The sequence below is a fragment of the Arctopsyche grandis genome, chromosome 1 (assembly GCF_051622035.1).
Source record: "Arctopsyche grandis isolate Sample6627 chromosome 1, ASM5162203v2, whole genome shotgun sequence".
Classification (NCBI taxonomy): Eukaryota; Metazoa; Arthropoda; class Insecta; order Trichoptera; family Hydropsychidae; genus Arctopsyche; species Arctopsyche grandis.
Genome location: NC_135355.1, coordinates 30,204,783 through 30,445,329, shown reverse-complemented (window position 1 = coordinate 30,445,329; position 240,547 = coordinate 30,204,783). Strand labels below are relative to the sequence as shown.

The following is a 240,547-nucleotide window of genomic DNA, read 5'->3' as shown; positions in this document are numbered from 1 at the left end:
AGATGGGCCCAGACGTGTTATTTTGGTCGGAGATCTTGTCTTCACTAACTGAGGGGTGCGGGGGGTTTAACTACCGGGGAAGTTGGGTTTTTTTCCCTACGACGCAGCGGTACCTACCTACCTACTAAGAGAAACTGTGCATGCGCCAAAAGGGAGACAAGTATAACATGTGAGGGCGGATCTATAGTATATAAAATAATAATAATAATATATATATATATATATATATATATATATATATATATATATCTTAATATTATATATAAAACTAAGAGGTTTTTTTTTTTTTAAAAATTTCCTTACTCTACCTACAACTAATTTGTTCTTATTTCTAGTATAATCGAGAAAATTTATCAATTTTATTCAATTCAAAATGTGCATATTTACTAATTTCTCGAAAATAGCGCCATTTAACTTCTTCCAAAGGACAGTGACGTAACAACAGCCCGTGATTTAATGATAAAAAATTATTCGCAAGTCGAGGACTGCCTGTATTATTCAAAGTCAATTAAAAATATTACAATCATCATAGACATACATATACGGACAAATTATTGCATCATTTTTAAATATCAACAAATTATGAAATGTTAATTGATATTTAAAAATGTAAGCTGAAAATAGGGCAGTACTCGGAATTTTTGGAACCACTCCCAATAAAATCGGATAAATTGACAAAAAAAATTACATCTGGTTTATGAATTCTTACCAAAACCTTATCAAATCTTAAATAAACAAATACAAATATAAATTTTCAGTTTGATACGTTGTGGTGGAAAAAATCGTGTGGTCACACCATTTTTTACTTTTCTAAGAGGAAAAAATCACACTTTCGGTTGATTAGATTTGATATTTTTTATTTTCATCACATTGATACAAGAATTAAGCTTGAATTTTCTCGTGAAGAGCACAAATATTTAAAGGGTTGAAAGAAATACTGGAAGAAAAATCGAACTAAATAGACTAAATATAATGAAGAGCTCGGTCCACGGACCAACACTGTGGAACATCGTGTTCCGTTGTATGTCATCGAAGAGATCCGAGTGATCACAAACAAAGCATACTTTTCAAATTGATCGGGATCGGAAACAAAATGGGAATCTTTACATTACAAAAAAACTAGATCTTTTAAAAAAATTTATTATACAAAACATCACACATATTACATGTTATAAAAACACATGTTAGTGGTCAAATTAAAACATACATAAGACTCAAATCACAAACCTAAATATTCCTAACAGGCTTTTCAAAGCATTCTTAATAGAAACTGTTCGACATACTAGATTGTGTTTTCGTGGTTTATTTTCACATTATATCTAAATATTTATTTATTTAACGTTTTTGACCATTGTGACATTACAGGAAGAACCCAATGCGCCACAATGGCCTACATAATAAAATAAGAGGGAAAATATATGTATGTAGTTAAGATCAAAATGCAACATGAAATCCATTCTATTTAAATATTTTTTTAATATAATGTAATTTATTTTGTAATATATGAATGTATGTGTATATATTGATGTATGCATATGCCTATACGTGCATGTATATATGCGTGTTTATAATTGCATGCGTGTGTGCACAAATGTGTAGGTGTATGCATGCATGTATGCATTATTCTAGTTATTGATTTTTCTTTTATATTTCATTGTAATTTATTTTATATTTTTTTTCTTTCTCCATTTCTATTATGTAAAATGGTCAATTTTTTCTTGACCGTAAAATAAATAAATATGATTCAGTCATATATACAATATGTACATACATGTATATTATTAATATACTGTAAAAAAATTATTTGATTGGTTTTACAGGTTATTGATCGAGAAACCGATTTTAATACATGCACTTACATATATATACATTATTTATGTATATATAAGTACACAATAAATATGGTAAATATAATATTAAAAAAAATCATGTTTACCATTATTAATTCCTAAACGCAACATGATTTTCACGTCATAATTTGACTGTAAATATGTAAAATTAATGGTTGCTATGCAATAATAGCTAGAAAATTGAATTATCAGTTCAATTTACTGAATTCAATATCACAAAACATTGCAGTGAATGCTTGTTGATAAAATTGTAGCCGTTGGTTCAAAATTCAGCCAGTATTATAAATTGGGTGTCTTTCGAAGAATACGTCTTTCAGTTAACTGTTTCGAAAAAACACTCTATCGATGCTTCTCGGCAATCTGATGAATGGGAATAAAACCAACCATTCACACATGGTACGAAGTGGTAGACGCCTCCATACAAACTGTTTGTGGAGATCACAACTACAAAGCAGGATATTTCAAATAGAGGAATCATGCCTGACAATTCACTTAGAGACATTAAGATGCCTCTTATTGATACAATGCATTTTTGCAATTTTAGGTAAATACAACGGAGTTTTAAATATGTTTGGCTGCATTCTCGACTCAATCTTATCAAGTCAATATTTATTAGTAACTGCCTGTTCACATCCTCTTGTACCTGAAGATATCTATCATACATAGATCTCTTTCAATAACGACAAACTTGAATATTTATCAGTTGCCTAGATCTAAGCCTTGTATTAAATTCCTTTTTGACCAAGGAAACTATGGTGAAATTCAAAACGAATTGGGCTCTATTCCTTAGACTGGTTCTTTCGGGGATGCTGCAATTTGTTTTGCAGTATAATATACAGAGTAAGGGATAAACATAGCCAAACATTTCTTAAAGCACCCCTTAGAAAGCTTCTACGCAATTAGGCTAAATCCTTAAAAAAGGATGTCTCAAACAATTTATAACTAAAATTGAAGACATTTTCCCTAAATTGGATGTTAAATAAGATTTTAACATGCCAAGTTGATGCTGTGGACAGATCCGTAGCAAGACATTGAAAATTAAACAATTTCAACGGCGCCAAAAAGTAAGAGGCCTCATTTTTTCAAAAAAAAAAAAAAAAAAAAACAGGGCAGTTCGTTCAGTCACTCCAGCAGTAGAGTAAAAAAAGTTCCTTCACTGCAAGTACACTGCACATCCCGTTCTACAGTGTAAAAGAAGAGGCGGATGCTGAAAATGAGTCAACATCCAATATTGGGAGACAGAAACATGAAGCTCTCGAACGAGTGATCATCTGCATGTTTGTAAACAGCATCATGCAGTCTAATCTCGAGCCTTCCTGAAGTCTTCAAGGTTGCAGAAGCAGTTTTCGAAGCAAAAAATTGACTTTTAAAGTCCATTTTGAAGGGAACAACACTTGTCCCAAAAATATACAGCACCTAGCCCATAGAATTGCGCGGAAGTTCCATTTATTTATGGGTTGACCGATCCCACACAGTTTAATAAACAAACGAAGACATGCATTCCAGTATCGTTATTTTTTTTACGAAATCAGAACCAGCAAAGCTTGAATCGGATGTAAAAGAACATTTTACCATCCCCAGTTGATGTTGTAGCAATACATTGCAACACCCAGATAGCGACCTCTAGCCAACTTCATCAACTAGCTGCGCATAGAAACGATTGTATAAACCAGCGCAGCATACTAAAAGGGCAATTCAGTCAGCCACTCCATCAGAAGTAGAGTATTAACTTCCAAATAGAGAAAATTTTTATATTATCTTCCATAATAGAGACATTCCAAATTTGACCCCAAAATATAGGGTTAGAATGTAAATGGGAAGTGTATTATTCATAATTTTGAAAACGATCTAAAGTTTCAGTCCTTAACTGACATATGTAGAGTGAACCCAAATTTTGGAGTTGAATACATATACAATAGATTAAACAATGTTGAAGAATATGACCCTAAAATGGGATTCGAACAATTTTACATAAATGCGATTCCGACTTCCAAAATAGAAGTCGAAACAGTTCTGAGAACTCTAGCGGGAAGCGACCGAGTGTCGTTACCGACCACTAAGTCAATTCGAGGGGTCTCCATGTATTTTTAGCCGACTGCACTTAAGCCTGGAGATAATCCTCGAGATTAACAATTAAAACGGTGGCTCGTATTTGCATATGCTACAATATCATTCGCCGTTCAAATGACTTCTATATTATAGCGTTACCTTTTAGAATGACTAAAAATGAAAATAATTAACACCAAAGAATAGCAATATTCAATTAGCATATAAGTGCCTATGGTATGATTTATCACACATACATAAATATTATATAGCCAGCAGCATAGCTCGGTCGTTAAGCTTCTGCTTAGCGTCGAGGCGCCGGGTTCGATCCCAGGGCCGGGCCTCGAGTGAAAAATTAATTTTTCAGAGTACGCTCTTGGTCAGACCTGGATTTGTGACTCCAGGTTGATCGTTTCCTATAAGAGTTTGCCAATTTTCTCTGATTTCATTGTTGAAACGGTTCCCGGAAAAAATTGGCTAAAATCCTTCCTATACAATATGTCACCTATAATTTGTGATTGATTAATGTGCAATAAATAAGTTTGTGTACAATTTGATAGATGTCTCATTGATTTGCGAGTTTTTTAGTGTCTCGTAATTCAGTGACTTATATAAAAAAAATGCTGCATTGTAATTGGCCAGGAAGGCGCATTGGGGTTTACCTGTAAGGCCTTCCTGTGATTACGAAGTTCCCGAAATTTTAAATAATTGTAGGAATCTCGTCACCGCAATCGAAACATCTAGTGCGACGGAGAATACATTTCTCACGCTCAACCATTGACGTCATCTCGACGCCACATAGTCGAGAAACTTCCACCCCAACAAATCAATCAGAACGACACGAAGTCGAAGAACACCTGCACCCATTAAACTAAATCGAGTGGAACGACGCCAAACATTCGAGAAACTTCCACACCAAACAACTTCAGTCGACCTCCAGCTTCTGACCAGCCACTACTACACTACGCTGACCTAGAGGATCAACCAAAGAACGAGCCAGAGACCTTCTGGAACATAGCCGAATGCCGAGCCAGCAACACACTGCCATATCCAGAGACCTTCTGAACATCGCCGAATGCCGAACCAGCAACACACTGCCATATCCAGAGACCATCTGAATAACATACTTATATAAACTAATAATTATACACTGGTATACATTGTTATACCAAAATAAATACTTTATCCATACATATAGCAGTATTAACTACTAAAACACAGATGAACCTGTCTATAATACATGGCGGACTGGTGGTGAAGAACACCTCCACAACCAGTCAGTCCCCATATAATAAATGTTAGTTATTTTAATAAGTTGAGTTATTAACAATACTTCGACCGTATATCGTATAATATATCTCCTTTTTTAAAAACACTTTTTAGATAAATGGAGAGACCATCCAAAGTCGGAACAGGCAAAGCTTTCAATAGTCAAGCCAAACAACTGATATTAAATGTTTACATGTGGTGTGCACTTACACAAACATCTAATTTTATCTAAGTTATCATAATATCAATTTATCAAACGACATCAAGAACTTTTGACAGAAATAATACAAAAAAAAATGACAGTGAACACAGGGGTTCTTCGTTTATCTTCATCCCGTTAGATTACATCCAGTAATTATACATAGTTCAGCATCACAGGAATATCTACAACAAGAAAACCAATCTTCAAATAATGTAAACATAAAAACAATATTTATGCAACGTATTATATTGAATGTATCAGATTTGAGAACAAAGTGTTAACAGCATTATTTTATTTTGGGTTCGCTCAGTAGAGGGAGCCTAGAAGCACTCATCATATTATATACGCATGAAAAAGAAATATATAGGGAAGTAAAAACATATAAAAATTTTAACTAACCGGATCTTTGTATTGCGTGTTCCAATGATAATATGGTTCTGTGGCACAATCATCTAAAACAAACATACAAAATTTTATTTTTACATACTAAAAATGAGTAATGAATGCTCATATGTATGTTAAATATCAGAATTGATAACAAAGTATTATCAGCAGTTTAATTTTGGGTTCGCTCAGTAGAGGGAGCCTAAAGGCACTCATCATATTGTATACGCATGTATAAACAAGAAATATATAGGAAAGTAAAAACTATAAGAATTTAAACTAACCAGATCTTCACATTGCGTGTTCCATTGCTATAGTTCTGTGGCACAATCGTCTAAAACAAACATACAAAATTTTATTTTTACATACTAAAAATGAGTAATGAATGCTCATATGTATGTTAAATATCAGAATTGATAACAAAGTATTATCAGCAGTTTAATTTTGGGTTCGCTCAGTAGAGGGAGCCTAAAGGCACTCATCATATTATATACGCATGTATAAACAAGAAATATATAGGAAAGTAAAAACTATAAGAATTTAAACTAACCAGATCTTCCATTGTGTGTTCCATTGCTATAGTTCTGTGGCACAATCGTCTAAAACAAACATACAAAATTTTATTTTTACATACTAAAATTGAGTAATGAATGGTCATATGTATTTTAAATATCAGAATTGACAACAAAGTATTATCAGCAGTTTTATTTTGGGTTCGCTCAGTAGAGGGAGCCTAAAGGCACTCATCATATTGTATACGCATGTATAAACAAGAAATATATAGGAAAGTAAAAACTATAAGAATTTAAACTAACCAGATCTTCCATTGCGTGTTCCATTGCTATAGTTCTGTGGCACAATCGTCTAAAACAAACATACAAAATTTTATTTTTACATACTAAAATTGAGTAATGAATGGTCATATGTATTTTAAATATCAGAATTTACAACAAAGTATTATCAGCAGTTTTATTTTGGGTTCGCTCAGTAGAGGGAGCCTAAAGGCACTCATCATATGTATCATATGTATGTACATATCAGACAGTCTGTGAAGATTCTTTTATTCCTAAACCACAGCCTCATTCGTAAGTGTACAGTATAGTAAAGAATCTCCAATGACCTTATCTGGTATTGTAATGTAAAAAAAAGTATATATTTATATAAAACTATAGCTCACCAGATATCCACATCACCAAATTCCTTAGCAATTTGCATTTCACAACAGATCTAAAAACAAGCATATTTCCAATATTGTAATATAAACTTTAAACATAAGAAATATTTCAACACACGAATATGAATGATCAGATTTGAGAACAGTGTTAACAGCACGATTTTAAATTGGGTTCGCTCAGTAGAGGGAGCCTAGAGGCACTCATCATGTAAAAGGATTGTTCCCGAAAGAAATCCATTGAAGTGTATACTATTTTAGTATCTGCATTATCTCCATTTTAGAAATAAATGAAAACACGATACACATATACTTCCAAATGAATCGCTTTCAAGTGAACAATCTGTAAAAAAAGAAATACATATTACTAATACAGTAATGCAATATTAAAAATTACCAGATATTCGTAGTACAGCTAGTGTATGTATGTATATCCGAGCAGATGAGAAAAAAATTCAAATGTTTCAGCAGCATCAACCTAAAAATTTAACAAAACCATCCATATAATAATGTTTACAGATATGCTACAATAGACAAATTTGTTAACTACTAGCATTTTAATGAAAAACCTCAAGTAATTTTTATTTTATTTGCCATGTCGTCATTACAGGTTTCCCTAAGGCGACACCGATGGCCAAAGTTGTACATATGTACTATAGAGGTGACCAATATAGTTTAGTAAAGAACCATTTCAACAATGAAATCAGATAAATTGGCAATCTCTGATAGGATAGACCTGGAGTCACCTATATCCAAGGTCTGGCTAGCAACAACACTAGGTCGTGGGGATCGAACCTGTGACCCTCAGCTGTTCGCACTATGCATTAGTTTCTTAATAAAAAAAAAATTAAATGAAGAAAAACACCCAGCTTTTGATATGGGCTGTTATTTAAAAGTCGAGTGCACACCGAGCAAAGTAAAGAAGAATAATCTATCTTTACTAAGTTTGACCCACTGAATTCGAATATGAAAATAATTATTGTTGGCTTACACTTAATTTAAAAGATATGAGCATTTAAAAAATGTGCAATTTTTACAGATTTTTGGCTTTTGCTGTCAAAATCTATGTAATATTTGTTGCTGAGCCAAAAGCGAGTATTGCAATCAATAGTCAAATATTTTTCCTGTTGATTGTAATTCTTTGTTGCTTCAAAATACGTATTATTAATTATTTAGCGAATTTTAATAGTCAAAAATATATAAAAGTATATTTTTCGACTTTAAAATTCGCTATATAATTAATTATAAGAATTTCAAAGCAATAAAAATCATAATAGGAAAAACAAGTAATAAGTAATTAAAACAGTTCATTTTAATTAAATTTATGAATTTTATACGCGAGTTACTTGATAATGTGGCAGTTTTTTTTAATAATATTTTTATTTGATGTATATTAGCAATTTATTACAATACAACATACAGCACATTAGAAATACTAAAAATTAACACAATAAAGATACATATTGGCAACGACGCATCAACCTGAAAGAAGAAAAATATATGTATTTGTTTTCTCGACGAAAGCGACGAAAACAATAGCTTTCTCTTTCCTCGTATTGATTCATTGATCAACAAGAATATGCAAGCGAACAGTCAAAAACATGACTTATTGCTACTGCCTTTAAATCATACTTTGCAACGTATAAATGTATTTTTTTACGATGTACCTCTTATATATGTAAATAATACAAAATCTATTAAAATAAATTTCTTGTACTTCATTCTAGGAATACAAGAAATATAGGAATATAATTAACACATGGTTATTACAAAAAACGTAAAAATGGGGGCACTTGCATACCCCACTTCGGTGAAGGAGGGTTAAATGAAAGTAAGCTAAGAAAAATTATTGTCATATTTGAATTCAGTGGGTCAAACTTACTAACGATAGATTAGGTTCCAGTCTGGTCATCCTTTTTGTTACCAAGTGTTATTAAAGAAAATGATTATTCGTAAAGATTAGGTTCATTACGCAAAAATAAATTGGGATCAGAAACTGAATTAGGTATCTGGATCTGGAACTGAGAGGAGGAATCCAGACCTGGAAATGAAAAAGGCATCGGGATCCAGAAATGAAAAGGAATCAGAATCCGGAAATGAAAAGGAATTAGAATCCAGAACTGAAACAGGAATAGACCTGCACTGAAAAAAAAATACGGAACTGGAACTGAAACAGGAATCCAGATCCGGTACTGAAAACGGAATCGGGATCTAGAATTTAACAGGAATCGGGACCAGGAACTGGAATCTGTATCCGGAACTGAAAAAGGAATCCAGAACCGGAATCTAAATCGAAAACAGCATCAAATTCGATATTGTTATCGTCGTCAAAGAAAATTATACTTTTTCGATAACGTCACGACCCAAAACTTATAGTTATATATTAGACTAGATATTCATTCGTTGGGTTCTGCTTCTTCACAAAAATGTGTGTCTATAAGATAACTCTGGAATAAAATTTACAATATGATATAGAATCGACTTACTCGAAGGTTTCCTGAATTTTCCCTGAACAAAGTTGCGGGGCACGTCAATCTGTTCTTTTTTATTGATCGTTCGCCGTTCCACGTAGTCATTGCAAACAACTTGAAAGCCAACCGTTGTGAATAGCTTTGAAAGTTCTTCAACTTCAAAGAAATAACTCCTGCAACAAATCAAAGGAAAGACATTGTTTAAGCAATATCGAACAAGTTGTATTTGTGTACTAGTTCCAGCACAAAGCTATACAATACCTAGTTCCGTCCTGTCTGACATAGAAGTTCTCCGAAATGAGATGTCCTGGCTTGAATCTCAACTGCGCCATATCGTACAAGCCATAATCCCGGAATAGAAGCAAACCACCAGGTTTTAGCAGTCGGTAAAGGTTGCGCAAGCAGATTGAAAACTTATCAGGGTGTATGGCGGACAACACAAAGATCATAGTGACCACATCGACGGTGCCGACTTGAATGTGAGCGAAGACATCGTCTGTGGTTAGATCAGCCTGAAAGGCTTTCATCGCAGCCTCATCGTACAAGGGATTGGCCTTGACGAAGTCCACAGCCCGGGGCGAAAAATCGCAAGCATAGAAGAAGTATTGGTTGTAGCCGTCTTTGATGAGAGGGAATATCAGATTACCGACACCGCAGCCGGCTTCTAGCAATACCTTTTTCGGTTCTGAACGCTCGGTCGGGAGCAGTTCGTGGAATTCTCTCACCGTCCAATTGCGGTCTTTGAAGAAGTTGGTCTGATTGCGTTTGTAGAATATATCCCAGTGGCGAAGGGTCTCCACTTCTAATTTGGCGGCGCGGTTTTCGGGGACAGGCCTCTGGCGCTGGAGCTGAAGCTGGTTCAAGTCGGAACGAGACAACGATGGCCGCGTCCCACCCAACCTCAAACGGCCGAGTGGTCCGCACACGTGCTCGCTCTCCTCCACTTCACTCTCCATCTTCATCTTCATCCTCACTTTCAGCTACACTCTAGCTGAAAGTGGAACCTTGATACCAGAACCTTTCCACAGATTCCAGTCCAAGTGCCAAGTGCCACGTGCCACGTTGAAGCCGCTCGTGAACAATGCACTCTGCGTCCTATCGCCCGCACTTTCTGATAACCCAAACCTAACTGCTACGGCTAAATGCAGAGTTGCCAGAATGCTTAATTATATAGTCGAATTTTCTAGAATTATATCAGAGGAAACACTGTTTTAAAAAAAAATGCTTATGATAAATTCTAATTTATGATCATTCAAAGTAAAAAAAATAAAACTATGTACCTTATTAGTCACATGTTTGCAATTGTTTCTCCAAAGCGCACATTGGGTATGTTTCCGTACGAAGTAGTCCATATGTATACGACTATTATACATACGTATGAAAATTGGTTCGGTGATTACATCCCAAATGTGTATCGCTACCAGAATAACCGCCGCTACGAAAATCGCGCGCGCGTATCTCTAGTCACATGAAAATTCGTCGCACAGAGAAATTTCCGTACAGAAAACTATCTAAATATTTGCCCAGCAAGTGATTTTTATTACGAAATTTTTATTATTATCGACTAGACATATGAACTTTGCATGTTGATATGGACATACAAGTACGCTACATCAAAAAATAAAAACCTTGTAAAAAAAAGCATATGCTAAGAAATATTTGGATAGTTTTCTGTACGGCAATTTTCCTGTGCGACAAATTTTCGTGCGACGGGAGACCGCGCGTGCGATTTTCGTAGCGACGGTTATCCTGATAGCGATTCACATTTGGGATGTAAGTTACATCCCAAATGTGACCATGTAACCATGTAAACCGTTTACTATGAAAATTCCCGATCTTCAAAATAATATAAGAAAGGAACTCCCAAGCTGCATGCAAGTAGATATTGTATTATACATAACAAGAGTGTTCCCGGTGGTATCCGAGTATTTTTTTCTTGACGAGCTTAAGGCATAGTTTTAAGGTATAGGGGATGGAACGAATGAGACGACTGGCTTGTTAAATGCACATTGGTTTATTATGACGGCCGAAGACGAAGTGATAATAACAACTCTGAACGCGGCCGAGTTGGTGCCAACTCGCAGGAAGGTGACCGAACTCGACCATTTCATATAGCAAGCCGCCACATCGGCAAAGTCGGTCACTTAAATTCATTAAATTTCTATTCGAAACGAAATGAACAATCGTGACAAAAATGAATTCATTATTTTACTATGCAACGTCCCCTTCGACCATTCCAGAAGAAAGAGTTCATCGCTCGATCGTAAAACGAACGAAACCCAACAGTGATGTCATCAGAAAACTGTAACACATGTCCTAAAAATTCGTTTACGCGTGGCACACGACCCCATTCTCAAACGAACGACGTCCTGGCGCTGACCCTATAGCTATAAACCACACGTGTACCGAACACACGTGCCCAGTGACGTAACTACCGCGCCCGCAGACCCCGCAATGCGGGGGGGGGGGGGCGCCGCAAAGCGGAGTGCCTTTTTTGCAGATTTTTTAATTTGTTCTGTAATTTCTTTGCAATAATTTTTTTAAAAACCTCTGTTATTTTTTAACCTTTTTGCATCTCGTTTTATTGTATTTACATATAGCTGACAATTCTCTCTTATTCTTGTATATATTTTTGTTAAAACAATAAAATAAAATTATATGAGGCGTAAAAACGTAAAAATTTATAAATTTATAAATTTTTAGCTGTCAATATTAACAGGTGGGAAGTTTTTAAGGAAAATTCATCATCAGTTACTTTAAACAGATTATGCACTGCTTGTTGGTCGTCCAGATTAGACTTTATTAATGCACTTCGATATATATGTAGGTAAATATATGTACAGATGTTTTAAAATTTCTTACAGAAATAATTTTAAAAAGTAAAAGAAATGATGAACAATCAAAAGAAAAGTGACTAAAAAAGAAAATGGAAAGTTTCGAATTTATTCTCCTACTCGTGCTTCTTGAAAAATTCTTCGGTTTCTCAACTTTGTTTCAAAGTTCCTTCAATCAAAAAACGCTGATGATATCAGTGCTCAGTCTATGATTAGACTGAGCACTGATGCATATTGCGAGATCAGTAATTTTGGAAATAAATTTGAAGGATTCGTAACAATTTCAACAATATTAGGGTTGAAGCCAAAATTGAATCTAAAAGCATTTCGATGAACTTAGTCATGATATACGATTCCAGGATCTATTAAAAGAAATTTTGATCAATTTTTAATGCGGCACTAAACGTAACCTAAGTGCAAATGAAGGTTTGTATCACGTTATTTAAACATTGTTTCAAAGTTCGCTTTCCTGCAAAACAATTATTAGATGACGATTTACATATATGTACATATGTATATCATGAAGCTATGTCTCTAACCAACTAATATGTAAATGATTTTGACAAATCATTGCCTGATCAGATACTTGATTTCCGTTCGTGTTTAAAAGAAAATAAACCTTGTAAAAATAAAGAAGATCAACGTGTTCATAATTTGGCAAAGCTCTTCATTTGTAATTTTTATAATTTAAATTCGTCATTTAAATCATCTTGTTCCTCACGCTTCCGGTAACTGTAGCCACTACGGAGCGCTCGTTCACAAGTTGAAACTTATTAAAAATTACTTAAGGTCAACTATGTCACAACATCGTCTTAAAGTATTAGCAATGATTAGTATTAAATTTTAACAAAATAGTTGTGTTTGCCAATGAGTCCAGAAAAAAGTTTTTCTACGTAAAAAAGGTATGAATTATTAATTTAGAAAGTTATTTTGCTGTAAGGAAATAATATGAATATATGGGGGGGGGAGGGCGCCTTAAAATATTTTGCGGGGGGGCGCCTGGAATTCACGCTACGCCACTGCACGTGCCTCGAAAACAGGTCAACACGTCTCCTGGAAACGAAGACAAAGCATCTGCACACGGCTCGCTTCAAGCCAGAACGTATATAAAGCGACGCACCAGCTCCCAACACCAGAGTGAACCTCTAAAGTTCAACCAGCTCATTTCTCCGAAGCTCAACCTCTTCGTACATACAATAACCACTGTAACAATTGAACAATAATAAACGATCCTCTTACAAACACAAACGGTGTTTTCTTAGACCGGGACACGGTCAACACATCTGTCCCACGTACCAAAGAGTAGACACTTTTCTACCAAACTATAACCTAATATTTAGTCGAATGAGTGAGTGAACCTGTGGCGGCTCGTCCATATGGGCTGCGGGGCTGCAGACCTTCCTGTACAGTACAAATTCATGCTATTTTTGTCGTCGGCATGGGCTGCAGCCTTCTAGTATAGTACATATGCATGCTATTTTTGTTTTCTTTTGATCACCGGTATGGTCAACGAGCTACTACAGCCTGATCAATCTCTGCAGCACCCCACTATGAATTCTCACGAGCTGCTACTATTATCTACGCTACGGTGATTGCGATTTGAAACAGATACCTAATTCTATCAGTCGAGTAAATGCGTCATACATTTCTGTTAAAATTGTTATGAGGTAGATGAAGGCCACACTCCACGGTCTACAAAAGCTAATTAAATATGATGGTTTGAAAAAGAAATGTAGTGGCAACTGGCAAGTGGCCGTAATGTTGAATGTTTGGGGGCGAGTCGAGAGCGGTGCGGTGTGGTGCGGTGCGGTGCGGTTGGCAGTGGTGTGGGCGCGCGTCTCTCGGCGTCCTGCTCCCGGCCGTCGCCTTTCGCCCCTGTCGCCCCTTTCGCCCCTTTCGCCCCTTTCGGCCCGGAGCCCCACCGACGGCGACTCTGCCCCCGTCATGGCCGACGACTCCGAAGGTTAACAAAAGCGCTCCTCCATCCGATCCCGACGAACTAAATTTCACCCACGTCCATTTGATCCCAACAAACATCTTTTTTACAACCATAACCGTTTACTTTAACCTCATTCAAACAAAATAATCTGTTTATTGAACTACAAATGAATACCGTGTTCTAACGAATCAGAATCCACATTATTTGCAATCATGTCTTATGTAGAAATTAAGCGTAGCTTGGGTAAATCTGTGGACCTCAAGCCAGGCTTAGCCGTATGGTGCATTGAAAATATATTACTTTTATCTTTCAGAATATAATAAACCGACAAAATCGGGGAAGCTCCATAATGTGTTACCCGTTTGGGGTAATGAACAAACTATGAACTTGAACCCTTTGATATTGGCAAACATTCAAGGGTCTAGTTACTTCAAAGGTAGGTAAGAAATGTATCATCGCTAAAAACTTTTGCATCATTATAGAATACAAGACTTTATTACGTTTGACTGTTGCCGTATTTTCACGCTCGTACAATGTTTCAGTGCATCTGTTCAAATTAAAGACTTACCATGAAGTTGTCGACGAGATTTACTTTCAAGTGAAACACTTGGAACCTTGGGAACGGGGTTCTAGGAAAACGGCCGGTCAAACTGGAATGTGTGGCGGCGTGAGTATGTCTTCGTCTCCTATATTATCCATCGAATGAGCCAAAATCGTCGTATTGTATCTGGCCCGAATCGTTTGAATATATTGAATAAGATGTTCTAATTTTAACGTTTTAGGTTAGAGGAGTTGGCGCCGGAGGAATAGTCTCGACAGCTTATTGCCTATTATATAAATTGTATACATTACGGCTCACTCGTAAACAATTAAATGGACTCTTGACTCACACCGATTCCCCTTTCATCAGATCGCTGGGTAGGTATGGAACTGGAAATTCTTTTTTTATGTTTTTTTGTATTTTCCTTGTAGATTATCAGTTTCCTGATTGTTTTCAACATTGATTTGTTTGTTTTTAGGTTTTATGTATGTTAGGTATACGCAGCCACCAAATGATTTATTTGATTGGTACCGTGAGTATCTCGGTGATGAGGAAGCTGTCGATCCTCGCGCTGGTGGTGGACAGCCAACGACCATTGGAAACATGGCACGTCACATGCTCACAAAGCTAGATTGGTTCTCAACACTATTTCCTCGCATTCCAGTACCCATACAAAAACAAATTGAAATGAAGTATTTCGCAGTTGGCATTTATTTAAAATTCAAGTGTTTTTTAAACGTCGCTATTTATTTATCTGATTGTTTTGCAGATTAGCAGAATATGATAGACAAAATTCAAGTAAAACTAATTGGAAAAATGATCAAAATTCTGTACAACCACCCCCTGACAAGTATGTTGCGGATACAACAAAAACGTAGGGATTCATTTATATATTTGATTATTTTAGTTGTGGAATGAATCCTTCGACACAAAGTTTATTTTTATACTTTTCAGATACCCAAGAGAGAGAAACGAAAGGAGGGCAGATAGAGATAGAGACAGTCGCTCAGACAGAAGTTCTCGTACCGATAGAGACAGGGAACGCTTCGACAGAGAAAGAGACAGGGATCGGAGTAGAACAGATAGAGACAGAGATCGAGAACGTGATAGAAATAGAGACCATGACAGAGAAAGGGATCGATATAAAAACAGAGATCGGTCCCCACGCGACAAAAGATACAGATAGTTAATTAAATACACACGTAACATAGTAAAGTAATTGCACAGGGACAGACATATTGACACGTCTATGTATGACAGGCAAGTTGTGTCAATATTGCTGTTTGTGTACAGAAAATAATGTTAACGACGATAATAATAATGATGGTTATTTGACTGTTTGTAAAACAATGAGCAATCTTTTAATTTGATGATTTGTGTAAATTTATTGTGATTGCAAATTTAGATGAATGATAATTTTTTTTGTAAATCAAATACAACATGTTGCTGTATATCACAAATAAATTTTTTTTATTACGTTTGTTGTTTTGATTTTGCTTCTGATGAAGCGATATTTGCACACATATGTATGTTAGTCATATTCGAAAACAATTCGAGTAGTAAGATAAGCACAAATACACTTTCAACAATGTGTGCCAGTTGTAATATCAGTCGAGTTTTGACAGTTTAATGTTTCTAAGAGTGCTTTAGAATTCAATAATGCGTTAATATTTGCTAGATATTACGAGTTCTGGTAGTGAGTATCGTATTACGTTCACTCTGAGAATGTGTTCCAAGACAAGTTGTGACTCCAACTCAATTTACTAGTCGAGTGACGTTCTCTCAACCTAATCTCCCCATCTGACCTGGTATCTACACACTTATAGTTGAGGTGTATTTTCAGTTGTAATATATTTTGACCAGTTGTATTGTAATTTGCCATATAAATCAACTTACATGGGTAAATCATCATCATTATTCGCCATCCACTGCTGGATGAAGGCCTCTCCAACACGCTTCCACTATTCCACTATTTTGCGCAACACTCATCCATCTCATTCCGCACATTTTCCTAATTTCGTTCACCCATCTTCCTTGCGGTCTTCCTTTTACTCTTTTGCCTTCTCTCGGGTACCATTCAAGCACTTCTTTTGTCCATCCTCCTAGCTACGTGACCCGCCCATTGCCATTTTAATCTCCACTCTATCCACTATGTCCACTACCCTTGTCATACTTCTCACCCCACGTGTTCCGCTTTCTGTCTTTCCTCGTTATGCCAAGCATACAGCGTTCCATACTTCTTTGAGTGCATTGGATTTTATTTAGCATCTTGGCGTTCAGTGTCCAAGTTTCACATCCATACGTCATCACTGGCAAAACGCATTGATCAAAGATCCTTTTCTTCAGGCAGAGTGGCATTTTTTATTTAAAAACAGCATTCATGCGTCCAAATGCACTCCATCCTAATTTCATACGTCTCTTTATCTCTTCATCTTTACTACCAGACATGTCAATTATTTGACCTAAATATAAATAATTATTTACTACTTCTACTGCTTTATCATCTAAGGGGCTGCTATCAGGCATGCAATAACTATTGAATATTAGTTTAGTCTTATCTACGTTAATTTTTAATCCTACTTTTCTACTTTCCTTGTCCAGCTGTGTTAGTCTGATAAGTAGGTCAGCTGAATCACGAGCTACTAAAACTATATCGTCTGCGAACCGAAGGTGACTCAAGAAGCGACCATTGATACTTACTCCGGCTGTGTCCCAATCCAAGTTCCTGAAAACTCCCTCAAGCACCGCATTAAATAACTTGGGCGAGATTGTATCTCCTTGTCTTACTCCTTTTCCTATGCTAAATCTATCTGTACATGAAAAAAAATTAACCGAAGCTGTGGCATTCTTATATATTGCAGCTAACAGTCCCACATAGGGTTCCGGCACTCCCTGTGTTTGTAGGGCGTTAAGTACTGCATTATGGCTAACTGTATCGAAGGCTTTCTCATAATCGACGAAACCTAGGCACAATGGCCGTTGATATTCGTTGGCGCGCTCGATTAGTTCGCCAACTACTTGGAGGTGGTCCATTGTGCTGAAATTTGCCCTAAACCCTGCCTGCTCTATAGGTTGGTTGTCGTCGAGGATATTCTTCAGTCTTTCTGTAATAACCTTCGTGAAGAGCTTGTAGACCGCTGAAAGTAAACTAATGGGTCGGTAGTTCTTGATATCACTTTTGTCGCCTTTTTTGTGTATTAAAATGATAGTTGCGTTATTCCATCCTTCTGGTATAGCTTGGTTCTGGATGCATTTGCTGAAAAGCCTAGCTAAGATATTAGTTAGGGGGGGGCCGCCACATTTTAGTAAGTCAATGGGAATATTATCTTCCCCTGGGGTTTTACCGTTCTTTGCAGTTTTTAACCCATACACAACTATAATGGTAGTTGGTACCAGATTAGATGGAATATATTTCAACTAGTCAACACATATTATAACTGGAATATACACTTCAACTGTAACATATATACTAAAATTATTTATGAAAAGTAATTTCTTTATTATGATTGTATATTTGGAATATTTCCATTATTTTGAAATTGCATAATAAATAATGCTGTTATCTTTGTTCAGTGTCAATGTAATATTTCAATAACCGATGATAACAGCATGCAGACAAGATATATGGGGGCGCCCAACTAAACTAACAAGTAAATTACACATTTTAAAAGCAGCTGTCAATTACGAAATATGGATGTCAAGCGAGCAAAAATAAAACAGTTTTTTGTTCATATTAGAAATCCACATTATTGCAGCTCACAATTTATTTGTACGAGTGAAGCATTCCTAATAGTATTTCATAGTACATATTACAATGTTTTTTTTTTTTTAATTTAAGCTTACAAAATCATTAAATAAAAAAGACTTATGTATGGTTTCTGATCGGCTGTTCTGTTCTTCGATTTTAATAAAAAAATAAATGAATGTTTACTATTAGCCATGTTTAAACGGTATATACATATTAAAAATAAATGGCAAAGTTGGATGACATTGAATCGTAATATGTTAATTTGGTAAACGGACTACTAGTCATATGTGAACCAGTCACAGGGCAACCGGTCGCTCTATATCGGTCACGAAAAAACTGGCCACTCCCAAAGCTTCGATCAATTTTTAATTTTTGGGTATGACCAGTTTTTTCGGGTGTGACCAGTTTTAGTGTGACGGGGAATCCCGTGTGACCGATATAGAGCGACCGGTTGTCCTGTGACCGGTTCACATTTGACTAGTAATCACCGAACCGTTAATTTATGGGAGAAACATATCTTTAATTGGAATGGCATGAAATATTTTATCAATGTGTGCCACAATTTTATCAGTGATGCGAATCATTACAGGAGAGAAATTGTTCACGTAAGACTTCCAATTTTGGCCCAAGTAAATTTTAACAGTTTCGACTGAAAAGATAAAAGTAATGATTAAAATAAAATGATACATTTTATATTTATTTTTTGTATTTTAAGCATCGCTTACATGTGTTGCGGTATACTTCCTCGTTTCTTGGTACGTTTTTATACGTGTACTGCAGATTTTCTACGTATAAAGTGACTTTGTGCTGTGATATCTTCCAATGATCTTCGTTGTCGTCACCTTTCACTACTACGTAGTTTATCTTGTATACGAACGTAGTAACTAAAACATGTATAGAAATTGCAACCATTCGATAATGTAATATGTATGTGTATGTACATGTAATGTAATGTGGTTCGGTGATTATTGGTCACAAAGCGCTCGCCCAAAAGTCACTAAAATCTGGGTCTTCCTCACGGGCCCGAAAGTGAAACGCCCGAAAACGCAAATATCGGAAGGCAAAGATCGAAAATCGAAAGATCTTAAGTCGGAAGATCAAAAAAAAAGGGTGCATGGTAAACGGTACTATGTATATATAATATTTATGAGTGGCATGCGGTGAAATTATCTCTCTTTTTGTCATACAGCCTAGTTTAATGTGCGCGTGCGAATACGGGAGGAAAAGCCTGTTCCTCTTGTATCCTGCTCGCGCAAATTAAGTGAGTATGTACCGTTTACCATGCACCCTTTTTTTTTTGATCTTTCGACTTAAGATCTTTCGATTTTCGATCTTTGCCTTCCGATATTTGCGTTTTCGGGCGTTTCACTTTCGGGCCCGTGAGGGAGACCGCTAAAATCTCTATAACGGCAAATCTGGCAGCCGAAAAGTCCATCATACTAACGAGAACTCAAGTGCCAAATATTCCGTATTCGCGATTTTCATGGCAAACATTTTCTTTTGTGACTAATAATCCAATTACCATATAATGTATGCAGACATACCACTGGTTATAATCGATACGGTTTTGGTTACAAGTGGAGTGATGACTAATTCACCGGCAAAGCTAATTTGAAATATTATGTCACCCGTTTGAGTTAGGTTCAAAGTTAATATGTTTTTAGTGGGGTCCAGTCTGAAATAAGGTAGTAAATTAGGTAATTTTTATCTTATTATATTGAATAAAAATAAATACTATGAAGTATGGATACGTGTTATGTTATAAAATAAATGAATAAAAACATAATCATGTGATGTGCATTTTTTTATATATATATATATATCGTGAACTATATGGTAAACGGACTACTAGTCATATATGAACCAGTCACAGGACAACCGGTCGCTCTAAATCGGTCACACGTGATCACCCGTCACACTAAAACTGGTCACACCCTAAAATCGGTCACGAGAAAACTGATTGACCGATTTTAGGGTGTGACCAGTTTTAGGGTGTGACCAGTTTTAGGGTGTGACCAGTTTTAGTGTGACGGGTGATCACGTGTGAGCGATCTAGAGCGACCGTTTGTCCTGTGATTGGTTCACATTTGACTAGTAATCACCGAACCGAACTATATATAGATGATTAATATGTTATACGTCACTTTACGCTGTTGATTCTTGTTGTAACCATTTCATAACTAGCATTTTTTAAATCGATCAATGTCGAACTCTGTCTCAAAGTGACGTCGCCAATCGCAAAAGATTTGAACATCTCAAGTTTTAGCTCTGGAATTCCATTTAATACTGATGGCAACATCTTCATAGTATTATCAGTCAAGCACGCATTGATTTTTTCATCGGAGAATCGACACTTTTCAAAATATGAATCTATGTAGCAAAAATATCAAGGAGTAAATCTAAAAAAATTGTGATGGAGATTGATGAATAAATACAAATACCTGCATAGATTGAAGTTAGATATATTATTGCCAGAAACAATGTATTTATTTTGAATAGCATATTTAATGCAAGTTTGGTACTGATCTTCCGAGCGATGACACATTAACTGACAACCTTTTTGGGCATTTATTTATTCGAGGCTGAGTTTTTTGTGGTGCGCAAACAATAAATCTATTTTGAAAATTATTGTTCTATAAAAAATCAATTGTAATCCAGTGATTCTTAGTCTTTTCAAGCGTAGATCAAGACATTAATAGAAAATGTCTAAAATTAAACTTTGCATCCATTAAGAATATAAATAAACTAATTAAAATTTTAATATCAAATCTTTACAAAATTCAAACACTAATATCCTGATCATACATATGCTTCATTAACATGTTAAAAAAAGTAAAATTTATACCATTTGTAACTTGTTACTGTTAATAAGTATTCAAAGAACAACTGTTCACACATGTCACATTCCACGTTACTCTTATCGCAAATATAATTATTATTATAAGACCTCGGAAATATGTTTGCTAACAAATATAATTATTATTATAAGACCTCGGAAATATGTTTGCTAACAAATATTTCATTTATGCATCTGCTGGATTCATAAATTTAAAAAAAATTCAATAATCAAACAAATACTAGAATTTATTTTATTAAATAAACACCAAGGTTTCGAAGTAGTTAAAATAAAAAATGGTTTTATAGCTATATTCCAATAAAAAAATCTTTGCTTGGGTTAGAAGTGCAAACAGGGGCGTCATTTGGGGGTGGCTGGGGTGGACAGCCGCCCCCCTCTAGATTTGAACGGCACTATTCAAGTTGTTTAGTATATTATTATCCTACATATCCATATCCATATCCATGTGCAGATTGCGGATCGGACCATAACTTACTTGTTGCTAAATTTCGACTGAAATTGAAAATGATTAAAAGACATCAAAATAAAGCAATTAAACTCACCAATGATGATGCAATTAATTTTGGCAATGTAATCAGAGAAAAAGATGCAGAATTCCAAATAAATCCTAATGTAACAGTTGGGCTGAAAAGTTCGTAGGCTAGCATAGAAAAAATCTTTTTTTTGTTAGAATTTGATTTTATTATTCAATATAGTTGCCTTCGAGGGCGATACAACGATTATAGCGGTCATACAATTTTTCGATACCATTTTTATAGTACGATTTGTCTTTAGCCTCAAAATAGGCTTCAGTTTCGGCGATTACCTCTTCATCGGCGCAATATTTCTGTCCAGCGAGCATCTGAGAACAGGAAAAAGTCGCTGGGGGCCAGATCTGGAGAATACGGTGGATGCAGAAGCAATTCGAAGCCCAATTCATGCAATTTTGCCATCGTTTTCATTGATTTGTGACACGGTGCATTGTCTTGATGAAACAGCACTTTCTTCATCTTCAAATGGGGCCGTTTTTCCGCGATTTTGTCTTTCAAACGCTCCAATAACGCTACGTAATAGTCGCTGTTTATGGTTTTTCCCTTTTTAAGATAGTCGATGAATATTATACCATGCGCATCCCAAAATACTGATGCCATAACCTTGCCAGCCGACTTTTGCGTCTTTCCACGCTTTGGAATCACTTTATCACGTGCAGTCCACTCGGCTGACTGTCGATTGGACTCCGGTGTGAAATGATGGAGCCATGTTTCATCCATTGTCACATATCGACGCAAAAATTCGGGTTTATTACAATTGAACAGCTCCAAACACTGCTCAGAATCATCAATTCGTTGTTGTTTTTGGTCGATTGTGAGCTCGCGCGGCACCCACTTTGAACAGAGCTTTCGCATACCCAAATATTCATTCACGATCTGTCCAACACGTTCCTTTGATATCTTTAGGGTCTCAACTATCTCAATCAATTTCACTTTACGGTTATCCAAAATTATTTTGTGGACTTTTTTGATGTTTTCGTCGGTAACAGCCTCTTTGGGGCGTACACTGCGTGCATCGTCCTCGGTTCTCATTTCGCCTCGTTTAAACTTAGCAAACCACTTCTCAACGGTTGATTTTCCTGGTGCAAGGTCCGAATAATGTTTATCAAGCCAAACCTTGGCTTCAATAGTATTTTCTTTCGCCGAAAAACAATGCTTTATTAACACACGAAATTCCTTTTTATCCATTTTTTCAAACTAATAAAAGTTGCTTCACTCAAAATGCTATAACTCACAAACTAATAGTACGACAGCTGTCAAATTTATACACGTGTCTTTTTAAGGTTAGGGCTAACTAAAAATCATATGGATTTAATACTAGTAGCGCTATCTATGTGTCAGCCTACGAACTTTTCAGCCCATAATTCGGTATGCTAGAAAACATCAAACACCGCAAAATGAATATCGTAAGTCTTTTATCTCTGATTCAACTTGGGTTAAGGATAAAAGAACGTAAAAGACTTAAACAAACTGGCATAACATCGACAGAATATCTTGAAAGGTGTGCAATATTACATAAAGATATTCAAAGGAGTTGTAGGCGGGATAAAGCTAAATATATAAATGACATATGTGAGGAGATCGAAAAATACGCATTAAAGAATCAGGCAAGGGATTTTTTTCACAAAGTAAAAATCGTCACTCAAAAATTTTCACCCAAAACTTGGACAATAGATGATCAATTTGGAAACACGCTTACAGATATTGATGTGATACTCAACCGATGGAAAGAATACTGTTCGGAATTGTACAGTGGTAGTTCGTCGACCTCAATTGTTTCCCTAATTGATGATGTCAGGGAGCTTGACATCTTGACATCTGAAGTTGTAAATGCCATAAAAAAAATGAAATGTAAAAAGTCTCCTGGCAGCGATGGTATACAAGCTGAACTTCTGAAAGAGCTTGGTGAAACTGCGATAAAGGCGCTATGTAATATGTGCAACAAGATCTGGGTAAACGGAGTATGGCCAAAAGATTGGGTCAATTCAATATTCATTCCCTTACACAAGAAAGGATCTACAAAAAAATGCGAGAATTATAGCCTTAATATCGCACTCTAGTAAAGTATTGCTGTATATAATTAAAGATCGTTTGAGCAGTTACCTTGGATGGCAAATACCGAACGAACAAGCAGGGTTTGTAAAAGGCAAAGGGACGAGGGAACAAATACTGAATATACGTCAGCTTATTGAAAAATGTCGGGAGTTTCAAACTCCAGCCGTTCTTTGTTTTATAGACTACTAGCTGTATTACCCGGCTTCGCTCAGTGTTTATAATATAAACCGCTTAAACATGACTAAGCTAATTTAATTAAAAAAAAAAAAAAAATTTAAAAATTTAAAAAAAAAATTAAAAAAAAAAATTAAAAAAAAAATAGAAAAAAATAAAAAAAAAAATCAAAAAAAAAAAAATCAAAATTTTTTTTTTAAAAAATCAAAAAAAAAAATCAAATTTTTTTTTTGCCTTCTAGGGCTTCGCCCTCGGCACCCCCCTGAGCCTTTGCCTTCTAGGGCTTCGCCCCTCCACGCCCCATGAGCAATTGCCGTTTAGGGCTTCGCCCCCATGATCAGTTGCCTTTTAGGGCTTCGCCCCTCCGCGCCCCCATGATTCAAAGCCGTCTAGGGCTTCGCCCCCCTTAGTTAATGCCTTTTAGGGCTTCACCCCCCGCGCCCCCAAGATTAATTGCCGTTTAGGGCTTCGCCCCCCGCGCCCCCAAGATTAATTGCCGTTTAGGGCTTCGCCCCCCTTAGCTAATGCCTTTTAGGGCTTCGCCCCTCCGCGCCCCCATGATTAACTGCCGTTTAGGGCTTCGCCCCCCTTAACTAATGCCTTTTGGGGCTTCGCCCCTCCGCACCCTCATGATTAAATGCCGTCTAGGGCTTCGCCCCCATGATCAGTTGCCGATAAGGGCTTCGCCCCTCCACGTCCCCATGGTTAAATGCCGTCTAGGGCTTCGCCCCCATGATCAGTTGCCTTTTAGGGCTTCGCCCCTCCACGTCCCCATGGTTAATTGCCGTCTAGGGCTTCGCCCCCATGATCAATTGCCGATAAGGGCTTCGCCCCTCCACGTCCCCATGGTTAAATGCCGTCTAGGGCTTCGCCCCCATGATCAGTTGCCTTTTAGGGCTTCGCCCCTCCGCGCCCCCATGATTAACTGCCGTTTAGGGCTTCGCCGCCCTTAACTAATGCCTTTTGGGGCTTCGCCCCTCCGCACCCTCATGATTAAATGCCATCTAGGGCTTCGCCCCCATGATCAGTTGCCGATAAGGGCTTCGCCCCTCCACGTCCCCATGGTTAATTGCCGTCTAGGGCTTCGCCCCCATTATCAGTTGCCTTTTAGGGCTTCGCCCCTCCGCGCCCCCATTATTAAATGCCGTTTAGGGCTTCGCCCCCCTTAGTTAATGCCTTTTAGGGCTTCGCCCCTCCGCGCCCCCATTATTAAATGCCGTTTAGGGCTTCGCCCCCCATAATTAATGCCTTTTGGGGCTTCGCCCCTCCGCACCCTCATGATTAAATGCCGCCTAGGGCTTCGCCCCCCTTAGTTAATGCCTATTAGGGCTTCGCCCCTCCGCGCCCCCATGATTAAATGCCGTCAAGGGCTTCGCCCCCATGATCAGTTGCCGTTTAGGGCTTCGCCTCATAAGGCTGCGCCCCATGGGGCTTCGCCCCATGAGGCTGCGCCCCCTTCGGGGCCCCATGCGGCTAAGCTCCATAAGGCGGCGCCCCATAAGGCGGCGCCCCATAAGGCTGCGCCCCTAAGGCTGCGCCCCATAAGACAGCGCCCCATAAGGCTGCGCCCCATAAGGTTGCGCCCCATAAGGCTGCGGCCGATAAGGCTGTGCCCCATAAAGCTGCGCCCCCTTTTGAGCCCCATGGGGCTGCGCCCTCCGGGCCCCCTTCGGGGCCCCACGGGGCTGCGCCCCTTGTGGCGCCCCTGGCGGGGCCCCATGAAGCTACTCGCGAAACGAATAAAACAAATCGGCGCCCATGGATCGAAAAAAAAAAAAAAATCGAATCACGTGTTCGATGACGTCACCGATCTACGGACGACGACGACGACGAAGACCAAGGATATTTACATACATACAAAGTCTCTTTCCAAATTATAGATTAGATAAAAAATCTTTTGAATTTGTGAACTGGGACTATCTGTAGAAAGTTCTACTGGACATGGGAGTCCCCATGCATCTTGTAAAAATAATATATAACTTGTATAATGATAACAATGCAGTAGTTCGAATCAATTCGTTAAACTCGACAAATTTTCGAGTACAACGTGGAGTAAGGCAAGGGTGTATATTATCTCCAGACCTATTTAATATATATGGAGAGTATATAATGCGTAGAGGACTGGATGGTTGGAAGGGTGGAGTGTCCATTGGTGGAAGAAAACTATCCAATCTTCGGTATGCGGATGACACAACGCTCATAGCTAATAATCATGAAGAAATGGCCGAACTGATCCGTCGTGTTGAGACAGAGAGTAATTATTTATTTATTTATTTATTTATTTATTTATTTTAAACAGACCATTGTGGCATAACAGGAATTCCTAAAGCGCCACAATGGTCAAAAAATATAGCACAAAAAAGAAAAAAAAAAACAAAATAACAATTAAACATAAACATAAATACATTCATACATAAACATAAAAAATAGCATTTATAATAACAGATAAAGTAAAAATATCAAATAAAATATAGCATAAGGAATGCCTTGCACCTACAGCCAGTTTCAATAAATATGTAAGAAACAACTACAAATACAAAACATCCCTGTAAGGCCCAAATAGAAGAGAGTTAATCAAAATTTCACTCATAAATCACAATCAATCATGAAAACAATGATGAGCGCAGACTACCAGATAAATGGGTTAGAGTAATTTCCGACAATTTACGCTCACTAAGGTGGAAAATATCACATTCAGTCTCGGCAGCAACGATTTCATTAAGAAGTCGGATAGCTCTTGGAATAGGAGCCATTCGAAAAAGGACTGTGCGGGCAGGAGGTACAGCCAGCAAATGATGATGTCTACCACGCACATAGTGATTAGGGACATAAAGTCCCAACTGCTCCAGCAACAACGGGCATGACGTATTACCACGTAAGAGCAGGAGAACGAAACGAATTAATGAGAAGTTTCTCCGAAGTTCAAGGGAATTATACCCAAGCATGCCCAAAAGGAAAGGAGTGGGGTAGAGATATGGGTAATACCCATATTCTTTCCTATATAGGAAACGAAGAAATGCTTTTTGCACTTTCTCAATCATCAGAGAGTAATTTGCTTCATGCGGATTCCACACAATCGCATTATACTCTAGCTTACTTCTCACAAGCGAATTAAAAAGCAAGCGAGAAGACAAAGGATTGGAGAATAATCTTGCATATCTCAAAACAAATCCAAGTCGACGAAAGGAAACGTCAGCGACTTTCTTGATATGGTTGTGAAAGGTGAGCTGAGGATCAAAAGTGATACCCAAATCGACAATAGATTCCACACGCTTCAACAAGACGGATCTAATGGAATATCCGTGACAATAGAGCGAATGTGCACGTCCATAGCTCATAATTGCACATTTGTTTAAATTAAGTTCAAGGCCTAAACTAGAACTGAACTCCAAGACAGCGTTAATATCAGCTTGAAGGAGAGAGGCTTGCCTCTCATCCTTGACAGCAAAAAATAATTTAACGTCGTCAGCAAACAAGAGACATGATGCATTACATAAAACTCTAGGGAGGCTATTAATAAGAATTGTAAATAGTAATGGGCCTAAAGTGGACCCCTGAGTAACACCAGATCGAGTAAAAAATGAAGGAGATTCATAAAGACCATATCTAACAAATTGCTTCCTATCACTAAGATAATGTACTTGGCCTCCAGATAAACCGCCCCAAAACAAAAATTATGATAATTGACCGTCACCAACAGCTGTAAAACAACAACTCAGCTTTAAACGGTATAGAGGTGGTCGATAATTTTGTCTATCTGGGGTCACTCATATCTAACAACAGCGGCAGCGAATTGGAAAGACGGCGCCGGATTACATTAGCAAAATCGGCAATGTCACAACTAACGAAGATTTGGAAGAATAGAGCCATTACAACTGCTGTCAAAATCCGTCTCGTGAAGAGTCTCGTTTTTTCTGTCTGCCTTTATGGTGTCGAGACGTGGACCATGAAGGTGGCGGATAGACGGAGAATCGATGCCTTTGAGATGTGGTCCTGGAGACGGCTACTGCGCGTGCCTTGGACTGAGAAACGCACGAATGTGTCTATTCTTGAAGAATTAAAAATCAAGGATAGACTGTCAACAATATGCCTGAAACGTATATTGCAGCTCTTCGGCCACATTGCACGAAGAGGTGAGGAGAGCCTGGAGCGGTTGGTTGTGGTTGGTAGCGTGGAAGACAGAAGATCCAGAGGCAGATCCCCCGCACGCTGGACTAACCAAGTATCTGCAGCGACGGGCGCTTCCACGGTAGCAAGTCTTCGCCTTGCTGAATTTAGAACTAAATGGAGGCAGCCGGTTGACCGGACATCACATTCACGATCCTCAGTGATGAGGGAACCGACAGCAATATAGTGTATTATTATGAATTTGAATTAAAATACTAAACCAACAAAAATAGAATATTGAAATTATTTAGAACATTGTCAGGTATGAACAAGTCGATTTTTCCCAGAAAAAAATGTTAGCTCCCAAATATATTTTGTTTTGTTGTTTGTCTTGCTTTGAAAGATATTTGTAAAACTCGTTTATCCCAGGAAACAAATTGTTGAACAGCATTGCCTTTCTATTACTGAAAAATGATTAAAATAAAGAATTAAAATTCATATATACTCACTTATTAATATAATCCACCCCCCCCCCCCCTAGAAAGTCATTCCTCACTGGTCAAAAATTTTGCCTCCCCCTGGGAAAAGCTGAAATGACCCCCCTGAATGCAAAGGTAGCATACTGAATAGCAAGAATCATATAAAGAGATCAGGTGCTTTAAAAATTCTGTTTCATTCTTTCAATATTTATAGTAATTAAATAATATCCGTATATGTGTTACAATGAATTTGAATTCTCCATTGAAAGTATACTTTTACTAGTAGATGTACAATTTCGGCAGCTCAGTTGATGAAAGCATATCACTCAATAGATTTATAAACTATAAATAGTACATTAAGAAGAGAGCATCTAATATTTTTGGTGGCAGATTCACAAATATTTTATTATGATCCGATGGAACAAGTGTTCTCAGCGGTGAATCAAGTAAATGGAGGGCCCCAGGCGCATTTGAAATTTGAGGCCCCCACTTCAGTTAAAAAATGCTATCATCGTTTTTTACCATCTTTTCAGTATATTGTTTTTCACTAGGATTTTACATAACCATATTTTTTTATATTTATTTACTATATGACATAACCAGCACTTTGGATTGTAATAATCAAATGGATGTAATATATACTGATTTTGAGAAGGCGTTTGATAAAGTTGATCATAAAATTTTGGTTAGTAAATTAAGTTTTATTGGATTTACTTATAATCTTGTTGGTCTTTTTATTTCTTATTTACAGGATCGACGTCAATTCGTTAAGTTTGGGAGTTGCTTTTCTTATGAGTATGTTGCCACTACTGGGATTCCCCAAGGATCAAATCTTGGCCCTTTATTATTCCTAATATTTATCAACGATATTCAATCTTCTATTCACCATTCTAAATTTTTATTATATGCGGATGACTTAAAAATCTATAAGAGAATAATTGATTTACCTGACGCTCTTTATTTGCAAGAGGATTTGAATTCTATTTATGAATGGGCTAATGTTAATAAACTTCCCTTCAATATCCTAAAGTGTCGGGTCATTTCTTACTCTCGTTCTCGTTCTCCTATTAAATATCCGTATAAATTTCATGATTCTCTTCTTCAGAGAGAATTATTTATATCTGATCTGGGAATAGTCTTCGAAAATAGTTGGAGTTTCAACATTCACATTGAGAATATCTGTGATAGGGCAACAAAAATCCTTGGATTCGTAATCCGTAATTCGTCCGAACTAGGGCTCACTGCCATTCGTCTCTTATATTGTACATTAGTTCGCAGTGTGCTCGAGTTTGGCTCCATTATATGGTCTCCCTATCAACTTCGTTACTCTCTAATGTTGGAACGAGTCCAAAGGAAATTCCTTAGATTTTTATATCTGAAGACATTTGGATTTTATCCATATCTGTTCCCTAGTGCCTTTGTCTTGGGATCTTTGGGTTTCAACTCCCTGGCAAAGAGAAGAGATTTATTTCTTGGGAAACATTTCGTAAAATTACTTAGAGGAGAGATTCACAATCCCACTATCCTGGAGAAACTAAAATTCTGGGTCCCGGAAAATCGTAGAGTTTTAAGAAAACATGATATATTTTTGCCAATTAGGGCTAAATCAAACGTGCTCATGAACTCCCCCCTCTCGAGAGCTGTTCGACTCCTTAACTTACTGGCACATTACTTGGACCTATTCGATGCCAGTTATGTTGAGTTGGTGGAACACATCCTAAATAGCACGATATAAATTTTTCAATATTATTTCTTTGTTTTTATTTTGTGTACATATTTTTTACTTGATTTTTATTATTTTTTTATGATGTTTTTTTTTTATTTATGATTTTTATTATTTTCTTATGTTTTTTTTTATTTATGATTTTTATTATTTTTTTTATGATGTTTTTTTTGTAATTTTTATGATTTTTATTATTTGTATTAAAATCACATTGACGCTTTGGGGCAACCTGTCAAGTCTCTGTGGTATTGATTTTTTAAAATAAAATAAAATAAAATAAAATAAAAAATATGTATGTACTTGAAACACTAACAGTTTTTGGAATAAAATAGGTTCTATTTTAAAATACTATGTAAATACTATGTAATTAGGTATTGATTTAATTTATTCTTGACATATGAATGTATTGTGGACAATGATAATGATTTTGGTAGAAAAGGCCCATTTTGGGGTCTCCAAGATTCGGGGGCCACAAACACGCGCTTATTTTCCATGTATGCTAAACGTTCCAAATACTACTGGACAGTGTGGCGCCGTGGAAATCTATCTGTTTTTGTCGCACAGCTTTACTTACGTGTGCGCGAGCAGCATACAAGAGAACTAGGTGACATCATATTGAGTCTCCTTGTATGTAAGTAAGGCGGTACGATAAAAACAGAGGTTACGGCACGCCATTTCTTCTGGAATTCCACAGAGCAATTGGTCACGGAGGGCGTGCCCAAATGAAAAAAGAAATACAAAAGAAGTATAAAAATATAGCTATAATATAACCTGGAGATATAAATATTCCTACCAATGGTTTTTCCTCATTTTAATATGAATTATCTAAGACTCCAGTGAAAGTATACTTCCAGTACTAGTATGAAACCACTGAGATACATATTTTGTATATTTGATTTTTAAATGCTTTTTATTATATCTAAATTATGTTCACAGTGCGTCTTATATCTATTTTAATAGCTACTGATCTACTGATCATTTTCTATTTTACAATTTATTTATTATTTTTTTTAGTAATAATAGTATTATATTATTCTAATGTTAATGTTAATAGGAAAAAGAGCTCAAAAACCTATTTACAATGTATATTGTATATAGAAAAGAGTCATTTTGATTAACTTTTTTATATAATTTAATGATATTTTATTTCTTATAATACACGCCAAATGTTTTGTAAATGAAATTACTGAATTTGTCTGCTATGAGAGTAAAAAATGAAAATAAAAAATAGAAACTGCACTATGTACTTCGTCCGCGACAAAGTATCGAAGAGATTAGTGTTTCGACTTTATTCAGAAGGCATATTGAAACATCCATAATAAACGATTGTCAAGATTATAAATGTATAAGTGTAAATGGAAAAGATGTTGGTTTAAATAATACAGTTTTATTATTCAAATACTCTATAATAAAATTAACATAGCAATATTTCCCTACTGAAGAAACATTTCATCCAACCCGATAGCAGCAAAAATTTTATCGATATGTTCGACTACTTTATTTGTTATGTGTATAAATATTGGCTTTATAAATATGCCAATTACGGTTGCCTGATGACTCTTTGCATAAGGTATTAAAAAATTATCTGAAAAAAAACCAAAACATCAAAGATTTCATTTAATTTTATAATAAATACGAACAATTAGGTAATGAAAATGAGTTTACAAAGTTCAGCATATCGTTGGTCATCGTTTGAAAGAGATGTGATACTGAAATCAATTTTGCTTATGTGCATTGTCACTTGGTGCTCAGTGATCCTCCAATGATCTTTTGAATTATTACCTTTTTGCACGGCAAATTTTATTTTATAACTGCTAGTTGTATTAGCTGAAAAGGTAATTTAAATCAGACATATGATACATAAGCATTGATGCTACTGGTAAACGGACTATTCCGCTAAAAACGATTTCACGCACGAAAATCGCGAATACGGAATATATGGCACTCAAGTTCTCGTTAGTATAATATTTTGCGTGGGAAGTTTACGATTGATGGAGTATTTGGGTGTCCGATGTTCTGTGATCGAGATTTTGGTGACGTGCGCGAGGGTAAACGGACTATTAGTCATATCTGAACCAGTCACAGGACAACCGGTCGCTCTAGATCGGTCACACGTGATCACCCGCCACACTAAAACTGGTCACGAGAAAACTGGTCACATCATAAAATCGGTCACGAGAAAACTGGTTGATCGATTTTAGGGTGTGACCAGTTTTAGTGTGACAGGTGATCACGCGTGACTAATCTAGAGCGACCGGTTGTCCTGTGACCGGTTCAAATTTGACTAGTAATCACCGAACCGTGCGCGAAATCGTTTTTTGTGGAATAATCACCGAACCGATGCTATGTACTATGTCTGCAGTAGAATTTAAATAGTTTTAAGAAATCACAACTTGATTTTAAGATGGCATTGTGAATATTGAAAATAAAATTGCCCAGATTGGGGACATGCAAATCTGTTGGATTGGTTATACATTACACACATTGTCAAGATGGACACATTTTGACAATTTGTGTAATGTGGACAGATTTTGACAATGTGTGCCGCGAATATCTAGAGTTTGCGTGGGTCTTAAATGACTTACATATTTCACTTTAATAATAATCGGCACAATTATAAAGAAAATTGTAAAAATTAAACATTTTTTTGTTAAATATTCTCTTTCATTATTATTACAATGCCTCTTCTTAGGTTTTCTTCGCAAGCGATTCAGTATCTTTTCCCACAGTCGTTTGGAAACTTTTCCATTTCGCGCGGTTTGGTCAGCGATGGAAATTTAAATCGATTCTGATAGTTTGATGGTGGAAAATAAACGTAATAAACACTTCTAAATTTACGCAATTTTTGAAGACGGTGACGTTTATTCTTCCTGATAAAATTCTTCCTGCCTTTTATCTTTTTGCCTGATATTTCGTGGTAAGATCTGCAGTATATGTGGTTTCAACAAAAGTTAAAAAGTTCGCGCACCCAACTGAATTCTAAATGTTACATTTCCAGGTAAAGTTTGGATGTCAATTGGTCACCAATTTCACTTGATTTGACGGTTCGGTGATTACTGGTCACAAAGTACTCGTCACAAAGTCACTAAAATCTCTATAACGGAACATCGGGCAGCCGAAAAGTCCATCATACTAACGATAACTATCATACTAACGAGAACTTGAGTGCCAAATATTGTGTATTCGCGATTTTCATGGCGAAAATTGTCTTTGTGACCACTACAATGTGACGAATAGTCCAATTACCGATTTGACATCCTCATATATTTTTTTATTGGGGTTACTCGAATGAATAAGTATATACAATTCAGTGGTGTCACCCTAATGGTTTCAATGGGTTTTCGGAAACCCGTTGTTAAAAATCAAAAGTTACTGGAAACCCACTAGAAATCTTGCGGGGTATAATTCTCAATATATCCAACACTTAATCGCCATAGTTCTTTATCAACTCAAAATAAAATAAAATTATATCGCGCGCTCATATTATCATTATTAACCTATGCTTCACCTGTATGGAATAACGCCTCGAATACTAACCTTTCCAAGCTCCAAGCAATACAAAATAAATCCCTAAAAATAGTTTATAATACACCCATATATACTAACTTAAAAAAAACTGCATGCCATATATAATATGCCGTTTGTTACAGACATTACTAACAAACTAACCAGTAGATTCTATGACAGAATCACTAATAACCATACTAACACACTTGTAAAGAGTCTCGGTGATTACAACAAAATGTCTATACCCTTCAGGTATAAACACAGATTACCTAAACACAATCTGCTTTAGGTCATCGACTTTAGAGAGTCTTTAATTAATATTATGTATTAGATGTATTATGAGCATTTATAAGGATTGTAAATAGGTTTTTGAGCTCTTTTTCCTATTATGCTGTAGATTAACATTAGAATAATATAATACTATGATTACCAAATTAAATTAAATTGTAAAATAGAAAATGATCAGTAGATCAGTAGCTATTAAAATAGATATAAGATGTATTGTGAACATAATTTCGTAATAATAAAATCAATTAGAAATCTAAAAATTCATACAAATCTTGAAAATTGTTACAACTTCGGAAAGGTCGCAGTCAAAAACATAAAAAGAAAAGACATTTTATCGAAATATATATGTACATATATATAAATTGAAAAAAAAATTGGGAACTGGTTGTTCCAAAATTGGGGTTACACCACTGAATTACACTAATAAGTTCACAATTCAATAACTTAAACAAAACATTCAAAAATCTGCTCAAACACAATGAAAAACGTAATCGAAAGAGCATGTACATATTTCAGGGTTCGGTGATTATTGTCCATAAAGCGCTTGCTCAAAAGTCACTAAAATCCCTATAACGGAACATCTGACAGTCCAAAAGTCCATCATACTGATAATAACTATCATGCTAACGAGAAATCGAGTGTCAAATATTCCGTAATCGCGATTTTCATGGCAAAAATTGTCTTTTAGGCGATCTCAATGTGCGTAATAATCCAATTACCGTATTTCAGTACGGCCAGTAAGCAATCAAAATATAAAATTGTCTCAAATATAAAATAAAAACCATCAATTGATTTCAAAGGTTCGTTTTTCATTACTTACAAAAATCTGCAAGAACCCTAGCTTTGGATACTATAGGATCAGGAGCGAGATTAGTAACATTTCCACCGAAATTCAATCTTCCACCGTGACATAGGCTAATGATTAATTCATGTTTTTCGATGTCAATTCTGAAATTGGTATACACATTACACTGAACTGCTACATTGTATCAAATATGAAATTGTATAATACAACAATATTGTTTGACTATTACTTTACGGACTCAACAGTCGCATCATTAAATCCGTTATATGTAACGTTTATAAGATTGAATTGAAATATCACGTCATCTGCAGACACGACGTTATCAATAAAAATTGTATCGAAGGGTTCCAGATTTAACTCAGGTATACCCTTGATAATGAGTGGCAGCAACTTACGCGCACTTTGCGTGACACAAAAATCCAAGCCAGGATCGTTGATGTGACATTTGTCGAAAGATGATGAGTCTGCGGCTAGAAATAATCATTGTATGTACATTATCGTCGATTTAGTATGCTTATAAAATAAAATGTTACCTGCGTAAGAGAATAACGAATATGTTATAGACCAAAGTAATATAGTTTTACAAATCATTGTAAACTTTAGATGCGCAACCAACGTGTTTAAACAAATCATGTAGTATAAATGAAAACATATGCAATACTATTATATAGGTAGGTATATAAGTACAATAATTGATAAAAAACGCAAGTTCTAAAAAAATGGAATATTTCATAATCAATTACGTACGTAAACGAGTATTGTTAAGTTAATTATGCACATGTATAAATAAATGATAAGGCAGATTTACAAATTATTATAATCATGCAAATCATACAAGTATGCACATGCTAGTTGTGGAATCAAATTTTACTTATATTATTAATATGATTACTAGTGTTGTACCCGATGAAATATCATCGCATGGGTGCTGGTGTATTATGTAAGTTATTAAATAAAATAAAAAAATTAAAAGAAATGTGACGGTTCTGTGTTCGATCCGCACGCAGTCGAATTTCTTTTAAAAATATTTAATTGTTTAATATGAAAAAAAATGGTAAAACTACCTACCTACCTACATGTATATAAACAATATAAAACACCAATAGAAAAATTAATTAATTAAATACATTTTCAATAGATGGCACTAAATGCTCTAGAGACTTGCCTAGAGGAAACAGTGGTAGCAAATAGCATATATAGAAGTTTTTTTCTTTCTTTATTATATTCGTACATTTTAGTGTTTTAGCTGCGACGTACATATGTATGTCGAATCGAAACGACTATTATATATTAGTACGGCGAGTGTTTTCGCAGATACACACACACAGACAGAATAGCGATATTATATATATGATGACTCTTAACTAGTCTTATGACAATTCAGTGATAGTCAATGACTTAACAGTAAGAGTTTTGACCAAGGCTGTGGAGTCGAATCAAAATTTACCGATTAAGGGCGGTTTCAGACTAGCGTATTTTTCTGCGCGTATACCGTCGTTTCGGCATACGCGCTTACACGCGCGCTACTTTTCGCGCTTCAAAAAACCGGACGCGCGTACACGGGCTTATTCCGGCGTTTTCGTTCGAACCGGTAGTGGTGATTTAGTATCAACATGGATAATACGAGCTTATAAGCGCGTCTACGCTCGTACGAGTTGCGCGTGTGGAAAAAGACGCGCCTACATGCACTTCAAAAAACGAGATTATACGCGCGTATAAAACACTAGTCTGAAACCGCCCTAAGACTTCGACTTTATTTTATGACTCGGACTCAAACTTTAACGATTTTAGTAAGATTGACTTTTCTTGCCATCGTATAAAATTGTTAGTAATAAAAATAATAGCGATTTTTAAAATATAAAAAATAAAGAAATTAAAAAAATTTACATGTAACCCAATTTATTTAATTATTGGTAATGAAATAGGTATAAATAAAAAGTAAGTATTATACATTCATAGTGTATGCGTATGAATTTCATACGCAAATAAATCAATTTAATAAAAAAATGGCATAAAAGCCAGAATAAAAAAAAAGTATGAGACGAAGGAAACCATCAGTTTTGGCCACAAAACATCAGAGGGACACGGTCGATTGGGCGCCCAGGACGATTGGGCGATCAGTGTTACTCGCCACTGCGACAATTGGACGACGAGACTGGCGGACACTGCGTCAATTGGGCCCTGCGTCAATTGGGCGCCCATCGCACTGGGCGATCATCGACTGGCCGACGGCGACCGGGCGACCAGGGCGCGTGGGCGACCACCGACACGGCCCGCTGGTGAAGTGGTCGCCAAGCTTACGTAAACTCTGCGTTTTGCAAGGAACGACCGCGAACGGAGCGTTATAGGAATTTCCGATGCACTGACAAATATTCTACCTACATACATATGCTTTATACCGCTTTATTTTTCGTTTCAGTTTTACCAATTTTTCGTAACAACACGAATCATACTATTAATTTTTTTCGCTATATTATATTACATTTGCTGGAATTTTATATTAAACGTACTTTTATAAATACATGTGTAGCACCTTTTCACAAAAAATAATTGTAAGATGACAAATCATATGTACCTACATATTCTCCAAAATAATATAAAAGAAAAATGATCGATTGAATCTTTCGCGCAGTGCTTTTAGTTTTTTTTCAAATGGACACACTTTTTTTTCTTTTAAATGTTATATTTCAGTTTTATCAATTGGATAAATTCACACTCTATTCTCAATTTTCTCAACACTGTATTAGTTATACATAATAACAAAATATTTTCTAATAGCGATTCTCAAAGTTTTCAAGATTATATTTTTTTTCAATGATGAAATACGTTTACGAAAAAAAAGCGCATACTTAAATTCGTTCGCGGAGCTCGAATAATTTTTTTCGGCTTTTCCCATAATTAAATTATTACATCGTTTACGATTCGCAGAGGCAATTCTCGAAAAAAATAGCTTCTTAAAGTAATTTTAAACATCTCCCGTTCTATGGTTATTGTTGAAAATTACATTGAGCCACAAAAAATCACGTTTTTTAGTTACCAGAGCGGAAACTAACCAATCTTTACTAACTTTGACCCACTGAATTCGAATATGATATTGATTTTTGCTGGTTGGTGATTGTTTACGAGATATGAGCGTTTAAAAAAATGCGCGATTTTTACAGTTTTTTGGCTTTTGCGGTCTTTAACTCAAAACCTAGTATTGCTGTGCTCAAAGTGAGTATTGTAATCAATAGTCAGATGTTTTTCCTATTGATTGTGATATTGCATTGCTTTAAAATACTTATAATTAATTGTCTAGCGAATTTTAAAAGTCAAAAAAATATTTTTTTTACGGATTTTTTCTCCGTGCTATTTTGCATTTATTTGGCAATTTTTTTTATTTCACCTCGTTTATAAGGATTGGTTTTCTATTTCAATATTTTTTATTTTTATCTAAACGTACTAACTCGAGCGGTAATTGCAATTAAATGCTTTCGTTTTTGTTGCTCAGTGTTATTATAGTCACATTAAAATCTATATGATAGTTTATAGTAATTAAGGCTCATTTCGTTTATCAATAATTTAATAAGGTATATTTTTACTAATTAATATCTTTCGCTTTTGTAAATTCGAAACATACATACATATGTATAACGAATTATGTTTACATCTATAACTGTCATCCAGCGCTTAAATTGCAATTACCGCTCGAGTTAGTACGTTTAGATAAAAATAAAAAATATTGAAATAGAAAACCAATCCTTATAAACGAGGTGAAATAAAAAAAATTGCCAAATAAATGCAAAATAGCACGGAGAAAAAATCCGTAAAAAAAATATTTTTTTGACTTTTAAAATTCGCTAGACAATTAATTATAAGTATTTTAAAGCAATGCAATATCACAATCAATAGGAAAAACATCTGACTATTGATTACAATACTCACTTTGAGCACAGCAATACTAGGTTTTGAGTTAAAGACCGCAAAAGCCAAAAAACTGTAAAAATCGCGCATTTTTTTAAACGCTCATATCTCGTAAACAATCACCAACCAGCAAAAATCAATATCATATTCGAATTCAGTGGGTCAAAGTTAGTAAAGATTGGTTAGTTTCCGCTCTGGTAACTAAAAAACGTGATTTTTTGTGGCTCAATGTAATTTTCAACAATAACCATAGAACGGGAGATGTTTAAAATTACTTTAAGAAGCTATTTTTTTCGAGAATTGCCTCTGCGAATCGTAAACGATGTAATAATTTAATTATGGGAAAAGCCGAAAAAAATTATTCGAGCTCCGCGAACGAATTTAAGTATGCGCTTTTTTTTCGTAAACGTATTTCATCATTGAAAAAAAATATAATCTTGAAAACTTTGAGAATCGCTATTAGAAAATATTTTGTTATTATGTATAACTAATACAGTGTTGAGAAAATTGAGAATAGAGTGTGAATTTATCCAATTGATAAAACTGAAATATAACATTTAAAAGAAAAAAAAGTGTGTCCATTTGAAAAAAAACTAAAAGCACTGCGCGAAAGATTCAATCGATCATTTTTCTTTTATATTATTTTGGAGAATATGTAGGTACATATGATTTGTCATCTTACAATTATTTTTTGTGAAAAGGTGCTACACATGTATTTATAAAAGTACGTTTAATATAAAATTCCAGCAAATGTAATATAATATAGCGAAAAAAATTAATAGTATGATTCGTGTTGTTACGAAAAATTGGTAAAACTGAAACGAAAAATAAAGCGGTATAAAGCATATGTATGTAGGTAGAATATTTGTCAGTGCATCGGAAATTCCTATAACGCTCCGTTCGCGGTCGTTCCTTGCAAAACGCAGAGTTTACGTAAGCTTGGCGACCACTTCACCAGCGGGCCGTGTCGGTGGTCGCCCACGCGCCCTGGTCGCCCGGTCGCCGTCGGCCAGTCGATGATCGCCCAGTGCGATGGGCGCCCAATTGACGCAGGGCCCAATTGACGCAGTGTCCGCCAGTCTCGTCGTCCAATTGTCGCAGTGGCGAGTAACACTGATCGCCCAATCGTCCTGGGCGCCCAATCGTCACGTACCGACATCAGAATACGTGTAATTCAAAGATTTTATTTGTAATGTAATTTAAAATCATGTTTTTTATATAGAAATTATTAAATTTAAATTTATTAGTGGATTTACTTAAAATCGGAGAGATTCTAGTAGACACATGCCGTAATACTATCACTTAATACATTCAGCCCGGCGCATAATTTCATACATTTGCCCATGTGGCGGCACTGTCACGCGTACCGGCACCCAATTAAGGTCTGTTCATACCTAGTCAGCACGTACCGACTTCAGCAGGTATCCGGCCGTACGAAAAGTATTCTTTGGTACATTTTGTATGGGTATGTTCATTTTAACCGTCACGTTTACGCCACGGCAGGCTTACAGCAGTACCCGATATTTCCTGTTCATACCTTACAGCAACATCCGTCAACGTATCGTATCCGTTTTTTTGGCCATCGTGGAAATATACACGCGAATTACGGGTAAAGGGACTACTAGTCAAATGTGAACCTGTCACAGGACAACTGGTCGCTCTAGATCGGTCACTCGTGATCATCCGTCACGCTGAAACTGGTCACGAGAAAACTAGTCACACGCTAAAACTGGTCACACGCTGAAACTGGTCACACTCAAAAATTTAAAATTGGTCACACAAACATAAATATTCTTAAATACTTTTTATTTAAGAAATTTTTATTATTATCGACTAGACATATGTTCGAGCCATAGGCCCTCGTGGCCGTGGCCGTGGCCGTTGTTTGTGGTCTTCGCGAGGAGTTCGCTTATACCGTCCATATTAAAGATGAAGCCGATGGCATAATCATCGCTCTTGTACAAACATGCAGAATGAATCTCTGGCAACGTCCTATTGGCTCCGAAGCTGAGAAAACAAAACGACCTTCTTTTTTACATATAATTACTATTGTAACAAGTGAACATAAATAAAGGATCCTCTTACGAACACAATCAGTGTTTTCATAGACCTCCCCGCGGTGAATTAAGATTAAATTTTGATTTGACATTCGAACTGTCAAAGTGAAATGAACGCAAAAGCGATTGCCAACCTTCTCGGATGCGAGCGATGCGAACGTCAGATGGGCTGACAGATGCCCGTGAACTCCTCGCGAAGACCACAAACAACGGCCACGGCCACGGCCACGAGGGCCTTTGGCTCGAACATATGTCTAGTCGATAATAATAAAAATTTCGTAAATAAAAAGTATTTGAGAATATTTTTGTTTGTGTGACCAATTTTAAATTTTTGGGTGTGACCAGTTTTAGAGTGTGACTAGTTTTCTCGTGACCAGTTTTAGCGTGACGGATGATCACGAGTGACCGATCTAGAGCGACCAGTTGTCCTGTGACAGGTTCACATTTGGCTAGTAATCACCGAACCGAATTACGTGCCATGAGTCTGCCGCTTTGCTGTTTTGGACCAATTATCGATAGTGACAGTTGTTCAATCTTTCAACATGGTTTTGGCGCAAATATTTAAATTTTTTACGGAAATATTTAAAAATTTTTTGTCCATCATCCACAAGCTCCTTATACAGTGTCCAAAACTCTCCTTCGGTTTTTCTATTTTTTAACATGAGATACACATCAAAACGCCTCGGTGCTTTTTTATTGCCTTCTTGAGCTTCTTCTTTCAACAACAGCGCGATTATACATAATTTTTCGTTCGATAAACGTCGAAACATTTTTGCTGACTTGTATTCTGACGCGTAGCTACGAATGCACGTGTATGCATTCAAATTGCAAGTACTCGACAATACGACGTAAGCAATATTGCGCCGTATCGTCATCGCCTCTAATGTATAAGTAAGCCGATTTTGCCTTGCACTCGGCCAAATTGCTGTAAACGTGACGTGACCGCGACATGTTGGTAGATATGAATAGAAATGTAATAAAATGACATATTTGAAACGGAATCGTGCAGTGCTGTTAAGTATGAACAGACCTTTACGCGTGACGGCATTAAATCACTTTATATAATGAGTTGTCCCTTTAATCTTTAGAATTTTATAGGAATTTTAGTGTTGGGGTGCTCATGAAGTGGAACCGTAAAATTATAGTCTGCTATAGTACTATCCGCGTGGCCACCACTGGTACACGCCGGGTTGAACGTGTTAAAGAAAATAATTAAAATGGCAAAGTTTCAAAACGATATGAAGAATGTAGGAATTTCAGCTGAATCGTTTGCGAATTGAAATGTAAAAAAAAGGAGTCGGAGTCTTGATTTTGTTGCTTATGTATATCACAAAAAATAAGTTTGTGTATGTATGTATGTATTTAAATAAATAATAAGACAGTTTAATCAGTATTTTTTTAATAAAATATTCATGGCCATAAAGTTAAGATTTGATTAAATAATAAAATTAATAATGTCTCAATCGACAGGCACAAACTGCAATAAACATTTTATTTTTCGAATCAGCGCTTCCAAAAACCCTTTTTGAGATGGAATTTTATCCTAAAAGAAATAAAAAATAATGTGATGTAATAAAAGTAACTTACAGAACATATTTTTGAAAAAAGTGAATTTAAGAACATCAACCAATTTCAATAATGTGTCTTTTATTTTTTACATTTAGGTGTATTATTTGATATTCGTTAAAATTTCTTTTGATAATTCAGGAATTCAATACTTACTATAGCTGTATCTATTAGCTGTCTACAAAACGTTTCGCTGAATACGGAGACTAATCCATGTTTCAAATCGGCAATATCTTGAGATGTCGATTGAAAACTGGCTTCGGCTGCTGTCAAAACTGCCGCTGCAATTAAAAAATATCATTTCGCTATTATACCGATACATAAGTACGCTAAAACACACAGATATTAGAATGTCTTACATTGATTATTCACCGTACTATTTGTGAACATTTGCCCGTTGACAGGTAGAGCCTTCAGCATATAAAACTCCAAATGAGCCCATATCAAATATAAACTATTATCAATCACGTATCTCATGTAGTCCATCTCTTTCCGTTTATCTTTCACTTTCATCGAAAGCTTTTCGCATGCCGTCAGTTTACTTTCGACAAGGGAGCCATCTATTACATCACTCGGAACAAAGTCTTCCAATTCAGCTATGCTCATATCAGGTATGTTTTTCAAACGACGAACTAACAATTCTAGCACTATCTTTTCTTTGTTATAATGCAGTACGGAATTGACGAGCATTTGTACTAAGATTCCAAGATGAGGCGAATTTTCCGATGGTGGATTTGCCCATTGACCTCGTCTATCCAATCCTCCAGAGCTCAACACTGGTCGAAAGATGACACCGATGCTCCCATGATCAATTCCGTGGTTGGCAGTTATATTCCGTCCATAACAAACTAAATTGCTAACAATTTTAAAATAGATAGAAGTTCGATTTATACTGTCGTCGCAGCTGTCATACTCAGCGTCCATCATTTTAAAGTTCTCGCTCATGTCCCGTAGCAGACCCTCCGTGAGAATAAACCGAGGAAACAGTCCGAGCATTAACTTCTGTATCCGGTATACAGAGACTACGCTCTCCTGCAAAGCGCTATCTGATTCCACAGATCCGAATACTTCTTGATTCGAAGATCGGGCTATGACGCACGTCAAAGCTTCTAGTTCGATCAGTAAATCTATAGAAACTGTTGGACCTCCAGCTCTGAGAATCGACTCGACCGTCTCGGAGTGGCTCAGTAAAAAGTGAATAATTTGGATGAGACAGCTATGGTTTTCAGAGCCAAGTGTTGTTATTAAGGCATCGCAGAAAGCTAGTGCTGGGATAAGAATTTGTCGGTATCGGCTTGCTATTGATGGTATAAAATCTCTGGATGGCTCCATACTGTTTTGTAAGTCAGGATGTCGGTCAAAAATTCTCATATTGGCGAGGCAAGTCAGAGCGCCTTGTTGTAGTAGTAATTCTGCTCCGGATCTTATTGAGGCAATTTTGTTCAGCAAGCTCATTTTAGATTCGAATACAAAGAGGGATTTCATAGTTTTAGGGGTAACTTCTAATACCTGGAAAAATAAAATCAGTTGAATAAGTAATTTTGTTTAGAAATTATTATTACATAAACACACAAGTATATGTATATGTTTGAGAATTATATGTTAAGGACACAATATGTAACACTTACTTGGCGAAGTGCTACATCGTCTTTTAATAATGAATCGATCAAATTCCTCAAATGACCTGTTGTTTGCAACGCCTTCAACCAATGATCGCCAGGCGCTAAAGAGACCAACTCTTCTAAACAAGCCAAAGCGGCAACTTTGCACACTTCATGCCCACTGCCCGTGGCATCAGTGCTAATGCAATCCCGTAATGCGTCACCACAATCGGCGACGGCTTCCAAAACGGCAGACTTCAACGAAGAGTCATCAAGCTTGATAGCTTTGCTACTCGTCGAATCCAACCTACTGATATAAGTCGTATCGGCGTCGGTTTCTGTATCCAAAATATCTTCCAAATTGTATGACTTTGCATTGACAATGCGCATAAAGTTGAGGAAAGCTCCATATAGATTGACACGCATCTTCTGTGACGATGAGTTCGATATGAGCATCCAATTGAGGATACGCTGTAGTATGAATTTTAGGTTGAGGGTGTTGTGCGAGCCATACATGTTTGGCATCATGAGCGATGGCTCTAAATTACTACTTGACAGCAAAGATTGTCGACGCTCTGTTATGAAACCATGTCTAAGACTGACGAGTAAAATCAGGACCTAAAATCGCATTCAGTCAGAATTTTATACGATAATAATGTATACAGTAAATTGAATTCGGTTAGGATTATAATACCGTTCCAGTCACTTTGTCGGCAAGCAGAGGTGTAGGTGACGACAGTAAAGCTCGTAGGAGTGGTGCAGCTGCCGCTGGAGCACGACCACAACAACACAGAGCTTCAGCAGCAGCTCTCCAAGCGCTTGTTAGCTGGGCTCCGGTCGAACATGCGCGACCCCATTGATTCAAGGATACGGCATGATTTAAAGCCTGCAAATATAACCAAAGTACATAATAATTTCGACGTTGATTTTGGGAGCATGCTTTGATATGTCAATTTGATATAAAAAATGTTTTTTACTTATCGATTTAGCCTATTGAAATATAATTACCTCTTCTATTTCGTGAAGAAGGCGCATTCTATGCGGCGCAGCAGGTCTCAACGGTGCAGAGAGTTCAGTAGCTAACAATGTACGCAACTTTGTAACGCTGATTGAATTGAATATTTGAGAAGGATCTGAATTGGGCACAGAGCAAGCTTTGCGAGCTGCTGCAAGCGCAGTGGAGTCCATAAGTCTCCAACGAGGTTCAACTGGAGACGTCGGCACTTGCGAAAGTGCAGGTAATAACCGCAGTAATGTTCCACCACTATCCACCTAAAACACACATGCAATGTATACAAATGATTCACCTATTCGTAGAACCTCCATTATCCGGATTGTTAAAAAAAAACACAACATTTACGGTTTTGTTTCTTTGAAACGCATAACATAAAAAATTGAAAATAATATGGAGAAATGAGTCAGCCGTCTTCAAAATTCAATACTCGTTTGTGTCTTGAAAATTTGATCGCGATTTAAATATTTATTTTTAATATTACCAATATGGAAAAGAAAACGTATTGTATTATCATTAAAAGACAAATTAGATATAATAAATGCTTTAAAAAAGCAGTGTCTTAGGACGTTCGTTTTCAAATAAATATGGTGTTGGAATGTCAACGATCTCCGATATAAAAAAACAAGGCGAAAATTTTTTGAAGTTTACTGATTCTTTACTGTCAGAAGATGGCAGCTCAGTGCGTAAGGTTATGAAAAAATCTGGAAATTAAGAAGTCAGAGTGTATTTTTATATGGTTCATTCAAAGACGATCGTCTGGACAGCCAATATTTGTTCCACTATTGTATGAAAAGTATTCACGATTTGGCAGCTTCAAAAAGAAAAGCTAACTTTAAGCAAAAATCCATAATTGAATTATTCTTTATTGAAATCAATAAAGAATAATTTAATATTGATCTTCATGTTATTATATGTAAATGTAAACAAATAAAAATTATTCATACTGAATGTACACGTCTTTCCCTGTTGTGATTTTTTCGATTATCCAGACTACCTTCATCCCCAATTAGTCCGGATAATCGAGGTACTATTGTATATGTAATAAAATTCTGCTCATTCTGAAATCTGTTTATTTATATGTTGTAGAAGAAATATATGTATACCTTATCGGGAGAATCAACAAGTTGTCGAGCCAAAGCTGCAAAGTGTGAAGTCTGCCTTTCCGATGCTGTAACATGCAATTCAATGGCGCACAATTTCAAAAGCCAAGCTGAAGCAGCCAGAGCGTCTGAATCGGATGCTTCGGGTATTTTCAAAGCGGCCACATGCCTCGGAATGAATTCTCCACATGCTCGCAAATACCTCAACACGGGTCCCATAGTATTTTGCTTAGAGCATAAATAATACAATAGCTTATAAGCGCCTTCTTGCAACAGCCCCAATTTACCATCGCTCTCCTGCGATATGGCATAGTCTAAAATGCCTATTATAGAATGCAAGCAAGTCCTCGGGAATCCCATAACGCCCGGTTGATGAAACGCTGTTTTGCTTATATCTTTATTCAAATCGAATCCTATTAAGTAGTGGGATAAATTAGGTGGAACGCAAAATAGACACACTTGAAGCAAATTCAAAATGGCTTCTTTGGTTTCTATTATGACTGATTTGATGTCTTCATCTGGCGCTGTGGATTCTTCTGCTTCCAAGCATTCGATGAAACCGTGTCGTATGTCAGTTCGGAGGACGGAATCCGTGGTCAGTATGCTGATGAGATGTTGAGAAGCTGTCGGTTGAGTTGCGATCATAGATAAGATATTCACTGACGCTAGCGAGTGTTTCTGAAGCCAGGAGTTGTATGTTACGAATTTTGTAATGTTAAGCATGTGGTCTGGTTTTCCACTGCGAGGATTCACACCCAAAAGCAATTTACTGAGGCCCGTAACGAGTATCGAACAACCAGAGTTCGCTAATTCAGAGGTGAAATTGTGCTGCATCATTAACGCTTTTTCCAACAATTTCAAACAGCTCAGTGCCGATGTTTCCAGATACTTTTTTCCAGGGAACGGCTGGAAGTTATCTAAGAGTGTGACGCTTTCATCCAAAATGTACAAGATCAATCGTAAAAAGTCTGATTTCGTATTCATCTGAAGCAATATATGTAAACCCGGTGGTGGGTTGATTTCATTCGTTTTCATCGGTAGCGGAAAATCAGCAACGTTCGGCTCATACTGATTGATAAACTTTTCAAATAGGGCTAAGCAATGCGATGCAATCTGCCATTTCTCTTCTGGGTTTTTATATGAGCGTGTAGGAAATCTAAGGAATACAGAATTAATAATGAATGTTAAGTATGGATCAAAACCAGGCTTTCTTGGACCGGCTCCGAGAGTTCTAGGAATGCCAGATGTCGACAAAACATCAAATAGTTGCAGTAGAGCTTTTGTCAGTGGAAACTCTTCATTTCTAGCTTCAACCTCTTCAAGCTCTGTCTCGACTCCACATGGTTGGTAACTACTAGCAGAAGGTACTGTGCATATCAGTTGAGCAGCTTCAATAGAATTCCATATGTAAGATGCGGTTTCTGGGCTCATTCCAAGGCTACCAAGAGTTAGTACTAGATCAGCTTTAAGCGATACTGGAATACTGCATCCAACCAAACCTAAGACAATAGTTTTATTGAAAAAAAAAAATACACAATAATATAATATACTAGCGATGGTAGATTAAAGACTTAACACTACCTATAATCACAGGAACTGCGGCCCAATTAGGATGATCGCAAATAGCTTGACGAGCAGAAGCGTCATGAGCCGCCACAGCCCTCACCAATTCCAATGCTGCACGTAAGGCATTCACTTCGTCGGAGCGAACAGCCCTCTTCATTCCACTAATACTGGACATCATTCCGACGTTGCCGAACTCTTGCCTTAAATTACTGAAGGAAAATAAAATTCAACTTTACGATTCTATCAAATATGTAACAAGAAATAAATTAAAAGGTGAACATTACTTGTAATATTTATCAAGCGATGAAAAAAGATGTTCCCAAGAGAGTGGGGCTGATGGTGGATGCAATAAAGCGTGAGCCCTGGCTGCTGCACCGGGTCCTGCGGCTAAAGCAGCACATGCTCGAGCCCAAGGTGCCAAAACTCTCGTCGGTGCTAAAGAACCCGCTGAGCGTACAAATTTAACGAGAGAGATTCCTCGTGCTGAACCCCTATGTAAAAGCACATTTTTTAAAATACACAAAACTAATATTTTATGAATACTCTAATCTATAGGATATGATAAAATGGTGAAATAATTTGATACGTTTTATTGTAATTATACCTATAGGTAGATGATGATGGTGGATCTGCTGCAGCCCAGTACTGGAGCCTCAGATTGAGATGATCATTTGAATAAAGTCGAGCTACGCCGAGAAGTAATGCTTCGAAATGTCTCGGTAATGCAGCTGGTACTTCTAAGCCTTCAGCCGCATATTGCTGAGCAGTACGTGCAGCTTCTTCAGCTCTGTAACAATTAATTTTTAGCATCAAAAAAATATCCTAATTCAAATTCTAATGTCAATAATATATGTATGTACTCACTTTAATCTTAAATCAGTTAGCTTCGAATGCATGAGAACTATAAAGTCGGTAATTAAAGTGTGTATTCTTTTCATGTAGAACTCTTCCTTGTGAATGTTTTCATTGAGTAAAAATGTTTCGTGAAGGTATTCAAACACTTTCATATTAATCGCCGTGTCGGCTAATGCCTCATCGTTATCTGGAGGAGATGGAACATGCGACGTGAGACGTAAGGCTGCAAGAGATAATGACCAACCCAATAGTGACACTGCTTGAAGACCTTGACATTTCCAATTGCCACGAGTTGGCGAAAGTTCTACACTGAGTGCGGGTACAAATTCGAGATCTTTCATTATTGGTAATGTTTGTACTAATTCTTCACCGTCTTCTCGTCTGTAATATTAATTTCATATGTTGTAATAAATTGGATAGTGTAAAGTTAGCCAACAAATAATATCAATTCTGCATCGTACTATACATACCTATGAATAACGGATAGATCGATAGAATACAAAAAAGCTACAACGAGCGCGAGTGTAATATCATCGAGAGCGCCAGCAGAATCAGGTTCAGCTGGACATCGTCTCAAGTGAGCGGCGAGCCTCAAGACGGGCTCCCTCGTCAGTCCACCTTGAGCTCCCCACGATACCAATGTACTCGCCAACAGTCCTCTCGTCTCCGTGAGCAATCGCCAGACTTGCCTGCGATGTTTTGGACCGCCCAGAGCCCTATTATTCTGCAGTAATTCCATCTCCTTGTTCAAATCCCAAGTTTCTAACAATTCCAAGATGTGCGATACGATTCCATCGGCGACTAAGCGATCAGTATACGTCGTTACATAGTCTACGATCTCTTCCGACGCGTCTGTGCTCCACGAGACGCCACGTCGGGCTGTCACTAAATTTTTCAACGCTTGCACTAGAGATTTTCTACCATCGTAATATAATAATACAGCTACTAGACCTCTCGGCAGGCCAGGATATGTAGGCATTTGACGCTGAGCTGTACAGAGCAGTTCAAGCGATAAATATTCGTTCAACTCGTACATGTCTGATATTATTAATGTCTCGTCTACGAGTTGCTGCGGAAGAATTGTATGTCCACATCCTGCTAAAGCAACACCATTAGTAGCTCCAATTTTGATTTCTTCTCGGCTCAATGGGTTCTTTGGCTACAATTAAATATGACTATATGTACAATAATATAATTGTATATATAATTTGAAATTAAAATAGTTAATCTTTTAAATTGCTATAATCATTTAAATATGGTAAGTAATTTTGAACATGGAAATTGTTAATACATAAAACTTCACCTGATGCCCATTTCACATTCTGGTTTATTTTATTTATTGAATTGTCACTTGTCAAAAAATACTGTAAATATAAATGTATGAATACTAACTGGATTTTTCAACACGGATAAAAAGTTTTGTCGATGTCTTCTCAAAGCGGATTCAAACGCGGCGTAAGAGCCAGTGCCGGATCTATTGATGTACTGATCCACTATTGATAGGAGCTCTTTGAACGGAGTCCACATATCTTCGCTCTTTGTACCTAGAAATTCATCAAATAGAAAATGTATTACTTATACTATATAGATTAGCGAATTTGTATGTATATAATAGCTTTTTTATGAGGCTATGTAAAGATTTGAGGTTAGGTTTGTGTCGGCATCTTTCTGTATCGGTTTTATACGGGTTTGAGGGCGTAGGCGTTTTGCAAGGGCGTAGTCCTACCATGTAAGAGCTCCATGATGGTGGCTAGAGGTTCCTTGATATGAGGGCGTAGCCCCACGCGTCGCTGTTGGCGAGTCCGCGCCTTTTGAACTCAGTGTTTACACACCACTAAAGAAACGTCTGCTGTCATTTTATTATTTTCATGTTACCACACATAATATTTTTCAAGTGTGAAATAATATCGTATTTATAAAAAGATCACTTATCTGCTAATATTGAATAATGTATTATTTTACTGCCACTCGTTAAATATTTAAGTAAAATTCATAAATTCAGTAAATTTGTTTTTATGCGTATTGCACTAAATATTATACATATGTATATCCATAGTTACTTACCTTCAAAACCCAATGAATGTGGTTTTATTCAGGGGGGAGGACGACCGTCAAGACTGGGTGCCTTTTTTCGTTAATTTTTTTGTGACTTATTTTTTAAAACCTCTCTTATTTTTCCACCTATTTTACATATCGTTTTATTTTATGTACATACATGTAGCTGAGAATTCTCTTTCATTCTTGTGTTTATATTTTTTAACAATAATAAAACAAAGTTATTTTTCTATAAGGAAATAATATGTATATAGGGGGGGGAAGTGGCCGCTTAAAATATTTTTCGGGATGGCGCCTGGAATTTAGCCTATGCAACTGGTTTTATTACATTAATTATTGAAATATTATTTATGGTAAGAAAAGTTACATTTGTATCTATACAGTGGCGTATCTACCTTATAGAAAAATCGGTAAACGGACTACTAGTCATATGTGAACCAGTCACAGGACAACCGGTCGCTCTAGATCGGTCACACGTGATCACCCGTCACACTAAAACTGGTCACACGCTAAAACTGGTCACGAGAAAACTGGTCACACCCTAAAACTGGTCACACCCGAAAATTAGTCACGAAAAAACTGGTCACACCCAAAAATTCCCTTTAATATTCATTCTTCAAAATAAAGTATAAATATTACGAAAATTTTTCCATGGTAATCTCATTATTTGTTTATTTGTCTAATACACAAGTATACCACAGTGTCTTCACAGGTCACCCCAATATGACACTGTGGCCAGAAAATACATAAAATATATTTGTATAAATATACAAATGAGAAAAAAAATAATGATAATAAAAAAAACCAACATTATACATTGAAAATAATAAAAAATATATTGTTTAAATTGAATTAAAAAAAAAGTAATAATAAGAAAAACAATTAAAATACGGATAGATTATCCGATAATCTATCCGTATTTTAATTGTTTTTGTTTGGAACAATGGACGCAACCGATAATCAATGAGGCGAGATGGAACCCATAATTTAATTTCTTCCAATATAGTTGGGTTGTAAATATCACCTCTTAATAATTTGAAGAAATGACACACAATAAGCATATCCCTCCGACAAGATAGGGAACTATGTATAGCCAACAGATCCCTGTACAAAAGCACTGAGAAACAGTTGCAGGTAGTATCCAAACTCTCTCATATATATGTAGATAGCGGAGGAACTTCATTTGAACTCTTTCAATTTTTAGAGAGTGTGTTACTTCACTGGGACTCCATATAATGGCACCAGATTCCAAGATGCTTCGGACCAATGCGTTATAAAAAAGACACAAAACTCTTAAATTATTGAAATTGTGAGCATTGCGCAAAACGAAACCCAGCATCTTTGAAGCTTTATTGCACATATTGGAAATATGGATACCAAACTTCCATCTGCCCTCAAATGTAATGCCAAGGTCCTTTTTGGATAAGGTTCTACACAGTGGAGTTCCACCAAGATCATATCGATATAAGATGGGATTAGAAGAACGAGAAAAAGACAATTGACATCACTGTCAATTTTCATGAATAATTTGAGGTCATCAACATATAGCAAAAAATTTGAATCTCAAATTATCGAGCCGATATCATCAATAAAGATTAAAAATAGTAGAGGTCCCAGGTTAGAGCCTCATGAACATTTATTAGCCAGCAAAATCTATTGTATTAGAAAAATAGTAAAAATAATTATTGCCACATCGAAATTGCAACTATTGATACTTCGTATGTACATAGAGTAAAAATTGGATATTTATAAAGAAAAATTTTAAAGGGCTTTAAAATTGTGACATTAAAATTTTTTCGTATCAATACTATGACATATATTATATACCTATGTACATACATACATATGTAAAATTACAACCAATATTTTATAATTGTTTTCTCTTTGCAAAAAACTTCACAAAATGATTCGTGTATCAATGCTTTCTAATAAGAATATTTTATCAATCCGATTAGTTTTCTCGCAAAACCTATTGGAAATTCGGAAAAACCAAAAAAAAATTTCTCCCATTTTAACAAAGTAGTAGTAGTGAACGAAAACATCAGCGATATTTACAAATAATAAAACAAAAGAATCTCATTAGTTAAAATTTTAAATAAAGAACAAAATAAATGAGTTGCGCGCGGGCGTGTCCATTGAACCAACGGTATGCAAGGTTGAAGTGCAAGTGAAAAGTTTTATTGTTCAAAACGGTTTTTGATTGGTCGGGCGGAGCTCCCCATTGGCCGGGTGTTTACACCCACGGAGCGCCCCCCGCCCTATGCCTAACATCGCAAGTGTACATTGCGTCACGCCAAAACCACCCCTATACACATCGTTCACAATATACAAGTTCGTTCGGCGAGGCTTCGTTTTCAATTTGAATGTAAATAATTTTGATTGGTGGGCCGCGGCCGTATTGACTCGGAAAATATGTGAAAGCGGTCGCTTAATGGCGACCACTTGGTGCGGGTGAAATGATACCGGGTTTTCAAATTTGATTTCAACTTTTCTACACTTTACACGGTGCGTCACTATGAAAGCCAAGGATGCAGACACAATACGTGTATGTAAAATATTTCGATAAACCTTCATTTAGGAAAATTTTCATTGTTCAATTTGGAAAAATACATGTTCTATCGAGTAAACAGATATCATTTTACCAACACAGATAGCTTCTATTAACTTTCACTTACATTTTATATATGCTTTTTGGGGGTGGGGGGACTCACAATACAATATTCAATAAATTTTAATTTTGATAGATTATTTATTATATATGTATACATATATGTACATATGTAAAAATACAATGTCATCGGGAATATTTAAATTCTCAAATTGTTGAACATCAAAGCTCAATTCTGCAAGAATTCGAGGATCGATCACCAAACCGAACAGTAATTTGTAGAAATGCTTTCCCAAATATAGTCTACGCCGTGATTCGAAAAAATTATAACCTAGTGCTTTCAGCAGCAGATAATAGGGCCAAGGATAGCAACTGTAAGCTATCATATACATAAGTATAGCTGAGAAACCTCCTTTGCACTCTCTAAAGCAATGAACTCTATCACTGGGGTTCCATATAATAGAAGAATATTCAAGAATGCTTCGTACTATCGAATTAAATAGTATTAGAAGCACTAAAGCAATCTGAAAAGGCTTACTAACCCGCAGATGAAACCCAACATTTAGTAGTTCTTGAAAAAAAAAAACTTCAATGTGCCATTCAAAACCGAAAATTGCGCAAAATAAGATTCCCAAATCACCGAATTCAGCTCAATGTTGTTTATGCAATGTTGTGCAAGCGATCGAAAAGCGCCAGACAGACTGAACTTTTGCGTGCGCACTGCTCGCACTTCTCGCTCACACTAAGCGAAATCTACCCGAAGTCCCGACATATCTACTCTGTATACGTTTTGTGCTTCTGGTACTTTAGTTCCGAATTTTTCCTTATTAAATTATTAAAAATTCGCCTGAAAGATCCAACTCAAGTTTAATAATTGCATCTATACACATCGAAAGGTTACTCGTCATCTGATGTGCAATTTTTCATTCGTGAAGTCGAGAATTGCGCTTAAAGCAGCTATCCAGTTAATCTGTGGTTCAATCTGTCTGGCGCTTTTCGATCGTTTGCACCAAACCCACCTTCACGTTTTTACTTGAATATGCGGTCTCACTGTCTCAGTTCTCGCGTGTTACACTGATACTGAATAATACCGACCCTAACAACCTAATCTTAAATGAATAGGGCCAACCTTAATTTAACCTATATTATATTATATCATCAATATTTTCACAAAAAAAAACATCAGCAGCGAACACCTTTTTATTTAAGGGTTCGTTGCTACGATACAAATAAAAAAAAATATTTGACTGCGATTCAAAGGTAGATCGCATGCTAAGGTAGACCGCATACTAAACTAGCACCAAATTAGGTATCTGTTTAGCATGCATTCATATAAATATATTTCACAATAAAGTAAAATAATTGTAAATTTGCACCAGTAAAACAATAGGTTTCTTGAAGTTTTAGAGCATCTGGATAAGTAGTTGTCGAAAATGAAACTTAAATAAAAGTGATTAAATGAACAGGTATGTACCTAGAGTGAAATTGTAAGAAGAACGTACCGGAAGGAGTAGAACAATGATCTCAATAAACGAAGATTTCCATTCAATTTTCCGACAGTTTCCTTCGCTTTCTTTTACGATGGACGGAGTGGGCGGATTGTGGGTGGAAGTGAGCTACGACCCGTTTCATTCGTATAACGAAACCCATTATGCTCGTTTAATACGATGCCTTCACAAAACCCACTGCAATACTAGAAGCTCACCCAATACTTGTAAACCCGCAATTTACATCGCATCCTATCTCTACATATGTACACCACAACAAGATAAATGCACCCTTACACTCCCAACAAAATATTTTATATACTTTTTTTTATCCATACATATATTATACAACATTATATACGAATTACATATATATTATACGTATTACATATTATACAATATTGTAACCCAACCTAAATTACGGTCGAGTATTGAACTTGTACTTGGATTTACTTAGAATTTGCTAGTGGTTTTACCCGGCTTCGCTCGGTATTTGTAATATAAACCGCGTAAACATGACTAATCTAATACATAGTAAACATTTTATTAAATTTATTTGAAAGGTTTTATTTTATATAAATTTATTTGAATACTCATTTGTTTTTTTTTTTATTAAAACAAACATATATACTAAGTCTCTTCCGAAATTATATGTATACCAGATTCCGGCGCCAGCGCCCCCGGGGACTTCGAATCCTTTGGATCGAAACAAATAGAATCAGCGCCTATGAATCGAATGTGTTGTCTACGAACCAAGGTAACATATATATGCAGTCTTTTTAGAAATTATATATTAGATAAGGTTTTGTTTAAAATTCGTAAACCGGAAGTAGTATTTTTTTTAAAAACAGTATTTCATTATTTTATTTTGACCTTTTAAATTATTTCTATCTTCTTGATATTTTATGTTTATAATATTTATAGTAATGTTAAGTAATAAAAAAAAATTAAACAAAATCCAACAACCGGAAGTAGAACTTTTGTATTGTATGAGTTTCCTTACATTGATGATCAAACTTGTATCGAAAATGCTCTCATAGCCGGCATCTGAACGTTATCGAATTTTGTTTTACAAAATTACATGGATAATGTCATGGGTTGGTCAAATCAATTTTTTTTCTTGTGAGTCTTTACATAAAAAAAAAATAATAAGAAGCATTAAAAAATATGACACAAAACACAAGTGAATTAACAAATAAGATATTTAAATGTGGTATTATATTAAAAAATAAAATAAATTTTATCAGCAACGTCTGTTGGAAGACTTACTGATATATACATATATACTTTTTTCTATTTCAAATATATTATTGATATTCAATATTCAACAAGAATAATTCATACTAATTAACCAGACAAAGCATGAATGAATTGAGCGCTGGATGATGACGATGGCCGGGGTTCTCCAACAGTTCCCGACGACACGATTCAAAATTATAAATATTGTAGGTTTCACATGACTTTCAGTCAACTGAAAGTAAATTTGATCCAATCGGTTGTAATCACTTAATGTATGTCATCATCATCTACAACCACGCACCATCCAACGCTGGATGAAGGCCTCTCCAACACACTTCAACTCGTTTTGTGCAACTCTCATCCATCTCATCCCACACATTTTCCTAATTTCGTCTACCCATCTTCCCAGCGGTCTTCCTTTTACCCTTATGCATTCTCTCGGGTGCCATTCTAGTACTTCGTTTGCCTGCCCATTGCCATTTCAATATCTTTACTCTATCCACTATGTCCACTACTCTTGTCATACTTCTCATCCACGTGTTCCGCTTTCTGTCTTTCCTCGTTATGCCGAGCATACCGAGTTACATATTTCTGTAAGTGTTAATGTAAGTATGTAGATATATCTATTGCAATAATTTTATTATGTTAGAACTATATTATTGTATTGAATGAATAGATTTTCGGGTAAATGTGGAACGTAAACTGGGGTGCTTTAGTCGTGTCACAAACAGGGCGCACTTGTTTAAGGTTAGTTATCAGTCAACGCGGGAAAGCGAACAGTCTGTCATTTGCGGTGAACCTGTTTTAACCTTTTAACTGCCGATATATCTCACATTTGATCTATATAACGTTTGAATTAAAGTGCACTCTAAATATTAAAAAATATTGTATCGGACTTGCAAATGTTTTCCGTGTCGTTTTAATATTGAAAAAACTTTTTTTGAAATATTCCTATACAAAATTTTTATTTAAAAATTAGTGATGGAGACAATTATCGACAGTTGCCATTAAACAATGCAATAAAAATGCATCAAGACGGACACAAATCGTTTCTTATAAAGGATTTACTCGGCGATGTGTTGCAAACCAGGCAAACAATACACGCAGGTATGTTATGCTCTATTTTAATCTGACTTGTTTGTAAATATTACAAATATATAAAATATGTCACTTGATGAGAATGTTATTGATTTGTCGTATTTATTGACATTTTGATCATTCTATTGATAGATTCATAATTAATTAACTTATAAATACTTTCCTATATTTTCGACTTCACTGTTTACACAACCAATTCACCGTGATTAATGACGATATTCATTAAAATATTAAATACAAAAAAAAAATGTGTTCGATATATGAGCTGTTATAATTGAAAGTGGCATGAGTCCACTTTTCTTCATTTCGGGAAATATCTCCCAGAACATTAAATATAGTGTTTTGCGTTTAACAATATTTAAATATACTGGTGGTCTGTTTATTCTGCTTTTCCGAGATTCTGGACATATCGAATTTAAAGAATTGATAACAATTTGTGAATGAAGTTAAAAAAAATTGTGTTTTTGGGACTGAAAATCGGACTACCGCCACTTTAATATATAACGGTTCATATTTGTAATCACTAAAGCCCTAATAATATGCGATCGAAAGTGATTGTTAAAGTTGAAAGCTCTTGGAGATATCCTCAAAAGCACTCAAAGAAGCCGTCGCTTGAAGATCAAGCACATAAATACATATGTACATATATTATATACATATATTATCGCTAAAGTATATGTATATAATAATATATACATACACATATACATATACTATCGTTAAAGGTGAAACTATAAAAAATTACACAAATTTTGCTATATTGAAAAATATAGCTATAAATTCTGCTATATTGAAAAAAATGAATTTATGAAAAGTAATTTACATTTAATTAACTGTAATTGAGTAGATAAGATCTAAATAATTATTTCTATGAATGTTTTTTTTTCATATTTATGCTATTTGTTGTTTGCCTATTCCACATACCCATGATATTTCATCAATTTCTAATTTATTATGGTCGAAGTTTTGAGAGTATGTTACATCAAAAACCATAGGGCTTGCAAGCAAGATTAATTTGACATAACATATGTACATATATGTATATGTATATCTATCACAAAATGATCATTATAGTTTAGGGCCCAACATAGCCTCAATAAATAATAATTAATAATAATAGCCAGCACCCGGACTCGAATAGAATCACGCACATATGTATGTACGCAAGCGAACTTCATATTTAAGTGACGTTCAAAGGGTCTATAAAGGGTCAACCGTGCGTTGATTGTGCACGTGTCAGACACGTGTCGTACTTGATGAGAGTTATAAAAAATCAATTCCACTCGAATACCGTCCAATGTGATTAAAAAGAGCATGCGATTCTAAATGTAACCAATTGGGACTCGTCAAAGGGAAAAACATTCACACTGTGATTAAGTAGACATAATTCGACGGGGAGTGATCCTATCAAATTGTTATTTTTGCTTGTCGAAAAACTCGAGGGAGATGTTAGCATTCAATTTACATTCCCTTCAGCGAGCACCCTTCGAATTTCAAATCGCAAATCAGTTACAATTGTCCACGCCAATTTTAAGGGGAAGAAAATTTGTGTATAGGTATTATTATTTATATATTATGTACATATATATGCATGCTTACATATGGGCTTATGTATCTAAAATATTATATCATATTATTTGATATGTACATAAGTGGATAATTTTTGAAACAAAATAATAAACAAAAGGCATATATTAAGATTAATGTTGAAATCTGAAAGATTCATTTGGATTTGATTGAATGTTTTGAGCTTAGCTCACATCATCATCATCATTATCATTTACAGCCATTCAACATGCACTGCTGGAGAAGGAACTCTCTAGCACGCTTCCAATCGTCTCTATTTTGCGCAACTCTCATCCATTTCACCCCACACATTTTCTTAATTTCGTTTACCCATCTTCCCTGCGGTCTTACTTTTACCCGTTTGCTTTCTCTTGGGTACCATTCTAGTACTTCTTTTGTCCACCTTTCGTGCATTATTCAAGCCATGCGACGCACCCATTGTCATTTCAATCTCTTCACTCTATCCACTGTATCCACTACCCTTGTCATACTTCTCACCCAAGTAAATGCAGTGTTCAATACATCGTTGCGTGCATTGGAATTGTGTAACATTTTGGTGTTATCTTACTTTAAGGGGGTATTCTAGTCTAGAAATTTGAAAATATCGATTTTTTTGTTTCATATTGTCAAAGTTTAAACCTTTAAAAATATGTCCTTAAGAGGATTTTTCAAAATTCAAATTATTTTCGGAGATATAGCTGTTTTAATGACGTGGCATCCAACCGGCGCGTAACGTTACCCGAAACTTTAAACGCGTTTTTCTCGAAACTACTTTTTCCAACGAGTTTGACATGATATCTCAAGTTCTAATGGACCAATTAACTTAAAATTTGGTGTGGTTCTTTTTTATATATCCCTATATGGTCGGTACCAGAATTATGTAAAAATATTGTTTTTTAATATTTTTAAAAAATTCAAAACTTTGAAAAAAAAGGCCAAAAAATGACTTTTCGCCAGTTGCCATTTCGCAAAAAAATTGTTTTTATTTTTTTCCGAGGTACGGACCATAGCGACACTCTTATTAATTAAGAATCTTTTTTTTTTTTTTTCGGATGACTAGAAGGGTTGGAATCATGTCAAGATGGAGGCACCCTTTTTTTACCTCCCCCACTTTACCAGCCTGTAATTTTTTCAATTTTGAATGTTTTTTTTTATTTATTTTTGTTATGTATTATTGAAATATTAATAAACATACATATAATAAAAAAATGCATATCAAAAATGTTGTTAGTTTTTGTTTTATTGAATTAAAAAACGCCCAAAATTTGTCCCTCTAGACTAGAATACCCCCTTAATGCCCAAGTTTCACATTCATTTCACGTCATCACTGGCAAAACACATTGATCGAAGATCTTTTTCTTTTGGATTAAAAACGGCGTCCTGTGTATGTACCTATGTATATATATCTATAATAATATTATACCCATGTTTGTATATCAAAATACTACAACCATCTACTCTTTTCCGAATATCAAGTTTCCGGGAAACAGTTTTCCGATGCGGAAATCACATTAAAATATCAATAGAAAAATTGCCATATTTTCATTTTTTTTAGATATCCCCAGTTGAGTTTTATCATTATTTTTCGGTTCATATATCTTAGTTTGAATTTTTGGATTAAATTATGTATATTTTGATTAGGAAATTTTGAAGGAAAACAGATTTATTTAAATTTATATTTTACTATCTTGGGTTTTACCCATGAGCGACATCTATGTACATATTTTATAAAAATTTTACATATACAAATTTTAAATCATATTCAAATAGTAGGAAGGATGATTTTGCCAATTTGGTGAGGAACCGTTTCTACAACAAAATCAGATAAATTGGCAAACTCGATTTGGGAGTCACCGAATATTTGTGAATTACTCTGAATAAATTTTCTTTAAAGAGGTCAGCCCAGGACCTGGAACCTCACGGTAGTTATACGGTGGTTACAACCGTATATACAACTATATATATATATACTCATATAACTATAAATATATGTATACTCATACAACTCATACAACACCGACATACTCATACAACACCGAAAGCCTTTTATTTTTTTTTAATATCTGTACAGAAAGGATTGTTTGACTGTCATTGCAAAATAATGTTCCAATATTTCCACATTATGATCGGATCTTGAAAATTATCAAATTTCTTTGTCTCACTCTATTCATACATATATGTATACATATTGCGGGGTCTTAAGCATTTTTTCTTTGCGGTAAATTCTGAAATGTAAGTATTTAAGGGGTTAATTGAGTATGCGCGACAATGGCTCGTTATCCATGAGTGAGCATATTAATGGGTTATTTGCATAGAAGTTGTGCGATGAATATGTGAAAGTCATTACTGGAATATATGTATACATATTTTCTTCGCCGCTTTGACTACTATAAGCTAATGATGCCGAATAGTGCCCTTAGTTTAACTGAAGCTTCTCAAACTTCAAGCTTTGGATGATGTCGAAAATCGACCATTGAAAAATCTACTGATCCAATGTTAATATTTTGTGTGATTCGCATTCTTCATTATATATAACCATGATCATGTATTAGTACGGCATTCATAACAAAATCGATTAGGTGAATTTTAATTTAATACTAACCCTGTTATATGAGTCAAGTTTCAGTAAGATCACTTCATAAGCAATTGTTTTGTATATTTTTCGTAATAAATGAGTATTACATTCGTTTGAAGTTGATTCATTTAACAAATTTTGTATGTCCTCAGTCCTCTTTCAAGAGTGAATCTCGGTCTTCCAGATATGTAATCAAGTCATAATTTTAATATTACAGGTTATTTTTCATTGAGAGTATTGAGAGGCCGTAAACAAGTCAGTATATGGCCGTACAGAAGCTGTGTTAAATTGGCCGTAAAATGCGGTGAATTAGGATGTGACTCTCCGTCAACCCTTGAGCACGAACATTCCCCACTTCCAACCCCACAATGCATCCCCTAATGTGGCTCGTTTCTTATATTAATTTCATTCCATTCACCCGGTCATTGTAAGCCAAATCCGTAAAGATTACCGTTCGTAAATCATTTTTTTTTTGTTTTGTTGGTGATCAAATATTTATACGATATACCAAGCTCAGCTCTTATTCGTATTAAAATATACGAAAGGGTTTCTTATTATGTTGTTGACACATTATGCCAGTGATGCTGTCAACAGGATGCGGAAGATCGATCAAATGATTTTCAAGCTTTTAAATAATGACATAAATTAGATTAAATTCATCAAATTATAACTATAGATCAATTCACATTTTTAAATCTGTGAAACTTGATTTCATTTGTTAATTAATTTAAATAAAAAATTAACGAATTCAAATATCTAAAATTATTCAATAGCTATTTTTCGAGCCCTAAGAGTGGTTGAATCAACAGGATTCAAAAGGTATTTTAACAGTTACTCTCGACCTTTTTCAATCAACATTATTATTAAATGTATTGATAGATATATATTATTTAATAAATGTATATTTGTAGAGTAGATTAGAATGTCCCTTTTGATGTATACAATCGGCTTTAACACGTACAGATACGCCATTTTATACTCAAATATGTATCTACCTTTACTTTGAAAGATTCTTTGCAATTAAGTTAAAGTGGATTTAGAGCCCGAGACCCGGATGAATTACAGAACGATTCAGTGTCGTTCAGAAGAGTCGTTTGTTTGCGAGATTTTCAGGTTTTTTCAGGCGTCGTTATATGCCTCGGGCGCTAATTAGACGCCGGTTATTTTCGCACCGGTGCCTTCTAGGGTGGTTTTTTTTTTGCTTTCTTCTTCAGTCCACCCTCATTCATTTAGTCCTCATCCATTATATGTTCGTCCGCATGGGACGAAAATACTTGACTCTGCTTTTCAGGCATTGTTCTGCCTTTAACGAGATATGTCGTTTGGCATTGCGCCTACGGAAGCACAATTGCTGGCTTAATATTACGTATAAAGAACAACCGTATGGTCGATCATTAGAGAATATATGTATGTACATACATATATGTATATTCTCTTGGAACTTTAAAGACTTGGAACTTTATTGCAAAAAGGATTAAAGAATTATCAAAGACGTAAAAAAAAGATCATATTTATTCACATGACTTGTTTTCGAGACCGAACTAATAACTTATCAAAATTTATGCTTAGGAAAGTGTATACTAAACATGTAGAAACTGTGTAAATTTGAAATATTAATAAAAGCTGAAATTAAGCATCTGAACTATTACTTAAAAATCAAATGAAAGTGGCATAAGTACTCGTTTTTTCATTGCGAGAAATATTTCACAAAACATTAAATATAATGTTTTGCGTTTAAAATAAACAATATTTAAAATTACTGGTGTCCTGAAATACGTTTATTCCGCTTTTCCGGGATTCTGGACATATAGAATTAAAATAAGTGATAACAATTTGTAAATTAAGTCAAACAGGAATAGCGTTCTTTGAACTGAAAATTAGTCTTCTTAAGCCACCTTCAAATATAACGGCTCATCATTGATTGGATTCCTTGTCAGAAGTGCTACGAACATTCTTTGATATTTAAATTGAATTTCAAACATTTGAATATTCATCTTGGTTCGATTGATTTTTAGTGATTGAAAAGACTTAGTGATAGATGTCGAAAATAATACAGACTGACAGTCAAAGGTGAATTAAAAGGGTAGAAGGAAATGTAACTTTAGGATTTGACAGCATAACAAACCGTCAAACGAAACATTAATCACGTCAAATCATTTATCGAACAATTACATATACTAATCATACATCGTTTGACAAACTATCAATCTCACACAAATGGGATAATCTTAATGTGTCAAAAACAAATTTTGAATTTGACAAGCATTTCAAATACGCGTTTTTATGTGGCACAGCAGTGATAAACATGGTGGGTTCTTGTAAAGATATCGATGTATAAAAGGTTAAATCGTCATTGCAGGTAGACCTTCATCTTTTTCGGGAACTACAGACGACGAGCGCGAGGATGCTTCTTCTCTTCAGCAGCGTTTTTCCGATGAAGCTTCCACGGATGACATTTCCGTCGGAGATAACTGCAACATGTCCACGGGAGGTGAAAGAAGAGCGACTGGTGACGATACTAGTGCCCCATTTCGCATATTCAGCGATGGGGGACTTGATGATGTAGCCAGAAGATCTTACGAAGCCGCAGCCAGGATGCACCAGCTTCCTCACGCCATGTATGGGCACTCTCTTGAAATGGCTAAATCTCATCTACTGGGCTTTGCGGCAACCCTCACACCATCAGTTCACCAGAACCTGACAGATAACGATGGTAATATATTCACCCTTTCTGCACTTCTTATCCCGCTATAATAGGTAGAAGATGATATTTTCTGTCCGGGACCTAATCTTAAGCAATTTTTTAGTAATAATATATAATGAAGTTTTACGATCATGTGGATATTTTAATTCCAGATTTTGACTTATTTGAACTTAGAATCTATCGCTGATAATGTTTTCATGGTTTAGAAAAAAATGTGTGTGTGTGTGTCTGTGTTTTTTTTTTGGGGATAATTTTAACACCGCTAATACTTGAATTTGAATCAAATTGAGATATATTAACAGTTACTAAAATGTTTATCGTTATGTTGAAAATTTCTTTAAAATTTCCGGATTGACCGGAAATGGTACCTCCCCTTATATGTCTCCTCTGTTTAATAAGTTTTTTTAACCAATTTTCTCCTAAACCACTCAACGGACAACAAATTTCAAAAATACAAATTCTAGATATAATTTCAATATTTCTCAGCTTTAACATATGTAGATTAAAAAATCTTATTTCCAATTACGTATAATAATAATCATAATCTGCAAATAAATAATATTAAACTAAGTTTTCGATATAAACATCAATAATATTTTCTGTGGCTTCATTCGAGAAAGATATTTCATCGTCAATAATTCGAATTTCTGTGACTGCTGTTTTCGTTTTTATTTCTGTTTCTGTTTCTTTTTCGGATTCTGACTTAAACATTAATTCAAAATGGTTTGAATAATCGTATGTGAATATTTTTGGCGCTACAAATCCTCCTGAACCATCAAAGCCTTTATGATAGATACCAGCGCCACTCAACGGTACTGGTATTTTAGATATCACTGGTTGTGTATCCAAGAATGGTATTGTAGTTTGTGCTGCATCCAGTACAAAATCTGTATGTGTAAATTTAACATATTGGTTGTTTTCTGAATCTAGCATTGAAGGTCGTTTCGTGATCGTTGGAATATCTGGAGCTTCTAGTGTCAATGTTGTTCTAAATAATAAACATATATAAACTAATTTTATACGATTCCTGGTTTATTTTCGGTATTTAAAAAAAGTTTATACCTTATCTTGTTAAATGTCACTGGCGTGTTGTCATTACTTATCCACACATACTTGTCTTTGTGCAACTCTCCTATTTCGAAATTGAACGGCGTTGTTTGGATTTCGAAATTCAGATGTGGACCTAATTTTTTAAATCGGACTCCTGTCATTATGTACCCACGAGGTCCTTCCAAATCATCGAGATCAATGGCTCTCTCTTCGTTCGACAGTTCATGATAGTCCCTGAATTTTTTCGCATATTTCAAATCCATAGGACGAATCTCTTTCCACGTTACACTCTCCTTGTCTATCTTCCCGCCTGGCAATAGTATCCCTTCGCATATTTGCATGTATATTACCCGTTTTAGTTTAACGAATTGTATACCAACAACCACCCTACAATTGAAAATATTTTCAATATCGGTGTATCGGAATACGCATCCAAATGAAACATGTACTACTCACTTATTGCTTGCGACGTCTGCGAGCTCCTCCTTCAAACTAAAGTATCTATCCGAGTCTGGTCCACTCTGGTCACAGGCGCACATGCAGTAAGAGCAATGCCAAAACAGCCATCGGGTCCATGAGGATACCTTCAAATGTTCCTTACATTGTACATATTTGAATAATTGAAAAGTTTGGAAGCCAATTGGATCAAATCCTCATCATCAATTTCAAAATCTTAAATTAATTATTGGATTCGATAGACTTCAGCCCTTCAATTATTAATTGCATACAAATTCAAATATCAAAAAGTTTTACTTCAAATGGGTTGTACCTATACCTGTGTGGTAGATTTTGAGCACCGTTTCTTTCGACCATAAACTTTTGAGTCTGTGAATTCGATCCATTCATAACGCCTGTTTGAATATCTATCCTAAAATATCACAAATAAATAGATTTGACATGTCTGTGTTATCGAATTTAATATTGTAGTTATTGTGTTTGTCAAAAAATAGTATACTGATTGGCATATATTCATGTTCAATTCTACAAATTTACACTCGACTATTTTTCCATTACATGCTTTTTGTTTGGAACAGAATTCTTCCATATAACATCCCCTGTTTGTAGCCAATTGATAGAAGGCGCAGTTATGATCACATGTTCCGCTTGGATGCATATCAACTTCGTTTTCTATGTATCCTTGTAGTAGACGAGTTAAGGATTCGTATGTTTCTCCTGAATAAAATAAAATGATCAGAGAAATTTGATACCGTAATTTTTTCGGAGACACGAAGCGAAACACGCCAGTGAAAAGTATGACAAAAAATCTACATATGTAAGTTCGCCCACAGATGGCGCTTGAAAAGCCATTTTTAAACGTTTTAAATAATGTAAGTTTCGGTATGAGAAATCGATATGACTCATCCGTGAGACGCTGGCGTACAAGGAGAGAAAATGCGCGACTCACGGGAGAGTCACTGGCGTACAAAGAGCTAATTAGAAGTAAAGCACAAACTGTCAAAGTAAGGAAAAGTTGTATTGTATAATCGTTAATTTATCCATTAAGCAACGATTAAAACAGGAAAGTGGAAGCGTGTTGAAGATGTCATCATTTATCAGTGTGTCTATTAATGATACACAATTGCACCCCGAAAAAGCCGCGCAAGACAAAATTAAATTCTTATAGATATATTATATTTTATAAAAATATATATATGCAATAAAAATTTAAATATACTCATTAATAATTAAACACCGGAGTCACGGCTTACAGAATTCAAAAACCTGTTTTCGAATTTTGAAAATTTTGCGGTTTTAAAAACTGATAAACCCTAGCAAATTTATATTGTTGAGAAGTCCTGCAAAATCGAATGAAACCAAAAAGAACATCTATAATATGTATGACTTAATTTAAATTCTTAGTTTTGTTTTGCGTGGCTTTGTCGGATCACCGATAAAAATAAATATAATATAACCTTCAATGTGTTGTTTCGGATCATTTCTCCACAAAACTCGACTGGATTCTCCCATAATTCTTTTACAAGCTGCCACTGCCATGATTATTCTTCGTTCATATTGTGCTTTTGATACTTTCGATTCGATAACAAAATTGCCTGTAATTGATTACATGATAAACAGCCTAATTATCGAAACTAATATTAAAATTGTCACTTATTTATGATTATTATTCATTTTTAAAGTATCATCTGTGTATTACTCATTTGTGGCATTGTGTGATAATGAACAATTGAAATTTTTATGTTATCAAAGTTCATTCTCATTAACTTTATCAGCAAACATTTTCATATACATATGTACATATGTATGGAAATACATGTACATATGTATTTGTTCAATTCCAATTAGACTGAGCAAAAAAAATAATTAACGGAGCGGAGACTATTCAATCTACACTAAATTGGACCCATTGAATTCGAATATGACGATGATTATTTGCTCTCTTCTCATTTAAGTGAAATGTACAGATACATTTTTTTGCTTTTGCAGTCTTTTACTCAAATTCTAGTATGGCTGTGCCAAAAGTGAGTATTGAAATCAATGGTTGGATATTTTTTTTTACTGATTGTGATTTTTTATTGGCTTAAATTACTTATAATATGTTATCTAGAGATTTTTAAAGGTCAAAAATATACTTTTTTCTTAACACATTTTTTCCGTAATATTTTGAGCTTCACTTAAAAACGTGTGTATGAATTGGTTTTTTATGTCAATATTTTTTTATTATCTAAACGTACTAATTCTCGTGGTAAATGATTTTAAATTGAGTTAAAAATGCGGTTGTTTTTGACCGTATGGAAGATGCAAGAGCGAGATGAAGAATGGAAAGCGCATCACTCCATCTCACTCACTCACGCTCACTTACGTGGGATGAGCGCCCCCCACCTATAACATTTCACATTGAAATTTAAAATCATTTACTATTCGAATTAGTACGTTCGGGTAAAAAAAAATATTGAGATTAAAAACCAACCCTTGTGAAAGTAGTGAAATATAGAACTGGTCATGTAAATTCATCATAGCTGGAGAAAAAAATGTGTAAAAAAACAACTGACGATTGATTTCAATACTCACTTTTGGCATAGCGATACTAGATTTTGAGTTAAAGACGGCAAAAGTAAACAATCTGTAAAAATTGCGCAAAAATTATTGTCGTATTCGTATTCAATTCCGAATACGAATTCTCCGCTTCGCTATGTAAAAAAAAAACGTGATTTTTCGTTGCTCAGTGTCATTCACATGGCGCAAACCTTTGCCATATATGTTCAAAATCATCCAAGAATATTGCATCATGGCGAATCCTTTGATCTCTGTCAGGATGATAGTATTGTACATATTATACAGCAATTGATTCGGTGACTGTTGCATTTCCCACATGTAATTATTGGACTCCTGTAATGAATTAGCAAACATCACACATAGATAATCCTCACCAAGTTTCCTCTTAAATAGAATTACTGTTACCTTCATTGCCTCCAACAACGTATTCAAAACTCCCGGATTGATAAGACCCGGATCCGACAAGGGTGAAGTCATCATGCTGATTCTTTCCAGAAGCCCCGACACCGAGTCTGCATTGTGCGAGACACACCACGTTGCGAAATCTTCCAACGTTATTCTTTCTGTGATGTTTGGATTTTTCATATATTCGTGCATGAGTCTCGAAGTCGAGCTGATACGGGATACAAGCTCGCTGAGCTCATGTAGCTTCAATTCTGTCTGAGTGTTTTTGCTCAGTTGAGACACTAGCCCGTGCATTTGTGCCTCGGTATTTTTCACCACAATGTCTATGACCTGCATCCGTTCTTGCAATGTATTTAGGCTTTCGGCTATGTCACCCAGCTTGATATCTTTGTTGGCTTTTAAATGCGTCCAAGCATGCATTACTGCACTGACTGCATCCTCGGCCAAATCGAGTGCTGGTATGACTGCTACGGCCGAATTACCAGGAGGTAGAATGACCATTTCAATTAATATCGACACTGCCACTACGAGAGCTTTCATCTCGACGACTCGCCTTACACTGAAGCAACATTATATTTATTGCTTGATAGCATATTATCGCTTCACAAACTGTGTGATGCGTTAGAGTGTATTTTTATTTTAATCATTCCCCACACGTGCACACTTTCCAATGTGTATGTAGATTTATTTAAATATCAAATATTTATTTATTTATTTAAGCTTGGACCATTGTGGCATTATAGGAATTCCCAAATCGCCACAATGGCCGAAAAGATAACGGAAGAAAGAGAAAAAAATGCATATACAGACGAAAATATACTAACACATAATCATAAAATCAATAGCATTATTGTTATAGCAGATATAAAAAAAAAATACAAAAAAAGTAAATACTAAACATCCCTGCGCGGCCCAAATGGAAGAGAGAAGATCAAAATTCCACTGAAATATCACATACAATTATATGAAATATGAAAATAATGATGAGCGCAGGCTACCTCAAGGAGGTGGAAAATATCGCATCAGGCACAGCAGCAATGATTTCAATGAGAAGTCGGATAGCTCTTGGAATAGGAGCCATCCGATAAGGTATTGTGCGGGCAGGAGATAGGCATCCGTCAAATGATGTAACGGACATAATTAAAAATATAGCAGCTGCTCTTATTTTTTTTAGTCCACAAATCCATTTTAAAGTCTGAAGTATGTTGCTAACTACTACTAAAAAGTTCATCACTCTCGCATCAACCTTCTAAGATTTTTATTAAGTAACTAAAAAATGAAGTACATTTTAAATTATTTATTTTTGAATTAAGAGCTAATTACTTTTTACAATATAATGAACGGAGGTCTATTTATATGATCCAGCAATACACGTCAACAGCTTGATACTGCACTGCACGGAAAAGACTACTTCTATTCATACTATACAGCACCGACCGTTTTAGGCACGTTCATGCGTGTTTTGGATGAGTGCAAGCAAAATCAGCTTAAATAAAAATTTACAGAGCGCGACGATATGGCACAATATTTTCGAAAATATGCATAACAGCACTTTTGTTGGAAAGGGTGCACTCGTCACTGTGATGTCGCGTCATGCGTGAAATTTCCACAATGGCCAATGAAAACTGGTTCTGCTTGATACGTTTCAGTGATATGTACTGCTGTATAATATTAATAGAACGTGTCGGTTACTGCTGCACGTTAACTTTACGGAACATATGAATGTGTCTATATAGAATGTACTAAATAATATTTTTCGTACTGCTGTTTACGTGCAGTTGCCGGTCTGTCCTTTTCTAGTATAAATGAACCTCGGAGGATGGTATAATTACCTTATTTATAATGTACTGTGTATTTTTTAGGTTCTTCAAATAATGGTAGAGGTAGAAAACCGAGAAGAAGGAGAACAGCGTTTACGCATGCTCAGCTCGCCTACTTGGAGAGGAAGTTCAGGTGTCAAAAATACCTGTCAGTTGCTGACAGGGGTGACGTTGCTGATGCCCTCAGCTTGAGCGAGACCCAAGTAAAGACTTGGTACCAGAACAGAAGGTAATTTTATTGTGAATATTGCTTTAAAGGCACAACCGAAGATTTATGTATATGTATAATCTGTGTGTAATATGTTAGGACCAAATGGAAGAGACAAAACCAATTAAGATTGGAGCAACTGAGGCAGCAGGCTGGAGCTGGTGGTTCTTCAGGTGGTCCTGAAAAAAATATGCTAGTTGCTGGCAACACTGGAAGCGGTGGGCCACCATGTTGTCCGTTGTTGAGTCAAGCGGCGGCCATATTTAGAAATGTCGCTTACATTGGACACGGTTGTCCTTTGTAAATTAGAGGAATTCTATATTTCAGAAACCAATGATAATTTTTTTGTGTTTAAAATTGTATTATTTTTACTTTATTTTATCTGTGATAATTCAACATACTCGTACATACATAAGTACATATATTAAAAATATTATCTCAAATACATTCATTAAGAATGTCCACACAAATAAATGGGGTCTACGTGACGAGACAGAATGTTAAATTACAGAAAACACAAATATCGGAAGGCAAAGATCGAAAATCGAAAGATCAAAAAAAAAATGGTGCATGGTAAATGGTACATACTCACTTAATTTGCGTGAGCAGGATACAACAGGAACAAAAGGAACATGCTTTTCCTCCCGTATTCTGCGCGCGCACATTAATACGGGAGGAAAAGCCTGTTCCTCTCGTTCCAGTTGTATCCTGCTCGCGTAAATTAAGTGAGTATGTACTGTTTACCATGCACCATCTTTTTTTGATCTTTCGACTTAAGATCTTTCGATTTTCGATCTTTGTCTTCCGATATTTGCGTTTTTTGTAATTTAACATTCTGTCTCGTCACAGAAACCGAAATAAATGATATTTAACATTTTAAGCATAATATTTTAATGACTTCCTCTTATAACTTTCGTAAAAACTAGCTATGAGACCAATCCAAAGTCCTAGATTAAATATTGAACTACTTTTGTAAATAAAAATATATGATATGTATATGTATAATACTCACTTTAAAATTCCCAGTATTAAACATAATTGTGATTGTGTCAAATGTAAATAATATTTATTATAGGATATTGAAAATGTTATTTGTTTGCAATCTAAATTGTACATAATATTGTATTATATAATTAATAACAAGATTATAAAAATTATATGTGCAATTTATTGTTCACTTAGTATAAAAAATGTCTTAGGAATTTTAAATATATTAATTTAGAAATTTAATTATTGATTTATTAATATAAAGTAGTACAAAAAGTTAGTAAATAAATTGAATCAATATTTGTTTTTTTACTCATAGAAATATTAATTTTCGATTATATATGTATGTATATGGTAAGAAACTAAGAACAGAGCACATACGTGTCTTGCTTCACTTCGAACTGTTCTAATAAGTTAATATTTAGTATTATCAATATAAAAAGCCTTCAATATTATAATTAGTCTTCGGCGGTGAAGCGTGCTTTTGGAACAAAAAATGGAAGTTTTGGGGCTATTTTCCAAAAAGAGGGTAAACTACAAAGCTAGAGACCAAAAAAAAGGGTCACCATAAAAATGAATAATGGTGTGCAGAATCGCACCGATGCTTAGTTACATAAAAGTCACATTTGATTCACTGATCGTAGCTATCATATACGTAATTGTATATTCAGCTGATGACGTCTCTAAAGTTATAGGTAAGTGAGCACAGTAAATTCCAGTATGGATAAATTTTAATGTCTACATATTCGGTCTCCGTGACGAACCAGAATGTTAAATTACAGAAAACAAAAAAATATCGGAAGGCAAAGATCGAAAATCGAAAGATAAAAAAAGGGTGCATGGTAAACGGTACATACTCACTTAATTTGCGCGAGCAGGATACAACAGGAACAAGAGGAACAGGCTTTTCCTCCCGTATTCTGCGCGCGCACATTAAGTGAGTATGTACCGTTTACCATGCACCCTTTTTTTGATCTTTCGACTTAAGATCTTTCGATTTTCGATCTTTGCCTTCCGATATTTGTGTTTTCTGTAATTTAACATTCGGGCTCGTCACGTAGACCCATACATATTACATACATTTGTATGAATCGATCAATATAAATGTTATTAATAGCATATTAACTATTTGAAGAAATTGCTATTTCGATTACATGTTAGAAAATTGTTGATTTGCGAGAAACTATCAAACATTATTTTGACTGATCGAATTTGTAAGTGAATATTTAAGTATAATGGCGTGAAGATAAAGTAATGCGACGTGAATGTCGCTTATTAACCACCGCCTACTGAATGACAAACAATCTATTAGGGCTCGTTAGCCTTACACCCTAACTTTTGCAAATCACGCAAATTGTTTGGGGCGGGGTCTTTATTCAACGTTGTAAAATCTGAATTCAAAAAATTACATATATATTTTAAATTTAATTGGACGATTCATTAGTGGATTGAATTTACGTAAAATATTATAAAAAATTCGGGTGTGACCAACCCATGACTTTATCTATGTATTTGAGGAATATAAGAAGGTTACAAAACAAAATTAGATATTGAACTAATAACTATGATAGCGATACAAATTGAGCGCAAATATATGCAAATCCTTGCACAAGACAAAAGTTCTACTTCCGGTTGTCGGATTTTGTTCAAATTTTTTTTATTATTTAAAATCAGTATAATTATTATACATATTAAATATCAAGAGGATAAAAATAATTTAAAAGGTCAAAATAAAATAATGAAAAATTGTTTTAAAAAAAAATACTACTTCTGGTTTACGAATTCTGACCAAAACGTTAGCAGCTCTAAGTTAGTACATAAAGAATACAAATATAAATTTTCAGCTAAATACGTTCAGGGGTGTGGACAGGATCTAGGCGACAACATTTTTGACCTTTCTAAGAGAAGAAAATCCCACTTCCGGTTCATTAAATTTGGTAATTTTATTTTTTATTTTTACTTAAAATCACTATCTTTATAATACACAATAAATATCAAGACGCTTAAAATAATTTAAAAGGTCAAAATAAAATAGTGAAAAAATAATGAAATATTGTTTTAAAAAAAATACTACTTCCGGTTTACAAATTCTGACCAAAACGTTACCAAATCTAAGTTAGTACATAAAGAATACAAATATAATTTTTCAGCTTAATACGTTCAGGGGTATGGACAGGATCCAGGCGACAACATTTTTGACCTTTCTAAGAGGAGAAAATCCCACTTCCGGTTCATTAAATTTGGTGATTTTATTTTTTATTTTTATTTATAATCACTATCTTTATTATACACAATAAATATCAAGACGCTTAAAGTAATTTAAAAGGTCAAAATAAAATAATGAAAAAATAATTGAATATTGTTTTAAAAAAAAATACTACTTCCGGTTTACGAATTCTGACCAAAACGTTACCAAATCTAAGTTAGTACATAAAGAATACAAATATAATTTTTCAGCTTAATACGTTCAGGGATGTGGACAGGATCCAGGCGACAACATTTTTGACCTTTCTAAGAGAAGAAAAACCCACTTCCGGTTTATTAAATTTAGTGATTTTTTTTATTTTCATCACATTAATACAAAAATTATACTTGAATTTTTTTGTGAAGATCACACACGTTTAAGGGGTCGAAAAAAATAGTGGATGATAAATCGAACAAGAGTAAACTGCGACTTCCGATTGAGGTATGCTTACCAAATTTTATCCATAACTTTCTATTACGCTTAAACTTCTAGATATAAAATTTCAGTTCAATAAACTAAAAGGTTTATGAGAAAAACATAAAAAACCTCGATTCTCTAGAGTAAAACTTCTACTTCCGGGTCAGATAAAAATACTTAAAAAATATAAGGTTATAGACATTATTATTTCTATTACATGTAAAAAAAATTTAATCCGATTCAGTCAGCGGCTTGGGAGATAATTGAATTCAAAAACTTAAAAAAAAGAGGACACCTATAAGGGGAGGTACCATTTCCGGTCAACTTAAAAATTTGAAAAAAATTTTCATCATGTCTATAAGAATTTTAGTACCCGATACCAAGTTTTGGTTTGATAGGACTAACGGTGTTCAAAAAATCCCCAAAACACACAGACACACACACATTTTTTCTAGATCATGAAAACGTGATCAGTGATCGATTCTGAGTTCGAATCAGTCAAAATCTCGAGTTCGAATTTTCGCATGATCACAAAACTTCATCTATTTTTACTACGTACATACATAGATAAAGTAAAAATTTAAGTTGAGGTTTAATGAAAATAATTTTTGTTAAAATAAAACCAACATTGCCGTTGATGTATCAAAAACATTTATCATTTTGGATTTCTTTAGTGTAATCATTCATATATATTTTTTTAATTTTAAGAGCAGGCAATTTTGTCGAGGATTTTAGTAAGTTTTTTATATTACTCATAGTACGAGAAACCATAGCATTGTCTCATTTAGGTGTTTTATTAAAAAATAAATAATTGATCACTTTCGCCTTCCATTTCCGACACGGAAGAGAGGCTTCACTTTATTTATTTTAAATCTAGGCGCTACATGTAAAGAAATGTTCGGCCATCTAGGTAGATACTTTTTGCTATAATTTTATTTGACAAATTTTTCGTTCACTTAGAAAGAATATTCAATATATTAAATCAAATACGTAGGAAGCAATATACATACATACATAGACGTATTTATAACACCAAAATAGCTGACACTAATAGCCAAAATAGCAAACACCAATAAAGTTCCTGGAGTCGGAGACGACGATGGTTTGCAATTTTAAACAAACGGGTGTTCGCTGCCACTGAGAGATGATGTGGGGGTGAGTAGGGGTGCGATTTTGAATCCAGCATGGATCGTTTGCGCAAATTACCGGCGGCGGCCAATCAACCATCGCTTGTGAGAAACCCGGCAATCAACAAACACGACCGTATAATAAACACGAACCTAATCACAAAACCCTACCTACCCTCCCCAGAAATCTTCTCTAACCGCTTCCTAATGTATAAGTACCGAAAGAGATACGGATTTCAATTTAAAACAATGGTAAAAAAATGGTATATTTAAAAATGCACGTTTAAATTGGGAAAATTTACAATCACTTTCCTCTGTGGTTTATATTGCATATCGTGCATCTCTCACGCACGCACATATAAGTATTACATTAGAGTGAGACGGACATAATATCTAGTTACAATTAGACGCATACAATTATAAGCGGAAATTAATTAATTATATTTTTAAATATTTAGTTGCGATTGCAATCAAATTTATTTATATCATAAAACTTATATTCATATGTACATATGTATATGTAGGTATGTATATACATATGTACTTTTTACTTTTATTTTTAACGATGATTGTTTGAACAGAACTTGTGTGGAAATATAGATGATTCCGTTTTATCCCATTAGGAAGGGTTCGAGTGATATAAAAATCATTGCAAATACACAAAGAAAGAAGAGCGCGTGTGTGTATGTGTTATTTGTCAGTGATTTGAAAGCGTGGCCCGCAGCCATTAGGGTGCAATCACCAAATGCAAATTGGCCTCACGCTGTGAGACCGCTGTTGTCAGTTTAACGAGCAATCATTTCAATAAAATACGCATACTACCGTCAAAGAGGTACAGATATATGTACATTGTAAAATTGTCCAATTTATCATAAACTATATGCTGAAATTTGAAAAGGGTAAGATTGAGATGAAACGTCTAATTTTAAAAATAGAAAAATTTAATAATATTTGTTTTATATAAAACAAACTGATACGACATTGAGAAAATTCTAAATAAAAATAGAAAACGTTGAATGTACTTGAGACAGGAAGGGTGTGAAAAATAATTAAATATGCAAAACTGCAGCATTTACCAGTCGCTCTTCCTTTTTTCGATGATGCTTCAGACGCAGACTTCCATAATGATGCAGTTTCGGTGCATTTTTGACACATCTATGTATGTATGTATGTATCTGTTGAATATAATATACGTACATAGATGGTTACTGTAAAAATTTTTTCATTACACCAAATCTCCAAATTACAATGTAATATTAGATTCAAATCAATCTTTAAGTGACAATCGAAGATACAAACAATTTTTTAACATATTGATTTTATAATAGACGACTCTCTACACATTTAGAATAATTACTTTATTTAAACATAAATTTTATCTAGCCGTAATATTTGTCGACCCCTCAGATTTTTACCAGTTCAAGCCTTCAAGTCGTGAAGCAGTTAAGAGAAGAGCACACGCTACCACTCGACAGTCGAAATTTAAATAATGATCTCCCCCAGCGATGTTCAGAAATCTCAAAAAAAAAAAATGAGAACTACAACTCGAGCATGATGATCAGTGGTATCTATGTATGTATATAGGTATAAAAATAACGATATAGACCAATTCAATGTCGTTTTCAATGATGAAATCGTTATCGACAGAATGGTGGTTACGAGTTTTAGTAGGTAAGTATGAAGCTGGAATGAAAGCCTCGCGATTATGAAAAGATGCGCCCTATCATTTTCAACACACACCCTTGTTTGTTCGAGAGACGTACACTCAAACCAAGAGAGCGATGTTGTAAGTCGACAATAATAATAAAATTTGTATTATTATCATCAAAAATAGACAATTTTTTATGATAATTCTACATGTATTTTTTGATTACACCTATGTATGTATATGTATGATTGCTTTTTTTTTAATCATTAATTTTGATGAAAAAGTACATTGTCTTTAAATCTTGCACAATGTCTAAAGCCTGAATCAACTTATACATTTTTACATAATAATTGCAGATTTTTGTTTATTTATTCAAGAAGAGTTTATTCAAAGATTTATTTTTTTGTAATAATGATTCATTTTTTTTCTGTCGAAATAAATAAATAAGTATGTATGTGCGTTCCAAGTAAAATATAATTTTTTATATTGTTAAATGCAGGGCTGTGGAGTCGGAGTTGGAGTCGCGGAGTCGGAATCGTAATGAAAAGGTTGATAAAAACCAACCGACTCCTATTTATTATTAGTGTCTTAAATTAATAGTAACTGCATAAATATTGCGGTATGCGTCAACTAGTCTGCAATTTTATTGAAGTAAATCCACTAATAAATTGAAATTCGAATTCATGAATTTAAATTACATCATATATATGTATGTATAATACCGCTATTATGTGTGTGTGACTGTGTAATATAACGCTTGCCGTACTATAGAAGTCGTTTCAATTCGATATACATATTTATATCACAGCTAAAACACTGCCAACAAAAGATCGATATAATACCAATATATGGACAAAAGAAAAAAAATTCTATATATACGGTTTGCTACCAATGTTTCCTCTATGCTAATAGACGGCGCTAAGTCTCTGAGCATTTAGCGCCATCCATTGAAAATTTATTTAATTAAATAATCAATTCATTAACTTTTTCTATTTGTATTTAATATTGTTTATATGTAAGTAGGTAGGTAGTTTTTATAATTTTTTTTTCATATTAAGCAATTAAATATAAATATTAAATTAAATATATTTAAAAGGTATTTGAAAAAAATAGGACCGCATGCGGATCGAACACAGGACCAACACATTTCTTTTATTTATTTTTTATTTAATAACTTAATATGCCATAACCCATGCGATGATATTTCATCGGGTACAACACTAGTTGTAAATAAAATCGTCGAATTGCAATATTTTCATGTCATAATACATATAAAACATGTCAATTTTTAGTGATTTTTTAAATTCTATATATTTTATTATATTTTGAAAATCCCTATTATTTTTTTTACTAACAATTTTATAAGTTGGCAAGAAAAGTCGATCTTACTAAAATCGTTAATGTTGGAGTCGGAGTCGGTAAAATTTTGAAGCGACTCCACACCGTGGTTAAAAAATGAATTAAATATTTTATCTAATATATAATTTCGAAAGAGACTTTGTAACTATTTATGTATTTAAGTATGTAAGGTTTGTTGGTAACATCGAAAGCAAATCAAAGTGTCTATGACGATTCGTTATGGTTTCGATTCGATATATGTATATATTTTTTTATTCAAATAAATTTAATAAAAAAACAAATGAATATTCACTATTAGATTCGCCATGTTTAAGCTGTTTATATTACAAATACCGAGCGAAGCCGGGTAAAACAAATAGTAATATTGTATTTAGGTCTTTAATGACGGCATTACTTTTATATTAAAATTTGGAATTTTCAAAATTATTCTTATAATGACATCTAGTGGTGAAAATATAAAAGTATAAATTTAGCAAAGACTTGATCCTTTTTTCCATCCCTTAAATAAATTTATATAAACTGTATGAAAATTAAATATTATCGTTAGAAATGTGTGAGGTTAGTTTATATAAAAATGATATAGATGTCTCAATTGTGTAAGAAAATAATATATCATAACTATTTGACACAACATGTGAAAAATGACGGAGATCATTTATTATGCGATAAATAGCTAATTTTAAACTTTAAAATAATACTATAAATCCTCGTTGACAAGTTGATGTCCACATCGGTTGACTAATGTGACTTTTATGGTGATTTATGGCACTTTAAAAAGCTCAAACATTCGTCACGCTTTGTCGCTAATGCTTTTATTTCGACTAAACGCCTTCTAAATGCATTCTTGTCCCGAAATACAGATGAACAAAAAAAAAAGAAGAGGAAAACTATTCCGTGTGTACACAAATGAAAATTGCACCACAAGGATACGTAGGTGTTGAGCTCGCTCAACGTTTTATTGATATTTGTCTGCGCGAATTTTACGATGCTTGGCCGAAATGGAGTCAATCAACGGCCAATAACTTATCAAAACACATCAAAAGTATCAGAAGATAATTGCAATGGATTCGTATATTATGTATATGTGGAAGAAGAGAGTTATTCAAATATCACACACGAATAGTACCTATGTATGTATATAGCTACTCGTAGATGTGAATTGTACATATGTATGTGAATTTTATGGGGCCGAGCGCGGTTGTTTTGCGGTTATTTTAACGATCTGAATCTCGGCCATTTTGTACGTTTGTAAGTTCGAAGCGGGAAAATTCAATTCGTATCGGCTATTAAAATATCGACATTTCTCTCGTGTGTGCCCGGAGAAAATTTCAATTTTGACGTTTTTTAACTAATTGGATAGAAAACGTTTAAAATTTACGCAATTTTTTAATAGTAATGCGTACATGTAAATCTTGTCGAATGGACATTTTTATATCAGTTTTGTTTAAAAGCGAGCAAACGAAGAAACATTCAGAATGCCACTTTTACGAGCAAACTATGAATTTAGACGATTTTCAAATTCTCCGAAATGCAATAAAACTTTCTTGTTTAAATTCTTTTTCTAGACAATGAATATAGTATGCCCATCTCTTTTCCATTTTCACGAATCAGTGTCTGAGCAACTTACATATGTATGTACATATATACATTCATAACAGACATAACATAGTTGGACAGGGAAGTTGTAGAGGAGGATTAAAAATTAGCGTAGATAAGATCAAACTAATGTTTAATAAATATTGCACGACTGATAGCATTTTATTAGGTGATAAAATAGTAGAATCAGTGATTATTTATATTTAGGACAAATAATAGACGTGTCTGGAAATCAAGAAAAAGCAATAAAGACACGTATAAAATTAGGGTTGAGTGCATTTGGACGAATGTTGTTGTTGTTTAAGTCAAAAATGCCACTTTGCATGAAAAACAAGATCTTTGATCAATGTGTTTTGTTAGTGATGACGTATGGATGTGAAACTTTTACACGTTTAATTGAGAGTAGCTATTTCATATACATATGTACATATATCTACGAGATTATTTTGGTAATAATAATTTATGCACTGGGTTTCGTTTCGCTTGTTTATGTTTAACCCTTTCACTACAGACGCCCTGTTTATGAGTTCGAATGCGTTACCTATACAAAATGCTTTTTATAAACTCGACTACTGACTGATTCGAAGGCGTCAAACTCACTACATATGTACTTCTTTATAAGATTTCCAAACTTTCAGTATCGAATAAAAGAAAAAACATTATATAAATTATAAATATTTATTAAGATACTTGAAATTTTGCACGAAATTACTATTATAATACAATAAAATCAGAAACAAATTATACAATCAACAAATTCGAAGTCTTTTCGATTACATTATTATTTTTTTTGTACATATTTTGCATGTTTTATATGAAAACTTAAAAATATTTATTTTTGCACACGCACAAGCAACATTCGGTTCGTTCGAATTTTTAACATTAAAACACAATTATGCATATTAAACATTAATTGGAAATATTTACGATATATAAATAGTAGAATTTAAACGTTCAACCTCTTCTCTGCATGTTTCGAATGTTTTTTTGTGCATAATATTTAAATTAGCAAACATTTAATTAAAAAATATGTAAAGAATTTAAAAAAATTAAATAATTTTGGTCCCGTGAAAATTCTATCATATACATATGTACGTCATCAGGAATGGAATTGTCGCGAGAGCAAAACGCAGTGAAGAGGTCAATCGATTTTGTAAGCAAAATAAAACAAAAAAAATAATTTCATACATTTTGTTAATATTTTAACATTAAATACAATTTTAGACTAGAACATTCAATTGTATTATATTATTAAAAATTAATAATATTGAACAAAATCACGTATAAATAATATTACTTTAATTATAATATCGCCAATTTTTTTATGGCAGTCTTATAAACCTTAACAATTATGACTTAAAATATCGATGAATAATCTTTGGTGTTGATTAGCACCCAAAACGTCAACCCTTAAAATTGACGCTAACATTATACATATATAATATGACCGGCAGTGATCTATAATATTCATAAAAGATGAAATAGACCTTTACCATTTGCAATCTACGTTTGGTATATTCATTGATTAGCCGATCCATGTATAGTAATGAGATCTACTAGCTACAACTTCAAGCGAATTTCTACTAAAGCAACACCTTTTATTGAAAAGACCTCGATTATGACGTCAAAATAACTTATTTATATATAATATGAACGTAGGTAGTTAAAAGGATTCATCTTACGATTACAAAAGTCTGAAATAAATCACTGTTCAACTGATCTATGACGTCACATCGTTAGGCCTATTTCTAAAGGTGTTCCAAACATACATACATATTTATTAGGTAAATAAAAATCCGAATGGAAATAGTTTAATAATGTCTAGTATCATATAATGAGTAAAAACTTCTATAATACGATTGGACTGCAAACATAGTGACACAACGCAACACAATCGTCGAAAATCTATGCAATCAATATGTACTTTCCAATGTTTAGTTGAAACAGCCGCTTTTTTTATTAGTCCGGCGAATGTCTCGCCAGTCGTATCAAGTCGCGTCACTACGTCCGCAAGCTTCGGTATATGACGTCATAATATGTATGTAGTCTTATATGCTAGGTTATTAATGAGACATTAGGAAAAGGTCGAGCGACGAAATAATTAAACTATCGATTGACAAGGCCTCTATTCACAGAAGGTATGATATTTCCATCACAATTCTATGTAAGCTTCGAGGCCTTACTGAAGAACCAAGTCAAAGTCGTATTTGAATGATTTTCAACCGAACGTAACTAAGCGACAACACCTTCTAGAGAGCGAGGCCCTTGCGTGATCATTGTTGTGGTCGAATTCTGGTCGACCACACTGGAAGTTCGGGTCACGCTTCTTGCACGCCCCTGAAATGGTAATTGTGGCCGCCCAGCCTGCTGGCGAACTCCTGCATGATGTCTCTGAAGATGACCGAGTCGAGGTTTTCGCCGAGCATGTACAAAAGGTACCAATCGCCCATTTTGCTCTCGCGAACTATGGTGTCTACGGATTCCTTCTTGACGAGACAAAACCGCATTCTCATTATGTAGACCCGCATGCGAGGGGACAGGATGATGATGAGTCGGTATATGAGAGTCAGGAAGGTCAGCGAGCCGAGAATGATGAACCAGAACCAGAGGAATACGTAGATCTTTTCGTTGACGACGTTCAACGGTAGGATGCACAAGGAATCGTGTCGTTCGAGCTCACCGCTAGCTCCGTACTTGTAGAAGAATGAGCACTTTACCATTCTATGAACAAAACAAGACAAACAATTTTTAAGTTGGAGTGTATTTTCAGTTGTAATATATTCCAACTGACGTTTTAGGTCATTCATATTCGAATTCAATTCAACTAGTAAATTATGTATCTACATACAAGCGCAAATACGCTTTCAACTAAGTGCCCCAGTTTATTTATTTATTTATTATCAAACAGCAAATTGCTAATGAACAATTTCAAACTTAAACTAACAACTATAATATAACGTAGTTAACAAAATTTACAAACATAGCATTTTATCAAACTTACATATATAATTAAGTCATCTTCCACAGAGGTATCCATTAACACCCCTCAAGAAAGCACCTCTAATGCTCTCAGAAAGGGCATTATATATTTGAACATCTCTGTGGAAAACACCTCCTGCAGTTTTAGCTTTCTTAACTCTACATATAATTATTTTTTTCTTATTTCTAGTTTTATAATTATGTATATCTCTATTCCTAACTATATGATTATTAAAATATTTGGGCAATATATTCTTATCTAGCTTATATATACATTTTAAAGTGCTTAATTTAAGACTATTTCTAATATCCAACCATTTCAATTCATCAAACATACTTCTTACATTCTTATTTTTGTAATACAACAGTTGACTTTTGGCAGTTTTGATGTTTTTACGAATGCTTTAGAATTCAACAATGCGTTAATATTTGCTATGTATTACGAATAAAGGTAATGAGTAAAGCCCGGACCCTGAGGGGGCCGTTTATTGTTCAAATGTTGTAAATGCATTGTTAAAGGTTTGCCGAACCTTTTTTACAAAGCATTTACAACAATTGAACAATAAACGGCACGCTTCCGGTCCTACCTCTAGTAATGAGTACTGTACTACAATAACTCTAAAAATGTGTTCAAAACAAAAATATGACTTTCCAACTCAATTTACTAGTAGAGTGACGTTTTCACGAAAGCCTAACCTATTCGTCTAGCCTGGTACCAACTTATAGTTGAAATGTATTTTCAGTTGTAATATATTTTGACCAGTTGGAATGTACATATGTAGTTCGCCATATGAATCGACTTACGTGAGTTAGACGGAATGTATTCCAACTACATAGTCAAAATATATTGCAACTGAAAATACACTTCAACTATAACGGTAGTTGGAATCAGGTTAGATGGAATATATTCCAACTGTAAGATATGTACACTTCAACTGTGACATATATAAAACAAATATCGTTTGTTGTGTATGTGTAATTCGTGGCTGTCGTCAAATTCGAGTCTGATTGGCAGTCGTCAAATTCGTTTCTTTGAATATTTGGCTGTCGTTAAATATTCAAATAAATTCGAATCAAATAAATTTAATAAAAAACAAATTAATCGTTACAATTAGATAAGCCGGTTTATATTACTAATTTAAGTGGTTTATATTACAAATACCGAATGAAGCCCGGTGAAACCACTAGTTTAATTATAAACGTCATAAGCATTTACACATGCCAGGAAATTGATGGCAAAATATATGCAGAAATAGTGAAGTTAAAACCTTGTATGGATACAACCAGACGTTTAGTTGAGAACCACTACCTCGACTGAAATATTTATTTAAGAATACTTGGTCAAGGCGGCAAAGGCAAAAAAAAAGAAAATAAAACAAACAAAAGAAAATACAAAAGATTAACTTAACTTTTAAAAAGGAAGAACTTCAAAAACCCATTTATTTTAAGGAAATCATCAAATTTTTAAAAAGGTTATGTTACTAAAATTAACTAATTCATTAGATAGAGTATTCCAAACTTTAACCACTCTATTTGAAAAGAAGGATTTTCTAATTTTGGATATTTTATAATATGACCTCTCAGATAACTGTTGTTGTGAATACATATATGTATGTATATTAGGGATTCCAAAAATATCGATATTTTTCCCTACCGGTTTTTTCGAAAATCCAACTACCGGTATCACTGGTATTTACCGGTATTAATTTATTTAAGTAATTTGTGCAATAAAATTTAATTAAGTACCAATAAAATATTATATAATTAATTGAAGGTTAATTTTGGTAAATTATTCATTCTTTTAACCAATTATTTCAATTAATTAATTATTTTAACCTATGATTTGTCACGAAGAAATACTTGATTTTAAATTTATAATATAGTCAGTGCCTCCTTTAGATAGCAGGTCAAAAATGATGTTGAGTGTTGACTCTTTCTATTACGAGTAATCCATACAAACTAGCCAGCAACATATCTTGGTGATTGCGTTAATGCTAACCACCGAGAGATTTCTGGATTGAAGCCCCGGATTGACCTCGATTGACAAAAAATTATGTGTGCTGCTGGTCACTCCAAGTTGATCGATTCATACCAAAATTTTTCAATTTATCTGATTTCATTGTTGAAATCGTTTCTCATCAACTTGGCATAACCATCCTACCCACTATGTAACCACTATTTGAATATGATTTCAAATTTTTAATATAAATTTGAAATAAAATACAACTAGCGTAATATTTTCTAGTAAAACAAGCATAACTAGATACAATGTTTGTTTTTCTAAATTCAAAACAATTCAACTAACATAAAGTAAAATTATTATATTTCGGTACTACCAGAAGTAGTACGGAAGATAGAATTTTGACCAACAACCGCAAAAAACTTCGGTAGTACCGGAATTGGAATCCCTTAAATATATGTATCTTTGGATATTAAATTAAGAAAATTTTATTACAAAAATGTATTTATCTAATATCAAAATTTTTAAATCGAATTATATTTATTTACCTCGGAAATATGAAAATCATGGGGTCAATTCTGTCTTCTTGATCCGATTCCATGTATGAGATGACATCCAATCCGAATTTCATGAATTCCCCGCCTAAGAATTTATTCATGAAGAACATCTGACCTGAAAAAAACGACACTGTTAAATTTAATACGCATGTTTTATGATCTTAAAGCGCAAGGCTCTGCCTAGGAAACAAAAATCTTACCGATCACATTGAGCAGTGCCATCAACTCGCACACGTAGTACTTGTAAGCCCACCAATTGTTAAATTTGAGGTTCTGCCACAGGTAGTCCAAGATGAGCTTCTTCTTGGTCTTCTTCTCGATCTCTGAGCATATTCCAACGTCCAAATCCATGATCAAGGCACGTATCTTTCCCCCTTCCCAGGACTTCCACAACCAGCGCGGCGTGTAGAACAACATCGCCTATTGATAAAAAGAAACGACGACAGTAAATGGCAAATAAATTCATCAAATGGAAAAAACTTACGATACTTAATTTAAGCAAAGGAAGCTGGTTGCTTTGTGTGATCAACGGGCGATGTAATAAATTGCGATTTTATTTAAATCACTTCAGAACACTTCCGTATATGTGAATTTACATACACGCATATAACGTTAAAGTGTCGATTTGGCGATTTTGAAACTTTATTGCAGTAAAATCAGCACAAAAATGATTTTGCGTAGTTAATTCGCATAATAGGCGAATGATGAATTTTCTGGCGACCGGAGAAATTAATTTGTTGTTGTAACTAATTTTGAAAAATGACAAGTCTGCTGTTTGGTTAAGAATATCATAGCGATGTGTTATATTTCGACGTTCTGTTTTTACAGCTGAAATGTCTATATTTATCGCGTGCGTGAAAAAAAATAAGCTCCGGATAATTAATCATATTCTTTGCGGTCATTTTTCCCTCTAAATCACATAATTAGATCGACAGTAAGCGATGCAAAGCAACACTCATCATAAGACCTTTCATAATAAATCAAGAGTATAAACACGTATTCTGAAAATCGATTAAACCTGTGTTTCTAAAATTTTTCTATACATATTAGAATAGATTTTCTTAAAAATACTGTAACGTGGGAACATGAGAGAGTGTCCACTGTCTTATGATTAGGCTAACGGACTCGAATCAAAGTATATGCCCGAACAAAGTATACGCTGGAGTTCTCACAGAACAATAGACTCAACACTGTAGACCTCGTACCTAGACCACAGATACATAAATTGATCAAGCTATGATGTACAACTTTTACTTTATAAGGAGGTACACACGGTAGATCAGATTATTCTGGAGTGAGCGGTGGATCTGTGTGGACCTCTTGAATCCTTGAATATGGCCTTTAATTTGTATCCTGAGCCTACCCTTGCGCAAAAATACCTATTGAATACATTAGTGGGGGAGGGGGGGGGGGAGTTTTTAGCCAATGATATAAAATATTACTATGGTACAATTCCAGGGGGCTAAAAAATCTTAACATACTTAAGTTAATGTAAAAGCACAATTTCAATATCAAATTTTAAATCTAATAAATAAAAGAAAAAAGTTGCTTATAATTTTAATACGAGTGAAAGTTTTAGGAAAATAAATAAAAAAGCACATATATGTACATATATGTACCTACATATGTAGTATATGTACATATAATACAAATATTAAAAAAAAACCGCTCCTCAATGAAGAAATGAAAAAATCCCAGTGCAATTACATGAAAATTGGAGTGCATCTGATTGACGACAAGTTATATTTTTGACGAATTTGAATTTAACCTCTTCAGCTCTGATGGTTTTCCGGATTTTCAGTGAAAAGTTGGTGAGAGGTTCAACGAAAAATTTACTCAGAATTCAGTAAAGCATTTTTCAAGTCAAATGTTCTGGAAATGTTTTCTTTATCATGGAAATGGGCGAATGCAATTTCTACGAGGTTCCATGGACCGAAAAAAATACTTAAAAAATCTCAATGAAAGTTTTATTTCGTCAATGGCATTGAATATACATAATTCATAAGATTTAATCAGAAAACTGAAATAAGTTTGTTACTTTTTTGAGTATTTGGGATTATTATGTCACGACGCTACCATAGCCTGGGTATAATCTCGATTTAAACCAAATCGAAATCTTATAGATGAGTTTAAATTTTAGAATAAGTAGAAGCAACGTATCTTGTATTAATTTATTACAAGAAGCAATAGAAAAAATGTGTCGAACATTTTTTTATCGACATCTTGAAAACTTAAATAGATTTCATGACTTGCGAATAAAGCCTTTTCTTCTTTATAATTTTTAAATTATAATGTGTGACTATAGTAAAATCAAAAATGTATAAATAAACTGATGTTTTTATTCCAAATTGTACTTCAACCATTAAGTCAATATTGGTCGTAATATGTTCATGCTATTATTATAAAATTTTCCCCAAATTATTATTTGTTACCTTTTATTCAACGATTCGTGTTAAAATAATGCACTGCGGTATAATCTACCATTTTAATGACTGCGGCTGTATATACATATATATGTAGTAAGTAACATATTCAAAATTAATAAAATCTTATATAAATACTACTGTTTGTGTGTGTAATTCGTTTCTGATTGGCTGTCGTTAAATATTCAAATAAAATTTGTAAAAAAAAAACAACAAATGAATATTAAGCGAAGCCGGGTAGGACCACTAGAAGTTTATAAATTTAAAAAAAGGCACCCTAATTTATTCTGCCTACAGTGGATCACCATGAGATCCAAATACATTAAAAAATATATCATAAAAAAAACCATGATTCACCCACTTTCTGAAACATTCGATTGGTGAAACATCTTCTGCGGTATCCGACGAGAATTTCAACATTGGAAAATGTGTAACGAAATCAAACCAAAGTATAAAAAATAAAAAATAAAAATAGCACAGTTTCAAATATGTGGTTTTATTGCGGCGCGCTAATTAAGCTCGTTATTGGGAATTTTATAGGAGATAGATTTATTTAGAAAATTTAACGAATGTTTACACTGGCGACTTTGCCGGATTAACGATGCATATATAAACAAATAATCAGTGTGTGTCTGCGTAATCCGATGTTGTTATTGTTGAGGCACACAGGGTTTCTACATAATTGACGGATCCGTGGCCAGAAAGAAGTGTTTGGGACAAAAGACTGACACTATTTCTAAATATTATAAGATGGGTAACCTCGACCTACGTATATACCTAGGTTTTCGCTCTAAACATGTTTATTATACGTGTCATTGTTTAACATCTTCCACTTATTGATGTTTAAAATTTTGAAGAATTTGTTTACAGTATCGATACATTCTTTGAATTCGAATGGGTTAGAAATTCTTGAATTTTTAATATCTCAAAAAAGTGCTTTATTTTATTGTTTTTCATAACGTGTGCATACAATCACATGATTGGGCTATTGAAAATTTACATTTTATCTAATAAAACAGTATTCAATAACAGCTTTTATGTATGATCCAAAATACTGCTATCCTGTCTGCAACTTATCACAATCATGTACATATATACATATATTATGTGAAATATACATACAAGTCATGTCTAAATACAAGTAATAATATAAAACGGTGCAAAATATATTCAAAAACCTTCATATGATGGGAGCATAATATTAAAGAATAAGATGTGAAGTTGAACTCAAAACTGAATTATGAAGAAAATTTCGGTAATTTCCCGAGAAAAATCCGTATTCCTAATGATCTAAACTTGAATCCGGGAGGAATAAAACTTACATATTATATAGCACTTATATGTTACATACAGATTTCTCATTTTTAAGCATAAATCATCATCAGAAAAGGAGTGTTCGAGAGCTTTGTAGTTCTTAGCTTTTGAGATTTAAATTTTGGATCAAAATGTATAAGCATTATATTTATTTAAAATCCGCCTGAAGAAATATATTTTCGATCAATAAGTTTTGTTAGTGATGGCGTATGGATGTGAAACTTGAGGAAGTGTGGAATGCTGTATGCTCTGCATAACGAAGAGAGATAGGAAACGGAATACGTAGGTGAGAAGTATGGCAAGGGTATTGAATATAGTGGAGAAAGGAAAAAGATTGAAATGGCAAGGGGCGAGTCACGTAGCTATGTAGAAGAATGGACGAGAAGTGCTAAAATGGTAGCCGAGAGAATGTAAAAAGTTAAAAATAAGTCTGCAAGGAAGATGGGTAAATGAAATTATAAAAAAATATGTGGGGTGAGCTGGATGAGAGTTGCTCAAAACAGAGACGAATGAAAGCGTGTTAGAAAGGCATTCATAAAGCAGTGGATGGCTGTAAATGATGATGCCAATATAGCAATATTTCATCCATTATGCACTTTATAATCGAACGCATTCAGAGTAAACCTAAAAAAAAAATAGCAGGCTACCCACCGGTTATAACAATAATGAAATTTCAACACTGACACGATACATTCCGTCGAATGTTCACTTAAAATTCCAAACGACAAATTTTAACGATCGAAAAACCCTCTCTCTTCCGAAATATATACACATTTTTGCTTCCGAATTAAATAAGCGATCACACTTTAACAGTTAACCGAATGTTTCCGGACGTGAAAAAAAATATATCCACATAATAATCGTTTCGAACGTTTGTTTATACGATTTAACGGTGCGTTTTTATTGCGAGACTTTATTTTTTTGGATTCGGTTTCGTAAAAATGAACCCCATATATCAATCGGTGGTACAATTGTAAAGCGCGAAGTGACAAGACGCACGTAACGGGTTAATTCTGTTTATAGACTGCTGAAACGGAACACAGGTTTTACAGATTGAAGGGGAAAAATCGAGAACGCCTTGTGGTTGCCGCACGTTTTTGTCGTTAATTATAATAAATGTCACACAGGGTGCACCGAAATAGAAGTGCATCGCTCGAATGCACACGAACATATCGCGGGCACAAGGTATTGAAACTGAAACTAAGTGTGAAAATTTTTACATACATAGAAATTTTTCTGTAAATGATCTAACCACTCCAACTTTTCCAATACTTAACTAGTAGCGTAGATCAATGGTTAGCATGTAATTCTTTCAATTGTTTGGCCACGGACTCTATCCCTGATGTGTGCCGCTGGCCAGACTCTTTGAATACCGAACAACGCCGATCGGCGTTTTGCCAACAAGTCCATCGACCTGAAAAGCGCCGATAGGCGTTGTATTTGGAGCATGTATAAAGTAAACAAGAATACTAAGACTTTCCAAAATTTTAGCATTGAAAAAAAAATGCTAATGAAAAAAAATATTTTCCAACGTTTATAAAAACTTTATAGAAAGAATTTATAACCATATCAGAATTTCCCGATGGAAATCCCTAACTGTTGAGTATTCTAGATTGTGGCTTGGTATTTAGATTGTGACGACATTTTAACGACAATGAAGAATATGGAATTAGATTTGGAAACATACATTCATTAATAGATTTCTTGTTTATTTTATATTGTTGCAAGATATATTAGAGAGTCTAAACACACCTTTACAAAACTCGAAATCTTCGGCTGTAGTTATCTGGGGTAGTGATCTAGAGTTTTTTTGGATTAGCTACAATTTATATACCTACTTTCTATTGGATTTCTAAATAATTCTAGTTGGAAATGTTGGCGAAATTTTTAGCGTGGCGGGCTTTCCACAGAAAAGACGCAGCACTCAAAGGGGTAAGAGACTCCAAGGTTGATCGTTTCCTATCAGAGTTTGCCAAATTTCAAAGAAACGGTTCCAAAAAATTGGCATCCCTGTCATATCTCTCGTGAACTTGAGTTATTCAGCATCTCGATTTTCACTGATTTGTATAAATTCTGCAAATTGGTCCATAGATGTCTCTGTTGATGCTAATCTTTGTTTGTATTTAATGCCTTGTATAATACTTACAATACTTCTATACAATATTTGACCATAGATGTCGTGTTTATATAAAACTAGTGTTGTACCCAATGACATATCATCGCATAGGTGTTGGCATATTAAGTTATTAAATAAATAAAACGCGGTGGATTTTTTTTCAAATACCTTTTAAATATATTTAACTAGTGAATAGCCCGATGAAATATCATCGCATGGGTATAAAATTATTATATACTCGTATAAAACTAAAAAAAAAATCCGGGACCGGAACCGTTATTTTCGTATTTTTGTTAGTTATTTAAAAAAATAACTTGAAGACTACAAATGAAGACTTGATGAAGTTGATACAGATTTCCTTATACACTGTATATGTACGTATATATGTACGTGCATACTTTTAGACAGATTTACGAGGTGCTCTCGATTATCCGGTGCGGTTAATTCCGGACATTCTAAATAACGATTAACGGTAACGCTCGATATACATCTACACATGCACGCGTGAGCATTCGTCAAATTCCATCGTGTCGTTTTAAACACTATGATATACTGTTTCCAAAGCAGTTCGACAAATGTTCAAGACGCAAATATCTCATGGAACTGACTATACTATTCATACAACTGAGTGAACACAGTGCAGTGAAGCTCTCCATCCGTGAATTCAAAATTAGTACAAAAATAGCTTTCGAATATTATACATTGTTATTTCGATTAAATAAGTCGCGTGGACCACTGTGCGCCGAGAACTGATTCAATGATTGTACTTATTTTTCGACGATGATATTATATATGTAAATATTTACGAAAAGTCACGAAAAGAGACTCGTAAATGGGTCCACACCGCAAAATAAATATCATTCTAGAAAAAAAGATAGATGCGAGAGGGTTTGCGCACGATTTTGCGGTCGTAACCACTTTTATATCGACATAAAAATTAGTACATCATGTAATAAAAATACTCCCCAACATAAAACAATGTCGAACGTGTTAAAAATTAGATCGTACGCGATTAGAAGAGCGATATTAATAAAAACTCTAATAAAAATCAACATTGGTAACGCGAAATGGCGAACTAGTAACAGTGTTGCCAACGTTTTTGAAATATTGAAATGGCCGCTCGTACAAATTACAAGCAATCAAACACGCGTCCAACATTGTATACGTTAGCATTAATATTTGTGCTTTTTTCATTTGAATTACGACCTGTATATCTTTTTTCAAATGAGGCATAGAAAAATATAAAAATCGAACGTATATACTATGTATGTATGAATGTATAAATATCATTCGTTGGAAAATCAACGAGTCAAATCAAAATACGATTTCTAGCAATGCACTGAAGTGTATAGTACAATATAATCGTATTTCATCACCCATATTTCATTTCATCGTTGAAAAAGCAATCCGATCCATTGCTGCTAACAGCTGTTAAATAATAAATCATGCAATTAATCGGACTCGTTCCATCGGCCGATTGACGGCTAAATATATATATATATATATATATATATATATATATATATATATATATATATATATATATATATATATATATATATATATATATATATATATATATATATATATGTATGAATTGAATGAACAAATCATACATACATGTATATCTGTTTTGGTATAATTCTGCTAAAACCAGCAGCATAGATCAATGGTTAGCCTGTAATGCTTTCAATTGTGTGGCCAAGGTTCAATTCTTAGTGATGCCAAGATCGATCGTTTTGACATCGCAGTTTTTTACATCTTGAAATTTGGCGATTTATAAAAAAAATGCAAATTTATCAAATAACTATTATCTTAAGATGTCTCTATGGTTTTGTATAAAATTACTCTATAAATTGTTTATCGATAATTGTAATTGGCCAGGAAAGCTTATTGAGGTTTACCTGTTAGTCATGGTCACTCGTTTAACAGATTGCTCCATCGCGACTATACAGATTAAAAAAATATTTATTAATTATTTAAATATGTAGGTATAAACCTAATGATTAACCCAAAATCTATGGTCGAACGATTAAAAGTCACAGATATATGTAACTATGGATAAATTTTCGAAACATTTTCTAATCAGTGAAAATCGAGATGCTGAATAACTCGACTTTTTTCCATAGGGATGGGACAGGTTTGCCAATTTGTTGGAACCGTTTCCATGATATCAGATAAATTTATAAGAAACGATCGACCTTGGAGTCACATATCCAAGATCTGGCCAATAGCATACGGAATAGAACCCGTGACAATAAAATTGAAAACTTTACATGCTAATCATTGATCTATGCTGCTGGTTATGATATGTACATATGTATGTATGTAAATCTGATCGCCAATCAGCTCATAGTAATAGTCTTATTAATATACCATAATAATTATTTTCATATACATACATATGTACACTACCGTCCATATGCTTAAGACCAAACCTATAACTCGATTTCTAATGTCCATTAAAATAATTTAGCGTAAAATAGTTCAAAGAAATGGGTATCATTTGTTTCCCTACACCCTTGGATTTAATTTGAGCAAAAAAAAGCAGGGATTATCCCATTGGTTTGTTGTTTTTTTTATATAAGGGTTCAAAATGGGCTCAAAGACACCGCGTGACGAATCGACACAAGTTGCAATTCGACAACTCTACTATACGCAGTTTATGTTACGAACTTTTTTTGTTATTTTATCCTGCTGATATGACATCGAAACAGTTCAAAATAATAAACCCTAAATGAATTTGGTTCAGTTTAATCTGATCAGTCAGACTTTGAAGTCGTATTAGCGAAAAATTTATAATACATAAAGAGGACAAAAATTTTTGAATAAATATGGGAAAAAATAAAAATCTCACCATGGAAACTCGAGGAGCCATTATTGCTCTTTACAAACAGCAAAAAACCCAACGATATATCGCCGAAAATCTGAATATTTCGAAGACTGCAGTACAACAGACGATAAAAAAATTCCAAAATTCTAACAACATTATGGATTTATCAAAATCAGGACGTCCCAGAATCACAACACAAGCATTGGATCAACAAATTATATTATTGAGCAAGCGAAATAGAAGGATAACGGCACCAGAAATCGCCTCTGACATAGAAAAGACAGCCTTCAAAAAAGTATCGGTCACCACGGTTAAACGTCGGCTGATGGAAGTGAAGCTGGGAGGGCGCATAGCAGTAAGAAAACCATTATTAAGAAGAAATAATAAAGCGAAAAGACTAGCTTGGGCTCTTCAGCATCGTAATTGGTCAATTGAAGATTGGTCAAAAGTGATTTGGTCCGATGAATCGAAGTTTGAATTGTTCGGTTCGAAAAGACGAGTTTACGTCCGGCGCACTCCCCAAGAAAAAATGATGCCAGACTGTGTGCTGCCAACAATCAAGCATGGTGGTGGATCCATAATGATATGGGGATGTTTCTCAAGAGCTGGAGTTGGGAATTTAATCAAAATTGATGGAATTTTAAAAAAAGAAGGGTATTTGAAAATTTTAAAAGAACAAGTTTTGCCGTGCGGCCGGAACTTATGTGGGCATGATTTTATATTCCAACAAGATAATGACCCAAAACATAAATCAAAGCTATGCATGGACTTCTTACAACAAGAAGAAGAAAAAAATAATTTAAAAATCATGAACTGGCCTCCTCAATCCCCCGATTTAAACCCAATAGAACTTTTGTGGGACGAATTGGACAGACGAACCAGAATCCATCGCTCAACATCCATAAATAAGTTTTGGAATCATCTACAGGAAAGTTGGAAGTCCATACCTCCCATCACACTTCAAAATTTAATAAATAGAATGCCGAGACTATGTGCAGCAGTGATTAAAAGTAAGGGTGGGTTTTTTGACGAAAGTTCAGTTTGACGTTTTTATTTTTTTATAATTTTATGTTTATTAATTGTTGTAATATCTTTATTTATTTTAATAAATGCGTATTTTTTGAACATAACTGAGTTTGTATTTTTTAAATTGGTCCAAAATTGTGTAAAATATGCTCCAAAAACACTTTGGTCTTAAACATATGGACGGTAGTATACATAGGATTAAGCCTGGTAAAATAGATGATAGTATGTAGATACATATGTATATAGTGGGTTCCAGTTTCATAAATTAATTTTATTTAGTTCACTTTTTTCGAATATTGACTTTTTACTCTTTTTAGGCATTCGAAAATATTTTTGTACATACATACATACATATTAAAACAACCATAGTCATAGAATAGTATTATTTCACTATATTACTATATACTATTTTCTTTATCGCATGGCTGCTATTCCAAGAGTTATCTATCTGACATTTCAATGAACTCGTTTCTGCCGTGCCTGGCTGTGGTATTTTCCATCTCAGTGAGTGCAAGTTGTCAGAGATTATTTTATCCTATTTGTCTGGTGGCCTGCGCTCATCATTAATTTTATCATTGGATGTGATATTTGAGTGAATTTTGATCTTCTCTCTTCCATTTGAGCCACACAGGAATGTTTTATATGGGGACGCGACAATTGGTGCAAGTCCAAAAAGGTTCAACGAAAAAATGTACCCGAGAATTAGTGCACTGACAAAATGTACCCACGACAAAATGTTCACGCGACAAAATTTCCACGGAAATAATGTTCAAGCGAAAAAATGTTCAAAAATCCTTAATTTTCCTATTTTAATGGAAGAAGGCCTGCCATATAAACTAATTCAATGTAATCTGCAACTCATACGCTTAGAAAGTTTTTTTTTTTCAATTTAAATAAGTAAATATTGGATACGGTTGAGAACACCTGTCATTTATACTAATTTAATAACGCCCGCGATGTATACGATAAAAAGTAAATTATTCATTTGAAATAAAGAAAATTTAAAAACCCCTAACATTTAAACTAATTCAATGACATCTTAAAATTATATTCAATGAGTCACAATGACATTCGCTTAAAATTTAATTGTTCAATTAAAATAAGAATATGTTGGTGCGGTTGAGAACACTTGTAATTTATACTAATTTAATAACATCCGCGATCTATACGATAAAAAGTACCATATACATCGATAAATATAATACAATAAAAAGTTACTATATCCATTAAAATAGGAAAATTTAGGATTTTTGAACATTTTGTCGCTTGAACATTATTTCCGTGGACATTTTGTCGCGTGAACATTTTGTCGCGGGTACATTTTGTCGCGTGAACATTTTGTCGCGGGTACATTTTGTCAGTGCACTAATTTTCGGATACATTTTGTCGTTGAACCTTTTGGACTTGCACCAATTGTCGTGTAACCGTTTATATGTATGTATGTATGTTTTATTGCATGGACAAATATGAAAATTTCAATTGCAATTTTTTAAAGTCCATAAGAATGCAAAATATCGTGCCATGAACACTGACAATAGCTCACATACACATGCTCATTTGTACGCAGACGGCCGGGCGAGCGTTTGGAGATGAAATGAGGTGGCTGTGTAGAGGTGGAGAAAGTGGGTGATGCAAATTGACAGCAAGAGACATGTCGTGCATAGTACATAGTGACAATAGCCTCGTGCATGGTTCATGTATCAATTTCTATCCGAAACCACTCGTTGAAATATCAACGGGCACTAAACTAGTGTGTATGTATATAAATACAGGCTTCTAAATATTGATGTGAAAGAAGACATTTATTGGAAACATATTGTGATACTTTATACAGAAGGGCGAAAATTTCAACACCTTACAATTTCTTTGGACAATTGTCTTCTATCAAAGTACAATGCACATTTTATGACGTTTCTGGTGATGGATCCGACGCTGGAGTCTCTGTTTTGACAACTGGTCTGCGACCGCACTGGCTGACTTCCAACCCTCTGATCTTGCTTGCACTGACACAACATTGTGATCGAGAAGAGAGAGAGAGAAAGACAGAGAATAGGAAAAAAAAAATGAAAATATACATACATACAAATTCGAGTAAATGTTTTGCCTCGTGTCAATCGCTTCGCCATTTAGTGTCAACCGAACGATATTAAAATTGGCCGGTGAAAAAAAAGCGAACGTTTTAAACCGGTCGAATGTTTACGCTGAAATTTAAATCGGGCATTTAAAAATTCCGAAATAGACATTCACACTAGTATACCGTAGGTATATTGCTAGGATCGTACAGAATCTTCGCTTTATAAAAAAAACCTACCGTAGCTGAACTACTGAAGAAGCATATTGCGGAAATATGTATTCGATCTTCAAATTCACTATCGCCAATACAATGTGTGCACGACCATTAGAACAACAAGCGTACGTGGAAAACTTGGGTTTTTCCCTATAACGAGTTATTTATTTTAATTGAAAATTTTGGACATTCTTATACAAATATGAATTTATAAAACTCGATAGGAATATTGAAAATTTTAAATTGAATTTAGGGAAATATACATATGCATTAGATACACAATATAAATAGGTACAATTACTATACATATGTACTTTTACATGAGCTTATTTTTACTTAGGCTAATGATTCTTAGCCTATTTCAGTTCAAGGATCATTTTAAGAATCAATAAAAATCTAAAATATTCTTTACTACCTAACTTAAATTTAAAAAAATAAATGCATGTTGAAATAAATGTACATATGTAGGTACAAAAAAAAAAACAGGAACAACAACTCACGGTTTTTACTTACCGGAGAGGAGACATCAATCTTTATTGATTTCGATTCACTAAATTCAAATATGACAATTATTTTTGTTGACTTTTTCACGTTTATGAGATGTAAGCGTTAAAAAAAACCGCATTTTTTACATAATTTTGCAGTCTATAACTCAAAATTTAGTATCGCTGTGAGTATTGGAATCAATAGTCAGGTTTTTTTTCTATTTATTTTGATTTTTTATTACTTTAAAAATCACATTTTTTTCCTGTAATATGTACTATGAGCTTATTTTGCTAATTTTTCACTTAACCACGTTTATAAAGATTGGTTTTTCATTCATTTCACTTATTCAAGAGGTAAATGATTTTAAATTTAGTTAAAAATGTGGTTATTTGTGACCATATGGAAGATGCAAGAGCGAGATGAAGAATGTAGAGCGCATCACTGTAACTCACTCGCTCACTCTCACTTACATGTGATGAGCGCTTTAGATAATTGTGCGTTAAGATAACTTTTGCACATTTTTATTTCACTTATTCGAGCACGGTAAATGGATTTTAAATGTGTTAAAGAATGTTAAATAATAAATTGCAAGTTAAAGAATAAATTTGCATTTTTTTTTATAAATCGCCGAATTTCGAGATTGAAAAATTCGAAATTTGCGAGACATTTATGGACAAATTTACAACATTCTATTAATCAGTGAATTCGAGAAGCTGTAAACACGAATTGTGCGAGAAATAGAACCGGGTTGCCAATTTGTTGGAACTATTTCAATGAATTAGCAAATTAAACAGATAAATTAGCAAAATCTGATAGGCAACGATCGAACTTGGCATCACATATCCAAGGTCTATCCAGCAGCAAAGCAAGGGATTGAACCCGGGACCACCCAATTGCAATCATTACACGCTAACCTTATATCTAAAATACCAATTTATTTTCCAAGACACTTCATGTAGTTCTTACAATAATTCACTGATATTTTTACCCCTTATCTATGTATTATATGTACATAGTAACAAGACATGAAGTTTCGTGATCATGCAAAAATTCGAACTCAGAATCGATAACTGATCCCGTTTTCATGATCTATATAATATGGGTGTGTGCGTGTCTTTTGGGGATTTTTTGAATACTGATACTCCTATCGAACTGAAACTTAGTATCGGTTACTGAAATTCTTATCGATACGATGCAAATTTTTTTCAAGTTTTTAAGTTGACCGGAAATCGTACCCCCCCCCCTATAGATGTCCTCATTTTTTTATATTTTTGAATTCAATTATCTCCCAAGCCGTTAACCAAATCAGACTGATTTTTTTTACATGTAATAGAAATTGTAAATTTAGAAATTGTAACCTAATATTTTTTAAATATTTTTACCTCAACCAGAAGTAGTACTTTTACTCTAGTTTTTTTTTGTTTGTTGACTTTTCGTCCGGTTATAGCACGCTAAAGTCCACTAAATCCTGATGGATTCCAAAGCAAACGTCATCTAAATACTCATGGCCATCTCACGGTCATTCCTTCATCTTTTATTTTTACTCTGAACATCATTCAGGGCCTACCCGTCAATCGTCGTGGCCCATCCGCGACGACTGATAACCACTTGACCCGGATGGCACGTGGCCAGGTGAGTGTCGCCGGTTCACACAACGGAACGGAATTTACGATCGACTGCTGATGACTCAATTGGACAACACTACATACACACACGGCTCAACTCCGAAATAGCCCAACTGACAATGGCGAACACGGGCTTTTTATAGACCCGCAGCTTCCGATATTGAGCTTATAAAAGCTTTCGACAGGCGGTCGGTGATGGCACGTCGATCGTCGCACGACATGTCGACACGTGTTCTTTCATACGAGAGGACTAAAATTTGCTAAAATTTGATCCAAATCACGTGCAAGATGTTTGACGGCTGTAAACCCAGGTACATACACACAGAGAGGCAACAAGTGTCAATATTCCAACTTCAACACGTTGAAAGAAGCCACCCACGTGTTCTTTTCTATTTTTACAATGTTGCTTTTATATGTATGGTACATTTTGAAGTTTAAAAAAAGCTTCTTACATTCAGTTTGAAGAAAAATACCATGACTGAAGAACATACATATTTATTTGATTTTTCCGAAATGATCGCTAAGCCAAGTTACTCTATTATGCAATGCAATAGACTAAAAGTAATTAGACCATAGCTAGACAGACGACGCAACAAGTGGACATGTACGAGCCCTGGGATAAAGTATAGCTCGCAAGTGGACTGGCAAAAATTATGTCGAACATATTTAATAATAAAAGGAAGAAAAAAGTTACGGAAATGAAAATCGATGAAAATTTGGACAAATTGGAGAGCACGCAACCCGAAAAAATATTTCAAATGAAAATTTGCACCATTTTTGGCAATCTGTTGTCTCAAATAGATTGATATTATGTGTAAATATAATTTTTTAATTTATCTTTTAATTACTATATCCGTTTCTGACTGACAAAATCTACTGTAGATGTGACAAATGTACATACCTATACATTTATATTACGAATTCCATTTCAATCACAGAAAATGATAAAGATCATACAAAAGAAAATTATACAATTCAGGCATGTTTTTATATTATAAAACTGAGTTTCTGTTTTTGATTTTTCGGTGGAAACCCTTTTTTGTCATTATCCAAGATATTCGTTCGATTCAATGTACTATCGTAAAAATTATTGATCGTAATGTCGAAAATAAATTACGAATCAAAATATTAAAATCTTACTCAAAGTTGGTGGAAATCTAGTAATCGTTATACAATTATTTATGTCATATATTCCATTTAATTCAGTAGAATAATTTTTAAATATATGTAGGTATTATATATGATATTAATACTTCATCGTATACATATATGTAGGGCTGACGAGAGGGGGGGGGGGGAAAGGGTATGCAAATAACCCAGGCCCACCTTTTGAAGGGGGCCTGGGGCCCCTGCAAACAATATATATATATTTAGCAAAAGTATAAAAGCATTATTTGGCCTTTATACTCTTAGGGTTTTTTGGACACTAACCAAAATGGTATAACTGTTTTCGAGTAACGGATTTTACCTACTTATGGCATAATAAAATTAAGGGAAAGATCCGTTCTGGTGTTCAGAATGGTCAGTTTCTTCATTACAATATCAAAAACAAATTAGTAAAATAACCCTTGGCCGACTCAAGCAGGTAACAAGTGGATAGTTAAAAGTACGAGATTAGTGCATTTTTACATCGATAATAAAGATAGAATCTTTCACATCGACCTATTTGCAAATTTGCTATGAAACTTTTAACTTAAAAAATGCAAGAACGTGCTATTCCTAGAATAATTCAACATAAATATACTAATAAATGATTGATTTTAATCGATAAAAGTATCCGTTTGTCCTTCGACTTTAGGATAATACGTCATTCAAACATGTTAAAATATTTCTGTATAATTGCAAAAGGTATACTGGATTTAGTTAGTTAGTTACTGGAATTAGTTTTTAGTTTAGAAAAATTAGTTTTTAAATTAATAATATTTGTAGTTTACGAATTTATTTTTACTATTCCCATTTATTTAACCCATAATGAACTGTATCAATCTGAAGAACATATGTAAACATATGCATATAGAGACATTTTAAAAAGCTCTCACAGAAAAAATCATCCCAAATTCAATACATTATTACCCACTATGTACCTGCTTTACCATAAATAATATAAGTTGATATATTACGGTTTTTTATGTTATGTAATGTTAGATGTTTAATTTTTTTTTCATGTATGACAGCATTATTTTTTAAAAATGAAACTATTTTTTAACGTGTGTATACATTTTTTTATTATTTAATTTTTCATTTTATGTGATGTTATAGTTTATTGTTGTATTTAATTAATTTCATTTGTTTCACTGTATTGTATTTATGTATATAAATTTATATGAAATTTATTTTTATTAATTTGCAACGATATTAATTGAAATACCCACATCACTTTTTTTTACATATTTTGAATTTTTTTTACTAAAGTGGGTCAAGGGGGTGCCGGATTTTCAAATTTGCACTGGGGCCCGGATTTTCTCTCTACGGCCCTGCATATATGTACATAGATAAGTACACAAAAGGCTGATTTTTTTACTTTATCTACGTATGTATATTTTTAATTGCATTATTTGTACAGTGTGCATCTACATATGTATCTATCTACTGATTTTACAAAATAAGTTTAATTTAAAATATTTTCAAAATTTATTTATTCGGTTCTCTCGTCTAATATTTATTATACCTTGACTCAATAGCCAAGATTACACAGAAATACATTAAAAATTTAATATATTCCCATGCCATCTATTTCAAGTATGATCTCATTGTTTTCGCTCACTTGTGAAATTATTTTCAGATTTAATATCGATACGAAAAAATTCAGACGCGCTTGCAACAAATCAACAACGTGTCATTTGTGCTTTTTACATTACACATAAATATAATATTTATTTTTAGCTTGAGAAAAATCATTCATTTGATCCAATTGTATATGATATAAAAATAAATCGAATCCAGATTTCACTAAAATGTCTGAAGTTTACAATATAAATATGTGTCCAATATATAAAATGATTCCAGTGAATTTCAACTTTAGGCCATGTTATCAACTTTTAAACTACATACCTATGTACATATGTATATACATATATTATAAGTGACCCGACAAAGCCGGAAACGACATTGCCGCGCCGAGAAACCTGCAAAAAACAAAACTAAAAAAAATTATTTAATTTTATAAAACAGAAGTACTTTTCAGAAAATAGAAGGATAGGAGAAAAAAATATCTATCTGAAAAAAAATTAAAAGCACTGGTTCGGAAAATTCGTTTTATTTTATTTTATGCAACCGAATGCAACTATTTTAAGCACTTAAATATTAAACAAAGCATCGGACGTACTAGGCTAGTACTACAACCGCCGTCATACAAGCTTTATAACAGTATCACAAAAGTTTAATTTTTGCCTTTTTTCGACATTTACTTTCTATTCTGTTTGGCATTTTTGATACATTTGAAAAAAAATATTTTCATAAAATCAGATACTTCCTCAAAATAAAAATTATTTTATACTTTTGTGAAAAGTATAAAAGTCCCCCATTTAGGTTCTTTCAAAAACTTTTTTCAGTTAATAGTGCACCCATGTGACTCTGAAGTATAATTATGAGTATGCTTTAATCACTAACTCGCCAAGCATTTTTAGAAACCGATTCGATTATTTTATTATATGTGTTTAGTGTCAACCTTTGACATTACCTCTTGAATATATCAGAAATTAACGAAAAATATTGACTTTTTTAATTTCATTAGTATCATAAGATATTTATAGATGTCACTGTGAAGAAACCAAAATTAATTTCGAGTCATAGCTTTAAATACAAAGGAAGCGCACACCAGTGTACTTACGGCGATGGACGGGCTACATTTTATTGGATAAAAAATATAATGTAACGTGAGAACATGAGCGAGTATCCACAGTCTAAGTGCATTTGTGAGTGAACAATAGAGACCCCGGATCAGGCTAGCGGGACTCAGTAAATGCCCGAACAAAGAATACACTGGAGTTCTCACACAACAATAGACTCACCACAGTAGACCTTTACGTGCCTAGACAATAGATACATAAATGGATCGGAGAAGCGTGGTGGGCAACTTTTCCTTTATAAGGAGGTACATACGGTAGATCAGATCATTCTGGAGAGAGCGGTGGTTTCGTGTGGACCTCTGAATTCGTTGAATAAGTGCTGTGAAGCGAATATGGTTTTTCATTTGGATACTGAACCCACTGAACCCAATCCTATGCAACACTGAGACAGTGGATACTCTCTCATGTTACAATAATAATTAAACCAAGAACATTTTTTTTTGAAAATACACTCGACTCAATGAAAAAAATTTTCATCTATGAACATATTTTTTTGATTATTAAAAAAAAATTCTTTAAAAAAAAACTAGATTAACTATAATGACGGAATGCTATCAAATTAAAAATAACTAGAACCGACGTAAGTCATCATTCTTTCATTACGATCTTGTAACAGAAGACTTACTTCTAGGACCAAACTTAAGAGGGCTGGACACCAGCGCTTTGTCCATACAAACGTATTACACTTCTCCCTTCCTCAATTATGGCACTAAAGAAAATTATTTTTTAATATGCTATGGATATCTACCATTGGCATGCATCTGTGCTTTTTTTTTATTAGTTTTTTTTTATAGGAGCTAGGAGCCGCCTAACATCTATAAAATCGCCTCTTTTTTACATCCACGAAAAGAGTCCGGCGTGCTTATTTAATGGTCGATTTAAAAAAAAATACGCGCACAGTTGCATAGAAAATATCTTTCTCATACCGATGATGATATTTTTTTAAAAATTGGGCCAGTTTTGGAGGAGAAAATTGGAGAATACGAAACCTCGATTTTGTCGATTTAAAATACGTATTATCTGGTCGAAGCGCAACTGTCACATTCACTCAATATATATATCGAAGAATGGAACGGCAACAAAATTAAGGTTTCGGGTGTACAGCCCTCTTAACATTGGATAAGAATGAGTGCATTATTTATCATTATTATAAATTATACGCTAATTTCTACTCAATATATAATATTACGATAATTTCAAAGATGATAAATGTAATAACACTACTTCAGGTAAACTATGCCAAATTATGATTATGAATGTAGCTCTGCATAAAGGATCCAATCCAGATAACCAAATTTTATGAATAGAATATTCTTACTACTTTTGATTACCGTAACAAATTTGCAAATCTGCCTTCAATTAAACAATAAAAATGATTCATATTGCGAATTCGTATTGGAACTCATTAACAGAAATACTCTTAGTAATAATAACATTTATCGTAAACATATGGATATAATAAATTAATCCGCACAACGACTCACCTGAAAGAACAAGCAGAAGCACACCCACTGATAATACTTGTAGACCTTAATATCATCACTTTTTAAATCGAGCGCGCCATTACTGCTGCCAATGCCAGGCTGGATCACTTCAACACCCACTTTCTTTTTGAAGGCACTTATCACGGTATACGTGGAGTGGATCCAGCAGTAGGTGTTGAGCACATCCTCGGGTATATCCTTGGTGTGGATGCAGTCGATGGGGTTTCCGACGTACTGTCGCGTCGTCACTATCAAACTGAACGCGATGAGTATGATGACGGTGATGGAATAGTGGAGTCTGAAGATAGTCGAGTCGATGTGGACATAGTTGACTTTGATCAGGTTCTTAAGACCCCGAAACACGTCCAACATCGTAGGACAACGCTACAATGTCTCGCGTCTGCAATGGACCACATATCGATGATTACACAAGCCGCTTCCCCCACCCCCACCACTTGGTTTTAATCACTTTATTATTATCAACGCAGGACTTTATACAATCGTCATTCGGCAGATAATACAAATGGCACTTTTATTATTTTCATCATTACCTACTGTCACTTTGGAACACTCCCCGATCTCGTTCTCCATGTCGTCCTGTTTTGATTTAACGGCTTTAATTAGATTTAAAATTTCAGCGAACGTATTGATTGAATCGCTACAAATCGTGATTATAAATCGGCTCAATTGAAAGCCTATCGAGATTGTGACAAGTCGTGCGAACGAGGATTAAAACGGATTTTATCACGAAGGCGTTAAAATCTATATATGTATAATATGTATGTATGTATTTAAGTACATATATAGCTGAATCTTATAGACTTAGTTTTAATATACATACAATTTCAGGAATTCAGTTGAATCTAACATTTTCTATAAAACGTCCAACTATTAATTATAAAAATTTATCAAAAAATTAATAAATATATGTAATTACCCAATCAAAAATTTTACATATCCGAAAGAAGAAGCAGAAAAAAGTTAGAATCTCGAGATCGAATTTTTCCCCCGAATACAATAATTCATTTTCGTATATATTTACATATGTTTCAGTCCAAGTGTAAATTTCATTCGCTCATGAAAATACGAATTTATTCGTCCACGAACCAATCTGGCCAGATATAGTGTACATCAAAAATAAAACAAATTAATAAACGCACTAGTTTGTTCATACACTATTATATTAGACCAAAGTTTAAGTATTTTCAATCGTTTATTCCATCTTCTATGTACGTATGTATGCCCACACTGTGTTACAATATTTTGAATATGACCGAAAATGTGAATTATAGAAACATTTTAACGTGGTTTCCATAGGATTTCTCTTTTTTAATACTTGGCATTTTGTCATCCTAAAAGTTTTGACAGCTAAAAATTTCATGCGAAACCTAGTGAGTCACTTAAACTTAAACCAATAGTTCGTCTATGAACATACTGGTTTGTTCATACACGAACAAATCTGGCCAGGTATAGTGTACACAAAATAAGAAATTGACAAAAGAACTAGTTTGTTCATGCACAAACTATTATTCAAAAGTTTAAGTATTCTTAATCATTTGCCACATCTGTAAATGCATATGTATGCTTACCCTGGTTTGCAATATTATTAATATTAGCAAAAATGTAAATTATAACTAAGATTTCATGTGGTTTTCATGGGATTTCACTTTTTAATACATGGCGCTTTTATATCCCAAAAGTTTTGACAGTTGGTAAGTCTATTTGAAGATAATTTTTTACTGTTAGCGCTCAAACTAAAGCCTATAGTTCGGGTATGAAAAAATGTTCATGAACGAACCAAAGTAAACACTTGGAATGTAATAAATAAATATTTATATAAAACGTATTGTGAACTACCTTATGTACAATAAAAAGTTTTAAAAAGAAAACCAAATTAATACTACTATAAAATATTCCATATTTTTATATGGAGGGAGGCTGTATTTTTATTTATTATTATATATATGATAACGATCAATCTTCCTGCGACAAATTTACTAAACTTGACATTCGACTATTATAAACATATTTTAATATTTATCCCCATTAATTAATTATCCTTATGATCTTTCCTTTATTTTCTCAAGAGTGCAATTAAACAAACACCGCATAGAAGACGATTTATTACCCCCTCGTCAGTTTATTTTATTTATTCGAAAGAGAAATCATTAAATACGATAATGCTTTTCCAAGAGAGTGTAAACAAACCTCGAAATCCAGTACAATACAATCAGGACCATTCGGTACGATCCAAACATCATTGGAACTAAATCAAATTATTTACTGCGCAAACATAAACACAGGTATATAAATTATCATTTTAATATAATATTAATATATATATATATATATATATATATATATATATATATATATATATATATATATATATATATATATATATATATATATATATATATATATATATTGCACTTTCTCGCTAATACACCGAGAAAATGTACATATCTCTACATTACTCCCATTGACCTAATTCACATATATTTATAGTCGATATATGTATGTAATGTGTAAATAATTTCGAATGCTTGTTATTGTAACAGTGCATTAGTGACACGGATCTTAATATTTATCGACAAATTGCAAGTCCGAGCACTTTCAGGCCGCACCACGCGTATCTGGGACGTTTAATAAAAGCTTGCGAGCTTTTATAAAGTTCCCTAGAGTGGCCCAGGCATTAAATTGACGTCTCTTCAGATAAAGTTTGATGTAAAGCATGAACACCACTATAGATACACCGGCGGCTAACTAAATATTCCATTCGAATAACAATATTATAATTGGGCCGTTTCGTTTCTGTCGAAGAGTTTTTTTTTTAGTGTACTGATTTGTCTTAAAGAGTTTAATTTCGTCGCCGGAAATCACATTTTATATAATGCCAATCTAATTGATATTGGTTACCTAATAATGTGTATTTATAGGATGCAAAGACCACACGTGAAAATGAGAATCAAAGACCGAGCTGAAAAACTTTTTAGAACAAAAGTTCGGCATGAGCTTTGTACAAGAAAAAATTGCAAATTAAGTTGCAGAACTCGCGTGAATGTTTAATTTGCTAAATCCAAGTCCGAATGAATATAATGAATTAAAAGTAAAAGTTTGCTTTCTCGAGTGTGCATTCGTAAGGCGTAGTTAACAAGTGTAGGCAAGGATTAGGTGAATCCTTATAAAAACGTACCCTCTTCAAACAAAGTCATCTCGAAAGTTAAACCGTACATTTTTTTTACAAAATTTAGCTCTTTTCTAATGCTATAAATTCAAAAAAACTTTTTTCAATATTTTAAAAGCAAACATTCCGATACAATTTGAAATCATTCCACTAGAAATCAATGATGTTGAATTATTCATTGCTCAAATTAATATACATAAATTTGTTTCACATACATACAGCTTATTTCCGTTCAATCTGTTTACGTATAAATAAAAATAAATCCAGTATTACATTTTTATCTCGTATAATTTTATTTTAATACTGAATATTGTATGTGCTTTATTATTGGGTCGTCCCAATTCCAAGGAGTCGTTCATCGCTTTTCTACACATTACGAGTAGTACTACCACGATAATACCAGTATAATACTGCTAATACTGAACAATACACACCCTTTACTCCCCTCGCAATTCTTAATTGCATTTCCTGAACAGGAAACGTAAAGTAGAATTGATTCATTGAATGTGAATGTCGTCTGGAAGACGACGAGGAAAAATAGCAGGAAACACATTGGAATTTTCTGACCGATCGTAAACACAAATCGCATATGAGAACTGTTGAATATTATAACAATACGTATAGTATGTATAGCTCGTAAAAATGCTATAAAATGTAGAAAATAATACAATTTATGTCAAGAAAATTGTGAAAATTTGATCTCAAACCAAAATAAAATTATTTGACAAGATTTCAAAGAATATCTTAAATGAAAAACGTTAACTTTTTCGCTCAAAAAGTCAAAAACTTCAGTGCTGAAATGACGCACGACAGAAATAAAAATTCATCTGTAGTTGTATACATACATATATACTATAATTGACATGTAAATATTGTCAGAATTTGATAGAAGTTGTAATGAAATCATTAAAAGTTTTCATAAGAAAATCAAAGAAGTTTTTTTAGATAAAATTTATAACATATATGTACATACGTGTGTAAGTATGTGTGTAGACCAAAAATAAACCATATATTATAGTGAATGTTAACAATTTATACAAATGAAATTTAAAGATTCCCAGAATGAATATAAAATCATAAAAAATACTTTGTATTATACTTATTTATACTAAATTGTAACTTTACGAATACTTGTGGTACACTCTCTTCAGAAAAATCAAATTGAAAAAATGTAAAAACACTCAATACAAAGTGAAAATGCTGGACAAATTAATATAAAACTTGAATTAATTATTATTAATACATGCATATAAACGTATCAAAATATCACTCCCCCATATTTAAACTCTAAATAATTTTACATAAAAAAATGTATTTTGTATAAATCAACATTTATGAAAGAGGAAAAACTTCAAATTGAACAGTTTTTCAAAATTATTAAATTTGACTACGAGTTCATTCGGGGCAGTAGGGTTTATATGTAGGTTAAAATTTACATCAAAAAATAAAAATTTCCATTGAAAAAAAAAACCAAAATTAAGTCAGCTATAACACCATTCGACGAAACCACTCTCTTCCGCGCAATTAGACGAGATGACACGAAAACAAAAACATTTCCCGTGACGAGTCCGAACATTATCACATACAAACTAGCATACAGATCGAATATTTAAATACGCACGCACGCACGTACGCAGACCACGTGTGTATATTAATAAATTGAAAACGTTTCGCTTCATTGTTTATATACGGGTTCTAGTTCATTAGTGGAAATATTTACTTATTATCAAACATATTTATGGATTGGCGCGGCGCGCTCGCTCCACCAAAACTCGTCGGCGTTTTCCGAGACGATCGCTCTTTCAGATTCTCGCGGCTCGTTCGATTTCGCGAGTCGTGGACGATCGTCTAGATTTGCGAGTCGGCGTTTTCGGCGATGGTTTCGACTCCGTTTCGGCGTTTTTCGAATCGGCTCGCAGGTTGGGCGCGCGTGGCGGCCGCGCTGCTACTGCCGGTTATTTCTGGCGTCGGTCGGCGTCGTTTTGTGCCGCTGGCAGACGTCGACAAGACCAGGTGTTTCGAAACATCGAAACTAGAGGATATCAAGACGTCGTGAAGAAAAAAAATGCGACGGAAAAGCAACGGAAAATGCCGACTTTTCCGAGTTTTCCACGTGTCGAACGCGCGCGCCGCATCAAGCTTGCGAACTTTGAAAGGCTATGAACACCCGTACTAACTATTCAACCAACTTTACCTGTTACAAATTTAAATGCTCAACTTTGCCCAGGTCATAATTTTGACCAAGATAATTATAAAAGTATTTGTATTTGAAAAAAAATCCTATTGCCAAGTGCTTTTTAGCAAATCAATAAATGATAAATGTAAATATTTATATGTACATGTCACAGTGAAATTATATTTCAAGTCAAAAGATATATTCACTGACGTTTTAGTGAAATCATAACCAGTTACATGAAATCATAACCAGATACATTACATTACCAGTTGAAACCAGTTTACATTTATTCATTTAAGATTAGATTGTTACGGTTGGTATTATTTAAGGATTAGGATAGGTTAGGTTAAGTAAGGGTTGGTCCTATTCATTTTAGATTGGGTTGTTAGGGTTAAATTTATAGCGTTAAACGTTGTATATTCATTGTTTGATACATTTTCACTGCTTGAATTGGTGAAAATATATTTTCACTTGAAATATGCTTTCACTGTAACGAGTGTATTGTATATAAATAAACACTACCTACCCGCCTACATATAAACAATATAAAACAGCAATAGAAAAAAATATCAATTTAATTAATTTTAGTAGATGGCGTTAATTGGTCGTGGCACTATTTTCCAAGAGGAAATATTGATAGCAAACAATATATAGGTATATATACAGGTTTTTTCTTGATTCTACCACCCAAATCTTACATACATACATACTGTAAACCATACATACATACTTACATTAAACTTTACAAAGTTTCTTTCGAAATTATACATATATTAGATGAGCCGTAAAGTGGTGGAAGTCCAAATTTCAATCCCAAAAACATCATTTCAGTTTGACTCAATTCACAAATTGTTATCACTTCTTTTAATTCGATATGTACAAAATCTCGAAAAATCAGAATATATGTATTACAGGCCAACAGTATTTTTAAATATTGTAAAATGCAAAACATTGTATTTAATGTTTTACGACATACGTATTTCTCGAAATAAAGAAAAGTAGACTTAGGCCAATTTCAAATATAAAGGCTCGTATATAAAATATTGAGATTTGATAATAATGAGAAATTCAATCATTTAACAAAAGTATTCAAAAAAAATAAAAACATGATTTAAAAAATAAATATTTTACTGGGCCGTATCTTGTACATTCCTGGTCTGTCATATTATAGCTATGACAGATCAAGAGTATCTAAGATACAAAATCCTAATACTGATTGGAAAATCTGTAATTCTAACGTTAACAATAATTAACATTTTTCATAATTAAGTGTATGTACATATATAAGTTTGTACGAATATATAATACAAACACATTCTATATCTAGAATACAACGGTAGTCAACGGAATAAAAACTTTATAGCAAAACATTTTAAACAGCATAATATTTCGCTACTTTCTAATTTAATTGGATATTTTAAGTGCTATTTTTACACGCTGTTTTCATTAAATTTTTGATTTATGCAAATATTATTAAGCAACTATTTCCAAATACGTTAAGTACGATTATTATTTTTTTCTTTTAAATGAACCTCAGATAACATACTATTATAAAATCAATGAAAAAGCTTCTGATATTCTTGCAAAAAGCTTTTTAATCGCTTGAACACATGTAACTTGTCGAGAACTAGAAATGATTGTAAATTTTAAAACCATACTATGTTTTAAACCTTGTACATATACGAACTTTTGATCCCATAAATATTACATAAAACAAGTCAAAATTAGAAATTGATTTTGAAAAGATTGAAAACGAAATTAAATTCGTAATAAAAATTACATTTTTATTTCCTACAACTTCCGCCTGAGATCGAGGTTACGTGTTTTTTGAGCGAAGTTAATTCCTTTTTTTTTTTAAATAAACCGCAAAAGTTCAACTTTTATAAATCCGGGCAACGCCTAGCACATACATACATACATTCAGTCTGCTATGGAACTCAGCACGCACTCGATATATAGTATTTTTTCTAATATTATTCGGTAACGATGCAATTTTGATACTGGCGCTGTCGAGCCACGTTTTCCTCGTTTTATATAGAAAATCCGCCTTATCAAACGCACAGATTCTCAAACTTTTCATCCGACACTATGCGCACAATAGACACACACTGGCCGATACACTATTAACCTTCGATTCTCACACACAAACCCACACCACTATGGACGAGTATACACATACGTGTATGCCTGTGTACTCGTACGGCTTATGGGTTATTTTTAAATTTTCCAATGGTGTGGATTACTCAGGGTCAGTTTGAGACGGGTCGGGTTTAAGAAAATACACGTAAATATATATTTGTACATATGGACATATATACGAAATATATTTTTTTAAACCATGGCGGATATTTTTCTTTGTCGGTGATTTGTACAGGAGATCTATTTCCGAACTAATGTATATCTATGCAATATAAATACGTACATATGTAAGCAAGTGCAGACAATGTCTGCACTTATGTAGAAAGTACGTGTTCTAATATTAACCTTTTATCTGTCCCGATTTGTTCCACCATAGATTTATTGTGTGTTCAATAATTGTTAAATTAAAATTTGATGAATTTTTATACAAAAGCATTACATGTTCAAAGTTATAGGTTGTTCAACAACATCCCTGGCATTACTAAATGTAACAGTTTGAGAACTACATAACAGTCGTTCGCTCAAAGTTCTGCATAAGCTGAACTAAGGTTTCCGCATAAGGGATACAAAAACTCTAATATAAATATTATACATGCAGTGTACAGTTTGTTTCAGATTATGGACCTAATTCGCACTGCCGCTTATTGTAATCACTGCGTTGTTGTTATCGCAATAAATAAAATACTATTTCAATTAAAATTTATCCACAATTTATATATTAAATCTAACGATTTATATATTATCATACGTACGTACATTTATATTTGTATACTTTTCGACATACATATAACTAAAATAATATCAACAACCATGATTTTCAAACTTACGTGTATTTAATAAAAATAGCTCAAATAGTAATACCAAGTAATAAACCAAAAATTATATTAAGGAAAAATGTATGTATACGAATTAAGGTTCGTTTACATTAGTACAGCTCAAACTGGCAACTGCACGTAAACAGCATTACGAATAATATTCTATAGTACATTCTATAATATATGGACACATTCATAAATTCCATAATATGTACGCGACCTATCCGTAACAGCAGTAACCATATTATACAGCAGTACATGCCACCGAAGCGTATCAACCAGAACCGGTTTTCTTTACACACTGTGAGAATATTCACGCATTCCGTGATGTCATAGTGGCGAGTGCACCCATACTAGTGAAAGTGTTGCCATGCGTAAATGAATATTTTCGGAAACGACATATTGTAACAGTATTGTAAACGACATATTGACTCTTCTGATTTGACGCAAGCAATGTTGCGCCGTATCGTCGCCCTCTGTAATGTATATGTTAACCGATTTTGCCTTGCACTCGTCCAAAACAAGTATGAACGTGCCGAAAACGGACAGTGCTGTATAGTATGAATAGTTTTTTTCGTGAAGTGTTGTGCCGAGGTGTTGACATGCAGTGCTGGATAATAAGCGGACATTTAAAAGTCCATATGTACGTACATATGTACATGGACATACTAGAAATTTAAATATCCTCACTAGTCATCGGTAAATGCTATGAAAATATTTTATAAAATACAGTTGAAAGCTCTAATATAATCTTGATGAAAAAAATACCCAATCATTCAAATAATAAGTACCTTTATTAAACAAATTATCAAGCTTAAACAATATTATAGAAATACATATAATGTGTTTATATTGAATGGATAATTTCATATAAAAGTATAAGTAATTATGGTATGCTAGTTTGTTTTCATTACAATACCATTATTTATGACTGTTTACGAATAACTAAACTCACACGATATAGATATAATAAACAAACAAAATTAAAATCTTTCAGTGCTGAAAAAAATATATTTTCATTATATTAAATGCAATGAATTCATTACGATGTAGATGTGCACATCGTATTATGCGCTTTTTGTTGCTTTTTTAAACGCAATGCAGCTTTTTTAAAACATAACCGTATTATATAGGTACCAACTTTTTTGGCCGATACGTATGTATGTGATACAATTATACGTGTACATACCTTATGTACATACCTTAGTAGAGCAATTTCCTCTTCCAGATCATTTAATCCAATTGAAAAACTCCTATTTCGTTTAGTAAATAAATAAAAAAATCGAACGAGATAAAATGATCTCGCAGGACATCAATCAACTTTCAGATAAAGTCACACGACATAAAAAAATAAATAATAAACAACATTAGAATTATTTTTTACAACCCTTAAATACCAACATCGAAGCGTTCAAAAACATTAATATTAAATACATTAAATATTATAGATCTAATAAAAAAAATTGGATGTGAATAACCCATCACTTTATCTTTGTATTTTAGGAAAATAAAAAATAAAAAAATAAAATTCTATAATGACGAACACATACGTTCACACATACCGGCTATGAGAGCATTTTCGATACAAGTTTGAGCGCTAATGTAGTGAAACTCACACAAAACAAAATTTCTACTTCCGGTTGTCGAATTTTTTTCAAAATTGTTTTATTATTTAACATCACTATAAATATTAAAAACATTAAATATCAAGATTTAAAAGGTCAAAATAGAATAATGAAATATTGTTTTAAGAAAGATTACTACTTCCGGTTTAGTTTTAGTTCAATAAGTTCAATGGTGTGGAAGCAATCGTGTGATCACATTTTTGACTTTTCTTAGAGGAAAAATTCCCACTTTCGGTTTATTAAATTTAATGATTATTATTTTTATTTTCATCACACTGATACAATAATTATACTTGAATTATCTCATGAAGAGCAAAAAAATATTTGAAAGGTCGAAAAAAAAAGCGAACAAGAGTAAACTGCCGCTTCCGTTTGACGGAACTACACTAAATCTTATCTAATATATAATTTCGAAAGAGACTTTGTATGTAAGTATGTAAGTATGTACATATATCTGTATATATGTAAGTATCTTTGGATGGGAACTTCGTTAATTAAACAAAGTTTCTATGACGACAATTCAATTGGTTGAATATTATACTTTTTTCGATTCAAATAAATTTAATAAAAAAACTAATGAATATTTACTATTAGATTCGCCATGTTTAAGCTGTTAATATTACAAATACTGAGCGAAGCCGGGTAAAACAACTAGTATATAGTAAAAGTCGGTATTAAGTTTAAACTTCTATATACATACATATGAAATTCTAGATACACCCAAAGGTTTCTGAGAAAAATATAAAAAACCTTGATTTATTTAAAAATATTTTAAAAATATCAGTGAATGAAATTTATCATTTCTATTACATGTAAAAAAGTTTTATTTTAATACGTTGAGTGACTTAGGATATAATTGAATATATGTATGTACAAACTTAAAAAAAGGACACCTATAAGGTAAGGTACCAACTCCGGTCAACTTAAAAATTTGAAAAACAAATAGCATCGTATCGATAAGCATTTCATTCAAGCATTTCATAAGCATAGTAACCGATACTAAGTTTCAGTTCGATAGAAGTGGTGTTTAAAAAATCCCCAAAATACACTTTTTTTCTAGATCATGAACATGTGATCAGTGATTGATTCTGAGCTGAAATCAATCGAAACCTCAAGTTCGAATCACAAAATCCCATGATCACAAAACTTCATCTATTTTTACTACGTACATACATATGTACATAGGTAAAGTAAAGATACTAACGAGTCTCATTTCACATCCTTACAAAAACATATCGTGACAATTGCATTTACTATTTGAATGCCAATTTTATCAAATTAAGAATACATTTTTTGTATACATACATACGTATATGTCATAGAAATAAATTGAAATTTTATCACGTTCATTTTTCTCATATAAATGATAATAGATAGCATGGGGACCACTGTATATAAACCGCTAAAGACCACACGTTCTAAAACTAAATGTGATCGGATTCCAAATGTAACGTAACCTGATCAAACCATTATGTTTAAATATGTATTATATGTAATTCGTAATATTTTAATTCAAAATTCATAGATCTACATATTATATGTATACGTATGGTTGTACTTTCATATATGTACATCTAATATTATATGATATGGATTCTAATAAAAACGAATCACACAAATATATAGGCAAATAATAATAAAAAAAAATAGCCTCAAAGCATTATTTTGCTTTGGCACCGGATTGCCTACACAGTCACTTTTGGCACATATGCTGAAACCGTGTACCGACTTCCTTTCTTCAAAATGCGAATAGAAACATCTAGAAATAACATTTCTATTTACCAGTACGTGCATAATGTTCGACGATCGTCTTCGTTGAAACTTCACGCTCATGAAAGTCGAAACTTCCGCGAGGGCCTGGCCTGCACGTGGTCAAGATGTGCATAAATTCGCATGCAGTTGCTCGAATGCAATTAAAATTGAATCCTTTGAGCCGGATGCGTCGCGTCGCGTCGCTTTGAGCCGCAGTTTACTCGTCGTCGACGCGAACGCGCGTTCGGTTGTTAGTTTAGAGTGCTTTCGAAACGTTCGTGTTTGTACACAGGGTGTCCGCGAAATCCTGCCGCACACGATGGCCACTTTTAATTATAGACATTCCTGACCATCGGAAATTCCCGAATATCTGCAGGTCGAATCGGATATGATTCAACGGAGCGCGATTACGGCGCATCCTGTCCCGATTTCCGAAGATTCGCCGGTGGCTGAAAGCTTTATTTCTGATACGATGACTGTCTGAAAGCGATGACTGAATCATCAGTGGATTCACGTGTGCGTACGCCGAAGCTCAATTATTGTGCAAACTTTAGAATGATCGCGTAAATCAGTTAATCAACTCGTATAAACTTTTTAGTGTATATTATATTCGAATATTTAAATCAATATTAGGGTTTCTGTATTCCCGGACTTTTTCAATTACCGGGACACGGTACGGAGCCAGGGATCGTTCCCGGGATTCCCGGGATCCCGGAACACATCAAAAAAACATTTTTTTTCAATTTAATATATTTTTTATATAGCCTTCATCGTCAAACACAATTGTTTCATCCTCATTCGAATCTAAAAGAGTTTCTTCCATTGTAAAATCGTCAATACAAGAAGATATACTCGCTTCAAAATAGTTTCACCGTAGGATATATGTACATATGTACATTCGCTTTAATTAAAGAATGTTTTGTTCTGTTTAAAATTAGAATTATTAAAAATTCTTGTTAAAAAATCAGTTTTAGGTTTCTACTTTCTTCGATTTTAATTATAAATTCTCAGAATAATTCATCGATAAGTTTAAGTCCTTCGGTAGTAAGATTTTCCAAAAATATTATAACAAGAAACGATTTTGTCCAAACGCACAGAACCATTATGCTCAGAAAATTTCCACGTTCTAGGAATGTTATTTACTGTTTCTGTTAAACAACAAACTAATTTTACTGTTAAACAAGAAACCTTTGAGAATTTGATTTATTATTTCCCTTCGTGCAGTCGAGAAAATGTTTTACTTTTAGGGCTTCGCCCTCGGCGCCCCCTGAGCCTTTACCTTCTAGGGCTTCGCCCTCAACGCCCCCTGAGCCTTTGCCTTCTAGGGCTTCGCCCTCGGCGCCCCCTGCGCCCTTGCCTTCTAGGGCTTCGCCCTCGGAGCCCCCTGAGCCTTTGCCTTCTAGAGCTCCGCCCTCGGTGCCCCGTGAGCCTTTGCCTTTTACAGCTTTGCCTTCGGCGCCCCGTGAGCCTTTGCCTTTTAGAGCTTCGCCCTCGGTGCCCCGTGAGCCTTTGCCTTTTAGGCCTTCGCTGTCGGCACCCCCCTGAGCCTTTGCCTTTTAGAGCTTCGCCCTCGGCGCCCCGTGAGCCTTTGCCTTTTAGAGCTTCGCCCTCGGTGCCCCGTGAGCCTTTGCCTTTTAGGCCTTCGCTCTCGGCGCCCTCCTGAGCCTTTGCCTTCAAGGGCTTCGCCCTCGGAGCCCCCTGAGCCTTTGCCTTCTAAGGCTTCGCCCTCGGCGCGCCCTGAGCCTTTGCCTTTTAGAGCTTCGCCCTCGGCGCCCCCTGCGCCCTTGCCTTCTAAGGCTTCGCCCTCGGAGCCCTCTGAACCTTTGCCTTCTAGGGCTTCGCCCTCAACGCGCCCCTGAGCCTTTGCCTTCTAGGGCTTCGCCCTCAACGCCCCCCTGAGCCTTTGCCTTCTAGGGCATCGCCCTCGGCGCCCCCTGAACCTTTGCCCTCTAGGGCTTCGCCCTCGGCGCCCCCTGAGTCTTTGCCTTTTAGAGCTTCGCCCTCGGCGCCCCCTGAGCCTTTGCCTTTTAGAGCTTCGCCCTCAGCGCCCCGTGAGCCTTTGCCTTTTAGGGCTTCGCCCTCAGCGCCCCCTGAGCCTTTGCCTTCTAGGGCTTCGCCCTCAACGCCCCCCTGAGCCTTTGCCTTTTAGAGCTTCGCCCTCGGTGCCCCGTGAGCCTTTGCCTTTTACAGCTTCGCCCTCGGCGCCCCGTGAACCTTTTCCTTTTAGGCCTTCGCTCTCGGCGCCCCCCTGAGCCTTTGCTTTCTAGGGCTTTGCCCTCGGCGCCCCGTGAGCCTTTGCCTTTTAGGGTTTCGCCCTCGGCACCCCCGTGAGCCCTTGCCTTCTAGGGTTTTGCCCTCGGAGCCCCCTGAGCCTTTGCTTTCTAGGGCTTTGCCCTCGGCGCCCCGTGAGCCTTTGCCTTTTATGGCTTCGCCGTCCTAGCCCCCTGAGCCTTTACCTTCTAGGGTTTCGCCTTAGGCGCCCCCCTGAGCCTTTGCCTTCGCCTTTGCGCCTTTGCGCCTTTGCGCCTTTGCGCCTTTGCGCCTTTGCGCCTTTGCGCCTTTGAGCCTTTGCGCCCCATCAATCTGCGCCCCCCTGTGCCCCATCAGGCTGCGTCCCTTGCACCCCCTGCGTTGAATTCGAATCGAAAAAAATCGAATCGGCGCCTATGAATCGAAAAAAAAATAAATCGAATCATTTGTTCGATGACGTCACGGATCTACGACCGAATGAAGGATACATACATACATACATATGTATATACAAAGTCTCTTTCCAAATTATATATTAGATTATAATAGACACAATAAAAAAATCAAAATCATGTTTTGCAAATTATCGAGTGCTGTCATTAAAAAATTATCGAGCGCTCTGAACCGAACAGAACTTAATCGTTTTTTTATTTCGAATTATTACTATCATTAAAATGCTACCTTAGATGATCGATCCACTGCTTAAAAAATTGTTTACCAGTAGAGAGGTGGTAGGTTCAAATCCCAACCGGAATCGAGTAATTATTCGATTCATATACGCTGCTGTCAAGATCTGGATCGTTATTAAAAACCCAGATTTACCATCTCCTTTTAGAGTTTTCCATTTTATTTAACTTAATTGTTGTAACGAATTGAATAAAATCGGCATCCTACCTCCTCCTCCCCCTCTGCTTCTTGCAAATCCGAATTTTTTTATTGTTAATAATATATGTTCAACTACATTGCAGAATATATTTAGTATTTATGTACAAGTTTGGCTATAGGTCTCGCTTGAGGGCGAACTGTTATGGCACCTGTGGTAAAAATGAAATTTATAAAAATAAAATAAAATTAGGTCTTACCTTTATACTCCAAGAACACAATTTGTCTGTATTATATACATATATGTACATATGTATGTGTATATATGTCCAATTACTCATATGTAGTCAAACATTATGAAAAAAATAGTAAAAATAATAAACTGCACAAGACTCACCTGTATGAAAAGTACAAATGCAACCCATTGATAGTATTTAGCTGGACGACGTTCCGATGAAGATGACCCACTTCTGACGCCAGGATATGCTGTATCTTTTCCGAGAATGCCATCACGCGTCACAGTGTAGGTGGAATGTATCCAGCAATACGTGTTGAGTACATCCTCGGGTATATCCCTGAGCAAAAAGCACATCGTAAACATCATCATTATCATCATCATCGGTGGGTGAGAAAATTTGTCACACAATAAAGTGGCCAGGTCAGTTAATTAGCACACACTTTACGCAACAATGTCAACACAAACGTTGCCAAAGTCGCGACGAACTTATTTATTGTTACCATAAATGTGAAGCATTTAGTTGCTGTAATTATGCCGGTGATATATTACTATATAAAAAAAATTACAGATGCTTTCATTTTTATTTAAAGAAAAAAGAAACCGTAAGGTGCCACAATGACTTCTAAATGCTGTAGTTTACCCGATTTGACGATTGATGTTTAGTAGGGATTTAAATTTACCGTCATATTGCATAAACCGATAAACGGTAAATGATTTTTCCTACTACAAGCTTGAAATATGTATATATATTTATACCAAATCTAGAAATAGGGTTTTGGATTCTCATTTGAATATTTTAATATTCTTAAGAATTCTTTTTCAAATAAATTTATTTTTATTATTATATTTTATCCACTTAATACTTTTTACTTTTTTTTAATTTATTTTAAATAAATAAATTTTATATTGATAAAAAAATTATTATATTGAAAAAATAATTCTTACATCATATGTCCTAGGATACCGGGAATCTCGGGAACGATCCTGAACTCCATCCCGTGTCCCGGGAATGGAAAAAGTCCGGGAAATCAGAAACCCTAGTTCTTACTATTACATACTCTGGACGTAGAATGAAAGTTGGTGTTGCGTCACATCACTCAACATTTAGCTTAACAAAGACTGTTTTTTTTGGCAGTTTTCGATGTTTACGACTCAAAATGTGAAAGGATATGCATTTTTTATATAATTTTTTTGCCATTTTATCGAATTGTTAGCCTACTGACAATTGACGCCACTGACAATTGACATCACTACTACCGAAAACTTACTGATGGCGCAACACAATCTTGTCACTTACATTTTTTATCACAGTTTATTTAAATTTTTTGCATTTTTTTAATAGACAAACCTCAATAGATTGTTTCTAGAAAACATAAAACAAGTCTTGGTCAAAACTATGAAATGGACGACTACAGCTGTGAGTTCCTTACTCACGAGTACCAACTTTTTTTTTTTGAATCCACTTCATAGTTTTGAAAGTATCCAACAAGCAAGCCATACATTTACCTGGTGTGTATGCAATCGATAGGATTTCCGACATACTGCCTGGTCGTGACGACTACCGAAAAAGTGATCAGTATAGCTGCCGTAGCTCCACAATTCAGCCTGAAGGCGGTCGATTCCGTACAAGCAGGATTAGCCTGAAAACATATATGTACCTATATAAATAAATAAATCCGATCTGGATAGATTTCGATGCACCACAGTGCGGCGAGACATAAACCATGCGCACGCATCTCAGTTCCAATTTCAGACACAAACACACTACCTATTATTATGTGCGAACGCTATGCACATACATACATATGTAGATAGGTAAGATAGTGTTTTGGAAATGAGGGGCAAAAGATTGAAATAAGATGAAAACTCACCCCCGATGAGAGAAAGGTGTATAGTGCCGTGAAGAATTCCATGCCTGGTGAGGTTCGCTGTTGAGGGGGGCGCGTCGAGCGCTTCGCCCTCAGGGGCTCCGGTCCGCGTGGTGCCCCGCGACACCGGCGGGCGCGGCGCCCCCACAACTGCGCCCCCTCCCTAAACACCACAAGCACAAATCTCACATTAAATAGAACTTTCATAAACAATACGCCTACAAATGTGCGTGTGTATGATTGAAAATTAAATTTCAATTCAAAATTCAAATTTTATATAGTTAGTGACATCTATTGGCCAATTTTCGAACTGTTGAATTAATTCGAATTAGCAGAATTCAGAACCAATAGCATTTTCTTTTTTTTTTTTAATCGTAAATGAGAGATGCATTTTCCGATGTGCACATTTAAATTCCGTTATAAAGAACACCGAAATAACGAAAACTTTCAAATATGTATAACAAAATACAAACACACATATTTTCATGATCTCAAACAAATATACTTAACAGTATTTTATCTCATATACATATGATTTCAAAAGAGACTTTGTATGTAAAAAAATATGTAATGTTGGTTGGGAACTAACTGTATGGAAAGTTTCTATAACGACGATTCGATTTTTAATTAATCTATGTTTTTTTTTCGATTCAAATAAATTTAATATAAAAACAAATGAATATTTATTATTAGATTCGCCATGTTTAAGCTGTTTATATTACAAATACTGAGCGAAGCCGGGTAAAACAACTAGTTTATAATAAATTTATATTACGAAATATTTTAATACGTTCTAAATACTTGGTTATTACGAAATTTTAAGGAATTGTGTGTGCTTTTAACCAGTGACTTTTTAAATTTAAAATCATTTAATTGAATCGCACAAGTCCACATAGCGAATATTTTCCAAAATGTTCAAAAGGCTCTTATCTTTCAAAAATTTGACTTCGAATGAATCCTTTACATAAAATTTTATAATATAAAAGACTTCTACAAACACTTCTCAAGTGACGTTTCCATGTTACATTTTTATAACTATTGTTTTTACCCGGCTTCGCTCGGTATTTGTAATATAAAACACTTAAACATGGCCAATCTAATAGTGACCAATTTATTAAATTTATTTGAATATATTCATTTGTTCGATGACGTCACGGATTTACGAACCAATAATATAATAGTTACATACATACTTAAAAGTCTCTTTCGAAATTATATATTAGATGACTAATGATAAAGCTATCTACATACATATGTATGTAGATAGCTTTATCATTAGTCAAGATACTTTAACTTCGCCAAGATACTTTAACTAGTGACAAATGTGAAATTCTTATTTGGAAATCTCCGTTTTTCTCAATTTAAGAATTTTATTAATATGTGTTTTCAAATCGGTCATTATATTTATTTTATAGACATCCAGTTAGTACCGATGATCAATAATTACGTCACGTTCACTTAAAATCCACTTTAAAGACACATTTTCAGCCGCTGCTTGTTTAACCAAGGCTCATTGCGCAAACGATTTGATAACCGTCTTAAAATATGGCAAAACTTGGCAAACCAGCATTCGCAGATCAGAACAATTCTCCAAAAATTTTAAATTAACGCTAGTTTTGGCTTAAATTATTTTTTATGAAATTAAAATGTTTTAAAATAGCTGTACGTATTTGAACGTTCAGTACAAAAACCGAAATCGTTAAATTAAAAAGATAACATAACCACACTATACTTTGACTGTCGTGTTAAATATGTAGATATTTCCATGAAACATTAGGAAACGTCTTTATCTACGATTCTTTTATTTAACAAGTCGACTCTGCCAAATATTTTCTGAACTCTCAAAGAATTGTAAAGCTTCAATTCGGACACTCATCCGGATAAAAGGATTCAAGAATAGTTTGCGATTGACAGTGGAGGTTAAGAATTATGCTATTTTATTTTTCAATACAATACATATAATATAATATAATAAAAAAAATACCTGTTCACTAAAGTCTTGTTAATTCTCTCGATCGCTTGTTTGTTGCTGATTGCAATACTTCTACCCATCGGATTCTTGATTAATTACTCACATTTTCAAAATTACAATTTACAATACATAAGTTATGTGTTATAAATCGTAAAATGTAACATAACACGAAAGACACTTCATTTGTTTGTTTTTTTTTTTTCAACAGCCGATTAGATACTATAAGTTGTGATTGAATCCAAACCGATACTGTACGAAATTTAAAGCAGCAATTTATACATACCTTTGAAAAATAAAAACAAAATGACTGGAATTATAATTTTAAATTATAATTATGATATAAGATGATGCAAATTCTAGACGGCATTCGCCGGATCGAACGACACACGACTGATTCGAATAAAATTTCTACATTTAATATAAATATAAATTTTATTTTTGCATGGTTGGTCATCGTTGAGTTAATCGTAAAGTTTGTGTTATTTATTTCCCCTATTATTTCAGCGAATCGGTTTTACGTGTAAATCGCCTGAAAGAATTTTGACAAATTAATGAGCTTGGCTCGTCTTCAGCATTGTTTTATCTGAATACAACGTTTTTTTCTACTTTTTTTACCATCGGTCATTAGTTTGATGATGTTGTTTTTATTTTTCCATGAACGTGCGGCATTTATTTGACACATTGTATACCATTAAAATTGTATATAAGTCTTGTCGGGTATTTTCCATTCCTAGAGCTCTTTTACATACATATTTATGTATATAAAAAGTGAAAATGAGAAAAATATAACACCTACTTAGATTAAATGATACCTTATCACATTATTGTATTCAGAAAAGACATAATTAAAATAATGTATAAAATTAAACATTATTTTATATGTGTACTAGTTTCAATGCCTCAATAACGCATGCAATGCCAGTTCCTGTTCCTGTTCCCGTTCCCGTTATTACAGTAATGATAGTTTGTCGGATAAACGCAGGCAGCGAACACATTTGAAATTATTCCATCGTTTGTTTTTTTTTTACCCTAACAACACAGGTGGAGACGCGATTTGATATTATTGCATTGCAATGCCACTCATTCCCGTTTTTCCCGTTTCCGTTCCCGTTTTTGGGGGGATTTTTTTTACAGAAACCATCACGGACATGCACACAATAACTCTTGTAAGTTTCATCGCAATCGGTTAAATGGTATAGGAATCCATACGTGACAGACAAACATTGATTATATATGCATATGTACATATATATACATATACATATAGATAAAAGATATGTAAAATATATAGATATATAATATGTAAAAATACTAACTAAGAAATAATATATAGCAATTTATAACTGTTAAAAATAAACAGTATTGATAAAGTTTTTAAAATCAATTTTTTTTTTACTTATGCACACGAGCAATCAATTTTTATTGATGAAAATATTATATTTTATGTATATACATACATATGTATATCATATCATATCACTAAATATCTGTATACATATGTACATATAAGTTTTATTGGAATGAACGTTGAAATTGTGTGCCATCACTGAATTGGAATAAAAAAATACAAGGAAAAAAGTTCTTGCACAACAGGAAATGAACAATAAAAAAAACATCTTTGATCGACAACCTTCCCACAACAATAAAACTATTTTCGAAGTATATAAATTATATTAACTAGTTGAAAAATATACTGATCATCAAAAATAAATTACTTGATATAAAAATATATGGACAGAAAGAAAAGAGTGGGCACATACATACAATTACACACACATTTATATTTTTGTAAACTATACAGTTACTTTCCTTTTAATGTAAAATAAACAAAATTTAATACTGCATTTAAAAATACGTCAATTTATACACCTTTGAAAAAAAATTATCTGTAAATTAAAAACTACCACATATAAAAGAAATGTTCAATTGGAAAAATGGAATTCTGATTCAAAAATTGTATACACATTTCCAAACGGTATAACTTTCGCGTAGTGATAATGTATGTAAAAAAAACTTATATATATTTTGAATGTCATGCCAATGAATAGAAATAAATACGTTATTGGAAATATTCGACGGTAAAGAAATGCGAATCGACGATAGTAAAAATATCAATGTCGTGAAAAGCTCTTTCAGCTCGCCGCAACAGTGACGCTCTTCGACCGACTTTTCACAATACCCGAACGTTTATTTTTATACTTTATGTATATTATTATGTGCGTAAATATCGGTAGGATACATTTACGAATCAATTGTGTCGCAATCCATCTAGTTTATTTTGATTTTTATTGCGATTGCGTGTAGAAGATACGCGCGACGGGAAAGACGCGCGCGACTGTCCGGTTGTTATCGCGCGAAAACTCCGGAATACACTAAATACGGTTTTTGTTTGTTGGCCCAGATGTCCGGTCCTGACACATGGTCGCCCTCGTTTATGTAACGCACGCCCGGGAACTCGGTTTATGTCACCCGACTGTCACAAACTCACCTGTTGAGTCTTAAGGGCTGTCACCAATTTGTTACAGCCTTATACTTTCAAGTCTATCAATAAATCACAAAATTTTACTATCCATATAAAGTTGAATTTTGGTTTGTTTGTCCGCTATAAAAATTTATATATTTTTTTTTTTTAATTTAAAACCATTAAATTTGATACTTACTATCGTGCTACTTCTAACTGTCTGAGGTCAAATGGTCCTCATAATGTCATCATAGGCGGATCCAGAAAGTGGTCAAGGAGGGTGCCATTTTGAAATTGAACATAAAAAAAATTAAAACTTATGTGATTTAACATTACGATATAAATAATAGGAGATATGATACTTACATTGTGGTATTTTTTTAAAAGAAAACTATTATGGTGTAAAACCCCATTCAGGAAATATGAAAAATTTACAATTATATGAAATTAAATTCGTCCCAAGGGGGGGGCCATGGCACCCATGGCACCCCCTTGGATCCGCCTATGACTGTCATCCACTCAGGTAACTTGGAAAATTCGGCTATTATATATTCTCCATATCATTCAAGGGTGCTCCTACCATATTTTATTTTATTTTATTGTTACAATCAATATACACTCGTCATTACAGATTGCTCCAATGCGACGAGTGTACGTTTAACGGTCAGAAATACAATATACATATACAATCAGAATACATAGCATATAACAATTAATCAGAAATAATAATCATAGAGACATCTATGGATTATTTTTAGATTTATTCTTACAGATTACTTTTAGATTTATTCTTTTAGATTACAATTTTTATACATGTAATAAATACGAAATTATAGAGATGTCTATAGAGATATCTATAGATTTCAGATTACTGTGCATAATTTTTACAAATTATACACAGTCAGATTTTTGTGACAACAGGAAATGATCTAATACCAATTTTTCAGGAACCGTTTCAGCAATGATCAGATAAAATTGGCAAACTCTGATAGAGAAACGATCGATTTGGAGTCACAAAACCCCCAAACCTAACCAGCAGTTTTGACGATGACTCGAACCTTCGGTCTCAGTGATGGTAATTATATACGCTACCATTAAGCCAAACTGCTGGCTAAAATATGTATAAATGTGTGCAACCCACACAGGCGGCCGAAATATAAAGGCGCATAGAGCTAGATCTTATATTTTTTGTTATCTTTGCGACTGCCACATGTGTTTCTTCAAGGATTTTGAGTATTGGTTGGTCATCGAAAGAACAGTATCCTAGATGTGAGATTGGGAGGTAAAAACACCACATTTTCATGAATGAACTTGAAAACTTTCAGTCTCTCTTGTCGTCTGGGCCCGTCCAGAACTAAATGTTTTGATTTTCTGTTTATCTGGTTAATTTTTATTGTGATTAAAATTTTCAACAATATTTCTCACAAAATATTTATCAAAAGGTAAGATTTTTGCACTACTCGCATGCACTTAATTTTTTTTTATTAATATGATTCACAAAATCAAATAGCGGCCGATTTAAATTTGCATACAGGCGAACGAACTCCTAGGCGCGGCCCTGATATCATTTATAATGTTTGCTTGTTTGTCCAATATGCAAATCTATATTTTTCAATTTAGAAACGCCAAAGTTAGTATACAATATCATGGTCCTTAAATTGAAGACATTTTTAAAAGGGGTTGGAACAGTATTATAGTAATATTAAACAAAGAAAAAATAAATGTTGTATATAACAATATGTTGACTCGTCAAGAGTGTACGTGTTTCTTTACCACCAAACGGTGAGCAGACGTTGTTCGTATTCAGCTCGGGGCAGTCGCTTACCTGCCGTGGTCCCGTGGTCGCCAGCTTCAGTTTACTTGCTACTTACTTGGTACTGTGGTTAGAGTGTAGACAGTCAGTCAAGGCAGAGAAAAAAAAGATCTGTATTTGCGCATACAGACAGTCGCTTTTTGTTGGCCGCATAAGGTCTCTTTGGGGCAGAATACGCCAGCCCCGATTTTTTTTTTCAATATTTCAAAAAGGAATGCTTAAATTGTCTCTAACGATATGTAAATTCTTTAATTTTTATTATAAAATATTTTTTATTAATAACATTTTTTTGTAACACACAATGAAGTGGATAATTAATTTGTTAAAAAAATAATTTTCCTTGCACAAAATGTTACTAAAAATATATTAAGTTCATTTTTTAGAAATAAAAATGCAGGGGATGCTGCTTAGGCCTCCTCACGAGCCGAAATTGAGTAAAAATTTACTAATAGCACTGGGTCATTTGTTTTACAACAATTATAGTCATTTGAAATTAGTCTACTTGAATGACTGAACATATGTAATCTATATATTATATTTAAAATTGAATGCCTGTTTATCTGTCTGTCTGTCTCGTATAGGCTCCTAAACCACTCAACCGATTACGATAGAACTTTCAGGATTTGTTGTATGCATGTCCGGGAAGATTACTGTGAAAAAAAAACCTCTTTATAATAATATTCGTAATTACGATTACCGACGCGAAAGTATGAAGCGCCATTGTGAAGTCAAGGAAATGTGTTTGTTGGCAACCACATTAACAGGTTGGTCTATGACGACACGGCGTTGAAAAGACGTTACTCCACGGCGTTGAGCTCCAACCATCACTTGCAACGGGAACGGAAATTGCATGCCTTATTCTGACATTGCAACGCATGCCGGGTTCACCAATCTTTTATAAATTTTGCTACTACGAGTTATTTTGTACCGAAACACAAAAAAAAGCTTTTTAAAATAGTAAAATTACTTTCATTAATGATCTCAGATGAATAACATAAATTCTATTTTGTGGCATTTTATACGGTCATATTGTATATTAATTTTGACAAACTTTAAGATTCAGAGAAGTCAATAGCTGGAATATTTTTACCTTGTTGACAGTCATTTACAATCTATATTTTTAGTTTCCATATAGAATTGATGAAATTAAGATTATTTACATATACATATGTTACAGGGAATCTCTATTCCCCAGTGAAAGTATACTTTCACCAGTAGAAATATACTTTCGTCAACTTGGTTGGTGAAAAAATATCACACATTTATCATAGATTCGTAGATTTATAAGTTATAAATACATTTCGACGTGTTACCTATTGGAGGAAGAGAGCATCTAATATTCCCGGTGGCAGATTCACAAATATTGTATTATATTCCATCGAATTAAGTGTTCTACATACACCTGGAAACACAGAACAATTGGTCACAGAGGGCGTGACCGAATGAAGAAAGAAATATGAAAATATAACCTACCTCGTGATACAAACATTCCTTGACTTCAGTAAATCTTGTCTATAATAAACGAAAGTGAAAAAATAAATTAATTTCGTAAAAAGCCATTAAAAGTATGTATACTGCTAGTATGACTGTAACATATGTATATAAAAAAAAAATGCTTAGAAGGTTCGCTACAAACACTTGAAAATATTTTCAAATTCATCGGTATTCTTCTGCACTTTCTTGAACGCCTCATTTTTTGAATATAAAATATCATGCTGTGAAGCCGACTAATAAACGGCTAATAACCAAAAAATATTGTTTTACAATATTCGAAACATATTATATGAAAAATAAATGCATGTATGCTTTCACTCATACTAGTCTTTGCAATATGAAATGCATCATTTAACAAATTTAAACTGTGAACAATATGGCCAATGCTTTCATTGGGATATAAAAATGTAAATATTAACGACATATGATATGTCAAAACCCTGAAAGCTGTGTAGGATATAATTTCAAAGCATTATACTTTACCTTCTTGCTTATGCTGCAATAGTAATAATCCAATTAGAGAAACACAATCACATTCTATAATGTTGTCGCCCTCGTTGGGTACAGGGTTTATATTTTTTTAAGAAAACACATTTCACTTTTCCAAAAACGTATTATATTATACAATATGTATATAAAAATGGAATGACAACATTAAATTTGGATTTTTTTTTTAATATCATCATCGTACACTGTCGCTTTGATTCAACAATTAAATGCATTAAAACTATAAAATAAATTCATCTATCAAAATTCATACAATATCGTATATGAAATAATGTAATTAACATGCATAAAATAATAATTTGAAATAATTTTAGCAGAGTCAGTGGGATAGCCTCAAAGTTATTTTTCTACCTGTATAATATAATATACATACATAAGTATATTAAAATTGACTCAAAATCACAATATAAATTAAATAATAATATCAATATTAATTATCAAAAACTAAAATCTATAAACTTACAGAGTATTGACATTAAACTCGGACAATGTAAATATTGAAAATAAATATATAATATATTGAGTGTTGAGTTGCTACTATTGTTGCTATTGAGGCATATTTTATATAATATGTATTCAGTCCCATGAAATACAATCTATTCGAAGATTAATTTTTTTTTATTGTCAAATCAAGACACTGCAGAAAAATTTAGTCAGAATCTGCAGTTGTTTTATTATAAATACAAACGTTGCAAAATATATGCTTAATTCTATTAGTATCAAAATCGAAAGCTACATAGTATGTATTTTTAAAATAAACATTCCATTACCCAACACTCTTATAAATATTTAGATTTTAAAATTTGAGCGAAATGACGTATTTTCGACATACTAAAAATAAAATAAAATTGAGAAAAAAAATCATTCATTCATACCTCAAAATGTATGTATATTTAGCAACACAAATCGCTAGTACAACATCAATGTGCGTTTTTTATAGTCAATGGCAATTTTTTCAGGATATTAAATCCATAGCAAGGTATAATATAATATTATTCAATAAAAAAAGTGTATAAAAAGTCAAAAACACTAACTCTACCGAATGTAACTTACAGGTACCGAAATAGAATAATGTATAATCAAAAATTTTATTTTAATCATTATTTAAAAGTCACAACTGTTTAATAATTATCGATACACACGTTTTTAAAGTTGTGCGAATATTTTTCAACAAGAACATTTAGTCGACAAAATGAACACGTTTATACACTTCAGTCAATTAGTAATAAAATAAGTTTAAAATTCATTTTTTTTTCATTATAAATTTTACGTTGATTTGTCGGACACATTCTAAAGTAGTCGCTCAAAGGCCTATCAAAATCTCATTACAATAAAAATATGTCAGTCAAGATAAGTTAAGATCATATATTGGAAAAAGGCCTTTTTTTCATATTCGTATAATCACAAATAAGTACTTACATTAGTATCAATGATTGAATTTTTTCATATTATAATACGTCTTTGAATGATTTGACAAAAGGATTTGATACCACACCTAAAGCGACAATAAAAAATGATCTAAAGTGACATTTCAATCGATAAAAACTTACTTACCGAAACATAAATTAATAATTGGCAGCGTACGTATTGTCAATACATCTAACTAAAATTTAACTAATACATATTTTTGAGCTTATCGCATTCAATTGAAACAAAATCATACATAATCATTATTATATTCACATAATCTATAAATTGTGCAAGATTTCTCTGTAACAGATATGTAAACGTTACCCTTTTTATTTTTATTAAGTCTTATGCTGATATATAACAATAACTACTAATTAGATTCACTTCTTATGGCCACACATTTATTTATGTAATAAAAAGCACGTGTGCGTACGTTAATAAGGGAAGAATGCGTTTTTCTTTTCAATTTTTTACATTACAAAAATCTAGGTCACAGTTTTTGACGACAACTACACATATATGTAAATTCATATACACAACTACACAATAAAAGGCACTGTTGTAATTATGATTAAATACGAAACAGTTTTCCATAGTTACACACTTACACAAAATATCTCAAACAAACATAACCTTACTGCAAAGGCGAAGACACCACATCATTCTGAATAAGAAATGCTACAGCATGGTAGTATCTATTATAATATTATATAAAGTTTGTCTATTGTCCTTCCTTTTGAGATTTCCCAATAACTATAAAAGCTACAAACATATATGTACATAGATATAAATTGACCAATATATATTATAGTGATCATCCCGTACATTATGTATATTGATTACATTTAAAGTTATGGCTGCAAATAAAAAATATACAATATAAACCGTTGATGTGGAATTGTTGCGTAAAATTATACACCAATTTGACAGAGCAGTCTATAATAAAATAGTCGAGAAAGCGTTTCAACATAAATGCATTTTTAGCAAGTATTTTCCACAAAACAACGGTCAGACTATATAAATATTTGTTTGCATATATTCTTTAATACTTCAAATCCAGAAAGTGTTATTTTTCTCCTATTAAACAAAGTGATAAGTGTGTAAGTATATGCAAAACATTGAATAAACTCAATCTAACTTAAGTATTACTAGTCGACAACTCGAAAGCAGAAGTTACACCAATAAAACACTTATCCAGCAAAATGGCATTGCTAATTATCAATCTCCTGTGACCTCGAACAATACACAAAACAAAACAATGAACACTGAAAAAAATATAAGGAATGTGCTAATTTGTAAAGTAATTACTAAAGTTAAAACATTTTCGTTTTAACATTAAAGAAATTACAATTTGGTCAAAGAAATAAAAAAAAACGTATATCTACAGCGATGATCAGAGAATCTCAACTTAAAATTTCAAAGTAAATAATAAATACATACATACATAAATAATAAAAAATGCAAAATCAATTTATCTAATTTTATATAAATAAAAAAAATACATGATAATAAGATCTCTCTTGAAGTTTCTAGAATAAAAACGATAAGCCGATTAATCTCTGATCATTTCAGTCTCACAATTCTACAATATAAACTCAAAAAAACTCCATCTTCTCCATTCCACGTGTAAGTGGATATTGCATTTTACATATATGAGTAGATATACAGTATCGATCATTTAACTTTTACCACTTACTCATAATTTTCAATTTTTAAACATGGCAAATTATAGATTTTATTAAATTTAAATCATTTCCCACATTTATGTAAATTGTGTTGAGACTAAAATTGATGACTTTACAAAATTAAAGGTTGAATTGATATATTTTGTCATACAAATAGAGTTGCTATTGTTAGCATGACATTTGTTAGTTCTAACTTCTTATTGATAAAAAAGCAAAATTTAGTACATACATATACCAATTTATTAAATGATGTCATACACATTGAAACATTTGGCAAAATAGCCAAGAATTTCAATACAATCCTGAAATTTAATGTTTGATTCAAATTATACACTACTCTTTCAGATTTTCATTTAAAATAATTTACATAAATATTTAATAATGTTAATGTTGTTTAATAGAAGCAATATTATCCAAATATCATAAAAATATATAAAATTTGCCACATATTGTAAAATACAAAAAATAAGTATGAATTACAACTGAACAATTTCTATGACCGATACCATACACGGCTAATATAACAATATTAACCATTACACTTAAGCGATATATAGGACTATCCCAAATAGAAAATTAACGATTGTAGAGTACTTAATGAATATGAAGACAAAGCTTCATTTAATAGGATCAGCCTTGGCTTCGTCGATCTGCATCATGCGGATTGCTTTCCATCCGGCGCATCCAACTTCGGACTCCGTATTGGCGGATTATCACTGTCCATCCTCTTCGTCAGCTCAGACACGACTTCAGTATAAATAAATGGATCCATATTTCTACCGAGCATATACAATAGCCACCAATCTCCAACGTCGCATTTTTTAGCGAGGGATTTAGCCATCTCTCGAGACAGCATCTTGTTCCTGGCACGTAACAATCTCGGCCTAACTTCAGGCACGAAGATAATAACCAATCTATATATGACAAGGAGACTCAACAGAATGGCCAAGATTATATACCAAAACCAAATGAAGATGTACGTCTTCTCGTTGACTATATTCAGAGGAAGTATGCACAAACTGTCGTGCTTCTGTATTGATCCGGAGGCACCATACTTATGGAAGACGCATTTTGTGATCCTTGGAAAGATGTATATCATGGGATCCACTCTGTTCTCTTGAGGTTCGTCAGCCAAGTTCATAACGCGCAGACCATACGACAAGAATTCTCCGTTGAAAAACGAGTCCATCATCCACAGTTGAAGAATGATGTTGATTAGGCAGAGCAGCTCGCACGCCCAGTATCGGAACGCGTACATTTTGTGGCTCTGAAAGTGAAAACAGGAGCGTGTGAAACAGCGGAAATTATAATATAATTTAAACAGTGTATGGTTTCCGCATCCGAATAACAATTGTTGGTTGAAAATGGCCAATTAAATGGCCGAGGTCTTACTGGCTGGCTTCCAAGGCTTCAATTAAATATTCAAATTTTGTACTATCACCGCATAAATAGGCGCCAAAATAAAAAGAGGGTTATCATTCTTCAATACAAATTGTATGACCTTGCTTTGAATAGATTCTAAATTAAAATTTGAATGTACAATGCGAAGGGAATTCAAAAAAGGTAAACAAAAGAAGCAATTGTAATATGTATGTAATTGTTAAAAAAAAATCAAATTAATTTAAGAGACATTGTTCTTGCTGTTATACCTTTCGTACAAATTCATGTGTATCTTAAATATATCATTCTTTACACTCATGAATTATGGCTATTACATATCAGTATTTATTTTAAAAACACCAATTACTTTTTAGAATTTATTGTCTTAGGGAATTTTTAATTAAGTACAATTTGGTAAGAATGAAAGTTTCATGGTTTGGAAAAATTACTGAAGCTGTTGAAAATAGACAGCTAACCTAACCTACGCTTTGGAGAGACATTGTTCACGCTGTTGATATAAATTTGCAATAGGAACAAAATCTCAACTTTCACATAATTTTCTACTGAGTGACTTGGTATGAAGTTTAAGCACTATAATTTGATTATGTACGTTTGAAGTCACTTCAAAGAAACACAACGGCTCTTATGAAAAATACTTTCGAATTCAATAATATGAGTATAATCATACTAAAAATGCATAACATACTGAAAAGTCGTCAAATTAATCGGTACGACTTGAATTACAGAATAACTGACATGAATGACTTAATTTTAATATGATATTTTAGTTATATATGTACATATGTCTATACAGGCATATGCATATACAAATCAGTAATTTTCAATTAGAATCGATTTTATATCGAATAAAACAGAACTAGCCTGAAATTCATTGTTGGATTGCACAGATTTTCTATCTATCCCAGATGAAAAGAATGACGGAATTCTTTCCTAAATAATTTTCCCAAACAAAATTGAAGATGCAAAGTTTGAACTAAGCATGTCATAGAAGAAAATAAAGTAAAAATTATGTATTCCAGTACCACATATGCACATAATAAAAACACAATAAAATCATCGAGTGTCACTGATCAGACAATCAGGATATCAAAACTAGCCCAGTTAGTTAATTCAGTGCGACCTGTCACGTATTAGACCACAGAGGTTGACCTTTATCGTCGAACCTTTCTATGCGCTTTGTATATTGTCCTCGACAGAGTGGGTCATGGATAAGATTCAAAAACTTTCGACTTAAAAATCTCACAAGGGAGAAGAGCTGGTGAAACAGGATAGAGTGTCTTGGGTTATTCACCTTTTGCGGACGTGCAGGACATGAAAAAGTAACTGCAAAAACCGAAACGAAACAGTGGATTCTTGTTTTAAAATGGCGTACCCGGCTTCAAGCATTGCTTCTCCATTTTTAGATAAATATAACATTTATGTTCGATGTATAGTCTACATATGTGTATACATGGGGAAGCACATATTGTGGTGAAGTGGTTTTCCTTAACTTTTTGCGGAAAAAAAATAAATTAGTACATGTTTAGTGGTTAGGAAGAAGATTAAGTTGAACTTGAGTGTTTTTTACTTCTTTTTTTCAAGCAGATTTTTTTAATTTAATCATTGATCCAGCATCAATCCTTTACTTTTTCCCAAATTTATCAAGTTCAACCATTTATTTATTTGGCAGCATATGTTGTAACTAAACTATTCTTTCTGTCTAGCATTTTATTTTTGAAATATCTTTCTTTCCATTGCTTTCAAAAAGCAAAGAAAAACCGCAGCAAAGTGTTCAAACGACCGGTTCTATTATAAAAGAATACACTATCGCTAAAAGACGAGTCAAAATACTGTGGTTGCCTATGTGTTCCAAATTAGCGACGAATTGTTAAGAGGGCTGGACAACAGCGCCTTGTCCATACAAACGTATTAGACTTCTCCCTTCCTCAATTATGGCACTAGAGAAATTATTTTTTAATATGCTATGGATATCCGCCATTGGGTTGCATCTATCGTTTTATTTTTTTGATTAGTTATTTTTTATAGGAGCTAGGAGCCGCCAAACATCAATAAAATAGCCTCTTTTTTACACCCACGAAAAGAGTCCAGCGTGCTTATTTAACGGTCGATTTAAAAAAAAACGCGCACAGTTGCATAGAAAATATCTTTCTCATACCGACGATGATATTTTTTTTAAAATTGGTCCAGTTTCGGAGGAGAAAATAGGAGAATACGAAACCTCGATTTTGTCGATTTAAAATACGTTTTATCTGGTCGAAGCGCAACTGTCGCATTCACTCAATATATATATTGATATATATTGTCGCATTCACTCAATATATACATACACTCAATATATATATCGAAGAAAGGAACGGTAACAAAATTAAGGTCTCGAGTGTACACCCTTCTTAATCACCAATTTTGAGCTTATACTATTTATTACATCATTCTGTGACCCCATAGTTTGTGGGGGTCTACGTGACGAGACAGAATGTTAAATGACAGAAAACGCAAATATCGGAAGGCAAAAATCGAAAATCGAAAGATCAAAAAAAAAATGGTGCATGGTAAACGGTACATACTCACTTAATTTGCGCGAGCAGGATACAACAGGAACAAGAGGAACAGGCTTTTCCTCCCGTATTAATGTGCGCGCGCAGAATACGGGAGGAAAAGCATGTTCCTCTTGTTCCTGTTGTATCCTGCTCGCGCAAATTAAGTGAGTATGTACCGTTTACCATGCACCATTTTTTTTTTATCTTTCGACTTAAGATCTTTCCATTTACGATCTTTGCCTTCCGATATTTGCGTTTTCTGTCATTTAACATTCTGTCTCGTCACGGCAACCGAGTTTGTGGCTATCATGTTAATAGTAATTCCGAGTAATTCGATTTAAGCACATCATCGACAAGAGTGATGATCGGTTGTCCAGTTTACTGTTTTAATTGTTCGACGGAAACCGCTCGTTTGGACAATTGAATGCAGTCGTCTGATGTGGTTGCGAGCGTCATCTTCCAACCTTCAAACTGCAAACGCTTTTTAGGCTATATTTTTTTTATTTTCAATATTTTCGTGACGCTACTACTACTGGTTGATTTGTATTGCAATTGGACACGGCAAGCGAAGCGAGTCATTGACTTCCTGAGCGTGACGTATGCAATTACGTATGGGTTGCGTCAGCCGCAAACACTAGTCGGAATAAAAAATACCAAATTCAGAATTTTGCCCGTTGAATTAAGTGGCCTACTCCATTCAAATATGCCTCTTCACTTCTCGCTAAATATTTTAAGGATTTGCTTTAATGAAGTGTCTAGAACTCTAGAAGAAGAGAGTCTCCGTTGTCTTTCTAGTGGAGAGATGGAGAACAGAAGTAGAAATAGATATTTAAATGCAGTCTGAATGTGGACAAACACGATCAGATTGTGAAGAAACACCAAATTGACAAAAAAAATTTATAAAAGAAGCCAAAATTCAGTTAAAATTAATATTTTAGCAATATTACGCTTACTTAACTGTTCCATGACCATAAATCTTATATTTTTATATAAAAAACTTAACATGTACCAACTGTAGTACACATTTTTTTTACATACATGAGTATGTTCATAATATTACATAGTATTTTTTTACATACATGTTACTCATTTAAACCTACTTGAATAAAAATAAATAGACGGTCAATATATGAATGTGTAACAAGTAAGAGTGTAAAGCTCGCTGATGTGTACATTGTCTAGTATGTATGTATATGTATACATCGTCAAAATTATGTATTAACAGTGTACATGGGAGACATAACTTTTAACTTTACCCTAACCTAAAATCGTAAATAGCACGGATATAGTTGTAAAACTTATACAGTAGATTGATTATTGTTAATTATTGTTTATTTCGTATCAATCCAACAATAAATTGGTTATTTGAATAGTCGGTTCCATTCTGGAGCATAAAATTAATTGAAAAGTAACGTCGAATCCAGCTTATCTGTCAAACTTTGATCAGAAAATTTACTGATGCACCGCGGCAAGTGCATGAAATTGCTAGCCAAGGTATACCTTGTGTAGTGAGAGTATCTGTGAAATCTAGCGTTGTAAGCTTTACCTAAAAATCAAGGCTAGTGTATGCATTTATTAGACAATGTATGTTACAGTCAAGGTGCATTTTTAATTTTAATATATTTCAACTAGCGTTTTAGCTCATAAGTCTGCTAGCACAAATACACTTTCGATAATGTACGCCAGTTGTAATATTACAGTTGAATTTTGACAACTCTGATGTTTTTATGAATGCATTAGAATTAATTAATGCTTTAATATTTTCTAGATATTACGAATAAACACATTGACTCAAAACAAAAAAAAATGTGTCTTGCCAACACAATTTACAAGTCGTGTGACGTTTTCACGAATACCAAACCTCTCCATCTAAACTGTTACCAACTTATAATTGAACTGTATTTTCAGTTGTACTATATTTTTACCAGTTGGAGTGTAATCCGCAATATGAATCAACTAACATGGGTTAGACGGAATACACTCAAACTAGTCAAAATATATTACAACTGGAAGATACATTTCAACTGTAACATTTGTATACATCTGCGAGACTTGACGCTTTTACCGTAACATATGTACATTTGTATGTAGGATCAGGGATTCTCAATTATACACGTGGATTAGATCAAACAGCCTTTTTTGGCGTCTATCCGTCAGGCCTGCCATAAAGCAAGTGCCTTATATGAATAGTTCCCAAACACTCAGCCTATACACGCTCTGCACTATGCACGCTCGAAACCAAATCCTACATGTTCATATGTATGTAGTTCCAACAGATCAATTTCATTTCATTAGCAAAACGCCATTGTTATCTTTTGGTCGTTCCGACTTAAAAAAAAGAAATCTTTTGTACATCTGATTAATAGTTTTCACACGATTTCACATGAAACACAATACCTAAACTTCTCATGCTACAAACCAAAAATAGTTCAAAGTCAAATCTAGCCGACACAAGGACGTGCAATTTGCAAAAGTTCGATCAACTACGGCAAATAACTACAGGACAGCATGGTGTGACCATTTTTAAGTGGAATTTCGTCACGATTTCACAAAACGGTTGTGCGAAATGTCTTCGCGGTCCACCGAGCACCACGGACATTGGCCTGTGCCTCTTGTCCCGGAAGATCAATCGAGCCAACAAATCTAAACCGAGTCATAAAACAAGTCATCTCAGTTCAAATCAGGATTTCCCGTTACTTTGACATGGATCTTCATTTCGAACTCACCTTTTTATGTTGTAATAGGTAGTCGAGCAGAATCTCCTTCTTGGCAGTCTTCTCTTTCTCCTCGCACAGTGTCGCGTTCAATCCCATCACTATGGTTCTCATCAGACCGCCTTCGAAGGCGTCCCATAGGAACTTCGGCGTGTAGCACATTATGGCCTGAAAAATAAAACGATCTAAATCAAATTTCTAGAAAGGGATACAGAGAAAGTTAAGTGATGCATGTTTCCAGTATCCATTAAAAATACACTAAGCTTTCAAAAATAGCATTCGGAAGAGATCGTAACAAATGGTTAGTCATAGGGCACTAAGTCAGGAGAGTGAGTAAACTTTCCAGCCGACTTTCTGTGTTCTTTTTTAAAACTTCCAAAGCTGTCATACTCTGCAGTGAACAGTATAAAAAAATAGTCTTGATATTCTAAATCTGAACATAGAGTGAAAGTCATCTGAATAAAATAGAAACTAGTTGGAAATAACAAAAAAAAAAATCGGATGTAACCAACCCATGACTTTATAAATGTATTTGAGGAATATAAGGTCACAAAAGAAAATTCGATAATTAAACATACATACACGTTCACACATACCGGTTGCGAGAGCATTTTCGATACAAATTGAGCGCAAATGTAGGGAAATTTACACAAGACAAAATTTCTACTTCCGGTTTGCAGATTATGTTCGAAATTTTTTTATTACTTAAAATCACTATAAATATTATACACAATAAATATCAAAAATATTAAAATAATTTAAAAGGTCAAAATAAAATAATGAAATATTGTTTAAAAAAAACACTACTGGTACTACGGTTTACAAATTCTGACCAAAACCTTCTAGGTTACAGCTCTAAGTTAGTACATAAAGAATACAAATATAAATTTTCAGCTTGATACGCTCAGGGGTGTAGAAAGAATAGAAGTAATGTAGTAGTAAATAGTAATAATGTAGAAAGAAAAAAAAAAAAAATATATATATATATATATATATATATATATATATATATATATATATATATATATATATATATATATATATATATAATTGAGTACACTCGTGTGAAGTCAACCCGGAATCAAGGTTTGTTACACGTCTATGATTTTATTACAAGTTTACTCTTCCTAGTAAAACCTATGCGAAAGCTCAGACGTTATTATGATGATGAAATATTCCGTTTATTATTAACTGTATCTCATAACTATCCTATTAGTCACGAAAACGAATTGAACAGCTAAAACCAAAATAATTGATTAAACGGCCGACAAATTTAATAAGGAATCTCGTTGTCCTGAGTTCTCAAAAATGGTGCATACCATGAACCGTTACACACATATGTAAATTATTGCACAATCTATAATCGCCATTGCGCAACACGAATATGCAATAATTCTCAATATGAATTAATGGCGAAGCGTTAAACTAAAAAAAAAACGTTAAATCGTTTGCAATTTAAACGGAATTGAGCACAAGGCCTTCGAGTATCAATAGTTCTCTGACAGAATGTAGAACGATGCGGTGAACTAGACAGTGTCAAATTAGTCGATATTGTTCCAATGTAATGGTCTATCGAAAAAAAATAGACTAAATAATAAACATACTAACAGTTCCCGATTCGATTTTCAGGATTGTCTTATTTAGTGCCTTATTAATTATTTATATGTGATGCATATGTAAATACATAATTAATAATGCAAAAAATAATACAATACTTTCATATTGTCAAATAGTAATTTATTTTGTTAGTTTTATGTAGTAATTTGCGATTCTTCGTTTGTAATATAAATCAAATAACATAAATAACATAATAACAGACTAAAATCTACATACAATTACTTTCAACAAACATATATTTATATGTATGTTTGTACATATGCTCGTTTTTTTTAATATTTTGTGCATATGCACAGTAATCTTTATCTAAAACAAATAACGTAATTCATAATATAAATCAAATTATTATTAACAAAACTATCGGAAATGTTTACTTTAATTGGTATAAAAAGATCAGCGATTTTCTTCCATAATCATCAGTTTCTTTGAGACTACAACTGCAACTATGAAGTTAACCCTTTTCATTTCACACACTTTTAATAAAATTATAAAATAATTAGATAAATTAAATAGAATTTCACAGAAATAAATAGGATTTAATACAATTAAAACAAATTGATTGCTCTAAACCTGAAAATATTAATACAATAAGATATTTCAATTATTTTAAATATTTACCAACAACCTCGGTCGTACTTCATTTTATTTAATTTTGAAGTTCTATTTGACATTGTTTATGCACAGGTTTTTCGGTGCGGCAATGTCAGCGCGGCATTGTTGTGCGCGGCTTTGTCGGACCACCCTTAAAGGTCCATTCATACTAGCAAAGCACGTACCGGCAACTGCACCTAATCAGCAAGTAGGGAAAGTATTCTTTATGCGGGAAAGTGCCTGTGCGAATGAAGTATGAATGTGTCCATATATAATGTACCAAAGTATACTTGCTGTGCTAGTATGAATAGACCTTAAAACTTAATTTGCATCAATAATCACACATTTATTTATTTAATATTTATTCAATCAGTCATGCGCACTCGTCTAACAGATTACTCCAACGCGACGAGTTTGCTGCGCTATTCAGATTATTTATTAATTACTGAAACAGGTATAAACCCATTTATTGAACACGAGATCTATGGTTAAACGATTTAAAGCCACAGAGACATATATGGTTAAACGACTGACTACAGAGACACCTATGGAAAAAATCGAAAAATTCGAAGTACTCAGCGAAATCGAGACGCTGAGTACTTCGAATTTTTGCGAAAGGGATGGGATTACCAATTTTTTGGAACCGTTTCAATGAAATCAGATAATTGACAAGCTCTAATAAGAAACGATCGCCCTTATCAAAGTCACATATCCGAGGTCTGACCAGCACCGTACAGGATAGAACCCGTCACCACACAATTTAAAGCATTACATGCTAACTATTGATCTATGCTTCCGTAATCTACGAAAATTTTGAATTATTAATTCAATTGTTTAATTTATTTTAAAATTCGTTATTTTTGTTTGATATAAATTTTTTTAGGGTCTTAAGGTCAAAAATTAATAATAAATCTCTATTTTTTATGCTTTTCATTTCAATACACGTGATTAAAGATCGATACATATCAATCAAAATCTTGAGGTTGAAATTGCTCAATAAAACAGTGGGTAACATACTGACTACTCAAATATCGACACTTCGTATATTGTAAAAGGAAAAAAAGAGATCAGGCATGTATGTTTTTGTCAAATGGATAAAGTTTCACAACTATTGCATCAGTCAGGTGCCCTTGCCTCGGCCACAGAGGGCCATCGACCTCATGCTGATGTGGGCCCTCTCCAGGACCCGATCCAGACTCATCTCTCTGAACCGGTTCGGAGCCCGTACTTGTGGAGATGAGGATGATGCAGTCGGTGACCACACGATTCGATGCAAATCGCAAGCACAAAAATGTAAACTCAATACAAAGTTAAAAACACTAGTTCCTCGTTTGTGCTAGTTATTAGAATTGGCCAGTATTGAATGAGTACAATCAGAATTCTGACACATATCTGAATACATTCGAACCTCACACTTTCATTAAAATGTTTCACCTCATTACTCAGAAATGAAAATTCTGACATTGACCCTTTTTATATAAATATATCTCGAATGACGTCACAATTAGCGTCTAATTTAATTCCACACTTTTTTATCACAAAACTTGATTAAAGTATTTTTCCCAACTTTTTTTTATCCCATAGCATAAATTCCAACTTGACATGGGAGGCAGTTAAGCCGGTAGACCCAGGGACAACAGGAATGCTGCGAGTCTTTTCTGTACCCAAAGATAAAAGCGGGACACACTGTTTAAAATAAAAATCCGAGAACTAGCACAATCGGCAATACCGCGAAAGGACAAGGAGCAATGACACACGGCTCTTTGTTCTCTCAGAACATGGTAGTGCAGACCACGAAGCCCGATAAATTGCAGCATGACTTTCTAGTGTCGTTTCGTGTTCAAAAAGTGCTCATAAAAACTTCTTTGGCACCTTCGCATCGAAACTTCAAGCGTGTCAAAATGTTTCACAAGTGTCAAAGCACTCGTACTGAATTGGAAATCAGTATAGCATTAATACTGATATAAATACCGGACGTTGTTGTCATGTCAAGAATTTACAAGTTGGTAAAGCGAACTTTTTATCTCGAAGAGTCAATTCTAAAAATCCAACATCACAAAATTTAGCACGAAGAAAAAGTTGGTTTCAAATTCGGTTATGATCGAATTTGAAACCAACTTTTTCTAATTTTTTTTTGTTTTAATCTAAAAATATAATATTTCAATAGTGGGAATCAAAATAGTTTTTCCTTCAAATAAATATATAAATTTAGATGGCTTTTCCTCATTTTCTTTTACTCATCGGACTGATTCAATTTTCATCCCTTAGTTCCATCAATAAGTACACAGCAAACAATTAACGCTTCCTACCCGCCCTTTAGGTAGGAGTTAGGGCTTCCAAGCCGGCTTAAACCGAAACTGAAAAACCAGCTTTTTGACCATTTTCAAAAAACCGAAAACCGGCTTTTTCGGCTCGATCAACCGGCTTTTTAAGGATTCCTTTAATTGATGTTTTTTTCCTCAACTAACTATGTATTATAAATTTTAATTTCTATGAAAGATCAAAAAAAATGTGTATTGGATCCAAACATTCTCAGGGAGTAGGCGTATATTTCTTTGAACAACAAAAAAGGTACGGTACTTAGCGGTGGCTTTGAGATAGTAATGAACGAAGACCAGGTCATAAACCAATAAATATTATTGAAAGAAGTTTCAATAACCTATAAAAGGCTTTTCAGAATTTCGCCAAATTGGGTTTTTCATAATTTTTAGTTTTTGCGCGTTCTTCTTCTTGATAGTAGTAGCTCTTTAAATCATTTAATAATTTGTGCGTATTTAGGATCTGCCATTTTACGGCCGTGATATTTGTAATAATAACAATGTAATAATGATCTTATGAAAGTTCATAATGTTTATAACTCATTTTAATTTATAAGCAATTATTATTTTGCATAATAAAATATATATTTACAATTTTTTTTTCGATATAAAATTTAAAACTTTAAAAAAAACTTAAAAAAAAAAAAGCCGGTCAACCGGCTTTTTATTTGCAAAAATACCGAAAACCGGCTTTTTCTTTCGGGCGGCTTTTTGGAACCCCTAGGTAGGAGTTATACGCATCTCCATGCAGATGATACCGCTTGTTTCACAAGTAGCAAAAAATTAAAACAATGACGGAACACTTCACTAAGTGGAAAATTCAAATTAATCAAACCAAAACAGACGTCGTATTCTTTAGTATTAGAAAGCATAATCAAAGTTCAGATCTGAAAATCCCCTCTGGAGAAAGTCTGAAATGGCAGTCAGTAATTAAATATTTAGGAGTAACGTTCGATAAAATAATGAGATGGGCACCTCACATTGAGGGAGCGAAATGCAAGGCGATGAGGGGTATATCCTCAATATACCCAATATTTAATCGCCACAGTTCTTTATTATCTCAAAATAAAATAAAATTATATCGAGCGCTCATATTACGAGCACTTATAAGAATTGTAAATAGGTTTATGAGCTATTATGCTGTACATTGACATTAGAATAATATAATTCTATGATTACTAACAAAATTAAATTAAAATTATAAAATAGAAAATGATCAGTAGATCAGTAAGTATTAAAATAGATATAAGATGTATTGTGAACATAATTTCGTAATAATAAAAAGCATTTAAAAATCAAAATACGCATCATCGTTGATTTAATGGAAGCAATCGCATCCAGAATATTGTTATTGTAACATGATTTCAAGGCACTACACTGCTGACCTTATATGTACATTTGCAATATTCAGATTTATATACGGACACAATGAAAACAAGTTAAAATAAAACAATTACCTGGAAGAAGAGAACAAAGCAGACCCATTGGTAGTATGTGTAGTACTTCTTGGCGTCTTCGTCGTCGAAATCGTTGGCCACGCCAGGATGTGCCACGTGTTTGCCAGGCACGTACTGAAAACAGCAAAAAAAAGTTAGTTCAGAATTGCTAGGGAGCACGTGGAGCATGTCTAGTTTGACTCATTCATTGTATGAAATAAAATATGCTAATCTTTCGACGCACAATCAATTTATCGGTCAGGTGTGTGTGTGTGGTTCTCTAGGCTAGTCCAGACCACTACGAGACAGCAAGGTCGTGTCAAGAACGACAAAGTTTAACGCACTTGATCATTGAGATTCGACGTGACTTAACTCAGTACAGAATAAAACAAGATGTACTTGAACTTGATATCACAGGCACATCGGACATTAGCGTAACGGCCCAATTATTGTGATCTTAAGCATAACCGATTTTCTTTGTGAAAACATTCAAAATGATGACTACACACATTTTTTTTACCACTTCCAATTTGATTTTCACTGACATCAGAAAATCTTTAGCTGTATACCTGACGACCTAACCTGACCTAGCCCAACAATTGGTGAAGAAAATATACTTTGCACATCATAATTGGTTATTTGCTCGACAAATGGTGAACGACAAAAAAATCTAATTCGTGTAATTCATGCCCGTCAGAAAACCCCTTTGCACGACAAATTTTGAAGTACATATATACTGACAAATTTGTCCTTTTCGTCGAAAGTTTCTTCGACTATTCTTCAAAAATTCTATTGATAACTGGCTTACCTCGATAAAATAAACGAATTTTTGTTATTAATCCACAAGAATAGTCTAAATATGATTTTTCTAAGTGGAATTTTATTTAATTTTCATATAAAGACAATTGAATATATTATCCCTATTAATTCAATTCAGATTCGTGTAAATACGAGTAAATAATAGTACGAGATGTTAACTCGTAATTTTACCGATTTAAAATTCAGCACACTTCCAATTAACCCTTTTAAACGAAAACAAAAAATAATTTGGCTAGAACATTATCCCAATAAACATGTTTCAACAGAAAAATCTCAATATAAAATTGTACTAACAGTGGGAAAAAATCCCAAGTGAAAATACGTACTTTTGACTTTGGATTTGAACTGGACGACTACTTACAGAGATTTGAAAGCTGAGAAGTACTACAAATAAAAGATAAAATACCCGACTATAGATTCCAATATTCATTTTGAACAGAAAATTGACAAATTTTGATACATCGACCGAACAACACCAAAATATAGAAAAATCGCGGAATTTAAAAAACACATACTATATCTACGAATCTCGAGCCAATCGACATTTTTTATTACCAGATTCGTGTCCACTGGGCATAGATCTATAAGAAAAGTCATATCTCGTCTCTGAATCAAAAAAAAAGTCGTCATTTGTCGAACAGTGTTATTCATTGACCCACAGTTAGTCAACATTTGCATCTCGTTAAATTAGATCAGTACATAATGCATACATGGCTACAACTTTAGTCACTTCAAACCCGTCACCCAGCATTAAACTTGCATGTCACTTTACTCTTAGTAAATAAGGAGTGTCAATATGTTTCACTATCATACTAATTAAAAGAGCGAGTCTGGCATTTTAAAGTTATCAATTTGAAATGATATATGTATGACTGTCATTACATTTCTCGGTATTAAGGTGACATTTACCAGCAAATCGATATGACTAAATTATAAGAATTAAGTGACACCTCAGAGAGATGAGTCGATTGTTTTTACGGAACCGTGCGTTAGAATCGCATTATCCGCTTATGGTGGTCTCGGCGGTTGCACGTGCCGGTCAACGTCTAGCAAGAATGATAATGAGAGTAGTATCTACTTAAAAATTCTAGCTAGATCTCGAAGTCATTGTTTGCTGGACGTACGTGACCGTTTATCAGAAGTCTATTGGTACCCAAAGGTTGTGGTCATATCGATAACGTACAAAAGTTTCGTCAAAAGCAAAACCGTGTACTTTTAGCGGAGAATTTGATATGTCTGGAGAAACAGTTCTATGAATTCCACAAAATTCCACGGTCGTTTCTCTTTATCTTTTCTGGGGGTAAAAAGCCCGATCCGAAATTTAGAATGCATTGAAATTGTGACTATTGCGAAAGTTTGCTGTTTGAAAGTTTGTTTTGACGAAAAAACATTATTGAAAGTGCATCGATTCGCCATTTTACGCAATTTGATTTTCTGTGTCAAATCTTACTTGCGTCAGTTTTTGGGTCACTAAATTTAAAAAAAAATGTAGAAAATATTTAATTTTTTTTTAAACACTGTTTTTTAGTTGTTCCAAAGAATATGGACGAAAGAATACAGACTCAAAATCTACGAACGCTAAAATCGTTAAATGTTAACAATTTTACAATATTTTTGGATAACTTTTTAAATATATTGTTCGCTTGTTTCTTTTGCTTCAACTTTAGATTTATCATAAAAATTACATTTCCTATCTGCTTAGTATAATACATACCTATATAAGTAGATATATGACATATGTACATAAACAAAAGCATCTCACACAGGAAATTTAATCACTTTCTCATTGAGGCTCTTCGATATTATAAAATTTTCACTGTCGTTTTCAAACCTACTATTACATTAAAAAAATGTTTAAAAAAAAAAACAAACAGCAGATTATAATAATGAAAAGTATTTAAAAAAAACTACAATAACACATGAACGTTGAACCCCCTAATTTCTCGAAAAATTGATATTAAAAAAATATTTTCTGTGAACACCAAACACACCTTGAATCGTATTAAAAGCCCCTGGATCAAAGTCCTCGCACCTCATGTACACATTCACACAAACACAACGAGCTCATGACAATGGGAGCAAGCGAAGGACCTCAATATATCAAGTGAGACAAATGAAGATTGCGCGATTGCTTGAGAGAGAGACAATTGGATAAGTGAAGCTGGCAAGCAGCGCTCAATAACCTGACAAAATTGATCCAATGCCGCACACAATAAAAATTGCAAAACAGAACAATAACAAAAAATATTACCTGTCTGTTGAATGCGTCCGGCATCGTAAAGGTGGACGTGATCCAGCAGAAAGTGTTGATGACATGAGACGGCAATCCACTGACGATACACTGAATCGGTCTACCAACATATTGTGTAGCCGTGATGATCAGGGAACAAGCTAGCAAAAGCACTGTAGTGAACACGTTGTGCAGTCTGAACAAGACATTGTCTATGTGGATGTCCTGAACTTTGAAGTAAGCCTGGAGTCCTCCAAGTAACTTATACATCTTGATTCGACTGGTTTCGATTCGTTTCTAATACTAAAATAACTGTTGCATCGATATGCTCAATTTAATCGAGTACTTGGACAGATAGAAATCGAGTACTTCGACTTTTAATTGCAATACTCCTCTTGGACGGAAACTATTCTTCTCGAAATTATTCTCATGCGTGAGAGTTTTATTGAGATGGCACACTTTCGATTATTGTCTTGTGTTCTGCCTGGTCTTCCTAGCTGATGATGATCTGATTCTCTTCTAGGCGCAGACCACCATTTGCTTCCGTCAACTTAGCGACATGCAAAGAATCTGGATGGTAATGCGATTTTGATTGCTTTTTTCGCAGGGCACGTCTTCTTGTTCTGCAAGCAAAAAAAAAAACATTATTTATAGATCATTGTTGTTGAATAGCACTGCTTCGAAATCAAAACACGTGACCCTACGCCATAGTCTCATCAAGAGAAGCAGACAAAAACAAAACAGATCAATTGGACTAATCGAAAGTCCAAATAATGAAACGAGTGTCTTCAATAAACAACACTCCTTTGCGTATCATAAATTATGCATGTCGACAAACTTAATGATACAAATTTTAAAACAGGGATGCCCAAAAATCTGGCAACCAAGTGTCATAAAACAAGACCCGTCTCGTGATAGAAGAAAATCCTTGACATCTCGTGTCTAAATATTTTGACACACATAGGACGTTTTACAACCAAACAACGTGACTTTTCTATACAAAAATTATCACAAAGTTAAAAAGAGAGATCTAAAGATGCAACGATAAAAGCGCACAAAAAATCCAAATAAATCGTAGACAGAGATGCATAAATCAAGTCAGACGAAAAAATAAAGGTAACATCAAAGCTAAATCTGATACTAGACACATAGACAACCGTTAAAACATTTCCAGTCCATATGTATCTATTTTCAGAGAAACGAAGCCAAGACGAAGAAGACGGGTCTACGTGACCCAGGTAATTGGACGAATTCGATGCATTCGATCGGAAGTAGTAGAAAAATACCAGAATACCACGTATACGGAGATCACAGAAGTTAAAATGGCCGCTCACGATAGATATAGCCTGGAGTAAATAACCCAAAGTTGTCGGATACCTGCGCCAGCCAGTAATGGAATTTTAAGTATCGGACGGCCATTTAAAAACTTGTACAATTACCAGACTCGTTGCGTTGCTCTTCAGACAAACAAAAAAAAAATCAGGAATAAAATTCGGGTACATATTATATCTGTACCCGTATGCAATGTAGCTACTATACCCATTACGCTACTCATCGTCGTATTATACAATATTATGCTCGTAATGAAATCTTTTGATTGTGCATAACTAGTCGTAGAATGCTACACATCGTTAGTCCTTATCACGCTACTAAATTAGACCGATTACTAATAGTCACTTACCGGTTTACCACACAAGTTATGAAATTTTCAATATAAAATAATAATAATAGCTTTTAATTCTAAATGATAAGGAGAATAGTGCAATCTCCATCGTCCATTTAAATAATATATGTATAGATAAATAAATGATAAAATAAATAAATATAATATATAATAATAATATATATTGATATAATAATGTTAAATAATAAATAATAATAAGAAAGTGAAGGAGCTCCATCCACCGAACATCAGAGAAGAGCGGAAATGAGAAAACGTGGCAGTAATGTGATTTTACGATACAAATATGTACACAGCGACGTAGGGAGGCCGCTATCCTCAAAGTAAGGCACGTGCCCTTCTACAAACATCTGCGACGCGCTGCATCCCCTCAGTAGCCCGAAGATAACCCAGTAACAGTTGTTGTATTGTACCTTTAGGGCGAAAACAAACTGAGTGGTACGCGGTACGTGTTTTTTTTAGATACTTTTAAACATGCGAAAAAAATGCAGCACCCCTAGCCCATACACACGGTACACAGTTACAAAAATCACCCCCTGGAGTGTTTTCGGTGATATTTTTTCCTTGCTTGACAATGATCGATAGCGGTGAATCCCATTTTTGAAGAAATGTAGGAGAAGCTTGTCTGATCTCGGTTGCATATGGATATGCATACACGTGCGTACACAGCTCCCAAACATACGCCCTCTGCACGTGCAACTTCATCCGAATTCGGTTTGGGCAACCCCCACTGTGAAACGGTCACAACGGTGAGCCCAAGGATGTGACGTCCCATACCACTCAGTGTGTTTATGCCTCTAAGTTGTCGCCTGCTCGCATTTCGTCCATAGTTCACCAGTAGAGGCTACTACAACAAGACATAAATAATTGCCTTTCGATGTCACGGTCATCGGAGAGATTCTCAATCAGCAGGTGTACCAGGTGCTTGACTTCCCGCACGATTTTAAGATTTCGTCTATCCAAAATTATATTGGGAACAAAAGATCAACTACTAGAAATTATTATGGCATACATAATTTCCCAACTATGTGAGTAGTTAGTTGTCCATAATAGCGGTGGACACAAATACATAGGTGGTCCAGATAAATTGTTCTTTTATCGTTTTCGTTATTAGCCAATGCTCGAGTTCACGTAATTATGTATGTACGCAAAGGCTTGATGTGTGACAAACGATCAGTCGGTAGACCATTTTTTCTTGATTCTACGCTATTATACTCGTGCACAAAGATTACTTTTATTAAAATTATTTGCAGAAACTGGCCAGCAGTTTATTGTTTCTGAAATTGTCCAGTGACCAGTCTCCACACTGCAGCCTTGAGCTCCTGGTTCCTCAGGCTGTAGATGAGGGGGTTCAGGGCTGGAGGCATCACCGAGTACAGAACTGACAGTGCCAGATCCAGGGATGGGGAAGAGATGGAGGCGGGCTTCAGGTGGGCAAATGCTGCAGTGCTGAGGAACAGGGAGACAACGGCCAGGTGAGGGAGGCAGGTGGAAAAGGCTTTATGCCGTCCCTGCTCAGAGGGGATCCTCAGCACGACCCTGAAGATCTGCACATAGGAGAAAACAATGAACACAAAACAACCAAATGCTAAGGAGGTAGTGAAAATAGAAGCCCCAAGCTCCCTGAGTTTGGAGTGGGAGCAGGAGAGCTTGAGGATGTGTGGGATTTCACAGAAGAACTGGCCCAGGACATTGCCCTGGCACAGGGGCAGTGAAAATGCATTGGCTGTGTGCAGCAGAGCAGTGAGAAAACCACGGTCCGACAAATCTGTATCGCGCAATCCTTGGCAAAACTCACCCCCTGGAGTGTTTTCAGTGATGTTTTATATTAGTATTAACAAGTTTGACAGTGGCCGATAACGGTGATTCCTATATTTAAATAATTGTAGGAGAAACGTGCCGAAGTAATAAGACCGCACAAATTTAAATGAAGATACGCCCATCACAGCTGGAAACCACGAGTGCGTCCCGTGCCGCACTTTAGAGTATGTTCTTACTAATTTTCGATGTTTGATCCTTACTACAAATCTGATTTTGCCTCATAGCAAGAGATAAGCACCCGACTCTTATAAAATGAACTAGGAGGATGATCGAAAGTGAAATTCTGACATTAATAAATTCACATCCACTTTAAACTATTCTAGCTCATATTTTTTATTGTTACACACTATTATATTATATCTAAATACTTCTATAATAACTATGTAATAATTTTGATACCCGAAAAAGGCAACAACAAAAAAATAAAGTAAAAATACACACATACGAGATATTAGCATACATATATGTAGATATTAGTAACATATGGACCTACATACATATAGACATCAAAATCTCACGATGTACTAAAGAATTAGTTCAATTTTTCCCCCATAGCCACATGCCATAGTAACCGTTTGTCTAGAAAGTGAATGTTGCATTATATTAGCACACACTGAGGCCACGTGTGAACAATATGCGCATCAAATGCTAATAACGTTTTCCATTTCAACACATGTGCTCAGAAGTCTGGATATCCTTCTTCAAGTGTCGTATATGTATGTAACTTTTATGAAGGTACGTATTTTATAGAAATTTTTGATATTATAAAAAGATAAAAATTCTTTCAGCTATCTTACGATTTTTTTAGAATGGAAAAAAAACCGAACAAAAACTGTAATATTGGAAGAAAATAATTTAAGATTTACAGCAAGTACCAGTTTTACATAAAATTATCATAACAACTAAGAGAACTCATGATTTACTATAGCTAAAATTGTTTTGAATATATGTATACAAAAAATATTGGATAAAACACAAACGCCGACATTAGCTACATACATACATATGTATACAATCGAGTCCCTTGACTTACAAATCTAGCTATGTTATGTTTTGTTTTTGTTCTATGATCTTATCTTTCTTCTATAGTCTTAAATTAATCGATGCTAGTTATAAAATGCGTGGCTCTGCCCACATAATACGTTTTAGAATTTTTTCGTACATTGAAAATATACAACGGTACTTTTTTTGGAAATAAGGAATTAATTTTGCAAAATTTAGTTCCGATTCGTGGTAGAAAAGTATATGTAAGAAACACAAAAATCTATTATACATATGTATGTCTATGTATGTATAATAAATTTGATATGCCACGTGCATTCGACCTTCTCAAACGGTACATCAGAAAAGTGACGAGTCACTCTTCGAGGATAAATAACGTGGCATCATCACCACCATCATTATCATCATCATCATCGTCTTCCTCGTCTTCATCGAAATCATCACGCCCACGCGGCGCCAAACATAAACGAATCAAATGTCTATCAATCTCGCAGAGCGTTGACAACTTATCAATATGTATCAATCATAGGGTAAATCACATGAGAAATCTCGACCGTGTCTTCTCTTTTTCTTCAATCAGACAGCTGATTCGTTGAGCATTAACGTCTATAATTGACCGTCCATTAGGAAAAATGTGGAAATTATACGACATGCCATAATTTAAAAATAAAAAGTTTATCAATTGTTTTTGAACTTTGTAGGCTAAATCAGTAGATCACGTAAATATATACAAAAGAAATCTGAAGCAATTCAAAATTAGGAAAATACGTCAAATACTTAATAATGATTCAAAATTTCAAAATTGGCAAAATACGTCATTCTTCATATCCTAATGAATTATACCTCCTATATCCATTTTTATTTTCTTAATGTATCTCCTCTGGAATTCCAGTAAAAGCGTAACCAAGAAGCAACTATTAAATTTGACTGGTTTGGTAAAAAAGGAAGAGGCAATCAAAAATTTGCCAAAATTTGAAAATTTTTACATATTTTATTTTATAAAGATGAACTTCATGGCTATGGAAAGAGAATAAAGGAAACATCACATTTATTGGTCTTGTATATGCATTGTATGTACCTACATATGGGCCGTTATATTTGAAAGTGGCGGAAGTCCAATTTTCATATCCAAAAACACTTTCTGTTTGAATTAATTCACAAATTGCAATCACTTATTATTTTTATTAATTCGATATATCTAGAATCTTGGAAAAGCAGAATAAACGTATTACAGGGCATCAGTATTTTTAAATATAGTTAAACACAAAACATCATACCTATTTAATTTCAAAAGTGAATTTATGCCATAATCAAATATAACGGCTCATTATTTACATACATACATACATATGTACATATATAAAGTATTATATATTTTTGATAATTGTAATTGCTAATGGCCAACTACAATATTATAAACCAAAGTACTGTATACTCTCCCCTATTTATACGTTACGATTGATGTATAATACACTTTACTAGATGTACTATCAATGTACGTTACATTTTACTAGAAAAACATAAACACAAAATTATATAATATTTGGATTTTAACAAAAAAAACAAGAGACCTATAAGGGGAGGTACCATTTCCAGTCAACTTTTCAGTAACTGATACTACCTACATATAGGTATGTTTTAGTATGATAGGATTGTCGGTATTCGAATCATCTCCAAAATCCATGAAAGTATGATCAATTGATCAGTGATCGATTCCGAGTTCAAATCAGTCAAAATCGCGATGTAGAATTTTCGTATGATCACAAAACTTTATATATTATTAATAACATACATACATACATATAGTAAAACATAAATAAATTAAAAAAAACGAATTCTCATACTATGCATGTATATGCAGTGCCAAATTAAAAATACCCTACAAAAATTTCGCGTATTAAAAATTAAATACGATCAAATTTTAATTGAAATAAAATTTAGAACTGATTCGGTGAATGAATTCAATTTCAATTTAATAACAAAATTACAGCCCTACTCGCACTGTACATCAAATTATATTTTAAACATTTGCCACATTCAACAATCCAAAGGGTAGCTATGACACTTTGGGCCTACATATGAATTTATTACAAAAAAACAAAAACAATAAGAGCCACCGACGTGTAATTAGAAAATTGAAAATGAAACCAAATACGCAAATGGGTATTTGGTTTCATATATAAACTGCAAAATATTCAATTAAAAAAATACACAAATTTGACAGGTGTCAAAATGTTTGGGTAATTTGGCAGTGTGCGTTTGATTTTCGGTTGCGTTGTCAGCCCTGCGAGAGGCTGTTGCGGTCAACCGTTACCGTTATCCGGTTACCGTGTTTGGATCGATGATTAGGGTAATGACAGAAGACTGACCTTGCGCTCAGCTGTCGGCGTAATCCTGTGGATGAGGGTTTTCGAGGAGTTGTCCGTCGAAAGGCAGGGTCTTTGTCGCACGACCATGCACGAGTGTTTACGGCGCGGCTGACTGCCGGCTACGTGCGCATGCAGAGGTTACAAACCAATGGCCGGATCTAACTTTTAACTCCAAATCTCCAAACATCGGGGATGTATTTCGTGTATTAATTCTGTACCCTCGATTCTTCGATGTTTATAATTTCAGCACTCTTCCTTGATCCGTTACCACGGGAATAACACTTTCCTTAAAAAGTTTCAATGACCAGTTTTTAGCGACTGAAAGGTAGACTTGATTGAAAAAAAGATATATGTAGTGTGAAAAATATAATTTATTTAAAAAAAAAATTTAAAATGGGAACGATTTAACTGTACATTGAAAAAATTCTTTGTATGTTAAAAAAAGTTTTTGTGCATTAAAAATTTGAATTATTTTCGGTGCATTAAACAATCTCGTATTGTGCATCGAATAGAATATTTTGGCATTATTTATTTATTTATTTATAGTTTTGGACCATTGTGGCTTTACAAGAAGAACCTAATGCGCCACAATGGCCTACATTTGAAAAGAGAAGAAAAACACAAAATAAAATAGGTAAACTATGTACATAAAATAAAAATAAAAAAGCAAAAGTAGAAAAACATGATAAATAAAAAAAAATTAATGGTCACTAAATTAATAAAGTGACCATTAAAAAATATCAAACGATCATTCGAAAAAAATCTGTTTTAAATTCTGGTTTAGCATTAGAATACATAGATACAAAAAGTGGCAACTGTCAATAATGTTTACTTTTTTTACGTATTACGTATGAATATGATTATAAAGCCCGGACCCAGAAGGTGCCGCGTATTGTTCAAATGTTGGAAATGCATTGTTAAAGGTTTGCCGAACCTTTTTTACAAAGGATTTACAACAATGGAACAATGAACGGAACCTTGGCTATCCTACCTCTAAATATGAATTATGATGTTAGGTCGTAGGTGTGAAAGGTCACAAGCCGAAGAGTAAAAAAGAAGGAATCCAGTAGAGAAGCGTTGGTCGTTGTCGGTTCGTATTTTGGTCATTTTAATACTCATTTAAGTAGCAAATATTTTTTTCAATGATCAAAGCAAAGTTTCTAATGCAATCTGTATCCGTCATTTAGAAATGCACACAATTTTTTTTAATGTACAAAATTTTTACTTATTACTTACAAAACAATAACTTTTTTAAATGGACGTTTAAATTGTTCCCATTTAAAATCCAAACAAGCGTTAAAAAGAGGGGCACCATTCGCCTTACATATTAACGTAAATGACAATATTCTCCTTTAATTTAATTTATAATTTTAAATTTTAATCTATTTGTTGCTCGTATTGAATGAGAAAACGGTAATTTTGATATTTTACTTAATGAACCTAAATTCGAACGTTTTTAATAAAAAATTAAATATATAATATATTTTAAACAATTAAAATTTGACAAAACTAGAGTGTGGCGGAACGTCCAACATATTTTATTATTATATTTTTTTAAGGCTATATTTATATGTATTTATTTATATAAGACCACTAAAAATCAAGATGACCAAAATATTTGCATTTTTAAACGTGTTTATTACGATTATTTTCACCGTCGTACTGGCGGAAGCGATTTAAGTTTCTTTCGTTGACCAAACCACGCAAAATGACAAAGTTTCAAAACGATTGGAAGAATGTAGGAATATAGATGCCTTGTAAAAAGCATTCATTCTGTGATTTGAAATATTTCTATGTATGAGGATTTAGGTATTTGTAATTTCCAAGTAGATCATTTGTCATTATACATATAGTTTGCTGATCCTGATATATTTCATTTCATTATTGAAACGGTTCCGCACCAATTGGATATCTACCGTCTACTGTTACCACTAACTGATTATGAATTTAAATGTGTATATGTTACAGTTGAAGTATCTTCCAGTTATAATATATTTTGACTAGTTAAAATATATTCCAACTACCGTTATAGTTGAAGTGTATTTGCAGTTGATATATATTTTGACTAGTTGGAATATATGTATTCCATCTAACCCGCGTAAGTTGATCCATATGGCGAATTATATTCCAACTGGTCAAAACATATTACAGCTGAATATATAGTTAATTATTAGGTTGGATGGAGAGGTTAGGTTTTCGTGAAAGCGTCACCCGACTTAAATTGAGTTTACAAGTCACATTTTTGTTTTGAATACATTTTTAGAGTTTTCGTAATACAGTATTGATTGCCTTTATTCGTAATATTAACGCATTATTGAATTCTGACGCATTCATAATAACATCAGAGCTGTTAACTCAATTGTTATATTGCAACTGGCGCACATTGTTGAAAGTGTATTTGTGCTTATAGTTATAATTCACTAGTTGAATTATTTTCGAATATTAATAAGCTAATACGCCAGTCGGTATATATTACAAATGAAAATATACTTCGACTGTAACATATACGTATATAAAAGGCTTATTTCGCATACTTACAGCCAATGCGCATGTGCTGACGTATTATTTTATTTGTTCTTTTGTTTTTGAAATTCTCTTCAACACCACTATGTATAATGTGCAGTTTTTTGTTTTAGATCTCTTTCGCGTTCAGAGTGAAATAAGAAAAACATAAAAGAGGTGTGTAAAAAGCACTAGCTCGGGGTGAGTGATATTTTCACTCACCCCGGTGAGTGAGGATTTCAAAGATTCAATTTTTATCGAGTGTAGAAATGTGTGCACCATTTCACTATTATATATATATATATATATATATATATATATATATATATATATATATATATATATATATATATATATATATATATATATAATAAATACATTTCTACATGGTACATACACATGTACAAAATGAATAAAAATGAAAAAAAAACTGCTTTTAAACTTCGAGAACCATAGATTTCAAAGCAACCCGGAATTTGATAACAATAACTCTTACCATTACATAATATAAGCGGCTATATTTTAATGCGGCATAAGTTAACTTTTCTTCATTTCGAGAAATATCTCGCAAAACATAAAATATAATGATTTACGTTTAACAAAATTCAAAAATACTGGTGACCTCTAATACGTTTCTTCTGCTTTTCCGAGATTCTGGACATATCGAATTAAAATAAGTGATAACAATTTGTGAATTAATTCAAACGGAAATAGTGTTTTTCGAACTGAAAATTGGACTTCCGCCATATCAATATGGCGGAATATCGACTATATCCAATATTTGATATGTATGCAATACATAGGGATAAAACATGTTAGTGCTTACGAATGTTAGTAAGAGAGTAAGTTTAACATTTGCACGAAAGGTGATACATTTTTAGTGCACCTGGGCGCGATGCATTGCTCGCGAATGGAAAAGGTTTGCAACCGCTGCAACAAGTGGTGGTAACGGTGCGTCCAAGATGGCGACTGCCCCCTCCACTGAGCGATCAATGGCGGCGGCTGCAGCGCTCGCCTACCACCCGTTCCCGCCAAATCCCGGTCACCCTCGCTGCGCAAAATACGGGCACGCGCGCACATGGGGATGTGGTGACCATGCGTCCTCGACATCCACATAGCAGCACCCTCACTTTATTTATAATACATAGTCCCAGCGACACTCGATACGGGAACCCCTCCCCCCCACTACCACCTCATCGATGGGTCATTTGTAAAATTATGCATTTTATGAAATCGATGTATGTAAAGGACACTTTCTATTCAATTAGCTCGAAAGCTATTTGTCATTTTTGTTTTCTGAATATTGTGTTGCAACGTTTTCTATTTATAAATTTAATATCGCAGTTGGTGTACCCAAATTGTCCGACAGAGATATAAAAGCTTTGATTTACCACAGTATATTATTATAAAGTTTAAAGTAAATAAAAATAGTCTCGGAACTACATATGTACATATATAATGCATACATTTTGCAAATTATCCGATAACGCGCGTACATTCATCTCTATTTATGAATATTCTGTAAAAATTTGCAGTATGAGTTCATCATTTAAAAAAGAAATTACCCGACTATGTACATACATATACTATTTTTTCTTTATTCTTTAGATATGTAAAACGACTGTCAGTCCATGTTTTAATTTATAATTACTCGCTAATATTTTTAGAAAAACCGTTGTAATTTACCTATGTACATGCATATGTTACGGTATCAAGTCTCGCAGATGTATACATTGTCTAGTATACAAGCGTCAAGTCTCGCAGATGTATGTCTCAGTGAAATTATGTATATTTCAAGTGAAAATATATTTTCACTGACGTTTCAGTGGAATCCATTTACATTCACATTTTCAGGGTTGGTTTTATTCATTTAAGATTAGATTGTTAGGGTTGCTATTATTTAAGTGTTAGGATGGATAGGTTAGGTTAGGTTAGGTTAGGTTAGTAAGTAAGGTTTGGCCCTATTAATTTAAGATTGGGTTGTTAGGGTTAAATTTATAGAGTTAAACGTTGTAAATTCATTGTTTGATACATTTTCACTGCTTGAATTGGTGAAAATATATTTTCACTTGAAATATGAATGCTTTCACTGTAACATATACATTGTCTAGTAAGTGCATGTCCCAGCTTTGATTAAAGCCTACAACGCTTTATTTCACAGATACTCTTACTAGACAAGGTATACACTGGCTAGCTAATTTATGCACGTGCTGCTAAATAAATTTGAGTGATTTGACAGCTGATCAAAGTTTAACAGATAAGCTGGTTTATGCAGAGACAAGGTTTGTGCTCAATAATGGAACCGATTTTATTCAAATAACCGATTTATTGTTGAATTAATAATACATCCGTATTCCCTACCATTTTAGGTTGGGTCATTCTCCCGTGTATTTGGCGATACATACACATACTAGACAATGTATACATCAGCGAGTTTGACACTCTTATTTTAGCACAGACGTATTTGATCATTTGGATTTTTTAAGTTAAAAATGAAGCTAATAAAATCATACATTGATATCGACAAGTTGTCCAAAATAGCACCAGATAAAAATGATTCGTACTAATGCTATTTTTTTATTTAACTTTAATATTTTTTTACTCTAATTCTCTTATGCAGGGCTGATAAGAAGGGGGGGGGCAAAAATTCCTGGGACCCGTTTCTGCAGAAAATCATAGCAAGAATATATTTTTTTAAAACCAATTAAAAACTAATCCCGTACTGAAATCTACATACATAGTATATCAGTTCAGAAAGGCCTTTTTATATCAAAAATGAAATTTCTTCAAAAAATTTTGCCTGTGGCGTAACAAGGGTACTTGGATACTGTTAATTTTGATGTTTGCTGTCATTCAGACGTTGCCACGTTACTCGTAACGTCCGAGTGACTGGTTCGAGCGGCTCGGTCTAGGTTTACTTACATGGTGTCAACCCGGTATTAAAATCTGCTTTTGAATGCAAAATAAATTAATAGAACTGTTACAAAATCAACACGCATAAACACTTGATTTTTTGAGACTTCACTAACTATTATGGAGAAGGACTCGGTGATTATTCCGCACAAAGTGATCTCGCACACGTCACTAAAATCTCGATAACGGAATATCTAGCACCCAAAAATTCCATCCATCGACAGTTACCGCGCGAATTACCACACTAACGAGAGCTCAAGTGCCAGAGATTCCGTATTCGTGATTGTCGTGTACGCGATCACAATGTGCGAAATAATCCGTTTACAGCATAGACGATATACTTTTTCTCTATAGAATATACTCTATAGAAATATACTTTTTCCCGTCATAAGTTTGCACTACAGAACAAAGAGCCACAACGAAAAGAATCTCAGGAAGAATTTTTAAAATTAAATACATTTTGAGTAATTGGCCCAAAAGATTCGAATACATGTCGACATAGAATGTAGGCGGTAATAAAACTTCGAGTAGGCTTTTCCAAAACGGCCAAATTAGGCAAGTTTGCAAAATTCAATAACCAGTACGAACAGGTAGGTATATAAGGTCTCGATGTATACAAAGCAATATTTAATATTCAAAAAGCACAACCATATTCACACAGTGCAAGAAATATCCCCAAGCATTCCCAAGCATACAAACGTACCTTTGTATGTATCTCAGGCGCAGGTTAAACGCAAGCAACCTCCACAAGTGAAATTATTGAGCACTTGACATTAAGCGACGTTTTCTTACGCTGCAGTCACATTGATGCACACGGGTGCATTGAAAAAAATCCCACGCACGTGATACGAATCTTAAAAATGACATTACATTACAGGTCAACGTTCACGCATCGTTTGATTGCTGACTTACGAGTAGTGCGCTCAGTATCGCTGTGATTGATCTCAAAACAAACATGGCTTTTGATTTGCTGCACTACTACTTGGGTCACCTTTTAATTTGCAATCAAATCGCAAATATATTGGTTTTGTTCCAATAGATCCAATATCAAAATATTCCATATTTTATTTATTACACTATTTTAATTATATCAAATTTCGGTTATCATACTCTCACTCATATGAAGTACAGAATTTTATTTTACCTATGCTAAATTTTTTACATTTAGAACCTGTACCTATACGAACCACATCCCGGCTCAAAAAAGTATGATTGCGTGCAGTGGATTTGTATCGAGATTGTAGTTTTTGTGGTCAAAATGTAATCTGTTTTTATGTATTATACATGTTACACTGACACTGACTTTGTACCACACATAAATACGCCAGTAAAACAATGCAGGATGTACAGTAGGTGGTAAATACGTAGATAAAAATCTATATTGAAATCATTTGAATAAATTGTATAACAAAACCTTGGACATTAGATTCGCTGTGAAAAAGCGAATTTATTCGTGTATTATGATTTGTTCATTTGAATGGTAAATAGCTTGAATGTTTCACAAACTTGAATGTGCTTGTTTTTTATAAAACTATTATTTTATAAATATGAAAATTTGCTTTACTTTATTATGAAACTATAATTATAGTGACAGTGATCGTATCAAATAAATCAATACAGGTACTTTAAATATAACGCTAGCCCAATGGTTAAGAAGTGAAATAGAAAAGTATCAAAGTTAGAATTAGGATGTCCTTAATTATCTTCTGCTAGGTGAATTCATTACAGTCAATGGATTCTATGACAATTGTCAATGTATAAACTAACTTATAATTCATGTACATATATGTATAATTTGAATAAAAGATGTAACGCAATGCATGAAGAACATGAAGTTGTAATTTTAAAATTTAATATACATAGTATTAAAAAAACATAGGATAAGTATTATCATCATCATCATTTAAAGCCTTTCACGATCCACTGCTGGGTGAAGGCTTTAACCATTACCATTCCAGCACTTCCTTTGTCCACCTTTCCTTATATAAATTTATATTTTTTCATTATGCCTTTACGGGTTTTACCCTTGGGCGACACCTATAGTATTAAACTTGTAAAATTTATAGATTATAAATTTGAAATCGTCCTTACTACCTTTTTCATACTTCTCATCCAAGTATTCCGTTTCTTATCTCTTCTGGTTATGCTCAGCATACAGCGTTCCATACTTAATTGAGTGCATTTGACTTTATGTATAGGTCAGAAAATAAGAAATGTGCCTGAAATGTTGATCTATGAATGTATGAAAAAAAATCGGAAACGAAGTATCGACAGAAGACAATTTATTTGCTAATGAATCTTCGAGAATAGTTCAGTTATAGTACATAACATACTTGATGTATTCACTGTTTAGAACTACTACATTCAAACAAAAAAATAATTCATTGTATTGTTGAAAAATAAATTCAAATTTATTTCTTAGAATGAATTCAAAATAGAAAGAAATATTATTATAATGAAATTATATTTATATAATTTATAATAAAAAAATATCTTGATTTTATTTTACAAATTAATCTACATACACATTACTCGAATGTAATATCATGTTTCATGATAATCATGATTTCCCCTTTTAATTTCACGTTTAAAAATTTAATATACTCCATACTAATTCCACACCTGTCAGCAGCTCCATATTTTTCTATTATTGTCCTACATGAAACAGTGAACAGATGGTCACCCGTCGCAAATGCGTCAACAAACTTTTTTATGGGTATTGCATAGCAACTCTCAGAGTTTTGCATTAAATCTAGTAATATTCATTAGATGAAAAATATATAATATAAACACATTCCGCCAAGATATGTATGTATATTATATAAACAAACGAGACTCTACAAACAGACAACTCAAAAACTAGTTTGCGTTCAACAAAAAGTCGACATTTTCACAATTCTTCGAACGAAGCAATGCAATATCGATAAAAAAAAGCGTGTACTCCTTTTAATATCTTATGCAATATTCCCGATGCGCCATTGTCTTGTGACAATGTACCCACTGTGAAACTTTCCCCTACGAAGATTGACCCCACTTTATGCAACCCCAGTGCAATTTCTCGAAACAATGCATTTTCACTCCCATCACATTATGCTACGACGTCACAAAACTAAATATGTAGTATGTATCACTAAATGACAATAAACATTAAAAGTTGTTTTGATTTTGAATTTGTGATGCATTTTCCCAAAAGTGCAATAAAGAAAACTGGATATCGCATTGCTATAACGACTATTATACCGACTAATCGATTTCGCAATTGCTTTCAATATGTAGATATGTTAAATTGACCGCATTCTATGGGTCTATTGACTTCGTCACAATTGACGATGCAGCTGCGTCAATCTACTGCTTCTTGATTATAAATGCAGGGTCATCAAAAATGATAAGATTCCCGTATTGAAAATTAAATTATAATTTTATGCGTCCGACTTTTTTAAATAAAATACTCAATGATATAAAACACCCAATGTGAAATAGCTATCTTTGTAACAGCAGTACCAAAATATGTATGTATGTCAGTGGTGGTAACGGGGACTTCATTTGGGCGTAGTTTATATTTTGGTCGTGAACCTTTATTTTCGATTAATGAAGGACGAATACCAGTCAAGAAATTGATATTGTTTTCGTATCTTTTGAAAGGAATAAACTGCAGTGAATACTTGTGGTATATTAGTATCTGCCCGTTCATTGAGATTTTTTTTTTTTATGAAACTACTTTTAACTAAATACTTTTTTCTCAAAGCAAGACATTATTTAGCTGCCAGTTGGGATATTCATTTTATTTAAAAATAATACTCTCAAAGGAGCCGAATATTTAAAAACAGGAAATAATGTTTATTTCGGACGGACGGACCGATGTCGTTAAATGTAAGTGCAAACCTAAATTCAAAATTAGTTATAAACCTCCCCAACAAAGAGAAAAAGGAAATGACGGATCTTATCCAAAATATTTAATATGAAAACAATTACATTTTCTTTTGATTTATTTTATTACAATATATCGATGGCTTGTTGCACAGATATTGTATGTCCATTTTTAAATTTCTAACGAATTTTAGGCTTGTATATTCCGGAATAATTCAGGTTTTTCCTTTCAAAGTAATTTATGTATACCATATAAATTATCTTGAATGGAAAAACATGAATTATTCCAGCATCTACAAACTTAAAATTCGATACAAATTCAAAAATGGACATACAATATCTGAGCACCAAGCCATCGACATACATAGTACTTGTTTATTTATTTTATCAAAATACGTATTATATTTTATATTGAAAACACCTGTAGACTGCATCTATAGAAAAAAAAGGATAACACTAGAAAAATGAACCACGCCCAAAAAAGGCCCGCCTGGCCACCTATGATTTATGTATGTAGTGTCTAATTTTCATTATTAAAAGAAACTTACCTTTTTCTTAAACGCTTCAAATTCCAATTGTCGTATGACATTATAAAGTTTCGTTATCCACGCAGCTTAACCTGACACGATAAAACATATTGTGAAAGTGCTGGTCTACCTCGTCCACCTTTGGCAGGTAATTTTGGAGTTCGCCGAAGTCCAGTGTCCAAACCGGTACAAAAAATAAAACCGTAACTTTCGAGATTGGCTGCAGATATCCAATAAATAATATAATACAAGCGACGATGCAAAAAGTGGCTCAGGTCACAGACTATTTTTTCATGAATTCTACCGCATTCGACGCTCCTAAAACATCGACGACTCAGTAATAAATTAGACAAGTCTGCGATATGTATGGTTGTATGTACATAATAATAATTATTATCGGCTTTGTTTCGTTATTCCAAACAGCTGGTTTTACTACTGTTATTAAACCAGACGTGAATGCCCTACTTTACAATATCAGTGACATAATGTGTGCGGCACGAGAAACGTGTGATCAATTCAAATATTAAAACGTGCATTTATACAAGAATCAAGCGATACAAAATTCACTGAATGCGGTCCAAAACCCAAATTTGGTGTTCAACTTTAAATTAATCATAAATGGATACTACTATGTACATACATGCATACCCAGAATCACAATCTAAAATATTGCCAAGAAATTCTCATCACTTGCCAGTGTGCAATCAGTAATTATCATTCTTGAAACTTTACAATCACACGTTGTATAATTCGTATGTCATCATATGTAAACCTCGTCTCATTATTAATCCCATTCTCAGTTTACAGTTTACACTATCTTGCAGTTGAAACGATCAAAAGCATCAACTCGATCGGTGTTTCTTTGATATTCAAGTTACACATCGTTAAATTATGAGCTGTTCTCAAAATTGCGACATTGTTTTCTTAGAAGTTTTCCTTTTAGTACTAATTTTTTTAAACGAGCCTATCACGCACTATTTCTTGTTAGTTGTTACTACCTGTGTCCTACTATCTCTTATCTAAACAAAATGGATACTTTAAGTCTACTGTCTAACTTTGATCGTGCAACGTTGTAGCAGGGTTGCACTTTTACCAAAATTAAATTTGTATATATTTTCGAAATATTGTGCATCTAATTAATTATGGGTATTAAGTTTCGTATTCGGTCTATATAACGGGAAATGAAGGCTGATGTAATTCAATATGATTGTCATTCCACTTCATTTAACAATTTAAAAACTCGTCTATTGCTTAATTGCTTTGTGTACCTAAAAGTATAAATAGAAATATTTTGTTTAAAAACAAATGAATTTTATTCAAAACATAAAATATTTAACGTTCAGTTACATATAATAATAATAACACTGAACAACAAAAAAAAATTACCGGAGCAGAATAATTGAACTGAAATTTCGGTTCGGTGATTACTAGTCAAATGTGAACCGGTCACAGGACAACCAGTCGCTCTAGATCGGTCACACGTGATCACCCGTCACATTAAAACTGGTCACATCCTAAAACTGGTCACGAGAAAACTGGTCTCACCTGAAAATTGGTCACGAAAAAACTGTCGAATTTTTGGGTGTGACCAGTTTTTTCGTTACCAATTTTCGGGTGTGGCCAGTTTTCTCGTGACCAGTTTTAGTATGACGGGTGATCACGTGTGACCGATCTAGAGCGACCGGTTTTCCTGTGACTAGTTCACATATGACTAGTAGTCCGTTTACCGAAATTTCATATCTAGAAGTTAAAGCTTAACGCTTAACTTAAAGTTACGAGTATGTACAAAATTTGGTAAGCATTCCTCAACCGGAAGTGGCAGTTTACTCAGACCCCTTAAAGATGCGTGCTCTTCACGAAAAAATTCAAGTATTATTCTTGTATCAATATGATGAAAATGAAAAAAAATCACTAAATTTAATAAACTGGAAGTGGGATTTTTCTTCTTAGAAAGGTCAAAAATGTTATGGCCACTATTCTTTCCACACTCCTGAGCGTATAAAGCTGAAAATTTATATTTTTATTATTTATGTACTAACCTAGAGCTGATCGTAAACTGGAAGCAGTATTTTTTTTTTAAAACAATATTTCTATTATTTCATATTAAACAATGACTATTGTCTTTCATTTGTGATAGTTTTATAAAAATTTTACACTTTTATCATCATCTATTTTGTCATTTCTATCATCGTCCGTAGAATTGTTGGTATTACCACTCTCCATATTCTCCATATTCCGTAATTTTCTGTTGATTTTTTGATCGTCTAAATCTTCGGCAAGACTTGTGAAGAACATTCTAGAAATTTTAATAAAAATTTTAGCTTCACTAAAAATTAAATTAAATATTTAATATAAACAACATTTATCATTACTTGAATGTGTACGGATTCATATTTCTAGCCAGAAAGTACAAAAAAAGCCAATCACCAAAATAGCATTCATGAGTTAGCGTAATCATGTTTTTCAGATTGAGTTTTCCAGGACATGCGAATGCAAACATGTATTCGTTGAATTTGACCGATCTTGAATGCAAGATAAATATCATAATGCGATTCAATAAACCTGAATAAAACAATCGAATTATTTTTTTATATGTTTGTCGTGACACCCTCGTTAGATTTGTCGTGACACCCTCTTTACAACGGCATTTTAGTGTAAAGAGGGTGTCACGACAAATCGCTCACGGACCTAACAATCAACGACATAGCGACAACGAATCGCAAAGAGATAGAAACGCTCACCAAATACAGTGGAGATCAAGAGGATTGTGTACCAAAACCATAAAATGGTATAGATCTTCTCGTGGATCACGTTTAAAGCCATCACGCATAGTGCATCGTGGTTCTGAAGTGAACCACTCGGTCCATATTTATGAAAGATGCATTTAGTTGCCTGGCAAAAGGAATACAAAAGTTTGTATTGTACATACATACATATATTTTATCAATTATTTACAATTACTTTTGGAAAAATAATGTCGAGTGGATCGAGGTACGAGTTCCAGTTCAGAGTGTTCCAAACTCCTTTTCCGATGCCCACGAATGCACCTCCCAGGAAAAGGTCTGTGAAGTAAATTTGCAAGAGCAAATTGAAAAGATTTAATACTTCACAAACTACTAACCAATAAGACCATGTGCTAGAAGCTCGCAATCTAAAATAAATATATAAATAGATGTTAAATTTTGTTATTGCTCTAAATATTTCAATGTTGTTATTAGCTGTGGTATTTTAAAATTAATTTTAGAGAGTCTTTAATTAATATTATGTATTAGATGTATTATGAGCATTTATAACAATTGTAAATAGATTTTTGAGCTCTTTTTCCTATTGGTTACACGACAATTGGTTCAAGTCCAAAAGGTTCAACGACAAAATGTACGACCCTGAGAGTACACACCATAATACACTATCAAGGATGTATACTGTACATACTACTCCAATATGTTTTTCTAAATAAGCACTTAAGAACTTTATCAAAGAATTTATTATTTGTAAGAGAGAGCATGCTTTGTACTGTATAATTCCTTAATAGCATTCGAAAATTGGAAAATAAACATAATATGTACATAACTAATATATTACCTATTAGAAAATTCGGTTTTTATGCGATTAATATTCTCATTAACATGACTTTCTGACAGAATAACATTATCATTTTCGCCTTGATCTTCCTCATAAGTCGAGGTGTAGACTAAACGAAGTCCTTGTACTAACGCTCCCAATCTACCACCTGAAATTTTTTTAATTTACGCCTTGTTTCATCAATCAACCCAACTTCTATTTTTAAAATTGATCCGAGTATAGTATGTAAATTCCAATTATATGTAGATCATCTTGGAAGTTCTAAATTTTATCTACCTTCTTTCTTACTCCAAATGTAGTGAGGAATGTAGAACATCAAAGCTTGTCCGAAGAGTATAAAAGGTACCCACTGATAGTAAGCATGATAAGTTACATCATCCTCTTCTTCCACAAAATGACCTACTCCAGGATGTGGAATAATGCCCTGAGCTATCAGCGATTCATTATAGTGTTTAACCTAAAGGAAAAACGTATTTAAAAAATACTATAACTTGCTTCTTCAAAAAATATATTTTAAGCGTGAAAGCTACGTATGTACAAATGTACATATACATATGTAGACTTCAAAAATGGAAAAGAATCTTAATTTACCACAGTGAAAGTGCTGGAAAAGAAGCAAAACGTGTTGATGACATTCTCAGGTACACCTGTATCTGAAATGCATTTTATATGCTCTCCAATGTACTGTCTTTGGGTTACCAGAATCGTGCTGACCATGAGCAGCACGAATGTAGCTCTGTAGTGCAATTTGAAGATCAAGTCATCGATGCTGGCTTTATTAAGATCTACTTTCACATAGTCGCCGACTGCCTTGAAGGGCTCTAACATCTGGATGATGAAAAATATAAGAATTAAAAATCAATTGGGACAATAAAATGAGTACACATGTCAAAAAAAAAATGACCTTTGATATATAATGAGTTAATGTTGCCGATACGAAGAACGAATGCGTAATACTTTTTTATTAGCTACTTACATATGTACATACATATGTATGTAGGAACGCTGTACGCTTGGCATTATAAGGGAAAATAGGAAGCCGAATACATGGGAGAGAAGTATAACAAAGATAGGAGATATAGTGGAGAGAGTGAATAGATTGAAATGGCAATGGGCAGGTTACAAGAATGAACTAAAGGCGGAAAAAAAAGTGCTAGAATGGTATCCACTCGAGAGAATGTAAAAGGGTAAACGGAATATCGCAAGGAAGATCGATATCTAATTTTAAGTCTACCGATTTCATATTTTATTTTTATTTTATTTTATTTTACAAAATCAATTAATCAAGCACACTCGTCTAACAGATTGCTCCAAAGCGACGAGGGTGATAAAAAGATTAAGAAGTACAAAAGGAAAAACTACAAGTTAAATAAACATATTATATATTTACAAATATACAAACTAAATAAGGAAAAGATAACTAAATAAAACATGAAATCATAATTAAAAACACTAACTCAACCTTTCTAAATGGTCGCGACCTCCATAACTTAGGAAGTGGTGCAGAGAATGAAGAGAGACGTGACAAATGTCAATGGCACCATCCAGTGAATTTAAGAAACGGAGGCCGCGAGGAATGGGAGAATAACTAAAAGCCACAGTTCTAGCCAAATGAGTGGGAAAAAGGGGACGATGGCGGATCCATACCACACTCTCTGGAGCATGATATGGATATCATCATCATCATCATTTACAGCCACTCGCCATCCACTGCTGGATGAAGGCCTCTCCAACACGCTTCCACCCGTCTCTGTTTTGCGCAACACTCATCCATCTCACCCCGCACATTTTCCTAATTTCGTTCACCCATCTTCCTTGCGGTCTTCTTTTTACCCTTTTGCATTCTCTCGGGTACCATTCAAGCAATTCTTTTGTCCACCTTTCGTCCATCCTCCTAGCTACGTGACCCGCCCATTGCCATTTCAATCTCTTCACTCTATCCACTATGTCCACTACTCTTGTCATACTTCTCACCCACGTGTTCCGCTTTCTGTCTTTTCTCGTTATGCCAAGCATACAGCGCTCCATACTTCTTTGGGAGCATTGGATTTTATGTAGCATCTTGGTGTTCAGTGTCCAAGTTTCACATCCATACGTCATCACTGGCAAAACGCATTGATCAAAGATCTTTTTCTTCAGGCAGAGTGGCATTTTTGATTTAAAAACAGCATTCATCCGTCCAAATGCACTCCATCCTAATTTCATACGTCTCTTTATCTCTTCATCTTTATTACCAGACATGTCAATTATTTGACCTAAATATAAATAATTATTTACTACTTCTACTGGTTTATCATCTAATGGGATGCTATCAGGCATGCAATACCTATTGAACATTAGTTTGGTCTTATCTACGTTAATTTTTAATCCTACTTTTCTACTTTCCCTGTCCAGCTGTGTTAGTCTGTTAAGTAGGTCAGCTGAATCACGAGCTATTAAAACTATATCGTCTGCGAACCGAAGGTGACTCAAGAAGCGACCGTTGATGCTTACTCCGGCTTTGTCCCATTCCAAGTTCCTGAAAACTCCCTCAAGCACCGCATTGAATAACTTGGGCGAGATTGTATCTCCTTGTCTTACTCCTTTTCTTATGCTAAATCTATCTGTACCTGAAAAAATTTTAACCGAAGCTGTGGCATTCTTATATATTGCAGCTAACAGCCCCACATAGGGTTCCGGTACTCCCTGTGTTTGTAGAGCGTTAAGTACTGCATTGTGGCTCACTGTATCGAAGGCTTTCTCATAATCGACGAAACCTAGGCACAATGGCCGTTGATATTCGTTGGCGCGTTCGATTAGTTCGCCAACTACTTGGAGGTGGTCCATTGTACTGAAATTTGCCCTAAATCCTGCCTGTTCTATAGGTTGGTTCTCGTCGAGGATATTCTTCAGCCTTTCTGTAATAACCTTCGTGAAGAGCTTGTAGACCGCTGAAAGTAAACTAATGGGTCGGTAGTTCTTGATATCGCTTTTATCACCTTTTTTGTGTATTAAGATGATAGTTGCGTTATTCCATCCTTCTGGTATAGCTTGGTTCTGGATGCATTTGCTGAAAAGCCTAGCTAAGATATTATTTAGGGGGGAGCCGCCACATTTTAGTAAGTCAATGGGAATATTATCTTCCCCTGGGGTTTTACCGTTCTTTGCAGTTTTTAGCGCGGCCTCTACTTCGCTAGGCAATACTGCAGGAACCCTTTGGCCGTTTGTCGATTCCAGAGCGGGGGATTGGCCGTTGTCGTTCTCGTATAGTTTTGCATAGAACGTGTAAACTCTGTCTATGATTTCTTCTCTATTCCTAATTATTACTCCGCTCTCTGATCTGATTGCGATCATTTGGTTTTTGCCTAAGAAAAGATCCTGTTTGCACTTTTTCAGGCTACGGTTATTCTTAATGGTACTTTCTATTAACTTGCTGTTAAAATCCCTGACATCCCTGACTATTCTCTTTTTAATTTCCTTATTTACTAGATTGTATTCTTGCTTATTATTATCCCTATCTAAACTCCTTTTATGCTTAATTAGGTTTTTTGTTTCCGCTGAAATTTTGCTTAATTTAATCTGTTTCCTGAATCCACCTAATTTCTTACCTGTTGAGGTTAGAACCGAACTAATTACAGTGTTCAATTCCTCGATGTCTGCTTCTGGGTTTAATTTTTCGTATCTATTTCCAAGTTCGAGTTCGAATTCCTTTTTCCTAGACCTTAGTTGAGCGAAGTCTGGAGAGCTACTGCATCCTTTTATTAGTTTCCTACGTTCGCAATTTATATTAATGGCCATCTTGGCCCGGACTAATCTGTGATCGCTACCTATATCTACTTTACTTAAAACACTAACGTCTTTAACGGAGTGCAGGGTATTTGTTAGGATGAAATCTATTTCGTTCCTGTCTCCTTTAGGACTCTCCCAAGTCCACTTATTGTTTGCGTTTTTCCTGAAAAATGAATTAGTGATAAAGAGCCTGTTGTGTTCTACGAATTCTATGAGGCGATCGCCTCTTTCGTTTCTTTGGCCGGTACCAAAATTTCCTACTGCTCTTTCTGTGTTTGCCTTTTGTCCTATTTTTGCGTTAAAGTCGCCCATGATTATTTTAAAGTGGTGGCGGCTATTATCGTATGCGCCCTGTAGTTTTTCGTAGAAGTCTTCTATTTCCTCGTCTGGGTGGCTAGATGTGGGGGCGTACACTTGGAAGATTTGACAAGTGTACCTGCTCGAGATTCTTAATACTACATAGCATATACGTTCCGATATGTCGCTTATTTCTATAATATTTCTTTCTATTCTCTTATTGATAAGAAACCCTACTCCTCCTATTCTACCATTTGGTAGCCCTCTCCAGTAGAGACAGTTACCACTTTTTAGGATTATTTGGTTTTCCTGTTTTCGTCTTACTTCGCTAAGTCCTACTAAATCCCATTTGATACTTTCTAATTCATTCTCTAATGCAAGCACACTTCCTTCACTCGATAACGTTCTTACATTGTACGTGGCTAAATACAGGTTTCTATTAGCTAAGCTATCATCCATCGTCACTCTTACCTCTAAGCTATCATCCATCGTCACTCTTACCTTGTTGGAGGTTTGGATATTATTTTTCTCGCATTTATCCAAGATGTGTTGAGAAAAAGGCGGTACTTGAGAGAGATTTCCATTCAAGGAGTGAGTTCTTACCGCCATAGACTCTTCTCTGTGGTCAGCTTTGTCCGATAGTCATCCTAGGTATCACTTGGAACACTTATGAGTTATTACATGCCATTTAACAGGGTTACTTTGTAAGTGAAAGTAGTTAGTTATGATAATAATAGATTAGCAATTGTTATACTACTTTCTTTACAGATCTTTATCGTGAGACGCCTCTTTGGAGACAACGGATTTATATATGTGTGAGTGCGGTTTGCAATTTAATATTTTAATAGTAAATTTAGTAAAGAATATAAAATTACACGAATTACTTTAATATAAATTAAATATGAAAAAGAACTATTAGACAGTTGGGAAACACCGTTTCTGTTTGCTATTATTCTATTACGTAAAGTTCGTTAAAAATTTTTGTCTGAAAGCAATTATGTGGAAGATTTATTGCTTCTGTGGGACCGAATTTTGGCTGACGAGCAGGGACCCTTATTTTTTTTTTGTATTCAGGTAGGGAGATGTATCTCGTTCGTATACGCTTTTGTAACTGACACAAAATTAACACAAAATTTTACGCAATCACTGATATTAAAAAAAACGCTGTTAACGGCCGATCATCTGTTTATTTTTACACTTAAATTATACTAGGATGCAATTAGTTAAATAAGTGAGTAGATGGTTAGTTTTGTAGTGATAGATGGGTGGGGAGTCCGAGAATTTCGAAATGCAAAGTGAGAGCGAGAGAAACGCGCGCGGACACGGTGACAGTCGGGCTCGGACTCCGATATGGATATATACATATATATATACATATATATATATATATATATATATATATATATATATATATATATATATATATATATATTTACAGGGATTTACCTGTAAGGCCTTCCTGGTATATATGTAAAATAATAAAATAAAAATAAAATAAAAATAAAATATATATATATATATATATATATATATATACATACAAATCTTAAGAAAAGCAATTAAATATGTATTACGAAAGCTTTTATACACAAATTATTGTACATGTAATAGCTGTATAATGAAGTTGTAGGGGCTTTACGTAATGGTCGAGTTTGGGTCACCATCCTGTGAATTGAGACCGATTCAATGTTGGTGGCTATCACTTTACTTTCTTCCCGGCCATCATATTAAACAGCGTACATTAAACAACACGTCATTGTATTCCTTTCACCCGCATAAACTCTTTGTTAATTATTTCACATGTAATATAACAATGTTAATATATTTCGTAATTAGGATTTAGAAGTTAAAATTAATGTCACTTGTGAATGGCGACCTTTGTTCGGTGTGCTCCCTCAATTTGGTTTTTACACTCTTATTCTGATAATTGCCAAGACATCTGCATGAGTGATATCTTAAAAGAAAGGGCAGTAAGCAGGTTTTTAAAAAGGTTTTACCTCTTATGGAAAATTTTGTTATTTTTTAAATACAAAAACAATATCAGTATTTTTCTACTTGACAAATTTATGAAAACTTATCGTACCTCTAATATTTTTTTCTGTTGACACATATATCAAATATATACTCTAATATTGTATTTGTTATATTTGATTGAATAAACATTAGAAAAGCAAAAAAAATAATAATTGACTAACATACCACTTTTAACTTGGGCAGCAATTGGGTCCACTCTACGGTACAAACTCCAAGTTGATGAGGATCCGAAAATTGAACTCGAAAAAATTGAACTCATCGTCAAAATGTTCCCTTGAAATGACTGAATGTGTACAAGCCCTAAGACTATGAGTGGGGGTAGACGGTTTCGTCGGCCCTTCACATGAATCTCACACATACACGCGTACTTGCATTTTTTTGTACGAGTTCATTTTTCGGGTCTTCATCAAATCGGAGTTTATGCCATAGAGGCCACCGTTAGCAATTAAATGTGAGATTTTGGTTTTTTTTATTAAAAATCTTTAAAAATTAAATAATAAAATAACCATAAGACTGGCCGCGCACTAGGCAGCCAGGCTGCCGCAGCCAATCTAACATACGGTGGCTCATTGGAGCCCACGCACTAGGCAGCCAAGAATTCCTGGCTGCGGCAGCCAATAGATAGCGTACGATTGCACGGCAGCCAGCTGGCTGCATGCAGCCAGAGCGTGCAAGGTAGAACTGACAGGCTAGTATGTGGCTGCCTTCAGTCTCCGCGCACTTGTCGTAGCAGCCAGAAGTATTTTACGCTCCGAAACTAGTTTTAACTTCTTTTTGAAAATGAGTTTCGATACAGAGAAACTAATTCGAGAAATCGAAAATCGTAAGGCAATATGGGATATGTCTTCAGAAGAATATAGTGATCGGGATGTGAAAATACGAAGATGGGAATAAATCACAAATACAATGTGTGAGGAAAGCTTAGCAGAAAATGAAAAGAATGAATTCTCCATTTATTTGCCAGAATGGAGATAATGGACGTCATACAAAGAGCACAACCGCAACCTATGGAAACTCAGCATTCGCAATTTGGTCTGTTTCGCCAAGGCTATGCTGATAATAAACCAGCAACATATATCCGAAGATATACGCCACAATCGAATTATGGAGTAGAAACTTCAGTTAATGGGCAATATCGCCAATACTCAACACAGCCAAACCATGAACAGGAAACCTTCAGCAGTGGGCAATATCGCAATCGTACTACGGCATATAATGAGCGGTTATCACCAACCGATACAAATGTATCAGATACTCAGAATACTGAAATACTTGACTTGTTTCGGGAATCAGAATCATTTTAAAAAATGTAAAAAATAAAAGAATAAATGCTTCTAAAAATAAACAAAATATATTTGATTTATGTACTCACCTCAAAGTAATTATCAATTTTTCTTCTGGAATTATACAAGCTCGCATACGAGTATTAGTACCCGTAATTGAATTTCTTATTTTGTTCAAGAGGTTATCAAACGATTTCACTGACATTCTTGTAAAGTTAAAAAAACGTTACGAAGATCCATAAAATAATTATTAAATAAGCCTTTTGAGTGTCGTTCCAGAAGAAGAGGATGCATCCAAAATCTTCTCTTTGCTTTGCGTTTCTTACGAAACAAGAGGTAAAGAATTATTTCTTCTACGTCCATATCGCTTGACGGAAGGGTGACTACCGGCCGTCGACTCTGGCTGCCGAAACTGGCTGCTCAATATTTTGGCTGCGGCAGCCTGGCTGCCTAGTGCGCGGCCAGCCTAAGCTGCGGAATGCAGTTCTCATAGAGTTTGTATGGGATGCCCGCACACACAACCACCGGTGGCGGCCACAAGTGGCGAACAAAAGTGGCCGTGTGTGCGACAGGCCTTAGGCTTTGCACTTAGCTTCATAACTAGAGCCCGGAATCTGAAGGGGCTGTTTATTGTTCAAAGATTGTAAATGCATTGTTAAAGGTTTGCCGAACCTTTTTTACAAAGGATTTACAACAATGGAACAATAGGCGGCACGTTTCCGGCCCCTTCAGATTCCGACCTCTATTCATAACACCCTGTATATACATATGTATTTATAAGTACCGGTCTCCGTGACGGGCCGGAATGTGAAATTACCGAAAACGCAAATGCCTGTTCCTCTTGTTCCTGTTGTATCCTGCTCGCGCAAATTAGGTGAGTATGTACAGTTTACCATGCACTCTTTTTTTTCTTTCGACTTAAGATCTTTTGATTTTCTATCTTTGTCTTCCGATATTTGTGTTTTCGGTAATTTCACATTCCGGCCCGTGATGTAGACCCATAAGTACATATATATACATAGTAATAAAGTAAATAGCATAGATTAGTAGTATTAGCATAGATTAGTAGTAGTTCAAAGCAATATGCGCCTAAGCGCTATCATCCCCAATTTATTATCTAACAATCTTTAATAGATTGTTAGATAATAAATTCTGTCACTTTCTACTAAACCAATTATGTCGAATTTTATCGAAATGATGCATGTGCATATTCTTGTGATCACAAGAATACATACACTTTTTTGATATTTCAACCTTAAAATCAATCAATAGTCATTCATTATGTTAAGATTTTTTAAATATAAATGCTCATGCGAACTATTTTCAACAGGTAGAGGACAAATATCGAAAACTTATATACAGACATACATTCCCAATATTGCAATATTGACCCTTTCATAACCAAACTGGTATCAAATCACAATGAGATTTTCGTCATTCAAAAATAAACAATGCAATTGTATGTACATACATATGTACATACACACAAACATACAGGCCAATTTGAATATAACAAAACCAGTGACGTCATTATGAAGGCCTATATAAATTACGTCACACATAATAAAACATTGTAAAATGTCTTATCACAAGAAAGATTTTGACATTCAAATAAAAAAACTGTCATGAATGACACAACTGCTCTATAAAAATAATAATAAAAACGACAATTTTACAGTTGGCTTAAGACCCATTTAAAGCTTCAGTGCACTTTGACTTTCACTGCCAATCTTATCTATTTCGTAAATCGTAAATTCAGTATAAATATTTTTTAATCTAATCTATAATATAATATAATCTCTAATCTATAATTTGGAAAGAGACTTTGTATGTATATAAATATCCTTGGTCGTCGTCGTCGTCGTCGTCGTCCGTAGATCGGTGACGTCATCGAACACGTGATTCGATTTTTTTTTTTTTTTCGATCCATGGGCGCCGATTTGTTTTTTTCGATTCAATGGATTCACCCCCGCGGGGGCGCAAAGCGAGTAGTTTCATGGGGCCCCGCCAGGGGCGCCACAAGGGGCGCAGCCCCGTGGGGCTCAAAAGGGGGCGCCACAAGGGGCGCAGCCCAGTGGGGCCCCGAAGGGGGCCCGGGGGGCCCAGCCTCATGGGGCGCAGCCCCATGGGGCTCAAAAGGGGGCGCCACAAGGGGCGCAGCCCCGTGGGGCCCCGAAGGGGGCCCGGGGGGCCCAGCCTCATGGGGCGCAGCCCCATGGGGCTCAAAAGGGGGCGCCACAAGGGGCACAGCCCCGTGGGGCCCCGAAGGGGGCCCGGGAGGCCCAGCCTCATGGGGCGCAGCCCCATGGGGCTCAAAAGGGGGCGCCACAAGGGGCGCAGCCCCGTGGGGCCCCGTGGGGCCCCGAAAGGGGGCCCGGGGGGCCCAGCCTCATGGGGCGCAGCCCCGTGTGGCTCAATTTGAGACACATTGGGCGCAGCCCCGTGGGGCCCCGAAGGGGGCCCGGGGGGCCCAGCCTCATGGGGCGCAGCCCCATGGGGCTCAAAAGGGGGCGCCACAAGGGGCGCAGCCCCGTGGGGCCCCGAAGGGGGCCCGGGGGGCCCAGCCTCATGGGGCGCAAGCCCTAATAGGCATTAACTAAGGGGGGCGAAGCCCTAGACGGCAATTAATCATGGGGGCGCGGAGGGGCGAAGCCCTAAAAGGCAACTGATCATGGGGGCGAAGCCTTAGACGGCATTTAATCATGGGGGCGCGGAGGGGCGAAGCCCTAAAAGGCATTAACTAAGGGGGGCGAAGCCCTAAACGGCAATTAATCTTGGGGGCGCGGGGGGCGAAGCCCTAAAAGGCAACTGATCATGGGGGCGAAGCCTTGGACGGCATTAAATCATGGGGGCACGGAGGGGCGAAGCCCTAAAAGGCATTAACTAAGGGGGGCGAAGCCCTAAACGGCAATTAATCTTGGGGGCGCGGGGGGCGAAGCCCTAAAAGGCATTAACTAAGGGGGGCGAAGCCCTAGACGGCATTTAATCATGGGGGCGCGGAGGGGCGAAGCCCTAAAAGGCATTAACTAAGGGGGGCGAAGCCCTAAACGGCAATAAATCTTGGGGGCGCGGGGGGCGAAGCCCTAAAAGGCAACTGATCATGGGGGCGAAGCCTTGTACGGCATTAAATCATGGGGGCGCGGAGGGGCGAAGCCCCAAAAGGCATTAACTAAGGGGGGCGAAGCCCTAAACGGCAATTAATCTTGGGGGCGCGGGGGGCGAAGCCCTAAAAGGCAATAACTAAGGGGGGCGAAGCCCTAGACGGCATTTAAACATGGGGATGCGGAGGGGCGAAGCCCTAAAAGGCATTAGCTAAGGGGGGCGAAGCCCTAAACGGCAATTAATCTTGGGGGCGCGGGGGGCGAAGCCCTTAAAGGCATTAACTAAGGGGGGCGAAGCCCTAAACGGCAATTAATCTTGGGGGCGCGGGGGGCGAAGCCCTAAAAGGCATTAACTAAGGGGGGCGAAGCCCTAGACGGCATTTAATCATGGGGGTGCGGAGGGGCGAAGCCCTAAAAGGCATTAACTAAGGGGGGCGAAGCCCTAAACGGCAATTGCTCATGGGGCGTGGAGGGGCGAAGCCCTAGAAGGCAAAGGCTCAGGGGGGCGCCGAGGGCGAAGCCCTAGAAGGCAAAAAAAAAAATTTGATTTTTTTTTTTGATTTTTTTAAATTTTTTTTTTGATTTTTTTTTTTATTTTTTTTTTTATTTTTTTTTTGATTTTTTTTTAATTTTTTTATTTTATTTTTTTTTTTAATTTTTAAATTTTTTTTTTTTTTTTAATTAAATTAGCTTAGTCATGTTTAAGCGGTTTATATTATAAACACTGAGCGAAGCCGGGTAATACAGCTAGTACTTTAATAAATGAGTATAATACGAATGTATGAATATATGAATGCCGCGTATGAAAAGTGCGTTTTTCAGCTACAAACATAACCTATGCATTTATTTACACACTTACGTAGGAGATGCAAAGACGAACCATCAATGCATTAAAAATTAACATCACAATGTTTATTGTGTGTATTTTTAGAGCAAATATGGTGCAAGTACATTTGTATGATTAAATCAAGCATCGAGGTAATTATATTCGCTCACTTTTCTACTCGTATAATACATTTTCTCTTAGCATTTATAGTTCATACAGTAAATATTGGATATAAAGCAAATGCATATACTTTATATTATTTATCAAGAGGATAGACTGTATACTTTAGACACGTGAATTTTATCAAATATTTAAGTGCGGATAGTAAAAATTTGGATATTTACCTTGAATTTTTACTGTGACAATATTCGTATGAGATATGTATGTATGTATGTACATGTGTATCTATCTGGCGTCAGTATTCCGAAGCACAATGCAATAGAATGATGTTACAGCATGTTACAGATGAAGCTGCTAGTCAAGCAGCTAGCACATCATCAAATGAACGTGTTTCACTATCACACCCGTCAATACACCATGAGGTTTCAGCTTGGTGACTTGAAATGAAATCGAATCGATTCTCATAAAGAAATGAGAGACAAAATGGCAGATTAGAGAAGATAAGATATGTAGTCTTTATCGTATGTATACATCGTCACTGTTTGGTCAGAACACGATTCAGACAGTCTAAAACAACTAGTGTCAAAATACCAAATTCGTAAGACGAGACGTAACTGTTGACTGATAGAACGTTGCGATTCGATTCGTGAGGTACAAATCCCTTTGTAGAATTTTAGAATTAAAGGAAATTGGATTTGGATAAGTCTTTCTTTGAATCGAGTTTTTATTATCGAGGTCTTATATCAAATTTATTATATTCTACGTGTTCTGAAAAAGACTGAAAGTAGAAAAAAAGATTATTGATTAATGTATTAATTTTGTATAAAATGCTCAATTGCTTCTTATTTTGCTATCATGAAGTGAATTAACAATTATAATTTTGAATGAACCAATTAACCAGCGGTACAGTGCAATCCCCTGCCACCTGCCCCCTCCCCCCACCTTAATTTTTTTTAATTGGCCAATATAGATTTATCAAAACTTTTTAATTTTTGAAATGTTATGTGAAAATAAAAAAAAATATATTATAATTGAATATTAAAAATAAAAATTGAATATTATTAATATAAGGGGGATTTTTTAATAGTTTTTTTTATTTGTATAATGTAAGGAAAAAAGAAGCCGTAGCCTGCAGCCTGCTGTAGATCAAGGATGTATAGATGTTTGTTGGAGAGAACGATAAGCACAGTGTAGTTAGACGAGATTGTTTATTTAATATTGTCAATTGTATATGTATGTAAGTTGAGCGAAGGAGCGCAACGCGAGTCTCTGGATCTCTTTGGGTCGGTATAGGAACTCTGCTGATTGTCGTGGCAAGGGTCGTCTTTTTTGTGGTTCCGGTCATTGTTGGACGTGTCGATTTCGTTCAAAATTTGAATGATGAATGATGACTCTCCACATGTCACAAAAGTGGTCGCACATACATATGTTAAAATAGAAATCAACAAGTACAACTTTTGTAAAAACTATTGTAACGTGGACGTGAAGAGGGGGTTTCCAGGATCGGAGAGAAAGACGCAGTAGTCTTGTAGGAGTGGTTTATTAGTCCGCACCCGTCGACTCTTCAGCTCGCAATGCCTTTCAGTTAGAGAGCACCCAATATTTATACATATCGGGCGCTCAGCGCATACAGATATATGCACGATCTTATTGGTCGATGGGTCGAGCAATGCTATTGGCCGTAGCATACGGATCATTTACATATATGGCGAAGGGATTATGGCGCGAACGAGAGATCAGGTGATTAGCGCTCGTAAACCATCGGTCCACGAGCGCTACCTAATCTATACGCTACACCAGAGCCGTAGCGATGTTTGTGGCGCCCTTGGCAAATATCATATTTGTCACCCCTTCATTATTTATTCATTAGATTAAAATAATTTCTTTCATTTAAAATAATACATATTTTTTTAAATATATTAAACATTTTAAAATAAAATTACAAAAAAAAACAAGATTATTTTTTATATAATAAATGTCCCACATTGACAATTTCGCAATAAATATCAAATTATATAAAAGGAATCAGTGCACATTGAACACAATTCAAATATCGTGGTTTTTAATTTTTTGTCGTTTATTTATCACTAGCTGTATAACCCGGCTTCGCTCAGTGTTTATAATATAAACCGCTTAAACATGACTAAGCTAATTTAATTAAAAAAAAAAAAAAAATTTAAAAATTTAAAAAAAAAAAGCCGTCTAGGGCTTCGCCCCCATGATCAGTTGCCGATAAGGGCTTCGCCCCTCCACGTCCCCATGGTTAATTGCCGTCTAGGGCTTCGCCCCCATGATCAGTTGCCGATAAGGGCTTCGCCCCTCCACGTCCCCATGGTTAATTGCCGTCTAGGGCTTCGCCCCCATTATCAGTTGCCTTTTAGGGCTTCGCCCCTCCGCGCCCCCATTATTAAATGCCGTTTTAGGGCTTCGCCCCCCATAATTAATGCCTTTTGGGGCTTCGCCCCTCCACACCCTCATGATTAAATGCCGCCTAGGGCTTCGCCCCCCTTAGTTAATGCCTATTAGGGCTTCGCCCCTCCGCGCCCCCATGATTAAATGCCGTCAAGGGCTTCGCCCCCATGATCAGTTGCCGTTTAGGGCTTCGCCTCATAAGGCTGCGCCCCATGGGGCTTCGCCCCATGAGGCTGCGCCCCCTTCGGGGCCCCATGCGGCTAAGCTCCATAAGGCGGCGCCCCATAAGGCGGCGCCCCATAAGGCGGCGCCCCATAAGGCGGCGCCCCATAAGGCAGCGCCCCATAAGGCGGCGCCCCATATGGCGGCGCCCCATAAGGCTACGCCCCATAAGACAGCGCCCCATAAGGCTGCGCCCCATAAGGCGGCGCCCCATAAGGCAGCGCCCCATAAGGCGGCGCCCCATGAGGCTGCGCCCCCCTGCGCCCCCTTCGGGGCCCCATGGGGCTGCACCACATGAGGCTGCGCCCCCTTTGGGGCCCAATGAGGCTGCACCCCCTTCGGGGCCCCATGAGGCTGCGCCCCCTTTGGTGCCCCATGGGGCTGCGCCCCATGAGGCTGCGCCCCCTTCGGGGCCGCATTCCGGCTAAGCTCCATAAGGCGGCGCCCCATAAGACTGCGCCCCATAAGACAGCGCCCCATAAGGCTACGCCCCATGAGGCTGCGCCCCCCTGCGCCCCATGAGGCTGCGCCCCCTTGCGCCCCCTTCGGGGCCCCATGTGGCTAAGCTCCATAAGGCGGCGCCCCATAAGGCGGCGCCCCATAAGGCGGCGCCCCATAAGGCGGCGCCCCATAAGGCGGCGCCCCATAAGGCGGCGCCCCATAAGGCTGCGCCCCTAAGGCTGCGCCCCATAAGACAGCGCCCCATAAGGCTGCGCCCCATAAGGTTGCGCCCCATAAGGCTGCGGCCGATAAGGCTGTGCCCCATAAAGCTGCGCCCCCTTTTGAGCCCCATGGGGCTGCGCCCCATGAGGCTGCGCCACTTGTGGCGCCCCTGGCGGGGCCCCATGAAACTACTCGCCTTGCGCCCCCGCGGGGGTGAATCCATTGAAATGAAAAAAAAAATCGGCGCCCATGGATCGAAAAAAAAAAAATCGAATCACGTGTTCGATGACGTCACCGATCTACGGACGATGACGACGACCAAGGATATTTACATACAAAGTCTCTTTCCAAATTATAGATTAGATTATTTTAATTTTTATTTTTTCAAATAAATTTTTCTTTATCTAAGACCATAAATTTGTCTAGAACGGTAATCTATTACATTATTAACAACTATTAATTATTACAGATAGAAAAAAACTGAAGACGAATTTTCCGTGAATTTGGCGTTAGCAAAGTCTGCTATTACATATATTATCAAAATTTATATTACTTGCTAATTCACTTTTTATTGAAAATATACTTGGAATTTAAAATCGCCTTTAATCGACGTTTATTAAAGCTACTTTCGGCCGAAGCCACTATTGCAGGCATCACATTACAGTGATAAATATACATATCGCTAATTCGATATTGAGATAGGATTCTTGTAACTCTGATCTATCTATTATACATACATAGTATATTTAAAATATCAATGTGATACATTCTCCTGGGGTCTTTACCCTCGTAAAAACTTTGTAATTTAAGTTTTAAACATTTAAGTTCATTTAGAAATCGATCACAGTCTATTTCCAACTATTTTTGAGCATGTGTTATCCCTTGGTTTTCTAAATTTTGTTCAGTTAAGTCAATAAGCCATCATCAGTTAAAAATACCATATGTATATACAAATGGATATTTCAAAAACACATTGAATTAATCTCAAATGTTATTTTTTATTAAAAAAGTAGGCGAGAGGCGCCTTTGGCGCCTCTCACATCGAGTAGCCTTGGCACTTGCCCATTTGCCCACTATTTAAAAATAATAATTTACAACAAATAAATGTTGGTCTTCATATTGGAAATGCATTAAATATTAACCGGCGTGCCGTGCCGAGCCGCGCCCGCCCCACTACACCACTGCTCTTTACAAGGTTCAAGGTTGAGAAGAATACATATGTAATATTTTAGATGTCAGAATTAAATTCAGAAACATGACTGTCTCTTTGAGTATATATGGAAAAAAATCCAAAACTAATTTTGAGACATCCTATGGTTTGCGATACAAATTGATAACTGTTTTATTCTTCAATTCTCGACTTACCTTAGTACTATGTATATGTAGGTATATAGTGAACAATCAAGGGGTTCAAATTGATCCGTCCGTTAGACCGTCGGTTGGTACACGAAACGACAATGACGATTTGTCTTGGACATGGAATTAGCGAGTACCATGTGATCCGCACCGATCTAATGGCCACGGCTAATTCTCAAGACACGAAGCATCCAATTGACCCCTTCGCCGGCCGCGGAGCATGCAGATCTTGGACATGAAACGCGAGATAGATTGCTTCATTACTGACCAATTACTTAATGACCTGCCTGGACTACGGTATTAGATGCGTACTCCAGTTTCCAATTTTAAACAACTCGCCTAGATAAATAAATTAAATTTGCCATATCAATTAACAATTCATGGACATTGTATGTAAGAACACGCTCAAAAGTACAGTACGGAACGCTTAGATTAACTCCAGCTGTTCATAGACTTGTGTTCATGTCTTTGAAGCCTGTCACACTCTCAATATTATCATGCGATTCGTATTGATAGCGTAATAGTCATTAATAGGTAAGTATCCTGATAATCAGTGGTGAATCCGGGTTGTTTTGAAATCCACAATACTATGTAGAATCACGATACATATTGATAGTGTAATTCGTAAGATTAATATCATTGTTAGTTCGTAAGGTCTTATTATTTCGACATTCAACATTTCTTCAAATATGAAAATCACCGCTATCAATCACTGTCAAACCTATGTAAGGTACATATGTATGTTTGTATGTCAATACAAGGATAAAATATCACTGAAAACATTCCAAGGGTGAGTTTTGCGAAGAAACACGACGATACAGATTTGACATAGCAGCGGTTAGCATGCCTAATCTATACTTTCGCTATCCAGGGCAAAACTCAACCTCTGGAGTGTTTTCAGTAATATTTTATCCTTGTATTGACATAGGTTTGTCAGTGGTCGATAATTGTGATTAATATATTTAAAGAAATGTAGAAGAAATTTGTCGAAATAATATGATCGTACGAATTAACATTGACATGAAGATACACCCATCACAGCTGGAAACCACGAACACGTCCATGCCGTATGATTCAGCATGAACTTAGTATCCTACCATTACTGCGTGTCTTTACATTTAAGTGTGTTAGGATGAGCTGTGCATTAAATAACATTATCATAGTAAATTTGAAAAGTGACTTACCATATTTGTTTCCAGTTTATTGATTGAATCAGTTTGTTTTGTTTTACGTGCCATTTTTAGACGAGGACGTTTTTCATTTTTCAATTGGAAAATGAGAAAATTATACCCATGCCTGTGACGACATTTAATATGGCGACCCCAACCGTGGCATTGATAGGCAATTGCGGCTATTGCAACTCCCATTAACTCATTGCACTGACGACCTCCTACATACACACACTCCGATATAGACCAATGTTTACCATCCGATAGGAAGTTATGCAAATCTATTATATGGGTGTACTATGTATGTGTACGTGCCCAGCACATGGAAATTGCTACACCTATGTATGTATGTACATACATATATTGCAATACAACACAACGTTCTGCTTATCAAAATGAGTAGTTGAGCGCCCCTGATTGAAAATTCAGTCTCAAATTCGCTTATCTGACACTGATTTTTTTAGTATTCAAAACACATGTCAAACTACAAAAAAACTGTCTGCGGTTTAAATAACAGCTATTTTCTGTGAATAATGCAAGCAAAGGAAATTGCTTGATTATAATATTTCTATTGTCCTCATTTACTTTTTCCTTGATGGAAAAGATTTATAAAATATAAACTTATTTACATTTTAAAAATTACTTTATCTATCTCATTTAATATCAGGGGCGTCATTACAGCTTTTCCCAGGGGGGGGGAAAATTTTTGCCCAATAAGGAATGACTTTCTAGGTGGGCGGTGAATTTTATTTAAAAAATGAGTGTATATAAAGTACAAAATAATCTCTGATGATAAATGGAATATTCTTACAGAATACAGCTATGCTTCAAAGATAATATATAGAAAAAAATATTATCAATCGTTACAATCTCTTTCGAAACAAAACCATCTTGAAAAACCCCTATCATTGTATTTTGTAATGTATAATGTGAAATATATGTATTGATTAATACTTGTTAACAAACAATGATACAATCGAAGATTATAAAGAAATGTATGTACGTGTAATTTAAAATGACAACTATCTTGATACGAAACGTTGCTATTTGATATTTGAAGTATTATAGCATACTTGAAGTTACATACTTTAAACCACTTACTTTATATTATATTACATACTTTATATTATATTTATTATTACATTATTATATTTAACGTTTTGATAAATAATTAAAAATATTCACAGATAAGCAATATACATACATATAGGATAGTTAAAATCAATATACGGAGAAATTAGCACAATATACATATGTACTTATACATAAACAATGAACAATTATAATGTGTGTTGTGAAAACAAGGGATTAAGCTTAGGATTATGACCGAGAACGTTGATTGTTGACATACTATCATTAAAATTACATTACATGGTACATACAATCATTAGAATTAAGTTAAGATACATATCAAATGAATAATTAAAATCGAAGCAGTTGAAAAAGATTATGAATTACTTCTATAGTTCGTCACCACTAGCCTCTAGGTATACGAAAGCTTTTAATTGATGCATGTAAATACATATATCATTTTTAATATTCGAATATATGTATGTATATCGTGGGAAATAGTACACGGCAGAAACAGTTCACATGAGAATCTATCCAGACGTTATATCCTTAAAATTGAGAGAAAATGTTGCACGATGTTACACACTTGTAAGTATTACAGGTATTATAAAAAGTACATTTTTATAATGGAATCCAATTAAAATGACGATTAATTAGCAAAAGTTCTATTTTCTAATATTTAACCTAAAGTCTTTTTTATAATATTTTTTTACCAGTTAAACATTAATCTTCAGGCAAGTTAACGTTAGCTTGTTATCAATCTGTAATATATGTATTATATTATCGAAATTAATAATAAAAAAAGTATTTTCTATAAATATTTATAAAACAAAAAAAATGTATTAATTAAAACATTACAAATCAGAAAAAGATAATCAAATATTTATAAAATTATTTTATTTTACATACTACTGTTGTGCCTGTATATCAACAGGTGATTTTGGAGAGGACAATAAATTCATTTAAATCATTGCAACATGAATTAAATTCGTAATCACCGGTAATAAACTTTACGAGTTACTAAATTAGTAACTCGAATAATACAAGTACAGCAAATGTAAACTAAAATAATCACATAAAAATATATACACTTTGATTATATGTAAATCGAATTAAAAAAAACTAAATTAATCTATAGTTCCAAAAAAAAATTGGAATAACACTCGTTAAAAGCTATATTCATAACAACATCACTAAAAGTCATTCAGTCATACAAGTTCTCAGTAATTTTTTTTACTCAAATATATGTATGTAAATATATTACAGCGTGTAAGTGCACTGGTAGAGCTATTGCATACCAAGAGATAGGTCGTGGGTTCAAAACTTTTTAATTGCTGTGACGGATCTAATAAATCCATATCTTCCCCCACAGTTTTTCGAAAATTCGAGTTATTATGGTTTCCATGAGTTTTCGAAAACCTTTTGTTAAATCTACATTTTTTGAAACCTTTTATTAATCAAAATTCCGGAAACCCGTTATTTAACCTAAAAATTCATATAAGTCTTGAAAATTTATTGAACTTTCATTTAATAGTGCCTTGGGTGAAATAAATGTATACATATATATGTACACACGTAAATACATACATATAGATATTTTTAAAATAATTTTGAAAAAAAATTTGGAAACCCGTTGTTCCAAAATTGGGGTGACACTACTGGTTACACTGAGCAACAAAAAAAAATACCAGAGCCGAGACTAACCAATCGTTACTAGGTTTAACCCACTGAATTCAAATATGATAATGATTTTTGTTGGTTGGTGATCGTTTACGAGTAATGAGCGTGATATTTTGTTGCTCAGTATATTAGCATCTCAAATTTGTTGAACATACAAAAAGCTACTTACATAATGTATTTCTCACAAATTTGCCATGTTTCAAAAAATTTGTTGACTGTCCATACATGTCTCTATTTTGTATTCTATTTATTTTTTTTTTTTTTTTATTTTATTAATTGAAAAATCAACAGACAGGATGTACAGAGATAGGTATAAATAAACAAAAAGTAAATAAATAATATATGTAACATCCGAGTCCAATAATAGATTTTTACAAAAATGAAAAAGATAAATATAAGGAAAACAAATTAAAAAGTAAAGAATAAAGGCATGACAAAATATGTAGTACATTGCATAATTAAACTATAGTATTAAAATATTTGGAAAAGGTTATAAGATAGAATATAAGAAGAAATTGAAATTTACAAATATAAAAAACAAATGAAAAAGGTAAATACAAAATAAACAAATGAAAAGGAAAAGAATGAAAGCTATAATATGATTAAATAGCACATTTCATAACTAAACTAAAGTATAAAAATAATGGAAATATTGGAAAAATAGAATAGGAGAAAAAATGAATCAATCGGTCAAGATTCTCTTGATGTTAGACCTGAATTGATGTAGGGAAATACCACACAGATCAACCTCATTCAGCTCTCCGTTAAACATACGATAAACGCGCTGCAGATAAAAATATTTTTGGGAATTAGTATTGAAAGGATCAACTGGGATTCTGAAATTAACCTTATTCAGTAAATCAGAACAATCAAGGAAACCATTTATGAGCTTAAAGAAGAATATAGCATCAGAATGTCATCGCCTGACAGAAAGATTGTTAAAAGAAAGGATTTTTAAAATGTCGGAAACAGTAGAATGGGTATAGGTAGGAAAAAGGTAGCGTAAGGATTTAATAAATTTAAGTTGAACTTTCTCAATACAATTAATATGGGATAAATAAAAAGGTGACCAGATAATTAAGGCAAATTCAAGGTGAGACCTTACAAAGGAAAAATAAAGTAATTTTAGTACATAAGGATCATTAAAGGGTTTTGTTGAGCGGAGTAGGAATCCAAGAGATTTAAATGCTTTGTTGGTAATAAAAGAAATATGTTCAGAGAAATCTAGTTTATTATTGAGTATTACACCAAGATCCTTAATAGAAGATGACGTGTTAAGGATTGAATGATTTAATTGATATTGATTAGTAATAATTGACTTCTATGTATTCTATGTATTCTATAATTCTATGTATGTACTGTTATGTTAAAATCGATTCTGAACTAATTGTTAACGAAAAAATTGTTTTTACCTACTTAAGTACAAAAAATTAATCTAATCTTATGTATCGCCTTGGAGTGGTTCCTGTAATGACACATATGTATATATGTATGTAAAAATAAAATAAAATAAATACTGTAATTGAAAAATTTACATAATTATAGATATTACGTTATGCGCCACCTACAATAAATACTCAGTAGGTATACATGAAAGACTTTGTAAAATTGTTACCAAACGTTACAAAATTTGGTGACAGATTAATATTGGAGTGTAACGAGCAATCGTCTCGCGAGTACGACGTAAGCAAAGATATATCTCGCAAAATATGAATCCTCTCCCCCCCCCCCCCCTAATTTACAATTATTTGCACATCTTCCCGGTTTATTGTGTTCATGCAACGAGCATCGTGCAACATTATACAACGGGTCAACACACCTGAGTGAACTTTACCTGTCGGACTCAGGAGAGACTTCAACGCGTCAAACAACTATACGATACGCGTAATAAAACCCAAGTAGTCTCACCCACTCATTCACTTTCATTATAACTTTTTAGCCGAAATTAACAAGAAATATAGTAAACTAGCTGTATTACCCGGCTTCACTCGGTATTTGTAATATAAACCGCTTAAACATGACTAATCTAATAGTAAACATTTTATTAAATTTATTTGAATAGTTTTATTTTATATACATTTATTTGAATACTCATTTGTTTTTTTTATTAAATTGATTGTCACGAACAAACAAACATATATAGTAAGTATAGAATCCTTTGAATCGGAAAAAAGCGAATTATTTGTTCGATGACGTCACGGATTTCTACGAACGAAGGATACATACATATATACATACATACATATATATGTACAAAGTCTCTTTCCAAATTATATATTAGATTTAATTAGTTACTAACATTTACGATTACTATTTTTAAATTATATATTTATCTTTTTCTGTAAAACAAAACTATCGAAGAAATTAATAAAACTAAAAATGAAAACATTATTGATATTCAATCAAAATAAAAAGTCATTACAATTATAACTGACTGAAAAGAAAATACTTCTCATTAAATGATGACTGCAAATAAAAAAATTCTGACGTAATAATTTGAAAAAACAAGCAAAAATTCAAAAAAATGATCATGTGTACTCTTGATTATTTCGAGTACTTGAAATAAACTAAAAATATTTTTTTAAGACTAACGGCATCTTTGTTAATACGCATATACAGTCCCTGACCAGAAACGACGTCGTATTGTTGACGTAGATATTTCACGTTTTCGTCCTTTAATTTTTGTTGAATATTTTTTTTTGCAATAAATCGATTCTTGGAAACAAGCCTGGCGATTTTTCGATCCACACGAGGGCCAAATTTTTTTTTAGTACCACTCATAGCTCGCCGATCGAGTGTGGGGTCGCAATCAGTCTCCAGATTTTGTTTTATTTTTCTAATAGACGCCCTACTAACACCCTCCATTGTCGCGATTTTGTTTTGAGAAAACTTTCCTGTATTTAATAATGATGTAATGCTTGCAATTTTTTCATTAGAAAGATCTGATTTTCTACCCATCTAAAAAAATCCAATAAAAGTTTTACAAGCAATTTAAATCATAAAACAAAGTAAAATTTCGAGATATTAAATACCAACTTACCTTAGAAATATGATAAAGTTGCAGTAAAAGAGAAAAAAACACAGTGCTTTTCACAAAATAATGAATGATTTTAACGGAAACGCAAGTCAATATTGAACAAAATTCAGACGCAAACCGATTTCAAACATCTTTCTTTTGTTTTTGAAGACCTTTTGAGGGATAATCCACCGATATTTTTTACTAGTGAATAGAGTTGCATTTAAGGATAAGATCACAAAAAAAATGAGGCCAAAAGTTCCCATAATGAGTTATTTACGACCGTGACAAATTTACCCAAACGCATCTTGAGAGGGGTGGCGTAATATTCTGGTCAGGGACTGTACATACAAAGTACATACAAACGTAGATAAAGTAGAAATATGTACATATATTTATTTAGGCATCATGGTTTTAGAGGATGTTTTTCTATGTCATCAACTGTTTCGACGTCTTCAGTATTCGACAATGTACCACGGTCAAAATCTTCTGCTACACCCTTTAAAAACATTCTGAAAAAAATATAATAAAATAACACAATATGTTAAAAGCAAAATATTTTATTCATCTATAATACTCACTTGAAAACGTAGACTCTCATATTCTTGCCTAAATAATATAGGAACAACCAATCACCGAAATAACAATTCCTCCTAATAATGTTTAAAGTTTGACTCTTATAATTCCCAGGGCAAGCGTACTTAAACATGAAATGATTAAAACCTACAGATCTTGGAAACAGTATGAAAACTAAAAATCGATGAATTAAACCTAAAAAAAAATATATATAGAAAAATATAATATAGAACAGGTAATTTTGTCTGCATTATCAAAAATTATTTTTTACCTAAAACCGTAAAGATGAAGACGATCGCATACCAAAACCATAAAATTGTGAAAATCTTCTCATGGATTACGTTCAAAGCCATCACACACATTGCGTCATTATTCTGAATTACACCACTAGGACCATATTTATAAAAAACACATTTTGTGACCTTAAAAAGAATCAAAAGGTATTTTTAAGTAAAATAAAAAATTATTATGGATCTTAATATGTACTCTTCGCCTACAGTTGAAATAATTTTGCCACTTATTTGTTGGTTGTAGAGATCCCTGGCTACGATATTTATGTATATCGAAGCTAATATGATTTCACTGTTTCCTAATTTTCAAAGGCTCTCAAGAAGAACTTACGTAATAGAATTCCACAAAAAAGGTTAGCACCCTCGGATAACATACATATACCCCTTGACGCTTTATTGCAGAATTCTATTGCGTTAGTTCTTGAGCATCATTAAAATTTTGGATGTCTCGAGAGTACGACTCTCTTGAGTGCATTTATCCGATCACCGATTTTACTATCCCAAATCGATTCGGAAAATTTTTCACCACCCAAAAACTTATATATTCAAATGCAATTTTGAAATCACATTGAAAATCGTGTATGACATTGCCAATCTTTAAAAAAAAATCCAATTAAATTGTGCTTATAAATTCGGAAAAAAAACTTACTCAACGATAAAATTAACGAATTATATGTATTATTATAAAAATTTCAAGCGAACCTTGGGAAACACGACATCCAAAGGATCCAAATAGTCATCCCAATCAACATTATTCCAAACTTGGCTACCGATGCCCCAAAAATATCCACCTAAGAACACATCGGTAAGATAGATTTGAAACATCAGATTCAGCAGATTAAGAACTTCACAACTAACCAACCACACTGACCATGATCTCCACGCATGAAATCTGAATTAATAAAGCAGAAAAAAATATAAATGTACTCATCAGAAAAAATGTGTCTGATGCATTATTGAATAATTAAACAAACCTATTCTTATATTCAATTTTCAACTCCTGTATTCTGTTATCAATATTTTTTTTCGATAGGATAATCATATCATCTTTCTTTTGATCTTCTTCGTAATTCGGAACGAAAGCTAAATGTAGTCCAGACACGAATGCTTGCAATCGACCGTCTGAAAGTTAAGTTTGACAATAATGTTGTGAATTAAAAAAATATTATTTAATCCACAGTGGTAATCACCAACAATCGATATACTTAAAATAATTCATGTGCGGTGAATCTAGTTAGTGTTTGTAATAATTGCATTTCTTACTCGCCACTAGAGATTACAAACAGGGGTTTCTAAACCTTTTAGGAAAATGCTCAAATATTTTAAGTATTTAAGGAATATTTTAAGAACTACTAGAACCGGACTGAACCAGACACATTTTTTTCGGTCATTCTGGAAATTTACTAGAGTTCATGTTACCCATTTATGGTTTTTATAGATTCTTTAAAATTAATTTACAGGCTAGACCAAAGACGGCCGCTGGCCACATTCTGTCGTACGGACCATAGTTTGGAGACCCAAGTCAAGATTTTTTTTTAAATTTATCTATGTACGTAGTAACAATATAGTAAAATAACAATACAATTAAGTTTTGTGATCATACGAAAATTCGATCTTGACGTTTTGACTGATTCGAACTCAGAATCGATTACTGATCACGTTTTCATGATCTAGAAAAAATGTTTGTGCGTGTCTGTGTATTTTGGGGATTTTTTGAACACCGATAGTCCCATCAAACTGAAACTTAGTATCGGTTACTGGAATGCTTATCGATACGACAATTTTTTTTTCAAATTTTTAAGTTAACCGACAATTTTACCTGTCCTTACAAGTGTCCTCTTTTTTTAAGTTTTTGGATTAAATTATCTCCTGAAATTTTGATTTTTTTTTACTCGTAATAGAAATTTTTAATTCTCAACCGGAAGTAGTACTTTTACTCTAGAACATCACGATTTTTTATGATTTTCTCAGAAAAATTTTAGTCTATTGAACTGAAATTTCATATCTAGAAGTTTAATTTTTATATACCAAGTTATGTATATAAAAAATTTGGTGAACACCCATCAACCGGATGTGGCAGTTTACTTTATTTCAATTATTCTTCGACTATTTTTTCGACCCCTTAAACATGTATGCTCTTCACGAGAAAATAAAAAAGAAATTTAATTTAATTAGCCGGAAGTGGGACTTTTTCCTCTTAGAGAAGTCAAAAATGTTGTGACCACATTATTTTTTCCACAACACTGAACTTATCGAGCTGAAAATTTATATTTGTATTCTTTATGTACTTAGAGTTGATTGGGTTTTGGTTAGAATTCATAAACTGGAAGTAGTAATATTTCATGATTTTATCTTGAGCTTTTAAATTAACATATTTATATGTTAAGTAATAAAACAATTTTGGACAAAATCCAACAATCGGAAGTAGAACTTTTATCTTGTGTAATTTTCCCTACATTTGCGCTTAATTTTGTATCGAAAATGCTCTCATAGCCGGTATGTGACAACGTGTAGGTACATACATATGTTTCAATATCGAATTTTTTTATACTTCTTATATTCCTCAAATACGACATTTAATATATTAGAAAGTATTATACAAGAGCTTTGGAATTATTATACATATACATATATTACCTTCCTTCGTTTTCCATATTGCATGTGGCAAATAAAACATCAACGCTTGTGCGAAGAGTACAAAAGGCACCCATTGGTAATAAGCATGATGGATCACCTCATCTTCTTCAACAGCTGGGCCAACTCCAGGATGAGGAATATTACCAGTAAGCAATGCACTCTCGTTCAAATGTTTCACCTTTAAATATTAATATTAAAATATCAACTGAAAGACCAGTTTGAAACCTAAATCGTACCCGTAATAGTGCAAAGCAATACATATGTATGTATTAGGGTTTCTGACCCGGGACAGACATTCCCGGGAATTCACGAAATTTTTGTTTTCCCGTGTCCCGGAAATTCTTATCTTTAATCCCGGGAATTGGATTTAAAAAAATCTTGAAAACATACAACATTTTCACGACTGCACGAAGGGAAATAATAAATCGAAGAAAGAAAAAGCATAAAACGGTTTTTTTCACACAAATGTTAAATAATTCTGATTTTATACTGAAAAAAAAAATTTAAATGTTGTAATAAAAGCGAATGTATAGGTATATCCTACGGTGAAACTATTATGAAGCGAGTATATCCTTCTTGTATTGACGATTCCACAATGGAAGACACTATTTTAGATTCGGATGAAGATTAAACAATTGTGTATTTGACGATTAATGAAGAATTAAATAAGGAGTTATCAAAGACGAATATACAAAATAACGTAAATAAAAATAACATCGACTTTAAAAAAGAAATTAAAATATACATGCTGACAGGAGAAAAAACCGATAATTTAAAATAAGAAGAGGTTATTAAAAATTGTTTTCGTCCCTTTTAACAATAAAACCAACTTCGACCGAGACTAAAAGAGTTTTTTCCATTGCTGGAAATTTTTGTACCAAATCTAGAATTAGACTTTCGGATTCTCATTTAAATATTTTAGTATTTTTAAAAAGCTACGTTAAATAAGTTTTCTTTTATATTTAAATTTTTTCAAGTTAATAGATATATTATGTATTGTTTTGTAAATAAATAAATATATTTTTATTAACAAAAAATATATTAAATTGAAAAAAAAAAGTTTTTTTTACATGTGTCCCGGGAACGATCCTGAGCTCCGTCCCGTGTCCCGGGAATTCAGACACCCTAAGAAAAGTGCGGGAAATCAGAAACCCTAGTATGTATATTGTATTTTCGTAAATGTCACTGAACTAAGCTATTTAGCAACTGTTCAACTTGTCAGTTAATGATCCAGACTCCGGCTAATGTTAATCTGATTACAGAATAGTTACCTGATTCCAGATTTATTGGCAGACATTGCTACCAGGGGTCCCAAATATTCGAATATGAAATTCGTAAAATATTCGAATGTAATATATATACTTTATATACAGCTACAAAATTATTTTCTCTTCTTAAAAAATAATTCCACACTTCTAATCTTTTAAATAGTGTAAATAATGGAATATAACTACATCTTAAATAAAACAATGAAAGAATAACTAATTATCCTAACGATTATCATTTTCCTGTATTCTTGGTTTTCAGCAAGTAATTGTAATAGTAGATCATTTTATGTAGTGTAACAAATCCACTTCTCAATTTATACTTAGTGGTAATAGATTAATATTTACGATTAGAAATGTTGACTATTAATCAGTGTTGCCTCGTGAGAATTCACAGTGGGGGGACTGCAGCGATGAATCGTAGTAGCGTGTTGCCAAACCGATGAACAAATGCAAACAAAAATATCATGCATATGTACTATACTGGGAGGGCTGCAGCCCCGTAGTCCGTATAGACGACAAAAATAGCATGCATGTGTACTGTACTGGGAGGGTTGCAGCCCGCAGCCCATATGGATGAGCCGCCACTGCTTTTTATACAATATTGAGAAAAAAACGAATAACATTCGAATGATTTTATAAATATTGGAATTTATGAATACTGAAAAATGGGTAATATTCGAGTTATCAATTTGGACTCCTAATTAGTACAATATTTATATTCTCGCTACATATTACTTACTTTCTCGTTGGTGCTTTGCGCACAAAATTAAACAGCTATGTAATCTGCAAGAAAACATTCCTGGGAAGAAAAAAAAACACTTACAACTGTGAAAGTACTGGAGAAGAAGCAGTACGTGTTGATAACATTTATAAACTTTTTTTCAGATGTATCCAAGTCGCTCAAGCATTTAATATGCTCTCCCACATATTGCCGTTGTGTGACTAGTATACTGCTCACCAAGAGCAACATAAATGTTGCTCTGTAGTGTAACTTGAAAATTACATCATCGATGCTGGCTTTGTCGAATCTTATCTTCAACTGGCCCTTCACTGCTTTGAATGGATCTAACATCTGAAATCGAAAAAAAAGATATGCCTGAGATTTTATTTTATTTTAATTTGTATGTATTATTGGATCATTGCGACATAACAGGTAATCCCAAATCGTCACTATGACCAAAAAATCAAAATATTATGAACACAAATAATATATGTACATATATAGAGACAGGAACATAATACATAAATACATACTCACAGGGTCGACGAGAGGGGGGGGAAGGGTATGCAAATAACCCGGGCCCGGCTTTCGAAGGGGACCCGGGGCCCCCGCAAATAATATGTACATTTTTAGCAAAGGTATAAAAGCATTATTTGGCCAATATACTTTTAGGGTTTTTTGAACACTAAGCAAAATGTAACGGATTTTACCTACTTATGGCATAATAAAATGTAGGAAAAGATCTATTCTGGTGTTCAAAATGGTCAGTTCCCTCTTCACAATATCCAAAACAAATTAGTAAAATAACCCTTGTCCGATTCAAGCAGATAACAAGCGGACAGTTGAAAGCTATCCGTAGCGCAATCATTTGGTGAATCACTCTGTAATAATTGGGCATCAGATAGGCCAATGATGCTCCCGATTCATTTTAAATCGTCAGCATATAATAAAAAGTAATAATGGGAAATGGCTTTGTAAATATCAGTAATAAATATTTTAATTACCTTTGAACGAAGAGAAACTAAGACAAACCTTATAAAATGCAATGGCCCAAGATATTTAATAGAAGAACAATGAACATATTCAAGAAATTGATGTCAATCAATCAATAGCTAGTCAGTGAAAAGATGAATTAAACTATTAGAAAACCCAAAATGTAATCTTTATGAATTAAAATGTTGTAATTAACTTTATCAAGGGCTTATTCAAAGCCAATATAAATAACATAATTAAAGACACCTTGATCACGGGACTAGGGATCCCAATCGAATATTCGAATATTCGAGTATTAAAATTATTCTTCCGATTTTTCAGCCATTCGTTATTCGAATATTTAATCAACTATTCGAATATTAATCGTGTATATATGTTTTTATAAAATAAATACACAAAATGAATATGAAAAGAGTGATGACGAAGAAGCCGACGATTATGAAGAAAATGAAATATGTAATGGGGATAATTGTGATGAAAATGAAGATAATGAGGAAGATGAAATGTCTACATATGAAGAAACGGATTTTTATTAATTAAATACAGAAATGTTTGAAGAAAATCACTTTTCAATCGATAATAATCTCTACGAAATTTTAGATAACATCAGAAAATATTACGAATATTTAAGAAGTCACAGGCGAAATATAATATACCTTTTTAGAAGATGGGAACTATGGATAAGACAATTTATTCAAGTTTAAGAAAGTGTAAACATAGCAATAAAAGAATATAATTTCAATACTGTGCCTAAGAATGGAATTGATATTTTGAAAATTTTATTGATGTTCATACTCCCGTTGAAACCGCAATCATTGAATTAAGAAAAAATGAGGTTTGTAAAAATAGTGCATCTTTAATAACAGCAAAAGGAGTTTATAAATTTTTATCTTATATTTTATGTGTGTATTTTAGTTTTATGTTTTTTTTTTAATTTTCTTAAAATTATGTTTTATTAATTGTAATATATTACATATATAAACATAATGTAATTTATGCTTAGTACATATGTAATTACCTTTTTTCAATTTTAGAATATATTCGAATAGCTATTGATTTACTATTAGATATTCGAATAGGTGAAGTCGACGAATATTTGGGATCCCTACACGGGACATAGTAAGAATGTTAGCAAAAGTAAGTAGATTTGAAGTTTTTTTTTGAAGAATGAAGGATTTGAAGAATGAAGGATTTTATCAAAATGCGTTGTTTTGTGTTGAATCAAGTGCCCAGTAATCACAATCAAATCATTGTACTGAGTGTATATGTATAAGTATATACATATACATATATTATATGTGTATATGACACTACAAAATATTTAAGATAAGAACATTATGACGAGTCAGATTGTAATGCGCTTGCGTTATTTGCCGAGATAAACTTATGTACATATACATATGTACATATGCAGACTCATCTCAATTCACTCGTAGAAAGCTGGACTTGGTTTTATTTTTTACTAGTGTTATTATACGGCTTCACTCGGTATTTGTAATATAAACCGCTTAAACATGGCCATTCTAATAGTAAACATTTTATTAAATTTATTTGAATAGTTAAGTTTTATTGAAATTTATTTGAATAGTTTGGTTTTATTGAAATTTATTTGAATATTCATTTGTTTTTTTTTTATTAAATTGAACGTCACGGATTCTACAACCCAAACAAACACACATACAAAGTCTCTTTCGAAATTATATATTAGATTTCAAATTTCAGGATCCTAATAACAATAAGAATGATAAGAGCAATTAAATTTGATTAATCGATTGCGTGAAGGTCTGTTTTTCTGAGAATGATTCTCAAATGAAAGCTTTATTTCACGAAGGAAACTGAAAATGTTTCAATTAACATATATTAATACATATATGTATGTATAATATGCAATGTACATCTTTAAAAAGTTTTAATATGTACAATGTACATACATACAACTTTCTAGAGATTTTTTTTATAAATTATCTTTTTAAAGTGCTTTAATCATAACCATCTTGTTATTATACGTACATAGATTTGTATGTATTATATATAAATATTAAATGTATGCACAGTATTTTTATTTCATAACCACGTATTTTATGTCACGATTTACATTTCCATCACCAAAATATCAATCGATACAACGATATATAAGATTTTTACAATCACTGTTTACTTTCATTGTGTATTTATGTACATATGTACATGTGTTTGCTTAAAGTAGCCCAATAGAAATTGTAAAATACGCATTTGTGAGACAAAAGCACTGTACATGCAACAGTGGATTTAAATTATGTATCTATTATCTATGCAGACACACAGAGTGCTTTTTTTTTAGATAATTTTGCTCATGTGAAAAAACGCTAGGATACCCGATCTATGCTATGGCGTCCAGGTCAAAACTCACCCCTGGAGTGATATTTTATTTATAAATATCGGTGATATTTTATCCTTGTAGGAGAAACTTGCCGAAATAATAAGATCGTACGAATTAACAATAACATGAAAACACGCCAATTATATGTATCTAGGCATCTACAGCAGTGGCGTGCGGTGGCTTTTCAACCAGAGGATGCTGCCCAAAACACGATCAGTTTACTTTTTAAAATTTTATTTTATTCTACCAAACACTGTCATATTTATATTTATTAAAATGTCTTTGATATGTTTTCGTTTTTTATTGAATGAATATTCAATATTGGTGTGGGTTTTGGGCTCTGGAACAATAATCTCTTTTTCATTATATGATCATTTTTTAATTAAACAATTGCAATTATTATTAACATTGGCGATAAATCCACTTGCATTGTTACTTTGGCTATCTATATTTAGGGCCATAATAAATAATAATTTAGGATGTAATAAATTACAATAAAATAATAAAAGTAAATAACTTAAGACGTAACGTACGAAATATCAATCAACGAATCAAGCGAAAGTCCGTACATAAAAAGCGAATCAAGTCCATACATACGCAAAAGGAGATTTTGCTTCCAGAGCAAGTGTTGCGCGAGCGAGACGGCTGTAGAGTCGTCTCACTCGTGCGCATACGCAAGAGTAACAGCTCACTTGTGCGCCTGCGCAAAAGATTTGTAGAGAACTTCAGCATCCATGGCGATACGAGCGTGATGTGAAAAAACAAGCACCAGTCGCGCAGTCGGCTACGGCCTCTCAACGGGGATGCTTGTTTATGTATGTCAATTTTTGATCAGATAAAATATCGTATATATCATAATCATGTAATCAAAAATAAACGAAAGAGAAATAATACTAATAAATTCACAAAACAAACGTTATGAAAATATTTTTGACGTAAATTTTAAGGGATGCGCAGCATCCACAGCATCCATGGATGGGACGCCACTGATCTACAGATATATACATATATGTAAAATTAAATTTCCTAGAGAAGACACTCAAATATTTTTCAATTATTTTATGGAAGTTATGAAAAGTGTGTTTTATACATGTGTATTACTAGTTGTTTTACCCGGCTTGGCTCAGTATTTGTAATATAAACAGCTTAAACATGGCGAATCTACATAATAGTTAATATGCATTTGTTTCGGACGATTTACTGTTATCATTCGTGAATCACAAAGCAATTCCCAACATGTCTTATGAATGATGCTCTCACCTTGAACCGCAAATACTCGAAACGCTTCGTCAAATTCCGTGATTCATTTTTTGCAATTTGAAAAGTAAGCTTGAGAAAAATTCATTACCTATGCAGACCCAACGGCCGTTTAATGGGATGATTAATGATTGGCCATCGAGTGAATCATTTTCACTTTTAACGGGTCCGGAAATCACCAGCATTGTTGAACGTTCCGGATTCCGATTGACAATCGTACAGAAGATTAAACATCGTCAGGTTCTATTGCTGTTTATTTTGAAATATACGGCCGATAATAAAAGAAAACGTACACAACAATATTGTTATCGGGATGTTTTGATTGGGCGACCTCAATAGTTTCCACGTGGCAATTTTGTAAACATTTATTGTTTCGAAACTCATTTATCGTACCGATTGTGAGATGTAATAGTGAGCTTATGATAGCATACTATAATCATGGTAAAAACATCATCTATTCAAAGTTCGTATACATACATATGTATACTGCATATTTTTGAGCTGTAGCAATATTTTTGGCGCCCATTTATTTTTTTACTGTATTAAAATATAAATATAAAACGAAATCAAAATAAAATTACAAGAACCAAAATTTTTTTTAATTTTATATGTAAATATCTTGACAATTTATATTGTAAATAAGCGTTTAAACAATTAAAACCTGACAAGACTTGTGGGTGGTGGAAAGTCAAACATATAAGGCTACTCGCCATCAAACGTCAACGTCTTCAAAACATTTGAGCCGTTACATATCTTTATTGCGATTATTTTTCACCATCGAACTATCAGAAGCGATTTAAATTTCTATCGGTGACCAAACCACGCAAAATGGCAACGTTTCAAACCGATCGGAAAAATGAAGTAATTTCGACTGAATCATTAGTGAAACATAGAAAGCCTTCAATTTTTCAAAACATTTTTATTTTTTTAAATGTTTTGTAAAAGTAAAAAAAGTTCCAAGTTGAAAATTTAAAAATAAAATAAAAATATTTTTCCTTATTCATTTTTTTATATATTATTTTTATAAATATATTCTTTTGTCGTTCATTTATCGTTTATAAAGTCTATTATTATATTACCAACGTTTATTTTTTTCGTGGATTCATATTATTGCATATTGTTAATATGCTTAAATTTGATGTCCAATCTTGACCGCTGGTCGATCTAAAATAGTTTATGATAATTAAAAAAAAAATTCGGGTGTGACCAACCCATGACTTTATCTATGTATTTGAGGAATATAAGAAGGTTACAAAACAAAATTCGATATTGAACTAATAACTATGATAGCGATACAAATTGAGCGCAAATATATGCAAATACTTGCACAAGACAAAATTTCTACTTCCGGTTGGCGGATTTTGTTCAAATTTTTTTTATTATTTAAAATCAGTATAATTATTATACACAATTAATATCAAGAGGATAAAAATAATTTAAAAGGTAAAAATAAAATAATGAAATATTGCTTTTAAAAAAAATACTTCCGGTTAACGAATTCTGACCAAAACGTTACCAAATCTAAGTTAGAACATAAACAACACAAAAATTTTCAGCTTAATACGTTCAGGCGCGTGGACAGGATCCAGGCGACAACATTTTTGACCTTTCTAATAGGAGAAAATCCCACTTCCGGTTCATTAAATTTGATGGTTTTATTTTTTATTTTTACTTAAAATCACTATCTTTATTATACACAATAAATATCAAAACGCTTAAAATAATTTAAAAGGTCAAAATAAAATGATGAAAAAATAATGAAATATTGTTTAAAAAAAAAATACTACTTCCGGTTTACGAATTCTGACCAAAACGTTACCAAATCTAAGTTAGTACATAAAGAATATAAATATAAATTTTCAGCTTAATACGTTTAGGGGTGTGGACAGGATCCAGGCGAAAACATTTTTGACTTTTCTAATAGGAGAAAATCCCACTTCCGGTTCATTAAATTTGCTGATTTTATTTTTTATTTTTACTTAAAATCACTATCTCTATTGTACACAATAAATAGCAAGACGCTTAAAATAATTTAAAAGGTCAAAATAAAATAATGAAAAAATAATGAAATATTGTTTTTAAAAAAAATATCACTTCCGGCTTACGAATTCTGACTAAAATGTTACCAAATCTAAGTTAGTACATAAACAACACAAATATAAATTTTCAGCTTAATACGTTCAGGGTTGTGGACAGGATCCAGGCGACAACATTTTTGACCTTTCTAATAGGAGAAAATCCCACTTCCGGTTCATTAAATTTGATGGTTTTATTTTTTATTTATACTTAAAATCACTATCTTTATTGTACACAATAAAAATCAAGACGCTTAAAATAATTTAAAAGGTCAAAATAAAATAATGAAAAAATAATGAAATATTGTTTTTAAAAAAAATACTACTTCCGGTTTACGAATTCTGACCAAAACGTTACCAAATCTAAGTTAGTACATAAACAACACAAATATAAATTTTCAGCTTAATACGTTCAGGGGCGTGGACAGGATCCAGGCGACAACATTTTTGACCTTTCTAATAGGAGAAAATCCCACTTCCGGTTCATTAAATTTTATGGTTTTATTTTTTATTTTTAATTAAAATCACTATTTCTATTATACACAATAAATATCAAGAAGCTTAAAATAATTTAAAAGGTCAAAATAAAATAATGAAATATTGTTTTTAAAAAAAATACTACTTCCGGTTTACGAATTCTGACCAAAACGTTACCAAATCTAAGTTAGTACATAAAGAATATAAATATAAATTTTCAGCTTAATACGTTCAGGGGTGTGGTCAGGATCCAGGCGACAACATTTTTGACCTTCCTTCCAGATGCTTCCGGAAGGGAAAAAATCCCACTTCCGGTTTATTAAATTTAGTGATTTTTTTTTATTTTAATCACATTGATACAAGAATTATACTTGAATTTTTTCGTGAAGACCACACATGTTTAAGGGGTCGAAAAAAATAGTGGAAGACAAATCGAACAAGAGTAAACTGCCACTTCCGGTCGACGGACGCTTACCAAATTTTATACATAACTTGGTATTGACCTTAAACTGATCGATATGAAATTTCAGTTCGATAAATCAAAAGGCTTTTGAGAAAAACATAAAAAACCTCGATTCTCTAGAGTAAAAGTACTACTTCCGGTTCAGATAAAAATATTTAAAAAATATAAAATTATAAAAATTATTATTTCTAGTACATGTAAAAAAAAATCAGTCCGATTCAGTTAGTAGTTTGGGAGAAAATCGAATTCAAAAACTTAAAAAAAAGAGGACACCTATAAGGGGAGGTACCATTTCCGGTCAACTTAAAAATTTGAAAAAAATTTACGTAGTGTCTATAAGAATTTCATTAACCGATACTAAGTTTCGGTTTGATAGGACTAACGGTGTTGAAAAAATCCCCAAAGTACACAGACACACACACAGACACACACACACATTTTTTCTAGATCATTAAAACGTGATCAGTAATCGATTCTGAGTTAGAATCAGTCAAAATCTCGAGTTCGAATTTTTGCATGATCACAAAACTTCATCTATTGTTACTACGTACATAGATAAAGTAAAAAGGTTCGGCAAACCTTTAACAATGCATTTACAACATTTGAACAATACGCGGCACGCTCTGGGTCCGGGCTTTAATAATAACTAAATGAAAAAAATATATATAGAAAAGATATTGGAAAAGAAGAATTACAAAAATCTTCAAGTTTAAGAATGACTTCTAGCTTTTTTTTTTTAAATATTATGGTTTTCAGAATTTACTACATTGTTGGGAAGATTATTCCAAACTTTAACCACTCTGTTTGAAAAGAAGGAATCTCTGATCAATTTATTCGATTTTTTCTTTTTGGAGTCTGAGAGTGTAACCTCTATGATTGTTTTCATTGAACGTAATGAGTTTGGACATAAGACAATTATGATGTTTATTTATTATTTTAAAGACTTCGATTAAGTCGCCTCTTATTCTTCTCGTCTCATGGTGCATACGCACCAAGCCAATGAACGGTCCACAGGCCAACTTTTAAAACCAGTAGCGTACAAAATATCGAAATAAAAATGAAATTAAAAAATTGAAATTAAATACCAAAATTAAGCTAAAGAGCGAGATTGAGCTAAAATTAGATCATCGTTGATGTTTTGAATTACAACAGTGTTTTGAATTACGACGATACGCATTTACAACCAGAGAAATATTACAATTTCTCTGCTTACGAGCGAAAAAAAATCTTGTTATTATTTCTTAAAAGTCGTCACGAATCACAATATCCACTGTCCTCAAGGAAAACAATTATACGGCATCACACTATGGCCTATATACGGTTGTTTTAAAGACCAACTTTTAAAAATTAATTCTTTGATTTTTTTCGATCATAGTGCGTAAATCAAAACATCTTAAGTTAAGTACTACCTGTATATGATTGTTGATGATCTGATTTTAGATCAATCTCGAAAATTTATTTAAATTGTGTGTTTTGTTTTAAATTTCAATATCTAATTTGAATTTTAATATAATAATTATAATTATATTTTGATATTTGAATTTAATTTTAATGTAATAATAATACTTTTAATTTTGACATTTAATTTCAAATTTTTAATTAAATTTTTATTTCGATATTTTGTACGCTACTGGTTTTAAAAGTTGGCCTGTGGTGTTGCCATTCGTTGGCCTGGTGCGTACGCACCATCAAGTGTTAAAATTAGCCAAAATATTTTTTAATTTTACTCATAAAACAATTTTCATATCAATTGAAGTGCCAGGGCAGCGACCTTCCCCGACAACACCACTGCGTATCCGTTCCTATACCATTCAACCGATTGCGATGAAACTTACATGAAATATTGTGTTTCCCCACGATGGTTTCTGTAAAAAAATCACCCAAAAACGGGAACGGGAACGGGAAAACAGAAATTAGTGGCATTGCAACTAAATAATAATTACAATGTGTTCGCGTCGCCGCCTGCGTTGTTAGGGTAAAATAAACAAATAATTGAATAATTTCAAATGTATTCGTCGCCTGCGTTTTTCCAACAAATTATTAGTACTGTAATTCAATTTGATTATTAAGTATTAATTTGACACTGAAACATTTAATTATCGAAACACACCGAGAAACGGGAACGGGAACGGGAATTGCATGCGTTATTGTGGCATTGCAACGCATGCCAGGTTCAGCTAGTACTTAAATAAAAAGTAAATTTATAAAAAAAAATATGTTTATTCATACATACATACATGAAGCAGTTTTCAATTGCAATCACATGTTAAAAGATCATCTTACGTAAAAAAATGTTCGAAATATAAAATTGACATTAAAATTTATATACAATAAAATATGAATTGAAGAATAAAAAAAAATCCAAAAGAATTCATATCTCTCTCTATATATGTATCTTTCAAAAAAAAAAATATGTATGTATCAATAATATCAACAGTTAAGAGACAAAAATGTGATCAGGGGACATTTCCTGATACATTTTAGTCAAAATCTCAAGGTACATAATAATGAGTCCAATTGGACCCTTCACCCGATTACAATAATTAATAATTAATCGGGTTCTATATGTAAATAATTAAATTCGCGTATATGTAGATTAAGTATTTGTTCCAGTTTATTACACAACGTGTTTTTAATAACTACATATATACAATACATATAACGTTATTTAGAATATAAGCGAAAAATTTTTGGTCAAAATAAACATTTAAAATAGTCGAACGTCAGAAATAATATTAATTACTATCCGTATGTATATACATATGTATATTAATTAAAACTTTTTTACAAAATTTAAGAAAAAAATAAAATATAATTAAAACAAATATAACAGAATATTAAAACAAATATGTATGTACATATATGTATGTATGTATCAAGTAATTACAGCCAATGTCAGATATAGACGAAATGTTTCAAAACCGTTAAATCAAGGGTTTTTAACTACATTTGAAAATAACTTGAAATTTTAAAATTTAAACATATCCTACTTATTTTACAATTAGCGACTAGAAGGAACATTAAAAAAGGACCTTAATTTTAACAGATAATTTTTATGAGAATCAAATTATATCAGACTGTAACGGTGAATACGAGATACCAACTTCAACGCAGGTCCCAACTTCATGGACATGGATGTCACTAAATCTGAAACTCTCACCAGAACGAGAGCCTGACCGTCAATTTCGTGATTTACAAAGTCCTCGGCAAACGATTGACATCCAGACACTTCACTCACAAATTTTACAACTTCCTCAACTGTCCATGTTTCGATCCTTTTTTCTTTATAGCTATCAACTTTAGGTTGCTTCGGAAGCAACTCGGGCTGTTTCGAAATTAGCTCAGGGTGTTTCGAAATCATCTCAGACTCTTTAGAAATTATCTTAGGCTTATCTAGTTTCGAAATCATCCCAAGCCGTTTCAGAATCACTTCAGGCTGTTTCGTAATCATCTCTAGCTGTTTCAGAATCACTTCAGGCTGTTTTGAAATCTTCTCGGGCTGATTCAGAATCATCTCAGGTTGTTTCGAAATCATCGTAGGCTTTTTCAAAATCGTCCCCAACAGGTTCGATTTCATCTTAGGTTGTTTTGAAATTTTCACAGGCTGTTTCGAAATAGTCTCAGGCTGTTTCGGAATCACTTCAGGCTGTTTTGAAATCATTTCAGGCTGTTTCGGAATCATCTCGGGCTGTTTCGGAATCACTTCAGGCTGTTTTGAAATCATTTCAGGCTGTTTCGGAATCATCTCGGGCTGTTTCGAAATCATCTCAGTCTGTTTCGTAATCACTTCAGGCTGTTTTGAAATCACTTCGGGCTGTTTCGGAATCATCTCGGGCTGCTTCGAAATTATCTCAGGTTGGTTCGAAATCATCTCAGGCTGTTTCGGAATCACTTCAGGCTGTTTTGAAAGCTTCTCAGGCTGTTTCAGAATCATCTCGGAATCGTGAGGTTGACAATTCTTCAAAAATTCATTGGGGCAAATCTCAGCAAGTTTTTTAATAGTGAAAATATCATTATCAGCCTTCTTCGCAGATTTTTGAACTTTAGGCGGATAAGGATGAGTAAAAAATTGTGACTTTGGTGCAATCTTCAAAAACGATTGATTTGGTGTAACATTTACACTTTTCATGGAACGTTTTGAAGTTGTTTCCTTAAATCGATTCAGAATTTTCTTCTGAGCATACAACGGCAATACGGGGACGACATTTGCACCAGCGAAAGGTCCGATGACTGGAGTTAAATCTTGGGAATCAAGTGACGTATTTCTCATTGATGATTCTTGGGTATGATCATTTCGGATATTTTTATCGCAAGAGGGTTGATTTGAACTGAATGGGGAAACTTGCATTTTGTCACAATCATTATTCAAATCACTAACACTCCACATTGTTTGCTGATTGAATGGTTGTCCATTAACTGTATCATCCAGGCGTGGGGCTACTTTCAAGCTGCCAGATTCAACGTCAACGTTTAATTCGTTTCCGATCGAAGGTTTTAAACCCGAAAAATTTTGACTCATTGGAGTACTTTGCACTGCATTGTTAAACAATGTTTGATTTCGAATGTCATACAATTCATGACAAACAGTCACATTTTCATCCCGGTGTATCCGTTGTAGGTTTTGTGCATTTGATTTCCACAAATTGTAAGAACTCTGCGTTGGTTCCTTATATGAATTATCAAGCATCGGAAAATCCAGCCTGCTGGATAGATTTAAAACGGTTGGAACTGGTATCCGGAACTGCTGGATGTCATTTTCGTTGAAAGTATTCGATGGCATTTCGTTTCGAGAATTCATCGAATCGACAGATTGCAAATTCTGACGCGATGACTCAGCCTCAACATTGTGTAGGACGTCGGGAACTTTTGCAACACCAGCACCAGAAAGAAAAGGCTGACTTGGCATATTGCTAGTGGAATGATGTGGAAATGAAAAGGTTGCATTTTGGGTATTCGCCGGTGGCATACCGTTCCAGTTGCTAGAACTGCCAACGACCAGCACTTGCACTGTCCCATCGGCATTCAATTGATACAATTGCTCGAATGGTTTCGGATACCTCGGCACAATTCCTTGTCCACCCGGAATCCAATGAACTGGAATCATGTGTGTCCCATCGTATGACACCACTTGAGGAGGTAGATAATGAGGGTGAGTAATTTCAGAATTCGGTTGAGAGTTGTTCGGTTGAGAGTGAGACATTTTTTCGAGGTGGTAACACTTGGCGCGAAACTAGTCAAATGTCATAGACATAGATATTCGTAGTCACATAACGGTTTTGATAGTTTACGATGGGTTTAAGGGCCACATGGAGCAGTTCCGAGTTTCGTTTTGGGGGTAGGTGACCTAAAAACAGGCCAAAATGGGATACGAGTCGAGCGCGACCGAACCTGTGCAAGCCGACAGGACTAACTACTTACTCGCTTTACTCGCGCTTTGGCCGTAAGCATTCAAATAATGCACTTTACAAAAAATATTATGTATCTACAATAATTTAACTATTGTTGTTCTAAAAATTAGTACCGCATGAAATCATATCAGTTGCAAGATATTATATGCATATTTGAAATGTCGTTCATAAATTAAAAGAATTGTCAACCCAGTCCGCAGGTATATTTTATGAACATATTGTTTTATTGTGTGATCGTCATTGTTATTTAATGCATTACCTTCTTAACGAAGCACGAAGTTTCAGGTATGAAGAAATCAAAGGTAAATAGAACAGGTGGTATAAAATCTCCCGGACTATTGCCGCTCATTATCTGAAAATTATCGATTAAAAATAATTTAAAATTTTGAGAAAAGTTTTAAATGAATTCCATGATAGTGACGAAGCTCCACGAAATCTATATGAGCGTATTTTACTACAATGTTTCAATAGATTATAGATTTAATAGATAAAACAATTTCAATAGATTGATTCATAATTTCAATAGATTGATTCATAATTTCAATAGATTGATTCATAATTTCAATAGATTGATTCATAATTTCAATAGATTAATTCATAATTTCAATAGCTTTGTACAAAAATGTTCGATATGACATTATCTATTAAAGAAGGGACTAACGAGCGTAAGGGCGAAAACACCGTTAGAAGCACGCGGCACGTGTTTTTTACATACTCTTGCACATGCAAAAAAACACAAGCACGCATAGCCATTCCTGAGGCACACAGTCCCAAAAATCACCCTCTGGAGTGTTTTCGGTGATATTTTATCCTTGTATTGATATAGGCTTGACAGTGATCGATAACGGTTATTCCCGTAAGACGTCCCGTAATGTTCCCTTCAGTATTTTTCCGCCTTAAAAGTTTAATCAGCAAGAACGGAAAGTATTATTGGTACATTTTATATGGACGCACATGAACGCGCATGCGTATATAAATGTTTCCATATACATAGAATATATTAAAGAATACTTTCCGTATTTGCTGGCAACGTGCAGTTGTCGGTCTGTGGTGTGCTAATATAAATAGACCTAAAGATTTGAAATCCTAATAAAAGTGATGGAAAATGCGTTCGAATCAGCTTGACAATAATTTGAAACTAAAAATGACGGCAATTTGCGGCCTATTTACCAATTAATGAAATATATTTTCCCAAGTGCATATTAAAGAAATCAACTACATGTGTATAAATAAAAATAATAAATATTGAAAGAAAAAAAATTAGAAAAAAAATTATATCAAAATCACTACCTACACAGTGTATGTACATACATATATGTTATAGTGAAATTATGATTACACTGCCGTTTCAATGAATTCATATCCAATAGCACATTCACTGGTATGTTTATATTTTACTACAGAAATAACACTGGCCCCTATCAGTGAAATTATAATTTTTCACAGTTGAATCATAGTGAAATACCAGCATAAGATTTTATAGAATGCTTTACAATTCAATAATTAATTGATATTACGTACTATGAAAATAAAGTTATTTGGGGGCTCTTTATTAATTTTCAATATATAATTTAATTTCTTTGTGTAATGCTGCGTACGGACCAAACCAACGACGATTTTGGTCCAACGTTTTAACCAACAGGATAAAACCAGTAGCGTACAAGATATCGAAATAAAAATTAAATTTAAAAATTGAAATTAAATATCAAAATTAAAACTATTATTATTATATTAAAATTAAATTAAAATATCAAAATAAAATTATAATCAATATATTAAAATTAAAATAAAATATTGAATGTTAAAACAGAACATGCCCAATTTAAACAAATTTTCGAGATTGACCTAAAATTAGATCATCAACAATCACATACAGGTAATCCTCGACTTTTGTTTGTCGAAGATGTTTTGACTTACGAAGATACGCACTAAGATCGAAAAAAAAATCAAAGAATTATTATTTTTACTTCCCCGTAATGCGCAGTTACTGAGAATATCTGATGTATTAGTATGGGTGACCGATCGATGATCGCAATCCGGAGCGTTGTCGGTCTATCAATCGAATTTTTTTTAGTCTTCAATTGTTTCTCTCGTCGAAATAAATCAATTAATTAAATCATTTCAGAGGTAAATTTTATCGGATAATGTCTTCAATTGTTTTTGTCGTCGAAATAAATCAAATAATCAAATTCATCTCAGAGGTAAAATTTATCGGATAATGTGTGATTATTAATTTTATTTCGACGAAAAAAAAAAAACCCTTTGACAAATCACCGACATTTTTTTTGTTAAATATTTCATCGACGGCGAAAAAAAGTAGTATATCGTGACGACTTATAAGAAACAATAACAAGGTTTTTTTCGCTCGTAATTATTAGAGGCCGGAATCTGAAGGGGCTGTTTATTGTTCAAAGATTGTAAATGCATTGTTAAAGGTTTGCTGAACCTTTTTTACAAAGCATTTACAACAATTGAACAATAGGCGGCACGTTTCCGGCCCCTTCAAATTCCGACCTCTAGTAATTATAATATTTCTCTGGTTGTAATGCGTATCGTCGTAATTCAAAACATTGTTGTAATTCAAAACATCAACGATGATCTAATTTTAGCTCAATCTCGCTCGTTAGCTTAATTTTGATATTTAATTTAATTTTTATTTCGATATTTTGTACGCTACTGGTTTTAAAAGTTGGCCCAAAATCGTCGTTGGTTTGGTGCGTACGGACCATCAGTAGATATGCTGGGTCGCGGGTTGTTCATAATATAGAGGTTAGCGATGTAGATAAACAATTTCGGACAAACAAACAGATTCGGGTGGTTGGTTATCATTATCAAGAATATGGAGAAGATCACTGATGATGAACAAACGTGGTTGTGGTGAGAGCGGGTTCGGATACGAATCATTTGCTCCACTGAAATTGAAAAGTGAATTTTTAATTATATTGTTACATCCGTGCTCGCTACCGGTGTCTAAATTATAATTTCACTGACAATAACAATTTCACAGTAACATATACATACATATATGTAAATTACTTGTACCTGTATTAGCGGCCAGAGATATTCGAAAATTGACCTATTCATCGCATTGATTTGTAAAATTACAAATGCATTTCTGTAGAGTTCGTTCAGCAAGTGAAGAAAATTGAGATAGTGTGCGTGCTCTTGTGTACATAGCTCGTTAGTCTGGCTCCGGCTGCCGAGGTGAATGCATGCCTTTCTTGCTCCTTGGTAAAGGCGTGGCCTTTCAGTGACAGCGTGGTTGTGAAGTTCACGAGATTTTCCCGAAACTTCGACAATTATATGAAATGGTTAAATGATAGATAATGCATCTTATCACAATACGATTTTTGACCCAGTGCCGACTTAAATTTCAAAAGAAGATATTATGAAGCATAGAAAAATATTAAATTTTGCATTTTTTTTTGCATCTGTATTTTTTATAGGCTGTATTTATAAAATGCAATAAGTCTAGAAAATAAAAAGTTACTTTTGTTTCATTTTTGAGAAAAACTTTAAATAATCATCATATATATAATATCGCTATTCTGTCTGTCTGTGCGTCTGTCTATCTGTCTGAGATAACGCTCGTCGTACTATAATAGTCGTTTCGATTCGATATACATATGTATGTACGTCACAGCTAAAGCCAAAACGTTTATACAATACAATAACAAAAGAAATTAACTTACAAAAAATACTATTTTCTACCAATGTATCCTCTTGGAAGAGAATTTACCGCAATCTATTGAAAATTTATTTAATAAAATGATTAAATTGAAAAGTATTTGAAAAAATTCGACCGCGTGGGGGCCGAACACATGACCGACGACAAATTTCATTTAATTTTTTTTTAATTTAATAACTTAATATTCCAGCACCCATGCGATGATATGTCATCGGGCACAACACTAGTTCATATATATTTGCGGACCATTACACATACAGAAACTACATATGTATGTATTTTAAAATTCTAATCCTTAATTAACGGTTCCCAGTAGACTAGGGTATGAATTAAGAAAACAGTCGGTGATAGATTTTTTTATATTTTTTATACCACACCTAATTTCACTCCTACCTATTAGGTACTAATACAAACTTTTACAAATTTAACTTCGCTACAAATGAAAATAAACTTGGTGACCAACGACCACGATGATTCACCGGATAAATATTCTGATAAAGCGTTGCGGTCTCACTTTCCTCATTAAAGTTCTACAGTATTTAAATGACGCATGCTTACATAATATCAAATTATGTACATATGTAATTCAAGCAACAAGGTCCACGTGGAGAACCCAAAACTAATTAGTAAAATCGTTAATTTGGCAAATCCAGACTTGTCTGGGTCGCTCAGACAGACGGAGGCAGATAGATAGTTCCGTCTCTGGACAGGTTACAGCACGGTCGGGTAACACGGAACCTGTTCTGCCACAGATCAGGTCTGTTCAACCAGAACCAATCTACCACTGCCCAGTCCATCAGGAACCGCTATATTGAATTTCTATTCTTTATGTCTTCCTATAAGTCAATAAGCCTGAAGAAAAAGATCTTTGATCAACGCGTTTTGCTAGTGATCACGTATGTGTGGATTCGAAATTTAGATATTGAACGCCAGAATGCTGCATAAAGTCCAATGCACTACGTATGGAACGCTGTATGATCACTAAAGAGCGGATAGCAAGCGTGCTTTTTCCAGGAATCGGGCGTTTTGGGTCTTTTTATAAAGCTTTTTGCAAAAAAAAGGTACGGCGAACCTTTTACAAAGCACGGCCAACAACTAACAATGAACAGCACGCTTCCGTTCCGCTCACTAATGATCACTAGTGAGCGGCCCTAAAGTGCGCCAGCTCGTTTCAGCGCAATGTTGCGCCGCTCTTTAATGATCACTGATCAGCATAAAGGGAAGAGATAGAAAACGAAATACGCAGGTTCGAAGTATAATCAATAAAAATATTGAATAATCGCACTGCCATTTTGTTACATTTATATGGAATTTTCATTTGTTTGGATGACCTTTATTTGTTTAAAAAAAAAACCTATTTTCAAATGTTTTTATGGTTCATATATAATCATATTCTGCTTATATTTTCAGAAATGAAATCTTACTAGCCAAATCACTCCATGTTGTACAGGGAGGCGAAAGTTGATTCATATGGCGAGTTACATTCCAACTGGTCAAAATATATTACAACTGAAAATACAGTTCAACTACAATTTGATACCAGGTGGGATGGTACACTTCGACTGAAACACATATGTATATAGATCCATACATTCACAGAATGCTTGAATTATTAAACTGCCAACACGAAAATTGAAAAAGTAGTTTCGATATGACTAAAAATTTTGTTTGATTTATGAATTATTGAGTACTAGTTGTTTTACCCGGCTCCGCTCAGTATTTGTAATATAAACAGCGTAAACACGGCGAATCTATTAGTAAATATTCATTTGTTTTTTTTTAATAAATTTATTTGAATCGAAAAAAAAACAATATTCAACGATATCGATATCGTCGTCATAGAAACTTTGATTTGTTTTCGATGCTCCCAACCAAACCTTACATACATAGTTACATACAAAGTCTCTTTCGAAATTATATATTAAATACACATTCTGAATAAATTATGTTAGATGATAATACATTTGTAAAAGTGGTGATATTGACATATGTAAGTGCTTGAATACCCCACCCAGGTGGTGCAGACGAACTGCATTCCATCGGTCGCGGATCGCAGCAGCACCAACCGCCCTGCGACGTTGCCTTTTTTCGCTTCCCCCAAATCATCCCCACTCACATCACAAATTGCAACAACAGCTAAACATTTGCATAGCCAACGTTTACAATTTCACAATCAAAATCATAGAAATGTCTGTGTTTAGTGACGACAGCGACAAAAATAGCATTTCTACTCAACTTTTGGTTTTTTTTTGTAATCTTCCGAGAGGTGGTTTTCTCTCTGGGACTAAATGGCTCCAAATAAATTACCTGACTGTTTAGATAGGACCACATCCTAAATTGGTGCCGCGGTTACAACTCAATCTCGTTGGCATGCATAATTAATCGACTTTGGTATATTCACAATGAAATTTATATCGTGAACGTACGAGTATTAGCGAGTTCGTTTTTTGAGTGGTCGAATGTTACACTGGTAGTGTGCCAATTAGTACCTTTTATTATAAATTTGGCACGATAACTTCAAAAATGTTAAGATTCGCTTCGCAAATCAAAATTTTTTAGTTTTTTTTTAGAAATATCTTCTAAAATCACAGAAATCCCCACACACCACTATCTCGCTTTGCCGTTATATCTACTGTAGTCAGGATTTAGTAATAATGAAAGTGTAATCACAATGCAATTTATTTATACATATGTATGTAATAACTAATAAATCTATGTAGGTCGCTGCATTTTACAGTACAGCACACGGAAGTTGAACTTCTGTTGCATATGTGCATGAATATTTTCACTTATACAAAATTAGGGTTAAGGTCTCACCTCCATTCCTTTTTGTCTTCGACCAATCCAATTATCCTGTAGTACGTGCGTCCTTACATAAGTGTAAAATTCACCTGTTGATTCATCGTATCCTTCATTTGATACTGTTATGTATATAAACTTCGCATGTTCTTAAATTACTTCCTTTCTCTTCGAACAAAAATGTTGAAGAAGGGAAATTACATAAAAAGTTGGTCTACTGAATTTTAATTCATTCACAGTTTTTCAGCAGTGAATAGCATTTTAATTTTTTTGATATATAAGTGCCTTTTTTAACATTATTTATATGTATAATAAACCAATTCCATCCGTATGTAATAACACTATTTATTATATGTACACATAATATGATATTTGATACGATACAAAAAATTTCGCCCTGGGTGGTTCTCCAACTCGTGAGTCTCCCACTGATAACTCTAACGTGTTACCGTTGAGTAAACCACGGATTTGAAATTCGGCTTTAAATTAATAATATGTGCTCTTTTCGTATATTTTATACGATTTATTTCAAAATATAAAAATTAGACCATAGTGACTTTATTTATTAGTGACAGGTTTATTGTAATTCACAATACATACTGATGTACCATATGTATGTATGTATGTTTATTTCGAAATTGAACTTTTGAAAATTACAATAGCTAAGTCACCCAAATTATCGACATTCAACCAGGATGGTTTCATTAAATAAATACGTGATTTTTTCTTGAGGAAAATAATAATTTAATCAGTATTTAAACTTGTACGATCAGTTATGTACATATACATATTGAGGAAGAATAAAAAAAATTGTAAATATTTTTACAGAAATTCCAAAAAGATCTTCTATGATTAATATTTTAGCAAAAATAATGTACGATGCTTTTTTCAATCATAAGAGCTATTTTTATATAAAAATCATTGGAATATGATAAATATCTTAATTTAAATATTTTATATTTTATGGCTTTTTGCAGGGCTGTGGAACCGGAGTAGTAAAAAATCAACCGACTCCGAATCCTTTTTTATTTTTTCTTTAGTTAACAGTATTATGATTAAAGTTTCCAATTTTACTCAAGTAAATCGACTAATAAATTCAAATTCAATAATTTCTTTATAAATATCATGATTTTAAATTACATTATAAACAAAATCTTTGAATTGCAGGAATTTAAAATTTGATGCCAAAAGTGTTGTTTCCTCCGTCTCATACTTTTTTTTATTCTAATTTTTGCATTGATGTATTTATGTACATATGTATGTTGCATTTCAATTTTCAATTTTTTTTTGTATTTTGAAAATCTACAAAGCTTTAAATCTACAATTTTATACATTGGCAAGAAAAGTTGATCTTACTAAAATCGATTAAGTTAGAGTCCGATGCAGAGTCAAATCATAAAATAAAGTCGGAGTCGGTAAATTTTTATCTAATTCCACAGCCCTGCTTTTTACAAGGTTTTTATTAGTTTTTTGTGAGGTCTTTAGTATTAAATAATTTTGATTAAAATCAAGTGTCTTTCCCATAATGCGACAAACGTAATGCCGAAATTTATTCTTTATATTTTTAACTAGTGATTTTACCCGGCTTCGCTCGGTATTTGTAATATAATTCTTAATATAAACCACTTTAACATGGCTTATATAATGGTAAACATTCATTTGTTTTTTTATTAAATTTATTTGAATCGAAAAAAAACAATATTCAACGATATCGATGTTGTCGTCATAGAAACTTTGATTTGTTTTCGATGCTCCCACCCAAACCTTACATCATAGTTACAAAGTCTCTCGATATTATATTTATTTTAAATGAGCTTATGCTTCAATTTTTGAACTAACGGTTCGGTGATTTTACTAGTCAAATGTGAACCGGTCACAGGACAACCGGTCGCTCTAGATCGGTCACACAGGATCACCCGTCACACTAAAACTGGTCACACCCTAAAACTGGTCACACTCTAAAATAGGTCACGAGAAAACTGGTTGACCGATTTTAGGGTGTGACCAGTTTTAGTGTGACGGGTGATCACGTGTGACCGATCTAGAGCGACCGGTTGTCCTGTGACTGATTTACATATGACTAGTAGTCCGTTTACCGAACAAACATACTATTCAAAACGAAGTTGAAAAAAATGAGCCGTTGAAAGATAAAAACGATAATGACATTTTCATTACTTGGGGAAAAGAGGTTTGACAAGTTTCCTCGAGGAAAGAGAAAACGAGAACGTAGACAAACTATTAGTATCATAGAATCCCCGATTGAAAATGTCCAGTCTGTTGAAAAATAGTATCGTGTGTGGCGTTGGGCGAGTGAATCGCTACCGTGTACTGCGGGCCGCGGGGGTCTGCGGCTGCAGTACTGCAGAGTGTGCAGACAAACGAGCGTGAACGAGGCAGATACAGAGTAGAGCAGAGACAGAAACAGAGCCAGAGACAGAGACAGAAAGACCCGAACGAGTCAGAGGAGAAGGAAAAGGAGGAAGGAGGGGGTGAGAGGCAAATGGCAACGGCGCGGTAGTGTGACTAGTGTTGGTGCAAACGTTGCACGTGCGGCGCGTTGGTCGACTCGCACTCCGCTGGTATTGAGCCAGTAGCTGGAACGCTGGGAGAGCACAAGCCAGCACCACCATGTTTGACGTATTCGGCTCCGTGAAGGGGCTGCTGAAGATCGACCAGGTGTGCATCGACAACAACATATTCCGGCTGCACTACAAAGCCACGGTGATCATCCTGGTGGCGTTCTCGCTGCTGGTGACGTCGCGCCAGTACATCGGAGACCCGATCGACTGCATCGTGGACGAGATCCCTCTGAACGTGATGGACACCTACTGCTGGATCTACTCGACCTTCACCATCCCCAACAGACTGGTGGGGCGGGTGGGCAAAGACGTGGTGCAAGCGGGCGTCGCCTCGCACGTCGACGGAGAAGACGAGGTCAAGTACCACAAGTACTACCAGTGGGTCTGCTTCGTCCTCTTCTTCCAGGCCATCCTCTTCTACGTGCCGCGCTACCTGTGGAAGACCTGGGAGGCCGGCCGCATCAAGTCGCTCATCCTGGACCTGAACTGCCCCATCGTCAGCGAGCAGTGCAAAGACGATCGCAAAAAGGCCCTCGTCGAGTACTTCTCGCTGAACATCCACACGCACAACTTCTACGCCTACCGCTTCTTCATATGCGAGTTCCTCAACTTCGTCAACGTCGTGGGTCAGATCTATTTCATGGACTTCTTCTTGGACGGGGAGTTCTCGACGTACGGCAGCGACGTGGTGCGCTTCACCCATATGGAACCGGAGGAACGCGAAGATCCCATGTCTAGGGTTTTCCCTAAGGTTACCAAATGCACCTTCCATAAATACGGTCCCTCCGGCGGGGTGCAGAAGTTCGATGGACTGTGCGTGCTGCCTCTGAACATAGTCAACGAGAAGATCTACGTTTTCCTCTGGTTCTGGTTTGTGATTTTGAGCGTTTTGAGTGGAATTTCTCTGGCGTATCGCGTCGCCGTAATTACCGGTACGCGTTTGAGGTTGTACTTGTTGCGAGTCCGCTCCAGACTCGCCCCTTACAAGCAGGTCAAAGCCGTGGCCAACGAGTGCCACATCGGAGATTGGTTCGTCCTGTACCAACTGGGCAAAAATATCGATCCGCTGATCTTCAAGGAGTTGATTTCGGCCCTGGCGGACAATCTGGTGGGGAAGGCGCCCGTTTAGAACGACGTTCAACACGACGATACGATCGACTTCGAATTCAAATATATATATGTAATCTCATGAACTGTGCTCGTCTCGAACCTCCAAACAGTGTGTGACGTATTTTTATTTGTTTGTTTGTTTATTTTACTTCTATTTAGCTTATTTGATCACGCATTTTGGACGTGTCGTTATCAAAAGTGTATTCGTGTATGGCCGAGGCGTAAACCCTATTGGCTAGGTGAAATTGAAAGATAATCACATGGTGGTATTTCACTATGTTGTCGTATGACTAATTAACGACCTAACCTTACCATGCAGGTTATGGTAAACGCCAGAAAACATAACAAACGAGATCAAATCGACAGTACACGTGCAATTTTCACTACAAACTCAATTTAATACATATCAAATTTATTCCCCATTGCCTGCTAACATCTCATTAGTTAAAATAATTAATGAATTAAATCGATAAAAAAGTCCTAAAATTTGCATTTTGCAAATTATGAAATATTCAGCATTAATTTAGTCGCCCTCTATAGGCAATATGACTACATCCAAAATCTTTAATCAAAACTCTATATATTGAATTTTAAGAAATTCTTTTGAGGAAAATTAAAACGAAACAATTGATGTACGGAGAATGAATCTGATGTAAATTTGGAAACATATATTCTTTGTGATGCAATATTTATTTCGTCCATTGACTTTCTAAAAGTGCTAATTGACGTGTCCGAAGTAACAAACTAGTGTCGTGCCAATGTTAATAGTAAAATTTGTTCCGTACATAATGTTTTGTATACAAACAAACAGCATTGTATATGTTTCGTCGCATTTAAATTATAACGAAAGCTTCAAATATAGACATATAAGGATCCAAACTCCATGCACATAACATAAATCATATACATTCCATAAACAAAATCAAAATTTGATTGCATGAAAACATACGTCACGCTCTGTTCAGGTATACTGAGACTCTTACAATTGACTCACAGTTTATACGTATATACAAATTTACATGTATATAAGTATATATTTTAATGAATTTATTAAGGGACCATTTTATTTTTCTTTCCAATGATTTTATATGATTGTATACATTTCATTATTATCTAGTTTTTACATTACTATTCGATTATTATACACAGTCAATTTTTATATGACTTATAATTAAAATTAGAATTTTCCATTTTATAATATCATTTATGAATTATTATTATTATATTTTGAAGGATCTGAGAGTGAAATTTTTGTGATAGAAACATCTCGAATTATGTATTAATTGTTATATTATATGTATGTGATGAGACGTGTTGGCTTAATTGTAATGTTGTTATTTTGAGAGAAAACAAGAACACGTCCTCTTCAATTCAAATAATGTATTTTATATTATTGTATTCATCGTTGAAATTATTGTATAACGCACAAACTTCTCTTTATCTCGTTGCAGGTTTTGTATCAAAATTTGTATAATGTCGACGGTCGTCGAACTCGTTTTACATTATTGATGGATTCTAACTAATTGAAATGCAATTATTTTGCAATTTGGTTGTAATATGTATTGTCAAGTGCCATTAGCTCAAACGGCTTATTTTTCATTATGAATTTTCATTCCTTGCAATGTGTTCCAAGTAGCGGTGTAATGATTTTTAGATCTCCTTTGATTCTTTCAATGCAAATCAAGCGAATTTATATCATATTTAAACTGCTTTCATATTATTTTTATTATGTAAAGATACATCAATTAAATATAAAACAATGTCATGTTTAAACTTTAAATTTCGAATTCACTTTATTTGACCATGTATGACGGCACCAGTGTGGATAAAGCATATCATATATATATAATATGTGATATATGCGGTAACATTGTTCTATAATTAATATTTTTTTGATATCATAGGATGTTCTAAATTAATTTATACACATTATATCGCTACATTGAGATTATAAGACGATGCCAATCTTGCGGCGTTAACTTTCGAATCATTAAACTTTTTATACGTACGATTGTTGAATTTTATACATGAACTTTTTGATATTATATATTATATAATTATTAAGAATAAGACATTTTAAACATTTCCATTTTTTTGTCGTTCCACAGTACACACACACACACATATATAAAAATACTTTTATTGTACGCCCAAATCAAATTATACAGTACTGATTATGTTTATTATTATCATAATATATTAATTTTAGTATCCTCGTGTTTTGTAATTTATTTAGCACGCTGTGTATCATGAGACAGTTAATATTATTATTGTGTAGTATAATTTTTCGAATTTAAAATTAACGAAATTATTTCGTGGGCACTATTTTGATTATTTTATATATGAATACTGATTTTGTCAACTAGTCTAGTTATATTTTATTGTATTTTTTATCGGGATATTAATAATTACATTGATATTATATTCATTTTTGAAAATATCAGCAAATCGTGCCGTTTTAATAATTTCTTTAATTGTCTTCGATTACTATTATTTTTGCGTATTTTATTTTTGTAACAAGAAAATTGTCAATAACGTAGTGTGATGAATGACTTTTAGACGTTAATTTGTAATAAAAAAATATTACTACAACATTTTCGCCTTTTCATTTATACACATCCACCCTTCACTTGCATCTCCGATTACGAATGTGCATTCTAAATTAAATCAAAGATATCGTTAAGACTAATATCCTAGTGCGGCCATGGTGGCCGCAAGCGGCCAGAGGATTTTGCTGTGGTCACCAACGATTTACATAGTAATATTTCAAAAATTTATTGTCAAATTATGAAATTGGTTGAATACACTAGAGTTGTCCAAATTTTAGTATTTGCAAGATATTTTAGTGTTGAAAAAGGTGAATTTACTGAAATTTTTCTATGCCAGAATGTATTGAAAGAGTTCGAATACAATTAATATTTATAATGCTATTAAAGAGGATTCAATCAAGTAAAAGTATAAAACTTGTCTGCTTTAACTGCTGATGAAGTTGCGGTTATAAAGATCGAAAGAAAGAGAGGTTTAAATTTGTTTAAAGAAAATGAAATATTTCGCAAATGTATATTGTATTGCGCATCAAAAATTGCTAGCAAAGCTGTAATGTATGGAAAATATGGAATTAACAGTAAGAAAAGTATTAAATGCAATTAATACTAGTAATAAGTTGTCGAACTTGTTTAAATCTATGTATATGTGAAATCAACAACGAAAAACATAATATATTGCTTAATTATAACCACATTAGATGGCTAAGAATCGATAGTAGTGTTCAACGTCTATGTGAATTAATTGATTATCCAGTGGTGTATAAAGAAGTACCAGGTTGCGGTCTGGTACTTATTTTTGTGCCAGGTCGCCGCCCTGGCACTTTGATATGAAATTTTTTTTGAGTACAATTAAAAAATATTTTGGCTTATAGTAATAACTAGAGGTAGGATAGTCACAGTGCTATCCATTGTTCGGCAAACCTTTAACAATGCATTTACAACCTTAGAACAATACACGGCCCCCTCAGGCTCCGGTGACTAGTAATAACACTTGAGACGAGAAGAATAAGAAACGACTTAATCGAAGTCTTAAAAATAATAAATGATTATCATAAATGTCCTATGTCCAAACTCATTACGTACAATGAAAACACTCATCTTAGAGGTGACTCCAAAAAAATATATATATTCTTTTTTTATACCCAATATTATGAGCAGACTCAGAACTCGTTCTAACATTTGGTGATCACAAACAAACAGTAATCTGAGTATATTCAAAACTTAAAAGACGTTTTGATGAAATTTATGGACTTTTTCATCTAAAAACACCTCAAACTTCGAAAGGAAACATTATTTGAACTATTAACCACTTGAAGATAGATAAAATAAGGGAACTCAGCTTAAATAAATAGATAAATAGATCTCTGAATTCACATGTTAAAATTTCATAGTATTTTGACATATGTACATATAGTTTTGACATTACTAGAAGCAAATGTTGCTGTTGACACATAAACACGGGTTAGAAAAATCAAAGATGTTGAAGAGTACATATGTATGGAAGGATGTTTTAATAATTTCAACAATCAAATTTCAATTTCAAAAAACATAATTTTTTTAAATATTTGAACTATCAATATTAGGATATACATTTTTTAAGTGGTGAAAAAAGAGTCCGGGGGGGGAGTTAAAAGAGGGGGGCTCATAAAAATTAAACACCGCCCTGGTTCTTTTTTACTTAGCACTATACCACTCTCTAGAGAGCAAAAAAAATAGGTTAACAATAGAAATTGACAAAAGGATCCCCATTTTTTTCTGTGCTGACGCATTTCCGCGCCGATCTCTGCATATAACAATGATAATTAGTCACCGGATCCAGAAGGTGCCGCGTATTGTTCAAAGGTTGTAAATGCATTGTTAAAGGTTTGCCGAACCTTTTTTACAAAAGATTTACAACAATGGAATAATGGATAGCACAGTGACTAGCCTACCTCTAATGATAATGAAACGTCATGGTTCCCATCAAATTAAAAATTAAGGATGTCACAAAATAAAAAATATAATAAGTGTTTTTTTTTATAATATTTTATTAAGTTTAATATTGTTTATACATTACGATTATTATAAAATGTTAGGGTTACCACCACAAAAAATAAAATGAAAATTATAAACAAATAAAAAAGAAAAAATTATCACAACGCATACATACAAAAGAACTTTTGTAATAACGATAATGACGATTTGTATCCGCAACAATGAATGAAATTATTTCTTTGTCCATATATACATATTTCATAAAAGTCGATTTCTCGTACATTATCTCCTATGTCAACCATTCCAGAATTACTGGAGTCGAACGAATGAAGTTTAGGTGAAAATATATCTTCTTTTCAATCAAAGTTGCAGCTTGCCTAGTAGAAGGTCTGTCAAAAGCCAGAGGATCATCTAGTTCTTCGTCATCACTAATGTCACTGCTATATTCAAGAAAAACACCTAACACACGCCCGTCTTCATCATCTGATTCGGGTGTCGATAATGAAATATCTTCTTCAAAATATTCAAATTGCACTTCTTCCTCCATGATAACGATAAATAAAAATACACGGAAAATAATTTACGTTATTTACGATACTGTAATACAAAAAAAAAAAAAACGCAAAACATGGAAGCAAATTAGATTGAAGTGTTTTCGAAGTCAATAAACAAAACGAACTTATTTACAGAAATAAAATTAGACCTCGCATTCCCATTCCTATTTTGATGGGATGCTCGAAAACAACAGTCTTTTCTTTCAAAACTCTTATTTGGTCATTTCTATATATGTATTATTGTGTGATAAAGACAGAAATATGTTTATTTGATATTTTCAGCCTGAAATTTTATTTTACGGTTGAAGGTGTGTCTGTGTATTTTGGGGATTTTTTGAACACCGTTAGTCCTATCGAACTGAAAATTAGTATCGGTTACTGAAATTCTTATCGACACGACGTAATTTTTTTTCAAATTTTTAAGTTGACTGGAAATGGTACCTCCCCTTATAGGTGTCCTCTTTTTTTTAAGTTTTTGAATTCGATTTTCTCCCAAACTACTAACTGAATCGGACTGAATTTTTTTACATATACTAGAAATAATAATTTTTATAATTTTATATTTTTATCTGAACCGGAAGTACTACTTTTACTCTAGAGAATCGAGGTTTTTTATGTTTTTCTCAAAAGTCTTTTGATTTATCGAACTGAAATTTCATATCTATCAGTTTAAGCTTAATACCAAGTTATGTATAAAATTTGGTAAGCGTCCGTCGACCGGAAGTGGCAGTTTACTCTTGTTCGATTTTTCTTCCACTATTTTTTCGACCCCTTAAACATGTGTGGTCTTCACGAAAAAATTCAAGTATAATTCTTGTATCAATGTGATTAAAATAAAAAAATCACTAAATTTAATAAACCGGAAGTGGGATTTTTTCCCTTCCGGAAGCTTCCGGAAGGAAGGTCAAAAATGTTGTCGCCTGGATCCTGTCCACACCCCTGAACGTATTAAGCTGAAAAATTATATTTGTATTTTGTATGTACTAACTTAGAGCTGATAACATTTTGGTCAGAATTCGTAAACCGGAAGTAGTATTTTTTTTTTAAACAATATTTAATTATTTTATTTTGACCTTTTTAATTATTTTAAGCTTCTTGATATTTATTGTGTATAATAAAGATAGTGATTTTAAGTAAAAATAAAAAATAAAATCACCAAATTTAACGAACCGGAAGTGGGATTTTCTCTTCTTAGAAAGGTCAAAAATGTTGTCGCCTGGATCCTGTCCACACTCCTGAACGTATTAAGCTGAAAAAGTATATTTTTATTTTGTATGTACTAACTTAGAGCTGATAACATTTTGGTCAGAATTCGTAAACCGGAAGTAGTATTTTTTTTAAAACAATATTTCATTATTTTATTTTGACCTTTTAAATTATTTTTATCCTCTTGATATTTAATGTGTATAATAATTATACTGATTTTAAATAATAATGGGTGCATTTGGTGAGGACAGTTTTTTTCGATATTTGTACATATGTATGTATAAAAAAATCGAGCCATGTGTGAACCCTAGAGCCATTTATAAAAAATCTATTTTTACCTTTAAAATTCAATATTTTTTATATTTTATTTGAAATAAAGTTCGTTTTAGTTCTTTATTTCAAATAAAAGAACTTTATTTGAAATAAAGTTCAATCTAGCGATTTTACTCAAGAACTAATCTAAAAGTGATAAAACCAGCGCGTATTCAATGTTCGGAAAATGGTGTGCACCGATGGTTTAATGGCACTCGTGGTTAGCAAGCAGAGCGTGCACATTTTCTCTTATGGCTTTGAAAAGATTTAGTAACCTTCCACTAATCAGAGAATAACAAAGTCAAATTTATGTGTGACTGATTCTATTGGTTGAACTTTTATTTTTTACGAATTGTATGAATAAATATGTATTTAATGTCTGTATAGTTAATTATTTAGTTTATTTTACGGTAATATTTTTGACCACTGTGGCGCATTAGGAGTTCCTGTAATGCCACAATGGTCCAAACTTCAAATAATAATAAGTTATATACAGATAAGAGCTTGGGATAAGATACGGATAAGATCTTAAACCCAGGCTTGATTAGATTGTTAATTGTTTCACTTTCTTCGTCGAGTAGGGGTGAGCCTCTATATGTAAGTGAAACTTCTTATGTAAGTGTAAGTGTATGTAAGTGTAAGTGTATGTAAGTGTAAGTGTATGTAAGTGTAAGTGTATGTAAGTGTAAGTGTATGTAAGTGTAAGTGTATGTAAGTGTAAGTGTATGTAAGTGTTATGTAAGTGAAAATTTTCCCTACACTGAACGAGTTACTAGAAGACCAGATATTAACCATCCGGAAACTTACCGCCGAGAATTATCCATCCCCAGCTTGTAGTTAGCGTTCAAATATACATAAATATATCGGTATACATAAATATATCATCTCCAATAGTCTTTATTCAATGATTTCCATTAATAATTAGAATAGCTATATATGTATATGATCATGCTGAAGACATTTAAGATAAGCACATATCTATTGATGATATTAGATATTGATCTTAATTAAAGTGTTTTTCAATGACGGTGCCAATACGGTGAAAAATAGATTATCAAATTACCTTGAACAACTGTAAACAGGCCTTGTCTAATGGAGCACCTCCGATAGAATACTTATTTAAAAATTTACTACACACTAATCTAATCATCAATCAGTTACAGAGTTTACAAAAATTTTTAATACGTCACATTTATTAAAAATTTTTTAGACTAATATTTTTTGGCAAATTTTTACCTTCTGTTGTGAGTACATATACCAGGTAAGTCCATAAGTTCATGCGCATTTTCAACATGCACGGGATTCGCGATGAGTCATTACTAAACCAAAAAGATTTCGAACCTGTCGAAATTTGTCATTTGATTCGTGTGGCGAATCTGCCAGATCTGCAGCGATTTAAATTAGGTAAACGGACTACTAGTCATATGTGAACCGGTAACATGATAACCAGTCGCTGTAGATCGGTCACACGTCGTCACCCGTCACACTAAAACTGGTGACAATCAAAAATTGGTCACGAGAAAACTGGTCACACCCAAATCGGGGGCAATGTTAAAAAAACAATTTTTTTTTAAATAAAATAAATAAATAAAAATTGATAAAATGCCCTCCTGAACCTTTGCCGTCTAGGGCTACGCCACCTGCGACCCCCTGAGCATCTTCCGTCTAGGGCTACGCCCCCCGTGCCCCCTTGAACTTTTGCCGTCTTGGGCTACGCCACCTGCGCCCCCCTGAGCATTTTCCGTCTAGGGCTACGCCACCTGCGCCCCCCTGAGCATTTGCCGTCTAGGGCTACGCCCCCTGCGCCCCCCTGGACCTTGGCCGTCTTGGGCTACGCCACCTGCGCCCCCATGAGCAATTGCCGTTTAGGGCTTCGCCCCCCTGAGCATTTTCCGTTTAGGGCTACGCCACCCGCGCCCCCCTGAGCATTTTCCGTTTAGGGCTACGCCACCTGCGCCCCCCTGAGCATTTTCCGTCTAGGGCTACGCCCCCTGCGCCCCCTGAACTAAGGCGAATCAACTCCTAATTGAATCAGTGCCAAAATCGAATCGGCGCCTATGAATCGAAAAAATAAATAAATCGCATCATTTGTTCGATGACGTCACGGATCTACGAACGAACGAACCAAGGATACATACAAAGTCCCTTTCCAAATTATATATATATGCGGGCTCTTCACTCGCGTGCGAACACGGCGCGAAATCGCGCCGCGAATCTGCGAGTGTAGTGACATCTTTTTACTAACATATTTTTACTTTAATCGTGCCAGTGGCGTAGCTAGAATTTTGGGCCCTGATGCAAAAATTTCTCCCCACTTCCTAGCCAGTTTGTTCGCTTCTGATTTTATTTCTTCGTATGAATTTCGTAATTTACTAACATTCTCATATATACGATCAAACACCAAAGTGGCGTCGTCTAAACTTTAAAGTAAGATCTCTTTTCTACAATCGATGTTTCTACTCGAGGGCTACACGCCTGATTTGTTATTGACACGCCTACTTGCCACGCCTACTTAGTTTATAGCAGTGGTGTACGGTGAAATTGTTTCATATAGTTTGTTTGTTTCATACAGCATGGGCCGTATGCTTTGCAGTGGCGGACGGTGGGTGTTAATACCGGGTGTGCTGTGTATGCCGTAGGGCGTAGGGTATAAAATTAGCAATTAAAAAAAAATACTCGTTTTGCATTACAAAAATGTTTAATTTATTAGTTATTTATACATAAGTTCAATGCGACGTTTCTGAGACATAAACTTTTCAATCACGTCTGCATAGAATGTGTCTTTCTGTTTTAATTCCACCAATAACTTTTTTTCTATTGAAATTAAGCTAAGGCCACATAATCTATCTTGACCTTGCGTACCTCTATAGCAAGTTTTTATTCTTTTCAGCGCCGAAAAAGACCGTTCTGCTGAAGCTGTACTGCTTGGTATCGTTAATATTAATTCTCCCAGCTTAAACACCTCTTTAAAACCAGATTCGAGGTTATTTTTTGTCATGAATTGTATTAATTCATGAACAGGTTTCTCTGAAAATTCAGAGCTGGAATATAGCACAATGAGTTCGTTTTTCAATCGAATATAATCAAACAGTGATCCATAAAAATCTTTTAATTTATTAATTAAAACATTTGGAAAATTTTCTTTATATTCGTCATATTTATCATTACAAAGAAGGTGGAAATATTCTAATTTGGAAAGTGAAGAATATCTACATTCGACTTGTGCGATTATGCTATCAACTATTTTGAAATATAATTGACGAAATGAAGTTTTATCTTCTACTTCTGAATAATTTTTTAATCTTTGTGGCCACGATCATGATCATCATTTTTTTCATTTAAATAATTATTCCATAACATTTCAAAATTATTATACCTTTCGTATTTCAGTTGCTGCAAAACATCATTAATTTTTTTACAACAATATAAAACGTCCGAAGATTTAGATTGAAGAATGTTATACAAAACATCAGTTATTCCAAACAGTTTTGAAAAAAATTGAAGAAGTTTAATTGTTTGAAAATCCTCTAAAAAGCCTAAAAACCCTCGTGCTTTTATAACAGTATCTGTGTCCCATAATTCACAATTTTCTATAACATGTCGAAAAAAAATATGTAAATTGACTTCTGTATTGTTGTACTGTGCTACTTAAACGAGATGTAAAATTCCACCTTGTGGGTGCTACAGAGGGAAGTCTTTTTGTCACAAATTCCTGTAAAGCGAATACTCTTTTGGAAGATTTTGAAAAGTATGTAGACAATCCATTTAAAGTTTGAAAAAATGATTTACTTTCTTTAATATCAGAAAGACCTTGCTGCAATACTAAATTCAATACATGAGCATAACAGTGTGTAAAAAGAGCAAAAGGATAAGCATTGAGGACTTTGGATTGCAAACCATTTACGTGTCCACTCATTACACTTGCTCCATCATAAGTCTGTCCAACCAATTTGTCTTGAATTTTAAATTCTTCAACTATGTTCACCATTAGAATAGACCATTAGATGTTTTATCAGCACTAACGTCTGTAAAACTAATAAACCGTTCATGTACATTGCCTTTACATACAAAACGTAAAACTGTTGAGAGCTGTGATTTTGTCATTATATCTGAAGTTTCATCGAGAATAATAGCAACAAAACTTGCTGACTCTACTTCATTTTTTATATGAACTTTAATAACATGAGAGATTGCTTCGATTATGTCATTTTGTATACTTGGAGAAGTACCACGAAAGGTAGTAGCAGTATTTAGAGTATCTAAAACAGAATCATATTCTCGAAGAGCATTTAGATATTCAATGTAATTGCCTTTGTTTACGGAATTACATGACTCGTCGTGACCTCGCAGGGACAGTTCTTGTTTTCCTAGATAGATTATTGCGTTAATAATTCGTTTTAAAACATCTCTATTTTTATTTACTTGTTCATTATGTCGACTTATTTCGGCTTTACGTTGACTGTCAATTAATACGTCGATTCGTTGTTTGCCAAACATTTGTATGGAAAGAAATGATTGAACGTGTGCCTGCGATCCTTTGTGTTTCTTCAGTGCTGCTGTCAAATGGTTGAGATCAGCAAATCCTTCTTTGTTCCACACATTAATATCTTTGGAGAACAATAAACATGGCCAGCAGAAAAGTTTGGATCGAATTTCACAGCCTGTAATCCATACGAATTTTTTATAATTTGAAACGCAAAAATGTCTAGTGTAAACTTTTGTTTTTTCTTTATGCAAACTGGATAAATTTGGAAGAGACGGACACGGTTTCCCATCTTTAATTATTTTTAATTTTATCTCAAAACTTCTATTTGAAAACGGAATAGTTAAAATGTCTTGAACACTGTTAGCCATTATTAGTTATTAGAGGTAATAATATGACCATAAAAATACGAATGTGCGAAAAAGTACGAGACCACGTGCCGCATCGCATTCGGTCAATTGCCGAGTGGTGCGGTGCGGTGCGGTGCGATGCGGTGCGCGGTGCTCTGAAGTCGTAGCACACCGTACGTCTTAATATCGCGAACAAACCTATACAAGCGAATATCCGCCTGCACACTCCAACCAAACCCACCAATTTGCTGCACGGCATAGGTATTCTCTCGTCGCGGCGCACAAACTACATACACACATCACACAACACGCTGCAGACTGCACACCACACCATACACCATACATTTAGCGCACGCGGTAAATACACCATACACATCAATGCCTGCTTATACAACAACACATTATTTTGTATTAAAATACTACTTGGTTTTCACGGGTGTGCGCCGCACACCTAGCACACACCCAATATACGCCACTGATGCTTTGTATCATTTATGCACAATGGTAACTACGCTACTGGAAGTGTTGCATTTTCGAAGTTCCCCGCCAAAAATGGGGCAGGCCTCCAGCCGCGTAACGCAAACACTAACACACTCACAAACTCACACACGGAGTTTCCGGCTTACGGCGCGATTGAAGCTTCGCAGTTTAGTTTACGCGCTTAACGAGAATGGAAATATTTTGTAGATATATAAATAAATATACTTACAGAATAAATTGTATTTTTCGTACTACATACATACGCCTTTCCCAAGAAAAGAGTCCATTGCATCATAGGCAAACCATATACATATATTCTATATATAAAAACCTACTGTCGTTAAATATATATATATATATATTTATATATTTGTATGTGACGGACGATCAACCATCAACCTGTATGGGGAACCAATTATTTTCATTTTTTTCATATTTTTCATATTTTCATTTTTTTCATATTTTTCATTTTTTTCATATTTTTCGTTTTTTTGAAAACGACGCCCCGAGGGCGCTGAGGGCGCTGGAGACGTCGGTAGCGCTGGGGGCGAAGGCCCCAGAACGTCGGAGGCGCCGGGGGCAAAGGCCCCGGGGTGCCAGAGGCATCGGGGGCGCTGGGGGCAAAGGCGTTGGGGCGTCGGCGTTGCACAAAACGTAATTCGTAATCACTTCGCATTTTGTAATTCGTAATTTCTAATTCGTGCATCAATTTCTTTCCGAAACCAGTCGATTCAATATCTTTAACTTTATTTTTATTCGAGTTTCAATTCCTTTTCCCCCTGTGCCCCCCTGTGCCCCCTTCGGGGCCCCATGGGGCTGCGCCCCATGAGGCTGCGCCCCCTTTGGGGCCCAATGAGGCTGCGCCCCCTTCGGGGCCCCATGCGGCTAAGCTCCATAAGGCGGCGCCCCATAAGGCGGCGCCCCATAAGGCGGCGCCCCATAAGGCTACGCCCCATGAGGCTGCACCCCTGCGCCCCACGAGGCTGCGCCCCCTTGCGCCCCCTTCAGGGCCCCATACAGCTAAGCTCCATAAGGCTGCGTCCCTAAGGCTGCGCCCCATAAGACAGCGCCCCATAAGGCTGCGCCCCATAAGGCGGCGCCCCATAAGGCTGCGCCCCATAAGACAGCGCCCCATAAGGCTACGCCCCATGACGCTGCGCCCCATAAGGCTACGCCCCATGACGCTGCGCCCCCCTGCGCCCCCTTTGGGGCCCCATGCGGCTAAGCTCCATAAGGCGGCGCCCCATAAGGCGGCGCCCCATAAGGCTGCGCCCCATAAGACTGCACCCCATAAGGTTGCGCCCCATAAGCCTGCGGCCGATAAGGCTGTGCCCCATAAAGCTGGGCCCCCCTGCGCCCCCTTCGGGGCCCCACGGGGCTGCGCCCCTTGTGGCGCCCCTGGTGGGGCCCCATGAAGCTACTCGCCTTGCGCCCCCGCGGGGGTGAATCCATTGAATCGAAAAAAACAAATCGGCGCCCATGGATCGAAAAAAAAAAATTCGGGTGTGACCAACCCACGACTTTATCTATGTATTTGAGGAATATAAGAAGGTTACAAAACAAAATTCGATATTGAACTAATAACTATGATAGCGATACAAATTGAGCGCAAATATATGCAAATACTTGCACAAGACAAAATTTCTACTTCCGGTTGGCGGATTTTTTTCAAATTTTTTTAATTATTTAAAATCAGTATAATTATTATACACATTAAATATCAAGAGGATAAAAATAATTTAAAAGGTCAAAATAAAATAATGAAATATTGTTTTTAAAAAAAATACTACTTCCGGTTTACGAATTCTGACCAAAACTGACCAACTGATCATGGGGGCGAAGCCTTAGACGGCATTTAATCATGGGGGCGCGGAGGGGCGAAGCCCTAAAAGGCATAAACTAAGGGGGGCGAAGCCCTAAACGGCATTTAATAATGGGGGCGCGGAGGGGCGAAGCCCTAAAAGGCATTAGCTAAGGGGGGCGAAGCCCTAAACGGCATTCAATAATGGGGGCGCGGAGGGGCGAAGCCCTAAAAGGCAACTGATCATGGGGGCGAAGCCTTAGACGGCATTTAATAATGGGGGCGCGGAGGGGCGAAGCCCTAAAAGGCATAAACTAAGGGGGGCGAAGCCCTAAACGGCATTTAATAATGGGGGCGCGGAGGGGCGAAGCCCTAAAAGGCATTAGCTAAGGGGGGCGAAGCCCTAAACGGCATTCAATAATGGGGGCGCGGAGGGGCGAAGCCCTAAAAGGCATTAACTAAGGGGGGCGAAGCCCTTAACGGCAATTAATCTTGGGGGCGCGGGGGGCGAAGCCCTAAAAGGCATTAACTTAGGGGGGCGAAGCCCTAGACGGCTTTTCATCATGGGGGCGCGGAGGGGCGAAGCCCTAAAAGGCAACTGATCATGGGGGCGAAGCCCTAAACGGCAATTGCTCATGGGGCGTGGAGGGGCGAAGCCCTAGAAGGCAAAGGCTCAGGGGGGCGCCGAGGGCGAAGCCCTAGAAGGCAATATAAAAAAATTTGATTTTTTTTTTTGATTTTTTTAATTTTTTTTTTTGATTTTTTTTTTGATTTTTTTTTGATTTTTTTTATTCCTTTTTTATTTATTTTTTTTTTAAATTTTTAAATTTTTTTTTTTTTTAATTAAATTAGCTTAGTCATGTTTAAGCGGTTTATATTATAAACATTGAGCGAAGCCGGGTAATACAGCTAGTAAGATATATATATATATATATATAAACTCCGCGAACACCCAGTGAATCATATCTCATAAATCTCCCAATCTTATATGTACTTACTAAGATTGGGAGATATAGTCACTTACTAAGAGTTAATAGAATAACACGCGTCAATACGATGTTTGATTTATTCGGATCGATTAAACATTTAGCTAAAGTTAGCAAACTATGTATCGACAACACCATATTCAAACTCCACTACAAGGCCACATTTATGATGCTGGTGGCTTTTTCCTTGGTTGCAACTTCGAAGCAGTACATAGGAGATCCAATAGACTGCATCGTAGATGAAGTTATTCCCCAATCTGTCATGGATACATACTGCTGGATCTATTCTACATTCACAATCCCTAGCAAACTGACGGGAACAGTTGGAAAAGATGTGGCTCATCCTGGAGTAGCGCCCTACGTCCACCAGGAAGACGAGGTCAAATATCATAAATATTATCAATGGGTATGTTTCGTACTTATGTTTCAAGCCGTGCTTTTCTATGTGCCTCGATATCTTTGGAAGACCTTCGAGGGAAATCGTATTAAGACTCTCAGCTTTGATATGAAACAACCTATTGTAGAGCAAAAAGTCAAAGAAGCAAGAAAGAGAGCCTTCATCAACTACTTTTCACATAATCTTAATTCACATAACATTTATTTCTGGCAATTCTTTGCCTGCGAAATACTGAACTTTGTCAATGTTGTGGGACAGATTTTCTTCATGAACTTCTTCTTAGACGGTGACTTCTTAACATATGGCCATAGAGTATTCCAATTCACACACTCTTATGTCCATCCTAACGATGAAGATCCGATGGCGAGGGTTTTTCCGAAGGTAACAAAATGTACTTTCCACAAATATGGTCCTTCAGGTGGTGTGCAAAAATTTGATGGACTTTGTGTGCTTCCTGTCAATATCCTCAATGAGAAGATCTACGCTATTGTGTGGTTCTGGTTCGTGATCCTCTCCATCCTCTCAGGACTAGTTCTAATATACAGAATCATTATTATCTTCTGCCATTGCACTAGACACATTATATTACCTTTCGGCCATCAAGTTGAATACAAAAACGAATTGAAATCCGTAATCGACAAGGGACAAATAGGCGATTGGTTCCTTCTAGTTCAACTGAAGAAAAATATGGATGGATTAATATTTAAAGAATTCATAACTGCCCTAGCTGATGATAAAGATTTCAAAAAAAAGCCAAACTCGAAAACGTGCTATTAAAAACTATTACAAATAGCAGTTCTGTTTCAGTTCAGCTAATTATTATTTTTTTACTTCGAGATGAATTCTAATAAAAAAAACAACAACGTGACCGTGCCACTCCGTGAGTGCATTTAATATACATAAATTCTCTTACATATATTCGTAAGATGTGTGAAAAATTTTACGATATTCAAATTTGTAAAAATCGATATTTTATTATTATAATAAATTAAGTTTTGCAATAATGTAAAGAATATTTTAAGTTTCCGGAAATAAAATAAATAAATAGTTAAGCATAGTTTAATTTCATTTTGTGTGTGTGTGTGTGCGAATATATGTACCTATGTATGTGTATGTATGTATGTACATACATATACATGTTTTTGAAGAATTTTTAAGATTATCTATTTTTTTTTATTTAAAAAACATGTTTCAAAAATAATGACGAAATAAAATTCCAATCAATTGGGGATTTATCGATTTATCGATTTATTTTATGGGGGATTTATCGATTTATCATTTTATCGGGGATAAAACGTATATGTATAATACATAATAAACGTATAATACATATGTACATACGTTTTATGTCTATCGTTACATGATAAGTCAGTTATCTTCCATATCTATACGAGTTATTTTCGAGAATTTCCTTTATTCTAAAAATTAATATTATTAATCGAATTCAATTGAAAACGTACATATATTTATTTATTTACGTTAGATATAGCCTAATAGCTAATTATTTCTAATTCATAAACATTAATGCATATACATATGTATATTCATACACATTTATGCATATACATAAAAACATATATATGTAATTTTGTATGTATGTACATATATGAGAAGATCTACGTTATTTTGTGGTTCTGGTTCGTGATATTCTCCATTTTCTCAGGCCTGAGAATATGGGGAGGATCACGAACCAGAACCACAAATAGCGTAGATCTTCTCATATATATATATATATACAAACATGCATATGTATGTTTGTATGTATGTATATGCATAAATGTGTATGAATGGTTCGGTGATTACATCCCAAATGTAAATCGCTACCAGGACAACCACCGCTACGAAAATCGCTCGCGCGAATCTCCCGTCACATTAAAATTCGTCGCACAGAAAACTGCCCAAATCTCGTATAAAAAAGCATTTGCAATATTATTGTGCAACAAATTTTCGTGCGACAGGAAAACCGCTCGAGCGATTTTCGTAGCGGCGATTATCCTAGTAGCGATTCACATTTGGGATGTAGCCCATTTACCGAATGAATATGTACAGGCAGAAGATATTCTGATAGGTAGCTAGAAACCATGTTGAATGATTATGTATGTATGTATGTATGTACATATTTATAATGTATGCACATATAATCTAATAGCGTGCCGTGAAAATATCCCTGATTTTGTCGCACAGCCTTACTTAACGTGTGTGCGAGCAGGATTCGAGGGTACTAGGTGAGTCACCTTGTATCCTGCTCTCAAACACGTAAGTAAAGCTGTGCGACAAAAATAAAGATTTTCCCGTCACTCCACTGATATAATCCAATACATTATTTTATGCCAATTCTTCATAATATTATTTTATAGTAGTGCATACGTACATATACCTAATCTTAAGAGCTATAAAGATTTTATGTAAGATCATAAGTTAAATTTATTGTGATAAACTGATGATAATAAAGTTGAAATTGTAAAGAAATTCAAAGAATCAATACTGTTTACTACACTTTTATTATACACTAGTTTTATTACCCGGCTTTGCCCGGGGTGTATAAAAAAATAAAAAAGATTTTAAAAAAATATAAAAAAAGCCAGAAAAAAAATTAAAATTTATAAAATGCCCCCCTGAACCTTTGCCGTCTAGGGCTACGCCACCTGCGCCCCCTGAGCATTTTCCGTCTAGGGTTACGCCACCTGCGCCCCCCTGAGCATTTGCCGTCTAGGGCTACGCCTCCTGCGCCCCCCTGAACCTTTGTCGTCTTGGGCTACGCCACCTGCACCCCCCTGAGCATTTGCCGTCTAGGGCTACGCCCCCTGCGCCCCCCCTGAACCAAGGCGAATCAACGCCTAATCGAATCAGCGCCTATGAATCGAATCATTTGTTCGATGATGTCACGGATCTACCAACGAACGAACGAACGAACCAAGGATACATACAAAGTCTCTTTCCAAATAATATATTAGATAGCTTTATTACTCGGCTTTACCCGGGGTGTATAAAAAAAAAAATTTTTTTTTTTTAAAAATCAAAATTTTTTTTTTTTAATTTAAAAAAAAAATATTTAATTAGGGGCTGCGCCCCCGACAGAGGCCACATGGGGCTGCGCCCCTTGTAACGCCCCCGATAGGGGCCCCATGGGGGCTGCGCCCCCGACAGGGGCCCCATAAGGGCTGCGCCCCCTTCGGCGGTGCCCCATGGGTGCTGTGCCCCCTGTGGCGCCTTCAGCGGGGCCCCATGGGGGTTCCCCCTGGCGGAGCCCCATCTGGCTGTACCCCCTGCGGGGACTTTGAATCCTTTGAATCGAAAAAAAAATAAATCGAACGTGCTATTCCCACCTCGATGGACACAAGCAACGACCGACGCGACGGTTGACGACGTAGCGACGACGACACAAACAACGACGACCACACAACAACGGCACAAACATTAGTGTTTTATATAGTAGATACATATATTGTAGTGTAAATTCATATTTTTTATTACTTGTAATAAGTTTATAAGATAAGTTATTCACCATGCCTAAAACCAAACCAGGACCATTTCACAGCTCTCGTGTACATTTTGCACTGATGAGTCGTGATGATAATATATGTAGTTACGGTAAGCATCCACTTTTTCGTTTTCTAATTTTTCACCGTGTTACCTGTCGACTTTTTTAGCTGAAGAATTCGAGGAACAATCGAGATGCAATCATAGCAATCGCAATTAAAAATGATCAGAAGCTTCCAAGAGCGCCCAGACTGACCTTGGACACTGGTCAGTTGATGAAGGACGCTTTTGAGCCTTTGTCTTGAACAAATAAATACTATCCGGTTTCTCCAGGGAGATTCGTGTGTTTTGCTGAATCATCTTAAGCGCCATATTCAAAATGGTACAAGCTTCACTTTTTTTCTTTTTGCTTTCGAGGAAAGGCAACTTCGCTTTGGGGCCGCAACCTGTGTAGTATATGCATATTGTCTTGTGGACAAGACACTGAGCCTCAACAATGCTGGTGAGGTATTCGAAAACTATTTATATTCTAAGACAAGGATGATATGTATTATTGATTCTACTTTAGATCAAGCCTACATACAGTTCACCGTTCAAGTCTTTGGTTAGACTGTTAAAGAAAAAAGAGTTATAACCCTTTGAGTGCTGACGTCTTTTCTATTGAAAGCTCGGCACGCTGAAAATTTCGCCAGCATATCCAACTAGAATTATTTAGAAATATAATAGAAAGCAAGTATAAAAAATTGTAGCTAATCCAAACAAACCCTAGATAAATACCACCGAGGATTTCGAGTTTTGTAAAGGTGTGTTTAGACTCTAATATATATTGCAACAATATAAAATAAACAAAAGAAGTCTATTAATGAATGCATTCTTCCAAAACTAGTTCCATCTTCTTCATTGTTGTTAAAATGTAATGCTCACAATCTAAATGCCAAACCAGAATCTAAAATACTCAGCAGTTGGAGAATTCCATTTGAAATTCTGCTATGGTTATAAATTTAGAAATTCCGGTGTAAACCAATCTTTATAATTGACACAATTGGTCGTGTAATTGACACGAATTACACGACCCACGTTTAATACATCTTTTTTCAATGTTACCTGGAAAGGCCTAGCGGGTAGTATTCTTTTTTATTTTTTATATACTCAAAATACAACGCCTATCGGTATATTTCAGGCTCATGGACTTGTTGGCAAAACGCCGATCGGCATTGGTCAGCATTCGAATTAAATTCCCGATTTCCAACTGTTTAGTAACCATATACTAAATTAATATTATATTTGTTCATATTTTAAAAAATGTAAAATTTATATTAATAATGTACA

At 34.3% G+C, this 240,547-nt stretch overlaps 13 protein-coding genes and 1 long non-coding RNA gene across 23 annotated transcripts; 4 read left to right on the top strand and 10 right to left on the bottom strand.

Moving 5' to 3' along the window:
- Positions 1-4,451: 4,451 nt before the first annotated feature.
- LOC143910319 (tRNA N(3)-cytidine methyltransferase METTL6) lies at positions 4,452-72,247 on the bottom strand. 5 transcript variants are annotated; one of them, XM_077428772.1, is made up of 11 exons: positions 72,203-72,230; positions 10,674-10,755; positions 9,655-10,576; positions 9,409-9,566; positions 7,320-7,400; positions 6,929-6,978; positions 6,567-6,615; positions 6,302-6,350; positions 6,032-6,085; positions 5,767-5,853; positions 4,452-5,549 (listed from the first exon to the last, which is right to left on the bottom strand). In XM_077428772.1, exons 3-5 carry the CDS (start codon positions 10,359-10,361, stop codon positions 7,396-7,398), a joined length of 870 nt encoding a protein of 289 aa, XP_077284898.1. In that variant the 5' UTR covers positions 10,362-10,576; positions 10,674-10,755; positions 72,203-72,230; the 3' UTR covers positions 4,452-5,549; positions 5,767-5,853; positions 6,032-6,085; positions 6,302-6,350; positions 6,567-6,615; positions 6,929-6,978; positions 7,320-7,395. The 5 variants fall into 5 exon arrangements, with proteins under 5 accessions (XP_077284898.1, XP_077284876.1, XP_077284884.1 ...); XM_077428750.1 differs by lacking the exons at positions 6,302-6,350; positions 6,567-6,615 and having other exon boundaries at positions 5,010-5,549; positions 5,767-5,819; positions 6,036-6,085; positions 72,203-72,247; XM_077428758.1 differs by lacking the exons at positions 6,302-6,350; positions 6,567-6,615 and having other exon boundaries at positions 5,010-5,549; positions 5,767-5,819; positions 6,036-6,085; positions 9,655-10,504; positions 10,667-10,755.
- LOC143910176 (pre-mRNA-splicing factor 38B-like) lies at positions 13,959-16,187 on the top strand. 2 transcript variants are annotated; one of them, XM_077428544.1, is made up of 7 exons: positions 13,959-14,190; positions 14,480-14,602; positions 14,709-14,833; positions 14,949-15,084; positions 15,186-15,399; positions 15,477-15,581; positions 15,662-16,187. In XM_077428544.1, the coding sequence occupies exons 1-7, from the start codon at positions 13,986-13,988 to the stop codon at positions 15,891-15,893; spliced, it is 1,140 nt and encodes a 379-aa protein (XP_077284670.1). In that variant the 5' UTR covers positions 13,959-13,985; the 3' UTR covers positions 15,894-16,187. The 2 variants fall into 2 exon arrangements, with proteins under 2 accessions (XP_077284670.1, XP_077284679.1); XM_077428553.1 differs by having other exon boundaries at positions 15,477-15,557; positions 15,662-16,178.
- On the bottom strand, positions 18,437-21,368 carry LOC143910370 (uncharacterized). 2 transcript variants are annotated; one of them, XM_077428816.1, is made up of 7 exons: positions 21,301-21,368; positions 20,897-21,068; positions 20,600-20,825; positions 20,000-20,130; positions 19,181-19,339; positions 18,949-19,104; positions 18,437-18,771 (listed from the first exon to the last, which is right to left on the bottom strand). In XM_077428816.1, the coding sequence occupies exons 2-6, from the start codon at positions 20,955-20,957 to the stop codon at positions 18,956-18,958; spliced, it is 726 nt and encodes a 241-aa protein (XP_077284942.1). In that variant the 5' UTR covers positions 20,958-21,068; positions 21,301-21,368; the 3' UTR covers positions 18,437-18,771; positions 18,949-18,955. The 2 variants fall into 2 exon arrangements, with proteins under 2 accessions (XP_077284942.1, XP_077284933.1); XM_077428807.1 differs by lacking the exon at positions 21,301-21,368 and having other exon boundaries at positions 18,927-19,104; positions 20,897-21,039.
- On the bottom strand, positions 31,755-37,255 carry LOC143913975 (uncharacterized). The gene is made up of 5 exons (XR_013260786.1): positions 37,033-37,255; positions 35,210-35,450; positions 34,996-35,123; positions 32,046-32,207; positions 31,755-31,965 (listed from the first exon to the last, which is right to left on the bottom strand). It is a non-coding gene; the product is annotated as an uncharacterized LOC143913975 (long non-coding RNA).
- Nup205 (nuclear pore complex protein Nup205) lies at positions 42,325-50,491 on the bottom strand. The gene is made up of 14 exons (XM_077442656.1): positions 50,370-50,491; positions 50,036-50,187; positions 49,114-49,802; positions 48,653-49,024; positions 48,393-48,575; positions 48,073-48,279; positions 47,804-47,997; positions 46,226-47,721; positions 45,116-45,379; positions 44,802-44,993; positions 44,135-44,725; positions 42,866-44,015; positions 42,663-42,787; positions 42,325-42,483 (listed from the first exon to the last, which is right to left on the bottom strand). Exons 1-14 carry the CDS (start codon positions 50,383-50,385, stop codon positions 42,400-42,402), a joined length of 5,715 nt encoding a protein of 1,904 aa, XP_077298782.1. The 5' UTR covers positions 50,386-50,491; the 3' UTR covers positions 42,325-42,399.
- On the bottom strand, positions 62,762-69,000 carry LOC143909525 (uncharacterized). The gene is made up of 8 exons (XM_077427550.1): positions 68,446-69,000; positions 68,232-68,373; positions 66,939-67,076; positions 65,981-66,198; positions 65,801-65,893; positions 65,482-65,609; positions 65,038-65,412; positions 62,762-64,963 (listed from the first exon to the last, which is right to left on the bottom strand). Exons 1-8 carry the CDS (start codon positions 68,983-68,985, stop codon positions 64,537-64,539), a joined length of 2,061 nt encoding a protein of 686 aa, XP_077283676.1. The 5' UTR covers positions 68,986-69,000; the 3' UTR covers positions 62,762-64,536.
- On the top strand, positions 70,057-70,777 carry LOC143917532 (barH-like 2 homeobox protein). Its single transcript, XM_077439086.1, has 3 exons — positions 70,057-70,087; positions 70,308-70,494; positions 70,573-70,777. Exons 1-3 carry the CDS (start codon positions 70,057-70,059, stop codon positions 70,775-70,777), a joined length of 423 nt encoding a protein of 140 aa, XP_077295212.1.
- A 9,923-nt stretch (positions 72,248-82,170) lies between the features above and the next one.
- On the bottom strand, positions 82,171-105,162 carry shakB (Innexin family member shaking B). Its single transcript, XM_077428603.1, has 4 exons — positions 104,791-105,162; positions 85,549-85,768; positions 85,340-85,463; positions 82,171-82,573 (listed from the first exon to the last, which is right to left on the bottom strand). The coding sequence occupies exons 1-4, from the start codon at positions 105,160-105,162 to the stop codon at positions 82,171-82,173; spliced, it is 1,119 nt and encodes a 372-aa protein (XP_077284729.1).
- A 24,849-nt stretch (positions 105,163-130,011) lies between these two features.
- ogre (optic ganglion reduced) lies at positions 130,012-155,635 on the bottom strand. 2 transcript variants are annotated; one of them, XM_077436703.1, is made up of 5 exons: positions 155,446-155,635; positions 148,689-149,290; positions 145,640-145,753; positions 139,669-139,824; positions 130,012-134,271 (listed from the first exon to the last, which is right to left on the bottom strand). In XM_077436703.1, exons 2-5 carry the CDS (start codon positions 148,935-148,937, stop codon positions 133,660-133,662), a joined length of 1,131 nt encoding a protein of 376 aa, XP_077292829.1. In that variant the 5' UTR covers positions 148,938-149,290; positions 155,446-155,635; the 3' UTR covers positions 130,012-133,659. The 2 variants fall into 2 exon arrangements, with proteins under 2 accessions (XP_077292829.1, XP_077292896.1); XM_077436770.1 differs by lacking the exon at positions 155,446-155,635 and having other exon boundaries at positions 148,677-148,937.
- Positions 155,636-166,645: 11,010 nt separating this feature from the next.
- LOC143910052 (innexin inx7-like) lies at positions 166,646-180,920 on the bottom strand. 3 transcript variants are annotated; one of them, XR_013260430.1, is made up of 9 exons: positions 180,585-180,920; positions 169,523-169,759; positions 169,208-169,388; positions 168,932-169,079; positions 168,311-168,500; positions 168,091-168,241; positions 167,722-167,911; positions 167,177-167,645; positions 166,646-166,815 (listed from the first exon to the last, which is right to left on the bottom strand). XR_013260430.1 is itself a non-coding variant. In XM_077428406.1 (8 exons), exons 2-8 carry the CDS (start codon positions 169,757-169,759, stop codon positions 167,489-167,491), a joined length of 1,254 nt encoding a protein of 417 aa, XP_077284532.1. In that variant the 5' UTR covers positions 180,585-180,920; the 3' UTR covers positions 166,647-167,488. The 3 variants fall into 3 exon arrangements, 1 of the variants encoding a protein (XP_077284532.1); XR_013260431.1 differs by having other exon boundaries at positions 166,647-166,815; positions 167,047-167,645; XM_077428406.1 differs by having other exon boundaries at positions 166,647-167,645.
- Positions 180,921-191,634: 10,714 nt separating this feature from the next.
- Positions 191,635-228,350, bottom strand: LOC143910066 (innexin inx7-like). Its single transcript, XM_077428425.1, has 9 exons — positions 228,305-228,350; positions 197,544-197,792; positions 195,453-195,630; positions 193,790-193,937; positions 193,518-193,707; positions 192,797-192,947; positions 192,531-192,720; positions 192,427-192,461; positions 191,635-192,279 (listed from the first exon to the last, which is right to left on the bottom strand). Exons 2-9 carry the CDS (start codon positions 197,790-197,792, stop codon positions 192,185-192,187), a joined length of 1,236 nt encoding a protein of 411 aa, XP_077284551.1. The 5' UTR covers positions 228,305-228,350; the 3' UTR covers positions 191,635-192,184.
- Positions 217,999-223,233, top strand: Inx2 (innexin 2). Its single transcript, XM_077428590.1, has 2 exons — positions 217,999-218,847; positions 219,045-223,233. Exon 2 carries the CDS (start codon positions 219,589-219,591, stop codon positions 220,666-220,668), a length of 1,080 nt encoding a protein of 359 aa, XP_077284716.1. The 5' UTR covers positions 217,999-218,847; positions 219,045-219,588; the 3' UTR covers positions 220,669-223,233.
- A 1,574-nt stretch (positions 228,351-229,924) lies between the features above and the next one.
- Positions 229,925-232,337, bottom strand: LOC143910350 (zinc finger MYM-type protein 1-like). The gene is made up of 2 exons (XM_077428784.1): positions 232,273-232,337; positions 229,925-231,902 (listed from the first exon to the last, which is right to left on the bottom strand). The coding sequence occupies exons 1-2, from the start codon at positions 232,331-232,333 to the stop codon at positions 231,229-231,231; spliced, it is 735 nt and encodes a 244-aa protein (XP_077284910.1). The 5' UTR covers positions 232,334-232,337; the 3' UTR covers positions 229,925-231,228.
- A 3,033-nt stretch (positions 232,338-235,370) lies between these two features.
- Positions 235,371-236,788, top strand: LOC143914773 (innexin inx2-like). Its single transcript, XM_077435146.1, has one exon. The coding sequence runs from the start codon at positions 235,412-235,414 to the stop codon at positions 236,513-236,515; it is 1,104 nt and encodes a 367-aa protein (XP_077291272.1). The 5' UTR covers positions 235,371-235,411; the 3' UTR covers positions 236,516-236,788.
- Positions 236,789-240,547: the final 3,759 nt, after the last annotated feature.

What these genes read in the sequence shown, in the direction of transcription:
- LOC143910370 (XM_077428816.1), bottom strand. Translation starts at nt 20,957, where the DNA reads ATGCTATTCAAAATAAATACATTGTTTCTGGCAATAATATATCTAACT. An exon ending in ACAAGAATCAACAGCGTAAA is followed by an intron (nt 20,131 to 20,599) that starts GTGACGTATAAC and finishes ACCTTATTTCAG; the next exon opens with ACTGGACCCCACTAAAAACA. An exon ending in GGAAGTATACCGCAACACAT is followed by an intron (nt 19,105 to 19,180) that starts GTAAGCGATGCT and finishes TTATCTTTTCAG; the next exon opens with TCGAAACTGTTAAAATTTAC.
- LOC143914773 (XM_077435146.1), top strand. Translation starts at nt 235,412, where the DNA reads ATGTTTGATTTATTCGGATCGATTAAACATTTAGCTAAAGTTAGCAAA.
- LOC143910066 (XM_077428425.1), bottom strand. Translation starts at nt 197,792, where the DNA reads ATGTTAGATCCATTCAAAGCAGTGAAGGGCCAGTTGAAGATAAGATTC. An exon ending in TCTCCAGTACTTTCACAGTT is followed by an intron (nt 195,631 to 197,543) that starts GTAAGTGTTTTT and finishes TAATATTTAAAG; the next exon opens with GTGAAACATTTGAACGAGAG. An exon ending in CTTCATCTTTACGGTTTTAG is followed by an intron (nt 192,721 to 192,796) that starts GTAAAAAATAAT and finishes ATTTTTTTTTAG; the next exon opens with GTTTAATTCATCGATTTTTA.
- Nup205 (XM_077442656.1), bottom strand. An exon ending in TATCCGTGTTGAAAAATCCA is followed by an intron (nt 49,803 to 50,035) that starts GTTAGTATTCAT and finishes ATTTAATTGTAG; the next exon opens with CCAAAGAACCCATTGAGCCG. An exon ending in CGCAGTTCCTGTGATTATAG is followed by an intron (nt 47,722 to 47,803) that starts GTAGTGTTAAGT and finishes CTATTGTCTTAG; the next exon opens with GTTTGGTTGGATGCAGTATT.
- LOC143917532 (XM_077439086.1), top strand. Translation starts at nt 70,057, where the DNA reads ATGGCCAATGAAAACTGGTTCTGCTTGATAC. An exon ending in AAACTGGTTCTGCTTGATAC is followed by an intron (nt 70,088 to 70,307) that starts GTTTCAGTGATA and finishes TGTATTTTTTAG; the next exon opens with GTTCTTCAAATAATGGTAGA. An exon ending in ACTTGGTACCAGAACAGAAG is followed by an intron (nt 70,495 to 70,572) that starts GTAATTTTATTG and finishes GTAATATGTTAG; the next exon opens with GACCAAATGGAAGAGACAAA.
- LOC143910319 (XM_077428750.1), bottom strand. Translation starts at nt 10,361, where the DNA reads ATGAAGATGAAGATGGAGAGTGAAGTGGAGGAGAGCGAGCACGTGTGC. An exon ending in GTCAGACAGGACGGAACTAG is followed by an intron (nt 9,567 to 9,654) that starts GTATTGTATAGC and finishes GATTTGTTGCAG; the next exon opens with GAGTTATTTCTTTGAAGTTG.
- LOC143910350 (XM_077428784.1), bottom strand. Translation starts at nt 232,333, where the DNA reads ATGCCGTGCAGCAAATTGGTGGGTTTGGTTGGAGTGTGCAGGCGGATA. An exon ending in GCGGATATTCGCTTGTATAG is followed by an intron (nt 231,903 to 232,272) that starts GTTTGTTCGCGA and finishes TATGGATTACAG; the next exon opens with GCTGTGAAATTCGATCCAAA.
- LOC143909525 (XM_077427550.1), bottom strand. Translation starts at nt 68,985, where the DNA reads ATGAAAGCTCTCGTAGTGGCAGTGTCGATATTAATTGAAATGGTCATT. An exon ending in CGTTGTTGGAGGCAATGAAG is followed by an intron (nt 68,374 to 68,445) that starts GTAACAGTAATT and finishes AATTCATTACAG; the next exon opens with GAGTCCAATAATTACATGTG. An exon ending in GCAGACGTCGCAAGCAATAA is followed by an intron (nt 65,413 to 65,481) that starts GTGAGTAGTACA and finishes TTTCAATTGTAG; the next exon opens with GGTGGTTGTTGGTATACAAT.
- Inx2 (XM_077428590.1), top strand. Translation starts at nt 219,589, where the DNA reads ATGTTTGACGTATTCGGCTCCGTGAAGGGGCTGCTGAAGATCGACCAG.
- ogre (XM_077436770.1), bottom strand. Translation starts at nt 148,937, where the DNA reads ATGTATAAGTTACTTGGAGGACTCCAGGCTTACTTCAAAGTTCAGGAC. An exon ending in ACAGACAGGTAATATTTTTT is followed by an intron (nt 145,754 to 148,676) that starts GTTATTGTTCTG and finishes TGCTGTTTTCAG; the next exon opens with TACGTGCCTGGCAAACACGT. An exon ending in GCTTTGTTCTCTTCTTCCAG is followed by an intron (nt 139,825 to 145,639) that starts GTAATTGTTTTA and finishes TTTATTTTTCAG; the next exon opens with GCCATAATGTGCTACACGCC.
- LOC143910176 (XM_077428544.1), top strand. Translation starts at nt 13,986, where the DNA reads ATGTTGAATGTTTGGGGGCGAGTCGAGAGCGGTGCGGTGTGGTGCGGT. An exon ending in CCCTTTCATCAGATCGCTGG is followed by an intron (nt 15,085 to 15,185) that starts GTAGGTATGGAA and finishes GTTTGTTTTTAG; the next exon opens with GTTTTATGTATGTTAGGTAT. An exon ending in CAAAAACAAATTGAAATGAA is followed by an intron (nt 15,400 to 15,476) that starts GTATTTCGCAGT and finishes ATTGTTTTGCAG; the next exon opens with ATTAGCAGAATATGATAGAC.
- shakB (XM_077428603.1), bottom strand. Translation starts at nt 105,162, where the DNA reads ATGTTGGACGTGTTTCGGGGTCTTAAGAACCTGATCAAAGTCAACTAT. An exon ending in GGCACTGCTCAATGTGATCG is followed by an intron (nt 85,464 to 85,548) that starts GTAAGATTTTTG and finishes CGTTTTTTTCAG; the next exon opens with GTCAGATGTTCTTCATGAAT. An exon ending in ATGATTTTCATATTTCCGAG is followed by an intron (nt 82,574 to 85,339) that starts GTAAATAAATAT and finishes TTTTGTTCATAG; the next exon opens with AATGGTAAAGTGCTCATTCT.
- LOC143910052 (XM_077428406.1), bottom strand. Translation starts at nt 169,759, where the DNA reads ATGTTAGAGCCCTTCAAGGCAGTCGGCGACTATGTGAAAGTAGATCTT. An exon ending in TTTCCAGCACTTTCACTGTG is followed by an intron (nt 169,389 to 169,522) that starts GTAAATTAAGAT and finishes TTTTTCCTTTAG; the next exon opens with GTTAAACACTATAATGAATC. An exon ending in ATGAATCCGTACACATTCAA is followed by an intron (nt 167,646 to 167,721) that starts GTAATGATAAAT and finishes TAAAATTTCTAG; the next exon opens with AATGTTCTTCACAAGTCTTG.